Source organism: Stegodyphus dumicola, chromosome 2 (assembly GCF_044657685.1).
Source record: "Stegodyphus dumicola isolate Sdum_Otavi_A_Nest chromosome 2, ASM4465768v1".
Taxonomy (NCBI): Eukaryota; Metazoa; Arthropoda; class Arachnida; order Araneae; family Eresidae; genus Stegodyphus; species Stegodyphus dumicola.
Genome location: NC_140769.1, coordinates 91060655 through 91286267, shown reverse-complemented (window position 1 = coordinate 91286267; position 225613 = coordinate 91060655). Strand labels below are relative to the sequence as shown.

Genomic DNA, 225613 nt, shown 5'->3' with positions numbered 1-225613 from the left:
AAAATTAAAATTTGTAAGAAATAATTTCCAACATTTAGGATTGTGCACTGTTGTAGTTTAAATGAGAAATCAACTAGGATTTGATTAAATAACATTTATTAACAAACTTCAGAAATAAGCATAAGACATACCTAGATATAAACTGGTTAAAACAATTTTCGCATATAATTGTTCCAATCAACAACTGTATTGCATATTACAAAACTCAACTGATATCCGCTGATATCAGTTGTTTAGGAATTAGGATTGTTTAGGAAATGCTGCTCAGCACAGCTAAAAACAAGCCCAGCAGACATTAAATTAAATCGATGGAACATCGTGCATATTTTTTTTTTTAAATTTCTGTGGCATATGCTCAGAATGATAATGTCAAACAGGGCCCAATAAATAGGTTCTGCATGCTTTCATAGAGAACTGGGAAATAAAATACATCTTCTGTTTTGAAATGACATCAAAAGGAACATTTTCTAGATTTCATTACAAATGCTTTTCTCGTATATTGCAGTCCAATGCACAAAGACTACGGTTAGTATTGGAAAAATGCACAACCCAAGCTGTACGGCATGCAAATTATATTTATTTAATGAGAATAAGAACGTGTAATAAACAAATAATAACACATGAATATTTGACTCAGTTCACTCATAAAACCAAGATGACTTAGCTGATCACATTGTTTTTATCTTCAGCAAGTTATCACATATTTTAACACCGTTTTTTGCAACGCCCATATAACAGAAAAAAAAGTACCTACATTTCTAATAACAGTTTTTAAATGGAACTCTACCATTATGAGTTATAAAATATACTTTTCATGTCTTATTAGGGCAAGTTATTAAATTATAAATTATAGAATTTTTTAAAGTGTGAAAACTAACAGTCTCTTAATGAAGAAAAAGTTATAGAAATGATAATAACTTATGTCTAAGTAAGAAAATATATATTTATAATTTATTTAAATCTGTTATTAAAGGGATAGTAATAATCAATTACTCAAGTATATGTTAAAATCTAAAATAAAACTCTTATAAATGTAACAATGACTTAAAATTATCTTTCTAAATATATTACCTAACTATGTTACTTCTGATTAACATTTCTTACATGATAAAATATTTCTCAGATTGAATTTTCCTTTAAAACTTAAATACATATTTTGAATATAATGCCATTCATGATATGTCTCCATATATATAAAGGAAAATATATCACACTTGGTAAGTGTTTGTATATGTTACAAACTAGACAACGTAAGCAAAGGAAGATGAAATGAGTTAAATAAAAACTGTTAAAATGAATAAATTATTAACTTTTATACATCCACTTGATATTTTATAAGAAACAATACATATCTTAACAGAATTATTTAATAGGTAAACATACACATGTCATAGTTACAGAGTTATTAATACTGAACTATATAGGCTAAACTAAGAATCGTCATTATTAAATTAGAAAGAATTATTATTATTTTATTGTTCACTTTCAACCAAATATAATCATTATTAAATATCATGGTTTACTAAATCCCACAAATTTATAGGAAAGATGTAATAACACAGGTGCTGAGACATGGTACGTACAACTCCAGCATTCCATAAGCCGAAAAAAAAGCACTTCTACGTACATTGCTATCATATCATATGAGCTCATGCTCAGCTGAAGACGTTTTTTTTTCTCCCCCCCCGTGTATATCTAATATTTATCTTTACTGTAATGCGACCACGCTAACCATATGCAATGCTAGTAACTGCCAATAGCTCAAGCCATAAAAAAAAAAAAAAAAAAAAAAAAAAAAAAAAGAACTATAAGTACACTCCGTCGAAAAATGAACCGCCATTTTTCTTTATTTACCCCCCCCCCCCCACGAATCACATATCAAGTTTGTTGCTTCAGTAATTATGTTTGACACATGCACAATTACATATAACCCGCCATTACGAAATATGGGCGATCAAGTATTAAGCTACAAAACACGACATGTATCATCATGATAGTTCGTCCATCTCTGCGCATGCGCTTGGTGTCACAATTTCGCCAAGACCTCGTAAATCGCCAAATTTAGTCGTCGGTTGCGTTTCCTAGGGAAGAAGTAAAAATTGCACAAGGGACTGCTATAGCATTAGCTGGTGTACAACGGTGTGCAACGGTACACAGCGGTGGCATTTTTTGGTTGCAATCGGTAGCACCGAAAAATCATCCAGCAAAAGAAAAACTGATTTTAAGAGGAATATACAATTTCATTGAATTTTTTTAAATTGCGATAGATCTCGTGCTCTTTGCCGTATTCAAACAAACAAATAAACAAATAAATTTGCACGATCTCGTTTAGTTCCTCAACCAGTTATTTGATGTTAATTCGCTTTCCTGCCCTCCTCATATTTCATTTTCCTGCCAAAATGCAAATTTCTAATTCGAGTGATATTCAAACGAGTATTTAAAGGACGGTTTTAGGGGGCAGAATTAGAGTCCTCAAACTTCAGGTGGTACAGAAAAGATTCTGAGAATTGTTAATGTTCATTATCTGATTAGAAACAAACTGATCCATAACGACTTTAAAGTCGACCCTATAATGAACTACATTACACCGCCCAGTCGGTATAGTGCTCAGGGAAGCTGACTGCGATGCTGAAGGGCCTGGGTTCGAATCCCCGAGAAGGCATGGTTGTAACAATCCGTTCTTTCATAGGAAAGGCGATGGTGGCCTACCTATTAGGTGCCTCCATAATAAAGAGTCCACCTCATCCGGCCTTCTATAGATTATTGGACTGAGTTATATTTATAATTGTTCACAATCTGCCATTAAGATTAAAAAAAAGAAAGAAAGAAAAAGAGCTACATTACTAAATTTAAGTCCAGTATCTTCCAAACTGAACTTAGCTGTGATGCTGCAAATTTTTCAGAATTTCTTAGCTACCAATTTTAACCTGCTTGGGTTAAATTAGAATTTGGCCAGTGGCGTAGCTAGGGTGGGGCAAGGGGGGACATCTGTCCCCGGGCACAGCATCCAAGGGGCGCCAAATTGATACTACGAAATTTTTTAATGAAATGTTTTCCATTCTTGGCACATAGAAAAGGGCGCAAATTCTTCAGTTGTCCCCGGGCGCTGGAAACTCTAGCTACGCCCCTGAATTTGGCTGTTTCTCCAATTCCGATTGGCGAGATTTAAGTGTTCCTTATTTTCCGGGTGAATGTTTTTCCGCACACCCTAGCAAATATCCTTTAAGTTCCCGTTCAATCTGTGATTCGGAATATGAAACTCGTATACCTTGCACCTCGACCTATAACGCTTGCTTTGAAGTTGGTAAGACATGTACAGAATCTATTTCTTTCGAACAGAAAATTGAAATGAAAGATATTTCATACAATGTCTCAAATCACATTACTTGTGAAAACTCGTTTCTGGAATTAATGGAATGCAGCTTCAAACTCCGAATCAAACAGAATGCTTTGAGTGCATTATTAAAAATTCTGAAGAATCATAAATGCTTTAGCAGTTTACCAAGTGATGCGCATACACTCGTGGGCACTCCTAGGAATTCCTTTATAAAAGGAATGGGGAATGGAGACTATGTATACTTCGGCTTAGAAAATCAAATTAAAAAATTGTGTAGACTTCAGATTTTGTCCCAGTTAGCTTGTATAGACATAGCAATAACTATTGATGGTTTATCCATATTCAAATCAAATAATAATTCACTCTGCCCGTCTACCGACGAGCGATGACGCGGCCGATATGCAATTGCACTTCATGGACAAACTTTCGGATCACATTATTTTTAGTATGAGGACATAGTTGCAAACTGGTATTATTTACTGATCAAGGATTCTTGATGAATTACGCTCACTCTTTCCTCTTCATCAAGATGATTAAACAAGATCTGAACTCTTTGATTCACAGAAAAGAGACTTTTAGACAGTTAACCCTGGACCTGAAAAAGCGATGAACTTCTGAAAGAATACTGCAGTAGGTATTAGGTAAGTGCGAATCTTCTGATGCCGCTAATCCTGAATTTAAAAATTTTAGCACAATTGACATTTTTCATGATGATTTAGTAAGAACTACGAAAAGTAATGTTAACATGATGCATAATTGATGTTTCTGTTATAAATGCTTCTGATAACCGCACTGAATTGAATAATGGATCTATTACTACAAAACCCCGTAAAGATTCGAAAAAAGTTAAGAACAGAATTATATATAATTCAAGAGACAATTTTCATAGAGAACATCAATATCTACCTTTTCTATTTTAAATCAAACAAGATCAACTTATATCCGCTGTGGATTATCTTGATCTTTTGCATTGTCAATCACCAGGAAGTAAGACTTTATGGCAAAAGAAGAGATTTCAGTTTCACCACAATGCAGCTGATTAATTGGAACACTAACCTCTCTAAAAAAGTAATAGGAAATAGTATTTATAATCAGTTAGTTCGCATTAAAAATGTTTGTACAGTAGTCGAATAGCAACAAAAAGAAATTATTTGACATTCAACAGATTTTGATAATTAATCAAATTCTATTGATATTTATTAAAAAACAGTTTCGAAAGCAGGAATCGTCAACGACCTGTGAAGTTTTATTGCACTAGGATGCCCATTCCCCCATAACACAAGACATCCCATTTAAGTCGCAATGTCCCGGGAAGCAGTTAGGATATCCTGAGGATGTTTATTCTCAGATATCCTGAGGACTTCTTACGTCAATATCCTGAGGATATCCTATTCAAGTCTCAATGTCCCGGGATATATGAAGATCTCCTCAGGATGTTGATTTTCAGATATCCTGAGGACTGCGTAAATCAACATCTTAAGGATATCCTGTTCAAGTCGTAATATCCCGGGATATATGAAGATCTCCTGAGGATGTTGTTTCTCAGATATCTTCAGTACTTACTTTTTATGGAAGCTCATATCTGAAAATATTAAAGTAAAGTAACCTTGTACACACGCAAGTGATGTTATAAGAATCGAAATCTTACTCTATGGATTACCTATTCTGCATATGAAAATTTAATTGTTATGCTTACGCACTTATTTTTGTCTTGTATATGTTGGCTGTAAGTATTAAGTAATAATGTTTTCAAATTTTTGTTGTTGTTTCATAATGCCTAGTGATCAGAGTACTTTCTTACAAATTATAGGCACGTGTTTTCAGCCGTTTTGAGTTTCATATTGAAATTGTGTTTACGATTAAATTCTAATTGCTACATAATATATTTGTAAACATTATTTTAGATACTTTTCTAATATCTTTGAACACAAATATTATTTACGTTACAGGTTAGCTCAGAAAACCTTTCACGAAGACATTTATCCTATGAACAGATGGGCATGATGAACTTCCATGTCTTATCTGGCATTCGAACTTGAGCCCTTCTGTACGGCAATCTGTCACTAATCACTTACTCGTCTCTGAGGCACTAATCAGAAATATCAAGTTATAAAAGTATTCTATTAAATTCATCGATAGTTCTTAGCATAGAAATAACTATACTTTGAAACTGCAAAAGAAAAAAATACTTTTTGATCTGTTACACTATTATATTAGTAATGAATGATGTTTAGTACTGTTTAGTAATTAGTAACAATATTTTTTTTTTAACAAACGAAATTTTAGTTTACAGACGCAGTTAAAAACTAGTCTGTACGAGGTTTAACTTGCTTTAATTTGAATTTATAAACAGAAGAATAATTTTATTGGGCTAAAAAATTCATTGCAGTTTCTTCGTTCATTTTCTGGTAAGTTCTGTAATAATGAGAATTATTAGTCTTTCAAAGCGACTGAGGTAAAATGTTACTTATTTTTTACCTCTCTGTAATAGGAAAATGAGGTTTAATAATGGGAAGAACTAACATTAAGTTCTTACTCTCCTCAAACCGCACTTTGCTACCTCTTTAACCATATAAATATTCGATCTTTGTTAAACAAAGCGCGAAAAAAATATATCCAGCACTCTGCAGTCTTATACGTTATGCCGGCAATGCTACATGACTCCTCATAATTTAACAATAATTACTGCTTTATTAATTTATTTGTAACATCCAGAAAATGCAGTAAACACGTTTGTTCAAGGTATATAACACAAAGTTAAATGTTGTTATGAAAACTCAAAATTAGATAACGGATTAAATAGATGTTCAAACTTTAAATTAAACGCGTTCTTTAAACTCAGCAGTTTTATTACTTTATTTTATACTATAAATAACAATTGAAGTTGAAAATCTTAAATCTTTGTTTACATTATTTATCATTGTTCGTAAAACTGCTTCTCAACTTTTCTTTGCTTTTGAGAAAGCGAGCTTCGCTAAGAATGTAACACCTCTAAGCACGTTTTCTGTAGCCGAAGCCCCAAGAAGATTTCTCTTTTGTTAACGTGGCAGATTTGTGTGTCAGACTTTCCTTCTTTGTATCACCCTACAAGGGAAAACATGGAGGTAGGAACCATGAGGGAAGCATCCCTTCACAACAAAGGACGCAGAATGCCCCCCAACGGTTTTAATTGCTCCGTAATAGTGATATCCTTGAAGAACCCCACAAAGTGGAAAGTACACGTGCTTACTTTCTGATTTCCAGAATTCAGCTATTCTGCTAAACGTTAATAGCCGTCGTTCCAAATTCTGTTTCAGTTACGAACTGACTTGCTGACGCTTGCAAGTGTTACACTGAGAGAGTGTGAAAAGTAAGTTTCAAAATCTTTCCTTTATTCTACAAAAATGATCAGAAGTAAAAATATTATCTCAGATATCTAAAAGACGGATTTACAGCAGAATAAATTAACGTATATTAGCGGATTCGTCAGAAGATGAAGTAGCATTTAATTATGAGAAAAGCCTGTATCGAATTTTTGCGCTAGCAAATATTCTTTAAGTTTCATTTCAAACTGTGATTCGAAATATGAACTTTTATGTCTCATGAAGAACTGACTGATGACGATTACCAAAACGATTATCCCATTTTACGGAATATTCCAAATATAGGACTAATAAATATTCCGTTAGACTTTATGCACCTTGTGTGCTCAGGAGTAGTACAAAAAATGATTACTATTAGGATAGGCGGAGGCACCTTACAAGCACGATTACCACATAAAAATGTTGAACTAATTTTTTTTTAAATGACCAGTTTTTAAAGCCTTACGTACCAGTTGAATTTGCAAGAAAACCAAGGAACCAACTCTAAAAGAATTGAAACACTGGAAAGCTGCAGAATACCGTCAATTTTTACTGTACACTAGCACACTTATTTTTTTAAAATTTAACAAAAAGCTATATGATCATTTTTTACTACTTCATATTTCGATTAGACTCTTATGCAAAATACAGAATCAGACGGCAATTGATGAATACGCACAATCTCTATTAAAACTCTTCGTAGTAAATTTTGGGCTTTATTATGAAAAACAGTATATATCTCATAATGTTCACGGCCTACTGCATATTTGCGAAGATGTAAAAATGTTTGGGCCGTTAGATAATTACAGTGCATTTAAATATGAAAGCTATATATCTTCTATAAAAAAATTGATTAGAAAATCTTCCGCTCCATTACAGCAAATAGCAAGACGTACTCATGAACTGTTTAATCATATTGTAGCCATGAATAATGATTCAATCAACGTAACCGACTTAAGTTCAGAATTTCAAAATCTACACACATCTGGTTCACTACTTAAAGGTTATTAAATGCTTAATTTTATTATTGAATTTTGAATACAAATTAACTGAAGTCAGAACTGAATTTGTAGAATAATTTAATTATGAATATATCGAAGAATTCAGTTTTGAGCTATTGAATGGTTAAAAATGATCGAAAGATTTTTAATATCTTAAAGCAAAATTTTCTCTTATAATATTTTGTATTAATAATTCATTTCAAGTTTCTTGCTCAGTTTTAGATATATTTACAAATTATTAAATAAATTGAAATTCAAATTAGAAAAATAAATTGTATAAATATTCTTAACATTTCTTATTTCTCCATAGTAACCACAGATGGAAGACCTGAGACTGCCTGTGGAAAATAAGCAAGTTTCAGGTTATCACAACACCTTCACACACTTTCACTGGAATATAAAGAAGATTTCTGGGGATATACTGGGGTGTAACATTAAGTAGTTGAGAGTATGTATTTAAGAGGTTAAAGGGATATTGTAATTAGTATTTCAAATCCTGATAACATCCCATACGCCGTCGGTGCGACTTAGATAGGATGTCCTAAGGATATACTGGGATGTGACATTAAGCACTCGGGAGGATGAGTTTAGGAGGAAACTGGGATATTACGGGATGTCCTGAGGATGTAGTAAGTAGGAGTTCATATCCTAATAACATCCCGCACGCTGTCGATGGGGCTTTGTTAGGATGTCCTGAGGATATCCCGGGATGTGACATTAAGCACTCAGGAGGAGGTGTTTAGGAGGTTCGCGGGATATTCCGGGATGTCCTGAGGATGTGCGCATATCCCGCGAGCAACATCCTCGGGATATCCCAAGGATGTTTTTGTGCTATGTGGGTTATAAAATCTAACAGAAGAAATTGAGGCGGATGGTTGAGAGAATTCATAATATGCTTAAATATGTAAAAAGAGTGCAAAATTTTTCGAATTAATTCTGGTTCTTATTTTGACTAATAAAAAGGTAATTTAAATTTCTAAAATCGCATTGGTAAGCCGATAAGCTTGAAGACCGCTTCTCTTTTTATCAGTGTTTTCCTTTTTCCATGTTTTTGCCATAATTTAATTTTAATGACTTTTGTATTTGAAGGAACAGTTTTTCTTTTAGTAGTCAGCTACTTTTACGCCATTATTACTTGACAAGATTAAAAATCGCCAAGAGTAACCCATCTGAAAATTCCAGTGACCCTTTTTTGGCAACCTTACCAGATGTAACGGTCATTCTGTGCTCAGATTTTCAATAAGTACGTGCGAATACAATTACATTTCGCTAACTTCGTTTATTCTTGTAGTATTTCGATGCGAAACTGGGTTTAATCCTAGTATACGGTACGCATATAAGCATTCTGTACTGCACCATGCACATAGGGAAAAAAAGCTCCTCGTGATTGGATATGGCTTCCGATGACATCATTTCCTCTACGCTTAGGAACGCCTTGACTTTGCTTGGGCTCGAGAACGCGCCTCCATACCGTTTGTTTACATTTTGACAGCAGTACCGAAAAGATGTTTACCTGCGTTGCATTTATGTTGCTATGAGATTACACTTCTTACCACACTGTAGTGTGATCAATTTAATATAAAAAATGTTTCAGCCCTAGAGAGAAAAAAACTCCGTAAATCTGTATCAATATTAGTGCAGAGATTTTTAATAAATGTATACTTAATTTAAAACCCTTCATATTAAAAGCGTTGGGAATATTAATTCATTATTTCATGTCCATTATATATCCATTCTCTCTCCGAAAGCAGAAGATAAGACAGTTTACAAAAATAGCTAAAACAACATTGGGAGCTAAAATAGTACGCAGTGAATTCACAATATTTATAATCAGTCGGAAAAAAAGTAAAATTTTCTTTTGAAGTTAGATTAATATAGATTTAGAATAGAGAAATAGAGATACGTATTTTAAATTGAATAATATTACCTTATGAATATTGCCCATTTTTTAATGTATAACATCTTTTGTAGCTTTGCATAAAAATAGTTTCTCTCAGAAAAGGAGGTTTCTTTTCTTATGCACGTATATTAAATTAAGCGACAATACTGAACACACTTTTTTCTTTCATTTAAGGCAACAGAATATTAGAAACGACATGCATATTAACATGGAAATACATAACATTTGCAAAATAAATATTTTCTGCAATGTGAAAAGAACAGAATGCAACAAAATTACAATGATAAAAATATACTTATTAGGCACACACTGCCTTTATAGTTGGATCCAGATCATCGTGTTTTGGTTTATGCACTAAATTCACAAACTCAGCTATTTATATAATCTAAGCGCTTAAGATTACTTCTGATATTAAGAGCATCTTAGGAAGATTCTATAATTCCATGAAACAGGAAGCCATCTGTAGAACGCTGCAGCTAAATTTTTTCTTTTCAAAAAAAAAAAAAAAAAAAAAAAAAAAAAAAAACCCGACAATTTCCATTTATGCGCTTCATTTATCGAAAACAAAACAGTAAGAATCCCGTCTAAACCTCCAGGAGAGAGCGATGTCTTCGGAAAGTATGTCCAATCACAAGTACGGAGTTTTCCCTGTGCGTGTGGCGCGGTATAGAATGCTTATATGCATACGGTACACACGGGATTTGGAGACTTTTGGCGACATTATGATAAGCAGTAACTGAATCATTTTGATGTTGGCGACAATTTTCAAAAATTGCGCTAAGGCCGCCGCATCGTATAATAGAATTTTACCCATGTAATAGGAAACTGATACTTAAATGTAAATTTAATTAGTTGAATTTCAGAATGTACTATACCATTGCATTTTTGAACTTGTTTACATCTTTACTTCCTTGTACGAAGTAAAAAAGAAGTATTGTAATCGCGAAAAGCTTCAGGCAGCATATTTCGACGAAAATATCCGCTTTGGAATGCAATTTAACGATGTGTTTGCGTGATATCTGTACGTAAGGACAGAATAAAAGACTCTTTTCCTCCAAAAAACTAAAAAACTGGTTTAAAATGAATTCTGAAGAGAATTTTTCGTGGCGTCTGTACGAACGTATCTCGCATAACTCAAAAACGAGTACCCTCAGAATGTTGAAATTTTGTATATAGGATTACTATAACATGTAGATGTGCACCTCGTATTTTGGTTTCAATCGGCCGCGCCAAACGTATATAAATATATTTATAAATATATCCACTCGATTACCCGGCTCAGTAATCTCAGTTTCTTTACTCTAATATATTTGTAAATTGTACATTTTTTGCTTTAAAAATGATTGAATTATGTTGTTTTTATCTTCCAGTTACGGGTTTTATGCCTTTAGTAAATCTGTATGCAATATTTTTAGAATTATCAACAGTTTAAAAGTTGTTTAAGTGCCACTAAGCCTATTTTGACGGCAGCCAATGCTTGTTTACATTTGAAACAGCTGAGTAGTGGATTTGTTGCCAATCTAGAGAAACGTAGCTTCCAACAACAAAGATAAACGCCTTCATTTATTATTGCGATTTAAATCATGCTTAATCCTTTCTGGAATTTTTTGAGGAAATAAGTGATTAAGATTTACTTAATTTTTAGTAGAGATATTTTGAGTTTTTATGTATTTTTGCCTTGTCGCGAAGTGAGAACTGAATTAATTGAATGAGAAATACTCAATCGTCTGTGAAAAACTGTTTCTTTTTTTGTTTTGTTTGCTTAATTTCTTTAATACATCGTTCCAGCTTTATTATAGTACCTGGATAGAACATGTGGCAACGATTAGATAATTCTTTAAATGATACAAATTTTGTGCATTCTGAGTTATAATATGAACGAAATATAATACTGTTAAGTGAACCTAGCGCTAGAGTGTCCCTATGGTAAAAAAAATAGAATGACTTTTAAAGAATGCACCTATTCTATTGTGGTTTTATGCGCTGTCGGCGAAGTAGATATAATTAAATCCAATACGTTTAAACAAAATGCAAGAAAAAATGCGTACAATTTAATATTCTGTACAAGGAAGTCATGTGGTGTACACATCAGATTTTTATCTTATATAATTATTTCTGCGAGCAGTTAAGACATTTTGCGATTTTTTTTTGTTTTGTTTTGTTTTTTGTAGTAGTAGTTTGTCTACATAACTGTATTTATTCTTTTTGAGCAATTGTTTTGGAAAAATCATGTAGATAAGGAGTTTCAAATTTTCAGACGTGCAAATAATTAAATTTCAGTGGCTCTGCTAATTTAAAAAGGAGAGAAACATAACTGTTTTGCAAGAAAAAAATTATGTCATTGAAAGACTTCGTCCTCTTGATTCTGACAATGATACTATCACACTTTTTTATATCCTTCATCTTTTATTTCTTTTTTAATATTTTTTCTGTACTTTTATTTTTTTACAAATTATTTTATCAACTCAGACCAAGTTAATGCAACAGTTTCCAGTAACTATTAATTTGCATTTTTGCAACGTTTATCGTACTTTGCATTTTTGCAACGTAACCTGTTTTAATTTAAAATACTAAATATCTATCTATATATAAGTTGTGTGTGTGTGTATAATATACAAAATATAAAATAAAATTACTAACTTAAATTTGGAAGTAGTCTCTTTTACTCCTCACTTTGATTTGGCTACTTCCCTTTTCTGTTATAAAAATACTAACTGTTTATAATATATGAATCATTTTCAAAATTAATCCGCATCATGCCATTCTGCATAATGTGTAGCAATGCCAATATCATTTCTAAAGATTAACGAAACTTTTAACTACATTGCTGAATTAACACTTTGCTGAATGCTTGCTTACTCTTCTACTTTCCCTCCATTTGCCAGCACTTGTCACATGTCTCTGTGTGTTGTCAATTGTCTAAAGATGTGATAAGTTATACAAAACAGTTGAGGCATAGCACACTCATGGGAATGCATGAAGAATTGGTGTATCCAGAATTAGCTATTCAGCAATAAATTATGTCTTGTCTTCAGTCATATCTGTCCATATTTTTGTATTTATGCAGAAAAGGCTTTGCCAAATAGTTACTATGTAACCATTTTCAATCCATTGTAGTTATCTTCCGATCATCAAGATATTACAGATTATATTACACACATATATGTGACGATTGATGAGAGAATTTAATGGAGAATACAGCAATTACTTTTCAATCTTGGCCACAGTGCCGAAGGATATAGCTCTCATATGATAGAAGATAGCTTAAAATTGCTTCATCATACGTGGCTGGAGGAAAAACCACAATTAACTTGATAGTAAAAACATCATTTTTATTTCTAAACAGGAGCCAATTCTCTAGAGATGTATTTTTATTAATTGGTACAACACTAAGGTTGTTAAACACACCCCACAATTTTATACAGTCAAAAGTCGTTAATTCGGACACCCATAATCCGGAATGATCTATAATCCAGACCTCAAAGCTAAAATCTTTCTGCGCATGCGCATAGGCGTTTTACTCGTGCGCCCAAGACATTTACGACTGCGCATATGTATCTGCGCAAGTGCAGAATACGTTTTCGCGTGCGCGTTTAATGTATAACAGACGCTATAAGCTAAAATTATCTATTTCAGTTAATGTTGATGATTGCGTTGTTCCTTAATCTTCGAATTGGATCCGGCTTATTATTTTTTGCAGTCTGTAAGAGCAATTTTCTAAAAGTAAGCTTGAAGTTTTGATTATGTCAAATAGAATTTCCGATGCTGGAGCTTCCAAAGGATCTAGAAAACGAAAGTATGTTTCGATGTCCATCAAACAAAAAACGAATTGCTACAAAAAATGGATAAAGGCATATTCTTTGTTTATCTAACCGTTCCGAAATCTGTTTATCAATTTCACGCTGCTCTGCGCGGGGGGGGGGGAAGACGTCGCGGCGCGCAGTGAACTGCAAGTTGATTTGTCAACACTATCGTTATCTTCAGAGCAGATGTTTTTATTTTATTCGGCTTATAATTCTTTACTAAATGTAGTATTTAATTTCGATGTACTCCGTCTTTGATATGATTTAAATCAAATTCCTCGTCATTATAAATACCACGAATACAAATCAAATAGTTTTCTGGTTGCAATTTTCTAATTTCGGCTATGCATAAGGTATGCTTTACGCATCCGCGCGTTGAAAGAAATGTTTAATAAAGTAAACAAATAAATATTAGGCTTCTTTTTTGGTAAATTTTGATACCCTTTAAATCATAATTGCTCATTATTTTATAAATTACGGTTTCATATTTTTAATTTTATAATTTCTGCATGCCATCTTACCAGATTTAAACTGATGATCTATAATCCGGAAAAATCGATAATCCGGAATCACCGAAGTCCCGACGAGTCCGGATTAAAGACTTTTGACTGTATATAATTCTGATATATGCTGATTATCTTTCACAAAAATTACACCCAAATTAAAAATTGAAAGGAAAGTCGCAAAATAGATTAGGTACATCTGAAAATTAATTTTGTTAATAAATACAGACCAACCAAATTTTAATAATAAAAATATTTTTTTTTATTTCTGTGATGTACAAAAATGGGTCATTACCATCATCACAAATGATAATAAATATGGAATGTAAATTCACTTTAAAAAATAAAATAAATTTAATTTTACACTTTTATCTAACCTACCATTTATAAAATTACATCACACCACAACAGTTAAATTTACAATTTAAGCAAAATTATAATCAACTTACACAATTTCACAGTCATTTTGCCAAATTCATAAAGCTTTAAGGTTCATCCTAAGTTTATAACAGTTAATTTTGATTAAAGCTATTTTCCTGCTCTTCCTAATTTCAGCCTACAATTTCGTACCAGAATGTGTCTTTAGAATGGTGGCTAATGCAATGAGCAAGAGTTGTATTTAGGTCAAAGTTCCACTGACTTCAAGAGAAAGCCTCAGAATTTCTGACTAGCACACATTCGGCTTTTGGCTACCTCTTTCTCTAAGCTGTTACTACGCTCGGCTGTATTACATGCCTTCGATAGCTTATTCAATATTTAGAGGCCAACTACTTAGAATTTTGATAGCTTTGTCTATATCTCTCTTTAGTTAAGCATTAATTAAGTCTTAATTCTTATTGTTTTGAGTTCAAGCCCAAGTGAAGGCTTTGCCGTACGCACTGAGAAAGGGGCCATCTGTTAAATCTTATTTTGAGAAATAAAAGGTAATTAATCCTTCTTGAGTTTAAGTCTCTGTTTCTGAACTAAAGCTTGAAATTGCTGCATTGTAAATGGATTCACTTAGCTGTTCACTAGGTTCCTTCACATTTAGTTGCTAGATAAAAAGTTGGAGTAAAAAATCCATTAAATCGGCAAAGTAAAAAATCCATTACACATCTTTAAAAATGTTAGAATTCATAGCTTTTAAATTCTTTCGGCTATACAAAGAAGTCCCTCACCAGGTGTAGAGGAGGGCTGATTGAAAAGAAAACTGCAATCAGTACTTAAAAAAGTTCATTATTGTTTCAAGTTTTGTACAAAAGAAACTCCCCTTCAATTATATTACCTCAATATTAACATAATATTCATAAACAAGTTCTTGGATTTTGTAACACAGTCAGCAAATGATACACTACAAAGTCCAAAATTCAGACCTCAAAGCCACAAACTTTTTTTTATTTTAATATGCTTTATGCAAGGGCATTTGATTTTTCCTTCCGTAATAAAACATGTGGAGATTTTTCACTTAAAAATTCCAATTCTTAATTTCACTTAGGCACCAAATAAAATACTTCATTATGGAAAACAATCCTGTAAGCATAAATTTGTGAGATTAATAATTTGGCTCACCAAAACGTTCACATATTTTATATCGCTGACGCCAACCTTTCAAGTCATTACACCGCAGGTTTATCAATACATTACAGCTTCAGTAATAAATCATGCAATGATGTCTAAATTTTTTTTATATTAGTAATTTAATAACAAGAGTATGGCAATCTTTTATGCTAACATTACGCTTGGCGATGATTATGGATTTTTAAATGCTCTAAGAAATGTTGACGAGGAAAAAATTCAACAAAAATTTCTTTTCATATACTAAAAATAGATTTTGTTAACGAAACTCATAGGCCAAAAGATTACATTTAGTGCTTTTTTAATTAAGAACAACTGATGTGTTATTCTCCATAAACTCAGAAGCGGCGGCAGAATATGTTGACACCGGACGGCAGAATTTAGGGTAGACGAAATTTTTGGAATTTGGGGAAGCATCAAGTGGCAAAATTAAGGGATGAGAAGTTTTATATGACTTATGGAAAGCACTGGGATGCAAAGTTTAGGTGTGGTGAAAATTTAGAATTTAGGAAGGCGCTTTGTAGCAGAATTTAGGACCTGTAGAGTACCAGGCAATATTTACTACTGGGCCTACATAAAGCGTTAAGTATATGTGAGAGTTTATTTATTCAAAACTCAGATTAGTTTTAAGCATGTGCAAGAAATAAACGTAGGTATAGTAAATAACTAAACTAATACAATTCAGGCTTAATTCAGTACGCAATAGGAGTAAGAAAAAATTTAGTGAAATAACTTGGCTTTTGTCAATAATCTTGTGATACACAGCCAATAATGTATAACTGATGCTATTAAGCTAGGCTAATATTATTTTTACTGATTCTAAGGCTTTTCAGTTAACGTAGCAGACTGCGCAGCTCCCTAATCTTCTAGTTTGATTCAGCTTATTATTTTTTGCAGACTGTTATTATTATGGCAATTTTATAAAAACTAAGCTTGAACTTTTGATTATGCCGAAAACAGTTTCCAATTCTGGAGCTGCCAAAGGATCTACAAAGCAAAACCATGTTTTGATGTCCATTAAACAAAAAGTGGAATTGCTGCAAAAAATGGATAAAGGCATATCCATCTCAAAATTATGGGAGGAGTCAACTTTATATGACATAAAAAAAAAAAAAAAAAAAAAAAAAAAAAAAAAAAAAAAGAAAAAGGAACTTTTTGAATTTTTTGTGGAAGCAACTTAAACAGCTTACATTGAAAGAAACGTTTAATAAAGTAAACAAACAAATATTAAGCTTTTTTTTTTGTAAATTTTGATACCCTTTACATCATAATTGTTTTTTATTTCATAAATAATTAAGATTTCATATTTTTAATTGTATAATTTCTGCATGCCATCTTATCAGATTTAAATCGATGATCTAATATCTGGAAAAATCCCAAATCCGCAGCGCCGAAGTCCCAACGAGTCCGGATTTCAGAATTTGCACTGCATAAAGATAAGCACTATCATTAAAGATATTACCCCCCTCAGTTACAATACATCAGTACACAATAAATAGTAATCATAAAAATTTCAGAATTAAATTTTTATGAACGAACTTTTTATGTAATATTACAGATCTTTTATTTACTGAAACTGCCTTCTTTGTAAGTTTTATTCAGTCACTTTTCTTAAGTGATGAAACTTAATATCTAAAATTATTAAGACATTCTAAATATTTTATTACTATATAAAAAAGCTTGAATACTGAACATGAATACTGTTCACATGAGTACAACCCAGATTAAAACAGGAAATAATTTAATGGTTGTTTAAATTTCCAACATCTTTTGCTACGTGCACAGAAAACAGCATCTATCAATAAAACAATAAATTTTATATATATACGTTACTATATAATATTATATATGTTACCATATGCATAACAAAAATAAGCACACACAGAATATACATATGTATATTTACTTACCCTGAATGTTAATGTATTCAGAATGCTATGACTTTTTTGCTGATACAGATGATTGATGTTAATGGTTAATGTTAGTCACTAAAACTGATCTAATAGTTAGGCAAAAAAAAATTTTTTTTTTTTTTTTTTGTAAAAAATTCTTGAGTCCCTGGGCCTTATTTTTCTAACACTTTCTTAATATTTAACTAATATTCCTTAATGTTAATAGACAATTTTACAACCAGATAGGCAATTTAATCAAAGTAATTCTCACTGAAAATCCACAACAGAAACCTTCCACATTTATTAAAAAAAGTGAAATATTTTTATAAAACCAATCAGGGGAAAAAATTACAAAATTTTTATTTATTTTGTTAGGAACTGGAATTCCTACATAAATTAAAAAGTTAAAAACTTTTCTTTTGTTTCTGTTTCACTAAAACAAAAAAAAAAAAAAAAAAAAAAAAAAAAATTATACAACAAAATTATTTTTTTTCCATTACATGTACTAGTATTAAGTATTGCTTTTTTAAAAACAAAAACAAGGAACAAGGTTCAAATAAAAGAAAGAAAATAAAATTTTTTACAAACATAAAGTATCACATTAAGTACAAATGCAAGCCTGTACAAACTTGATACACAGCAGGGTTTTTTTCATATGAAAGAAATTATGTCGAACTAATACATTTATACACACAGAATAGAAAATATATTTTATCCAGTTAAAAAAATAAATAATAACGTAAAAAGAACTGATATATGCACAGTAATTATGTAAAAGGCAATATGTCCCCCCATCTAGCATTTGCAAAGAAAAATTCAAACACTGGTTTGAACTAATTAAAATTGTATCTTGTAAAATAAGTAGTACAGGCAGAACTTTTAAATTAACAATTATACATTCATGATTTCTTATGAAACTTAGATCTTGCAACTTACTAATCTTTCTGTTTCTTTTCGTGATAGCTTCCCTTTTTAATGACAAAAGCCAAGTTATAGTCATTATACAGAAAAATATTCTTTCTCTGAAAATTGGAATATACTCTTAGACATTTCAATTTTTTACAAAATTATAATAAATTTTCTTTTCAAAACTATACAATAATGCCTGCAGTTTAATTTCTTTTCATTTTTCTTGAAATAAGCTATAATAAATGCCTGACAGCAAGATAGGAGGAAAGGCAGGGCAATTTGATATTTAACAATATGCAGAATTAAACTTCAGACTGACAAAAATAACAGTTTTAGTATGAAACGAAAATTTTAAATTGAAATTCATACATTATTAAAGCTTGCGGTGATTCCAATCCCCCCCCCCCCAAATTAGAAATTTTATGGTTATTACACTCTTAATTTTGACTAAAAGAGAAGATACTGTTTTCTCATACTATAATAAATAAAATAGAAAAAAATATTCTCTTTTTGAATTACTACAAGTTAATTTTAAACTCTGGATAGAGACTAGAGATACTTTAGAATACTTAAGAGCTTAAAAGTATAATGCCATAAACACCTACAAAGATATGAATATAGTGAAAACATAATTTATACATGCCTTGCCTTTATTTACAAACTTTAAAGCATTTAAAAACGTTTATATTACATAAAAGTACTAAAATTTTAAAATACAATATGTGGGGCATTTAAAATATTAAATAGAACATAAAAAATCAAGATCCTAGATCTTCTGCTTTATATAAATAACTAAAAAAGTTTTTTTTTTTTGGGTTGACAATGGGCGGTTTTCACTCATATTGGAAAACCTGAAATTATTTCACGCATATGACACCTGTAGTTCTTCCAAGCCATATTTTCCATCTTTCCTTGCTCTAAACCTTGCAATATCTTTCCGGGTCACAATTCCAACAACCTAATGAAACAATATATTGATATTCAAAAACAAAAGCAATATATATAGTATATATATATATGTATGTATGCCTTCAGATATTAACTTGAAAATAATCATACTTGTTTTGCACTGATACTAAGAAGAATCATTTTTAGTAAAAACAACAATTTACACGAAAAGCAATGCAAATAAAAATTGCAATGCAAGAATTAGAAAAATTTTCCTTAGATAATCATGCACAAATATCTAATCTACTTTGAATATTCTGTAGCTAAAATACAGGAAAATAAATAATATACCTACTCTCCAATTTTATGTTATGGCATTTATAATTTTCAATGAACAGTTTGACATTTTATTATTCAAAATTTCTAGCATCTTCCTCAATATTAATGATACATACATTTGCAGTGATTACTTACTTTAATTCCTTTTCTTTTTTTTTAATATGTGAATGCATGAAATACAATGAACATACACATTGCGTCCACAAAAGTCTTTACCCGACCTTTGCTTTCACAACTGTTGATCATAGACATATACTTTCAATTACAAAATTGTTTTAAACATGCAGGTATTCATGTTTTGGCATTTTTAAATGAAAAAAAGAATCTATTTGTAAAAATTAGGAAATATAAAATTTTTTTATGGTCCCTTAGACTCAATACTTACATTTAGGAAAATATTATACTCCTTATAAAAGTAAAAACCAAAAAGTCTGGCTCCCATATGACAAAATTTGCATCAGATACTGCTTTATTTAAAAATTTGGGATATTTGACAATCATTTTCAATTAGCCTTGCAGAGTTGGGTAAGCAAAAATGTCAGAATTATTTCAGGTTGATTCTCCATCTCAAATGCCATTCAATGATATTCTTTCATGTTTTACTAGCATATGCCATTCTTTCATTAAAAATTTTGTGAGAACTTGTAACCCGAAGAATTTGTTCATAAGTAATTTCTAAGATTTCAAATGGGGAGGGGGAAGGTTAGTATTCTCTTAAAGTTTTATTAATTCATAATCATACAAAAAATTCATTTTTTATTTACGCATATAATGAAATATTCATTTTTTATTTACGCATATAATGCTATGAGTTGGCTATGTGCTTAACAAACTACATAGAAATTCTATGCAAAATTTATAAATATTAGAAATCATAATTTAAACTGTTATTTTATTTTCAATTATGTACAAACTAAACAACACTTTACTGAGCAGATGGTAGGTATCCATAGTTTTTGAGTTCTGTTGACAATGGGTTCAAAGATGCATAAGAATTATTATCACAGCTGTTTTGGAAGTCATCACAATAAAAATATAAATAAACATATTAGCATAAAGAAAGGGCTCTCTTTTGTTCAGAATGTTAATATACTGCAAGTTAGAGCTGAATTAGATCTATTAGTCCGTGGCACAGCATTTTAGAATATCTTCTTCAAACAGGGTTAAAAGTGTATACAGCTAGCAAGATTTTTATTTCTCACTTTATCACCATTGGAATTAATATGAATTATGTACCACCATGTAGAACATAGGAATGAATGGCAGAATGGGTCATTCTAAGACTAAATTATGATTTTTAAGCAGAAGGTTGAGAGGGGATAAAGTTGCATGAATTTGGGGCATACATGTGATGTCCAAAAAAACGCAAAATATTTTTAAATTGAGCATATCTTAAGAACTTCTGACACAGATTCTTGCACGCTGGAGATAAAAACGTCTTTTCTGTACAACAGTGTCATTGCTCGCTTTAAAATCCTTCAGTTTGTTAATCAAAAATTTGTTAAAGATTTACAAATATGAAATTGATAATAAAACAAATTCCAAAATTCAAATTTTGGCTTCACATGCCCATATTAGCAGCAGGATTATGCCATTCAAAATTCAGTGGCTCTATATACCGTTGTTTTATCACAATGCGAGAAATATACATACATTTAAGCTGATTTTGCATTATTTAATTTCTTCAAATATAATGCAGGACTCTAACATTTGGTGGCAACAGTTTGAAAAGTGAAACAAACATTTATAATGAACCAACGCAAAATTGCTAAACGAAAACAATAGTCCTTCAGGGACAAAGCCTCTTTGGACTTAAAAAAAAAAAAAAAAAAAAAAAAAAAAATTTCCAACAACTTCAGGGTTGGCAAGTTTCTTCTGCAGCGGGAAAAAAATCAACTAGATGAAAAATAAATGCAAAATCCATCCCATATTCAATTTGGAACACACCATATGCAAAATAAACATATATATGTATATTAAAAAAAAGTTAAAACAGCATGATAGATGCAAAAAATACTGAAACCAAAAATGAAACGGAAAAAAGAAATTTACATCTTTCACTACATCATCAACATCAGAGAGCTGGTCTAATGAAAGAAGTAAATACATCAGCTGTTTCTGAACCAAAAGATATAAATTAAAGTTTAAGACTTAAAATAATCTCAGAAAATAAAGCAATCTGTGTTTCTATCAGTCTAACCCCTACAAGCCATAGTAAGTAGTGAAAAAATTGTAAAATTATAGGATCAAAATCTTTTATTTTTAACACACAGAGGCTATAAAACAAACCATGTAAATACAAGCTCTCCAGCTCCTGAAAAAATAACATAAAAAAATTTGGAACCACACAGGCCGTAGTAAGAAACTTTTTATTTTCTATTTACATGGGTCGAGTAAAAAAAAATATCATGTAAAAAGAAGCAAACCAACATATGAAAAAATAATAACAAATAAAAATTTGATATAAAAAACATAAAATGTAAAGATTAAAAATAAAAAAGAAGAAGTTCTTAAAATCTGCAACATTACAGTAACAAAAGTTTTGAAATCAAATAAAATATTAATTAGACATATCTAGTAACAAAAGACTTGTTAAGCATAACATGCTAAGTAATAAAGTTAGATTAACAAGAAATTTTAAACAGATTAACAATACCAAAAATAATTAGAGAACATTTCTAATGTAACATTAAAAATGATGCAGTAAAAATAAATAACTTGGGGGGGGGAGACACTGAATCACCTGGATTATAAAACAAAATTGATTTCCAAATGTTACCCACTAAAATATTAAGTTCAAATGAAGTTTTAGTTGGCTTCAGTTCAATGAATGGAAGAAGTTGCAGAGCTTAGAACAAAACAAAAAAAAGTTTTTTAAATCATACCGACTGAAAAAGTTGTAATGTTTAGTGTAAAACTATTTTCAAAGAAGTTACAATAAATTTTTTAAAATAAATTAACCAAAAGAAATTAAAAGTAATTGTAATGAAAAGAGAAGCATGCATGTTAAAATGTGATGAAGTAAACTGTGAGCAATCTTAATGCATACAAATGAGGACTTTAGCAAAAATGTTACAAATTATAAGAAACCCAAAAGAGGAATGCAGAAAATTTAAAAAAAAAAAAAAAAAAAAAAAAAATGTCATATGTTACAGAAGATAGAATTTACTCAAGAGCATACAAGTTTGTTAATAAAAGAGATTTTGATACTCTTTTTCTTTTTTCTTCTCTTTTTTTTTTTTTTTTGCAGGATGCTTTATTTAATAGTCATTAGCCTTGTGTAACTACAATGTCTGGAAGTGGTGGCCATTTCATTATGGAAGCACCTAATAAGTGGACACCATTAATTCCTATGAAGGGGATGGACAGTTACAACCATGCCTTCTCCGGGATTTGAACCCGGGCTCATTGCTTCGGCAGTTAGGGAACTGTATTGAAAAAATTTAAGAATTAGTTTTCTTTCCAACTTTTTTTTTAATCATCTGAGAGCCAAGTTATTATTTACAAAACATTTGCTTCAAAATAGTGTACATATTGCAATGAACTTCCCAACTGCAATTTCGTGATTGCTTTGTGGATAACTGCGACACAGTGTGCAAATTGCTATGGACACACATAATAAGGTGTGCAAACTAGGTTTCAAAGACATGAAGTTATGATGTATCGAAGAGGACAAGTAGTATTTACGTTAGCAATGAAAAGTGTACTTCGAATTTATCAAAAGTTAACTTAGAATCCAGTTTATATGAGCATGGAATAGTCTAGACATCATATACTTTGGGCTATGGAACTATCAATTGCCTGAACTGATGTGACTGGCCTACTCTATGGATAACTGCAACAATAATATGGTCACACATCATTAGGTGTGTAACTGATAAGAACATGAAGTTATGACATATTGAAGAAGACATAGGTTTAAAAAGTGGTTAATATACAAGTTCCACTCTCCACAACCTAGATCCTTTCCATGACAATGCAATGATTAATTGATTGTATATTTATTTTTCATGCAGATTATTATGTAACAATTATTGTATAGATGACATTGTCAATTTAGCATTGTAGTATTACTATCATTGATTCAGTGAATGCCGCCGGCGGTGGATGGTAGATTGTTTTCCGTTGCATGGACATAACTCTGATTGGTGTAGAACCTTAGGTCGGAGGCCCATGCGACTGCATTTCGGTCACTATTCATTATGTGAACAACGAGTTTAACAAAAGTGTACTTTGAACTTATCAAAAGTTAACTTACAATCCAGTTTATATGATAATAGAATAGTCTACACAATATCATACACTTTGGGCTATTATATCAACTGTCTTAACTGATATGACTAGCCTAGTCTGTGGATAAATGCAACAATAGTACGGACACACATCATTAGGTGTGTAACTGATAAGAACATGAAGTTATGACGTATTGAAGTAGACACAGGTTTAGAGACTGATTAATATATAATAGAAGTTACACTCTCCACAGCATAGATCCTATCCATGACAATGTGATGATTAATTGATTGTATATATTTTTTCTCTATGGACTATTATGTAACAATTATTGTAAAGATGACATTGTCAATTTAGCATTGTAATATTATTATCATTGATTCAATGAATGCCATCTGCGGTGGATGGTAGATTCTTTTTCTGTTGCATGGACATAACTCTGATTAGTGTAGAACTTTAGGTCGGAGGTCCATGCGACGGCATTTCGGTCACTAACCACTATACGAGGTGGGCGCCGATTTTTATACATAGCTTTGCACTATTTACTACAACATGTAAGGTTGGACTGATAATGACACACATTACTCTAATTGATTTTCTGAGATTATTTTAAACATTAAAACTTCGTAACTTTGTTGATTGAGAAACAGGCTGATGTATTTACTTCTTTTTGTTGCACCAACTCTCTGATGACGATGCAGTGAAAGATATAAATTTCTTTTTTCCTTTTCCTTTTTGGTTTTGGCATTATTTGCATCTCTTGGGCAAAATACTACTGAGCTTTTCACATTTTTTTTTGCATATAGTTTGTTCTGAAATAAATATGAGATGGATTTTAAACATATTTTAAAATTTTATTTTGTATTATTACCACAACTTGTTGCTATGGATGCAGCATGCAAATGGATTAGGCTTAGAACTGCTTTTATTTTCTATTTACTCATATAAGCAGTAGTATATCACTAATTTAAATAGTTTAATTTATACATAATTTAATTAGTATGATTTATATGCTCCCAATAAGTAACCTTTCCTTACTTACATACTGTTCAACTGTATGCAGCTGCTCTTCACGAGTTTAGAAGTCATAACAACCTATGTGAAGACCCTCTATCAATTAATGCATTGAAAAGCATGATTCAGTAGTTAGAAGAATCGAGATCCTTAACATTTTGGTCTGGTAAAGGGCATAAACTAGTGTCAGAATGGACAGTTACTGATGTTACACCTGCAGTTGTTGATGACACTGCTGGTACCATTCCTGGTAGTAACAATTTCCGAAAAGTAGTGAAAAAAATGTATTTAAATCTTTCAATGGTATGGAAAATCCTGTGGAAATTTCTTCCCTTATACTCATACAAGATGAGTCATGTGCAGGAACTGAAACGCAATGTTTATGATAAATGGGTAGGATTTTTTGCAGGATGGAGATTGATGATGCTTAGTTGCCAGAAATTCTGGGAGATACGAGGCTCATTTTCAACTAAATGTTTATACAGCTAATGTTGATTGTTAATACTCACATTTCTCAAATTTGGGTATTCGAAATGCCCCATGAAGTTCAAGAATTCAGAAAATTCCATTACATTCATCAAAAGTTACTGTTTGTTGTGGCCTCACAGCAGATTTCATCACTGGATCATTCCTTTTTGAGAACATCATTCTAGAAGAACCACAGAACCTGTGCGGCTATCACGCAAAGGCATCATGATATGCTGCTTAGTTTTGTCATTCCAGAATTTCAGCAGAAGTAATTGCTGGATCAGGTAACTTTTATGTTGGATGGAGCACCACTGCACATTGGTCTGACAGTAGCAGCTTTGCACCCTCACTTTACAGAAGAAAGGATCATAAATCACATTTTTTCCCCACTTGCATGATCATCTCACTCCTGCTTGCATGATCATCTCACTCTTCAAATCTAACCCCATATGAATTTTTTTTCTGTGAAGTTATTTGAAGTTGATGGTCTCTCTTAATGAGGTCCTAACCTGGACAATATTAAAGGACAATATATCACGGCTGAGCTCAGCATTTCTGGTGACATGTTATATTCAGCAATCAAGAATGTTGTGTACAGGATCCAGTGTGTAATCCATGAAAAGAATGGTCACATTGTCACAAATCTTCGAAGAGGAAGTGCTTTCATTGGATGAAATTCTATAGTGCACTGAAGTATCATCTCTGTAACCATTTGGGGTAATTCATTTCCTGCATTAGAGTGGTGTTACACTGAAATTTTTTTTCTTTGTTATTAATTTGTCTACGCTTTTCAAATAGGAATGTTTATTTTTACCCGGATATAGATAAAGAGCTATGAAACCACAGAGTTACTTTATTACTAAACAATACATGCACCAGCCCAATAAAAAATGCCTTCTTTTCCAAAGATTTTTCTTTCACCTCAACATTCCCAGGCTAGTATTGTGATTTTATAAATTATTTGGTGTGGTTTAAATTTAATCTAAATATACTTTGCTATAATTAGAAATAGAAATTGCATAAAAGTTTTATTTGAATTTAAAATATTTTCTGCGGATGAAATGCGAATAAAATCAATATGAATGGGAAACGAATGATCTATACCAAAGCCAAAAAGACCAAGCCTCCCCATCCCCATTAACATAAAAAAACACAAATTTCATGTGCGAGATGAAAAGAAACTAAATAATGCTAGACATATACCAGTGAAATTTAGATCCAGGCTGTGTACATTTTGTAGCACAAGGGAGAAACTTCATAGAACAAGATACATGTGCGAAATGTGCAATCAGGGTCTATGCATGTACCAAAAAGACAAAACATGCTTTGAATAGTGTCACAAAAAAAAAAAAAAAAAAAAAAAAAAAAAAATCATCTTACTTTACTGAGTTTTTTAACCATTTATCCGTACGTCCTTATTATCTAGGTACTTATTTTTTCACTGCTATAAAAAAATTAGATAAATATTTATTTTTAAATTTTTTCTGAGGATTTACCTATTAAAATAATTACATATAATGCAGTTCTCATGTAAATTTTTTTTTAAATTCGTAAATTTCACCATTTATTGGAAACGTGCACGGAAAAAGATAAGTTTTCCCCCTATTACCTCAGTGAGTTTCAAGGTCCTAGATGTGCACTAGTTTCACAGTGTGACCACCACCCACAGAACAATGGGCAAGAGTAGATTTTTTTAAAATTCATATATTATTTGTCTCTAGGATAAAAATATTGAATTTCTAGAATGTTTAGTTAAAAAAATTATAAAAATAATATCACGTGCATCAAAGGGTTAAGAGAAAAAATCTAATGAAATATCACATCAATGAATGAATGAGAATTCTACTAGACATTTCACTGAAACTTTGGGGAAAATTTATTTAAGTGCTTTGGATTTTTATTCCAGAAAAAATAAAACATTTATTTTCAAACAAGTTAAACTGTTACAAGAGAATTTATCCCCTTATCTGCTGTCTGCATCACTGTTAAATTTTTTTCAGTTTTTTTTTTTTTCCATTTCTTCTGACTTTTTTCGACTGTTCTGGAAGGAACATGTTTCTGTAGAAAGTAATCCAATCTTGCTCTTTCCATACATATGAAAGCACCTCACAAGACCTTACACTAGTTCTTGTTACACTGGCTATCTTATGTGATTAAGTTTGGAAACATTCCCTTTTGGTAAGTACTATGGACACCAAACATCAGGCTTTCATTTCTGCATTAAAAGGAAATGCACCAATTCCAAAATACTTTTTCTTATGTGGGCTATCTTATGTGATCAAGTTTGGAAACATGCAATTTTCACTGCTGAATGGCACACAGGTGACATAATATGAAAGCTACATACTATGTCTTTATTTCTGCATTAAAAGGAAATGCACCATTTTATGTGGACTATCATGTGATCAAGTTTGGCAACACCCAGTTTTGACAACTGCTATGAACACCATATATTAAGCCTTTATTTCTGCATCAAGCGGAAATGCACCAGATTAAGAAGATAACACTACTGTCCCCCTTATACATTATTATGTTATGAGAGGTGTTATCATTTACATTAACCAGAGCAAAATCCGATTGAGCATGAGTAGAACTGAATTAGAAGAATTTCCTTTTTTATATAAAACCTTCTATAACAACTAAAGTGAAAACTCAATTTTTGAAAGAGATACCATGGAATGCCAATTCGCAAGACATATAGTAGTTAGAACAAAGAAATCTCCAGCATGTGGTGGTTAAAATATGCATTAAATAAAAACTGGCTTATCTTGGGTTTAAATTATTTTCTTCCTAAGATTTTGTGATAATCTCATGTTAAGTAAAAAAAAATGCAATCTTTCCTTTTTCAGTTTCTGTCAGTTTACGCACCATGGGGGAAAAAAATAAAATAAAATAAAATAAAATAAAAAAAAAAAAATTAAAAATAAAAACAAATGGACAAAATTTGAAGGCATTCAGAAAAAGTTTAACCCTAAGAAATTTTCGAGTGAGTGAGTGAGATTTTTGGTGAAAAACTGAAGATGATTATAATGTGCCAAACACAAGGTCGGATGATCTAATTTGTTGAAATCAAATATTTGTTAATAAATAATAATAAAAAAAAAAAGACAGACTAATGTACCAAATCCAGAGGATGAAGTCATGTAAAAAACCAGGTAAAAGCACACATTAAAATTCAATACACAATCTTCAGAACAGATTACATTAAGTAATAAAAGCCAGTCTCTTTTAAATAATAAAATTAATTACAATTGAACTCTCTTCCGATTAAACGGTCAGGAGGTAAGTCACAGCTATTAAAATATTTCTGACGAAGACTATTAAAACATGGACACTTAATTAAAATATGACGGACTGATAGACAAACATTACAATTTGAACAAACAGGCTCATTCTCAGCTTTCAAAAGGTAGTTATGTGTCACTCTAGTGTGACCAAGTCTGAGGCGAGTCAAAAGAACTTCCTCCTTATGATTTCTAGTAAAGTCCCAATGCTAAATTCTAGGCTTTACATTTCTCAACTTGTTTTGAAGCTGAACATCCCATCGCTGCCATTTTTTTCAGATCTTTTCTTTAATGGTATAACAGACGTCTCCAAAACGGATGAGGCGACTCGACAGTTCAACAGCACATTTTGGTGTGATATCTGCCAGCTCGTTCCCTTTTATTCCCACATGCCCGGGAACCCAGCAGAACAGGGTTTCATATCCACGACTCATAAAGTTTATATGAATCTTGAGAACATCCACTATTACTGGATTTTGAGTGTTGGGAAATGCTTCTAATGATTTCAGCGCAATATAGCTAGTCCGTATATACTATGAACTTTTTGTGGCAGAGCTTTGTGATGCAAAAAAGACTATTAGATTATATATATAGACTATATAGACTATTAAATATATTGCAGTTAGTTCAGATGTTAAGACAAAGGAAACATGGTGCAAGTGTCTGCCCTCTATGTGATCTTCAATTACCAATGTCATCCCGACATGATAAGGAATTTTTGAATCATATATGTAGAGCTGCAATGGGATATTCCCCAAAAGTTAATGCTTTTCTTACATTTAGAAAAGCATATATCAAATTGATGACTTCAATGAGTCTAACTTAAAATATAATAGAGATGAACACTTTTTCCATAATGAAAATCTTTTTCCATAATGAAATTCATCATTATGATGGGAGACAGGGACCAAATCCTCAAATCTAAGTATTTTGGACATCAGCTCTTATTTAGCTGATGTACAAATATAAAGCAATGGATCTTAAATTACAATAACAAATCAGCACTAGGTCAAAAGAGAATTTCTGTAGCTTGAGATCTGATTTTGTTTTCTATGTTAGAGTTTTTAAATTCTTTATACTATGAATTTATTTATTATTATTTTCTTTTAGCACACCATTTTTTAGCAATGCTATGCATGTGGCTATGATGTTAAAATTTTGGAAACTCATATTGTACACTTATAACAGAATTATATCAAAATGGTATTGCTGAAATACAAAATAAACTAAGTCATAAGAAATAAAGCATTAATTTTTTTTAAGATTAAATGACTGCTTCTTTCATACATTACAAAATTAAAAAGCAAATTACCGAGTTTTTATCATCAATTACAGGTAGATGCCTAAGACCAAGAGCTCTGAATAATCTGAAAATTCGAGGTAATGAGGCTTTCTGAAAATTAAAAAAAATATTACATCAGAAAATAGCTTATAGTCTTGCAAAGAAATAGACCAAAACAACATAACTTACCTCTGAAATAGTATATGCAGAAATATTCATGTATGGTTTTAAATTTATTGAATAATTCCTTTCATGTGGAGATATATGAATTTGCTGCAAATTAAACATTCCTTAGAAACATTATTTAAAGAATAAAATAATTGCATTATTAAATCAATTTACTAAAATTTAAAAATTACACAATATTGATATAGTACAGTAATTTAAACCCTTACTTGTATGGTTGGATGCCGTGGATAAGAATCTCTAAAATCTTTCAAACACAGTCTTTTTTCTTGTGAAGTCTCAGAAGTTTCAATAAAAACCTACAAGATAGTCACTGTATTACAGTTTCATATGAAATCACACGATACATTCTGAAGTATTTTAAATTTTAACTACATGGGTTTCCAAAAGTTAAGCATGCGATGGTGAAATCAATAAAAATGGAAAATTAAAGCGCTGATTACCATAAATTGCACATGAAAGTAACAAATGTGTTCATGCATGGAAGGAAACAAACCTAAAGATGACAACAGCATTTACTTTTTATTAATTATGTGTTGACGTCCATCTGGATAGCAAACAAACTGATATTTTAAGCTAACAACAAACAAAGAATATTTACACTAATAATGTATGTGACTACCTTGGACCTTCACAACAATTGTTCATGCATTGAATCAAGTGATCAATTATTAAAGATGCTAGCAATAGCCATTCCTTCATTGGAACAGTTTCAACAGTCTGATATTGTCTAGCAGAGGTAAATATGCAGAGACAGGACACCCAAGAACATCTCAAAGATTTTTAATAGACTTGAGATCGGAAGAACAAGTAGTTACTCATACAAGAAATGCCCTCACTCTCCAATTACTAATTAACTATGTTGGGCATTATTATCCATAAGAAGGAAATCAGGACCAACTGGTGCAGCACACAATCTCACAATGGTGTATAGGATTTCACTCTGATACTGCACAGCGGTTACACAACCATCTTTAAAACTTCACAGCTGGGTGTGCTATCCCATTGAAATTCCAACCCTCACCAAGATGGTGCCAGCTTTAAATGCATGATGTCCTGGACATGATTCTGTATGCTTCATTTTTCCTTGCTGCTTCCAGAGCAAATATGGACTCATCTGTGAACAGGATATTGCACAAATCTGAGACAGTTTAATTGAGATGCTGACAGTACCATTTTAATCTTATCTCACTGGACTAGACAGTTAGTAGAAATCATATACAGTCAAAAGTCGTTAATCCGGACTCGTCGGGACTTCGGCGATTCCGGATTATCGATTTTTCCGGATTATAGATCATCAGTTTAAATCTGGTAAGATGGCATGCAAAAATTACAAAATTAAAAATATGAAACCGTAATTTATGAAATAAAGAACAATTATGATCTAAAGGGTATCAAAATTTACAAAAAGAAAAAGCTTAATATTTATTTGTTTACTTTATTAAACATTTCCTTCAATGTAAGTTGCTTCGTTTCATGTGATAATACTTTCTCTTTAATTCTATTAAACAGACATAATTTCTTGTTTAGTTACAAAGTTCCGCTGTTAAATCCTATAATTGCTGTGTTGAGAATACCGACTAATTTGTCAATCGAAATGTTTTCGTTTTCAATAACCTCTGGGTCACTTTCTTCACTATCCGAAGCGAATTATAATGACGAGGAACTTGATTTAAATCATATCAAAGACCGAGTACATCGAGACGAAATACTAAACTTGGTAAGGAATTATAATCCAAATAAAATAAAAACATCTGCTCTGAAGATAAGGATAGTGTTGACAGATCAACTTCCAATCCGCAGCGTGAAATTCATAAACAGATTTCAGATTTCAAAACATACTTTCGCTTTGTAGATACAAATTACATATTAGTAAATATATATTGGAAATTCTATTTGACATAATCTTTCTAATCTATCATAATCTAATAATGACGTTTAATTGATAAACAGATTTCGGATTTCAAAACATACTTTCGCTTTGTAGTAAATATATATCGGAAATTCTATTTGACATAATCGAAAGTTCAAGCTTACTTTTATAAAATTGCTCTAACAGTCTGCAAAAAATAATAAGCCGGATCCAATTCGAAGATTAAGGAACAACGCAATCTGCAACATGAACTGAATTAGATAACTTTAGCTTAGCGTATAACTCCGTTACACATTAAACGCGCATGCGCACAAACATATTCGCAGCCGTAAGGGTCTTACGTGCTCTCGTAAACGCCTGTGCGCATGCGTGAACGCGAAGCATGCGCAGAAAGTTTGTAGCTTTGAGGTCCGGATTATAGATCATTCCAGATTATGGGTGTCCGAATTAACGACTTTTGACTGTACTTAATACTTGAGCATACAACACATTCAAATGAAGCCTCTGGCAGACAGTACTGGCTGATATTAAATGTCGCTTATCAATTCCACTGGGCAACTATAGCAATATACTAATTTTCAGAAGGGGTGTCAACCCTTGGTCAACCAGGCACAGGTCTCTGAAAACTTGTTTGACTTGTTTTCACATTCGAGAAATTATCAAATGATCAATGCCAAAGAAAGCAGCAGTATTTTCAATTCATTGCACTGTTTCAATGCATCCAACAGCATGCCAACACTCATTATCTGCTGTTCATCTTCTTTCAGCCACAGAAACATGAAAATCAATGAAAATTATGCCACAAAAGTTATAAGCACTTCAAATTTAAATGAGCCTCTTCATACAATGTTGGTGCCTTTAACAATTGCTTAATTAGCATATGTTTAGACAGTCAATTGCGAATGGCTGTAATATATAATATTTGCATACTGCCACATGTAATGATTTTTAGTCATTTGAATTCAATCTTGCTTTCAAAAACTGATAAGTACCATGTGCTTAACTTTTGGAAGCCAGTGTACATTGTAAAATTTAACAGAACACAGAAAATTCAAAATGCAGTTTTGTTTAATTTGTTATATTACAACAACAACAACAACAACAACAACAACAACACAAAAAAAAAAAAAAAAAAAAAAAAAAAAAAAAAAATGCAGCTTTTTTACTTTCCAGTGTCCCTTTAAAGCATAAATAGGAAATTTCAGACATATGTATCACATAATAAAATGTGCAAGGTTACTAGTCTTGTAAATAACTAAGCTTATAGAAGCAATTACATATAGTATGCACAGAAAATCAATAAAAAATAAGTGATTTTTTTCCTTGCATGATTGCACAGCATAAGGTAATGCATTAATTAGTCTAAAAATGTATATTTTGTTTTATTCACAACATACTCAAGGCAATTTTTCTAAAAGGGGAAAAGGCAAACTTCATGCAAAGGTGCTAAAAGCATGTAATTCAGAAATATCATAAGGCTAAACACAGTACACTGCTTGGAATGATGTAAATAACATATTGAAATTTATAAAGAGAAAACCTATAAAAAATTATGGTCAAAATTTATGAAGCATAATTTTATCAGAAGATGGTAGACTAATCAATGCTCCTATGGTTAACAATATATAGCTGTTAAATACAATTTAAAATATTCTCATGAATAATTCCCTAATCATGGTTTAGAGGATGAAATAAATTATCTGAAGGTGACAGAGAAGAGACAAACAGGGAAGAGTTATTGTATGTGCACTAAATTCACCCATAGCTAATAATGTCTGCTGCTGAAGAAAAATGCTTAACTAATATCACTTGATGTACAGCTGTTGAAGCATTAAATATGCTTCTGAAATTTATAAATACCATTACAGTACCGAACATATAATGGATTTTGATATTTATTTTAAAGTCTATTTAGCAGGAGGACATTCAAACCTCATTTAAAATGGCCTCATGCAATAGTGGTACAACAGATTTCAGCACATACACTGATGAAGAATATTAAATATATATATTCTATAGTTTAATTTCTAGAATGATGACAATCACAAAACACTTCTAAAGAATTACTGTATGCATACCTTAAAAATACATACAGCATACTTATTTAATTATACATATACTTCATACTACATACTACATACTACATAAAAGATTTGAGGTCATACAGATATTTACATATACAGATATTTTTTCAATTCATTCTTAAAACATTTTAAATTAGATTTGCTTATTTGCTTTTACTGCATAATATGGACCTAGTTTAACAAAACTGTTAGTCCCCTGAGCTTATTGAATAATCAGACTTATAGTAATTAACAAAATTTACAGTTATACAATTATTCTGAAGAATGTAATATTTTTATTAGAATTGTATCATTAATTAGAATACTGGTTTAATGTTTATAAAATTCTCAATCATATATATTATTAATTATAATTTCTTAGCTTTTATTTGGATTACTGCATTCTTATAATTTTTTTTTTCCCCTTATGTGCACAGAGCTCCTTTCGAGATTCTTCAATATCCTAGCAAAAATCACATCTTAACTATTCTTTAAATACAATCTGCAGTCACTGACTGAATATAGAGTGAAAATTCTTAAACCTTTGTTGCATTTTCATCATATTAAATTATCAATTAGAACACATCACAAAATTCAAAAACTTCTTAAAGCACTCATAATAATAAATTTGACTACTGTACTCATGCACACTGGATATCACTGTAAATACAGATTTGAGGTCATACAGATATTTACATATACAGATATTTTTTCAATTTTAAATTGCTGGTTTGTAACTTGCATTTTGTACCTTTTTCTTTTTGGGAATAAAAATTATCCTTACATAAATGAATCTAGGACCAATATGTACAAGTATGATTTAGTGTATAACCTTATATAGATGTATAACTAGTGTTAAAGCTGAGAAACTGTGTAATAAATCAAGCAATGCCTTTTTAAAATTAATTTCTCTACATATGGTTATGATCAAGCATTCAGATTAATGAAAGCTAATTCCTCAGTCAATAAATTCAATTATCTAAATCAAATCATACAGGGTTCGTACACATTTCTGCACATGGAAATTAAGTACTTTTAAAGACTTTTAAGGACCATTAATGAAAAAAGTTAAGGACCTATAAGCAAATGGGAACTGAATAAATACAATAAAAAATATTATCTATGCCTGAATTTCACTTTTGTTATACCATCCTAAAAAATAAAATAGATCCCTAAGTAGTAAGCATTATTACTAAACATGAATTAATTAACATAATTATTAATAAGTTTGAGAATAAAATAAACTTTACGCAATTTATCATGCAGCATTAAATATTTTGGTACTTTTCCGTTTTGCTGGTGCAAATCTTGCCAAGTAGACTTTATTGGCGACAACACACAGTATACACATAAAAAATGTTAAAAATATTAGTTCTAAGAAATTTTTATTTTGAAGGTATGAACATTTTAATATCGCTTAAAGTTTTGTAAAAAGACAATAAATTTGTAAAAAGGCATTAATTTAAGAATTTACAATGCTTTCATGGTAAATCCTGATTTGCAATTTCTTATCATGTGACCCCAAGTGATCTCATCTCACGTAAACTAATTCCCTCAGTAATTATCTACATTAATTTCAAGTTAAATCTTAATTTGGAATACAAGTTTAAATACAAGAATTATTTCAATTCGTACAAATAGCTTACTCTGAAATTATGTAAAACCGCAGTGCTTTACTTCGCTAGTGCATTCTCATTAGAACTGATGAAATGAAGCCTTGACTTTGCCTTTTCTATATTTTTGCCTTCTGGTGAGTGGTGTGATTGTATCCTAAACGACTTGATTACTGCAAATGGCCTTAGGGTATAAAATTAAACTGTCTGGGTAAAAATTCTATGTAAGTGTATACCAGTATTGAAAGAAAAAATCAATCTGATAAGAAATGACTGCGACTTGTTTTGAAAATGAGGCATAAAAGATTACCAGCGAGGATATTTTGTTTGGCATTGGTTGTACAATTTTTAGCGACTTTATAGCTTGTGCCGGCAAAATGGAAAAGTACCAATATTTCACACTTATAATAATTGGACATATTTGAAAGAAGATAACTGACATTTACATTTTACTAACAGTTAGCTTTATGTTGATTTTTATATGTCTCATTTTGTCACATACTTGGTCAGTCTAGAGGTTTAGTAAATAGCAGGTAGATTTTATATCAACTGGCATAGGTTAAAATGAGAAGTAAGATCATAATCAATATGATTCATAAAAAAGACTAAATGTTGTCACCACTGCTGCTTGTCTAGAGAGAGACCTGCTGATTAGAATAAACCTGAAAGGCCTGATGTAGACACTGTTGGCAAGTGCAACTTGTCAACCTCTCCACAATGTAGAGGGTTTACTTGATCTGGTAAGGGTCGTTCCCATTGGGGTTTATTTGAGCTAATGGAGACAATAGACGTAGCCAGCCCATCTCCAAAACCAGTTTTTTCTCATAGAGGTAGCAAGTTGAAAAATCTGAAATGCAGGCATAGCGGAGCTAGTCGACACAGGGAATTGACTCCATTAGCTCAGCTAAACCCCAGTGGGAACCGCCCTGTAAAGTTAAATAGTCCCAAACCCCCGACAGACATGAGGCAAATTATCGCTATGGCTAAAAGTAACTACAATATCAGACAAAGGTTTAAATATGCCTCTTATTTGAAAATAACTTAGAACATAAAGGCATGTTCTGATGCTAACAAAATTAATTAAAGCTCACGGTGACGTAATTAAACAAGAACAGTCCAATTCAAACTAAAAATGTGGACTAGTGGTTAAAGATTACACAATTTAATTTTAATTTAATCTGGCTCAGTAACTCTATCATATGAGGAAACAAATGGAAAATTATAGTAAAGGCTGAAATAAAAAAAAAAATTGGGTAGTTTACATAGCTGCATATATCTTTGAAGAATAATTTTCTTTATGAATTCAGTTTCTTTCTTCAACATATTTTCTTTCCATTTTAGAATTTTTGGGTTTAATTAAGGATTTCTGTTATTCTAAAAAAACACTAAATGCATTTAGAATGTATAGAAAAAGTGGCTAATTTTATTTCTTTAGAAATATGAAATATATATAATAAAGACCGGTTACAGAGCTGGTGTGGCAGAATTTTTAGAATTTAGTAACACACCGAACAACAAAACCTAGAAGTGGCAAAACTTTTAGAATTTAGAGCAGGCACTGGAAGCAGAATTTAGAAAGGCACTAGGTAGCAGAATTTAGAATCAATAGAGACTGCATCAGGTGGGAAAATGCCTAATGCCAGCTCTGTGTATGATGCATTAAGACATATTAGATGAATCTTTTAAATTGTAAGTTTTCAATTTCTTTATTAATAAAAAAAATCCCTTCTATAATGCCTGTCCACGTGATAAGATTAGAAGCATTTTTGATATTTTCCATGCTTGTGTCCAGTGAAAAATAGAGAAAATAAAGGGAAGGTAGAAAGTGGTATCTAGTGAAAAGTAGAGAAATAAAGGGATGTTAAGAAAAAGATTCTAGTTTCAGAAGTAAAACATTCAAATATTATGTTTTCATTGTTCTTCCAGACTTCTCCAAAAAGTAAGAAATTCATTGCAAACTTTCTGTAAAATACATCCATTACATAATAAGATACCATGGAGACAATTTTCGTTTTGTCACATAGTTTTCGAACATTCTACTGTCGTGTGTCTATAAATCTTGCCTTCAAATCCTTCTAAACTTTCCAAGCTGCAACGTCTAAAACCCTAAAAAAAATTATCCCTACCAATTCTGTAACAGCAAAAATCCAGAAATATTTAGGGAAGAAGTTTAAAATTAATTTGATAGAGAAAACTGATGCATATTCTGAGAATTTTTAATATTCTTAGACAATTACTTGGGAAAAACTCTTACTATGAAAAAATTAAAAAGAAGACATTTTTAAGTAATTACATAGCTAAATTTGCATTTGCTAACAGCTGTTTCATAAATTGTACTTTATAGCATTATACCTTGTTTATTTTTCAAATTCAAAATATTGTATAATAAGCTGCCAAAATGAAACTTTATAATATGACAGCGAAAAACAAAAATGTTTTATTTTAATGTTATTTTTTAAATATAATTTCAATATATTACCATTATTTTAATGAAATTTATCAATGTTACGAGGTTTTAAAAAAAATCGTCAAAAAATCTACAGATCTGGAAATTAAAAATTTTCTATAGAAACTGATCTTAAAATCGCCAAATTTAGAACCATTTAATAAAAGAATTCACATCCCCAAAAGTGAAAAGTTAAGAGCTCCTTATTAGAAAAAATGAATTTCGAAATGCTTATGTTTCACTTCTAGCTTAGAAACTCAAGTATCCTATCATTTATATTAGAAATAGAAACAAATTATATCCCATTCAAAAGATAACCATTTATGTCAGAATCACAAGATAATCATATATGTATGAATCGCCAAAAATATTCCTCCAAAATGCTAATTCACATTCAAAATGGCAGTCGTAAAAACAGTCAGAAATTTAAGATGATTAAAATTAAAGACCTTCTGCCGATTTTGGACAAAATTAAGGACTTTTAAAGACCAAAATTTCATTCCAAAAAATCTAAGGACTTTTAAGAACTCTTAAGGACCGTACGAACCCTGATCATAGAATTCTGCAGTATTTGGGTGATTTTTTAAAAATTTTTTCAGTTTTTTTTACTTTGAAACTTTTACAGTTATGTTTAATGATTTAGAAAGGACGAGAACTGACTATTAGTACTTGTGAAACTGATTGTATCTTACAAACGTTAAAAACAAATCTCTTCCTTTGATGTACGAGACACAGATGGCGTTGGCCGTCATTAAAGTAGGAAGAGAAAAAGGGTTTTCTCCTTTCGACCTCGTGAAGTGAACCGATTAAGATGTGTAATAACTTTAGGGGCCAGAAAAATTTCCTGAAAATTGTTAAATAATGTATATATTTTGTAGTGTAGATAGAATATAATTAGATAAATCAACTTCTTAGAGTTTTTATTCCGATTCAACATCACACTACCCAGGTAAGTAAGCAAGTTTTGTCTTTAGTTTTTCTGGATTGCTCAGTATCTGGGATGAGTGAAGGAAGTATTTTTATTTTAATGATATTTAATTATAAGACTATGTTTTAGAAATAACATAAATTGACATCCCGCGATAGGAATTTAAGAAAAAAAATTTTAATGGTTATAGATAGTTTTTGATGTATTAAAGTATAATTAAGTTTAAATTTGAAACTATTTTGTAAAGCATTTTGTTTTCTTTTGGCAGTTAACTATGGAAGCTTTAAAGGCTCTGAAACTTAAACGGGCAGGTTTAAGCACTTCTTTTGCAAAAGCTGCCAATATTTTAAAAATGGAGTAAGAAGATTTTTCTGTAGATTTAGTACGAGATAAACTTACTAAATGTATACTCAGATACAAAAAATCTAGATGATAAAATTCTTGATTTGTTAACTGAAGACGGAAAAACTTTAGAGCATGATGTTACTAAGGAAATCAAAAGTTGCGAGGTGTATTCTGATGATTTCATAACACTAACTCGGCAAATTAATGAAAAATTGCAATTTTCAGATGAAATCAATTTAGAAACAAGACCAAATGATGGTACTGGTATTTGTTGTAATAAGATTAAACAATATAGAATTCCGAAAATTGAACTTAAGAAGTTTGATGGGGAATTGATAAATTGGCTACCGTTTTGGTCACAGTTTGAGAAAATTCACACTGACCCTGATTTATATGAAAGTAACAAATTTTCCTACTTCATTCAGTGTATGAAGCCTGGATCATGTGCTTAAAAATTTATTGAAAGCTGTCCAGTGACTTTGGAAAATTATGATAAAGCTGTTTTAGCTTTGAAGGAACGTTTTGGGAAACCTGAATTATTACTAGAAGTGTATGTTAGGGAACTAATCAAATTAATTGTTTCTAATGTGAAGGCAGATCACAAGGATAAATTACCTCTTGATAAACTGATAAAATTGAAGCTCAGTTGAGAGCCTTAGAGTCTTTAGGTCTTAAATCTAGCAAAAACACATTGTGGTTATTTCCAATGGTGGAATCATGTCTGATGGAAGATGTTTTAAAGGCGTGGCAAAGGAGTTTGCTCTTTAACCAGCCTGAAGGAACTGATCTTTCTCGCCTTAACAACTTAATGAAATTTTTAAACGCTGAAGTGGAGGGTAAGGAGAGATCAAATTGGCACGTAATGGACTCGATTGTGTTAGTCGTAAAGAAGGATATCATGATAAAGCAAAGAGGGAAACAAAAGGTAAATTTAAATTCAAGAAACAGGCAAATGTTCCCACTGCCACAGGTTTTCTTACAACTAAGGAACATGCTTGTATGTTTTGTGGTAAAATGCATGATAGTAAAAATTGTTACGATGCATGTTCATTATCTCTTAATGAAAGGATTTCTAAAGTTAAAGAGAAAAATGTTGTTTACAATGCTTGTAACCAAATAATATGGCAAAGTTCTGTAAACAGTTTGTTAGGTGTTTTGCTTTTGGTAAATCACACTCAGTTATTTTGTGTCCAGACATTAATAATGAAACTGAACCTCCTACAGAAAAATCAGAAATAGACAACATACACACGGCTACAGCCAGGCAAACTTGTACTGCTGACGTAGCTTTAATGACTTTATGCGTAAGAGTAGCTGGTGTCAAAAAGTATAAAGATGTTAGAGTACTCTTAGATTGTGGTTCCCAGAAATTGTATATTTTGAAATCATTAGCCACTGAATTGGGGTTACCAATTATTTCCAAAGAAAATGTTGCTCTTACTTTATTTGGAGGTGCCAGAACAGAAGCAAAGTTGCATAACAAATATCGGGTAAAATTATGTTCCGCCAGTCCGTGTAAGAATTCAGATCTAGAATTTGAATTTTTAGATCAAGACATAATATGTGGGGATATACCTCGGGTACCCAAGGGTCCGATATTAAAAGAATTAAAACGAAACAACATTTGGTTGTCGGATTTGGGAGCAGATTGTACAAAAATAGAAATGATCATCGGTAGTGATATTTATGGAAAAATTCTCACGGGATCAGTAAAACAATTCAAAGGAGGACTAACAGTAGTCTGTACGAAACTTGGTTGGACAGTTTGCGATGTATCGGAGGAATTTGTTAATCACAAAGATAAAGATGCTTCCATTTTGTGTGCAAGTTTAGTAGGCCACGACTTTAAAATCTCCAATCTTTGGAACTTAGAAACGATTGGAATAATAGATGCTCATCAGAATTCAATAACGCTGCTGAGGAAGAAATTGCCCATGAACAATTTTTAAACTCTCTTTCCAGAAACGAAGATGGTCGTTATTGTGTCGGATTACCTTGGTCAGTATATAACACAGAATTGCAATCAAATCGTCATGTAGAAGAAAAAAGATTGTTTAGTGCCACCTGAAAACTCAAGAATATGATAATATGAATATGAAGTAAAACTCAAGAATGAATAAAAACTCTTGATAAACTCAAGAATATAATAAATATGAAAGGATTTTTAATGAATGGATGGAGGAGGGTGTAACTGAAATAGTACCAGACGATGAACTGAATTCTAAAGGGCACTACTTACTGCATCACGCAGTATTTAAACCAGACAGTGTCTCAACTAAGATAAGACCTGTTTTTGACGCATCATGTAAAGTTAATAGATTGCCATCCCTTAATGATTACTTAGTAAAAGGACCAAATTTAATAAAAGAAATCCCTTCAATTTTGTTAAGGTTTAGAGAAAAATGCATTGGCGTAACCTCTGATATCCGGTGTGCATTTTTACAGATTGAATTACAGAAAGAAGATAGGGACTTTTTAAGATGTTTATGGTGGGAGAAAGGTAATGTGCTGAAGGTTTTCCACCATACAAGGGTAGTTTTTGGAGTAAAGTCTAGCCCTTTTCTATTAGGGGCGGTTATTTCCGTTCATTTGGCATAAGCACCAAAGGAACAAAGTTCTATTGCTCAGAAATTAAATATAGGGGCGGTTATTTCCGTTCAATTGGCACAAGCACCAAAGGAACAAAGTTCTATTGCTCAGAAATTAAATAAATCTTTTCATATTGATAATTATGTGACTTCTGTTGATAATGAGAAGGAGCTTGTGAATTTTGTGAAATACTCTACTGAAATATTAGCTGAAACAAAAATGGACTTACATATGTAGACCTATGGCCCAGTAGAAAAAGATGTGGAACTAACCCAAAGTGCCTTGTGCACTGAGTCCACAATGGAGAATTCTGTACCAGTTTTTGGGATTATGTGGGACAGAAAAGAAGATAACCTTTATACTGAAATTAAGACTGTATTGGTTTCGGACAATTTGTCTAAAAGAGAGGTTCTGTCATTAATGCAGAGAATGTTTGATCCTTTGGGTTTCTTGACACCTGTTTTATTGCCTGCAAAGTTACTGCTACAGGAAATTTGGGCGATAAAACAGACTGGGATACTCCATTACCAGATAGTATCAAAAGTAAATTTTCAAGGTGCTAATTACAAATTTTGATTTTACAAATATAAAATAATAAATTACAAATTTTGAATAAGTTGAGAATACCGCGACGTATAGGTTTTGGAGATACAAGTTCCTGGACACTTCATGTATTTTGTGATGCTAGTCAGCATGCTTATGCCACAGTAATATTTTTGAGATGCGAAACTAAAGAAGAAACATTAGTCAGTTTTGTAGTGGCTATGTCAAGTGTCGCACCCTTAAAAGAACTTACTATTCCCGTCTAGAACTTATGGCATGTTTTTTGGGCGTGCGTCTTTCCAAATATATGACAGAAGCTCTTACATTAGATGACATCACGAAATATTTTTGGACCAATTCCACCATGGCCATATCTTGGATTCAAAGAAATGATGCGTGGGGGACTTTTGTGGGCAATCGTGTCAAGGAAATTTGAGCTTTCATTAAAGCAAAACAGTGGTCATATGTACCGGGTCATTCTAACCCAGCTGATTTACCTTCTCGTGGTTGTTCCCCTCTTCAGTTTTCCGAATTAAATTGGTGGAGAGGGCCTGTTTGGCTCAAAGGCCCTAGAGATAGCTAGCAATAGGAAATTAGAGGTTAAGCCAAATGAAACTTTAGTTTTTTCAGAGTGCAGGAAAAGCATAAATTCAAATGTAAATCTTAGTATAACTACAAAAGCGGTTAAAGTTAAGTGGTGTGAAAAGTTCTCTAAATTTTCAAAAATGTTGAGAGTTTAAGGTTGGATAAAGAGATTTATCAAAGTTGTAAATAAAGAGCCTTATCTGTCTGCTTCCAAGATACAGGAATCTAAAATTATAATTCTTTCACTTGTTCAGGGGAGAGTTTTCCAGAGACTGGAGACTCCATCAATGGTCTTTTGACAGTACGAGATCAGAGTGGCTTAAGAAGAGTAAAACGAAAATCACCGAAAGAGATGATTCTTATGCATTCCAGAACCCAATTTTATTACCTTCTAAGCATTATATTGTTGACTGTTTAATTAGATTACCATTTAAAGCATTCTCAGGCAGGCGTACAAGCATTAACTGTTATAATTAGAGAAGAATTCTGGATCATTGGTGCAAGATGCCGAATTAGATCGGTGGTGAAACAGAGCGTCCGTTGTACACGATTTTCAGCTAAACCTCCAACTACTGCACCCATTCAATTACCATTAGACAGAGTTTGAGATGCTTTCATATTTGAAGTTACCGGCATAGATTTATGTGGCCCTCTGATTCTCAAAAATAAAAACAAAGCCTGGTTAGTACTGATTACATGTGCTGTATATCGATGTGTACATTTGGAGCTAGTAACATCCATAAGTACCGAATGCTTCATTCAAGCATTTCGTAGGTTCATAGCCAGAAGAGGTCGGCCATCTATAGTTTACTCAGACAACGGCACAAATTTCGTCGGTACATCTGCATTGCTGAAAAAGGTCGACTGGGTAAAGGTAATTGCTCACCTTTGCATCCCATCACTTGGAAGTTCATTCTGCCCACTGCTGTTTGGCGCGGCAGATGGTGGGAGTGTCTAATCTGCACAACCAAGAATTTGATTGCGAGAGTCTTAGGAAAAGCTGCAGTCAATTACGAAGAGTTACTCACCATCATCTGTAATGTGCCGTAATGAACTGTTGACCACTTACTTATGTGTCAAATGACTCTGAGGATCTTCTACCATTAACGCCTTCCATGTTCTTACAGGGGTACAGAAGATTTGGATACTTTAGATCAAAATAAACCCTAGGCTCGTCAGCGTTTTTGCCAGGAACTTCAAGAACTATTTCGTAGCTGTTTCCGCAAGGAATACCTTGGACAAATAGTACAAAAGCATGGACAAAATGACTGTGAATTAAAAGTTGGAGACATCATGCTAATAGGTTGTGAGAACCTTAAAAGAGTGAACTGGCCAATCGCTCATGTCCAAGAACTTTGTACAAGCAGAGATGGATGTGTAAGACTTGTAAAAGTGAAAACTAGAAATGACATACTGATTCGTCCTGTACGTAAACTGTACCCTCTAGAAGTGTGTTCCTGTACTAAGGATACCATTATTTGATTTTTGATTTTGCTTCTGAAAATGAAAAAGGTGGGAGTGTTGTGAAACTGATTAGTTGTATCGTACAAACATTAAAAACAAATCTCTACATTTGATGTATGAGACACAGATGGCGTTGGCCGTCATTGAAGTAGGAAGAGAAAACGGGTTTTCCCCTTTCGACCTCGTGACGTGAACCGATTAAGATGTGTTTAGGGGCCAGAAAAATTTCCTGAAAACTGTTAAATAATGTATATATTTTGTAGTGTAGATAGAATATAATTAGATAAATCAACTTCTTAGAGTTTTTATTCCGATTCAACATCACACTACCCAGGTAAGTAAGCAAGTTTTGTCTTTAGTTTTTCTGGATTGCTCGGTATCTGGGATGAGTGAAGGAAGTATTTTTATTTTAATGATATTTAATGATAAGACTATGTTTTAGTAATAACAGTACTAATAAAGTTAAATAATAAATGCTGAATCCCTCATAAGAAGAAGAAGAAGAAGAAAAAAAAAAAAAAAAAAAACCCCGTTAAATTTCACATACTAACTCAGTCAGATAAGCTTGATGTTTAATAATAATTTACTGAAATATATCTAACTTTATTATTTAATATAGATTAAATTTTACCTACCTTATGCTGAAGTAGAACTATTAATTGCCACCTTAAAATCATTCCTTGAAATTTTCCAAATGTATGTACACGATCACAGAAGCCCTGCAAGCAGAAAATATATTTAATTTACTTTTATCTAACAAAAATTGCCGTAACCCATAACATATAAAATCAACATTAATGGCCATCTTTTTTAAATACATAATTATAATAATAAAACTCTATTTCAAAAGAGAAGTACTATCTTTCTTTAATCATAAAACACATTTTTCTTCTGTGTAAATATTGAAAATTTATAAATTGCTTCACCCTTCCCAGTGTTAAATCATAAATACAACTAGATCCTTAACAGTTTTTGAAACCTCATATGGAAGCAAAATTTCAAAATTAGCACATAAACAAGACATTAGTCATTTTAAACTGCAAAATAGAAACTTTCAGGAAAAAAAAAAAAAAAAAAAAAAAAAAAAAAAAGATTTTAAAAATTTTGAAAATGTGATTTAAAATACTGCTATTATAAGTATAAAGTTAATTTAACAACAAAATTTAAATAAAAATTAGAACATAGGTAAATTTAACTATGATAATTTTTCAAAACTCACCTGAGTTACATCAACAACTGGGAAACCATTATGTGATTCTGTTTTCAGTATATCTTCAATATATCCAACATTTTCAATACTCTTGAAACAAACAACTGGATAGCTCATTATTTCGCTATAAAGTATAAAATAAAACTTTAAATTATTGTTACGAGTATTAAAATTTACCAGCAGTGAAAAAAAGGTGAAAAAAGGTGCTAATAAGTTGAATTCAGATTGCTAAAAGCAACCACTATATTTCATACCTCGTTAAGGCATGATCAGCTGCAACTATAACCAGACTTATTAGCAGAATTTAGGAAGTCTTAGCATGACATCACCTCAAAGTGTCTTAAAACCACACTTATCAGATTCTCTTCCATATTTATAAGCTAGCAAGAGACTATATAAGCCAGATTCCTGAACAGCTTTTTATCTGAACAGCTTGAATCTTTTTATCTCCCTATATATAGTACGTATTTATTGCTATATCTCCATTTTCTTTACCTATTTATTGCTCTTTAATGATAAGTAATTTACTTTAGTTTAAATCTTTTAAATCAAATTAAATGCTTTTTTGAAAAACTTATGCAAGAAATCACAGACATTTCTAAAAAATATTATTTTAAAGAGAGATTTTCCTTTCTTCTCTCATATATTTATTTCATTTGATAATGCTATATTGAAATTCTAAGTTATTGGCAGGCCTTTCATGGATAATGTAACATTACATCTGTTCACATTCAACAGTTTTTATTTCCATGAGAAAAGACCAAATTCTAGGGGCTCTTGTCACTTTCAAATTCAGTGACTGGCAAAGGATATTTAAAGTGTGAAGTGTTGTCACTTCAACTAGTCATCCAATGCTTTTTGAAGGATTAGGACAGGAGGCATCAAAGAAATACAGAACTAATATTTTCTCTGAGATGTTTAATCTGTCAGTTAAATAATAAAGTTTAAAGTTTTCTATAATGGGTAACACCAAAGTACCAAAATTTTGAAATACAATTTTCATGTAACTGAACATCAATTATTTAAGCTTTTATAAAAACGTTTTTTTATAAGTATAAATGAGTTTTTCCTGCTTTCTGAAAATTAAAATTTCTGCAACTAAAAAAATTTGATAACAGATCTTTTCTTGAAACCCTTCGAATTTTTTTTTATACAGTCAAAATCGCTTCTAGAGCATGACGGGACCATGATATTTGCTTCTCGTAAAAAAAGGTTTCGTGAAAAAAATCACAAAAATACATAAATGCTTACTATATTAGATATAATTACTTTTTTTTAATTTCTGTACAGTACAAAAGAATTTGGTTTATTCGCTTTTAATTGTCTTATTGTCCCTTGTGTTATCGTTCTTCAGAGAAGACTCAAAAACATCATCATTTGCACCCCTGGCTTTGAAAACAGTTTGAAATTTTTGTATGCACTCAAAGGCTATCAAATATGTTGAGGACAGTTCAGCTTAAAATTATTCATATTCGCCGTGATCATTGTCACTTTCATTATATTATCATCTGCTTTAGCTTGAATTTCAGCTACAATATCCTTAGGAGTAGGTATCTTGGAAGTCATAACATTGGGTCTAAAGATTCATAATTTTCAAATTCTTGTCTACTCATTCTCAAACTTTCCAAGCTGTCTACTTCTTTTTCCGCAGTGATTTACCCTTCTTGAAAGATGTCCAATCTAGCGTTATGGAAGCAACTAGTAATTCATGTTGATGTAACATTTTCATATGCATTGTTCATTAAATGTACCACTATATTAGCATATGAGGTTGTTCCTATTTTTTTTTCTTCTATCGAGAAGCATCAAAATCAAGCGCTTACAGAAGTTTGGATTTAAAGCTTCTGATGACTCCTTAGTCATAGGATGGATAACACTTGTAAGAATTTGGTGATAAAAATTCAATCCTGATGTTTATAAGTCCAGTGGTTTAGAGATGCACTTTACATTATTAATTAAATGGAGAATTTTACACTTTTCTTTCCTCAGTTGCTTCTCCCATTTGAAATGAATTCTATGAAAATATCTGAAGTCATCCAGGCTTTCTTATTGTGGTCATAATCAACAGGATGCCTTTTTACATGTTTAAAACATCTAGGGTTTTTGGACTTGCTAATAACCAACAGTTTCTTCTTGTCAGTGTCAGACATATTAGAACAAACTTAAATTGTCAATCAATTTTTGGACAGCTGGCTTCCAACACACTTTTCATCCATAAACTTAAAAGTCTGTTGTGAATGTCTGTTGTTCCTACAATGAACTTAAAAGTTACATAGCAGAAAATGACCGTTTCACTGGCAGTATAAATGTCATCTTATGTGTATTTTTCTCTGATGATTTGCCATTTTTCACTCATCCATGTCACGATATCCGCCATGTTGGCAGTCTTTGCTTCACCATTAAGTTTCCCATGGATGTTCTGCAATTGAAAAAGCCATCCATTCACACATATAAATCCAGAATATCCGAATTTTTCAGCAAATTTTTCTGCTTGAACTTGAAAAGGACTATTTACAGGAAAATCTGCATGTTGCACCCTCAACCAATTTAAAAGCTTCGATTCTCTTTAGCACATTTCTTCAAACGTTACAGTCATTCTTATTTTGATCAAACACAGCCATTAATTTCCCTTCTTCTTTAACAATGTTAAAACAGTACAAGAAGATAAAACACACTTTCTGTAGATTTTGGAATTTTTTATGCCATCTAGCTCCTGTAAAATCCTTACTATTTCATCAACTGATAAAATTTTATATTTGGACTCACAAGATAAAATTTTATGAGAATATTCTATGAATACAGATCAAAGAATTCACACAAGTTCCCTACCTTGTCACTCCCATGTAAAATAAACTTCCATCCAATCAGCAACCTCTGTTGTCTCCTCAATGTTGTTGTACACTCCACATGATGAAAAAGACAACCATAGAATCAACCATAGAATAGTTCATAGAATTTATGACTCTTCGCTAACTTTTGGTTGACTTCAGAATGTTAAAGGAATTTTTCCAAGAAAGGATTAACTGAGTTAGAGAGGTGGAAATAAATAGAAATTTTATGAATCAGAAAAATACTGCTCTCTGTAATCAAGGTGTGCTTGTTAACAATTTGTGGCACAGTGTGTCCGGTCTGGAAACACCTAAAAATTTCCTTCTGTACGCACAGAAAAATTGAATGAAAAAGAATTTATAGGTTACTCTGAACCTTCTTTATTTATAGTAGATGGCAGCTCAACACAAACCAGTCCATATATTTTAGCCATGTTTAGTATTTTAAGACCCTCATTTTTCAAAGAAATCTTCAAGATTCTTTTTTAGGGTAAAAAGGAATTGCTTGAAAAAGAAATTTCTATGTTATTTTTTTGGCTGCATGCTAACCTCCTTATTCTATATTAGTTTTAAATTTTTACCTTGAAATCTTGCCTAAAATCAAACGGCGATAATCTAGGACAACTGAGAGTCTGTATTCTTTGTTTCTCCCATGGACCTTATAAGAGATAGACTAACCCAGTGGGTGGGGCGCACGTCACCGACATGTCCGCAAGAAAGAGTAGGGACGATCTGTTTTACTTTGAAACCTATGGCGTTTGTATCAATTATTAAATGTGATACGTTGTATAGTGATGAGATTATGAAAGTCACAGTTTTCTTCAAATGGGATTTAACATATCTCATTAAGCAATTTTTATTGCATTTCATGTATTTTTTTCATGCGTAATTCTTTTACAAACATCTTTACTTTGGTAAAACGGTAAAAACTCTAAGCACAAAATTAATGAACTTAATTTTGCATAAAAATAAAGTAAAATTAAATAAGATTGATAGTATCTGATGCTTTGAAATAAATAAGGTGAAATTAAACAAGATCTGATATTTTTTTTGTTAAATCAGGATATGTTATAAGCAAATTGTAGTGCACTTCTTTCTTATAGGCTGGAAACAGACACCTATCCCACTGTAGTAGTTGTCAAGCCTTTGACATCTTAGTGGAATTTTGAAATGCAAAATAATTTGCACTCCCAAAGGAATTTGACACTTTCTCCTTGAATAGTGAAAATGTACTTAAAAAGACAAAGGTAATTTACCGTATAAACATAACTACATCTATAAATACTGTATAACATAGAAAATATTTATTACAAAGCAATACACAGAGATACATGCAGAAAAGTAAAACCAAAGTTACATACTACATGCAGAGATAAGCAGACAATGAAAATATTTACAGAGGTCATATATTACTTACAACAACAACTTTACAACTACTTTACAACAGATCATGGTTTAACAAATCATAAACAAAACACATAAAACAACCAATCAAAAGTAACATAAAGAATGGGATTAAGTTTTAGAATAATTCAGACCTGACTGAAAGCTAATGCATTGGACGTGACAGAAAGCTATACTTCTTTTAACCAGTAAGAATGCGATAAATATCTTAACAGTCCCCCTTAATCGCACATTATAGAAAACATAGAAGAATTACACAATTTTAAACAGCCCAATGATAACACTTCATAGAATTTTGTTGTGGACAGAGTGTTAGTTAACATATCTGCAATTTGTAAACTTGATTGTGCATATTCAATTTTAATATTATTTTCTTTAACAGTCTTACGAGTAAACTTTAATTTTATATCTATATGTTTCAGCCTACCTAAAAAGTTCTCATTAACAATATTTTTAATACATGACTGGTTATCTTCAAAAATATAAACATTTTTAACATTGGAAATTTCATTTACTACATTTTTTATCCATAAAATATCTTGAATACATTTGCATAAAGCAATTATTTCAGCTTCTGTTGTTAAAAGTGCAATACACTTTTCCTTGTTACATCACCACATAATAGGACAATTTGAAAACATTATCAAGTGTAGAAACTGTATTGCACCAGATGGTGCTGTGTGCGCTTGAATTCCTTGGACTAGTGCACAAAGAACGTTGATGACTGAGAGAGATGTAACATGAATGCGAAACACTAACTAAAGTTTATATGTGCTTCCCTTTATTGTAAATGTATTTATTGTGTCATCAATAAAATTTAGAGAAAATGACAAAAGGCGAGAATCCTTGCTGCGTCTGACAAGTAAGCGAAATTTCTTTATATTTTGATTTGAATATTGAGTATTTAGAATAGTTTAGCGAATGCGACAAAGAAACTATATGCGTATTTACAAATCATTTTGGTGCCGAAACCCGGGAGAGACCTTTAGATAAAGTAAATTGCGAATTGAATACTGAAAAACATATTTAGCAAATTGAATAATTAAAATTGTTATGATGGATATTGAAGCTTTAAAAAAGATTAGAGCACCTGTCAGACGCGCGGCGACTGACACTATGAAATTGTTAGAAACTGAAATAAACAGGAAAGATCAGCTGATTTAATTGATGATCTTTTAGCAAAGCTTTCAGATAAGGAAGCTAATTTAGAGTACAGGGTTCGTACACATTTCTGCACACGGAAATTAAGTACTTTTAAGGACCATTAATGAAAAAAATTAAGGAAATTAAGGAAAATTAATTTATTAAACATATTATATCTATGCCTGAACGTGAGTAGGATGCATTATTATTAAACATAATTATTAATATGTTTGAGAATAAAATTAATTTTATGAAATTTATCAAGTAGCATTAAATATTTTACACTTATAATAACTGGACATATTTGAAAGAAGATAAGTGACATTTTAGGTACGTTTTAGTAAAAAAATTTTTTTTTTATGTCTCATTATGTCACATACTTGCTCAGTCTATAGATTTACTAAATAGCAAATAGATTTTATGTCAAGCAGCATAGGTTAAAATGAGCATTAAAATCATAATCAGCATGATTCATAACAAAAGACTGGCTGTTGCCATCGCTCCTGCTTGTCTATAGAGAAACCTGCTGATCAGAACAAACCTGAAAGGCCTGATGTAGGCACAGTTAAGCAAGTTTTGAAAGTTAGCTGAATCTCTGTCTGACGCTGTTAGTGTCGTAGCTTCGTGTAGAGTTCCAGGGGTTGTAACTCAGTTAATATACTTTAAGCCACTAAAGCATTAGCGGTGATAATGTGTTTTGCATCAAGTATCACTAGATGCAAAGAATAAGTTTCACATGAATTTTTACATTTCTGTGTTTTACCTTGTGACCACAAAAAGCCGACGGCGAATTTGCTGTCCTTTCCGTTCAGCCGGCAGTGAGTGATCAAGGGGTGCAATATTGACGACTTAAATTATTCATAAATTATACAAAAAGGAAGGAGACACACATAAAGTCTGAAAGTATTGTTTGAAATGTTATGATGACAATTCAAAACTATTTGGATGCCTAGATAGCCAAAAATGTTACCAAAATAGTTGTTTCGTATTGTAATATGTGTAAAGCTAAGCCATATTTTTGTTTAGAATGTTTCAATAAATTTCATTAAAACTACATTTGATCACATTTCATTGAGACTATACTTATTTTTTAACTTTAATACTGTCGGTCCCATGGGCCGACGACAGCCAAACGAAAATTCCAGTGCCGGTCCCTAGGGACCTACGCCGGGCTCAGCGTGTTAACGAAAGGCAATAACTTGCTTTAATATAGAGTGATCCTTTTTAAGGGAATGCATTTAGTTATAATTAAATCAGGTATTAGATAATCTTAATCATTATACATTTACATGGCCACTATTAAATTAAATTTATTTTTTAATAATATTTGTTAAAAAACCCTATTAATATCACAATCTCATAAAATTTCACAGTTTAAAATACATGCAATTTATGACATTGATTTTTAAACAATATTAGGATAATTACACATTAAAAGCTACAAAACATAAAACTCAACAAAATAATTATGCGTCTTTTTAATTTGAAGGCCTGCCCAGACATTTTGGCTAATTTATATCGATTTCCTTCTCCTTAAGCATGTTTTCTAATAATTAGAAATTTTTCTCAATATGCAAAACAATGTTCTCATTAGCTCCTGAGTGCTTTATCTCCTAACTGCCAACCTCTCCACAATGTACTAACTATGAGGGTTTACTTGATCTGGTAAAAGTTAATAGTCCGACTCCCCCTCCCCCCCCGACAGACATGAAACAAATTATCACTATGTCTGAAAGTAACTATAAATCAGATAATAAATTTAAATAAAGGTTTAAATAAGCTTCTTATTCAAAAAGAACTTGGAACATATAGGCATGTTCTTATGCTAACAAAATAAAATACACTTTGTGGTGATATAATTAAACAATAAGAGTGAAAAAAACTATACAATTTCAATTTAATCTGATTCAGTACCTCTATTGTCATAATAAACTCAAATGTCAGCAGCAGTAATAAAAGACTAATAATTACAAATCATTAGAGCTGACAGGAACTAATGAAGGGAGCAAGTGGAGTGCAGAAACACTCGTCTTACACTCCAAAAAAACTCAGTTTAAAAACTGTAAGTGATTTGCATTCTGATGAGGAAATAGAAATGTGAAATTATAGTAAAGGCTGATGAAACTGTAAACAACTGGGTAATTTTCATAATAACTGTACATATCTTTGAAGAATAATTTTCTTTCTCTTTACATATTTAGTTTCTTTTTTCAACACGTTTCCTTTTCACTTTTAAATTTTGGGATTTAATTAAAGATTTCTGTTATTCTAAAAGAATAAATGCATTTAAGAATGTATGGAAAAAGCTGCTAATTTTATTTCTTTTTAGTAATACGAACATTCAGAAGAAATATGAAATACATATGGCAAGGTCTGGTGTGGCATAATTTTTAGAATTTAGGGACACACTGAGCAAAAAAATCTAGAAATGGCAAAACTTTTAGAATTTAGAGCAGGCATTGAAAGCAGAATTTAGAAAGGCATCAGGCATCAGAATTTAGGATCCACAGAGACTGCATCAGGTGGCAAAATGCCTAGCACCAGCTCTGTGTATGATGCATTAAGACATATTAGATGAATTTAAGTACTTTTGATATTTTCCATGTTTGTATCTAGTAAAAAGTAGAGAAAATAAAGGGAAGATAAAAATGTTAAGAAAGCGATTCTAGAATCAGAAGTAAAAGATTCAACTATTATGTTTTCATTTTTCTTCCAGATGTTCTCCAAAATGTAAGAAACTGCGTGTTACTACCATGGAGACATTTTTCATTTTATCACATTTTTCTAGAATCTTTTAAAATCGTGGGTCTATATATTTGCATTGAAATCTTTCTCAACTTTCCAAGCTTCAGTGTCTAAAATGCTAAAGAAAAATTACCCCTACCTGTTCTGTAACAGCAAAAATCCAGAAATGTTTTTAGAAAAAAATTGGAGGAAAAAGTGAGAAATTAATTTTATAGAGAAAACTGATGCATATTTTGAGAATTCTGATCATTCTGAAAAAATTAAAAAGACATCTTTGATTAATTACATTGCTTTTTTTTTTTTTTTTTTGCTAAGAACTGTTTCATAAACTGTGCTTTATAGCATTATTACTGGTTTATTTTTGAGATTCAAAAATTGTATAATATGTGGCCAAAATGGAACTGTATAATATGAAATATTATAAATGTGTTATTGAAAAATAAATATGCTTTTTTTTAATGTTATTTCTTAAATATAATTCCAATATATTATCATTATTTTAATGAAATTTATCAATGTTAAAATGTTCTAAAAAATCGTCAAAAAAATTCCCAGATCTCGGAATTAAAAATTTTCTATAGAAACCGATCTTAAAATCGCCAAAATGTTGATAATCACCAAGTTTAGAACCATTTAATAGAAGAATTCACATCCCCAAAAGCGGAAAGTTGTTTGAGAGCTCTTCATTACAAAAAATGAAATAATTTTGAAATGCTTATGTTTCACTTCTTGCTCAGAAACTTGAGTATCCCACCCTTATTTATATTGCAAATAGGAGCAAATTATAACTCATGAACCCATTCAAAAAATAGCCATATTTGTCAGTGAATCGCCAAAAATATTCTTGCAAAATGCTAATTCACACCCAAAATGGCAGTCGTAAAAACAGACAGAAATTTCAGATAATTAAAATTAAGGACCTTCTGGCGATTTTGGCCAAAATTAAGGACTTTTAAGGACCAAAAATCGATTCCAAAAGACTTAAGGACTTTTAAGGACTCTTAAAAATCGTACGAACCCTGGAATATCTTAATGAGGAAATTCTAAAACTGCGCAAAACAGAATAGGAAAGGAAATTGAAAAACAGCAAGAATATAAAGATAATATGATTACTTGGAAAATTCGCGCAAATAGAATCCTGAAAACAAAAAAAAGCAAAGTTGTTTGCAAAACTGAAGGAACGAATGTTGTAGAAACCAGAAATGAGCAGTCGAATACAGTAAAACTTCCTCGCTTTCAGATACCTCAATACGATGGCAATATATTAAGGTTTAACAAATTTTATTCTCAGTTTGAAGTAGCTATCCATAAAAATGTGAATCTTGGTAATGTAGAGAAGTTTAGTTATTTAAAATCGTACTTAACAGACGAAGCTGAGGTAGCTTTGCGTGGTTTAGCATTGAGTTCTGAAAACTATGAAATTGCCTTGAACATATTAAAAGAACGCTTTGGTCGAAAAGATATTATTATACATGCACATATGGCAAGACTTTTAAACTTGAGTCCAGTACGAAAATCATATGACATTGCAGCGTTGCATAGACTTTTAAACTTGAGTCCAGTACGAAAATCATATGACATTGTAGCGTTGCGTAGACTTTACTCAGAATGCGAAACACATATTCGAGGATTAAAAAATAACGGAAATAATCCTAATAGTTACAGTTGTCTATTGTATCCAGTGCTGTTAAAATTGATACCCAAAGATTTGTCCTTGGAATTTTCTCGTAAAATGCATTTGGAAGATAAAAACAAAATATCTGATTTATTGGAATTTTTAGATTGAAATTCAGTGTTGTGAACGTAATGAGTACTTAAGTAGAGACTTCAATTTAAACACTTCAGATTCGAAATTGGAAACTAAATTTAATCCTTTACAAAAATCTAATCAAAAGTATGGGAGAGTTAAGTTGATTAAAGTGGGAAAATCCCTTTATTGTAAATGTATTTATTGTGTTGTCAATAAAATTTAGAGAAAATGACAAAAGGCGAGAATCCTTGCTGCATCTGACAGGTAAGCGAAATTTCTTTATATTTTGATTTGAATATTGAATATTTAGAATATTTTAGCGAACGCAACAAAGAAAGTATATGCTTATTTACATAAAGTAACCAGTAATTGATTTCCTATCTTGAGTATCTCCCCCCCCCCAAATTTGCATCTACATACAAACATAAGTCTGCCTTTTCCAAATCACCCTTTTTGTATATCAATTTTAAATTTAAGGTGTTTTTCAAGTACCTAAGAATTCTCTTTACAGCACACCAGTAGGATGCTCCTGCAGTTGGCTTAAGCAATTTACTGCAAATAAAATATCTGGCCTTGTAATATATGCCAAGTACAGGAAAGATCCAATTAATTCTTTGTATGGGCCATGAAATGCATTTCCTTTCTGAAAATCAGCTGCTGTAGATTTTGGTTCAATGGGAGTTTGGGCTGTTTTACAATCAGACATTTTAAATTTATCAAGTAATTTTTCAATATATGGTTTCTGATCTAAATATAAACAACCAGACTCAAACTTCAGTCTAATGCATAGACTCCAACCTTCAGCAAACCTTGTTAGTAGTCAACGCGCGAACGACATTTTTACAACTTTGAAAATGTGCGCGTAGCGTATGTTGTAATTAACTATTCATTAATTTTAAATTAATAATTAATTGTAATCAATTTTATTACATTTAAAATCCATATACATATAAAACTGAATAATTAAAAATATACCTTGTAAATTATATGCACATTTAATTAGAAATTTTCTTTTAACTCCTCAAGCATTCACTAATAAAAAGTACTTCAAATCACTACTAATCATAGAAAAAATCAGAAGCTATAAATCATATCTTTATTCTGGATATGATTTCTACAGGGAAATAAAATTTAAATAACCAAGAATGATGCATACAAGTATTAAACAAAATACGCATAATTTATGAATGCAAAGATTTATATGTAGCATGCTTAGCAAGCTTAAGTTCTGATTTTGAGAATGTTTTTTTATAACACAGTTCTTCATTTGCCTGCATATTTATTTTTTCAATCAAAACTGCTTCAAGAGTTTTAAGACCTAAATTTGGTCGAAATTCCGTCTGATTTTTTTTAACAATAGAAAAAATTCTTTCGCAAGCTGCATTTGAATGAGGTATTATTAAGACAGCAAGCATTACAGAAGGCAATACTTTGTATTTAATACACCCATTCATATTTTTTAATTTGGCAATTTCTCCCCATGCTATATCAATACGCAAATCTACAATTTCTTTCAAATCATCTACTTGATACATGGAAAATTCAATTTCTACTTGATTAAGACATTTTTCATCAATAACGGATGGAAAAGTATTCATCAAGTAAAGAACAGATGAAAATGAGATTTCAGTTCTCAAGTTGATGTCAGCAACTTCAGCATGTTTTAGAAATGGATCACTCAGTGGAAATTTATCAATTATATATGAACATGCAGTTACAAAAAAAGCTCGCACAGAATTGAAAAATGATTTCACTTCACTTTCATTCAACTTGGCATTTTTTAAATATAGTCTTGTTTCCGCACCAATCACTAAATTTTCATTTTCTTTTTGTTTACTATACTTCTGAAATGGAATAGACGTTAGAGTAACATCTTCATTTTCTTTAGAAATTACTGATGGTTTTACGAATCTAACAAATAAATTCATTAAAAGTTCAAAAAGTTCTCTTCTCAATTTATGTATATAAGGAGCTTGTTGTTGCAAATTAATATTTACTGTTATAAACAAAGGCAAAGTATTTTTCAAAAATAACAAGTACAATTTGGTGGTCGGTGACTGTAAAATTTTTTTAATGTTTTGCAATCTCTTTCCTTCATTCTCACTGTTATCTGGTTTATCTCCAAAAAAATTTATCACAGCATCCCACTGTTCCAAAATCCTTGTTATAGATTCTAAAAGAGACAACCATCTCGTACTGCAATATTTCAAAATTTTATGAGATTTTGCATTCTGTCCCAAAATTTGTTGAGCAACTTTGAAGCTATGCTTCTGTTTCGAACTTTTCTCCAAGTAAAAATATATATCTATTATCAACATTTCAATTTCTGAGCCAATTAATTTTTCAGTAGCTTTTTTTGCAGCTATATGCAAGAGGTGGCACGGACAACCTCGGGTGATTATACTTGGTTGATGCATTTTGATAAATGATGCTACACCTTTAAACTTTCCAATCATATTACTAGCATTATCTGAAGAAAATGATAAGCAATTTTTCCATTCTAAACCTTTGTTTTTAAAGTTTTCATTTATATAATTAAAAATACCTTCTCCTGTATTATTCGTGCATTCTAAAATAGAAATCAATGAAGTAATTATCACTCCCTTTTCTTTACTGTAGTATGTTATAACCAATGGGTACAGTTTGTTATCATTGTTATCATTACTTCCATCAGTACTTAGAGAAAATGATGTACTGCACACTGAGTTTATAATATCAGCAACAGTATTTTCTGCAAGCGTTTTCACAATAGCAGCAGTTTTGGTATGACCGCAGCTAAATTTTTTTCCTATGGCAGAATCCGGAAACATTGCTTTGAAAAGCTCTTTGGAATGATTCGAAACAGAAAGCGGTAGATTATGTTCAATTAAAAAACGAACAAAATAGCATTCGGCTTTTATAGGATCTGTTTCATCATCTTTTATTAAGAAATTTGTTATTTCTTTAGATTTTACGGTGCCAAGTTCTATATGCTTTTGAGAAAACACATGCCGTTTACAGTCATCTTTTCCGCCATGAGCAACTGAGAAGTCTTTGTTGCATACACTGCAGTGTGCGTGATTCACAGAAATTTCGGACGCTTTAATGCATGGAAATTCTGAAGAATATGAATCTTTAAACTTCTGCTTTGATAATTTTTGCTTCTTCGTTCGAGGCAGCATTATGATTAAAAATCTTTCACCTGATTCACAGTTCACAAGACACACGCTAAGCTCTCGCCGTAAACTACACAATGCAGCCTAAACACGCATCAGCGAGGAACCTGGGAGACAGACAATTGGGTGGAACTATTGATAAGTCGTTAACGGTTGGAGTTACTGATCTACGATTGGCTAATTCTTCAAAACTAGGAACGCACTCAACACGTGATATATGATAACACGAGTATTCAGCCAATCATCGGATGAATTAGTTGGTTCCGTTTTGCGTACTGGTTCTCCTGCTCTTGTTTCTGTAAAATCCGTAGTTTTTTCCATACTTTTCGTAGCTCGTAGTTTTTCATGAATTTTCGTAGAAACTACGGAGAATCCGTAGTAGTTGGAGTCTATGTCTAATGCCTAAAAATTCTGAGACACTTTCAGATTTTGACATTTGAAATTCTTTAGATAACAGTGATATTATAAAATTTGTTTCTTTTACATCCAAACCTGCAATTAATACGTCATCTACATAAAGAGCCATAATCACTTTCTTAAAATTTAGATTTCTGATAAAAATACATGGTTCAGAGTCCAATTGCTCAAAATCTAATTTAATAACTAAATTAAGAAATTTCTGATACCACTGTTGCGGAGACTGCTTAAGACCATATAAACTCTTTTTAAGTTTACATTTTTTACCACTCATATCATCATATCCTTTCAGCTGGTCCATGCAGATGGTTTCATCTAACTTACCGTTCAAGAAAGGTGTCTTGACATCTAAAGTAAAAGTTTGCAACCAAGATTAAATGTAAAGAGCACATTCTAATCACTGGAGAAAACGTGTCTGTATAGTCTATGCCTTCCTTTTGCATGAAGCCACGAGCAACAAGCAGTTCCATCTCATTTTTTACGTAGAATCCATTTGCAAAAAATAGCTCTTTTATGAGTGGGTAAACTTTGTAGATCCCAGACATCGTTATCTTCTATAGATTTCATTTCCTCGTCCATAGCTCTTTTCCATAGTTCTTGTTCTACTTGTGGTAGATTTACAATATCTTCAAATGTCAGAGTGTCTTGTTGTGCAAACATTACTTGGTAAATCTCAGGATTAGGATACCTAACTGTCTGTTTCTTTTTTCTTGAAGATTTACTTTTTGTTCCTCCTTCTTATTTGCATTTAATTCGCTGTTATCAGTGTCTGAAATTGATTTGTCTTCATTTTTAATGTCATCATTGTCATTTTCACTCAAATCAGAACTATCGGAAATATATTTCTGATTTTCTACTTTCTTTTTTTCTTCATTAAATTTAACATTTCTGGAAACAATGATGCGTCTTGTTTCTGGAATCATTAAACGATATCCCATTGTGGAATAACCTACAAATATCATTCTGACAGATTTTTCATCTAGTTTCTTTCTTTGCGATGGTGGCACATGAGTATAAGCATCACAGCCAAATACATGCATGTTTGTCAAATCAGGATTTTCACCATACTTCAGAGAATAAGGAACATGATTATCAATTGAACTATTTGGGAGTCGATTATTTATAAAAGCAGCCGTAAGTACTGCTTCAGACCAAAGGAATTTTGGTAAATTTGCCTCAAATATCATTGCTCTAGCTTTTTCCAGTACAGTTCTATTTGTTCTTTTAGCAACACCATTTAGAAAAGGTGTATAGGGAGGTGCAGGATCTATTTTTACACCTTTTTTATCAATTTCATAAAGTTCTCCACTGGCATATTCTTTGGCATTGTCACAGCGCAGTTTTGTGGCAGTTGGATTCAATTTAAAGAATAGTTTAAGTTCATCAGCAATTTCACTTTTTCTTTTGAGCAGTCTTATTTCCATAAATCATGAGTAGTCATCAATTATAGTCATGAAATACGTTTCCCCATGGAGTGTTTGATGTTCTATTGGACCACATATATTACTGTGTATAGTTATAAGTTTGGATTCTTTTATGCGAGGACCCTTTCCTATAGAGCCAGCATTGGCCAATCGTAAGGCTGTACTTCTCCTCCACAACAATGTGAGGCTGCATGTGGCTCAGACTTTAAATATCATAGGAATTGTGGTAAGCTGGTTTAATGAAAAGATGATTTTGAAAAATGTATGTTGAAATTAGAGGTCACTAACCAAATAAAAAAATATTAGCATTCAGTAACTTACGTTGCATATATGGTATATGAATATGGAGGTGGTTCCCATCCTAAGAAAGGCACACTTGCTAGTTGAATATGAATATCATACACACCCTGCACAGAAAAATCAACAGATACATGTAATAAAGTTTAAACACTATATATATATATATATATATATACACACATCTACAACAAAAAGGCTGAGAATCTCAGTTGTGCAGGGGTTAAGTGTAAATGAGTATTCAAGCGTTCTTTCAAAATTCAAATTTAATATCAAACAAAGAAAAATAATCATGAACCAATAAATTCATTTATTAAAGCAAGCAGTTTTAACCTTTAGAGAACAATATGAAATCAAATTAGTTTCAGGGATTTTTCAAATTTTCCCTAATATATGCAAATGGTCCACCCCTACTTTTTAAGATAAGACACTGTTACTTTATACTATTCATATTATGATGGCAAAGCAATAACACATAAAGATGTCATACAGTGAGCACAACCTCCATGCAGCTTGGAATGGAGGTAAGAAAAAAATACTATAATTTTCATTTTCATTGCTAAAAACTGAATTATCTAGCTTATTTACATTATTTTACATTAGTTTAAATTTTAAGAAATTGTAAAATATCTCAGATTTTACAATGATAATATCCCTGCAGTCCCTTTAGTTAGATAAACAGTTAATCTGAAAATTTTCTAAAATAAACAGTTTTTCTAAGATGAGATAAAAATAGTTTGAAAATGCTCTGCATGTTATAAGAAACATAAATCTCAAAACACATACATAAAGTATAATTAGCTGATACGTCAAGAATACTCTTGACCTATCAGTTAGCTCTAAAAACATATACGAAAAGTACTTCTAAAGAAATGTTGCTAAAGGCAATTTCAATTTTCAGTTAATCATGGAATTATAAACTTTTATGTTTTTAATAATAAATCATTTATTCTTAAAAGAAAAAGAACAGGGGGAGGGGCAAAGACGAGAGAAAGAGAATCTGCATTATTTGAAAAATTAATAGTGTACAGATATGCAAGAAAAAAAAAAAAAAAAAAAAAAAAAAGATGGAAGCATCTGGAGTCGCACCTTATTTCAATTTATAATGACCAAGAAATTGAAAGCCTGGCCGTCATTATGCTATGCCTCATAAATATGTATCCATCCAAGACACAGTTTAGTGCAATAATAAATCATTTATTCTTAAAAGAAAAAGAACAGGGGGAGGGGGCGAAGATGAGAGAAAGAGAATCTGCATTATTTGAAAAATTAATAGTGTACAGATATACAAGAAAAAAAAAAAAAAATAAAAGATGGAAGCATCTGGAGTCACACCTTATTTCAATTTATTATGATCAAGAAGTTGAAAGCCTGGTCGTCATTATGCTATGCCTCATAAATATGTGTCCATCCAAGACACAGTTTAGTGTAATATAGAAGAAATAATTAAATAATGGAACAATGGGATATTTCATTTTTTTAAAATGTATTCTGCTTACTTCCAACAACATATTAATCAACATTTCTGTCACCATGTCAGAGTCGCAAGAACTTGAATATAGTATCACACCGAAAACATTAAATCATAGTAAAAGTGTAGTGTTATGCAAGACTTACATAAAAGTGTAGTGTTTTCTCACACAAATCCATTATACTTGGTAAATAGAAGGAGTAAAGTAAGTAACGGAAGGAAAAACTATGCTTAGTAGAACTACTTTAATGAGTTTATCCTCCTCTACATTGTGTTATGCAGAAGTACTACTAACCTTCAAGTCCCCCTTAGGTAATAATGTCATACAGTGGCTAGTCAAAAGTACTGACATTTAGCAGATGGAAATGTACGAGGGCTATCCAGAAAGTAGATTACGTTTTGGAATAAAAAAATAAACAAAGTATAGGAAACAAATTTTATTATATACAGATGAAAGCCACACTCAAATACTACTTTTCTACATAGTCACCATACAAATTAAGGCATTTATCGTAGCGATGTACGAGCTTGGAAATTCCTTCGTCGAAAAATTCGGCCGCCTGCGCCTTCAACCACTTCGTTACCTCTTCTTGCTTTTCGCTGATGATTTCGTGCAACAAACTTCGCGAAATTTGTGGAAAACTCAAAGAAAGTTCCGTTATTGTGAAATTTCGATTTTCACGGACTTTAGCATCGACTTTTTCGAGAAGTTCGGTGGTCACTATGCTGGGTCTCCCACTTTGATCTTCGTCGTGAACATTGGTTCGGCCATTTTGAAATCTTATGACCCACTCCACCTTCAGTGATAATGTTGTCCCCATACACTTCACGAAGCTGCCGATAGATTTCTATCGGTTTACAGTTTTTTGCAGTCAGAAACCTTATTACTGAGCGCACCTCGCAGCTCGTGGGATTTTCAATTAACGCAGACATTTCAAACCGTCACAGTATCTGAACGGAGCACAGCACGAACCTCTCACTAGCACGGCTAGATGCAGACTGAGCTGCGCAACGCTCTGACCCCAAGATGGCCGCGCTAGCCCCGCCCCTAGTGGACACAGACGGAAACGTAATCTACTTCCTGGATGGCCCTCGTACATCAAACCTAATTCTACACAAAAAGTAAGGGGTATTTGAGAATATTTTGAATTTTATAAAAAAATGTCCAAAAGCTGAAGGTAATACTGATGTAGCAATGAGTAATGTTGTTTATAACAATATGTGAAGTAAGCAGAGACAATACAAATCAGGCATTAATGTTAGAGATAATCTTATCCTTACTAATGACCACATCTTCCCTAACAGTGTCTTTGATAGTGATGAACAAGACAACTGTTGTGTATAGCAATTTTTGAATAAGTCCCAAAGAAGTCAATTTTCTCATCTCATGCTGCTTTAGTGTTATTTATATCATCCTTTAATGACGGTACCATATACATAGCACACTTTTCAGACAGTACACATGGAAACTTGGTTAATTCTTAAAATTTCACATAAAAGAATAAGAATTATAGGTTCACAATTTTGCCTTTTTTATTATTGATTATTATAAGTTAGTAAATATATTAAACAGCCATTTTATATCTACATTAATTATAAGACACTGCATTTAAAAATAAAAATATCAACGAAAAATACAATAGATCATAATAATCAAGTTTAAATTATTCCAAATGTGAAAAATAATAAAACTTGAATCACACCTCATTGAATAAATCACCAATCCATTTGGCAGTCATAACAGCCATCATGAGAGGTAATCCAAAAGTTATATTGCCAATGGCTTCCATTAATATAACTGTCAAGCTAATGGTCATTCTAACAACTCCACCTAACATTGCTGCTGCTCCAACAATAGCAAATTTTGAATAGCAGAGACTATCCTAAAAAGAGAAATGCTTATTGAATAAACAGCAATAAAACACTTTTTAAAGCAATATCACTTCACCTCAATACTTATTATGAAAAGTTCTTACTGTAGAGAATCCAAAAAATGCTCCTATTTGTGCAATGCCAAGTCCAAAAAGTCTTCCCCAAGCAGCTCCAATCATTAATGTTGGAATGAAAAGTCCACTGGATATGCTTAAACCATATGTCCAACAACCAAGGAATAAATAAGCAAAGAAAAACAGACATAAAGTAGTAGCATGCCAGGTGCCTTAAAAAGAATTTCCATATCAATTGAAAATATACATTACAGATATTAACGAGTACAAAGAATTTTTCTTAAAATTATATCCCCCCGGAAAAAAAAAGTTTCATTCAATTATGAAATCACAAAACATATTCATAGTAATGCTCTTCCTTTCACGGACGTCTGGGCTATCATTTCAAAAGGACTATGCCTGGTCACATATGGCATGCCTTTCTACTGCATGCTTCTCCAACACTTTCTTGGTTGGTGCAATCACCAGATCTCTCCCCAGCAGAACACATTTGGGCTCGGATGAGCAGGCATGTCTGCCTATACTTGTATTATGCAGATCTAAGTTGCCAATTGGAACATATATGACAAGCAATCTCATAGGAGGACATCTGCCAAATCCAAGGTTCAATGACCAGCAGGATAACAACTTGCATCAGGGGCAAAGGTAGGATAACATTTTGGGCTCTTGTCATTATTCATTTTCCATACATGTACATCACACCTACTGATTTCCATCCCATTCCTTTAACTCTTTCTTGGTGAGCTGCTTGTATGTTATAGCATATCCTACCAATTTTCGTCTCATTCTTATAACTCTTTCTTGGTGAATTGCTTTTATGTTATAGTATGTATATCAAATATCAAACTAAACAACTCAAGTATTAAGTTTTTTGAAACCAAATATCAAACTCTGAAGGGGGATGCTCACTTAGGGGCAGAAATTTATACCACTACATCACTTAAGATAAATATTATTCCTACAGCATTTCAAAACACAACTGGAGAGGAAAGAATTGCACTGGATAGAAAAAAGTGTTGCATTATTAGTTACTTATAATAATGCTTAACCACACAATGAGGTGACTTCTAAACCATAACCAATTATTTTAGAACAATTACACTTGTAATAAAAAGAGGAAAGGAACAATTATGTTTCAAGAAACATTTATTTAAAAAAAAAAAAAAAAAAAAAAAAAAAAAAAACATACAATTTTATATCAAGGGATTAATTTTTTTTTGGTACTTTCTGATCATCCACATCCCCATGAAAAGTACGACTACATCACCAAATCAGATTTCTTCTTTTCTTTTTTACATCCTATACACACACTCACGTACAAAAAAAAAAAAAAAAAACAAAAAAAAAAAAAAAAAAAACAGATACCTGGAGAATGAATTTAATCTGTAACACTCTTTAATATTTTTTAAAATTTATTTTCCTATTGTAATTTCATATATGTATCATTATGAAACAATTTTCAAGCAATAGATATAAAAAACTAATTACTAAAAATTCCTAAATAATTATTATAAATATATTAAACTTCTAAACTTGCCATAGATGGCAAATTTTCTAGCACAGTCTCCTTAAATCAATGATTTTACTTGGATACATTTATTCGAAAAAGGCATGTATCCAAGAGACATTTTTGATTTCCATACAGTTTTGATATTAAGTTGGTACTCATAAAATTTGTACTTTTCTAAATGAGAGCTTTATTTATTTAATTTTTTAATGTGACTTTTGTCTGCAAATATATTACAATTTCTTTAGGATATGTTCTAATAACATAACTTTCAATCAAAGAAATAAATTGTTTTTCTTTAAAATTTTATTTTTGCTTATACTTGAACATATCTTTTGAGTCAGCCAGAAGTTAAATTTACCATACATATCTAAAATTTCTTTTGGAATCTGTCAACTTTTTATGTGAGTAGTTTTTCAAGCATATACTTGACGCTGCCGGAAATTATGTAGTGCAGCTCTCATGTTGAAAACTGTAGAATATTAACTAGTATGCACTGCATAATTATCATTCTTCTTCACTCTATGTTTGGGAAATGATATCATTTTCTCCCTTTAATTTTATTGCTGCTGTAAATATTTATTTGTTAATGAAAAATATTTTACAATATATAAGGCCAAAATGAATTACTACTACTTCCACAACAGTTTTGTCTTTTTCTTAATAGCACTTTTGCATTTTAAAATGTACTAGTGGCTTTTTTTCAATCTAAATAATCTCTATAAGATCCAACCTAATTAAGACCAGCAATTATAGTTACAAGTACGGCTAAAGTAATGATTTCTAAGAGGAGGAAAAAAAAAAGGGTAAATTCATATAAGTATTTTATTTCAATATAATAAACTGATATTGCTAGATTTCTTAAAAATCTGAAAATCTGATTACTTAATTTTAATAAAGAAAAACTAACGATTTCAAAGCGATGACTAATCAACATATAATCACTAATTAACTGCGGAATATTCTAAGTCAGTGTTTCTCAACTGGATTTACTCCAAGGACCGGTAAACTATTTCGGTATGTTCTCGCAATAATTTACCAAATTAGAGGAAATAAAACCCAAAATCAATGAGATTGCTGCTGGTCTCTGTTGCTGTCTAAAGCACCAATCCTAGGCGTTAAAGCAGTTACAGCAAGAGCACGTCGATTTCGATGTTTCGTCTTAATAACAGTCATAGCCGAAAATGTAGTTTCACACAAAGGCAAAGTTGAGGGAAAAGGGAATAAAATCTTCAATGCCTTAGCATGAAGATTGGGGTATTCTGTTGCAGTCTTTATCTAGAACTGATATATATTTACTGAATTGAACTGTGATTTAAGTCCTAGATCTGAAGATAGTTGAACAAGTTCTGTTTCCTCAACTGTAGTAAGATTGTTATTGTAATTATCAATAAATAGACTCATTATCCACAGTTTACCTAAACACACATCTTCTGGGGGATAATACTGATCAGAAGCCATAGAAAGTTCATTTAAATGCTCCAAAATATGCTGGTAATGCTCTTTTGATCCATGTCATTAACATCAATGTAATCAAAGAAAGAAACAAACATATCAAAAGTGTTTTTTTCCGCACGTTTGTACCAGAGTTCCAATTTCTTCTTAAAAGCATCAATCTTATTGTAACGTAACATCAACCTGTATTTGTAAGTTGAAAACGGTATAATTTTTACCTCGAAGACTTAAATTTAGTTCATTTATCAGTGAAAATATGTCTGATAGGTATGAAAGCAAGGCTACCCATTCTTTGTTCTGAAAATTTCTGCTTAATAATGACCCCTTCTGATTTAAAAGCAATTGTACCTAATTTCTCAAACAACCGGTTAAAGACTTTTCCTCTGAATAGCCAGCGTATTTCGGCGTGCAACAATAATTGTACATGATTCGATCCCATTTCTTGACATAAAGTTGTAAACAATCTTGAATTAAGGGCTTACTTCTGATAAAATTTACAATTTTTACCGATTCCAGAAGAATGTCTTTCAGTTATAGGAGCAATTTCTTTGCTGCTGAATGCTCACGATGAATAATGCAGTGAGTGACTATTAATTCTTCTGATGCTATGTCTGTTATTCTCTTTGCAACACCTATATGTCTTCCAGTCATAGCAGCAGTGCCATCAGTACACAGACCGATGCCTTTTTTCCAGTCAATGGATTTACTTTCAATGTAATTCTTAACTGTCTTAAATATTTTAGTACTGGTTGTTTGGGATGGTAGTTCGATACAACATATCAATTCTCTAATATCATTGATTACAATGTCATATAACATTGTATATAGTCAATATAACAGACATAACATAATAATATGGCACTATTTGAGATGTCCATTGACTCCTCCATTTGGACATCAAACCATTTCGATTTACGAATATCTTGCAGTAGTTGACTTTGATAACTCACATATTCTTCGACGAATAGTATCATTGGACAGAGGAAGAGTTTTTATTTTATCTGCAGCAAATTGGCCCACCACTTCACAACACACCTCTTCTATTGACAAGTTCTTCAGCAACTAAGTATGCTTTCTTAGATTTGGCAATACACAGAGCAACTAAATACGATGCTTTTAAAAGCAATTTATCAACCGAGATACGTTTTTTATAAGCATCCTTTTGAATTTTCATCTCCAAACCTTTTCTCCGGAAAAGTCCAGCGATTTGCTTTCTAGTTGTGGGTGCTTCGTTTGTAAATGACGCAAAAGCTTGAAAGGTTTCATGCTTTTGGTGGAAAGAACATCTCTACAAATAACACATTCAGGTTTTGGACAATTTTCTTCTGATTGTGGCCAAAGGACAAAGCCATATTTCAAATAGTCTGCGATATAGTGCCTTTCTTTTTTTGGCAGATTGTGGACTACATTCACCTTCATCTGTATTCGAAGGGGCGGACGCGTACTTGGTTTTGGAGAATGCTTTCTTTGCATGAAATTTAGTAATGTGCCTTTAGTTTCTTCTTACTTATACTGGTTATTGATTTGTAATCTACCTAAAGTTACAGAAATAGTAGTTATAGCAGAGTATTAAATTCAGAAGTTATTAAAAACTTATGTTGATAGTTTTCAGCTGACCAAACGTGCAGAAGAATGTAAGCAAGATGAAAAGGGAAACTAACCTAAGCCTTAAACACTATGATAGATATTCAGCATTCAAGTAATCAGCGATACTCAAGGCAGACGGGGGTACACTAACTGGTGTACTAAGTGTACAGCATGGCAATTTATGAAAGGCGATTAGGTACATAGTTGTCAGTTTGTTATATTTTTCATCATCGATCATATTATTTTCTAAACTTGTAATATCGGTTGTTGGCCAATGACACATACAATATTGGACAGATAGCTGGATATTTTGCGGACCGGCAAATATTTCTTGTGAACCAGCATTTGAGAAACACTGCTCTAAGTGACTTACTGTAACATAATTGTACAACACAGACTCTTTTGAGAGGAAAGGAATGTTATATAGTCATGTAAATGAGAAAAATATCAAAAACTGCAGATAGAGGAAATATAATTGCTTTCGTTTTGCATAATTTGGAAATAAAGATAATTCTTGAAGTAACTCTGATGAAGTAAGAATGATATCTAAAATAGAATATTTGTAACAAAAGACACCTCATCAAAATTTTGCAGAAGGAGCTGATCTTAGATATTTGAACTCACATGTATAAATTCATCAACTTTCATACATACAAATTCAAAATCCATTTACAAAACTGCTCACCAGTGGATAATTAGTAAAATGATTGAGCACTAAAGTATTTTCGAGCAGGGTTCATATCCTTGCCAGCAGACTGGCTGAGTTTAAGTTTTTTAATTTTTTCCTGTGTGTAATGTGACTAAGAAACACTTTTTCTTGAAACATGATTTATGAAAACAGTCCATTTAGACAGATAGCCCTCAAATAGTTTGCCATAATTTAAAAATGTACTCTAATCTAACTCATTACAAAAACAAAAGTGCAACATCTAATTCCTTATTTTTACATTTGTTCATACAAGAAAACTGTAATGGGACATTTATTGGATCATTTTTATGAATTAGTATCCCATTATAAATTCTTCATGTAACTAAAATTTCTAAAGGTCTAAGTATTAGTCTAAATATTAGATCTGGCAAAATATATTCAGGAATAACTAACACAGACAAAATATCTTGTAAAATACATTTCCAAGTAGAATATTTTTAAGAAATATTCCCAAGAAATACATTTCTGTTTATATATGTTTGGTAGATTTATATAAATTATTTAAATTTCAGTTGTAAGTGAGTGAGTTAGCAAATGTTATAATGATTTAACACTAAGTATTTAGCATGTGTTAGGAAAATACCTTTACTTTTAAGGAATTCTGTTAACATCTATTGAACACATGCTTATTATTATGCAACGCAAATTTAGAATTAACTGACTTACCCATACAGTGATATAGGAATAAGGTGTGCCTTAGGGGTGGATTATTGATTAAATTTAAACACACTTATTTTAACATGTTCGCTGCCTATCACACACTGACACATGGTGATGTCTTAAGTGACAGTCACATACTGGTGCACACAGAGCAATGCCTTATTATTTATTCCCCAGTTAACTAGCATTACATTTTGTGTATGTATTCTGGTACTGGCAAGGAGTAAAGGTTAGAAAATAGTTGTAATATGTGGTTTTGAATTAAAGCAAATCTTTGTTTTGTGCGAAGATTATACAAGAATAACTCTCTGAAATATATAGTTTTTAATATTATTGTAACTACCTTGTAACAAATTCTTTTGTAATATACACATATATTTGTTTGTGACAAAGTTTCATCCTAAAATAATGCATATTGTTACTTAATTTTCTTATTTTAATACTATGCACCAACATGTAATGAGGAATTGGAAAAATAATTTTACCTCTAGTGCTAATCATGTGATGGCACAGTTATAAAATTCTCTAATTCTCTCTAAGCAATCATGTGATAAACATAATCAACATTTATCATATCTTTTTTTAAAATATATTTCTTATAATAAGTTAGTCAACATATGAGTACAACCTACTTCTATATCAGGGCGATAATTATCACCAAAACCTCACATGACCAGCAGTGAAAATGTTCAGTTAAAAAAAATATGGCATATAATTCAAAATAGAAATATGTTATGCCAACTTTTTTTTAGCCATTGATTATTAAGAATGATACTTCTAATTTAAAAACGTTTAGAAACCATATTTCATTTTTAATTATGCCTAGATATTCTATATATCCTTCTAGAATGAAATTTTCAGTGAGAAATATGCTATTTGATAGCAAAATATTCCAAACACATTTTACAATGAAGAAGTTTTAACAAAAAAGCTTATTCTTAACAAAAACAAGAGGTCAATTTTTCATACATAGCCATGATGCTATCGTTTTTATCTGCGAGAAAATGGTGAAAATTTTAGCATTCAGCAATATATCGACCAGAACAAAATTTTATTTATCTTGAATGTTTTCTTCAACACAAAATGGCTTTTAATCTAAAGTGAAGATTGTTACTCTGCCCTCCCCCAAAAGGGAGGTCATATAGAATAAATATTTTAGTTTACAAAACTAGTTGAAAATAAAAGATGTCCAAAATTAAATAAATATGGAAGGATATTGGATTATATTTTGAAAAAAAAATAATGTGCTTAAAAATTAGCAATCCAATATATTTAACAAAATAAAACATAAAAAATATGAACACTGAGGATACTTTTTGGGGAAAATACTTCCTGGGGATATTTTTTCCAGCGATACATTTCCTGAGATATTTTCTTCTAGAGTATTTTACTCAATATCCATTGAGTTGGAGTAAGTCTTGTTTGTTACTCAAATTTTAAGAACTACATATCTAAATATGTATATCCACAAAAATATATCAAAATGCAATGCACAAAAGAGTGTATTTTTCCAAGCTAAAGCTTAAATTTTGAGGAGGAAAGGTGTTTCATTCTGTTTACCAAGCAATTAACAACTTGGGAGTGCTGTGTCACTGGAAGGTTTCATTTTTGTGTGAGCAACTGGGGTTTGTCAAAAAGAAAAGAAGAAACATCTTATTCAGAAATATAGAGCATGCAGTGATGCATACTGTGTAAAAGATACCTTTCTGCATGTTTTATTTCAGCATGAAATATAATTTCACGCTGATTCATCTTGATTTGCAAGTTTTTGAAATAAAACTTGCAAATCAAGATGAAATTAATATCAAGAAACTTATTTAATACATAATGCTAATATAAAAAAATATATATTTAAAAAAGACCACCTCAAATAAACAAACAAACAAAAAAATATTGCTAAAATAAAACCAGATTGTTGAATATTGGTAGTTGATCCCCTTCAAATCTCATTGAAGGAAATAGCTGCATGAGCTTAACAAAAAAAAAAAAAAAAAAAAAAAGAGTCATTTACTATATACTTATCCTTTGCCTTTCAGCTGTCACAAAATACTTAATTACAATTGTATGCAATTATCCACGAAACCATTGATAAACATTTTTTTCAAATGCATTTTGAAGGAAAATATTTCCTAATTAATTTTTTAATAGCATATGCCTTTATGTGTAGATATATATATATATATGAGTGTGGGAAATAATCTCTTAAAAAAGAGCGTAATGCACAAAATGTCGCCAGGAAATATTTAACATTAATGCAATAATTCACAGTTACAATGATATTGCTGCATGATATTTCTTCAACAGCTAAGGTAAATGCCAACTACTTTTCTGCTATTTCAATAGAGGCAGAAAATATCAGATTTAACAGAAACAAAAAGCACATGTTACAATTTACCTTCAGAATCATGCAGTAAACTTCGAAGACAAGATTCAGGAGTCTGGAACCAAATTGACCAAAAGGTATTGTATTGACCACTATCACAAGCCAACTAATAAACATAAAAAATATAGCTAAAATAATTAATTCAATACCACTTACAAATACAAAAACAGGAATAATAAAAAAAAATTCTCAATTAAAAATATATTTAGTAAAATAATTTAATTGATAAAACTAAATTAAAATTTAGTTTTATGTACATTAAATTATTACCTATTAAATTTATACAAAGATTCTGACAAACATCAAGTGAATATATTACAGTACACAAATAGTGCTATAAAAGTGTCTTTAAAAATCAAAATTAAGGAAGAAAAGGCTTTTTTTTAGATGAAATACTTAAAAATATATGTATTCAGATTTGGAATAAAAAATATACAGTAACAGATCTTAAAGTTCTAGTATGAAGATATGCATGTACATTAGAAAATACTACCTCTACTGGGAACTTCACTTGGGAATTTTCATATGGATAGCAATCATTGATAAAAGTTGAAAGGAATGCAATTGTGACACCAACCATGCTTACCATGACTGCTTCAAAGATGCGAGCTAACGGGTGTTTTACATACCTTAACAAGAAAAAAAAAAAAAAAAAAAAAAAAAGATATACAGATAATTTAACACAAAAATTAAGAGTCATTATTATACAAATCTTTATACTTTAATAAGTAACTTCTAAATGAATGATTTCAAACCTTAATCTAAAAACAGTCAAAACATAATTCATCTGGTTGTACAGCGCACCCAACATTCCACCTAAATATGAGAATAAATAGGCATAAATAAATCTATTCAAATAATGTTCAAGAACAATAAAATGCATCACAATAAACATATTTTCAGGTAATTTTGAAGACATTCTTAGCAGCAAGTTTCATTACCTGAAACACTCAGATTATAAGCTGTAGTATAACTAAAATTATAAATAAACACAGAGTTATTGTTCTCTTGCCAAATTTACAGCAGTCAAATAAAGACTCAATGATATAGATGGTTATTTTTGGTTGAAGATAGACCATGTATCATTTGAAAATAACCAGTGGGTTGTTCGGAAAGTAATTTCATTTTTCTCTAAGAAAATGAAAGAAGATTTTCTTACGGGGAATAATTATTTTATTCAAATATATACTACCCACTCTAGCCCAATACCTTTTGCCCTCTTTCTGGCAGTAGCATGATTACAGGCTCATAATTTTTTTTCATTGCTGGCAAAAAACTGATGCAGATGATTTTTGACCTCCTCATCTGAAGTAAATGGTTTACCATCTAAAAAAAATTTGTAAAGATCGGAACAAATAATAATCAGAAGGTGCCACATCTGGAGAATATGGTGGGTGTGGCAGTATATCCCATCTAAGCTCTAAAAGCTTAAAAAAATATTAACCCTCTGTTGGAAAAACATAAAATTACTTTCCAAACAACCCAATACTAGTCCAACAATTCAAGAATTAACACTGAATGCTCAAGACATTATATAAAAACCAAGTAAACATGAATTTATATAGATAGGTGATTTTAGTGCAATTTTATGTTAAATTGTTGTATTTTTCTGCGTAATGTAACAAAAAAAAAAAAAAAAAAAAAAAAAAAACTTACAGATCCCTGTATTACCATAACATATATTGTAATTGAATAAATGTAATTGATCACTATATTAGCTGTAAGTATAATTCGATCCTCATATTGTCTTCCAGTAATTTTGAGAAAGCAGAAATACTAGAAATATCTCAGCGGCAGGTTGAAAACTTTATAAGGCTGTACAGAGCATCTGCTCTCAGTAGTAGTTGTTGCGAGTTGTTAGTTCAGTGCGAGTTAAGAGAATTGAGATATCTCCGGATTAGCTTCCTCTTTAGATGCAGTTCGCATTGCATTTTGTTTAACATGCTTAGTGGTTTGAAGTATAACTAGTGATTGTACTCTGTGACACTGTGAACATCTGTACGGGTATTTCTGTGGAAAATTCCAGAACTATGAAATGTTTCTTTTGGTAAAAAAAATTATCAACCTATCATCCATCCAGTGCGCATTCAATCAACTGAGAACCCGTATACACGCAACAATACATAAAAGTCATGCATATTCATATATTAATATTGTTTATTTATTAAAAGGAAAGAAGAGATGAGGAACAATTTATAAGGAACTTATATTTTAGCAAGTCAGAAGTTTTATACTGAAATTGTTAAATACTTTGGGGGAAAAAAAAAAAAAAAAAAAAAAGAGTTTTGCAGTTGATAATAGTAAACAGCTGAAGTATCACAAAACTGATTTCTCAATATTTTATAAACTACAACCCATGGGTACACAACTTGCTGAATTAAACAGTAGTATCCGATCTGTGATTTGTTAATGATGACACGGTACTTCCTCATTTTCAATCTCCAGAAAAGCTAAAATTCCAATTTTATATGATAAATAAATGCACACATTTATCATAGTTCATGTTATCAAGCTAAAATATCTCATGCAATAGTCAACAGAAGTTTCAATATATGATAGAAATTATGTTGACAGCAAATGGAAAGAAAAATAGTGCATATTTATCTGCCCATCTCTCCCTATCTATAAACAAAGACAGTGTGGGTACTTTCTTATAGCATAATGTAATAAAATAGTGCAAACTGCACACATTTGAATACTTTACAGATACATTTTTAAGAATGAAAGAAGAATATTTCCTTTTACAAATATATATATATATTTTTTTTACATAATAATGAATGGTTAATCTGCAACAACACAGATCAAACTTAGTAGTGCTTAGCGATACTGCCTTTATTTGTGGGAACTGCACGTAAGGGATTCTAGTAAATTAAAAGAGTATTCGCTGAAAACATCACAGCAAAAACATCGTGGAGAAAACAACACAAGACAAAAATATCGTGGTACAAAACATCGTGTGAGAAAAGAAAGCAAAGAGAAAACATCGCAGTTCTAAAACATTGTGGTACAAAATATCATCGTTGAAAATAAAGTGGCTCGAAAACTTCGCGGTTTGAAAACATCGTCATAGAAAATATCATGATAAAAAAATAAAATACCTACACATGACGATAACATCACACACGTGTTTTTTTTTTTTTTTTTCAGGTTTTAAAAGCTGTAAATATATTTTTTATTAATGATTTGGGAGCGCAAGAAGTAAAGAGGGAAAAGTTTCTCCTCTTCCTTCCGAAATTTTTGAGTGAAAATCAATTGATTACTGATCTTTTACCTCTAAATAATACAAAATGACTGCAGAATCATACATGTTTTAGGTATTAGTACTTCAAATAGGATGCCTTTTAAAATTCGTTTTCAATGAGACAAAATAACTTCCTTTTATTAATATAAACAACTTTAAATTTCAAAAGTTATTCATCGCACATCATGATTTCTATCATAAACAATAAAAACTAGCAATAATTAAACTGAATATATAAAAAAACCCTCTATATGTATGACATTTGCTTTGTGGTTTCAGGGTGCAACCACTGCACCACTAGAGCATTGTGTCACAATGCTCTAAAGGCTCGGTGGTCGCGCCTTGAAACCACTGCTCTTCACAATGGCGTTTGCTTGCTTCTCAAATAGGAATGTTTATTTTTACCCGGATATAGATAAGGGGTTTTGAAATCACAGATTTATTTTATTACTAAACAATATATGCACTTGCCCGGTAAAAAGGTCTTTCTTTTCCAGAGACTTTTCTCTGACCTCAACACACTTGCTTCCCAAGCAAGTATTGCGATTTTAAAAATTATTTCCTGTGGTTTAAATTTAATTTAAATATACTTTGCTGTAATTAAAAATAGAAATCGCATAAAGTTTTATTTAAATTAAAAATATTTTATGAATACTTTGGGACGAAATACAAATAAAATAAGTATGAATGGGAAACGAATGATTCGTATCAAAGCCAAAAAGACCAAGCCCCTCCTCATTAACATAAAAAAAAACCACAAATTTCATGTGCCAGATGAAAAGAAACAAAATAACGCTGGACATATACCAGCGAAGTTTAGATCCAATCAGTGTACATTTTGTAGCACAAGGAAGAAACCTTACAGAAGAAGATACACGTGGCGAAATGTACAATGTGGGCATGCATGCACCAAAAAGACAAAACATGCTTTGAACAGTGTCACAAAAAATATTTGTTCTTTGAAATTAAAAAAAAAAAAAAAAAACACTGAGTCTTTTTTCTATCTTTATTTTACTGAGTTTTTTAATCCATGCAGCCAAACGATGTTATTATGTAGGCACTTTCACTGCTATAGAAAAATTACATAAATGTTTATTTTTTATTTTTTCTGACGATTTACTTTGTAAAATAATGTAAAAAAATATATATTATATATTATGCAATTCCTACATGCATTTTGTTTTGAATTCGTAAATTTCGTCATTTATTGGAAACGTGCACGGAGAAAGGTAAGTTTTTTTTCCCTACTGACCTCGGTAAGTTTCAAAGTCCTAGACACGTGGTGGTTTCACAGTGCGATCACCACCCACAGAACAAGTGCAATGGGCAAGAGTAGATTTTTTTAAATTCATATATTATTTGTCTCTAGGATCATAATATTCAATTTCTAGAGTTTTTAGTTAAAAAAATTATAAAAATAATATCGCGTGCGTCAAAGGGTTAAAAGTTACAAATTTAATATTTTTGCAAACATTATATTCCATAACTATCAACATAAAGAGTATCACAAAAATTAGACTATTTCTAACTGTGTACGATAACAGAAATTTCCTTAAAGAAGGGATTTGTCAGGCTTCTTTACTAATAACGAAATCATATTTTCAATCTCCTTATATGAAGAAACTTGAAAGAGTGTTTATAGTTAATACGTAAAGAAAGATACTGCACCAATACTGTTACGTTTCCATATAGGTTCCTGGATTTTAAGTGGTTGATGACAACACTTGATGAAGAATCAAAATACAATTTATTCAGTCAGTATTACTCAGGACAGTTAAATCACGTTTACAGTCATAAAAAAAAAACTACGACAAACATGCTTAAAAAATCAGCAACACAGTCTTCAGGCTATAACTAGAGTACAACTCCCAACTCGGTTCGGTCGTGCTCACAACTCCGCATACTCTCCACGCTACAACTTGCGATGCACTTGATAGCCTTAGCGATGCACACTCTCGATGCACTTCACAATCCACTGACGAGACACTAGAGTGAGAATCAACTCAATAGACTTAAATACTGTTGACGGCACACTGACGATAGACTAACTACTCTGCATATCAGCAGGGTTTATATAGCTTTTGGCTTGCATTCGAGACCATTCTGGGCCAAACCAGTAAGAATTTGTTCTATAATGTTCTCCGTCTGTCCACGGCATATTGGCAATTTTTTTGCCAAATGGGCAATTTGTGCCAAATATGGCAAACCTGCCTTCCCTTGCCATTTTCTGGCAACCCTAAACCCGCCTTGCAGGGAATTTATCTTGCTGTAGCTGCACATTTCATAACAATATGAAAGATACCTTCACATATACAACAGTGCTGTTGTGTTCAAGGGTAACATGTTCCAAGAATTATCATGAGTAATATCAAAAATTAAATACAGGGTTCATAGCCAAATTTTGGTTAAAAAAATAAGTACCTATAAGCACTTTTCAAGCACATTTTAAGGAAAAAAATAAGTACCTGTCTAATTACATTATACACAACTGCATAACCTTAAAAGAGAAATTAGACTTGTAATTTAAAATATGAGAAATTCAGTATTAAGAGAGAATGAGCATTACTCAACCATAGAAAACAATTACATTCTTTTTTTTTTTTTAATTTTAAATAACAGTTCAATTTATAGAACTAGTTTACAATGAAAGGGGGGAACTAAGCAGAACTAAATTATATTACAAGATTTAATGATAGAATTTCAGTTCAAAATAGAGAAAAAAAAAATAATAAGCCATATTTATTACATTCACTTGGCTTCTAAAAATAAATACAATTGATTTTTCCACTCATATTAATATTTAAATAATTTAACTTAAATTCTGAACATTTTCTTAAATTTTCATTGTATAATAATTTTTCCTTAACAGATATTGCAAGCAAAGTAATTTAAGTAAAAATAAGTAAAAAAAAAGGACCTTTTCTGAAATTAGAAGATGGGAAATTGCTTCATGCAGTCATTCTTTAACAGTAACAGCTTAACTAACTGGCACACTCGGAAATTGCCGAATACCTGAAAATTCCGGATAAAAGAGGAAGAGGGGTAGATTGTAGCCGTTCTTTAGATTTTTAAGCTAAATAATGCTTCTGACATTTCGATGTGTGCATCATATAAAAAACAGTCTAATGGAACTGAAAAATAATCTGCTTAACAAGCACAGTAAAACTCTTTTATCTCTCCGAAATATCGCAAACGTTATTATGCAATACTTGCACCTTAAGTCTTTCGCATGTATTATTACACAATTGGAATCAACGGCTGCCGGTATTCGGAGAATAAATAATTAAATAAAGGAAAATGCCCCTTTGCTTCATCTGGTTTTCACCGCCATGCGCCCATGTGAAATATTTATCACTGAGCAGAACATGTCGCGCTCTGCACGATATCCCTGCCGTACTCATATTGATTAATAAAGAGATTTACCAATCTAGGGTGTTTTTCATTCTAATTTTAAACAGACTGTGTTATATTTCTTGAATAGACTCATTCTTCGTTTGGGTTGGTAGACCGCAGAACTTTTAGTCCTATTCAATCCAGGTTGAAAAGTGACCAAAAAAAAAAAAAAAAAAGCCCGTTGCTTGCCTTGCTGAGAACTGTAACGGTTTCAATATTCGAGATTTTGTGGAGAAAGGAGAGAACCCCCAACTTCCGTGCGTTAAAATGCATTGGGGAAAAAAAAAAAAAAAAAGACTATTCAATTTCTTTTACTTTATTTATGCCATTTGGAATATTATTCCTTAGAAAACTAATCTGGGTTAAAACACACTTACCCATTTTTTAACTTTATCTATACTTCAGCAGTTACTGCAAATATATTATTATAAATATTCATACATATGCTCATAATATAAGCATACCCATCATAATAAATGCGAATATGAAATGACCACGTGGAACGAGAATGTAAATTATTAAAATCTTGATAGAAATTCAAACATGTGTAGTATTGGGAGGGAGCAAAAGAATATGGAATGTATCAGAATTTTCTACCGCTTTCGAATTCTTTGACCAATAGAGTGACGTGCACCTGTCTGTACTCGTGTGCACCAAAGTTTATGTTAATTCAGAGAAAGGGGCGAAAAGCTATTTCTGGGAGTATGATTCACCATTTGCCGTTTCATATGACACCCAAAAGGGCCTTTTTTAACATTTTGTGTTTTACCTTTATTTATTAAATATTACACTGGGTTAGCGAAAAACGCGGGGACCCCTTCTGCGAATCTCTTTGAGCTTGAGTCAACATTCCATATAAGGAAGAAAAGTTGTTTATTTATTTTCGGCTTTGGTACAGGGAAAAAATGTGCGTGTGTTAAAAAAAAAAAAGCACTAAAAGCAAAAAATAAGCACTGAAAACAAAAAAATAAATGCTTTAGAGGAAAAGTAAGCACCTATAAGGGCTTTTATATTTTATTTTCAAATATAAGGACTTATAAGCGCTTGTAAGGATCGCTATGAACCCTGAAATAAAACAGGTTTGCTTGTAACATATTGTTATGTTTTTCTTTAATTCTCCTGATACCAGTTGTTACGTTATTTTCTTCCTTCACGTTCGTACGGGGTTCGTGTGGATTTGGAGTGAATAACTACGACACTTGATGAAGTATCGAAACACACTTTATTGGTCAGTATTGTCAAGACAGCTCCAAAACACGTTTTTACAGTAGTTGATGAACTACTATAAACACACTAAGACGATCAGCTACACAGCCTCCAGGTTATCAGGCTATCACGATGGAGCTGTTATAAGAAAAACATGTTGCTACCATTACATTAACAAAAATCATAAATTTATGATGTTTAACCCCTTCGCGCTGACTGTCATGTATACGTGCCAGCAATGAACACACTTATCTACCGGCCGACATGCAGGCATGCCAGAGCATTGTTGTGTTTACTACCGACTGTCACGTATTTGTGCCAGTACCTTGGAACGTTTTTCAAACTATAATTTCTGCCACAAGATGGCACTGTATGTCCATATGGTTTCAGATACATGTACATTAGACCTTCTACTCGAAATGAGAGAAGCATGACTCACATACACGTGTTTTTGATTATATAAACAAACGGGGAACTAAATGTTTCCGAATTGCGTGATTTATGACGTCTCTTTAAATCTCACTTTATTCGCACGTGGTAGTTGTTTATTGTAAGTAGAAGTTTTATATGCGCTAAAGCGTTGAGTATTTCGGTTTACAGTTCAGTTTTTAGAAAATAATTAGATCTTGTTAGACATGAATTCTTTCTGTTTTTACCGTTTCAATGTCGAAGCGTCGAAAATGTTTAACAGAGCATGAAATAGCAGAAATGATGCAAAATATTTCAGATATTGATTCTGAAATTCTGATATTGATTCTGAAAGATTAACTGAAAGACATTTTCCAAAACTTTGTTCAGAAGAGACTGATAAGAGAATGAGATGACGATGCTTCGTTTGTTCACATTCCTGGAAAAATCCTCCAAAACGGCAAATGAGTTATTACGAGTTCAAGGAATGTAACGTAGGACTGTGTGTAGATCCCTGTTTTAAAATTTTTCATACGAAAAGAGAATTTTAAGTAATATATTTAGTTTTCAGATGTATAATGTTAAAAGTCATAAAATGGTGAGTAATTAAAATAAAATGTGTAAAATATGCATTTAAACAAGAAATAAGGTAATTAAAGTATATATATAAAAATATCTATAAAGCATAAGCCGTTTAAATATTCTTTAGAGCATTATTAAACAATGCGTTGATACTTCGGAAATTTCATGGATTTAGGCTTAGTAGCAAAAAAGCACCCGGCCCTGGAGAGACGCTCGCGGAAGACACTGCCGGCCTCCGCGATAAGCGCGCGTTTTCGCTACCTGGCTCGAAGGGGTTAAATTACTTATATATATATATTTATGCTTTTTTTACTTATCAGCCATTATTAGTGTTAGACAATGGTGGCTCACAATATGAATCAAGTGAATTACTGAGTCACTTAAAATTTTTCTAGATTATCAGCTTTCTTATTATGAAACAATACTTCCTCTTTTTCAATCTCTGAACAAACTACAAGGTCTTCTTCAAGCTGCAATGAGCCTGCAAATGCTACAAAGACATTATTTCGTGCATGTCAGATGCTATACTTTGGTGATCTTCTGACTGTTGTCACTAGGTTGCATTTCGAAACTTACAACTTAATTCCCCTTCTCCTGAACTGTGAATTTGAATTGGCAAATATAAAGGCAGGACTGTAGTTTACCTTTTGACTAAATCATTTCAACTGCTGATTTTTCAAAAAGCGATGCACTTTCACACATGAAGAAAAATTGCTTACCTATAACACCCATGATAATATATAATGGCAGTTCTGCAACTGTATAATCCAGGTTCTGAAAGAAGAAAAAACTTTGCTATTTATAATCTGAGAATTAATTTACTTTTTTTATAAAACATTTTGAACAAGACATTTAGAATGTAAAATCTCACATTTTTGGGTTGAATATTTATTTACTATGTTTTTCTTTACGGACTTGACCTTTGTCACAAGTACGAAATTAAAGAACTTAAATCAATAATACATAAAATGATTAAGGGTTGTGCAACCTTCTTTTGATAGGATCAGTTGAAACGTTTGCATATAATTAATGGCTAAGGGCTGTTATGATAATTTTAACCCGCGGGAAGGCGTGTGGGGTGTATCATACCCCAACCCTATATAAAAGTGGAATATTCCTAACTTGTGAGACTGAAATTGTGTGCTGCTTTCAGTAGCTGAGTTTCTAGTTGTGGTTGACTTTCAGAACCGCTTTTTCTTTGCCAGTCTGTTTCAGAAAAAGATTTATTGGTATTTTGTTGGAACTGGGGTATGACACACCCCACGCACCTGCCTGTGTAAGTGTTTTTCTGACTGAATATTTAGTTCAGAAATTTAAGAAATTTATTTCTAGAGTGTAACAGTAAATATTTCTACTCGCAAGTGATTTTAAAGTACTTGACATTAAATTGTTAAAAATTTCTAACTCCATTATGTAAAAAGAATGAGTCCCTATGAACTGGAGATGCAACGCATGTGAGATTTATTAGAAATATTTGAAAGCGATGAAGATTGCATTTTGGAAACTGAAGATGAAACTAAGAATATTTTCTACAATGTTTTGGTTTCGAAAAAGATAAAACATTAATTCCTGATGTTCCTAAAAAAGGAAAAACTGTTCTTATGCTTTCAACATTATATAACAATCATACTATAGATGATACTATTGGAGAAAATAAAACTTCAGGAATTGTATGTTTTAATAATATGACAAAAGGAGCAGTGGATATGGGAGATGAAATGTCAGCCAATTATTCAATTGCCAGAATAACAAGGAGGTGGCCAGTGGTTATTTTCTTTCCTGCACTGAATGTTGCTGTAATAAATGATTGAATTATATTACATTCAACTGCTAATCTACCAACCAGAAACAAAAGTCTGTTTTTGAAGGGCTTACCATTACAATTAATGAAAAAAAGTATTGAACAAAGAATCACAGATTAATACTTTTCCAAGAAATTGACGTACTGCATGCAAAACAAACGCAGAAGCTTTGACGAAGAATTAAAACGAATACGTGAAACTCAAAACAACTAAGTATGAAAGATGTGATAAATTTTTTTGCCCTCGCGCCAAGGACAGAAGAAGGTGAATGCAACGTTTAAAATGTGAAAATATTCTGTGCCAAGAGCACATAAATGTATTTTGTTTAAAGTGCAAAGAAATAAAATAAGCATGGTGTATTAGAGATGCAATAAAACTTAGAGGCATGATGTTTATTTTTTTATTATTTTCATTTATCTTAATTTTAAATCTAAAATTATTTCGAAAATTAATTTTTTGAAACCCAATTATTATTCACTTATTTATAATACACAAGAACACACACACACACACACGAAAAAAAAAAAAGTTTTAAAACTAAATAATACTATTTTTATTGTATTTTAAATATTGGGGTATGTGATACCACACGCGCCCACTCTAGTAACTTTTCTTGGTGCGACTTCCGCTGGGTTAAACAAATAAATTAATATGAAATACATCAAAATTCAACTTATGTAAGTATTCAGTTGAAAAAAATTCTAACAGTGAATTTTCAATAATATGCAATACAAAATCTTGCCAAAGGATGCTGAGTAGAATGAATAAACATCCAATGCTTGGATGTTTATTCATTCTATGGCTTAAGAAAATAAAGCAATTATAAAAGTAAATGTGAGGTCTTTGGTGCTTTTTCTTAGCACTTTATTTAATTTCATGTTAAATAAATACTAAATTTTAAGCACAAATCTGGTTAATTTTCAAGAATTAAATACTTTTCTGAGATAAGCTTTAAATTTATGCATTTAAAGACCTTTTTTTAATTGAAGCTGTCATTTTAATTTGTCGTGCAATTAAGTTAATACCTGATGAAATTACTTTGGCAAAATTCTCACACTTCTGATTAGCAATATCAATTGTAGCAGAAAAGTAATCACAAGTACAGATTCTACGATTATCCTCTTTATGATGTTTTTCAACAATTAATATTTCAAAGATATACTTTGAATTCTAAATCAAAATTTTCAATCAAACCTGATTTATACCATTAACATAGTCTCCCCTTAAATTTTTACACAAGCTATTGAAATTTTTTTTAAATATTCATGCAGTTGTCTCCTTCTTCAACGTATTTAGAAAACTCCCTTAAAGGGAGGGAACATAGTTTCATTAATTTTTTTTTTCCAAAAAATTGAAATAAAAGTGTGATATTTAGTGATTTATCGCTTACGCCTGGCTAACAGAAAATCTATCCTTTTTTGAGAGATTAGACACGTATATAATCTGACCCTCATAATTTACCTTCAAGTAAATATGGTAGTTAATAATAACAAACATTTTTAATGCTACATGTTACGGTTGTCATAACTAAAGAATAACTCATTAATTCTCCTGCCTATACAGTATTATCTGACAAAATAAAACCTAATTATAGAAATAAAATTCTACAGCAAGGTTGTGATAATTTATATGCATTTTTAAAAACATTATTTAAATAGTAGACCTAGTATTAGAAAAAATAGAAATTACTTTTTAAGGGTCAAATCTGACTTACTTAGCTTAGATTTCAGTGAAATTACTCAACAGAACTTAAAAACTTTACAATTCCTGCTTAGTTTAGATACCATACGCATACACACTAGTGATATTTCTCCTTTTAAAAATATTCCACTTCAATTTTTTGAATATGTATAATGCAAGGATAGTAATAATTTTTTTCATGTGTTAAAATGGAGTTAGATTAAATAACAAGATTTTATTATTTTATTTTAAAATTAAGTAATCTATGTTTTATGTTACTTCACATCATTTTAGAATCAATTTGTTAAAACAAATAAATGCAACTAGTGGGCAAGCCTGTCAGATGAGCAGGCTTCTCAAGCAAACAACCAATTGGTAAATAAATTTTTTGTTGCCAAATTAGTGTTTTGAGAGCTTTTAATATCTTGCAACAACCCGCAGCAATCAATAACTTATATCTCGTGTAACCCACAACAACCAATTTGTAAATAAATTTTCTGTAGCCAATATAGCGTTTTTATAATTTTCAATTAATATCTTGGCAGATTAAAATCGTACGAAGATGAGAATGGTCGAAATGGCTTCTCACAAATTTTTGCCATCCGAGGGGTACTTCTCTCTCTGCCATTCTGGAGAAGATAACTTTACAAACAAACAGAGAGACAGATGCACACAGATTTTAGTAGTATAAATTATATTAAATAATTATTTTTTCTCTTAAAAATTTCAGTTTTTAAAATACAGAAATAAGGAATAATTTTAAAGAAAATATTCAGCTATTAATAAAATAATAGAAACTGACATTTATTACATAATTAAAATTTAAAAATATTACTTAGTTTCTTTTTATTTTAAAATTCTTTTTATGCTTTTCTTTTTATTTTATTTTCTAAACCTTCAAATATAATGCAACAAACTACAAGTAACCAAACCTTCTGTTAGAGAAACTCACAGGAGTAATTAAACATTCTATTCACCTACATACAATTCCATAATTTTAATATTATTAACTAATTTTATAATTATAATTAAACATTATCAATTAAAAAAATTAATGAATTAAAAAAATTCAATGATTCTTAATGCAGATAGAAAAAGAAAAAAGAGAATACAACTAAAACTTACATTAAATTTTCCAAAATTGATCAACCCTGGATAAGATAATTGTCCAAAATGACCACTGTACTCACTTAAGGCAGCATTTAGTGTGAAATAAGATACCATTGAGCAGAAGAACTGAAAACAGAAAGTTACCAAATAGAAATTGATAAATTTGTACACCCTTACATTACTTCAATTTAAAATACTTAAAACCTTACATAATCAAAAACTTGCATGGACATTTTGACAATAAAACTATAAATAAATATTTATTAATACAGTCAAATTAAAATACACTTATTACCATAAAAATTTTGGCACCTTGAATTGTCAGATCATAACAAAACTCGGCATGGTGGGACATGCCAGGCCATGCCAGACAAATACACATATGATTCAAAAAAAGCAGCTTGATTGTGCATTGAGTAATGCCATCAGCAGGCATTAAACTTCATTCTCCCTGACATGTTGAATTCTCCATTTCTGAAGTTAACAGAAAAGTCTTCAGGAAGGATCAATTATTCTTACTTGGTATTTCTGCTGACATAAAATTCAGTACAATTTTGGAAGATTTGGCAGCTCATATTCCTGATCTGCTTTCACAATGAACACAACAGCAAATTGAGCTTTCAGAAAAACAAACAAAACTTAGATAATATTCGGCAGTTGATACAAAATTCCAAAATTCTGATATAGAAGATAAATGATATACCAAAAAAAATTATCCTTGCAATGAGACATATCAGAGAAATTGGGCTGCATCGATTATTGAAAACCCATTTCTTTCCTCCACTACTTGAAACTATGTCAAAACTCAACTTTGAAGCAACAGACAATGTCAACAAGATATGGTGGGATAGTTGTACTATCTCTTCTCCTCCACTATTACGAAACATTATGGGTGAGAACATTTAAAATCTATTAAAGACTACCACATATCAGCAGCTGGATTTCCAAAGCTTCTTTTGTCACAAACAGGCTGTAAACCTGTGATCAAAGCTTCTAAAATGTTGTGCAGCACTGATGCCACAGATGGCTTGATCAGGACGACTCTCCTATCAAAATGTATTATGCCAAAATTTTCCCCCCAAAATATCTTTAAGGTGCATTATTTAAAATAAATAAATACAAATAAAAATAAATAATTATATTCACAGTTTACTTACTAAAAATGATCAGAAATTATGAAATATTGCTATTTTTACAAAAAACTGTGCATGTTCAGCTATTAGCAGAATTAATAAATAATCAGAAAATACAGGTTTTATACTTTTTTTTCAAATTTCTTATGCCCAAACTTCCCATCAGAAACAATTCCATTTCAACAGGGGAGAGTTTAGTAATTATAAAAAATTGACTTAAGACTGCAAATGTTTGCAATTTTCAAAACTAGACATGTAAATGGAAAATATGTTTTGTATGAAAATTTTGTATTTTATTTTGCATAGTTAGGCAATAGGCAACTTTTTCAGGGTATAGCAATAAAAAACTGTTTTTTTTTTTTTTTTTTTTTTTTTTTTTTTTTTTTTTTTTTAAGTGTTTTCCGGCGCACCCTACTTAGTGCCTTTGATGTTTTAGTGAGAATAAGCCTGGCTGCGATAACAGTAACCATGGTTAAAGAAAATATGAATTGTGAGCATCTTGTTTTAAACACGACACTGATAGTTTATAGTTGAACTAGAAGCACACATATAGCAGCCATGGAAAGTGATGAGGCCAGGACACCAATATAGTATCTATATGCCTCAATTCCCGCTCATATTGCATGCTGTATTCATGCTAGAGGTGGTTCTACAATGGTATTAAAACATCCATTCATTTAAATTTTTTCTGTAATAAATTATCTTTTCCCTTTCATTTTGTAATCACTTACCTGAAATGTTGAACACATAAAATTTTGTTCAATTTTGGCACTTCTCAAATTTTTATGGCAATGACTGTACATTGCCTAATTAAGAATGTTTAAACTTTTCACAAATTATTTACTTTTTACCATTTACTTTCAAACTACTTACTGCCCTATTTTTAGGATAAATAAAATTTATTTTACATACATTCTTATGTATTCTCAATATACACACAAAATTTCTAAAAAACTAAGGTTAAACTTTGGCTAATTTAATAAAACTTCACACATAAAATAAAATTGTTTACTTAATTGTGAATGTGATAAATATATATACAAATAAATTGCTTACTATTCGCCAGGTCAAGGACTGATTCCAAAAGCTAGCACCTTCCTCTAAACTGAACAGTACACCACCTACAAAATTTTTTCTTTTTAATCTTCTTAATCAATGAAAGAGAATGTATTTCTCAGATTTTTTTAAAACTTTTTTTCATATAAAATAATAAAAAACTTTCTAGTCAAATTTTATATTACAGCATCAATTTAATGCCTCAATGAGAAAAATAATGCATGATTTATTATTCTACTATGCCATTTCTTTAGAATTTGGCATTGATATATCTTCTAGAAACATAAACCCACTTATTAAACTAATCACTTAAATGTTAAGATTTAACAATACAAATTACTTACCAACAGGAGCTCCAAAGGCAGCAGCAACACCAGCTGCAGCACCAGCAGAAACAAAATCTCTCTTTTCATGATCCTCTCGAAATTCCACAAATATCTTTTGTGTAATATTAGTAGAAAGGGGAGGAAAAAAGAACAATTTAAATTTTTCCCGAAATATCCATCATCCTAATTATCTTTTCTATTTTTATTACAGTAAAATAAATAAATAAATAAATAAATAGACCAGAAATTAAATGAAATTTTTATCATTTTCAAAAAACTATATACTACAGCATTCTACCTTCAATAAATAAAATTGACTTTGCATTCAAATTTTAAACTACAATTCAAATATGGTCCCATAAATTAGCACATAACCCTCTGGCTGATCACCCCGCGATTTCCACAGGCAACTAACTCAAATGTAGCAAAATTTGCTCATTCCGTGATTTCCGTGGGCAAATGTTTTTCTTCCTTTATTGAGGAGCGGATCCCGTTTTTTCGCCAATTAACCATTGAAATAAATTATATACAGTATTAGGCATTTATTTTATGTTTTGGCCAACAGATATCATTAGTTGTCCACTAAACTGCAGCATTTGAAAGCATGTGGTATTAGCGCTCAAACTTCACTTTTTGCCGTTTTTTCTTACAGAAATGGCTGCTAGAAAACGTTCAGTGATTATCTTGATTATTTAATTAAATTATCGAATTATTAATTAGATTAATAATTAGATTGATTATTAATTAGATTTATTGATTTATTGATTTTGGTGCAAAGACTGTGAAGTTGGACTTTGTCTTGAACCCTGTTTTTACTCTATCATACTAAACTGAATTTCTAAGGTATTTTTCTCTTAGCGCTTTATATTTTCTTAAATTCTATACATTTCACTTTTTTATATTATGCAATAAATAAAAATTAACTGTAATTCAACTGAAATTTATTTTAAAAAACGATTTTTTTTTGGTTATAACATCTGAAATTGGTTTTTCTGGTAACTTAGTTTCTCATGATAAAAATCTATATAAAAAATATTTTCTAGAAAGAAAAAGTGCATTTTTCAATTCTCCAATATATATAGATTTAAAATATGCCAAAAAAAAAAAAAAAAAAAAAGAGTACACAATTTTGGAAGCGATTTCAGTCCACAAATTGAGCAGTCAGAGGGTTAATTTAAAGAAATGTAAAACTACAACAGATTCATGATTTTATAGCCATTAAGAACCAAGTAATAAGATTGCTGTGTGTGTGTATGTGATTATAGCAAAGCCTCAAGGGCTACCTGCCTAAGAGGAGGAATGCCTCTGTGGAGGACTTTCTAAGGGGAAACTGGCTCATATATACGTTACACATGGGGAAAACCACGAAAACACCCTTGCAGCCAGCCCGTTCGCGGGATTCGAACCTCGGACCGAACTAACTACCAGTGTTCAGCGAATTTACCGCTCGGCCGCTGGTGCGCCAGAAAGATTGTTGAATACTGGCCGTTCAACCCATGTTCAAATTGCAGTGAACATGTTGACTACATGGAGTTTTCATGGATTTCTTTATGCGTAACATGAATCTAAGCCAGTTTCTCAGAGTAGCATTATTTCTCCTACGGAGATAGTCATCAGGCGTTTTGCCAAAACTCAAAATAATTCAATCCAAATCTATACTTTCATAACATGAAATATATGAGCTATACTCAGTGGTCTCAAAAAAAGAAGGCATTAGTGTTAATTCAATGTTCGAATGAATTTATAAAACCAAGAATTAGATTAATGTCATACTGACAAACATTTTCTAAATCTTAAGGCATAAATAACTTGTACTCTTATTTCTGTTTAATTAATCCCATAGAAAATATCACATATTCAATTTGCAGCGTTATACAATGGAATTATTTTGACTATTTATTCACAGACTTAATTTTTCTGTTACAGTTTACTCAGAATTATAATTAATTATTATTTTTAGATATTTTAATAGCTATTAACTAAGGATTTTCACATTAGTATTGAATAACATATATAAAAATAGGAATACAATGAAAATTCCCTAAGATGATCCTCAATAGTTCCAGATGATTTCTGTTTCTTGTGGAGATAAACACCCTAGAAAAATGATTTTCAATTCCAATATTTATCTATGTTCTAAAAAATACTGCACACTTTCAGCAAGTGGCTGCCATGAGAGTTTTTATTACTTATCACATTATTTATAATTAAAATATTTAACTTAATAACTAAAAAAAAAAAAAAAAAATAACAATACAGACTATATGCTAGACTTAGGATTACCTTGAATATAACAGCATAACTGTTAAAAATATAGAGGGAAAAAAGTATTATTGAAGGAACGAATAGGATTTGACTAAAAAAAGGAATGCCTCCAGAAAATTTTTTTTTATGGGAAACTGGCTTATATTTATATTACTTATCGAGAAACAATGAAATCCATTGCTGGAATTGAATCTATAACTAACAACAAATACCTTTCAGCTTTAGCTAATCAGGTACTGATAAGCCACTGCTTGAAGGAAAAAATAAAATTTATTTTCGTGTCCATTAAGAAAGACCACATTAAATACACTGCCCAACATTGAAAATGCAGCACCAAGAAGGAGTGGCCAGAAAGTTATTAAACTCGATAAACAGAGAGAGACAGCAATGAACAATAAGTGATTTTTATTTTGAAATGATATGCAAATACAGATAGAGAAGAGTGTTAGCTCAGTAGGTTGTAGGACCACCTTAGACACCGATACACAAAGCAACATGTTTAGGCACACAGTCAATGACACTATGGATGCGTTCTGAGGAATGGCTCTCCATTCCCTGTCAACCGTTTGCCAAAATTCATCTTCTGAATGCGGCAATGGCTGGGTCAGCAAATGGCATCCAATGACATCCTAAATGTGTCAGATTGGTGAGAGATCAAGAGAGAAAGGTGGCTAAGGAAGCATCTATTCTCCTTGCAGAACACGTTGGCTGATGCGAGTAGTGTGCGGTGCGGCATTATCCTGCTGATAAAGGGCATTGGGCACTTTCTGAAGATAGAGGAGTGTGATCGGCTGCAACACATCATCCACATATTGTTGGGCCATCATAGTGCCCTAAATTACAAAGTTGCCTGAATACAAGGTGAAGTAGAGATGACCTGGAATTGTACACAATTGTGCCCCAAACCTTAATGCTGCAATTGCTGCTCGATTGGACCTATCTCCACATCGACGCAACACTCATATGCAGCATCTATCATTCGAGAAAAAGAAATGTGACTCATCTGAGAACACGACCCTGAGCTATTCTGTTGTCCATATCGCTCGATCCCGGAACCATTGCAGATGGCATTTATGATGAAAGTCTTCTTAATGGATGCCACGAGTGCAGGCCACTAGCCACCAATTGACAACAAATGGTTCTGGTGAATATGAGAAAATCCAGGTTGTCTTGAACATGATGCAAAATGGAGGTAGAAGTGGCTTGCAGACCACTTGTCGGCGGAAGTGTTGGATCCATACATGCTGGCATCACTCTGGCTGCAACTAGTACCCCTTGAATTTGCCACATTTCCTTGTTCCAACCATCATCATCACAGCCGGTGCACTGTGGACATGTCCAGGAGTATGTAAGCTGAGATCTGCCATGTAGACCAACCTGCCCTTCCCAGTCTGATCACCATTCCCCTTGCAAAATTGCTTGTCTGCTGGGACTGCCTCCGTTGAAGATAGCCTAGCATTCTCTGCTCCTACACGTGTCCTCTGAGACAAGAACAAATTTCCTATTATGATTTCCCAAGCAGAAATAACAGCACAAAAATTGAACATTCAGCAGGTTCTTTCCCTTATATCTTCTTCAACGTGCGCTGGAGAGCTGTGCATTTCATATCATTCGCATATAGCTCGGTGACATGCGTCTATCCTGAAATTTGCATAATTTTCAGGTCACTCCTTCTTTGGTGTTGCATTTGCAATAGTATTATACTTGTATTTATAGAACACTAATAATCCTCGTTTCTCCCACAGACATATTTCTAAAATAGAACAAGATGATCAATGTATTTAAGCTAACCTTGCAGTTCTTACGCAGAGATGTACTTTTCCCTTGTGAAATTCCAGCAGCTATAACTGCACCACAATGAATCATTGGTCCTTCCTGAAAACAAAAATAACTTATTAGGGGCAGATATATGATTAATATTATGCACAGCACTAATATCGATTTAAATTTTCTAGCAATACGTTAACCGGTTAAAAACTTACAAAATTATTATTTTTGTTCATTCAGAAATTTTATTACACATTTTATAAACTGCAAAGAAAATTATTAATAATCATAATATTACATGCAAAACGATTATGTTATAATAGTCTGAATGAAGTTTTACAAAACACCAAAGAAAAGGAGATTCTTAGCATATTTTGGTATTTTCTGATTATCCCTACCTCTCTGCTTCAGAAAAGTTGCTAAGAAATACTGATGAGGCAACACATGATGTAGCCAAAAAGTATTTTATGTGGCAACCTAAGTATGAATGTAACACATGCATGTTTGAATAAGCATAGATTAACAATAAAGCAATTTCAGTAAAAGTAAGACTATGAGCATATGAAGCAACACACTCAACCAATTCCATAGTATGCTAAGTGTACAAAGTCAAGCTGTGCAGGTTGAAGAATGGATGCAACATTAAATGTCCAGTTGATATTTTACTGTATAAAGATGATAAATAGTCTTGTTCTTGGGATACTTCAGAGTAGCTAGAAGTGTTATCAAGACACCATAACATATACAATACAGGTCATTCTTGAAAATATCTTCTCTGTAGCATTTCTAGAGGAACATTATTCAACTAATGGCAAATTCCAAGGCTTCAACCGTGTGAAAGTATACCAGTCAGTTAGCCACTTGGCAGCCATCGTTTATAACAGTCCACCAACTCTTTCCCATTTAAAAGAGAATCTATAGTTTCAATTTAACTTAAAAGCTTTTATAACAATAACATGTTCACCAGTGCATGTATCTCTTCATCAAGGAATATTGCAAATGTACTCCCCGAGTTGAGCAAGGCCCTCAACTATTCAGTGAATTACACTGCTTTAGCAGATAACTTCAATGCCATGAGCACACCGTGGAGCCCTTCACAGAATAACTTTTATGCAGCAATTGTTCTTGAATTTATAACAGCTAGCAAATCTTGCAATAGTTAATTCTAATCATAACTCTCCCACCTACTGGACCACCTGCACCTAAGACTGGTCAAACATTATCTTATCTATGCACTGTGTATCAGAGGATAGAAAAACAAAAAAATTCTTTTTTAAGTGATCACATTGATCCTATTGAATTTTACATAGAGTTGGATCACAATTATGCTGTTAAAAACATAGTTAAAAGCAACTATATTCAAAGAGACACTGGATCTATATGCTTAACATCTTGTCTCAATTTGTGATAAATGTGCAAGCATTCAAGAGCTAGACAATACCCATATTATACTATCTGTTGGCATTTTGACATCAAGTGGAGGGCTGCCATGATCCTGAGGCTCTTACGATTAATTTCAAGAGAATTCAAGCTGCCTATGAGAGATCCACCAACAGGCCAAAACTGCTTGCATGGCAAAAACATTCTACGGAAACCAGTGAAAAATATGGGACATTGTTCAAAGTAGCACACAACAAGGACCATCCATTCTGAGCAGAAATACTCTCTCAGGTGGCAACCACATTTCAAGCTGTAGCATACATTTTCAGCATTATATTGAAGCAAGATAGCCTAGTAGATACTAATAACAAACAGAATAAATTGCACACCCTAAACATTTCAGCTGACATTCACGGCTCCTTTGATAACCTGCGGTGGCATAATGTACTGAACATATTGAAGGACATAGAATGTCCAAGAACGTTCTATGATTTAATTTATAGCTAAGAAACATGTATGTTTAGGACACAACAGATGAAGACATTATACATCAGACATTAACAGAGACAATCCATAAGGGTCATGCCTTTAACCTTTTCTTTGAAACCTAGCAGCTGACTTTGCTTTTGAGCTTTCTATGACAACACGACATTGAAATTCTTGTCTATGCAAATGACTTGATCTAAGTCAAAGGTCAAATCAGAAAGAGATTATAAAACACATGTCCACTATGCCCTGAATAAATACGTAAATTGGGCAGAACACAAACTTGTAATTTTAGTGGCTAAATGCAAAAACTTGTGATAAACAATGAAAAGAGATATAACCATATTACAGGAATAAAAATACGATGGAAAGATGAAAAATAATGCAACACTTAATTTAGGCATCATTATAGATGACAGATTCATAAGATATCAGCACGGTTTTCAGAACAACCAAAGACTGCACAAACTATCAAATTCTCTGTTCAGAACAACAGTTATGGAGGGTATCCTCACAAATTCTAAAGATTTGGTACTCAATAGTTGCACAAACAGTGGTATTGCATGGAACTTAACTGTGAGGTCGACATGCGAGTATGAATGATGCACCAACTTAGACTGATACAATGACTATTTCTACTGAGCATCTGGTGGAGATACCACATGTTCCTCACTAGGGCCCTAAATGTCTTAGCTGGGCTGCCCCCATTTCATCTCACGGTGCAAATAGAATGTGCAGTAGTTCAGACACAGAGATTAAAATGCAACACAACACTATGGAACTGTCCTTACTATCACAGAGATTATAAATCAAATGCCACATTAACAACAATCAAATGCCAGCAGAACAACAATAGAGTTGAGCTCATACCAATGGCAGTATTTAAAAACCATGCCTATGCCTTCTACACAGATAGCTTCAAAGAACAGCAACATACAGGCAGCGAAATCTGCGAAGTGCTAGGAAAAGATGTAATCCAGATCTGGTCACAAAGGCTAAGTTTTAACAACTCAGTCTTTCAAGCAGAGCTAGTTGCTCTCAGAGAAGCAATACACTTTTGCATTTAAACAGAATAGGCCTTAAAAATATGTAAAAATTCAGCCCGCAGCCCATCAAAGGCCAAAAATGCAAAATTCGAATAGTAAAAGAGATTAAGAGATTATGAATCTTCCTGCCTGAGGAAATGAGGCCGAAACTGCAATGTGTTCATGCACACACTGGAGTTTATTGGTAATAAAAGAACTAGTGAAATATCAAAAAGGGCAGCTTCAGCATCAAACATTAGAATCCTTAATTTAGAAGTCAAAAAAAAAAAATCAGCGTTATATATTTTCAAATTTTCACAGGACTAGTTTCCATGGTTTTACTGAACAATCATCCTCAGCTGTAAAAGCGCAAATGAATGAAATATGATATACAGTCAAAAGTCGTTAATCCGGACTCGTCGGGACTTTGGCGATTCCGGATTATCGATTTTTCCGGATTATAGATCATCAGTTTAAATCTTGTAAGATGGCATGCAGAAATTCTAAAATTAAAAATATGAAACCGTAATTTATGAAATAAAGAACAATTATGATCTAAAGGGTATCAAAAGTTGCAAAAAGAAAAAGCTTAATATTTATTTGTTTACTTTATTAAACATTTCTTTCAATGTAAGTTGTTTAAGTTTTGCTTCGTTTCATGTGATAATACTTTCTCTTTAATTCTATTAAACAGACATAATTTCTTGTTCAGTTACAAAGTTCCGCTGTTCAAGTCCTGTAATTGCTGTGTCGAGAACACTGACTAATTTGTCAATTGAAATTTTTTCGTTTTCAATAACCTCTGTCACTTTCTTCGCTATCGGAAGCGAATTATAATGATGAGGAACTTGTTTTAAATCATATCAAAGACGGAGCATATCGAGATGAAATATTACATTTGGTAAGGAATTATAAGCCAAATAAAATAAAAACATCTGCGCTGAAGATAAGGATAGTGCTGACAGATCAAGCAGCATGAAATTGATAAACAGATTTCGGATTTCAAAACATACTTTCGCTTTAGATCCTTTACATATTAACAAATATATATCGGAAATTCTATTTGATATAATCGAAAGTTTAAGCTTACTTTTATAAAATTGCTCTTACAGTCTGCAAAAAATAATAAGCCGGATCCAATTCGAAAATTTAAGAACAACGCAATCATCAACATTAACTGAAATAGATAATTAGATAATTTTAGCTTATACGTCCATTATACATAAAACGCGCATGCGAAAACGTATTCTGCACTTGCGCACACTCATATGCGTAGTCGTAAAAGGTCTTACGCGCACGCATAAACGCCTATGCGCATGTGTCAACACGGCACATGCGCAGAAAGTTTTTAGTTTTGAGGTCCGGATTATAGATCATTCCGAATTATGGGTGTCCGAATTAACGACTTTTGACTGTATTGGTTAGATAAGATAAGAAAGCCTGGACAAGAGATAAGCTGCGAGTGCCATCTGTTGATGAAACCAAAACTAAAACATAATTTCTTTAAAGGCTGAAGGCAAAGATGGATTGGAATTAGGGTTGTTAACGAGAACAGAAAGCTTTTTTGAATGCGAAATGCCTCTAGAAAAACCAGTTCACCAATGGAAGATGTTTTTTGAATAATTTTGGCACCAGAAAAATTGAAAGCCTGATTTTCGGACCAGCAATGTTGGGCAATATAAGACTTAGGTGTTTCCTTTTTTCTAACATACGCCTCATGTTCCTTAACGCAAAAATTTAAGGCTCTCTTAGTTTGGCCAATGTAAATTAAACCACACTGGAAAGGAATCCTGTAAATACTCCAAGAATTCATATCCGGAATGGGGTCCTTGAATATGGAACTCGGAATTTTATTGATGGGAGAATAAACAACCCGAAAGTTAAATTTCTGCAAAATACGTGCAACTGTATAGCTAACTGATGGAAAGAAGGGAATGACAACAGAATTTTTATAACCTCCTAATGTTAGTTTATCAGAAGAACAAGAGAGAATTCTAAAATATAATTTTAACTTCTCACAAACCTTTAAACCCTCAATTCCAAAGATTTTGGCTCCTATCGAAAAAGCTTTCAAGTTCAGTAAAGTTTCAGATTCATAGAAAGAAATGATTAGGCATCTTATCACTCATAATGTGAAATTCAATAATAAACCTTTGAAACCAAATCTAACCAACCGTGAGAGAAAGAGCTACAATGCGCGACATTCATTCTAACCTGAATATTATCATTTCAAAGACCGACAAAGGTGGCCAGATAGTCATCATGGATAAGAACACTTACATTGATGGTGTCACTAAACTCTTAAATGAAGGACCATATAATCTGATCCCTAAAGATCCTTCACCTTCGGACCTGTCAAAAATAAAAACTGCAATCAAATCTTCACAAATCCTTTCAAGCAACTTAAAACATTCGCTTATCCCATCTGTTGCGAATTGTGCCAGCTTATATGCTCTTCCCAAAATTCATAAAAGTGGTATTCCTTTCTGCCCTACTGTATCAAATTTAGGTACTGCCTCATATCTGTTAGCTAAATATTTAGTTTCTGGATTTTCAACTCTATAAGGATTTTCAACTTACATTTACGCCATAAAAAATTCAATAGAGTTTGTAAAAAAGGTTAAAAACATCTCTCCTAGAAATTTACTCATGATTTCTTTTGATGTAAAATCATTATTCACCGATGTTCCAGTAGAGGGTGCATTAAGATGTCTAGAACCCAGACTTCGCGAATTTCATTCCTCTTGCATTGAAATTGATGAGCTAATTTCTCTCACGCTGTTTGAAACAAATGCATTTTGTTTTCCAAAATAAATATTACAAGCAAACTGAGGGATTAGCCATGGAAGCCCCCTCAGTCCCATTCCGGCTGATATCTACATGCATTATTATGAATCAAAATTGTTTGAAACATTAAACTTCCCGGCATGGTTCCGCTACTTTTACCCTGTTTAGACGATACTTTTACCCTGTTTGAAGGTAATAAAGATGATTTAAATAAAGTTCTTTCAACAATGAATTCTATTGATCCTCCTATTCAGTTCACTTTTGAACTTGAGACTTGCAATTCTCTTCCGTTTCTCGACATTCTGGTCACACGTAACACATCCAACTTCAGTACTACAGTTTACCGTAAACCTTCATCGGTTTGCCTTCCACCACACTTTAAATCATGTCATCCAACTAAAAAAAAGTTAGCTTCATTTTATTCCTATGTTTTCCGTGCTCTTCAAGTTTGCTCCTCCAAACTAGCCCTTGATGAAGAACTAAATTATTTAAAAACAATAGCTATTGACAGGGGCTTTTCACCCAACATTATTAATCAAGCAGTTAAAAAATTTTCATCTCAACACACTAAAAGCCATACTCTTATTTTAGGAGATTATAAAAATTCTGTTCTCCTTCCCTTCTTTCCATTAATTAGCTATAAAGTTGCACATATTTTGTAGAAATTTAACTTTTGGGTCATTTATTCTCCCATCAATAAAATTCCAAGTTCACACTCAAGGACCCCATTCCGGATATGAATTTCTGGAGCATTTACAGGATTCCTTGCCAGTGTGGCTTAATTTACATCTAAGCGAGCCTTAAAATTTCGCATTAAGGAACATGAGGCATATGTTAGAAAAAAGGAAACACATAAATCTTCTGTTGCCCAACATTGTTGGTCCGAAAATTCCACTTTCAATTTTTCTGCTGCCAAAATTATTCAAGAAACATCTTCCATTGGTGAACTGGATTTTCTAGAGGCATTTCACATTCAAAAAAATCTTTCTGTTCCCCTTAACGACCCTAATTCCAACCCTTCTTTGCTTTCAGCCTTTAAAGAAATTATGTTTTAGTTCTGGTTTCATCAACAAATGGTGCCAGTAGTTTATCTCCTGTCCAGGCTTTCTTATCTTATCTAATCATTATATCTTATCTCATTCATTTGCCCTTTTGCAGCTGAGGATGATGGTTCGGTAAAACCATCGAAACTAGTCTTGTGAAAATTTGAAAATATAATGCTGATTTTTGTTGTTTGACTTCTAAATTAATATTTGTTCGCCGTGCTATTGCATCTTAATTAGAATCCTTTTCAAACAAATGGCAAGTGTGTGTATTATTGTAGCAACAAACTGTCAGTTCACAGAACAGTGGCAGAACAGTTGGAATGATTACAGGAAGAAGAGAGTTTAAATACATTCCTTGAGTCACCATAAAGCTAAATAACAGAATAACAGAGTTTAATCAATTCTTTACAGGTCCCAACTCGTACATGAGTTACTTAAAATGCTTTGGTTTTCATGACAGTAATCAGTCTATATAAAGAGTCGCTGGTGATTCTGATCGTTACATCTTCAACTAGTCGGAGGGCAGTTAGATTTCTCCTTTGCAAACCAGCTAATGAAAACTGCCATATATGGGCTAAAAACACTTTTAGTGTATTAGCATACATGCCATTAAGCGTACTAAGAAATGTACCACATTTCATTCATGATTTCAAATGATCTGAAAAACCATGGTATCTAATGTTCTTTACTGTAGTCCCACAGCACTATGTCATGTTGCCCTCTGAATTTTCTTTTATTTACACAAATCTCTAAATATATAAATTCTCAATATATACACCTTGCACAAAAAAGGGGGACAGTTCTATATCTTCCAACTTACTGGATGATTCTCGAAATTTAACTTGCGTTTTCCGTGTCTCAAAAATGTGACTTAGGATATGTATTGGATTTATATAGCATTATTCTAACAGAGGTATTTTGACACCAAATCGGACGTTTTCTGAAACAATGTATCAAATCTTTTTCTATTTTTCGGTTCTAAGACTCAAATTTTGCTTATATATTAAATTTTGTAATTTTTGGTGAAAAATTTAGAGAAATTTAAAAATTTACCTTGGTGTTTTATTTTTTAGTTTGTACCAAGAATAATTCACTTAATGAAATTCTTAATTTATAGTAACATAGTTCCTTTCCTTTTTTTTTTTTTTTTTTCATCGATGCACGAGTGGAAAAAAGTCCATCATTCATTCTTTCAGATAATTTTAACAAGGTACATAAACCACATTTCGTTATTATCGCTTATAATAAAAATGCCAAATTTCAAAAAGTAAATTCACATATAGCTTAGGAAATTTTGAATAAACACTATTAATTTTTTGCATGTATGCTTAGAAATACATCTACTTTAACATGATGGTAAAATTTTTATAGATTTTCTTCAAATAAAAATTATTTAAAAACACAAATTTTAAAAGTAAACCATAAAAAATAGGCAAATTTTATATGGAATGAATCTTAAATTTTAAAATATGAATGAAAGAATCAAATAATTTTAGTGAAAAAGAGATAATAAATATATTCCATATTCAATTAACATGGAGAAGCTAAAATTTTGAGAGAGAAATTTTTTAAAAAGTACTCGTGATTTTCATGAAACTTGGCACTTGAGTCATAGAATCGAAATATGGAAAACAATTGGTATGTTACTTATAAAAAGTCAGATTCTGTGTCGAAATACCTAAGTTAGAACAATGCTATATATAAATCTAATATATATCCTAAGTCATGGAAAACACAAGTTAAATTTTAACAGTCATTCGAGAGAACAGGAGATACAGAACTGCCACTTTTTTTTTGTGCAAAGTATACATATTTTCCATCATCATCAAGGTTGTTCATGTAAAGTTACCAACTTATTATATTGGAGTTTATACATTACATATTAACAGTTTCAACATTAGCACCATCCATGACATATCAGTGTCACAGTACCTACGATGTGTACTTCTATCAAAAATTTATGTATTATAGTTCCACATTGGAAATGCATGTATATTTAGGTCTATGTTGTAGCAGCGTCACAATATTTTCCGAGGGAATATCAATACAGTCAAAAGTCTTTAATCCGGACTCGTCGGGACTTCGGTGATTCCGGATTATAGATCATCAGTTTAAATCTGGTAAGATGGCATGCAGAAATTATAAAATTAAAAATATGAAATCGTAATTTATAAAATAATGAGCAATTATGATATAAAGGGTATCAAAATTTACAAAAAAAAAAAAAAAAAAAAAAAAAAAAAAAAAAAAAAAGCTTAATATTCATTTGTTTACTTTATTAAACATTTCTTTCAACGCGCGCATGCGTAAAGCATACATTATGCATAGGCGAAATTAGAAAATTGCAACCAAAAAACTATTTGATTTGTATTCATGATATTTATAATGACGAGGAATTTGATTTAAATCATATCAAAGACGAAGTACATCGAGATGAAATACTACATTTAATAAGGAATTATAAGCCAAATAAAATAAAAACATCTGCCTTGAAAATAAGGATAGTGTTGACAAATCAACTTCCAGTTCATTGTGCGCCGCCATGTCCCCCCCCCTCCCGCGCAGAGCAGCGTGAAATTGATAAGCAGATTTCGGAACGGTTAGATAAACAAAGGATATGCCTTTATCCATTTTTTGGAGCAATTCCACTTTTTGTTTGATGGACATCGAAACATACTTTCGTTTTCGTAAATCTTTTGGGAGCTCCAGCATCGGAAATTCTATTTGACATAATCGAAAGTTCAAGCTTACTTTTATAAAATTGCTCTTACAGTCTGCAAAAAATAATAAGCCGGATCCAATTCGAAGATTAAGGAACAACGCAATCATCAACATTAACTGAAATAGACAATTAGATAATTTTAGCTTATACCGTCCGTTATACATTAAACGCGCAGTGAAAACGTATTCTGCGCTTGTGCACACGCAAATGCGCAGTCGTAAAGATCTTACGCGCACGCTTAAACGCCTATGCGCATGCGCAGAAAGTTTTTAGTTTTGAGGTCCGGATTATAGATCATTCCGGATTATGGGCGTCCGAATTAACGACTTTTGACCGTATATGTTCATTGTATTCAGATTGGCATTCATATGTATATATTGCAGTATCTATATATGACTGTATTAGGAATGTTAGCATCAATATATTTACTTGGACTAGCTTATATTTTAGTAGTGCTTGTGTATATACATGTTTTTAGGCACAAATTTATGTCTATAACAGAAATTCAATATCTGTATGACGAGTATCTCCATTAACATATTTATCTGGACAAGTTAATGTATTTAAATAATGTTTGTGTAAACAAAGTTGCCATTCAAACAGGACTCATCAGGGTTGCCACTCAAACAGGAGAATGAAACTTTTCCAGGTTTTCCAGGTGTGTTTTAAGAAAAATTCCAGTCTATTTACATAGAGCACACTGGCTGTGCTTAGAGGTAAATTATTTATGGTACCACTTAAAAACACAAGGAATTGCCAATTATATATCATATATATATATATATACATACAAAGAAAAACAAGGTAAAACAAAGTAAATGCAAAAAACAAAACATTTTAACCTATACTGCACTATCTTTGAATACATTTGAGATTGGGTTTTTTGGTTTTAATTGAATTTGAAAGTTGTTTTGAAAGTTTAACTGAATCTTTTATCAGTTTTTTTATCTCAAATGATTCAGAAGAATGAAACATGTATTCAAGACACATTAATCGATATATAATTGGCAATTCATTGTGTGTTGAAACTTTGATTCATTTTCCCCTTATGAGTTCTGTATTAAGATTTTAGACAAAAAAGATTAATTGGTAGTTTTTTTTTTTTAGTAGATCTTTTACCAATATGCTTTTTTATTTTGAGGGTTTATTTTACTGATAAATTCTTATATTAATTTTGATTATGTTTAGCTACAGTGTTGGACCTTTTATCCATGGTTTCAATTATTAATAATAGAGAACTGCCTTGTTTTGATTCGAATTTAATTTTGTTTTTAATTTTGGAAATGTTTTTTAAATTTAATTTTTTTAATATATATACAGTGGTGGCCAAAATTGTGGACACTTTTGGAAATTTTTATGTTTTTGAACTTTGTATGCTTACAGAAAACGTTACGTTTCACAAAATGCTAACTTGTATTGTAACATTTTAAAGAGAATTTATTACTGAATTCAATACAAAACACAAAATTCAATTATTTGCAATACAAAAAAAGTTAAACGATAATAGTTATCGATATACATTGGATAGTGATGATTGCAGTGAGTTATCAGTACTTAATAGAGTACCCTTTATTTTTTATTACAGCTTCACATCGACGTTTCATTGAGCTGACAAGAGTTTTAAGCTCTTCTTTCATTATTACACGATGCCAGGAAACAATTATAGCCTTAATTAGTTCCCTTTTATTTGATGGGTGCCTCATTCGGACAAGAGTTTTCAAACGGTGCCACAAATTTTCGATAGGATTGAGGTCAGGACTGTTTAATGGCCATGACAACAATTTAATGCTCTTTGTACGAAACCACTCTTTCAATATTTTGGCCGTGTGGCAAGGAGCAGAATCCTGCTGAAAAATAAACGAAACATTGTTGGGAAAGAGATCTCTGATGGAAGGTAGAAGTTTTGGTTCTAGAATAGTGTCAATGTATTTTCTGGCATTCAGTATCCCATCGATGACATGAAGGCGACCAATACCATCTGCTGACATGCATGACCAAATCATACCACTAACTGGGTTCTTCACAGTTGCTTGAATGCAGTCAGGATGTAGCTCTTCTGCTATTCAATGTCTTACATATTTTCGCCCATCACTACTGAATAACAATATCTTAGTTTCATCACTCCATATAACTTGTGACCACAGATCATCTGTCCAATTAATGTGTTCCTTTGCCCACTGTAGTCTTTTTTTTCGTTGCTTAAAATTAAGATAAGACTTTTTTTCGTGGAATTCTACCTCTCAGTCCAACATCAATTAATCTTCTCCTGATTATTCTTGAACTGACAGAAACACCAGCATCATTCAAATCACTTCTGATGGCCACTGATGACATTTTTCTATCTTGGAGACATAGTCTTTTAATTCTTCTGCCATCAATAGATGTGGTGCACCTTTTTCGGCCTTTTCCTTCTTTGTTTTTTATTGAATTTGTCTCCTGATATCAAAAACAAAACTTTCGGGCTCCAGATGTAGTCACTGAACCACCCATTTGTCTTGCAATTTCAGCATAGGAAAGACCACTTTCTCGTAACACAATAATATTACATCTCTTTCTAGGTGTCCAATCTACTCTTCTATTTGATGTCATTGCTTCTTGACTAAATATTAAAAATTTTTACAAAAATTCCTACTTGTAATTGCAGTGTATAAGAAACAGGTCCTCCTTCTATAGAACAAAGCAAAATAATGAATTGTTTCAAGTGTAAACATGATGTCAGCTTCTACTGGCAGTTAATAACATTTGATTGGTTCTCAGAACAAGAACAGTGATTGGCCAGGAAAGCTAGACATTACAAACCACTTCATAGCTGTATTTTTATTTATATTAAAGCATTGTATTTTTTTGTATTGCAAATAATTGAATTTTGTGTTTTGTATTGAATTCAGTAATAAATTCTCTTTAAAATGATATATACAAGTTTGCATTTTGCGAAATGTAACATTTTCTATAAGCATACAAAGTTCAAAAACATAAAAATTTCCAAAAGTGTCCACAATTTTGGCCACCGCTGTATATATGCATGTATATATATAATCCCCAATTACTTGAAAAAGAAAATGTAAAGCTAACTGGTAATTAGATGTAAGACCTATCTGGTCTCAAAAACTTTTGCGCATAATGCTGCAAAAAGATTTGAAAGAATAGTAGTAGGTAGGAACATTGCAGCAACCTTGCTAAAAAGTTACCAGGAGCTGTAGCTCCACGAAATGTTGTAACATAGTACTACATAAACAATAAGAAATTTGTCTGGTAAAACTGGAAAAACTGTATAAGCGCGATAAAACTTCCAAATTTTAGTGCTGGAAGACTTGCTAATGCACGGAAAAAATTAATGAATCTGACCGTTGTGAAATGTGAAAAGTTAACTCACATGAAAAATAGATGGACGTAAAAAATATATATATATATAAGGAAGTTACAAAAAACATGGATTATAAATGTCAATATATAAAATGCCTATACATAAAAAATTAAAATTAAAAATTGCCAATATATAATATGCCTATACATAAAAATTAAAATCAAAAATTAAAAAAAATATATATAATAAAGACACAAAAAGCATAAAAAACTAGCTACAAAAACAATAATTAAATAGCGGAAAAATGGTAAATTAGCCCACTTGTACTCTCAGTTGGCTTTTTAAGGGAAAAAAACTGTTCTACGAAATAGGCTAAATACCATTACGCGTTTCGCCGAAACAGACCATTGAAGCTCTTGTTTAATGCGAAAAATTTTTTTATAAAAGAATATTAGTATTTCCGAAAAAATTTTTACTGGAATAAATCCTTTTTTGTAGCTTCATTGCTCTGTCTCTTTTTCCCGACGCATCCGCTGAAAAACACATTAAGGTGCCAAAGGCTATTAATATTCCGAGCTATGTAAAATAAAAATCAAAATCAAAGTAGAGAAATAATAAAATAAAATAAATAGCGGTCTGCTATTAGTCAAAATGCACATCAATGTACGGGCTGGTCCTTTAGACCTTAAAGACTTCGTAACTTTTATTAGAAGAAAGGTGCTGTAAACAGATAAAAATGTAATCAACATTGTAAGTAAAAAAATGTATTCAATTTAGTAAGTATAAAACGTCGCAGGGTCTTATTAGGACCAAAAACTTATACAAAAGAAACGAAAAAACTGACCCGAGAGGTTCCGTCCTCAGCTTTCGAAAAAATTTTTGGAAAAGGGCGCAAAATCCCTTCTTGTCCAAACCAACCTTCCTTATCGTTAAATGACGTCATCGTGCGAAGCTATTAAAACTAAAGAGGCCAATGGGCTGAGAGAGTAAGTTGGCGGGAAGTCTTGTCCCCCTCTTTTTTACAGAAGGGGATAACAGATGAGAAAAGACACAGAAAGAACTCAAAATGGCGTCAGTCAAGTTGTAGGAAGAACAAAACTGTTAAAAATAAGTAAAAATGGCTAATTCACCTAAAATTACTTATTTTTGGCCTCAAAAGAAAGTGTAAATTGGAAAATAATCATTTGTTAATAAAAGTCGTCATTCTTCAAGCTAGAGGGTTGTCAAGCTACTATGAAAAATGAAAAGGCCCGATTTTGTTAATAAAAGCAGAGTCTGGCCTTCTAAGTAATTTAAAACTATTACATAATAGTATTAAAGTAGAGTGCCAAAAACTTTGGAGGAAAGAAAATGTTTGTAGAAGAATTAACTGTACATTTACATTTATACAATTTTTACATTAGATAATCTGAATTAGCCATCCATCATCTGCCCTCCATTAGGCTTTAAGCAGAAAATTTCATTATCCAAAACAAATTGGTAAGGCTAATGCCAGCTTTTTTTAAAGTATTTTTAATTATTTTCTGAGGAATTTGGTTATTTTTCAAAATTGTGATGAAGTAAAGTATTTCTTCTTGTAAGTGTTCTGTAGTATTACAGATCCTTTTTATTCTAAGAAGCTGTGAAAAAATTGTGTTAATGATGATTCTTTTGGAAATATTAGAATTCCAGTTTGTTAACTTTAGTGTAGAAAAAGTGAATTCTCTCCTCTTGTCGTAGACTTTATTAAAATTGTAATCAATGATATTAAGGTCAAGGTATACTACATTATTTTGCACCATTTTAGCTTTAAGCTAGTTGGGTAGATATTAGCTGCTTCTATTTTGTTATGGTTGTTAAAGGCTATGATATCATCAATGTAACGATAAATGTGTTGAAAAAATTTTTGTTCTGCTACGTCCAGAGATCGGACAAATGTCAATTCTCTTGTGAAAAGGAATAATTCGCAGACGGAGCTCGAAAAATTTCCTCCCATAGGGATCCCTTGTATTTGTTTGAAGATACAATTGTTAAAGAGAATATAATTATCGAAAAGCATGCTCATAAGAAAAAGTTGCAATTTTTCGTTATCAATTATTGCAGAAATCTGAGGAATTATATCTGGTAAACCAAGTGAGCTGGTATAAATTTCTTCAAGGTAATATAAAGGTTTTCGAAATCGTAGCATTGTATATGGTCGATTTTAATTGAATTAATTGTCTTAATTACGAGTTCGTTACTTGAAATCATCCAGTTGCAATGCAGATCTTGAAAATCATAGTTATTAATCAAGTCACGTATTAATTAACGAAGTTTTTTTGCAAAAAGATAATCTATTTCTTTAAGATAACTTTCAGTACTATTGGCAATAAACCTGAATTTAATAGGTGACTTATGAAATTTTGGAAGGCTTCCGTGGATGTATCTTAAGTCTTTTATGTATTATTGTACATAAAATTTTATGTATTTTATGTATTATGTAGTGCGTTAAATTTATTGATAAGAATTTCGGTGTTGGTGGTAATTTTTTGGTAAGTGCCATTACTATTTAGTTCTTTGTGCAGAAGGTCAAAATAAAACTTTTTTCAGAGAACACTAAAATTGTTGCTAGCTTTGTCAATTTTTGTAATGATAAAATTATCTTGCAGTTTGTTGATTAGATCAAAGAGTCGTTTCTTATTGTGTAGAGAGCTGAAAGAAGGTGCCTTGAAGAGTGAATGTTGACATTCTGTAATCAGTGCAGCTTTCCATTCAAGAAAAGTGGTAGTAGGTAAATTGGATTTATTACTAACTAACATGATAAATTTATCAAGATCTTGATTGAATTGTCTGAGGCAAAGATGTTTTTTGATTCTAAAAGTAGGACGAAATTTGGTGCCAAGTTGTAAAAGGTCTCGTAATTCTAAGTCTTCAATGATGTTAAGATCTCCTGTTATCACATGTTGGTGGAAAGGATCGACATATTTTTGGTAAAGAGCCTGTTGGCAATGACACATGCTATTTTCTTGAATCTCGTGGTGGTTGATAACTAGTTGACCTAAGTTCTTTTCAAATTTAAAGCAGGGCTTAATTTGGAGTTCTTGTTCAGGAAGCAAGTGTTGATATTTTTTAAAAATGTTAGGTATTTTTAGTTGATCATAAGAAGGGTGTTTGAATTGTACCGTACAAAACAGTTTTTTGTGAAAAAATTGCTATTTTTTAGTTTAAAATTGCAGAAGTCAATAATTAAGTCTTTTATGATTTGTAAACAGCTAAAATTTTCATTTACGACTTTAATTAGATTCCACAAAGTAACATTCTTAAATGTATGTAGAAGTTTTATGGCATTCTTAGCAAATTCATTATGTTCAAGAAAGGAATGAAGATTTTTAATTATTAAATTCAGATCTTGAGTAGAAAAAAATTTTTTGTGTTTGGAATCACCTCCTCTGGTACCTCTGGTCGTTATACTGCTAAAAAATCTGAATTGTCCATATATTGAGACTTCTGTCTGCCTGTTGGTGGTATGACTCAGATAAGCATTCAGTCCGTAAGGGTAAAGTGACTTTTTTTGAAGTATGTATATGGATTCCTTAAAAAGTCTAAGTTTAGTATTCGGTACAATATCAAGCACAGTAATTTCTATGTTATCAAAATTATGCTTATTATAATGCTCGAGAATAGCTGTATGCTGATTATTTTTTGTGAGATTATTGCTATTATTTTTAAATTTTTTAATATGAGATCTATGGTTATTAATTCTGAGGTTGAGAGGGTTTTTTGTCTGACCTATATATGTGAGAGAACATTCTTTACAGGTGATTTGGTAGATACAATTGAAAGTCTTTCATAGTGATTATGTCTTATTAGTATTGGTGGGAAATGGAGTAGCATTAGCCTTACAAGTTTTACAAAGCTTGTTGCTTCATTTAATTATCTCTATATGATTGACCAGAGCTTGTTAATGAAAATAAAGAGGGAGCTAATCTGCTTTACAGTGTTTTTTGGAAGGAAGACTAACCTATCGTGAAAGAGGAACTGTAAACAGTATCCGGTAACTTAAAAGCTGAAGCTTGAAAAGTGAAATTGAAATACACCTAAACAATCAAACTTATTAAACTTTCAGCGCTCGAGGCTGCTAAAAAGAATATTAATTGAAAAAGAAAATGTAAAGCTAACTGGTAATTAGACGTAAGACCTATCTGGTCTCAAAAACTTTTGCGCATAATGCTGCAAAAAGATTTGAAAGAATAGTAGTAGGTAGGAACATTGCAGCAACCTTGCTAAAAAGTTACCAGGAGCTGTAGCTCCATGAAATGTTGTAACATAGTACTACATAAACAATAAGAAATTTGTCTGGTAAAACTGTATAAACACGATAAAACTGCCAAATTTTAGTGCTGGAAGACTTGGTAATGCACGAAAAAAATTAATGAATCTGACCGTTGTGAAATGTGAAAAGTTAACTCACATGAAAAACTGAAGATTGAGACAGGGTTGCCATTTAAACAGGAGAATGAAATTCTCTGACTTTTCCAGTTTTTCCCAGTGTATTTCAAGAAAATTCCAGGCTACCCGCGTAGAGCGGGTTGGGTATGCTGAGGGTAAATTAATTATGGTACCACCTGAGAACACAAAATTTTTCAGTTATATATGACTGCCAGTTATATATGCAATCCCGAAAGTATTTATTTTATAAATATAATATTAGTTGTTTTCACACCTGAGTACAGAGCTTAGAATATCCCCAATCGGGATTTAAGCAGGTCTTTTCTAAAGACATTTTGCAGCTAAAGGAAGAAAGAAATCTATGTAATGACAATAAAAGTTTAAATAAATTTAAAAGTAAATTCAAGTATTTTATATTTATTTAGCAGCACACATAAGTAAAAAATATGTGCACTAAATTTCGTTATGGTATGTCATATTACTACTAGAATTAGTTTCACAGGTACGCGAGAGAAAATTGCGTGAAATTTGAAAGTATTATTAACTAATAATAAATAGGAGAAAGGAGACACACATAGAATGCAGGAGACATATTAAATGATATAAGTAACATTAAAATAAAGTTAATTACTTAAGGATTAAAAACTGAATTACAAAAATCAATGGTATTTTGGCAAATATAGGTATATTAAATGGTTAGCCTAGATGACTGATTATTTCTTTTTATTTTACTGCAAAATAGCAAATAAGGTATTTAAGAAAGAAGAAAAGGTTTGAAAGATTTTTTTTTGCATGAAAATGGGAGTAAAGTAATGGGAAAAGGAAAAACAGAAGAGAAAAGCTGAAATCTCCACTCAAAACTGTCTGCCTTGAGGCTTGAAGAGAGTAGGCTTTGTTAGCAACAGAAGCCAGCTACAAGAGTGGAAAAATACTAATTTACAAATATTTGTAAATTTTTATTTACATAAATTGCTTATCCATAGTTAATCTCCTTGAATGTTTAGTTAATGCCAAGTTTCTTAAATATGTTTATTAACAAATTACTTTAGGATCCTGTTTTCTTTTAGAATGGCAAGAAGTGTTTCAATTTCATAATGCAAATCAGATACTTCAGTACAAATATTTTTTATTCTTTTAATTTGGTAAGTGATGGTACTGGCAACTCCTTTTTTTGAAATAGTGGAATGCCAGTTTATGGTAAAAAAGTTGAAAAGGCTCTATCTGCCAAAAAAAAGTTTCCTTTTCGTGTGATTGATAACATTTTAATAAAAAAAATAATAATTTGCTGTTGATTATGGTTCGTCTCAATGAGTTTGAAGCAAGAACAGTGAATGACCTTTTTTGCAATTAACAGTAATGATATCGTCTAAGTAACAGAAAGGGTAAATGATTTTGCTTGTTGTAAAATTGCCACTGTGTTTCATGAATTCAAATTCTTTTGAGAAAAGATAGATTCCAGATACTTGTGTCTAATTAATACCCATAGCATTAAATTTGCTGAAGAATTTTATTACCAAATTTAATAAAGATATGAAATAAGGTGTGTTCATGTGAGTACTAAGAACAGTGTATAAAATCTAAGATCACTTAATTTGTTTATTTGTGGGCCGAATCATCAGTCTACCCCCACCAAAAGTTGGGATAATTGATCTATGATTTATCATTGTAAAATGTGTGTAAGTTTTTCTTTTCTTACGTTTTGCATGTGGTAACAAGACTAGTAGTTAATAGACAATTTGTGTTTAATAGCTTCCTTATTTTGTATTACTTATTTTGCATCACTTATTTCAGATTTAAACTTAAGTGTAATTAAATAAAGTTAAAGGATACACAATCCCTGTGTCGAGTAAGTTATTTAGTGAACCAGCCAAAGTGAAACATTTGAAGTGATGCGGCAAGGTGCATTTGAAAGTGATAGTTTAAAAATACTGGTTAAAGTGTCTTAAAATTATAGGAAAATGGTATCATAAACTTCATTAAATGGAAGAGAGATGTAGAGATTTTTGAAGTCAAAATAGTTAATGTATTTAATGTAGTTTTCTTTGATGGTGTCCATAACTTTATGGTGTTTTTAAATAATCCAGCATAAAATGAGATCCTGGCTTATGGAAGAGGCAATAAGAAGATAATTTGTTTTTTTAGTTTTCTTTCAAAATAAATATATATATTACAATCAAACACACACACACCCATACATATATGAAATGCAACCAAAATTTATTACAGAAATAACTGACCTTTCCTACAGCAAGTCCACCAACTACCGACGTTATAACGCCTACAGCTTTAACAATCAGCGTTTTTAATCGCACAACCTCTGGTACTTTCACGCCATTCAAATAACATTTGATCACAGGAATTCCACTTCCAGCAGCAACTGGCTAGAATTTATAAAATATTATTACATGTTTCAAAATTCAAATAGGCAATTTCTTCTTGCTTCTTTTAATTATAAGATTACTCTTACAATAACCTCAAAAAATTTTTTTTTAATAATTTTGAATTTTTTTCTTTTTCTTTTTTTAGCAGGCATTATTATACAACACAGGCAAAATATAAAGGTCATTCAGCATTCACTTCGTTTATAACCTTATTTTATTGTGCAAAAAGTAGAAAACAAACTAAGTTATTATAAAACCTACATAGTGTAAAAAACTCAAACATATAAAATGAATTTCTTTGAATATATTCAGATAAATGAATTGCTACTTAGGAATTAACTAAAATTGAAAAATATGATTTTTCTCCACATTTTTCAATGGGAAACCTGATTTAATTTCATATTTATAATAAAAATAATCATGTTAGTAATTAGAGACAAAATTATTATAATCTCCATGAAAATTTGATCTTATTACCTAGTACATGAATATTTATGGGTTCCAAACTTTCTCATGCCTAACAAATTATCTTAAGATAAAATAACAGTTGCAAGTTTTTATCCTTATAAGAAATTTAATATTTTACAATTTATAAAGTAATAAAATACATCAGGTTCTAAAACATGGAAATGTAATAATTATAGACATTTATAGATCCATGAGATGCAAAGAATGTTCCACAATGATAAAAACATGGAATATTCTATATAAATTCAAAATAATTAAAAGTAAATTAAAAATTTAATTTGCACTCCTTTGAGATGGTATATAAAAAGATTTCTTATTATAAAGAATATTCTTTATATATACACAAACTGATATATATGTGTGTGTGAGAGAAAGAGAGAGAGAAAAATTATGTAAATCAAAATTCTAACTGAAATTAGAGGCTTCAACACTTTATTTTAGTTTGGGTACTTCCCCTTTCCATTCTAAAAACATCAACTGCTTATAATAAACTTCTCTAGCCTGTGTCGTTTCCAGATTAATCCTATCATACGACTCTACATAATGTAAAGGTTTTGTAAACTAAAACAGCCAATAATGATTTTAGAGCTTTATTAACTAGTCAATAAAAATGTATTGAAAGCAAAACTAAATCACTCTGAACTAAAATTTCATCTGTAACACATCACACTTGCTTCCTGCTTTTTCTGCCAGCTAGATGTGTTGCCAAAAAAAAATTACATCTTTTGCTGGATGTCCATCGTGGAGTTGGTGCAATGAAGGAAGTAAACGCATCAGCCTGTTTCTCAACCAATAAAAACACATATTAAAGTTAATACTTAAAATAATCTCAGAAAACCTTGAAGAATCCCTTCAGGCCATCGTAAGTAGTGCAAAAATTGTAAAATTACAGCATCAAAATAATAAACAAGCTTAAACTTTTTCTTTATTTTGTAATGGAAAATGTTGTAGTACTTAACAAAAAATTAAATTTTTAAAATTTAGCAATCAGAAAAGCTCTAAGGCTCAGTATAAAAATATTTTCAAAGATGTTAAATAAATTTTGAAGAATAAAAAAAAAATTCAAGACATTAAAAATAAGTTTGTTGTATTAAAAATGTGAAGATGGGGTAAGCAAAACCACGAGCATGTTGTGAGCAATCTTAAAGAATACAAATGAGAAATTTAGTAAAAACGTGACAAATCATAGGAAGCCTGAAAGAGAAAAAAAGCAGAAAATGGAAAAAAAAAAAAAAAAAAAACTTGTCGAATGTTACAGAACTCGCTCAAGAGAACTTTTTTTACACTTGGAAGTTGAAGTAGACCCATTTTTTAAAAAAAGAGATTGATATGTTGATCTAATCTAAATTGAAACTATTGTTAAAATTTTGACAAGAATGTTGAATTCTACTGCTATAATGGTTTAGGCGTAGCCTATCATGAAAAACTGCACTTCTGTTATCAAAAAAATTTTTAGATTGATTACTGTTGTTTGGTTGGCTGTTTTTTCATGAAATTATGAATAATTTTATCATCTTTTAGTGGTATTTTAATTAATAAACTAAGCTCTTTTATAAAATTATTGCGATTATTACAAATATTTTTAATTCTTTTTGTTTGATTAATAATAGTGTTAGCAAAAATTTTTATTCAAATACTGGAATTCTAATTTGTTTAATTGTTTTGCAATTGTGTCCGCCAATATATATATATATGTAAGATATAACAAAATAGGATAGATGTTTGAAAAAAATAATTGGTGACCTCAAAATTAACATTCTAAATTTGGTGATCTGCCCCTAAATTTATCTCTTCTCACAGGTTCCAGATTTTTCTGTCTTACATAACGTTTTAATGCAGATGCCTCTTGTCCAATCAAATTAACTGTAAACCAAAACTCTGAACTGAAACTTTTCTGACTCCCACCCTTCTTCCTCTGAAGTTCTATGGTACTCTTTCCCCTTTTTTGCATAAGCTCTCCTGACAGCAAGATGCTTTTCATGTATGCTGCTGCCGCTTACTTGCTTAAAACGATGTTGTACATCAAAATGCAACTTACTGTATTCAAATATAATTAGGAAACATCAGTAAAATCCTAGTATACGGTGCAACTTTGGTGCGATTTTGAAAGTTATCGCTAACACCAAAAATGACCCCAAAAAGTGTCTATGTATATATTATAACACTACATACATAGTATATACTATGTATAACTATATACATACTTTGAATACCTGTTTACTACTTCACCGTATATGTCCCGTTTTTACTGCTCATCATAAAAGTCGCCAAAAGTAGCCAAATCCCGTGTGCACCGGACACTAGGATTAAACCGGAAACATCTTATCTGAAAAAGGATGATTTGACATGCATAAAAAAAAATAAAGATTGTGAATTTTCAAGATACGTTGTGCTAAATTACGTCATCATGCTTTCCACACTGTCACCTTCAACCAACTACGGTATTCTCGTCATCTACGCAGTATCTAAGCTGTTAAAAGTTCCACTGTTTTCATCTATGCATTTTGAAACCATTACATATTTATAAAAAGTCAAGAGAGGATTAACCTGCTGCAAGTTTCCCCAATGGTCTTCGAACTCTGCTGCCTCAAACTTCCAGTGAATCATCAAATTCATTTCTGGTGTGTGATTTAACGGCATATTCTAAAAGTGATTTGAAATCATCAAGTATCTGTAAGTTCAAAATCGGAAAGTATTTCGAATCAAGGTCAATGCTGCCTACGCAGTAAAATATGGTTACTGGTTCTGGCTCGCTTCGAACATTCGTAATATTTATGCATTTCCGATCATCACGTAAAAAGAAAAACATCCAATGTTCTTTGAAGGTCATCAACCTCATGGGTGAAACAATGTTTTGTGCACATTTTGCATTTTTCAGTGGCTCATATTCAAAGAATGGAATATTATCAAAAGTTATTTTGATATTGAAGTGGTATGAAGTTCCATATGGAGTAAATTGCATTTTTAAATGACTTTGTATTATAAGTAATTTTGCATTTATAAGTAATTGCAGTTTTACGATTTATTAATGGCAATGTTTTGCTTCAATCATTTTAAAATCAAAGTTAATAATTCAAAAATATTATGATTTATTTAAAATGTAGTTTTGTATTTCTGAATTGGGAAAAAGAAATTACTGAATTTGACAAAAATTAGATAAGGAATTTGAAGATTTTAATACGAATAGGTTCCTAATATAAATACTACTTTTTGTATTACTGTTTAAATTTCTTTGAATTTATATTTTTAATTTTTACTATATTTTAAAAGTGAAATTATTGTTTGAAAATTTTAAATTCTAGGTATTTCTTTAATGTTTTCAAGATAAATGTTGAAGGCTATCACCTCATGAAAAAATACCTTTTTTTTATTAAATCTAAGTATTTTTTATTTTTTCATAAAATAGAATGTGTTTTTAATTTTTATAATGGAATGACAGCGGGTCGAAAAAGGCCAGTTGCTTCTATTAAAGGAATGGAGGTCTTTTCTACAGTAACCGCTAATTGGCAAATCTTTTGGCCACTGGTGAAGAATAAACACCAGTTTGCTGAACTGATAAACCAAAATGATGGATATGCTAGTATTTAGAGAAAGCTGTGAAGTCTTCAAGTTTTGTAAAGAATAAGTAAATTTTAAATGTCTTAATAATAGTGAAAAGTTTGAAATTTGTTGTGTTTATGAATGATGTGTTACAAAATTTGGCTAAAGTACAGAATCGCCTACTTATTTATCGCCTTTTACAAGAGTAAGAAGAATTGGATTTTTGTCAATTTTCTTTGACTTTTTAAGTGAAAATAGGTCGATGTGTACATGGATAAAGTCAAGGGAGTACACAATGCAATTTTTGTGCAATTCTGGGGTGTTTTTTAAGTGAAAAATAGGTCGATCTGTACATGGATACCGAGTATGTGCAATTCTTAAAAGTGTGCCAAGCAGTGGGCGATTCTGCACTTTCTCCCAAAATTTTTACATTTTAAAACACATCATTCATAAACACAACAAATTTCAAACTTTCCACTATTATTATTTGTGGAACTATTTTAAAATGCCTTCCTTAAAAAACATAAGTAAGAAAATTTTAACAAATAACATGAAAGTTGGCATCTCAATCTGTAATATAATAGAAATATCTTCATCAACAAAAATTGGAAAGACTTTTATTTGAATATTTACTGTGTGAAAAAATTTGAACATTTACTTTGTGGAATTATTGTCATTAAGAACTTTACATAATTTCATTGAACATTCTTATCTCAGAACTCTAAAATATGCAGCTGTTTTAAAAGAGTACAGTGTCTAAAATTATTACTGAATTCAAAATTTTATGACTTTCAGTGAAATTTCAAAACTGATTCAAAATATCGGTTAAATTTTATGACAATTTTTTTTTTAAAGTTAAATAGGTTTGTTAATATGTTTGTATTTTCAAAATTATATCTTTCACAATTTTGCTGCTTTAATGCTTTTTCTTCCACCCTGCTCACACAGCCTTCTTTTGAAGGGGGAATATTAAGATAAAACAAAATATGATAGCTGTTTGAAAAAATAATTGGCGACCTCAAAATTAACATTCTAAATTTGGTGATCTGCCCCCAAATTCATCTCTTCTCACAGGTTCCAGATTTTTCTATCTTACGTAACGTTTTAATGCAGATGCCTCTTGTTCAATGAAATTAATTGTAAACCGAATCTCTGAACTGAAACTTTTTCGACTCCCACCCTTCTTCCTCTGAAGTTCTATGGTACTCTTTCCCCTTTTTTGCATAAGCTCTCCTGACAGCAAGATGCTTTTCATGTATGCTGCTGCCGCTTACTTGCTTGAAACGATATCGTACTTCAAAATGCAACTTACTGTATTCAAATATAATTAGGAAACATCTTGTCTGAAAAAGGATGATTTGATATGCATAAAAAAATAAAGATTGTGATTTTTCAAGATGTGTGATCATGCTTTCCACTCTGCCACCTTCAGCCCACTACGGTATTCTCGGTCATTTATGCAGTATCTAAGCTGTTAAAAGTTCCACTGTTTTCATCTACGCATTTTGAAATCATTACATATATCTGTAAGAAAAACAGAATGCATAAAAGATAAAAAGTAAATTAGCAGTGTAAATTAATTTCCGTTCTCTATTCTAAAAATTTGTGCCATTTCAAGACTAATCCATTTCACACGATTCTTACATAATTCTGATTATGTAAATGGACTAACACTCAAACAGCCAATAATAATTTTACAGCAACATTAATTATACAATCAAAATGCATTGAGAACCAAAACTACCTCAGTCTGAATTAAGATTTCATCCTGAAAATAACACACTCGCTACTTTTCGGCTTAGCTGGACTGCTGCTTCCTTCCTACTGCCAAGATATAAAAAATGTAAACCTCATGAAATAGGCACAAATAATGTGCCAAGTTGTTAGTGGCCGCAAAATGTTTACTGAAATTTAAAGATTTTATCTGCCTTAGCTGGCAGTTTCATATTAATTGTGGATCGGCATTTTAGCATTCTATGACATCAAAATTTTCGCTGTTCATTCAACCATCCACATTCTACACCATCAATATTGTAAATCCCCTTTTTTATTACATATATATATATACATTGGCAATGACAAGAAGTATAATTTTAAAGCTGTAAGTTAGCCGAGTTTGCATTTTTTGTGTTTTTTTTCTGTATGCAAGTGTTCAATCATTGTATTAATTGAAGTAGATGCTTGACCTACATAAAATAGTCTCAGATTATAGCAGAAAGATAAAAGAGATGATAAATGAAGACATCATTAAGAATTTATTTGATACCATGCAATTAGGTTTAGGGAAAAGATTGACAGCAGTGAAACAAGCAGCATATAGTACAATAAGTACAATCATGATTACTCAAGTATGCAGTTTAATTATTAAAGCAGAAAGTTATAATGACGAATTTATAACATATTTATTTAATCCATACATATTGATACATATTGAGTGGGGATGGGAAAAGAAAATCAAATTAGAAAAAGCAGAATGGAAATTCAAATGCAGAAAGCTACAATAAAAAACTAAGCTGAAGTTGGCTACTGACGAGCTACACCTTTTAATGCCAATACTTAGCTACAGTGGACTGGTAACAGTGTGTTCTTCTTTTCAAATATGATATTGGTATGTGAAAGCATAACTTGTAACAAAATTGCATTTTCTGTAAACAAATTTACATTTTTAAAAGCACTTTTTATTGGCACATGACATAACCCAGTTGAGCCTTTTTACCATTAAAATGATTGCAGATTTCCATTACCTGGCATCCTAGACAAGACATTATTTCTAAACATGCAAAAGATCATAAAATCGAGGAAGTGACAAAACATTCATTCACAGGGGATTATTAATGAGATATGTGAAGATATCTACAAAGACAATCCCAATGATGTCATCAAAGTGCAATTAAAATTTCAGATTTTACAGAAAAAATAAGAATTAGAAAGATTGGACAACCAAATAATGGATGAAATATTAAAAGCTAATAAGACAGAAGATAGGAAATGAAAGTAAGTCTGTTGAACATTATTTAAACAATTATTAAGATTAAAATAACTCTACATAAGAAAAAAAACTGATATTGATATTCTAGCAAATTCTTCTTATAGTGTGAATATTTCACAAAAATGAAAATTTTTAACTTCATGAATTGAGTTAAAGAAATTTAATGGAAATGTTAAGGAAAGTTTGCCATTTTGGCCCTCATCCTGCAGATAAATTCCAGTATCATATCCAATCAACAGTGATAAATTCTCACACTAGAGAATAGTTATCCTGCAACTGCATATAATTACCCAAAAATAACAGAAGCTTTAAGATTTGGCAAAAAAGATTTATTAATATAAGTTTAGAGAACTTTTGTCATAGCCGTTCAAAATACCACAACAAAATTCACTTCTTACCTGTCAACTTTGTATGACATATTAGAATCTCATTTGAGGACTTTAAAATCTCTTAAGTGTAGCAACTGAAACCTATAATGTAATTCTGTTTCCATTGGTACAATCCTATATTCCAGAAGAGTTGCTAAAAGCCTAGTAAACACAATCAATTGGAGATGCAACAAAAGATTGCCCTGATTTAATAGAATTCATTCGAAAAAGTTGGAAAGAACAATACGTTTCAACTGTAGTTTCCTTAAAAAAATTTTGAGTAAAAAAAGAAATCATATATATATATATATTCCATATAAACAAAGTGAATTTTGTGCAGAAAACTGCAACATAATTGAATATTTTAAAAAACTACATGGGAAAAACTCTTATGACAAAAAATGTAAAAAGTTCAGAGATAAAATTACTTATAATATAATTACAGTAACATTTGCTTTTTTAAAAAAGTGATTCAGAAACTACACTTTATTATATTTATTTTACTTCATTCATTTCTCATAAACAAAACATTCACAAATCGCCAAAATGAAAAGCAAAGACACTTTAAAACACGATAGAAAATAAAAATATTTCATTTTAATGCTATTTTTCTAAAATATATATAATTTTAACCTATCATTTTTTGAGAATAAATAGTTAAATTTAAATAATTCTCTTGTGCCATTGTTAATTTTAAATTGTTAATTTTAAATTCTCTTGCACCAAGTTAAATTTAAATAATTCTCTTGTGCCATTATTGCAAGAAATGAAATTTGAATTTAACAAACATTCTCTATTCGTATAAAGCAAATTATATGGATATTTTAACAATGTTATTTCATTTGTAAAAAAAAAAAAAAAAAAAAAATGTCATAAAATTTGCAAACCTCCTAATGAAAAATTATGTAGGCAAACTGATCTTCATATCATCAAAATCTTCATAAGCCATATATAGGCAAAGTGATCTTAAAATCACCAAATCTTCATTCACAACAAAACAATTCACATTTCAAAAATGAAAATCCTCTTTTTCTTTCCCCCAAATGTAAAATACAGAAGAATGAATTCAAATAATAACCTGAACATCTGCCATGTACACATGAATTAAATGCAAATTTTGCAATGAATGACCAAACTGGCACCTTTATAAAAAAAACTGAAAATTCATAAAAAATTAATTTCATGAGCAAGATTGTAAAATTCAAACTGCTTTTGTAAAAAACTATAAAAAATTCATAAAAGCTGGCACGTATGCATTGTCTTTAGTGGTCCTGAAGCTGGGTAGTTAAAACAGACAGCATTAATTATACGGCCCTCCCCAGGTATATATTATTCTAATACTGGCAAATAGTTTCAGAGTATCTCCTCCACCTTTTTCAAGAGTCTTTATTTATGTCATTTGTCTAAACCTTTGAGGAATTTCTGAATTCATTGACAGAAGTGGATGGAAACATGATCTTTATGAATCGTTCTTGATGGCCATACTTTCATCACAATATGCTGAATTGCAGCTATAAGGTCAAGGTCAAAGCCCAAGAAACATTTTTATTCAAACAGATAGTCGACTTGTTGATGATACCAGTTTTAAAATGCTGGATGAACAACCAAGCACATGTCCTGGAAATTTCACTCTGGGATGGCTGACTGCTCCTTTTTTGCTGGCAAGAGTAATTTCTGATGGCCCCATTATTAGTCACATGATTCAAACTCCATTCCAAATATTAATTCCCACCCAGATTGGCAGTCACGGAAAGAAATGTCAGATGAGCAAAATTAAGGATCGTTTGCAAGTTTCGGACAAAATTAAGAACTATTAAGTCCCTCCCCCCCCAAAAAAAAATACTTCCAAATGACTCAGGGCTTTTAACAACAATACAAACTTTATCAGGAAGAAGTGAATAAATCTTTCATTCATAGATCCTCAAAGCATCTACAGAAAACTCTTAAGCGTAATGAAATGCCAGGGAAACAAGCAAATATATTATTAGACACAGAAAGTGATGTCACTATAATAAGTTATAACTTTTATACTGAAATTGGAGAAACAATGAAACAAAAGAAACCATAGAAAAACTCAAAAGTTGGACTCCAAAGACTCCAAAATCTGAAGAAAAGAGCTTTTTACAGAAGACCAGTAATGAAAAAGCAAAAGGGAGGAAAAAAAAAAAAAAAAAAAAAAGGTAATGCTAGAACTTTCTATTTAGGAAATTTACCTAATAATAATATTCTTAGAGAAGAAATCTGAGGTTAGTCTTCTGATATCAAATATGCTGTTGCGCCAAAAGAATTTACAAAGAAATGAAAAGTATTACTTGCACTTTTAGAATTTAATACAGAAGCGCAGAAAAATCACAAGATATCGCAGCAAGAAAATCAGCGAGACAGGAATCTCTGTGATTTTATAAAACTGATCATTTAATCGCTATATAATCGACTCAATTCAGGACTAATTAAAATCAAATTTTCTGGACTTTATCCTATCAAAGCAGCAAAAAGCAAAGCTTTTTCCCCTCATCAAAGCAGCTAGGCTCAATGAATGTTATGACATTGCAAAGATTGGCAGTCATGAAGATTAGATTATTTTTGAATATGGCAAAGTATATGGGCACTATCTTCCCAAGGGAAGAAAAACATTTCTGAAGGACTTTTTTTTTATGAAAACTGGCTCATATTCATGTTACTTACTAGGAAAATCACAAAAGATAACCATGCAGCCAAACTGTTCATCTGAGCATGAACTCAGGTTATATATATATATATATATATATATATATATATAAATAGAGTCTTTACATATGAAATAACTATTAAGACAGTGAAGGTGGGAATATCAAAACATTAAAATGATCACCTGCCAATAAAGAGAAGAATGCTTTTTTAAAACTGGCAATGATAAGAGTTTTAAAGATGTAAAGATAGTCACTTGTGCTTGTATTTCCTTTTTTGTGTGTGTATGTGTGTGTGTTCATGCAAAGGAAATTATTTATGTTAATCAAAAAAAATATTTATTGTATAAAAGTTTTATTCATTGCATTTGTTCAAGATGTAAACCCGTATATATGTGTGTGCAATGATTAAAAAACATTATACTTACTGCTACAAATACTACTAAAGCAGAGCCAACAGCTACTGGAACAGCTGAAAAAAGTAACCAGTAGTAGTATGGTTTTAATAAGCAGCTGTAATTTGTGCAGTTATCCACTTCTAGGAGATAGTAAAGGAAATGATGCATTAATGAGAAGTGTCAATATACATCCAAACATACAAAAAATAATTAGCAATGAATTTTAATATCTTTTATTGTAATTTTTTCTGTGGAAGTCTCTATGTATTAAAAAAAAATACATAAAATTCACTGCATTCCTTCTTATCCATGTAGTGTCTTTCCTGAAAGTTTTCAAAAAGCAAAGTGAAGAGGAAAACGTTGCAACTTTTGGGAAGAAACTTAATATATTGATACAAATAAATCTCATTATTAAAAGTCAAAACATACTAATTCAAAATTTGAATTTTTTAGAATATAATCAGGTTTTACTAACGAAGAATTGACATTATCAACTCACAGAAACTTATGTATATAGTAAAGAAGTTTTAAAACTGAAGTAAAGAGAAGCACTCACATTTGGGTGAAGAAAGAGAAGAAAAATGAAAGCTATTCAATTTATTGGATCAGGATATTCTTGATGCAGTGACTCAACAGAAGTCATCACAAAGAAAAAAATATAAATGGAATACTAGGGATAGGCACAGCATGGCACTGAAATGTAAGATCGACCCATTTTAATGAAATTTTCCTCATGAAAATACCTTAATTTAATGCATATTTTATCCAGAGTTGACAAATTGAGGGGGGATTCAAATTTGCTCACTTTTTCAACTTTTTTTTTTATAAAGAATTTTTTTTTTTTTTTTTTTTTTTTTTTCCTGAGATAGCAAGCCAATTTAGCAGTCATTTTTAATCTGTCACTGCTGAATACACATACCTGTGATAAAATGTTCTGTGATGAATAAAACTTAGAATTCTTAATTAAATATAATTTTTACCTTAGATGATCAATGAAAATCAAACAATCAGATTCATGAAAAAATTTCAATGTCATTGAGTTTTATGAGATAGCTTCTTTATCTGGGAGATAAAACATGATGGTAACAAAAAAAGAAATGCATCTAATGGTAACAATGAGGAGTCAGTAAAAAAATTCATGCTCCTTTTGTTCTAAAGAACTATAAAAATACCTCTAATCAAGTATGAAATAAAAGCTTGAGTACTAATGCCTTCCAAGCAAATTAAATAATTTTAAAAAAATACAAACTTCAACATCTGATTACTTTTTAAATAAGAACTAACTACATAAAATAAATCTACAAAAATTCCATACTAGTACTTTACACTTAAAATGACCATAGTTTAATTTTACAGACAGCTTCACATAAATTAAGAGTATATAATTTTTGTATTTCATCACAATTTTGTATTCTGTTTACACACCTTCTGATTTAACAAATAATTTATTTATTTCGAATTTTAATTTAATGAACTTTACTACCAATTCTGGAAAGTTTGTTAACTCAAGATTTAATTAATTACTACAGTTTTAATTAATATAAAATTAAATATTTTCAGTTGTTAGTCTATATATAAATATTAGGCCTACTAAAAATTAACAGCTTTCTAGATTACATTGCTTGATATTTACAGCATTTCCCTAGAAATGGAGTATACTTTAGTTTAAGTACAAGGCTCTCAAAGAAACGTTAAATCTGTATGATGCAACTGCACCTATTTGTGAAATTTTCTTCAAATAACTGATGATTGCTGGCCCCCTTTCAGAAAAGAATAACACCAGAAGTCAAAACGTGTACTTAACAAAGTCTGCACAAAATAAACTGATATCTTCACAGCCAGTATAATCATCAGTTTTCTACATTGATTTTACAACATAAGTGCAATATTATATGTTGAAGAGTTATATTTAGGTATACTTTAACTAATTTTTATCATTTGTCAGTTGAATGTTGGAAAATAATAAAGCAAATTGATATTTGATATAGACTGACTTAAACCTTAACCATTAACTTAAATCTTAAACATGCATAAAAAATTATCAAACAGCATACGGAATAACAGTTTTCACACCATGTATGAAAATAAATTACAAAAGGATACTCTGCTTTAAGAAATTGAACTTCAAAGTTGATAATTCTTCTATGGCTATTGTTATGGCAACTGCAACAAAAGCAGTTAATATTCCTATGAGACAAATTACAAACCATCTCATAAATGAAATTTTGGTAGGGGCCTGCAATTAAAAAATATAAATTATTATATTTTAATTTATTAAATACAAAAGTAAAATTATAATAATCAAGTACTATACACATTACATATAAACTAATTGCAAATTTAATCTCATGACTTACATCTATGCAACGCAGTTTTGGCATACAACTATTCTCTGCTTCAAAAAAAGGCTAAAAATTAATAAAAGAGAACTTCACTGATAGATTCTTTTCAAGAAATTACATTAAATATTTCACGGAAATTCAAGTCTTTAAAAGCAAACTAACATATAATAATTTAATATTGCTTTAAGAAAACATACGTCAGACTTCTTATTCTGCTGCTCTGTAAATAAGGAATTTTCACAAATATCATAGTCAAGACTCTGCAAAGAAAATAATAATTAAATCTTAAATGCAAATTTGAAGTTATTAAAGAATAACAATGGACAGTTAACTGGCAATAAATAAAAAAAAAAAATTTGTTGCACTTGCTATTAAATTTTATTTTCTTAATGTATCAAAATTTTTTCATTCTCAAAACATCAAAGAGGATACCAAATAAGCTTTAATAAAATTAAATACCAGAAAACAATGAACGGTCATTCTAACATGGAAAATACCCATAAAACAATTTACCAATTTAATGATAAAAATAATAAAACTTATTCCCAAGCTGTGAGTGGTGGAAATACAACCAGTGGATTCATGCAAGTGTTTAAGGCTCTCTTAGAGTTGGAGAAATATCTTTCTAAAATTACCCAATTCATCAATAGCAACACTAAACACCTTAGAAAAGCACAGACATAGATGGAAAAGATACATATTTTATTCCTAATATTCAGATAACAGTAATTAATTCAAATACTACATTTTATATTTTGTAATCTTTGCTTTGGTTTTAAAGTTTAATATTTAATTTTAATTTTACGTATTCTCTCCCTTTATTCCTGAAATAGCCTTCATAAATTGCACTTAAAGATCAGCCCTCACCAGTATCCTAGTTCTCTCTTCTATCCTATTATATTCTCTCCTGCACCTCAAGTAGGACTCATTTGTGGAGAAACTTAATGCCAGCAGAGCACTCTTGCATGAAATTCCTAAATTATCCTGAAATGCTTCTCTATTTCCACAGCTGCTGACTGGGACTTTGCTGAAAATTACAAACACTTACGCTAAATTACTTAAATTTGAAATTTGATTGCTTTTACCATCATAATGCTCTCATAATTGTTCACACACTCAATTCATCCATACACTGGTATAGGGCTGTAGGAGTACAAAAGTATTAAAAATCCTAAAAATATTTAAACATTAATAGTTTCATCTAACAGAAATGATAAAAACAATAATTTAATTTTGTGCCTATTAAAAAGAAAAACATTTAAAATTTAACTAATGAAAATATTATTATTGTAATTTTTATTTCAAACAGTTGCTATGGTGACAATAAAAAATAAATAAATAAATAAATAAACTTAATGTTATCGAAATAAAATATATCTCATTAAATAAAACTGTTTTCATTACTGTTGTTTTCCTCAGTCATCTTTATTTGGTGAGTGCAAAAACATTGGTGACCCGTTTGACAACAAAAGATGCCAATATTGTAAACTTACGTATGGCATGAAAAGCTTCATAATAAATTTAGATGCAGTTCTTAGGTCTTCAGTCAGGTTTTAACTAAAATCATTTGAGATAAAGGAACAGATGGAAACAAAGATTTGATATCAATAGCAAAGATGGTAACATTAGAACTGACTGCTTTTGGATATAGTGCATAAAATTCACAAATAGAATGGATATTGAAGTGCAGGAAATTTCTGTTTGAATTTACTAGGACTGTGAAAGTCTACTGTTTACTACAGATTAGGGTGGGTGATTTTCTCTAGGAATTATGGTCTATATGAAAAGCTTTGGTGTCCTTAATCAGAATTGGGTTTAATATTACTACAGTAATATTTCATATCAAAAGACTCAGCTATTTTGCAAAATGCATTCTTTGGTGTTGGCAGAATCTTCAACAATGCATTTTGTATCCCATAGATACTCCTGGAAATTTCTGTTGAAATCGTCTTTATCAATGACGACCAAGGTCACCCATTTAATGATTTTCAAATTCTACATTAATACACATTATTTCTTACTATTTACTATAATATAGAGTATATTTATATTTTATTACAACATAAAAGTTTCATTTACAAATATATAATTAAATAATATAAATTTTAAATGTTTTATTCTTTGATTATAAATACTCCATTCAGGATGCACTGATTTGTATCCAAAAAGTGCTTTTAGGACAGGACATACATTTTTTATTCTAAATCATACGGTACAAAATTGAAAATGTTTTGAGAACAACTGCTTCAAGTTAAAATAGATGGTTTTACAGATGGATGGATGGTTAATCTTTGGCATATTCTCTATCTTCCTTAAATATCTTATGAAACTACAAAAAATAAAAACCTTGTTTCTGATTAAAAAAAAAAAAGAAAAAGAAAAGGTTATAATCAAAGATTTCTTGCAACATTTAAAACCCTTTTATAGCAGGATCTCCATCAAAAAAAATAAAATTAGTACATGTTCCCTCTCCAACAATATTCACTGTGTTGGAAATCACCAAGCACTTTCTTTTATCAATATTATTCATTAAAAATGAAATTATTTACGAATAATGAAAAAAAAAACCTTTAATTATTGTCATATGTTGAATATCATAATGACTTATAAAGAAACTTTTCAAGCAATATCTTTCATTGATATGAAAAATAAATGATTCATTCCTAGCACTTTTTCTTATCAAGTATATAATTAGGTAGTTGTAGCTTAACATACTTCATATTTCTGTGATAACAAATTTTCAAGCTCAATTGACAATTTTCTATTGATGGAGCCATAGCTTTCACCAAAAGAGTTCTGACTTTCTTGGAAAAGTACAGAATGCGAGTCACCCTGCTAGAAAGAAAAGAAAAATGATCCTTTAGTACAGCCAGAAAAATAAATTATCAGAACAAAAGAACAATTAAAAAACAATACTTGAATAAAATTTGAATTTTGCATAAATATAAATAACTAATCCTTTACATCAGAAAGGGAAGAACTATCCCCCCCCCAAAAAAGGAAAAAAGTATGTAGAAACACAAAGAGGAATTTAATATTAGTAAAAAAAAAAAAAAAAAAAAAAAAAAAAACCCCTCAGCATAGCAACAAAACATGTGATACAGTAAAAAGTCGTTAATCCGGACGCCCATAATCCGAAATGATCTATAATCTGGACTTCAAAGCTACAACTTTCTACGCATGCGTCAACGCATAATGCATTCACGCATGTGCATATGTGTTTACGCATGCCCGTAATACCTTTACGCATTCGCATAATACGTTTATGCATGTGCATTTAATGTATAACGGACAGTATAAGCTAAGCTAAAATTATCTAATTATCTATTTCAGTTAATGTTACAGATTGCGTTGTTCCTTAATCTTCGAATTGGATCCTGTTTATTATTTTTTGCAAACTGTTAGAGCAATTTTATAAAAGTAAACTTGAACTTTCTATTATGTCAAATAGAATTTCCGATGTTGAATACTGTCAAAGGATCTACAAAGCGAAAGCATGTTTCGACGTCCATCAAACAAAACGTAGAATTGCTGCAAAAAAATGGATAAAGGCATATCCTTTGTTTCTCTAACCATTCCGAAATCTGTTTATCAATTTCACGCTGCTCTGCGAGGGAGGGGAATGTCGTGGCGCGCAATGAACTGGAAGTTGATCTGTCAGCAATATCCTTATCTTCAGGGCAGATGTTTTTATTTTATTCGGCTTATAATTCATTACTAAATGTAGCATTTCATCTCGATGTACTCTGTCTTTTATATGATTTAAATCAAATTCATTATAAATATCCCGAATACACATCAAATAATTTTCTAATTTCGACTATGCATAATGTATGCTTTACGCATGCGCGCGTTGAAAGAAATGTTTAATAAAGTAAACAAATAAATATTAAGCTTTTTTTTTTTTTTTTTTTTGTAAACCCTTTACATCATAATTGTTCTTTATTTCATTAATTACGGTTTCACATTTTAAATTTTATAATTTCTGCATGCCATCTTACCAGATTTAAACTGATGATCTATAATCCGGAATTGCCAAAGTCCCGACGAGTCTGGATTAAAGACTTTTGACTATAATACGCCAATATTAGATATGCACTGTTAGATTGTTTCTTATAGATTCTTCTGAATAAAAATAAATAAATAAAATAAAACCAAAAAAGTTAATAAAAATTCCTATTCTTGACATTAACTTAAAATGACCACACCCCAATTTTGGCGGGACAGTCCCGCATCTCACCGATTTTTTAGAAAACATCTGCATTTCTTATTTTAAATGTAGTGTAAAAATATATTACCTATTATTTATTAATTATTACAGTGAATATAAAGAAATAAAAAATAATACATAAAATGCATGCAGAGTAAACTAAATTAGGCGATGTAACGAGTTAGATTTACTCAGTGGTGTTCGATCATTGGCATTACGTCTCGTCAAGGAATATGTATTGTTAATGGAGGAACAGCTAGCATTAGCAAGGGCTATTTGCTTTCCACACCATAAACCACAATCAAAGTTTCAGATCAATTGATTGTACATCGCAAATGATCAAAACATTGTACGACAAAAAATTGCACGTGCAAGGACAAAAAATGAAGCAATTATTTTTAATGTTTTTCACCCTATTTGTTTTCACAATTGCAGAAAGAATTAGATAAATGCACATTTATATCCATACATTATGATGTTTCCAACCACAAAGATTTAAAATTATTTCCCACAATTGTTAGACCTTTTTTTGATCCAGAAACAGGAATTAAAATTAGAATATTAGACTTTGTTTCATTGCCGAGTGAAACATCTTTTCTCCAATGCCAGATTGTGAACAGTTACAGTTTTGTAACAGAGTCCATTAATCTATACTAAAGCCATATGTAGTGGTCTTATTATGGAGACACCTAATAGGTGGGCTACCATTGCCTCCTATGAAGGGACGGGCAGTTACAACCATGACTTCTCTGGGATTTGAACTCGGGCCCTTTGGCATCGCAGTCAGGCTCCCCTAACCACTATACCATCTGAGTGGCTGCTGGGTGAAACTTCATAAATAATTTTTGATTCAATAAGTACTATTTTAAAAAAGAATAATTTGAACACTAAGACAAATTTTGGTGGAAAAGCTAGAAGAGGCATCAATAACGTTTTTACGAAACTTAACGTCTGAACCAAAAAATTATTCAAGTAGGTTGTGCAGCCAACATTCTACACAATAATATTCAAACAGCATCTGACTTATTTCCAGTGCATGTTGAAAATATTATTGCAAAAATTTATTCGTATTTTTATATATATATTGTGCTTGTCGAAAGTTTGAAGGATTTTTTTAAAGCAGAGAAATTGAATATAAAAGAATTATTGGTTACAACAAAACATGATGGCTAGTTCTTTTACCAGCTGTAGAAAATATTTTTAAAATATACGAACGATTAAAATCATACTTTTTATCACAAGATAAATGTCCAAGAATATTGCAGCTGCTTTTTGAAAATGACACGTCACAAATTTGTCTTTAGTTCATCCACAACCAAGCTATATTATTTCACAATGCTGTGAAAATTATTGAAGGGGACAAAATTTCAATTACGGAAGTGTCAAATGAAATCAATAACTTGCTAGAAAGAATTGATAATGATTATGTTCCTTTAGTTATCCGAAAGGACATCACTAGGTTGGAATAACAAGGTGCCATATGAAACGACCTGACTTTCTGAAAGAAGTCAAGAATTTTTATAATAAGTGCTTGGAATATCTTGAAGAACGGACAGTTCAATTTGAGGATATTAAAAGCTTTCATTGGGTGACATTAAAAAAGGAGATTTTATGGGAATATGTGGAAAAATCTTTTTACTACATTAGTAACCATTTTCTGAAAAATAATATTTGCAAAAATGATTTTTTTTGATGAGGTGTCATTGATAAAAAGATATGTTACTGATAAAAAAATTAAATGTTGGTTATCTGCAATTGTGGGAACAGACAAAAAATGAATGGAGTTATTCCTTCATTTTAAACAAAATAATATTCCTTATGAAAATATTTTGAAAATTATAGAACACACGCTCTCCCTTCCAGGAACAAATGCAGCAACAGAACGTGTTTTTTCAATAATATCAATAAAATATGGACAATCGAAAAAAATGCAGTTGAACATTAAAACTTTAAAATCCGTATTAAGCCTAAAATATAATTTGACCAATTCATGTGAGAAATTTCACAACATTTTAATAAATGATCCAAATCAATTGCAAAGTATTCACTCGGATAAAAAATATAACTGTGAAAAAAAATCATTTTTTTAAATAAAATATTAAATTAATTTAAAAAAAATATTCAAATTATTTTTTTATTACAAATATTGTTATAGTTACCAACAGGTCATAATAAATATATTTTTGTATATTTATAGACAAGTATATGAATGTATATAATAAAATATGTTTTTTTTTTTTTTTGAATTATTGGTCTGCTTTCATAATTCTCATTTTATTCCATTTGTCCCGCTTTGTCTCAATGAAAATGTGGTCACTTTAGATTAACTCCACTTTTAAAATCAAAAGAAAATTTTAATGTTATTTTTAAATTTAATCACAATTTCTTGTAGTACTGTTTTTCAACATTATTTGTATTACAACTTAGATATACATTAAAATAGGCAAAGTATAGCACGCTAGATTTCATATTGATTTACTCCTAATGTATATTTATGCTGTTTCAAATGATTGTAACTATAGAAAATACAAAATATGGCAAGATTGAAATGAGAGTAAAAATGTAAAACAGGCAGCAAATATGAAACCTATCCTAAACTTTTTTTTCTTCTTTACTGCTGTGCTCAGGAATTTTTTTAAATGCTGATAAAAAAATTATATATATATATATATATATATATATATATATATATACACAAGCTTACAAAATGTCCCCCCCCAAGAAAAAGAGAATGTCAAATATCCATAGATGGGAAAAGGGAAAGTGAGCACTTAACCGCTTGCCTGATTATCCCGAGTTATCTCGGGTTCGTATATATATTGCAGTTAATTATTACCCTGAGAAAACTCGGGCGAAACAGAATTTGATAGTACGATTTCTTTTATCACGGTTTTACTCGGTCTGGAGGAAATGAAAGGAAATATTTACCTTTGATTGGCAGTTTGCCAAATTTTGTTGGTTGCGCGGTTCTTTTGGAGGGACTGGTCGCGTGTTTCCCTATTGTATAGTATACGTTGGCGTGTGGATTAGTAATGTATAAAGAAGGATACATGCGAGGAAAAAAATAAAATAATGGCGATATTCCAGCGGCAAGCCAGTAAGAAAAGAGACCAGATACCAGCGTAAAATGTCAGGTATCACTCTGTGTTGTCCCTTGTTTCAAAAACTATCATACAAAGATTAATATTTAACTTTTTTTGTTTGCTCGAGATAACTCGGGATAGTAAACTAATATTAAAAATAAATGCTTTTTCACCTTCAAAAAATTAAAAATTCAACTTAAAACCTACATATTTTGATTTGTTTCGTTTTTTTGTATTTAATAATAAAATAAAAAAATGTGATGAATTTTTGCAATTTTTTTCAAAAAAAAAAATGTAAGGGAAGCGGTTAAAAAAATTATGTTTGTTAAATTTAGATTACTATACCATGAAGCATAACTTTTAAATGATATTTAAAGAAAGAAGACTTTGTTAGCACTATCTACAATAAATTTAAAAGCATTATATACTTGATAATGCTTTCATTCTCAATGCTATATTGGCCAACTGCCCAGTTGCAATTAATCATCTTCGGTAGGCAATTTTTGACTACAACAGCATTTCTCAAACTACAAAACTGCATTTGAAACAGTAGAGTGCCAACATAATAAGAAACAAAATTATTTACAAATGAACTGAAATGATTAAGTTTATTATCTTCCAGCAAACAGGTTTCTTAAATACACATTTTATTACATTATTTCCTTTAATTCCATGACAGGGGCTAATTTTTTTTTAATTAGAAATTATCCAGTTGAATTCACAGGAGCATTCATTAATGATATTAACGCATTCCCCAAAAATGCTGTGGTTTTACAGTACTATATACAACAGAATTTTCTCAAACTATTGCATATGTATATGTTACATAATACATTTATAATATCAGAATGATTTTAATAAGGAATTTTAAAAAAGCAGATATTTTGGAATAAAAATTTCTGGCAATAGATTATTATTTGCAATGAGAACTATTGTCAACTACTTTTAAACTTAATCTTATTTCAAAATGGTGCATGTAAAAACAAGTTGTAGGTTAAAGGACGTGCTTTATTGCTTTCCGAAATGAAATATTCCTACTCCATAATTCAAAAACATTGTAAAATAGATGATATTAAAATTTCTAAGTGCAAAATAAGCAAAATTAAAAATCTGGAAGAGAAAAGCCGTCCATCATTTCTACAGGGAAGAAGACAGCCCCCCCCAAAAGGTATGTACTGTAACAATAAATAAAATAATAAACTATAATTTACAATTTAAAAAGCTAAAAAGCATTTTGTTCACCAGTTTCTACCAATGCAAGTGGCTCACTGCACAACAAGTTGTAGAACCCTGTATGAAAACTATTTAGCAGGCTATAAATTGACATACATTGTTACCCTTTATGACAAATGGGTTTAGCTAAATAACTGCAACAAAAAAAAAAAAAAGGTCTATTTATTATTGAAAATGAAGAAATAAAAATGTATGAACCTGGTTCTGCCAATGCAATGAAAGTTTCCGTAATGGGTTTATGATTGTCACAGGATTCTTTTTAAATGGAAAATTAAAAATAAGAAAAGGGTACAAAAAATTTTTAATTAACTCAATGTTTTACATCCAACACAAAGGTTACCCAAGAGAAAGTTAAACATCCAATATTTATGGATGTTTTCCCACTGACTTTGAAAGAGTTGTTAACTTCATCAAACAAAAACAAAATCATATTTTGAAAAGTACCACGGCATTCCTTGTAAAAATAAAGATTATTTCAGGTATTGTACATATATATATTCAATGTATTCCTGCGAAGTCTCCTGATATTTCATCTATGAATTATTATGGCTTCGGTCTCTTGAATAGAGCTCATTCTAAGAGCAAATTCATCATGATTGATGAACTCTGGGAAGTAGTGAAAGAAGAATAGAAACTGATAGTCCTAGGAATTCTATTAAAAGTCCAACGATCATGGAAATACAATGCAGAATTATAAGTCCAGCAAAAAAAGCTATCAGATCAAATATTTAAAATAATATTCTTTACATTTTAAACGTTAATTAATGGCCTCAAAATCACTCTAAAAAATGTGTAAACACGCTCTGTAATACATTATATTATTTTTGATAACATAAATTTTACACACAAGATTTAAATTATTGTAAAGCAGTATACCTACCTATAAATATCTTATTTTAATGTTTATTATTCTGATACATACCATTTTCATATTTTAGCCCCCCTCCCCAACTGGCTTTAAAGCTAATAATGAACCATAAGAAAATGAACTGGAATTAAAACTAACATATGCTCACATAATTTCTTCACCAAAGTCAATGAATGAGCAGTTGGAAGCATCATATTTGGTTAGTTTGATAACTGCTGAAACTGCAAAACTATTTACTGGTGCAAAAATTTTAATATTACACATACTATAGTGTCTATTCTTGGCCCTACTGCAGCAGCCAAGTTGAAAGCTGTTTCTTTAGTAAATGGCATTGTTTCATGAAAAATAACTCAAATTTCAGCTCAAGTAAAACATACACTAATAACTAAACATTAAAAAAAATTCTTTTAATTGCTTTTTAATTCAATGAAAGCTTATATACAGCTTTGCACAGTTGATGACTTATGTTGGATATGAAAGAGAACAAGGTCATGGATGAAGAATTTGTATTCTGTAAGCTTCTTATTACTCATATCACAACAGGTGAGATTTTTAAGGAAATCTGTGAGTTTACTAGCTATAAAATAAACTGAAAAAAAAAAAAAAAAGAGTAGGAACGTGTGCTAATTGTGAATTAATTAATAACAAATTGTTATAGTGAAGATTTTCCCCAAATTAAAGATGTTACAGATATTTGCTGTTATGAATAAAGGTGTATTAAATGAAAATGGAACAGTAGCCACAAAATAAAAAGGTATTACTTATTTGTAAATGTATCACCAAAATTACACATGCACTTATCCAACAGTTGCACCAACTGGTGAATACCTCATTCATAGATAGAGTTTGCTTGAGACTGAAACCACTTTCGAATTACATTAAGGATCATCAAGGGCATGTGAAACCCATATGCTGCTACACCTCTGACTGTTGCTAATAGATCCAATGCCAGAGAGCAGCCACAATACCCGAGCTCTTTTGCCCTTGAGGTAAAGAATTCAACTAGCATTAACCAGAACCAGGATCAAATCCCAAGGTCATTATTATCTTCAAGAACATGGGGAAACTCATGCGCAGCTGTATTTTTCATATGTGCAAATAGATGCGACATGAGCAAGCAACTGTATACCCGATGCCACTGAGGTCTTTCGAACCTACACTCTCTTATTCTGCATGGCGTTTTCAACTTCATACTCCTTCTCCTCCTCATCTTCATCATTTTCTAAAACATGTTCAATTATTTTGTCATCATCAGTATGACGGGAACATAATTATTCACATCCAACTAATCCTGCACCTCCTTGTCACTAAACACCAATCTTCTGTGAACATGTAACTGAATGCAAGTGTCAAGCATGGGTCCCAGATGTGTTTTGAAACCAAGAGCATCTTTGTAAGAGTCATGATCCATGAACATGATCAGAGGCCGCAATTTACAGCAATGGTGACATAAAATAATGTTCTTCACATCTTTCCAGGTAAGAGCCAAAGTAAATATGGCATCTTTCAATATAAATTATTTCCATACCTTTAAAATTCACCTATCAATAAATAAAATGTGATTAATAAGTAGTTTATTTTTTATGTCCTAGATAATTCATTAGTAGGATAAAGATGGGCAGCAGAAAAATAACATACTGTATTTACCGGCGTATAAGATACACCCCTTTTATACACATTTTTTAAAGACAAAACTTTATTGCTGATCATTATAATGAATTTAAAGTATTTTAAATATAAATAGAACTACAAAGTAATACTTTCTGCAAATACCTAATCTATCTGGGAAAGAACAGCTTTTAATTTTCTTCATCAAAACCCAAATACTCATCACCAGAGCTAAATGAAGAGTCACTTGAAATCTCTTCTAATTCAGCATACAAGAAATTATCCTCTGTACCATCCACTGCATTACTAATGCTACACTTCTTAAATGATTTAACCACTGTCTATTTTCACAGTATCCCACGAAGCTATGACCCATTTATGAATTTGCGAAATGCTAGGCCTCTTCCTTCTTCCTGATGGTGTAACCTCAAAATTCGAAGACTGCATCCAGCTTGCATGCTATGTTATAGCAATACAGATGTTGTTTCTGTATTGAGCCATAACTTGCCAACAAATTTAAGAAAATTGAAGAGTAGAAATTTCACACACTTAAAAGTCATTCACAAAAATTGGAAAGTTTAAACGAACCCAGCTGTGATCATCAATAACAGCACATGCACATTTACTAAACTCTGCATAATTCTAATAATCCCACACTTCGCAAGGAAACAAGGAAAAAATTGCATAACTCCGAATACAAGACACTTCCAGAAATGAATATAATCAAAAATTGAGTATCGACGTGTAAGACGCACCCCGTTTTTCAGACCTATTTTCAAAGAAAAAAAGCGCATCTTAAATGCCAGCAAATATGGTAAATGCTTTCTAGATTTAAATCTGTAGACTTTTAGACCATTAGATATATTTCTTATCTCATAGATCTAAATTTCATATTTAAATTTAGACCTTCAGAAGTGCTGGTATTTTCATAATGCCACTTAAATGGGTGCTGGTTATGTGGGATTTTACTGTACTAAGAAATTTATTAACAGAAGAAACATAAACTATGAGAAAACTTCATAAGAAAGAATTGTTAAGATGAAATACATTATTTCCATTGACATTTTAAAAGTACTACAGTACAAAGTCCGGAATCTGGACTCGTCGGGACTTCGACAGTTCTGGATTAAGGGTTTTTCCGGATTATAGATCATCAATTTAAATCTGGTAAGATGGCATGCAGAAATTATACAATTAAAAATATGAAACCATAATTTATGAAATAAAGAGCAATTATGATCTAAAGGGTATCAAAATTTACAAAAAAAAAAAAAAAAAAGCTTAATATTTATTTGTTTACTTTATTAAACATTTCTTTCAATGTAAGTTGTTTAAGTTGCTTCATTTTTTGTGCTAAACGCGCATGCGTAACATTAAACGCGCATGCGCAAAGCATACAAAAAAAACGTTTGTGGCTTTGAGGTCCGGATTATAGATCATTCTGGATAATGGACGTTCGGATTCCAGACTTTGTACTGTATAAAATAAAAAGTACCAAAAGATTAACGATGCATGTATCAAAATCAATGGAGTTACTCTTTCAAGGTTAAGCACTGTACTTAGACATAAAAGATCTCAACTTAACCCTGATTTTGCATAGACTACCGCATTACAGTGACATAGCTCTCTAAAATTTTGAGTTCACAGAGCACTATTCTTCCCCTTTCAGCTCAATACAGCAATCTTACCATCAACAATACATTATTCATTTATAAAGCGATAATGCATTCTACCCTAGGCTGTTTCTGTTTGGGCTTTTGGGCACAAATTTAATCTTATTAAGTCATGGATTCTCTAAAATATCAACTAAAAGAAAATTGTTAATAATTCCTGGTGCTGTAGAAACCACAGACCATGACAAACTTAGAAGCTGAATTCATAAATAAATTTTCAGTAAATCTTTCAGTCAAATTCCATGTATAATTTTCTTTAATTATGAATGACACTTTACCATTAATAACTATGCAAATGGAGAAAAACCACCCTACAAATGCCTACAGCAATTCTGAAGCTCTAATAATTATTTTCAGCAAATTCTTCAAGAATTAGGTTAGATTGTTTTAATATGGTAAAACACAAGAAGGCTAAAGCAAAGAATGTGTATGTAAAGATGGAAAGGTTCCATATATGTAATGTAAACCAGTTTGCTATTTTGCTGCTGAAAAGCAGAGAGAAAATTTGCCAAGGGATTTGGTGACAGACATAGTAGCAAGAAATTCCCCTTCGGCGATGCGTACGGGAAATTGAGGAGCACGTGTTAAGAGGAAATGTTCATTGACAAAACATTTCTTCTTTGACTTTTCGCAATAATTTAAACTTGGATTTTCGCACTTTTTTTTTGCTCAAAATAACTAATCCATTAATTAATTTACTTGCATGAAAAAATATTTCCTATTCCTTTAAAGGTTAAAGAAATTTAAAACCACATTCGTTTTATGAACTCTTGATAAACATGACCTTTGAACTTCGATGCTGACTTAGAGCTTTGGCAACAGATATTTCGCGCATGCGTAGCTGTTTCCCTGTACGTTGCGGATAAGTTTTCCTTCTTAACAATACATATTCTTTGGCTAAAGTAGGTGATGCCTTTACGGATGACTTTTTAAGGAAACTTGTTTATATTCATATAATGCATAGGGAAAAATCATAACAACTAATTACATAACCAGTACATTTCATTTGGTTCAAATTCAGATTGAACTGCCCGTATTCAGCCATCTTAACCACGTGGCCACTGATACAGCTAAACAGTTGAGTATTTTAATGATTATTCACTACCATTTAATTCCACTGAGTCATGTTCAAAGTAGTTTGTCTGAATATACTCTCACATTTAATGAGTTTTTTCAAGTAAAAATATTCCATTATGTCATAGATGATCAAAGTTCTTTAAACATTACGTTAATTGTGCCAGTAGGAAAAAAACCACCTTTATTCTGAAGGAAAATAGGAAAACAAATTTAACCTATGATGACTTAAATTAACATAACACACAAATCAAGGTTTTAAATGCAGTGACTTGTATGTAACATGACAGCAGACACGAAAGCTCCAGACAACTCGTGTAAAATACAAAATTTTAGTTCAGCATAAAGTCTGCCTGATTTATAACTGGACATGTACTGAATTACTTTTTTCCCTTAAAGAAATTTATGACATAAATGAGATTGTTCACAATAGCAGGCAAATGAAACATACTGTATCAAACAAAGAACAGACAGCCCCATTTTCTCAGTAATGGCGAGTCTTTAGTATAAGAGAACTAAATATTAAATAACCTTGCTATTATACGGGAGTTTCACTATGTATAATATTACCAATACAAACCAGTTTTTGCAAAATGCCAACAAGTTATGCAAAAGCCTTGGAAACCACAAGTTAAAATATATCCAGGAACAATAAGTTACTTACCTACCATTAATATTTTCGATCAACAAAGATTATGAAAGTCTAAATTTTAAGCATTTTTAATATCAGCATCTTTACATATTGGCACATTCTCTCCTTGATAAATGTATTAGGGAAGCTTACATACATTATACAACATGTAGATACATAAGATCTTAATATACTTTTTTTTTTTTGGCAATTGGATGGGCACATCATATCATGCATCATTGTAATTGTTCAATCTGAATAAAGCTAATATAATTCTGAGTTCAAATAGATGCAATACTTATTATTATGGCACCATTTTTTAAATGCCATCAAAAGCCCTCTTGTTAGCAAACAGTACGAAGTGACAAACCTACTTACAGATCATCAACAAGAGGTCGGCAATCCTAACCACAGTCCTTATAATACACTTGTCATGAGGAGTACGTTCTGAGAAGGATTACCATTTCGACACAATCCATTTAACAAGAGTGCTCCTGTCACCAGGAAGAATAAAAACCATACGTTTTTTGCATATAATTTAGTATGCATATTATTTTACTAGCTGAACAACAAATATATGCCTAATAACATAAATTCTATACTATTATTTTCATCAATGCAAGGCTATAATAAACCTGAGTACTGATGGAGCCTGGCTTAAGTACTTCTCAATATTTTAAATACTATAATTCTAGACCAGTGGCTTTTGATCTTTTTTCCACTTACACCACTTTTATGCCCGCTAGATGATTATTGTCCCTCCGCCGAATTATTTTTAATGTGTTTTATAAACTACACAAGTATATAAAAAATGTTGATAAATATCAAAACCTGAATAAAAAGTATTTTTTTATATTTATGAACTGAAACTTAATATTTAACAGGTAAATAAAAGTTGAATGGATTTGCCCTTGGTTGACAACCCCTTTTTATGTAGTTTACAAGAGTTTTGAACAAGGCTACCTCTAGGAATTTTTTGCGACAAAATTAAATAGTAAAATTAACAAAAAATTGCTTTTTTTTTTTTTTTTTTTTTAATTTCATGATACTTATGTTGATACTAGCTACTAAAACTATCTGGCCCCCTTATGTTCAAAACAGTTTAAATGCCCAATTACACTTTCAAAAATCAAACCGTAAGAAATATAAGCTGACAACTCGCATATGAAGGAGAATATGATTTAGTTGTGAGCAGAAAGTTGAAGTAATTTTAAATCTAAGAGCATTAAATGTAAATTTTGGCCAATCACAGATTTATAATAAATTTTTTTCCAACAATCTGTTAACCGAATTACGCTTATGCTAGAACTTTTATGGAACAAAAGTGCTTAATCATGACGAAGATTAGGTGCGAAATTGGGAGAAAGTGCAGAATCGCCCACTGCTTGCCACGTTTTTAAGAATTGCATATACACTGTATCACCCATGTACACATCGGCCTATTTTCACTTAAAAAAACATCCCAGAATTGCACAAAAATGGCATTGCGCACACTCTTGACTTTATCCATGTACACTGCTATAAGTCCTAGCTAGTAACCTTTATCGCCATACCAAAATGTTGCCAAACTACCTGTTACCATATTCCAAAGATTAGCCAAATATATCACTACAGATAATGAACAACATAATTTTCAATTGTAAGTCATTACAGAATCTTTGAAGTTGCAAGAATTACAAAACAGCATTTGTATCTAAATATTTTCAATTTTATTTCTTATTTTTGTAGTTAAATTCTTCAGAAAAATCTTTCATTTACATTTTCACTTTTTTGTTTTGGTCATAAAATATCTGAAAATATACTTGCCAATCCTTAATAATTTGGAAAGCCAAGATTTTTTTTATTCTTGGTACTTTGTCTTATTATTACTAATTTACTCCTCTTTTTACTCATTTAATTTACATACTTCTTAATATCTCATTTAATTTTGATAACTCATTATTTAGAGTTATATTTATTTTTTCTGCCATCAAAAAGGTTCCAAGTTTTTTTTTTTTTTTAATTTAGGCTCTGAACATGAGTATATTAATGACACAACTGTGAGATTAGTTAGAACTTTTTCAAGTGAATAGTATGAAATAACACAAAAGGGAACTTAAATGCCATCCAAAACCGTGATTCACTTCTCCCACTGAAAAGTTACAAACTTGTTTGTGATTTTGGAGAGAAACACTTAACTGGGTATCTTTTCAATGAACATGCATTCAATGCATCCAAAGATGCCACTTTTTTTTAGAGTCTACTTTCTTTTGCATATATGATAAAGCTATGGTTTTTAAATTAAAGGTGTCATTCAATGGAAAATAACAGCATCTCATCAATATCCTTATATGGCAGTAAAATGGGAAGGAAGAAAATCGAAATTTCGGTAAGTGCCACCTATGGAAACATTCCGGTTTTATTTTACACTACACTTTACAACATAAAATAAAATACACTGGCATAAAGGTTCATTCGATTTAAAATACCAGTAAATTTTTTCATCCCTCTGCATAAATAGGAAACTTATTAGCACATTTCTTTCCCGTATTAAAACTACAATTATGTACTTGAGGGGGGGGGGAATTCAAAGTTTATTATGTTAATTTGCTCTCCATATTTTTTTTCCCCTGTCAGTCACAATATGCTATAATTATGCTCTCACAGATGATCAATCTGCACAGGTTTCAGAAACTAAAAACTAAACGAAAAACAATTGGTCTTGATTTCTTGAGAGTATATCAACTTTATATACGAGCAATACTCCAGTTTTCACCGACATCTAAACCAATAGAATTATTCTGCAATTTCTTAGAGCTGACATGGACTACGTCAAGTGTGAAATAATTCTGAACTTTAAAATAGTCAAAATTGCACTTTCTTACTTCATCTGACACTACCAAGCTGGAATCCTGAACAGGCTGCAGTAATGGTGTTCTCTCAGTCGGACTTGAATTTGACGGGTCGCCTTTCAATTTAACTCGATGTTTTATTGTTTGTTCCATTCTAGATTTCTTAGTATATAAATTCAGTTAATAATTCACATCCCGCAGCTCATTGTCACATTGCCGTCTTCGTTTCATAGTCACATGATCATCACATGGCTGTTTGTTTACTATTAAATTTGCCAGGTTTTGCAAGCAATTTTTTATAATAATGTATAATCATATTTTATAATAATGTAAAATCATAATTTTATATTTTATAGTGATCAAGTTAAGGTACTATAACAGCAATTCGCTGCTGCTAACCAAAATATACGCTATTTTGAAAGCTGATCTTGTGCAGAGCAAACTCATCTGCAAACAGAGATATTTGATTGATGCATCGAGCCTTCTAACATGGTGTCCAGCCTCTAAGGAAAGTGATCGCAAATTTCGAGCTATTTGCATTGGCTGCGAAGTATTTACGGGATAAAAGTTGCTGAAATTCTAGGTCTACACTCTTCGCTAATGCGTGTTTAAATTAAGCATTTCTAGGCCTTATTTTAAACCCTTGTTTATGAGCTTCAGGTCTTATTTTAAACCTTACTTAAAATAATCGTTCGCCATTTGCGATCCTAACCCGTGTTGTCATTAACGTATAGCGCTTATTTTCTCCACCTCATTTGAAATTGTAGTTCCAGTCAGCTTTCATTTATTGGTTATTCTTCGATTCATATATTGGATATTCGGGGAAAGTGCAGAATCGCGCACTGCTTGCCGCGTTTTTAAGAATTGCACATACTCGGCATCCATTTACACATCCACCTATTTTCACTAGAAAAAACATCCCAGAATTGAACAAAAATGGCATTGTGCACTCCCTTGACTTTATCCATGTACACATCGACCTATTTTCACTTAAAACGTTCAAGAAAATTGTCAAAAATCCAATTCTTCTTACTCTTGTAAAAAGAGCCAAACAAACGCCAATCAAATAAGTGGGCGATTTTGCCCTTTAGCCGGATATTCTTTTATTTATTGGATATTATTGGATATCCCATCTATTAAAAACACGATTTTGCATTTCGTATGATGTTACACCTGTCTGGCTTGGGAGTACTGGGGCTAAACTAATCGGAAACAATTACAGACCACGTAGAACTATATTCTACGGCCAATGCATGAATAATGAAATATTAAATGTTGCACAGTTCAGAACCGTATACTACAAACTGGCTAAAAAATTTCAACGAAAATGATTCTCATTACGTTGTCCGCATGAGCTAGTCAACGCTCACAGATTTGAAAGAGTTGTAAATTCCTAGGTGATGGATTAGTTCTTATACCAGGGTACCTGGGTTCAGAGACCCTATCCTTTCCAGAAGGTGCAAGCAATTTCGAATGTTCGAATGGTGAGAGAAGATGAGAGATGACATATACAAAAGCTTTACAAAAGGCTAATAATCATCATAATAATTTTTTTGTTAATTTTAAAAATAGAGTTTAAGAAGCGATCAAATCACTGTGGGCAATAAATGCATGAATGAGATGGACACTTAGGAAATCGGCATAAACTAGAAAAGCTCCTAAGATCTCGGGGGGGGGGGGTGTTCGAGCTGGTGCATATTAAAGTATGTTAATAAAAATAATAATAATATAATATATAGTTTAGATAAGTTCTGGCAACAGTGAGTGTTGTCGTCATCAGGAGATCGTGCTTCGCGATACTATCGTTCAAAAATTGCTATAGTTTGTAATTCCAATAAAAGCATCGTATTTTTGCTCTGCTATTCGTTTCTCTCTTTATTTTTAGATATACCTTTTTAGGTTATGTATTTTTTAAGAAATACTTTTTTAGGTTATGGGTCAAGCAAACTCCCATATTGCGTCAAATGTTTTGAATTGATGTTTTCTCGAAGAAACGGAACTCGTTAAGCCTAATCAAGTAAGTGTTTTGTTTTCGTTATAGCAATCGAAAGTTGTTTAGTATGGAATTATCTAAGGTCCAAGTAAAGCCTTTATCAGGTGAAAGCGATTGGCTTATATGGAAATACAGGATAAAATTTGTTTTAAATTATCATCCTGGTGCTTTAGAAATTGTAGAAGGAACTATAGTGAAACCAGAAATTCTTCCTGTAGATGCTCCGATTGCTCAACAAGAGAAATATAATGAAGCTGTTAAGAAGTTTCAAAATGCAAACACTAGTGCTATGATGGTATTAACGAATTCCATGACGGAAGAAACTCTGCAAAATGTTATGAGATTTCAGACTGCTAGAGAAGTGTGGTTGGAATTACATAAGTTATTTGAAGCATCATCAGAAAATCAATTGTATAATATATGCATGCAATTTTTTCAATTCAAGTGGAATGAAAATGATAATATGGCGGCTCATTTTTCCAAATTAAAAAACTTATGGAATGAGTTGAATTCAGGACTTGAGAAAAGAAAAATGAAAATAAGTTACCTGACATGCTACTCAATTGCAAGATTTTAGATGTCTTACCAGGACAATACCATTTGTTTAAGTCAAGTTGGTTACTCTTGGGTGAAGACAAAAGAACAGTTGATGAGTTAACAGCACAGCTTTGCTCTCATGAAAGAGAATTTAAAAGTCATGAGAAAGGCAATACAAATGAACAAGTGGCATTAGTAATGTCAAAATCTGAAAAACAAAAGCAATATAAAAAAGATAAATTCAGAAGAAAACCAAGAAAAGAAGATATTTGCAATTATTGCAAAAAGAAAGGACACTGGGTAAAAGATTGTAAACAGTGGATTGCTGATGGAAGACCACCCAAGAATAGGTTGACGAAAACCAATGAAGGAAATACAGGCAGTGTAATACTGATGTCCATTGACGAAGAGGCTAAGACTGATCGAACATCTTTTTGGATTGATAGTGGAGCTACAAGACATATCATGAATTGTTTCACATACTTTATTGACTTTATGAAGTTTGATAGTCCCTGTAGCATCAAGGCTGCTGGAAAAGAAACTTTAGTTGCTCTTGGTAAAGGTACAGTATGTGTCAAAACAACTATTGGTAGTAAAATCCAAAGAATTTACCTTAAAGATGTTTGGTATGTCCCTGAGATAAACAGAAATTTATTTTCTTTACTTGCTGCTCAAGATAGAAATCCGAATAGTAAATTTATTTCAACAGTTACAGAATGCTGGTTAAAGGTTAATGGTCAAGTAGTGCTTTTTGGAACTCGCAAAGTATATGGTACTTTATACAAGGCAGCTATCGAACCTATTATGCCTGATAAAATTATAGAAGTTCATGCTGCTGAAGCAGACAATTCCTTGTTAGAGTTATATCATCAAAGATGGGGACATCAAGATAAACGTCACATTAAGAACATGCTTGAGAAAGAATTAGGAATTAAAATCCCATTTGAAAGAAAATTGTGTGAACCATGCATTTTTGGCAAAGCACACCGTTTACCATTTGGTATAAGAAAGCCAGCTAGCAAGCCTGGTGAATTAATTTCAGCTGATGTCTGTGGACCTTTTGATGAATCTTTCCAGAAGAAAAGATACTTAGTTGTGTTTAAAGATAGCTACACAAAGTTTCGTTATGGGTATTTTATCAAGTAAAAAATCTGCTGTTGTAAATATGTTACAACACATGCTTGCACACGCTAAAATTTTAGGACATTCAGTCAAAGAATTTCTCAGCGATAATGGAGGCCTGTTTGACAATGGCAAAGTACGTGCTATTTTGCATTCTGAAGGTATAACTCAAAGACTAACAGCACCTTATTCTCCTGAACAAAATGGCTCTAGTGAAAGAGACATACGTACAATAATCGAAATGGCAAGAACATTTAAGTACTCAAATTCTGAAGCTCATTTTCCTGTAGCAATGTGGGCTGAACTAGTCAACACTGCCATATATGTACTAAACAGAACTGGCAAATCATCAGTAGAAGGCATGAGTCCTTATGAGCTATGGTTTAAAAAGAAACCTCGAATTAAGCATCTTCATATAGTAGGATCTGTGTGTTATGCCCATATTCCTAAACAAAGAAGAAGGAAAAGGGATAATAAGGCTACAAAAGCGTATTTAATTGGTTATGATGGAGACGAAAGATACCGTCTATGGATCAAAGAAACCAATAGTGTGATCTGTTCACGGGATGTTATATTAACGAAAAGCTCACAAATTGTGAAGAAAGGGTGCAGTTACCTATTCAAGATCAAGATAGCCTAATTTCTGGCTCTGAACATCAACAAAATTCAGAAAAAGATAAGTCGGAAAAGTTTCTTTGTGAAGAAGATAATTCAGAAAAAGAATACAACAAAGAAACATCTGGAAATATATCAGAAGAACATTTTGAAAGACAAGAATGTGAAGATATTAATTTGCAAAATAATGCACAGTCAAGATACCTAAGAAATAGAGCTGACTTGAGAAAGCCAAAGCGTTTTGAAGATTATATAATGATAAGTGAAGCTTTTATTATTGATTCTGAAGAGCCCGAATCTTATGAACAAGCGATCAACTGTAAGCAAAGTGTTAATTGGAAAGAAGCTATGGATTCAGAGATGAAATCATTGATAGAGAATGGAACATGGAGTTTAGAAAAATTACCAAAAGATGCTAAAGCTATACCATGCAAGTGGGTTTATAAGATCAAAAGGAATCCTGATGGATCTATTGATAAATTCAAGGCTAGACTTGTTGCCAAAGTATGTACTCAATGTTTTGGAGTTGATTATGATCAAACGTTTAGTCCAGTAACAAAGTTAGGAACTATTGGTTCAGTTTTGAGCATCGCAGCCAATGAGAAAATGCATCTTTCTCAGTTTGATGTCGGTTCAGCATTCTTATATGGAAAACTTGAAGAATCTATATACATGCAGCAACCAGAAGGATATAGTGACGGTTCGAAGAAAGTCTGTAAGTTGAAACGCAGTTTGTATGGACTTAAACAATCATCACGCTGCTGGAATAAATATTTTGGAGATTTTGTGTCACAGCTGGGCTTCAAGACAAGTGAAGCTGATCCATGCTTATATATAAGAAACAATAACGGCAAGAAGCTAATCGTATGTTTATACGTAGATGATGGTTTAGTAGCATCAACAGATCTACAAGAATCTGAAAAATTTCTCAGAGAATTGAAGTCGAGATTCAGAATCACAACTAAACCAGCAGTATACTTTCTTGGACTTGAAATTAAACATCTTGAAGATGGAAGTATTAAAATTAGTCAGCAAGCTTATGCAAGAAAAATTCTTCAAAAATTTGGGATGGAAGATTGCAAGCCAGTGTCAACTCCTATCCTGAAGGAAGGTCTAACTGAAAAGAAAAAGGAAGATAAATCAAACAGAGAAATTTTTCCTTATAGAGAAGCTGTAGGAGCTTTAATGTATCTTATGTTAGGCACAAGACCAGATTTAGCTTACTGTGTTGGCATTCTATCACGTTACCTAGAAAATCCTTCGAAAGATGATTGGAAAAAAGTGAAACGTGTATTCAGATACATAGCAGGTTCTCTAACTAAAGGTGTTACATACAAGAATAAATACAAACCAGGAATTCTAGAATGCTATAGTGATGCAGATTTTGGAGGCTGTCAAGAAACAGGAAAATCAACGAGTGGAGTAGTGATATTATATAGTGGTGGAGCTATATCATGGATTAGCCAAAGGCAATCAGTTGTTGCAACTTCGACGACTGAAGCAGAAGTAATTGCAGCTAATGAATGTTCTAGAGAAGTAATTTGGTTAAAGCGACTATTTAGTGATGTAACCAAATTACGTGAAACTCCAGTAATTCAAGTAGACAACGCCGCTGCAGTGAGACTGTCACAAAACCCGGAGTTTCATCGACGCACAAAACACATTGATTGATATCAAGCACTTTTTCATACGAGAGAAAGTTCTAGAAAAGGAAATCATTGTGCATAAGGTACCTACAGAGGCGCAAGTTGCTGACATAACGACTAAACCTTTATTTAAACCGAGACTGTTAATTCTTTGTGATAAGATGGGACTTTTGTGACTTTTTTTCTTTTAATTTATTATTATTATTTTTTTTACAAGGGGAAGTATTAAAGTATGTTAATAAAAATAATAATAATGTAATATATAGTTTAGATAAGTTCTGGCAACAGTGAGTGTTGTCGTCATCAGGAGATCGTGCTTCGCGATACTGTCGTTCAAAAATTGCTATAGTTTGTAATTCCAATAAAAGCATCGTATTTTTGCTCTGCTATTCGTTTCTCTCTTTATTTTTAGATATACCTTTTTAGGTTATGTATTTTTTAAGAAATACTTTTTTAATAATAATAAATAAATAATGGCATATAATGGGCAATAAATGCATGAATGAGATGGACACTTAGGAAATCGGCATAAACTAGAAAAGCTCCTAAGATCTGGGGGGTGTTCGAGCTGGTGCAAGTTTCTGCAATAGAAGGGGTTAGTGCAAGTTCAGTGGCAAGTGAGATTGAATGTATACACACAATTATATTTACATAAATAAAGTTGCACAATTACAAGTGAAACAAAAATATACAAGTTATATATTCCAGATATTGAGAATGGCAAACGGTCGATTAAACTTATCAAGATCATTGTACTAGTTATAGGTACAGATTTTTGATTGCAGGATTTTCAATGTTATTTTGCGTCTCATAAAAACTCTTAGCAAGTTTATAATAGAAGGATCTTAGTTGGACAATTTTCAGTTCCTCGTGGATTCTATTATTTCTAAGATATCATGAGGAGTTAGTTATTTGCCGAAGTACTGCATTTTAGTTCAGTTTGAAGTTTCTTACGATGGGTTTTAGAAGCAAATGCCCATGACCAAGCATTAACGCAACATGGACGCAAAATGGACTTGTAAATAAGTAACTTGTTTTCCAGGGATAAATGCACTGCTTCAAGCAACTAAGGGGTAGAGTTTCATTTTAGGTGCTCGAAACTTTTGAATAATATGTGTAATATGCGGAGCCCATGTGAGAGTATTGTTGAGGATCAACCTAAAGTAAGAAACATGCCTAGACTAAGGAGTGATAGTGCCATAGAATTATAGGTGAGAGTTGATTTTTTTCTTTTTGGCGAACCCCACAGCTTTAGTTTTCTGAACGTTTACTTCAATTTTTCATTGTTTAAGCCAAGTCTCTAGCGCTTGTATGGGTTCTTGAAAGTGTTGAACGACTGGACGAACAAATGCGCTTTGTGCTAGGATCGCTGTGTCATCAGCGTACATAGCTAATGTTATGTTTGGTGTTGTAGGTATGTCTTTCCATAAATATTGAAAAGACAACACGGCTTCAATTAGCTAAGTCCGGGTAGCGTATTTCCAAACCCTACCCCACTTTTCGAATTTTTGACGTCATGGACAAATCGACTAGTTTCGCCTGGATGGTAATTCTTGAGCATGCGCTGAAGGGCGAGAAGTAACATAAACAGAACTTTGGCTTCAACTTGTAAACAGTATTAAGTATATTGTCTGAAAGTGCATTCGTTTGTGCAATTGCATAATTTTACTGTTTCTGTAATAAGAACACAAAACTTTATTCAGATAAAATTTACTTTAATATTATTATTATCTTGGTATAGGATTATACGAAATGCTGAATACTCTAGGTACTATTGTAATCTTCGCATAACCATTACACATTGTATTTTGCCTTATCATTGTAAAATGTATTGTATTATAAAGATTAAAGCAAAGCAAATTACTTTGTTAGAAATGTGAATGTTCTAACTGATTTTTCTTTTTTTTATCACTTATTATTTATTTCCGCTTTGAAAACACATTAATATTTGACAAATAGTTATCTCCGCCGAAAATTTTTGATTGTTAAAAAACTATATTTGTCAGTAATGTAATAAAATCTCACTAATCTACTGCTTCATAGATCAATATAACAACGAATTCAAAATGTTTTAAAAACATTTCTTTAATCTTTAGTTTGTAGTAGATGAAACTAATGTCACAGAGAAAAAATATTTCAATAAAAAAGTTCTCCATGTTAATTCAATAGCAAAATTATTTTTATTTCAGTGAGAAATACACTTTCAATGCTTATATAACAGAAAAATGTAACATAAGCATTTTAGAAGTTTTAAATATAAGCTAAAGGTTTATTGTACAATTTTATGTAAGAAACGTAATAATTTACTTTCATTCATTTTAAATTAGCATATTCCTTTCCAATAGATAACTAAAATTTTTCGCAAGTTAGAGACTTCACTTGAACACACAGTATTCTACCACTTAAAATATCATTTAATTGTGCTTTTTCATTTAGAAATACGTTGGAATTGAAAATACCAAAGGCAAAATGGGTCACAGATCCAACCTAATTCCTTATTTGGAAATTTTTCAAAAAATTTTCTGTCAGTTTTATCATATGTTGTTTTAAACAAGAAATCTATATTATTTTCTGTAGTAAATTCTGAAAAACATGTTTCTGTTGTTTTTGTTCAATTCTCCTTGCCAAAGTATTAGCTTAGTTTTAAAAGCTTCAATATTGGTGCTCAGTATTAAAATGCTTAGGTTTTTAGAAAATGTCTACTATGTAACTTAGTTTTCCTAATTAATCATTATTAATGAATGAACTTGCTGATGTATGTTTCTTTTCCTCCAAAAATATGTAAACTATATTTCTCAAATTGAAAATATGTCTCAGTATTTTTCTGTGTGAAAACCAACTGACTTTGGTAATAATGTCTCATATACAGAACTTATCTCATTACATGGTATTAAAAAGAGACAACTGTTTAGGATCTTGCCTGTTAATGTAATTAATTGCAGTAATAACATTGCATCTTGTGCAATTTTTTATCAATTTGCAACAAGAGCTTTTCTATGTGTCATACAGTGATGGAATATTATATGGGGAGCAATTTTCATCATTAATCCTCTTAGTCCTTTATAATTACCTGTTAATGCTGCAGCATCATTAGTACAAACTGCGACACAGTGTCTTTAGGTAAGATTATTTGTTTCAAAATGTCTATTAATAATTTCAAATATCTTCTCTCCAGTTGCTTTTCCTTCCCAAATATTACAACATAAAAAATATTCTACTGCGTCATCTTCAAAATCGTATCTCAGATAAACGATGAATTGAGACATTTTTATAATGTCGGTAGTGTCATCAAGTTTTATAGTAAAGACTGGATTTTGTATTCTATAGTGTCTGATATGACAGAAATTTGGTGAGAAACGGTATCTTTTTTTTAAGCTATTGTTTTTAAATCATTAATATATTTTTCTGTATGCATAAATGATGTCATTTTAATTGCTGAAGGAAGAATGAGCGATTCTCCAATTCTATGAGGTTTTTAAATTTTTTGCAATTAAATATGAAACTTTTAAGATGCCTGTAAATCCTTCTCAGGAACTGTTGTATATTTTTTCAAAAATACATTTTAATTTTTCATGCTCTTAGCTCATTCCTTAAAAAAATTCTTCAGATTTATTTACTTAATCTTTATGGTTAGTTTCTGAGGTACTTTTCCGTTTCACTGGCGCAAATCTCGCCAAGCTGACTTTGTTGCCAACAACATACAATATACACATAAAAAATGTTAACAAACGTTAGTTCTAAGACTTTTTTATTTTGAAGGCATAAACATTTTAATATCTTTTAAAATTTTGTAAAAAGCCAATAAATAAAGGCAATAAATTTATAAAAAGACATTAAAAATTTACTGTTTTTATGGTTCAACATCCTGATTTGTCGGTTTGTATCACATGACCCCACCTGATCTCATCTCATGTAAACTACGCTACAAAAATCTAATTCTTTCATTAATTATACATTAATGACAAGTTAAATCTTAATTTGGAATACAAGTTTAAATGCAAGAATTATTTCAATTTGTACGAATAGTTTACACAGAAATTATGTAAAACCGCAGTGCTTTACTTCGCTAGTGCATTCTCATTAGAATTGATGAATTTAACCCTTGATTTTGCCTTTTCTATATTTTCGGGTGAGTGGTGTGATTGCATTCTAATTGACTTAGTTACTGCGAATGGTCTTAGAGCATAAAATTTAACTATCTTGTAAAATTCTATGTAATTTTATGCCAGTACAATCAATTTGATAAGAAATGGCTGCGACTAGTTTTGTAAATGAGGCGTAAAAGGTTGCCAGCGAAGATATTCCGTTTGGCATCAGTTGTACCATTGTTGGCGACTTTATCGTTTGCGCCGTCAAAACGGAAAAGTACCGTCTAAATGTGTTTTTAATTTCGCAGGTTTCATGCTTTCCATGTGCCAAGTTTTCACTGCATTTAACACACAATGGATATTTATTTTCCATTAATAATACAACATGTAAAACAGTATAAAATAAACTCTTCTTGATATTTACTCAATTTTTTTTTTAGAAGTAGAAAGAGAGCCAATGGATTCATTATTGTTTGCATTTTCATTAATAGTTTTTCTCTTAAAGTTTCTCATTAAAGTTTATTTGATATTGGTCCATCCATCCCGTTTCTCTTGTGAACATTGGGTATCTATTTTGGGCCATTTAACCATCATGAACAAAACTGCAACTAAAACAAAATTGTTTTTATTATCCTTCGAGACACTACTGAATTTTCCAATACTTAGGAAATGTTATGTTATGTGCTTACTTGACAACAAATTTGATTAGAAATAAGAAACATAGTTTATAAATGATGCGTATTACAATTACATGCAAGACACTACTAAGATAGACGAAAAAAAAACTACATCTTAGCTGCGCGTATGCAATTGCTTTGAAATTCGATGAGCTGTTTGGAAATCATCAAGCATAACACACAAATCAAGTGGAAAGCAATAAAATCAAAATTAAAATATGGAAATGTTAAAAATCATCCAAACTTCTTTTCAAATTACGTATACCTTTTATTGTCAAATAAATTTCTTTGAATTTGGTGACCCCCCACAAATTTTTTCATGACACCCAGGTTTAAATTTTGTAATAAACAATACAAGTTATCAATTACATTTTGAAAAAAAAAAAATTTCGGGTTTGTCTTCAACAGAATAGCATTCAATGGAGTATTTTCAAAATTACAGGAAAGTACGACTTATGTGAAAATTGATAAACATTGGCTGTCCAACGTGAAAAGTGAATTATGGTTTAATATGTTATGTTCATAGCTTGTGTATTTTGATTATCTAACTAAATACAGAATGATTCATTCCTTCAAACTTCTGCTGGACTAACTGCTAGAAAATCTATGCCATTTCAGATGAACAGAAAGCAAGTGTTTTATTCTTATTAAACAATTACAGTACTCTCTCTAATTACAGTATTAATACTTACAGAGAATAAGTTAGGTTATTTAACTAAAGTGCAATCAATTTTATTCCTATTTACATGAATGACGTATACCACAATGCTGTGTAGGCTGGTGACTTAGCGATGATGATTCAAAATGCATCTCTGCATTCAGACATACACTCCTTACAAAAATATAATCATGCACTGTAGTCCTAGCTTCAGCAGGTACATTTTGTTGTGCTATGCAATCTCTGTGGGTCCTAAATTCTAAAAACTTTTCCACTCCTAAATTCCAAAAATTATGCTACTTGATATTTCTGTAAATTCCAAAATTTTGTACATCTGCCATAACTGCACTGGCTGTGGCCTCAGTTATCCAATGTTTTAGCAAAATCAAATATTGTAACGTTATTTTAGACGACTTTCTTAAACTGTAGATCGCAACTCCTATCGACAGCAGGGAGTCGCAAAACATTTTTAGTCGTTTTGGTATTTCTTAAACTTAATATAATAATTTTACAATTACCAAATATTTTTACACAATGTATCTGAAAATAGATAAAGATAAGACAAATAGAGACAAAGAGAAAAACAAAAATATTTCAACGCATTCTTTTTATAATATAAATGTTCATTTTACTTGCTTTGCACGTGATGCTGTCATTTCATCTGTTACTTAATTACAATACAGACAAAGAGAAAAACAAAAATATTTCAACGCATTCTTTTTATAATATAAATGTTCATTTTACTTGCTTTGCACGTGATGCTGTCATTTCATCTGTTACTTAATTAAAATTTTCACATTGTTCTATGTCTTAAAATGAGAAATTAAAGATAATGACCTAAAACTGCAATACTATCTTACAGTACAAGTGAAAAAATTGATAGTTTCACTCACGCGTGTCGGATTTTCGCAATGCTTATGGGGTCCCACAAAATTTTCATAAATATTTTGGGGTCGTGGAAAAATCTATGATAAAAAAGGATCACGACTGAAAAAAAGTTTAAGAAGCCCTGTTTTAGACCAATCAGTTTCCTGATGCCAACCCGTTTTTTTGCCTGTTTTGTTTCTCAGCCGAATTATGTTTCTGTGGACATTTTTCTATATGTTTACTGTTTCAGCTGAATGGCGGATATTTAATTATGGCAAAGCACACGAGGGCTATCTGCCTAGGGGAAGGGATGCCTTCGTGGAGGAGTTTCTAAGGGAACTGGCTCGTATACACGTTACACATGGGGAAAACGCCCATGCAGCCAGCCCGTTCGTGGGTTTCGAACCTCGGGCCGAACTACCAGTGTTCAGCAACTTTACTGCTCGGCCGCTGGTGGGCCCCCATTTCAGCTGAATGGAAAAACACGCTAACATGTTTCATATGCCTATTAGGGGAAGAGGATCAAATGCCCCACATTATTATTATCTCTATTTATCTCCTGTTTCAATTCTGAGTTGAATTATGTTTTTTGATAGAATTTTTCCATATTACATATTTCAGTTCAACAAAAAATCAACTTTTAAAATATTGAAAAGCATGTACTAAAATATTTCAAAATGAAAAAGTGGGATAGATAAATATATAAATTACTTTTTTCTAGGAGAGTAGGAGTTCTTATATATATATATATAAAGAAATTTAGAACCAACTTTTCACAAAGACTAAAAAATTGAAGTTCAAATGATCTTCATTAAATTCTATAAATGTAGAATACGAATACTTTAAAATGTAAAAACTAACACGTTGCCTGCCGCGCGCATTTTATGTGATTTGCCCATGACGCCAACTTGAAATTTTTATTATGCGATATATATTATGTTGAAATATTATCTGCAGAACATAATGTTATATATAATCATGCTTAATGCATTTTTCATGCTGGGGATCACCGACGACCCCAAACATCTGTATACCATTTTTGCGATTTATAATTTAAATTTTTACGAATTATTATTCTTCAAATCATTATAGTAACGATGGTACTATTTAAAAATTTATCAGTATCGATATTTATTCTAATTATGTATTTTACTATTGGTCACCACAGTGCTGTAGCCAAGTCGTGCCGGTCACCGGTGACCCCCACGGCAGTCAACATGTTAAAAAAAACCATCACAAGAAAAACCAAAAAATAGTATAAAAGAACAAGAAAGGCGAGGAATCCAACCAACTTCAACATAATATCGTCAAGAGGAGGTATGTCAAATTTAATTACATTTCCCCTTCTAAAACAAAATCCTTGCTTTTCAGTATCCAGAATCAGTTGATGAACCATTTCAATATATTTTTTATCTAATAGTTCACCCGAAAATTCTAGTCCTCCTCAAAGCGAAGGAAAATCATTAAAAATATCTTCCAATTTAAAAATATTTTTCTAATCTAAAAAGAATCTTAAAAAAAAAAAAAAAAAAAAAAAAAAAAAAAAAAAAAAAAAATGAAAATATGTTCTTAAAAATGTAGAAAAAATTAAATCCAGTGGAAAATCGTTGAAAGTTCAAAATAATCTTAACACAAAACTTTACTAGAACCTCTTATCAAACAGCAGTAGCAAAGGGAAATTGGGAAGGGGGGGAAGTAAAATCATTAAAAATATCTTCCAATTTAAAAAGATTTTACTAGTCTAAAAAGAATATTTGATATTCTGCATTTACAGAATTTTATCAAGTTAATTTGAATTTGAATTTTTTTTCTTTCTGAAAAATTGGTTCTAGATTTCTTTCTTTATATATTTACTGATCAATTTTTAGCAGCATAATGCACGAAAATTTTTGGATGGTTTATAAATTTTCCTATTAAAAAATTATTTGTATATACATAGTCCAAACGCATCTGTATAATAAGTGTATAATAAGTGTAATAAGTGGAATATGTTTAACGCGAAAACACTTAAGACGAAATATCGGTTAACACGAAATAATGCAAGTCCCCACAAATATATTTTCATGCATTTTGTTTCTTTTAACACAAAATAAAAATCGCTTAATATGAAAAGATATCCTTTCTGGAAATGAACAAAATATAGAAACACTGGCATCGCAGACAAGATTTAAGCGGGATGTGAAATGAAAGAGAGGTGGTTTCACATATTTCGTAGAAAAGAGGCTAATTTGGCTTTGAAATACCCTGTGACACGAGCCAGTTTTGTTTATCTACGCTACTTTCGCTTTTCAACTCTACAAACATCTCATCTCTCATCAGTTAGCTTTGGAATTCGGTGACGAGTTCATGGCAGTGCGAGTAAAAATTAGTGAGTTTGGCTCATGTTGCACTGCATGGAAATTATTTTCATTACACACAATTCTCAAAAGTATCAGATTCTTTGGCACCAAAAGAAATAGAGAAGTAGGATATTGAAACTGAGCTAACACTTAATAAAATGTTTGAGAAAGTTTCTGTATTAATGAACTGTCTTACTGTACTATCGGAAGAATTTGTTGCAGTAGTTTATGATAATGTGTGTACAGCCCCAATTATGTCGGACAAAGTTATTTTGGAGTTTGTTCAAAGCTAAAAAATTATCATTGGTGCAGATTCTGATGACGAAAATAGAATGAATAATGCAGTTCCTGTTCCCACATCATCCGAAATGAGGAACATCATAAAAAGTATGGACAGTTATTTAGACGCACATTCCAATGGTGAAATCAATAACCAAATGTTCGACATTGAACAATTTGATGCTAAAAAAGACAATGCAAAGAAAAATATCAGATTATTTTCCCAAAACTCAAAAATGTTTTTCAAAAAACTTGAAAATTTTGTATTAAATTTCATTAAGTTCTTATGGATGTTTTTGTTTCATCGATTTTTATTAAATGCATGCATATATACATATCTATGTAAATAAAATGTACTCTAGTAAGCTTAATTTTGTTAAATATATGTTTTGTTTTTTAATATTCTTTAACACAAAAACAATATTTCAGTCCCCTCAGTTTTGTGTTAAATGATTTTCACTGTATATCTACTGCACATAAATCCCTTTCTTACATAAAATATGAATGTATGCATAAAATAACTAAATAAATTGTAAAGGAAGTTTAATTAGCAACTATGAAATCTTAAAAAAGTAGTATACAATTTATAATGGCAAATATTTAAATAGATGAAAGTAAAATTTAAATTATAGAATGTACTTTATAAAATTAATAAAAAGTGGTTAAAATATATATTTTAATTACTTAAAACATGGAAGTTATTTGGCAGAGATTGTTGGATATAAAATTACCACTTAAAATTTTCAGATTACTGTTGTTCATATTTAAAGTCTAAATTTGCAGTCTTAATCCAGATAACAACCATTGTAAAAATCACCCGTTATCATAATCCAAAGATCAGCAGCATACATATTTTTCAAAATCGTGCATAATATTAAATATTGGCTTTTGATTGTCAAGTTGATGCAAATAAGATGAACTGTTTTTATGATTTTAGACTAGTAGTTTATTCTTCCATTCACTTATTACAGTATTTCATTTTTTATATGCTCGACTATCCAAAATTTCAAGAGCTTTCCGGATATTTTTTGAGTTTTTACTGTACAATCATTTCAGTATTTACATCGTCAAAATTTCACAGACACATACTTGAAGTGAATTTACTTTTACAGCTAAACACATGAACTGGAAAACGAAAAAGTACTTATTCAGAGATTGTATTTCTTTTTCGTTCATGAAAATCAAAGTTCATTACACAAACACGCAATCACACTGCACATGGAAATTCTTAACACATTTAGTAATCCTGATAATTGATTACACATTTAGTAAATAAATCAGAAAATATTTTAATGTATAACAAATGAATAAAGTAGTTAAGCTTTTATAAAACAGAGCATAATACTGCAGTTACAAAGATATTTAATGTTATAAAAGTTAGGTAATTTAGTAAATTTCAGTTTTTCACCAAAGCAATGAAATATTTTGATTATTATGAAGTTCCTTGTATATCTTTATAAATGAACTTTATTGCTGTTTTAAGCAATTAAACAACTGTCCAAGTTATTTTAATACTTTTGAAATATATACACTAAAAGAAACATTTATTATCTATTTGTCAACCTTGATTTTGGCATAAAAGTCTGCAGAATGCTTCGTAGTTGTTAAGCACACAGAGGCACTGCAATTTTTTCTTATTCTTTGATCTGAAGTTTTCTGCAAGTGTTTTTTTTTCTTTTTTAATTAAAATATCTGTGTTGGCACACATACAATTTTTGTATAGCGACTTAAGATGTGGATAATTTTCTCGAACGCTATCGTTTGTTTTACTGGCGTCGCTGAATTTTGCGATGAATGCATCACATTTATTGCCGAGTATCACCTTCCAGATTTTTCATACTGTTAATGTATACATCAGCAGTGAATTATTCCCCTCTTTCCTCAAATACCCTACGGCGATAAACACTCACTAAACCATTCACTAAAGATATTGCGTAAATTTCCACTCATAATAATTTAAATTGCGAAAATCTCACAATTAGCACCTAAACACGCTATTCAGAACCAAAATTCTTTCGAAAGCGCGCCGTAGTATTCAAAAGCGGGGTACGCCAGTACCTCCTATAAATAGAGGAGGTACTGGGTACGCCGTCTTGCCAGGTGAAACTAGTCGATATTTCCGTGACGTCAAAAATTCGAAAAGTGGGGTAGGGTTTGGAAATACGCGTCCGGGTAGTAGGCTGATTGGTCTGAAAGAATCTGTACGATTATCAGCCTTCTGTGGCTTGAGGATGGGTCTAATGAGTGCAGTTTTCCAGGGGATCGGGAAGTGCTGCATAAGAAGAACTTCGTTGAAGAGTTTGGTGAGGACAAGGAGCATTTTGGTAGGAAACTTCGCCACGGAGTTAGTAATTCTGTCGTTGCTCGGACTTTTCTTTTTCTTGCGTTTGTTGATGCAGCTAAGAACTTCTGAAGGCATAACTGGACTGATGTTGTCTGTGTGTGGAATTGTAAAAGTAGAGTGGAAAGTGGAAACTAGGTTTTCTGTTGTAATACCAATAATGTTGTTCATGGCAAACTGAGATTCCAGATGCTGCCCTAAAAGTTCTGCTTTCTCAGTTTGAGTGTAGTGGATCTTGTTGGGGCCTTTAAGGGTCGGAATTTTATTGTGACATTTTAGCTGTAATTTTTGAAACCTTCCACCTGGGGATTTTGCTAACTACGACACTCACGTCACCCACGACGATTCGCTTCACATATATTCAACGGACCCAACTAGTCACGCCTAACGAACGAAGCAGAACAACAGCTCACCAGCGCCACAATCAAGCACATTAATGCAATGGGCTAAAAGCAATCGCAAATTTCACCTTCTCATATCACACAGAATATTCTCGAGGAGAGTATTACGTCATCCACGTGAGCCTATCGACGACTCTGTCAAATTTGAAAAAGTTGCGTTTCTTGAAATGGTCACCGAAGAATTCTTTTTTCACGACGGTACAGTATTTCACTGACACGGAGTACTTCTGGTTTCGACGGAAACGTTAATTCCCAAGTCCGATGACAGTATATGCAGTATATATATTCAGTACTCTTCCATCCATAAACGGATTAATTCATCGCACTTCTATTTTTCCACAGGTGTTGCTACGAGCTAATCTGATTTTAAAAACACCGAAAGCACTCAGCAAGGGACAAGCCATAAACAACCGTTCGGCGGATCGCTACATGGCACAACTAATGTAATAGTGTAAGCAATATAAAATGCCGAAGGGCAATTCTAGGACTTTAGTCTGGACACCGTCGAGATGGAAGAACGGGTCGTTGTTTGCAATCTGCTTGAAAAAGAGAGAAAGTCTCATGGCATCGTGTCAATCATTACACAGATCGAAGTGTCGGAAATTTTTCTGTCAGCTGAGTAGTTGCCGTTTAACTGTCATTTTAAAGCTAAACTGAAGACGGCAGAAGTCACGGATAGTTTTTGGAAGTGTACCTAATGGATGTTTTAATTTCGTAAGATTTGCGAAAAACTCGAGTGTTTCACGATAGAAATAACGCATTTGAATGCTGACGATTCTACTGTTATTGGATTGTTTCGACTTACCAAACCTATAGCATGGACCTTTATAAAAAAAATTAAGGCCATACTTTACCGGAACATCCACATAAAAGACAGGAATAACTCCTGAATTAAAGGTAAAGACTAATTCGCTTGTTTTCCTATCTGTATGATATAGGCTTCTGGCTACTGACCTATCCGATAAATAATTCTTTAATTTAATTTTAGTGAAAATAGCATATTTGGTGTTTTCCTTTTTTCACATATAAAGAAGAGTACATATTTTTATTTTAAAATTGTAATTTTTAAACAAATGTCTATGTTAATGTACGTACTTAATTTCATGTTTCGAGGAGTAATTTATAAATTTATAAATTTTATGTTTTAAATTATAATGCATTTCCCTTTACTTTTATTTTAATTTGTACTGTACAAATATGTAATACATTTACAAATACATTAAAGAATATGCAGTATATATTAAAATTACGCACATCCTAAAATCAACAATCATATTATATTGCTTTGAGTTAAAAAAATTATTTAAGCAGTTTTGATTGTACCGATATTAATGTTAGTTTCCAGTAGTTTTTTAAATCTCCTGCATAATTCAAGTTAGATTCCTGTATAATTTTCAGTTAAATTAAATTCTTGTAAATATTTTAATGCATGATTTATTATCAGTTATCAGATTTTTTATGCTGCTTTTAAATATTACAGCAGTGTTGTGTATTTTTTATTCAGATTTAAAAAAGTGTTTGGTTTAATGCAATTACGGCAAAGCCTTGAGGGTTATCTCTTTATTGCCTAAGGATTGCCTTTGTGGGTCTTCCTCAGGCAGATAACCCTCAAGGCTTTGACTTTCTAAGGGGAACTAGATGATATACACGTTACACATGGGGAAATCCACGAAAGCGCCCATGCAGCCAGCCCGTTCGCAGGATTCGAACCTCGGACCGAACTACCAGTGTTTAGCGATTTTACCGCTCAGCCACTAGTGGGATTGAATTAGAAAGGGTATAAATAGGAATATGTACTGCAATTTCTTTCACTGCATATGTTAATATATTTACAATACAGTTTTATATATATATATATATAGTTGTAGTTATTTATTTATTTGAAATAGGTTTGGTGTGCTTTAGAATTTTATGCATCTGGAAGTTACCAGAGATATTTTGGTAATGACAGATATATTGGTTATGACGCCCATGGAGCCAGCCCGTTCGCAAGATTGGAACCTCGCGACCGAACTACCAGTGTTCAGCGATTTTACTGCTCGGCTGTTATTGGTATCGATTTAAAAAGTATAAATAGGAATATGTGCTGCAATTTCTTTCACTGCATATGTTAATATATTTATAATACAGATTTTTTATCTCTCTATCTCCCTCTATATATATATATATATATATATAATTATTTATTTATTTAAAGCATGTTTTGTGTGCTCTAAACGTTTATGCTTCTAGAAGTTACCAGAGATAAGTTGGTAACGACAGATATATAGGGCTGAGTCTGAAATATGTTAGTTGGTGCATTTGAGAAGTTACAGATGCTATTTGTTCTGGCATTTTCACCAAATGGATAAAATTTACAGTAAATAATTTTCAACAAAACAAAATCAAATTAGGATTCAATTGAAAGTTTGGATTCCCTGGTGTCATCGACGCTGTAGATGGTACTCACATATCTATAATTGCACCTAATGACACGGAAGAATGCCATGGTTATATGTATACATATATATATATATGTGTGTGTGGGCATTTATATGCAAGATGATATGTTTTGTGATTTAACCTATAGTTATATAAATTTTTATTTTCCTTTCTATTACTTTTGTTAAAAATTTATTATACTTTTACTCAGTAAATTTTATTTTAATGTATTATTCCAAAGTTTTTTGCTTATGCATATATCTACGATACATAACATATCTGTAGTTACATGATAGGTATAATTCATGAATAAGTAAAATTATTGATGAAATCATCAGTTGCTAAAAATTTAAATTTTTTTAAATTCAAATTTAAAAGGAATATTAAACACGTGTACTCGATGCTGTATTTCAATGATTTGATTTATGACATTGTTACATAACTTTTTAAGACAAAAATTTTAATCATAAAATTCCTGTTAACAAATAGTTTACAAACATGTAACCTTTTAGAAAATTTCCATTTTGCAAAAGATCGTTCGTACGTGAAATTATGCTTACGTTTCTTCAAATATCTGCAGTTTTGGAAAGGCCAAAACTGCAGATGGCCAAAACTGCAGATATATTTCTTTTTGTGTTTAAAATATCCATTAACTCTTCCAATTTCTTTTTTTCTGTGCTCCTTACTAAAAATGCTATCAAATTTACCGCTTAACAGCTGCGGATTTTTTCGAAAATTTTCAGGATTTGCTCTAACTGGTTGGTAATTTTTTTTGCTACCTCCATCCTCAGACATAAGCACGTGCGAATCAGACTGAGACAGACTGGTTTTTATGCAATAACTCGGTGCACTTGCGCATGAAATTTCCACTGCACTTTCCACCGACCGAATTTGAAAGGGTCAAACCGTCAGACAGTCAAACTCGCTCTCCTGCTGCTGTCGAGTGAAAAGAAAATCCCAACTGGTTTTCCTAAGGCTCCTCTAAACCAGGCTGAATCACCAACTTTTCTCTCTTGGCGAGGGAGTGAACGCGCTGCCAATTTTGGCGCGTTTATCGCACACGCTGGCTGAATGTCTGCTGTTTTTTTTTAAGATTTATTTTATAGACGCGCGGCATTCAGCGCATATAAACTTTTCGGATAATTTATTAATTCTCGAATAGTATATAGACGTTTTCACTTAAATAAAATTTCGCGTATATAATGTAAACATATTCAAAATAACTTATTCTTTAGATGTTTCAGTTTCGTTAGCAGACTAAAATAAATAAGATATGAATAAAAACTTTCAATAGTGTCAAATGGGGAAATAGTTAAAGCGCTGAGTGTGCAAATAAATTTATCTTAATGACATTTTAACAAAAATTTCAATAAAAACACTGTAAATTCATACTAAAAAAATAACTTAAGAATATGTTGTCATTTAAGTCTGAGGTATATGGAAATAATTGTGCAAGATTCTGAAGAAACACTTTCTTTTAAATGTGTGAAATATTTCATAACATATATGGAAGAAGAAAGTACAGCATTCTGTGTTTTGGATGCAAGTTATTCAAATGTAATATAAATACGAACTAGAAACCGTAATAAAAAGTCCTTCCTCTTCAATCAGATCACCTTTGTGTTGCATTGTATTTGTAATACTTCTAAAAATCCAATTTTTACCTAAATTAAAAAACAGTTATTCCATAAAAGATAATAACTTTGAACGTATATAGAATGAATTTTGTAACTTGAGTTATGTTACAAAATAATTCATAGTTTATATATTTTATACTAATAATTTAGATAAAACCTGTCCAATTTAAGAATGTGTGTTAACCACATTCTTAAATTGTAAAAGGACGACTTAACCACATGTAATTCATTTCAAAGCATAAAAGAAAGCTTATTTTTTATTTTACACAGCAACAGCATTTTCATGCAGTCAAGTTTTTTTAACTGCTAGTTATTATACATAATACTTAATTTTAAACCCATTTTTATTAGAAAGCATAACTAAGAAACTTCTTTTTAAAGCACCACAGTGATTGCAAAGAATGTCGTTAAATTTACAAAAGTATTGAAGATATATTGAACAGCATTATAACAAGAAAGTACTGTACAAAATATGTAAATTTAGCATAACTTCTTTTTTAGTATTTGCATAGTTTCCTCCAAATGAACCTTAATGGGAAGTTATCTTGCGAAAATTTAAAAGTATTAAAATGGCCTCTATTTAAGATGTAACTGCATTTATAATTATTTTGTAATTGCGAATAGATTATATTACTGCAATTAGATTATGCACTTACAACATAATTGCATAAAGTAATGAAATTAAGAGTTCACAGATACAATGTAATATAATTACAATGCAATACCTAAATTGTAATTATAATCACTTATTTAATACCACAATATTATTACAATCACAATGTAATTTAAATTGGGTACTATATTTGCATACCCTCCACTCAAAAGGAGGTACTGATAAGCCTGGAAGTTATTATCAACAAAAAGCCTGTTCAGGACAGTTTGATGACAATTTCCACCGGGCGAAAAGTACATTCTTAAGCCCAGGCAAATCATGACAATAAAAATCATTTAGTCTTATGATTCACTATATTTTAAACCCTAAATTTGAATTCTGCACCAAATTATTTACCTATATTTTAACATACTTTATGAATTATTAGAAGCGATATGGCAAATATCTTCTAAAAATAACTGTAAAATATTTGTATCCATTAATTGATTCAGATACACACTTTTATTATATAAGTATATCAAAATAACAGTTTCATGTTCCTGAAATACAAAAATTATGGAAAAAGTTAAAGTAATATTCTTAGAAGCATATGATATTAGTCACCAGATGCAAAATTATAGTTAATTTTTTGCCCTAAATACAATTTTATTACACAGTAGTCAAATGTGTAACTTAATAACATGTTATATAAAAAAATTAATGATAATAAGTTTATCAGAAATGAATTAATTCTGCATAACTTTCTGCACTTGAAAATTTTCTACACCTGAGGGGAGGGAGAGATCTAGTAAAATTAGATTTATTATAACTTCAGTTGGACCAAACACCTTCTCTCTCTATACATATGCATCACTAAAGAAATAAATAAAATTATCATGCTTAAAAAAGAGATATACCATACCATTTTTTTTTTCCCCTTTACATTGAGAAATAACAAACAGTACAACACTGAAAAATACTATCCTTGAAATGTTGTTTAAATGAAGAAACACACACCATCTTTAAGCATTACACTTCAAAAACAGATACACATACCAATTTATTTTCACTAGCCTTTATACTGATAACATGCCATATAAAAATGAAAAGAATTATCCTTGAAATTTAGATAAAATGAAGTAACACAATGGGAAAATTTATGCACACGGACATCTTTTTTCTATTGCATGTTGCCTGACATAATCCACAAGTGCCTAAAAATGTACCCAAAGAAACGCATTTCAATATTAACAAAAAATTGTTTACAGATTAAAATTCATTCATTTCATACCAGTATTATAAAGATCATGCATGAAACAAATCTGCTTTCCCATACTTTTAAGTAAAACTTTTATACTGGAAAATAGAATATATTTCTATATATTAGAAACAAGAAAATACTAATTTGAATGTTCTGCATTCATTTCTAAATCTTTACTCCATTGCCAAATTGTATAATACTGTGATTATAAATAAACTTGCACAATCCTTGCAATTATTGAAGTCAGATTATATATATTTTGTCTCACACTATTCAATTTATTCCATTGACTTCAGATGTCAATGTCAAAATTCTGGAAGTTATTTTAACCAAGAAACAGTAGTGGGCACCGTGCATAAACAACTCATCTAACTTTTTAACAATAGTGATTATAAAATAAAGAAAAAAATTATATATCATTCCAACGATATTGCAACTATAGTATAATGTTACATATATCTTTAGCAAACATTCAGATTTTATCTTGACTTTCCAAATTATTATTTATTTTTTAATAAATTTCAATATGCTAATGATTTTCATGTTACATTAGTATAAATTCCACAATTAGCACAGGAAAACAAAATCCGCGCTTTATATTAGAAGAGAAATTTCTTTTCCACATTCAAAACATCTACATTGGCGATGTTTGGCGACGGGTACATTAACCCTAGACTAATTTAATTATAGCTATTATTACAGAAATTAGCAGATACTCAGGTTATTGTACACAAGAATTTCACTTTACTTGCACATTATAAACATCAGAGAAGATATAAACTCTAAATGAAGGCGTAATTAACATTATACTTACTAAGCAAAGTTCAGCGCCTGGACCAGGTTTCCAATTGTCTCTTCGGCAATTATTTACCCATATTTTTCTTCATTTTTAGGAAATTTTACCAATGTATGACCTTTCCGTGAATGATTTGAACAATTAATAGCTGTACATCTGCCCATTTTACACACACACACACACACACACAAAAAAAAAAAAAACACAAAAAATTGTTGCACCGTAACTACACAGCCGCCATTAAATCTCCCACTTGGGAGCGCGAATGCCTGATGATTCAGCCTGGTATATAGGAACCTTAGGTTTTCCGACATCGATCTCGACCGGTGTCCGGACTAGACTCCCTAATTGTAAATTTGACTTGATGGGTAACAATATTTTGTGCTTTACTTGATCTTTAGTTATTTTTGCTACATAGATTTTCCTCCTTCCTTATTTGTGAAAATTCTTGAACTATAAAAGGCTTCAGGCAATGAATGTTCTTGTAAACTGTTATAATTCGCATACTAAAATTTTCATTCAATAAGGATAGTGTCTTGGGAATTTCATTCAATAAGGATAAGCTTGCCAGTGCCTGTGACATTCTAATCAGCAGATAATTCAGTTTTTATAATGCTAAACGTGCTAAACGAAAAAGGAGAAGAAGAAAAATTAGAAGACTCAAACCATATGCTGCAGCCGGGGTTCTTATAGATATGAGGGAAACCACGATGCGGAAAATGACTCTGTTGTTTCTATTTTAAAGTAGCAAACTTAATTTCTGGAACTCTGAATTTGCAGGGAGAGAATTTAGAAGGTTTGCCCGTGAAGAAAATTGCACAAATGTTGACAAAATTCATAAATGGTCGAAAGGTTTATGAAATAGCACTAGAAACAAAAATTGGCAAGTATGATCAATTTAGGCAACAATTAAACAATAATGTATTCGATACAAATATGAGGAAAATAGAATTGCATCCAAATTAAATGAAGAAAATATGTTGCGGACACCAGATGACTTCCTTGTACGGAATATTAAATTATACGCATTTTTTGCTCCATTTCCTTTAAAACTTATTTCCTCGAATTTTATTAGAGATAATTTCACTTCGCGACGTGGGATAATTATATGAAAACTTCAAAATATCTTCACTAAAAATTGAAAAATGTAGAAAATCACAAAACACCAAATACAGTTAAAGCAGTAAAAAAACAATTTTTACAATTAAAATTACAGTTTCTACGCAAAAACAAGCAGATCAGCCAGCAGGCAAGAAGGCAGATTTTTCGGAGCACAAACTGAAAGTTTACTTTTGGTCACACTCGGCAAAAAAGACACTGAAAGTGGAAAAACTGACTTAATTCACTATTCTGCTCGTTTCAAATGTAAATAAATATGGCTGCTACAGCAGAAAATATTAGTCTTAGCTGCCCATAAACAACTTTTAAATTGTTGCTAATTCTGCAGCTATTGCATGCAGATTAACAAACGGCATAAAAACTTTAAGATTTATATAGTTAATACTTTTGGTGCGGCCGATTGCAACCAAAAAGGGAGATGAATAACTACGCGTTATCGCAGTTCTATATACAAAACTTCAACGTTCTGAGACTACTCATCTTTGAGTCATGGAAAATACATACCGTATTTTCCGGCGTATAACGGGTACCAGTTATGCGCATCAATAATTTCAAGCTATTATGACGGTACTAAAAGAACTTTTTTTTGTTACTCGCCAACAGCGTTCCCGAATTTCTAGCTGCAACTGTAACGGAGATTTTCGGGACGCACTAGAAACACTTCACTCTCTGAAGGAGGGCGCTGCGATCGCCGACACAGGCTGCCACACTTTTGCAGCGCTCCAAAAAACGGTAATTTTTATAATAAATCCTTGTTTCGTGGAGTAAATTTATTTTTTTTTTTTAATCTTTTCAGGACTGCCTTTCAGGTGGCAGGGGATGTTATTTTACCTTTTATATTTTGATACTTGTTGGTATGTTGGTGTCAGCGCGAAAATTATCGCGCTCTTACCAGCAGTATACCGTGGTTAAGGGAAACAACGCATGTAAGACCATAAATAGGTGGTGAAATGCAAAAGAAAATTTTTTTGGTAGGCTCTGACCTGTGAAAGAAAGTGCAAGAGAAGCACTGCGTAATATATAAATGAAGTCAAGTGTTGAGGATTAAGGAGAAGTTGAACGAGTGGCTTGCGGTAGGCATGTGGTGGTCATCCTCGCAAGTGCTGACCGCTGTGACAGCAGCTGGGAAAAGAAGCGTGTTTCAGGAAGAGATAATATGAGATGTAAATGTGAGAATTTAGGCAAAATACATTACATATCGTAAGTGAAAAGGTGCGTAGCACAAGGCCGGAGATTAAAGTCTTTTTCTAGGAACTCATATTTGAAATTATCCGCGTAATTAACTATATCTTTGGCAGTGGTATAGAAATCGTTATTTATCCTTCCGGTATAAGTTTTCATGTCTTTGAGTTTAAGACCTTTATGAAGGTCTGCGTTGCGTATGAATCATGGAGCTCCCGTTATTTTTCTGAGAAAATTATTTTGAAAAGTTGGAAGCTTTCAATAGTCTTTGAAGCCGTTCACCAGGGCGGGGATGCATAAGTTAAAACTGAAGGAAAAAGGAAGGTGTAGATTCACTTTTTCCTAGAGAGGTCCAGCACTGATATTGAAATAAGGATCTTATTCAGTTTCCTCGACATACCAGTTGCTTTGCCAATAGCTGTAGTCACACGAGGATTCCAGCTGAGGGTGAAATTGAATTTTACGCCTAAGTAGGCAGCTTTAGTGACTTTAGGCACCTTTAGGTTAAATAATGTTAAGTTATCATCCTCAATTTTCTTTCCATGCAGGCCAATGAGTAAGAGCTTGGATTTAGTTGCATTAATGCTAGTCCTCCATTTTCGACACCAATGTTCAAGCTGATGAATCCTGTCCTGGATGCGTGTAATACCATGTCTAGGATTGAACGAGGAAGAGAGAACGGCCGTATGGTCCGCATAGCATGCCGTGATGCAATTACTGTTATTATCAAACATCGGGAAGTCCACGGCATATATTAAGTAAAACAAAGGCACTAAAATAGAATCCTGTGGGATACCCGCAGCTATGTTGTGTGGAATAGTGTCGGCCGTGTCAAATGGTGAAGGTTCTATTACTAATAAATGACTGGATGATAAATACCATCTCTCGGGTGACATCGAGAGTGGTGAGTTTAAAAATAAGTCCGTATGCCAGACGCGGTCAAAGGTTTTGGCCACGTGCAGCATAAGGAAAGCAGTGGTTTGGTGTTTGTGTATAGCTGAACTGATGAATCAAATTTTTAATGTCAGGCGGACGTTTTAGGTGTTGCTTATTACTCGTGCGTTCTATAGTGGAAGAATCACGGGCCTTTTTAAATATTATTGGTAAAAATATGGATCATTAAGTCAATTTCATCTGTGTTTTTACGGGTAAAGGAGCTATTGAGGGGGGGTTAAGGTTTTCTAAATTTTCACGAAATTTGATGCGGTCAGTACTTTGTAAATGTACTCTTTATCAGTTTTAAAAATTCCTATCTAGGCAATAACTGGAACAGGCTCTGAGGATCATTGATGATTTCCAGATCCATGGGAATGTTAGATGAAGTGAGAAAAATGTCAAGAATATCTGGGTATTGCCAGATGTTTGTGGGCCTGAAAGTGAAGTCGTCTGAAGGATAGATGTAATACGAATCGTTAAAAAGAAAGTTCTGCAGAATGCCGCTGCTTTTGTTTGTTTTTCTGCAGCCCCAGCTGGTGTGTTTGGATTTAAATCGCCTCCTAATATGGTGGGATATGGATTGCGTTATTTTACCCCGATGATTGTCGACTATTATATCTCCCAACAGCGGATTCCATAGCCCTTGAATGATACAGAAACCAAGGCCAACCATTGTAGTAAGTAGCGTTCATTTCTTAGCAAATTACTTGCTCTGCTAAATTAGTGATTGTTATTCCACCCTGTCCTATGTTTTTATATTTTTTTAGGTCTTTTAAATGCTCTTATCTTTTAATTGTGTGATTTCCTCATATTCCACCCCCAAGCGACACGGACTTCTTTATTAGTAACTTGTCATTCACCAGCTACCCTTTCCAGGCCCCTCTAAACCTCTGACACTTGATGTCAGGAATATCTTGTAGGGAAGGGTAGTAACGTGGCGTTGGTCGATGTATCTGATTTTACAATCACTTTTCGCACGAGTTGTTAGTCTTTTTTTTTAAAAAGTTTATTTCAGTTTGCCTTTTCTTAGTGTTTTTGCATTGTAGTCGACATATTCATCATTAGACAACGATAGTTTGTTGCAGCAGTATTACTTCATTGGAAATTACATTGGAATTACAAACGCCAGTAGTAACCCACGGTACTCAGTAGACGGAAGTGACGTCACAGAAGAGGGCGTTGTCTCCGCCAGCAGACATAAGGTCCACATTTTTATTGCATATCATGCGAATATTTTAAAAAACGCATATTTTTTCAATCCTGTTAGCATAATTTTAACCAGCATTTTACTATTACAGAGACTTCTAGTAATATCTCAAGGGTAAACTAAACGTTTCATTACTAATTTTGAAGATTCTGGATATATCGTACATGAGCATTCATAACCGATTAGCAAAATAATTTATACAGTAAGACCCCGCTTAACGCGGGGGATACGTTCCATCGAAGTAGAGCGTAATGCGAAACAGCGCTAAGCGAGGCTATCTTAACATGTAAATAATGGGGTTAGGGAAAGACGGATAAAAAATGGTTAGGCATTAAATTTAATAATGTTTTTTTTAATAAAAATAAAATCAAACATTTATTTCTTACAAAAATAAAAACAATATAAACGCATATACTTTTAAAAACAAATAAAATTCTCAGTCAGATCATTCAGTCTATTCTGGGTTTCCAATTTTATGCCTTTTTGTTAAGAAGGCATTATGATAGATTGGCTTAATGGCATATTGCGTTCAATTTCGTCATCAATCCATATAGACAGTCGTTTTTCCATTTCCTCTATAATGTTATTTCTAGAACGGGTAATTCTAGTTGCAGAGCTTGACGTAGTTGCAGTTGCCGATGACAGTATTTTTTCTTTATTCTTAAGGTGTATTTTAATAATGGCAAAGCACACTAGGGCTATCTGCCTAAGAGGAGGGATGCCTTTCGTGGAGGACTTTCTAAGGGAAACTGGCTCGTATACACGTTACACATGGGGAAAACCACGAAAACGCCCATGCAGCCAGCCCGTTCGCGGGATTCGAACCTCGGACCGAACTACCAGTGTTCAGCGTCTTTACCGCTCGGCCGCTGGTGGGCTCTTTATTCTTAAGAATTGTCCTTATTGTTGAAGTTGCCAAAATCAATGCCGCGCTAATTTGAGATTGACGTTCACCAGAATCTAATCTTCTAATCACATGCATTTGAGTTTCCAGTGAAATGCTTTTTCTCGTTGCTTTCTTTTCTTGTTTTTTATTATTACCCATGATAAAAACTAAAGATCATAATATTTGTCACTGTATTAATCGTTATAGTATTATACAAATTTAAACTTACAATAATGTCAACAAATGTTTCAAATGATAAAAATTCCAGATTTTTACCTTATGTCTGCATAACCTACATTTATTCCGTTCTTCATCCTATTACTGATAGGAAAAATGTCTAAACAGTTTCGAAATGTCTAAACGATTACTTAGAGCACACTCGCAAAACGTTTGCGAAAGACAATGACATCACAAATACATAAATTTTATGGAACATGACATTATTTTAAGAATTTCCGTTCGAAATTTTCGTTCTGATATAGTAAAATACGCATTAAGTCATTAAATGTGGGTATTCGTGTACATGTTTGTAAACAACAATTATATAAATTTTTAGGAAAAATTTTGCATGTTTTCTATTTTGGTAATAATATTGGTAAGTTAGGAAAGTTTTCTGTACTGAACGTATGTGTCTACGAAATTCTTTGGAAAACGCGGAAAGTAAATAATCATTTCGATAATTCACTAGAAATCAAGTGTTATAGATGAAACGACTAAAAATTTAACCAAGAGCATAACGAAGTACACGTACAGTAAGACCCCGCTTAACGCTGTTTCGCTTAGCGCTGTTTCGGTTTAGCGCTCTTCCCCCTTCTTCGGAGAATCCCCGGGTTGAAATAACCCGGGGATTCTCCGAAATTGTGCGCAGCGCTAGGTTTCCAAATAACATATCCGAAACAGTGTAGTTGTGTTTCTTGCTTGGTGGACGCATTTTTATCATTTGAAACATTGGTTGACATTATTGTAAGTTTAAATTTGTATAATACTATAACGATTAATACAGTGACAAATATTATGATCTTTAGTTTTTATCATGGGTGATAATAAAAAACAAGAAAAGAAAGCAACGAGAAAAAGCATTTCACTGGAAACTCAAATGCAAGTGATTAGAAGATTAGATTCTGGTGAACGTCAATCTCAAATTAGCGCGGCATTGATTTTGGCAATTTCAACAATAAGGACAATTCTTAAGAATAAAGAGCCCACCAGCGGCCGAGCGGTAAAGACGCTGAACACTGGTAGTTCGGTCCGAGGTTCGAATCCCGCGAACGGGCTGGCTGCATGGGCGTTTTCGTAGGTTTCCCCATGTGTAACGTGTATACGAGCCAGTTCCCTTAGAAAGTCCTCCACGAAAGGCATCCCTCCTCTTAGGCAGATAGCCCTAGTGTGCTTTGCCATAATTAAAATACACCTTAAGAATAAAGAAAAAATACTGTCATCGGCAACTGCAACTACGTCAAGCTCTGCAACTAGAATTACCCGTTCTAGAAATAACATTATAGAGGAAATGGAAAAACGACTGTCTATATGGATTGATGACGAAATTGAACGCAATATGCCATTAAGCCAATCTATCATAATGCCTTCTTAACAAAAAGGCATAAAATTGGAAACCCAGAATAGACTGAATGATCTGACTGAGAATTTTATTTGTTTTTAAAAGTATATGCGTTTATATTGTTTTTATTTTTGTAAGAAATAAATGTTTGATTTTATTTTTATTAAAAAAAACATTAAATTTAGTGCCTAACCATTTTTTATCCGTCTTTCCCTAACGCCATTATTTACATGTTAAGATAGCCTCGCTTAGCGCTGTTTCGCATTACGCTCTACTTCGATGGAACGTATCCCCCGCGTTAAGCGGGGTCTTACTGTATAAATTATTTTGCTAATCGGTTATGAATGCTTAAGTACGATATATCCAGAATTTTCAAAATTAGTAATGAAACTGATGTACGTGTGAGTAACACGTGCATACGAAAATATCCCTAACATTAACTAGGAAAGCCGAAATCTTAGTTAAGATAGACATGTTACAATTAATAATCAAATTTAATAAGGAAAAGTAACAGTTGCCGGGGTACATTATAATGTCTTAAGAAATTCAGAGCACAGTACAGATGCGAGTACACAAGTTTACATATCTCGGCGAAAACAGAGACGCACACATTTGTTGAAGTAGTTCCACTTGACTGCCGGGAAAATTCTTCTCTCCCCGTCAGCCTGTAGGTTTGCCAAACGGGTTTACTGTTTCGCCAATTGGCGCTTTTCTGTACAGTTTTTAAGTCCGTATCGCCTGTTTGGCGCTGCCGCTGCATACTCCCTCCGCAGTGTCAACGAAATGTGACATACCGATGCGGGGGTCGGATTAATCGTCCAGAACGGGTGATACAATTGTCCGAAGTTTTTTTCACACTCTTGGAAGCAACTTGAGAAGAGTCCATGGTTACAAAAGCGGGTTTCAGTCTATCTATGGAGATCGTTTGCTTAGTCCCTTTTATTTCGAGATCAAACGTTTTATCTCGTCTTTCTAGCACCTTAAATGGTCCATCATAAGGAGTTTGAAGTGGTTTTCTAACTCCGTCGTGTCGAACAAACACATATGTGGACCTGTGAAGGCGTGGATAAATGAAACATGTTCGCTGGCCGTGGCTAGAAGTCGTGGTCGGGCGGACACTGGCAAAGTGAGATTTTAAATCCTCCACAAACTGTTTGGGGGACGCATCCGGAGGTGTCGGATTGAAAAATTCTCCTGGGAGACGGATAGTCTTTCCATACACCAGTTCAGAAGTGGTTGCTCCTATGTCCTCTTTGAGAGCGGCGCGGAAACCCATCAGCAGCGTTGGAAGGGCAGCCACCCAGTCACTGGTATCGTGCGCTTTTAAGGCAGCTTTCAAAGGACGGTGGAATTCCTCGATCATTCCATTCGCCTGTGGGTGGTACGGAGACGTCCTGATCCTCTTGATTCCCAATAATTGGGAAAGGGCTCGAAATAAGCCGCTTTCAAACTGTCGCCCTTGGTCGGTAGTAATAACAGTCGGACAACCAAATCGAGTAATCCAGTGGTCATAGAAAGCCTGTGCTACTGTGCGTGCTGTTATGTCTGGTAAAGGTACTGCTTCGGGCCATCCAGTAAATCTATCTATCATAGTTAGACAGTAATAATTATTTTGAGAAGGAGGTAGGGGACCAACAAGGTCAAGGTGGACGTGATCAAACCTCTGTGATTGGTCTGGAAACTTCATTAACGGGGTTCTAGTATGCTTGCTTACTTTTGCTTTCTGGCACGGAATGCACTGCCGTGCCCATTTCGCGCAATCTTTGCGGATGGAAGACCAAACAAACCGTGAACATACTAACTTTGTTGATGCGCGAATGCCGGGGTGACACAAATTGTGCAAGGTGGCAAAAACTTTCTCACGGAATGCCGGAGGAATGTAAGGGCGGGCGTTACCTGTTGACACATCGCAATATATCGGTAAGCTACAATTCGGTAAGGTAACTTTTTTGAGATGTAGAACTTTTGACTCTTTAAGCAATGTTTGTAATTCTGGGTCGATTTCTTGCATTTTAGCCATTTCCTCATAGTCGATAGGGTTAGGCATGCTTATTGCTTCTATACGCGAAAGTACGTCGGCAGCGATATTCTCCGAACCTTTTATATGGCGAATTTCAGTGATGAATTGTGAGATAAAGTCTAACTGCCTAGCGTGACGAGGTGAACACTTATCCAAACGCTGTCGGAATGCATACGTGAGCGGTTTGTGATCGGTGATTAAAGAAAAGTTCCGTGCTTCCAACATATGCTTAAAATGCCTAATAGCAGCATAAGCTGCCAATAGCTCTCGATCATACGCACTATAGTTCCTTTCCGCCTGCGAAAGCTTTCGTGAGAAAAATGCGAGAGGCTGTAAATTTCTATCAACTATTTGTGATAGCGTTCCACCGATCGCGAAGTCTGACGCATCAACCTGTAAAACCAACTGGGCATCTTTCTTCGGGTGTGCCAAAAGAACAGCATTAGCGATTAGCTGTTTGCACTTTTGAAATTCACTCCGCGCTTCCTCAGACAAATTCAGAATTGTCTTATAATTTTTCTTAGCCCCTTTTAAATACGAAGTTAAATGTATTTGATTCTGGGCTACGTTGGGTAAAAATCGACGGTAAAAATTTAAAAATCCTAAAAATCTCTGCAAATCTTTTACTGTTTTAGGAAGTGGGTAGTTAAGTATCGGTTCCACTTTGTTCGTCAGAGGCTTGGTACCATCTTTATTGATTATATGGCCTAAAAAAGATATTTCCGGAACGCCGAAAACACATTTCGAAGCGTTAATTGTCAATCCATATGAAGTCAATCTTTCAAAAACAGTACGTAGGTGAGATTTATGCTCATCTTCCGTATCACTAAATATCAAAATATCATCTAAGTAGACGTAGGCGAATTTTAGATCTCCAAGAATTTCGTTCATAAACCTTTGAAAGGTTTGAGCTGCTCCGCACAGTCCGAAATTTAAAAACGGAAATTCGAAAAGGCCAAATGGGGTGCAAACTGCAGTTTTCGGTATATGATCTGGATGGACTGGTATATGATGATATGCCCGAACGATATCAATTTTGGAAAAAATTGTCTTTCCGCTAAGCGTATTATTAAAGTCTTGTAAATGCGGGATAGGGTATCTGTCGGGTTCGGTGCACGCGTTTAATTTTCGGTAGTCTCCTACTGGCCGTATGTCGCCCGAACTTTTAGAAACTACATGAAGAGGTGATGACCATGCTGATTTTGATGGTCTACAAATAACTTGATCTATCATAAATTGAAATTCTTTTTTTACTGCTTCGTATAACTTAGGGCTTAACCTATGCGGTTTACTGTGCACAGGAGGACCGTTTGTTTCGATGTAATGAACCGTACTATGCTTTACTCTACCCGAATCGGATTTTAATTTCAGTACTTCCGGAAAGTCTTTCAAGATTCTGTGATATGGTGAATCACCAGATATTAACTTTACCGAAAAATAATTTTTAGAATCGGAAAGAGAACCAATACGAGTTAATTTCGTAGTATTATCGATAAGCCTACCTCGTTTTAAATCGATTAAAAGATCAAAATGCCTTAAAAAGTCGGCTCCTATTATAGGCACTGGTACATCGGCGATTAAAAACTTCCAAGAAAAGTTTCGTCTAAGTCCTAAATTCACAGTTAACAATTTTGTTCCATACGTAGAAATTCTGGAATTATTCGCGGCAAATAATTGAAGCGAATCAGGATGCATTTTCTTAAACTTAGAAGTCGGTGTCACACATGAAACATCCGAGCCCGAATCAATCAAAAAGTTTAAATTTAATCTGTTATCGTAAACATGTAAACGACATGAATGCGCGACTGCCGATGAATTTCGATCGACAGCCGCTACTACTAGTTTTCCTGGGCCGTAGTGTTCTGAGAAAAGGAACAAGGTGCTCGACATTTTCGTGCATTATTACCGAATCGCGAATGAAAATAACAATAATTGTTCACACGCTCTCGGGAATGCCCACGCGAAAAACTACGTGCTTTGTTATGTTGATCCCGGGGGAAATTATTCCTCGTTTTTCCGCGGGAGAGTCGCTCGACTTGTTTACTTAGGGCAGAGATTTCACTCCTTAAGGCCTTAAGCTCCTCGAGGGGGGCACCAGAATCGTTAGGGTTTCTGGGGGAACTCGCCGAAGCTGCCTGGACCGCGAACACGCTGTTGTTCGTTGGCGTGCGCACTTCAGCTATCTTATCAGCCATTTTTGCTAAATTGTCTAAGGATTCCGAACTTATTGATAAAATGGCATGCACCTCGGAAGGTAACCTTTGCAGCCATAATGATTTTAAAAATTCGTCAGTTATACAGTTTCCACCTAATTCTCTCATTTTTCTCAATAAGTGAGATGGTTTGTCGTCCCCTAAATGCAATTCAGAAATAAGTCTGCGTATTTGCTCGCTTTCCGAATCTGAGAATTCTACTATTAACCTAGCTTTAAGGGCATCATATTTAGCCGTCGCTGGGGGATTAAATAAAATATCTGATACTGCGGAAAGAGTTTCAGGGTCTATCGAAGAAACCACGTGGTTGTATTTTGTACTATCGCTACTAATCTTCGCTAAAGCAAAGTTACTTTCAACTTGAATAAACCAAAGTTTAACATTTTTTTTTCCATAAAGGGGGAATTTTAACTGCCACGTGTGAGATTTGTGGCTCCTGAACCGCCATATTCGATTCCTCGTTGGTTTGGCCTTCCGATCCTGGCATGGTTGCCAATTATAAATATATCGTAAATCGTAAACTTAATGTTTTGCACTATACCTTATCAAAACAGTATCAATTTAGAATAAAATAATGAAGACATTCAATATCTCAATAAAAGTGTGAGCACGAATATTACCCAAAGATCAATTTTAAACAATCAATAATTAAATTAAAACTATAATTTTAGAGCAAAACATATCACAAAAACATAATTAAGACCAATCACAGATAATTAAAAAAAATTTGACCACATACCTGTAAATCATACTTAAGTGTGATAAACCACGTGTAATCCGTACGATAAAATGAGGAGGAAATAAATAGGGTTGAGCCTTTATCAGTCATAAGGAAGAGCATTGGCATCAAAATAAGGCATATTTTTAGTTTTTAAACAAAGATTGAGACAGATAGTCATTAGGGATCGAAACAGAAGGAGCGAGGGACAGGGTCATCAATGATGTACGTGTGAGTAACACGTGCATACGAAAATATCCCTAACATTAACTAGGAAAGCCGAAATCTTAGTTAAGATAGACATGTTACAATTAATAATCAAATTTAATAAGGAAAAGTAACAGTTGCCGGGGTACATTATAATGGTTTAAGAAATTCAGAGCACAGTACAGATGCGAGTACACAAGTTTACATATCTCGGCGAAAACAGAGACGCACACATTTGTTGAAGTAGTTCCACTTGACTGCCGGGAAAATTCTTCTCTCCCCGTCAGCCTGTAGGTTTGCCAAACGGGTATACTGTTTCGCCAATTGGCGCTTTTCTGTACAGTTTTTAAGTCCGTATCGCCTGTTTGGCGCTGCCGCTGCAAAACGTTTAGTTTACCCTTGAGATATTAATAGAAGTCTCTGTAATAGTAAAATGCTGGTTAAAATTGTGTTAACAGGAGGGAAAAAATATGCCTTTTTAAAAATATTCGCATGATATACAATAAAAATGAAAGCATGGCTCCGGTTCAGCAATGCAATACAAGGTGTTAAGTAAAAAAGGTTCTAAACTTAGTTTTTTGTCACATACGAAATGTATTGAAAGAGCGGAAATGAGTAATATATTAGCAGTGGAATAGGAAACAAATTTTCAAAGATAATACAGTGGTATGTAATTTAATCAAAAAGTATGACATGTACAAATTTTTCTTCGCAATAAGTTATGAATGTTTTCGTTTCAGTAGAATGAAGTTAGAAAGTACAAATTTGGTAATGAGATACTCATTTCAGCCTTTACGATTTTATTAAAAGATGCAATAAACATATTCACTTGAAATGTAATGCAGTAAGTTAAAATACAACTCTGGTTCATCAATGTAATATATTAGGTATGTACGGTTAATTGTTTAATTCGAATATGATAAAGAAGAAACTTTTGAGTCAGAGAGAAACCATGTTTACAAAACAATAGTTCTTATTTTCCTAGTAAGTTAAATCAAAACGTTGATATTTCTTATGAAGATGAGATATTTTGTAGACATATTTCTAATGAAATTAGTATATAAACGTTTAAGAAAGAAATAGACTTCACCAGAAAATTTATGACAATGCAAGTCAGTGATCGTGATGACTTAGAGAAAATATTCAAAGTCTGTATGAGCTGGGTTAAAAGTCTCCATTATCTACATTCGAATACATCTAAGTCAGAGCAAATTTATCTATAAACATAGAATACTAAGATAAAAATTCCATTTCTTTTCTTGTTCAGCGTGGTAGTGTTGTTGAATTAAATCTTCTAAATGTGTAACACAACTATTAAATCAAATAATAAACCTATTTAGTAAAATTTGTTCCCAAGTCTTTACGAAGCGTTGTAAACGATAAATAGGAAACTATTTGAAAACTCAATGATTTGCCGTGGTAGTACTGTAAAGAATGGTAATATTCAAAGTGTTCTAAAGGTTATCAGGTTCTATGTTTCGTCTTACTTTCTTTGGGAACAACATGCACAGACCTGACTCGGAACAGGGAGCTTACTAAAGCTATGTTCAATAACTGTGGGAAGTAGACAAGATACACAAGAAGGGTATACAAAACCCTTTATTTTTCACTCTTTACAATAATTTCCGTACTTCGGAATACAGAGACCAACTACTTGTGGTCTGAACGTAAGAAAATAAAAATATTTAACTAAACTCTAACTTAACTTTGGAATAATAAACGTGGAAGATTGGCCGGATATTAACAGGAAGCCGTATGTAGTACAGAGAACTGTTAACACTACAATACGTTTGAAATTATCACGAGGATTAAACCTCTGGCCTGAAAGGCAAACAGCAACCGAGTAAAACTTCTAAGGCAAGCGGCCTGCTTCGACTAACTCCTTCCTCTCTCTCGCTTGGCAAAAAGCCACAACTTAAGTACTTGGCGTTCGCCAGACAAATTTTGCATAAATAAGTTAACGCTTTTAATTCTGGCCGGAAGTAGAAAATAAGAAGTGATAGTAAAGATTTAAAATAAAATAAACGTTAGTAAAACTTAAGATCCTTACAAGGTTACCAATAAGGTGCTTCACAAAAACGGTTTATGAAAACACGAGCACACCATAGCCATCCACAAATAACTTCCGTCAAAACTGAAAATTCTATACTCAAAATTTACTTTGAATGCAGGAAAAGAAACATTAGAGATTTCAAAATGAAGATACTCATTTAAACGTGCCGGAATGAAATGTACAGTATTTCAGTAAATATTAATTTAACCTTTTGTAATTTTTTTAAATCATATGTAATGAACATTCGGATGCGGGGAAAATAGCAAATATTTAATTATCTGGCGATGAATCAAATTTCATTGGAAATGTAATGGCATGAATAGTAGAAAAAAATTATATCTGTAGGGAAAATCTTGATGATAATTTCTGAGTGTGTTTGTTTTTAATAGAAATAGTTAAAGGCTAGTAAATCGGTAATGAACTACTAAATTCGGTCAATTTTAATCAAAAACGAAGTAAGAAGTTCTCCGTACTGATAAATATATTACTTAAATTCTCTAGCTTCGTGACTTCTCTCAGACATTGGCAGGGCCATCGGCTGTCTGAGCAATACAAGATGTGTTTAATAGGTTACTTCAAAGATATGAAAGAAATAACAGTTGGGTAAAAATATGGACATTTTCAAGAAAATTGTCTCATTATGGTCTTTCGGTATCATAATTGTAAACAAAATGCAAAAATTTAGTAAATATGTAGATAAATCTCAGGAAAACTAGTAAATTAATATGAAGTTTACTTAAAGTCTATAAAGTTGGAAAACAGTGATCGTAATACATTTGAAAAAATAGTTCATATACAGTTTATTAAAATTTTGCTATCGATCTATGAATTCATGAAAATCAGCCCAAAAAAGTCATTTATCACGTTCGCTTGCTTACAGTATATTCTCTTGTCGTTTTAATCTTTTGCTTTTGAGTTGTATTATTTCTGAAGTTGTAATATTTCTGAATTTGAAGCTTTGAAACACAAAATCAGTCTGATTTATCAACTTGCATCTAAATGTAAAATACAGTCAACCAAATGGAAGATTTTATTATAGTACAGACAAAATAAAATTAAAATTCTTCATTATTTTTCATGCTCTGCTCATGAAACTAGTCAAGATTCTTATTCCTGACTTATCACATTCGGAACATTTGTATAAAAGATAATCATTTCGTGTTCATGTTTTGCATACTCAAATACTAATTTTGTTGGAAATATGGTATCTTCTTATTCCCTTTTATATTTCACTATTACAGTCTGGCCTGGGAAAATTTTTTTCCATGGATATGTCATACTTCTCTTATATACGTATCTGTCACTGTTCTAACAAATTACATTACTAACAAGTGTGAATAAAATCCTTAGCTATACAGGAAGTGTCTTGAATGTTTACTTAATCTGAAACGAAAAATGCAACCCATGTGCAAAAATAGAGCAACTTTATCTTAAAAAGTTCTGCACGAATACATTTTTGTTTCTTGGTCCTTACTTGATTTTCTGTGTTTATCACCTGAGTTTATTGTGTACCTATCTTTTATTTAATTTGTAAAGTATTCCTGTTTGAATACTTGCATTTGAATTTGTTTAACTGATTTTAAAGTACATGTATATTTTGATCAATACGTGGGGTTTTGAGGAACTGTGGCACCGAGGGGTTCTAAGCATTCCATACTGCATCTTTTTTTAAGAGTACAGCCGGTTAAAAGAGAAAATGCTTTTCGTAATTTGTGAATATTTTATTTACTTATTATGTGTCATGCTCTTGATAAATAAACATGTGCGCAGGATTGTATGGCTCAAATGTTTATTTAAAATAATGCTTTCCTGAAAAGTGTGGTCTTTCTTATGACATATTAAAATGTGTTAAAATTTTTAAAGTTGGTCCTGACTTATATGGATCCTTATATGGAGTTTCTGTCATTATTACCTATTATGTATAATTATTTGTGTGTAATTTTACTTTTGAAATTTCTATCTTAAAATAACTGTGTTAGGTCTTTGAAGTTAATTACTATGTTGGATCATTATTTGGAACTCTACTCAATATTTCGTGTAATGTATCATAATTATGTATGATAAATTAAATTTCGTTCTCAAAAGGCTGTAAGAGTTCAGTGCTAAATAAATTATTGATAATGTGAAATATGGTTTTTTTTTTCAGTTAAGTTACAATGAGTACGTTAAAAATATTCCAAGTTAACAAATTTTTTTATTCCGAGTTGGGGAAAAAGGCGATAAAGTTTCATTTCCATGGCTGAATATTAATTCCATATGTATTATAGCCTTTAAGTTCTCCTTCACAAAATGTGACTCTAATTCAAATTTAAAATAGTACTGTTACGAAATGTACAGGCGCGGTAAGATGGCTTCCCGCAAAGTAGTTTTAGGGTTGCCATAAAATAGCAAAGGAAGGCAGAGTTGCCACATTTGGCGAGAAATCGCCCATTTGGCGACATTTGGCGACAAAACTGGCGATATACACGGACGGTTGGAGAACCTTCTGGAAGGAATTCTTAACGGTTTAGTCCAGAATGTTCCCGAACACAAGCCGAAAGCTATGTAAACTCTGCTGGTCCGCAGTCAGTCAGTGTGCTTCATCGAGAGAAAGAGTGTGTCTCTCATCGAGAGCGTGTGTGCCTCGTCTAGCGAGTCAATCCCTGCGGAGTCGATCGAGTTGACAGCCGGGCCGAGTGCCGAGTGGGTCGTCGAGTCCCCTGAAAGTGTCTGTTAGTGTTTCGCGGTTAGTGCATCGTCGAGAGAGCGTGTTGAGCTCCAGGAAAGACTGAACCGAAGAGTCAGAAGCTGCGCTCGTGTGTCGTCGGGTGTATCGCGAGTTGTAGCGTTGAGAGTCTTGAGAGTACGTGGAGTTACGAGAACGACCAAGCAGAGTCGGGAGCTGTACTCCGGAAAGCAGAGTCGGCTGCTTTGCAGGAAGCTGTCTCCACCGTGATAGCCTGATAACCTGAAGGCTGTGTCGCTGATCGTTTTAGCGTGTTTATAGTAGTTCATCGACTAATGTATAAACGTGTTTTGGAGCTGTCCTGACAATACTGGCCAATAAAATGGGTTTCGTTACTTCATCAAGTGTCGTAGTTATTCACTCGAAATCCACACGAACCCCGTACGAACGTGAAGGAAGAAAATAACGTAACAACTGGTGTCAGAATAATCAGAAGAAAGAGAAATTACGTAACATTTGGTGTCAGAATTGGGATTTGCGAGTGAATGCCAATGACCCGCCTGAAGAGGAAAGCCATGGCGGAGGAAACGAAGACTTTGATGGACTTGCTAGCAGAGATAAAAGCCGGATATGATGAGTTAACAGCTGGATATAAACAGATGGCAGCTGAGATCAAAGCCGGATTGAAAGAGATGAAAGCGGGACTGGAAGATAAGAAAGCCGGGGGAGAAGAAATAAATGTCGGCCGAGAAAAGGTGCGAGAGCTACTCCAACAGCTGAAAGTGGAGCTTGCAGAAGAAAGTGGAGCCATAAAAGACGATATGAAAATGACAGTAGTGGCATCTGGAGAATCCAAGGATGAAGAAATGAAAGTAGTAGCTAGCGAACTGCCTGGAGAAAGTTCCGGAAATGAAAGATGAAACAATTAACTGGATAAAAGGTAAAGAACGAAAACATGAAGAAGTAAGAGACGGGAAAGTAGAGTTTGATTCTCAAGTGCCTGAAGTGGAAGAAAGTGAAAATGCGATTGTTAAGTTTGTCAAAACTGATAGTGAAGTTATGAAGCCGCAGTTCGCGAGTATTGAACCATCTGAAAATGCATGTGATGCAAAGATGACAGAAGATGATGTGCAGCTTAAGCAGTGTGCTCCAGTATGGCAAGAATATTCACCCAGTTTGCAAACTATGTGTGTGCCTCATAGTGCAGATTTTGCAGACAAGGACTTGATTCTAAACCTGGATAGTTGTGTTTGTGAAGAATCGGGTTCAGTTCGCAACTCTAATGTAAGCATCGGAATTGGTTTTCAGGAAATAGAGGTAAATAAGCATGTACCAATTGCTAAAAATACCCATGTGAACTGTATACATGCTGAGAATGAAGTACAGAGTGGTGAACAAACTGTTTCACATCTCCCAGTGGATGAAAAGTCTGAAAGCACTGAATCTTCAGACTGTGATATGCTAAACATAAATATATCTGAGAACTGCAGTGGAAAAGTATTTGACCCAGGTATATTTTAGTGAATAGACAGAGACTGAAATTAGACTTTAATTTGATATTAGATTTTAGATTTAATCAGAGATTAGATTTAATTTTAGATTTTAATTGACCTTTAATTTGTATAATTTGAAATTGTTATGTGTTTAATTTGTGTATATAACTTGAGCATAGTGTAAATATTTGCTTCTTTTAAAACTGTGATGTGCTAAATTTGTGTATATAACTTACACATAGTGTAAATATTTGTTTCTTTAGTTATATTATCTGTATGTTTTAAAGCGATTTGATTGTATGTTTTAAAGCGATTTGACAAGCCGAAAGCTATGTAAACCCTGCTGGTCCTCAGTCAGTCAGTGTGCTTCATCGAGAGGAAGAGTGTGTCTCTCATCGAGAGCGTGTGTGCCTCGTCTAGCGAGTCAATCCCTGCGGAGTCGATCGAGTTGACAGCCGGGCCGAGTGCCGAGTGGGTCGTCGAGTCCCCTGCTAGTGTCTGTTAGTGTTTCGCGGTTAGTGCATCGTCGAGAGAGCGTGTTGAGCTCCAGGAAAGACTGAACCGAAGAGTCAGAAGCTGCGTTCGTGTGTCGTCGGGTGTATCGCGAGTTGTAGCGTTGAGAGTCTTGAGAGTACGTGGAGTTACGAGAACGACCAAGCAGAGTCGGGAGCTGTACTCCGGAAAGCAGAGTCAGCTGCTTTGCAAGAAGTTGTCTCCATCGTGATAGCCCGGTAACCTGGAGGCTGTGTCGCTGATCGTGTTAGCGTGTTTATAGTAGTTCATCGACGACTGTGAAAACGTGTTTTGGAGCTGTCCTGACAATACTGACCAATAAAGTTTGTTTCAATACTTCATCAAGTGTCGTAGTTATTCACTCCAAATCCACACGAACCCCGTACGAACGTGAAGGAAGAAAATAACGTAACAACTGGTGTCAGAATAATCAGAAGAAAGAGAAATTACGTAACAATACTTTAAAATGTGGATATTCTTCTCTGTCGTTAAAATATAATTCAATCTTCTGTACCTTGTTAAGAGAGTTAGGCTGTGATGTAAGTTCAAATATAGTAGTGTTTATAAGGTTCTGCGGTAAATGTTGGGATCATATTAAGAATCCGGGTGACGTTTTCACATGAAGGAAAAATCAAGGTTCAGTATATGTTTGGTAATTTAAGTAGGATGTGTGCAAGAAAATACAAGATATTTTTGTAAAATATTTCAAAGAGTTAGCAAAATTTGTGTTAGTAGTATCAGGACCGTATTCCTCTTGATTTGCTTTGGGAACATGAATGGTCCTGAATAAGAACAGGGAGCTTACTCAAGCTATGTTCAGGAAGTTGTGAAATAGACAATACAAGTAGGAAGTGTATACGAAACCCGTTATTTTCTATCTTTACAGGTATTACCAAACTTCGTGATACAGAGATCAACCACTTGTGGTCTGAACGTAAGAATATAAAAACTACTAACTAAAACTCTAACTAAAATTTAACTATGAATTAGTATGCAAGTGCCTCGCACTAAGATTGGCCTTTATTTAAAGAAAGGTACGTACGTAGACGCCGAGCTGCTAAAAGTACTATACGTCTGCAATTATCAAGAGGGCTAAACCTCTGGCCTTGACGGAAACCAGCAACAGAGTGAAACCTCGTAAAACTACAGTGGCAAGCGGCTTGCTTCCTATAACTCCTTCCTCTCTCTTGCTTGACAAAAAGCCACAACTTAGGTACTTGGCGTTAGCAAGACAATTTACATAAATAAGTTAAAGCTTTTAATTCTGGCCGGAAGTAGAAAATAAGAAGTGACAGTAAAGATTTAAAATAAAATAAACGTTAGTAAAACTTAGGATCCTTACATACTTCCCGTCAGAGTTAATTAGTTTGAAACTGAGGTCTAAAACGACCTTGGTGAAAACTTTTAGCTCTAAATCTAACGCGAGGCCAATCTTTTACAAACATTTCTCACTAGAAACTATCTAATCTAGAAATTAAAAGTCGTTTTTACATGATCAACTCCATGGACAAATAATTTTCATCTGCACTGCATCTATAAACAGGAGTTTCTAAGTTGAATCTGGTTCCTTTTAGAGATCTGGAAGGAAAACTATTTTAATGAAATGTTAAACAATGAAATGGCAAGTAACATGAATACGTATATTTTTCTTTTAAAACTATTCTTATTTCATTCATGCCCAAAAGTAGAGGAAAGGACAGTTCTGGCTCGGGAGCTTAGGGAGTGGGAGTTGAGGGAGCTCCCGAGAAGGAAGGCTGAGCCGTGGGAGGGAGGCTTATCTGAAAATGCAGACAGAGAGCTTTATCAGAAAGTGGATACGAGTAGAGTAGTTGCTACGTCACAGAAAAAGGACGTGTGCTTAGATTATTTTCTTTTTTTAATTTGGTGATTTAGGCATTTAGTAGTTATATGATAATTTGTAAACTTGCTTATTTATATTGAGTTCTTAAAAACGCATATCAAGTAGGTGTTTTAAGTGACTGATACAGTTATTATCTTGAAACAGATATTAGCATATAATAAAATGTTTCCTTCACAGTATAAACTATTCCGAAGATAATTATTTTCTTACTTTTATTTATCCTATGACTGAATATCTGAAAAACTGCTACATGTCATCACAATTTAATAAGAGATTATATTTTACTGATTTATCGGAGGTGATTTCCCTTCGCAAATAAATTTTTAGCCTTTGGTTTTTTCTTCGTATTCCAACTGTTTTACTACGTATATGATAATTATCTCCTAGTTACCCTGAATAAGGATTATTTTCGAATTTAATAATTGAGTGATCCTATACACTCAGAATTTTACCTATTTCTTAAATCTTCTGTTCACAATATCACATATACTTTCCGTAATCTTCATTACATTACTCATTTTTATTCTTAAATTCATTTTAAACAGAGATTTTTCAGACTTCTTAGGCAATACTTTTAACTTATTCGTTATATTTTATGAGTGTAATTACTAAAACAAGCATTTTCGTGTATTATATTATTCGATGTTAGACGTAATTTTTAACTTTTTTCCTTCTTTCCAACGTTAGCGATCTTCAACATATTTTGCATTTTAACTTATTTCATACATTTTCTAATCATATAGATGACTTGTATTTAATTTTAGATGCAACATTTCTAGCTTGTTTTGTACATTTTAACCTTCACACTATTTAATATACTCAAATTTTTAACCAGTTTATATTTTCACACTATATACATGACTTTTACTTGATTTCTCGCATACATTTCAACTTCCATGATTTCAAATATAGTCCTAATTTTAACATAATTCCTGCATTTTCATATCATATACCTGACGTTTATTTAATTTTATGTGTAAATTTTAACTTATTTTCTATTTTTTAACGTTTTTAGTTTCCACCATACTCTGAGTTTTAACTAATTTGCTGTATTTTCACATTACGAACATGACTTTTACTTCATTTCTCTTATACATTTTAACCTTCATAATTTCCAATATAGTCCTAATTTTAACATAATTGCTATATTTTCACATGATATACCTGACTTATTTAATTCTAGAAGTAAATTTTAACTCCTTTTCTATATTTTAACGTTTTCAGTTTTCAACATACTAAGAATTTTAACTAATTTGTTATATTTTCACATGACTTTCATTTAATTTGTAACGTCTTTCTTACGTTTCAACCTTCCTAATTTCAAACAGACTCTTAAATTTAACTTAATTCCTCTATTTTCTTACCATGTATATGAGCTTTATTTAATTTCAAATGTTATTTTTAACTTGTTTCGTACATTCTGAACCTTCGTAATTTTGAATTTTAAACTTTAATTTAAAAAATTTTACTTTAATTTTAAACTTGTTTATTACATTTTTCTACCATATACCTGACATATTTAATTTTAGATGTAAAATTTAACCCCTTTTCTATTTTTTATCGTTTTGAGTTTCCAACATACTAAGACTTTTAACTAATTTGTTAGAATTTCACATGACGTTCATTTAATTTGTAACGACTTTCATACGTTTAAACCCTCCTAATTTCAAACAGGCTCTTAATTTTAGCTTAATTCCTCTATTTTCTTACTATGTGTATGAGCTTTATTTCATTTTAGATATTATTTTTAACTTCTTTTGCACATTTTATACCTTCGTAATTTTTAAAATACTCTAATTTTTAAATTGTTTGTTACATTTTCCCACCATACGCATGAACTTTAGATAATTTTAGATGTCATTGTTATACTTTTCTGACACTGGGTTTTTTCTAGTTTCCAACATACTCTAAAATTTAACTGTTTTACAATTTGTGATTGTAACTGCACTTTATATTTTACTATTTCAGCTAAATTAACATGCTTAAATTTCTTAAAAATAGAGATTGATTTCAATTAAGCATTTTATTTTACAACCTTTAACTGTTATTCATATCCAATTCGTTGAATAGCCCTTACTTAGTCCATATTTTATAGTACTATATTAATTTGCCAATTCTACAATTTATCAATCTGTAGTACTCTTGCGATGACTTATCCTACTACTTTACATCATTATTAACTTCATTCGCATTTTCAAACTTTAACATTTCCTGCATATTCTGGCATTTCCTTTTAATTCTTAATACCCTTTATATCTGAATATATGTTTTTAAGCTCTTCAGTGTTTACCAATGTTCAGTTTTGAATCTTGATTCTCATTAAGCTAGTTTGATAGATTCCGAAATTTTAGAATGAAATCTCAACTTTCATCCATAGTTTTAGACCCATATTTATTCTTTCATGTACTCATACAAAATTCTTTATTATTATTTTGAAAGCTCAGTACCTTTTAATTCAGTAATTTGTACTAATTGAATGCATTCTACATCACTTTAAATGGCTCGACTATGTAAATTTTCACCTTTTCCTACACTAAGTACGGATATTTCTGCCTTCATGACCGACTTTCATGTGAAATTGACGAAATTTGACGTTACATGTATAAAAGAAATTTCTAAGGTAAACATTTCCAGTAGTGAATAAGAGATGAAAGACCATTGATTTTACCCATTGGTTACCATTCCATCTCTTGAAAGTTTGTTTTATTGATATGCATTTATTTCTAACGCATAGTGTTAACACATTTTTTTTAACTTAGTTCAGTTCCAATATAATTCACTAAACAATTTTATATCTAGACTATTTTTTAATTTCTTAGACTAAAATGTTCTTTTCGCAAATGTCAGTTTGCATTAATTTATTTACCAATTTATTTTCTTATGAACGAAATCCTGTGAAGTACTTTACACAACATATATCATTACCAATATACCTATATTTACTGAAGGAACCAAAGAGAGAAAGAGTAAGAGACATTTTACCCAAATCTCCACTATAATTTCGAATATTTGAACCTTCTTCATCACAAATACAGAACTTTCTTCGTACAATACTCATCATAGCAGTTAAATATTCCTCACTAATACACATTTGATAAGGAATAACTCATTTTCAATAAAAAATTACACCCAAATAAGTATTACGTTTTCTTATAATTGTACATATATGTTTGCATTACAGGAACTTTCGATGCATTTTCGAGAACTGTAATTTGCTAAATACTACCTTTTTCTGAGAGAAAATTTCCAAAGACCATCTACACCATTCATCGTTTCCTTCAGTATCCCCACAGTACACAATAACTATCTTAGAACTATTTTCTTAATATTAAGAACTAAATATGAAATAAGCATTTTTCACTATCGAATATTTAAGGTTTTACCCAAATCAGGATATATCTTTACTGAATTTAAGTTAGTTACCCAGAATTCCCGACAAATGTTTAGAAAATGTGTTGATAGAAAGCAATATATTTACCTATGTTTACCTAAGTTATAACTAAGTGTATAACAGATTTTTATCAGCTCCAGATTTACTATCAGTGAGAAAAACCTGAAGTTCACTTTATCTACCCTTGTCAGTATACACAGAAAAGTCATGAATCATTCTGTAGTACAATTAGCATTTTACATACATTTAATACTAAATAATTTTAATTAACCTTCAATTAAGATTTTTAAAAGAAAAGAATATTTATACAACACACTATTAAATTACCCCCAAGCGTTCTTGAGGAAAACCTAATTAATATCCACGCTAAGAAAATCCCACTCATTAGGAACAGTAAAACCTTACCAACACTTAAATGAAATGTAAAATTTTGTAATGCATTAATATAAAACGTGAGTAACAAATCATTTTCTATAAGCACTATACGGTTAAAAAGAGTTTTCTTATAACTTATCAACTTTTAAGAAGTAAGAATAAGGTAATGAACCAACGTTTTTAAAAATGTTTTCTTTATTTTCTAAACTTACCCTTTTGTAGTAGCGAGAAAATTCAGTGATACCCCTATTTTATTTTTATGTAGCTTGTGCATTTCTCCTAACAGACGAAAATCCAGATATCTCACTTTTCCAAAGATTTAGCTCTAGACTTACTTTCATCGGAAAAGGAAAATAATTTTACTTAAAAAACAGGATATCTTCTACTAAAAGATCTTGAAACAGTCACTATCACATCTGTATGTAGCACTCAGTGATTTGGTTTCAAACCAAATTTTCATATTGTTTAATCCTGCAAGCAACCATTTTCATCTTTGAATTAATTTTTATACGACTGCAACAGATTTTTCAATGACTTTCATACTCACATTGTGTAAAACGACTTCTAGTTTTGACTATTTTAATTTATAATATTGAGAAATACACTAATTATTTTCAGAAAACGCCATTTCAGAATCATATTTTACCACTCTGAAACTTTTGAATAACACTTTCTACCATAATGACAACCAGATACTTCATTATTTTTTACGAAAACATTAAATTGTTTTTCTAATTCCTCCTCTGGAGATACTAATAAATTCTGCTATAGAAAGAAGATTCAATTCCTATTGTAACTCTATAAACTATTTGCAAAGAGAAAACACACTCTAGATGATAACATAGCATCGTATCATCCATATAGTTTTAAAATTTTAGAACGATTTCAGTAAGGCAAATTATCTACAGAGTTTTCAAATACGGAAATATTTCTGAAAGAAACTGCCTAACATACCGCTCATTTACTTCTAAACCATTTAAATAAAACCGAACAATTAATAAAATAATTGAATTTTCGATAACGTTTAGTACATGTATACAGTTATTTAATTCATGAAGTACCAAATTTTCAAAATAATAAGAGTAAAAACATCACTATTTCAGAATTTAGGAAGAGATCTTCAATAATGAGAGTGAACATATACCGAACTTCATGCAAGATTTTTTATCGTTTCGTACCAAACATTTCACTATTTCGTAGATTCTAAGAACATAGCCCCATCTTTTTCAAAGAATATATATCATTTCATATTAATTTGAGAGTGCCATACGAGTTTAATTGCAGATGCTTACTGAATGACACTAACAATTTCAAGGAAAAAATCAGATTTTTTCCATCTTTCATGAACATTTGTGAATAACAATGATATTGCATAAGAGCTAGAAGACTTAGTGCAATGAAACAGTATCAAAAATAGAAAACTATTTCCAAAATCTAAATTCCCATTAAAAATTTTAGATATTCTTATGTAAATTTATATCCGAAGTTATATTACTTCATTCGAACTTGAAGACCAACCAGATTTATTACATGATTTGATACATTTCTGATATTTTTTCCGAAAATAGAAGTTTATATTTTTCATACGCAAACTATTGCAACGAATTAATGACATTTTATACCCATATTACTTAACATTTTTTACTGCACAAAGCTTTAAGTTTCATTTTCGAAGCTCAGCAGACATAAATTTCACATAATACTACAGTTACACAGTACAAACTATAAGAAAAGCTGCATAATCTATATTACATACAGAACATAGACTACAATACTCATGGAACTACTTAAAGAATACATTAAACTGCTCAAAAAATTAATCACATTTTATATAATTCTATTCATATTTCATATATTAAGCACATTTCATGTTTTTAAAAATGTAGCATCACGCTTTCCAAGACAATTTCCAAAATATCCAACCCTATGAAAATGAATCATCTAAAATAAGAAGGGTTAGTTTTATTATCTTAAATAGGTAAACAAATGATTAGGAAAGTGACAGCCTGTTAAACTACCACTACTAGGATATGTACATATCCTTGTTTAACATGGCCTCACTTCCCTAATCGCTCGTTTACCAGTTTAAGATAATAAAACTACCCCTTCTTATTTTAGATGATTCATTTTCGTAAGGTTGGATATTTTGGCCATTGTCTTGGAAAGCGTGATGCTACATTTTTAAAAATATGAAATGTGCTTAATATATGAAATATGCATAGAATTATATAAAATGTGATTAATTTTTTGAGCGGTTTAATGTATTCTTTAAGTAGGTCCTTGAGTATTGTAGTCTATGTTCTGTATGTAATATAGATTATGCAGCTTTTCTTATAGTTTGTACTGTGTAACTGTAGTATTATGTGAAATTTATGTCTGCTGAGCTTCGAAAATGAAACCTAAAATAGCTTTGTGCAGTAATAAATGGTAGGTAATATGGGTATAAAATGTCATTAATTCGTTGCAATAGATTGCGAATGAAAAATATAAACTTCTATTTTCGGAAAAAATATCAGAAATGTATCAAATCATGTAATAAATCTGGTTGGTCTTCAAATTCCAATGAAGTGATATAACTTCGGATATAACTTTACATAAGAATATCTAAAATTTTTAATGGGAATTTAGATTTTGGGAATGGTTTTCTATTTTTGATACTGTTTCATTGCACTATGTCTTCTAGCTCTTATGCAATATCATTGTTATTCACAAATGTTCATGAAAGATGGAAAAAAATCTGATTTTTCCCTTGAAATTGTTAGTGTCATTCAGTAAGGATCTGCAATTAAACTCGTATGGCACTCTCAAATTAATATGAAATGATATATATTCTTTGAAAAAGATGGGGCTATGTTCTTAGAATCTACGAAATAGTGAAATGTTTGGTACGAAACGATAAAAAATCATGCATGAAGTTCGGTATATGTTCACTCTCATTATTGAAGATCTCTTCCTAAATTCTGAAATAGTGATGTTTTTACTCTTATTATTTTGAAAATTTGGTACTTCATGAATTAAATAACTGTATACATGTACTAAACGTTATCGAAAATTCAATTATTTTATTAATTGTTCGGTTTTATTTAAATGGTTTAGAAGTAAATGAGCGGTATGTTAGGCAGTTTCTTTCAGAAATATTTCCGTATTTGAAAACTCTGTAGATAATTTGCCTTACTGAAATCGTTCTAAAATTTTAAAACTATATGGATGATACGATGCTATGTTATCATCTAGAGTGTGTTTTCTCTTTGCAAATAGTTTATAGAGTTACAATAGGAATTGAATCTTCTTTCTATAGCAGAATTTATTAGTATCTCCAGAGGAGGAATTAGAAAAACAATTTAATGTTTTCGTAAAAAATAATGAAGTATCTGGTTGTCATTATGGTAGAAAGTGTTATTCAAAAGTTTCAGAGTGGTAAAATATGATTCTGAAATGGCGTTTTCTGAAAATAATTAGTGTATTTCTCAATATTATAAATTAAAATAGTCAAAACTAGAAGTCGTTTTACACAATGTGAGTATGAAAGTCATTGAAAAATCTGTTGCAGTCGTATAAAAATTAATTCAAAGATGAAAATGGTTGCTTGCAGGATTAAACAATATGAAAATTTGGTTTGAAACCAAATCACTGAGTGCTACATACAGATGTGATAGTGACTGTTTCAAGATCTTTTAGTAGAAGATATCCTGTTTTTTAAGTAAAATTATTTTCCTTTTCCGATGAAAGTAAGTCTAGAGCTAAATCTTTGGAAAAGTGAGATATCTGGATTTTCGTCTGTTAGGAGAAATGCACATGCTACATAAAAATAAAATAGGGGTATCACTGAATTTTCTCGTTACTACAAAAGCGTAAGTTTAGAAAATAAAGAAAACATTTTTAAAAACGTTGGTTCATTACCTTATTCTTACTTCTTAAAAGTTGATAAGTTATAAGAAAACTCTTTTTAACCGTATAGTGCTTATAGAAAATGATTTGTTACTCACGTTTTATATTAATGCATTACAAAATTTTACATTTCATTTAAGTATTGGTAAGGTTTTACTGTTCCTAATGAGTGGGATTTTCTTAGCGTGGATATTAATTAGGTTTTCCTCAAGAACGCTTGGGGGTAATTTAATAGTGTGTTGTATAAATATTCTTTTCTTTTAAAAATCTTAATTGAAGGTTAATTAAAATTATTTAGTATTAAATGTATGTAAAATGCTAATTGTACTACAGAATGATTCATGACTTTTCTGTGTATACTGACAAGGGTAGATAAAGTGAACTTCAGGTTTTTCTCACTGATAGTAAATCTGGAGCTGATAAAAATCTGTTATAGACTTAGTTATGACTTAGGTAAATATAGGTAAATATATTGCTTTCTATCAACACATTTTCTAAACATTTGTCGGGAATTCTGGGTGACTAACTTAAATTCAGTAAAGATATATCCTGATTTGGGTAAAACCTTAAATATTCGATAGTGAGAAATGCTTATTTCATATTTAGTTCTTAATATTAAGAAAATAGTTCTAAGATAGTTATTGTGTACTGTGGGGATGCTGAAGGAAACGATGAATGGTGTAGATGGTCTTTGGAAATTTTCTCTCAGAAAAAGGTAGTATTTAGCAAATTACAGTTCTCGAAAATGCATCGAAAGTTCCTGTAATGCAAACATATATGTACAATTATAAGAAAACGTAATACTTATTTGGGTGTAATTTTTTATTGAAAATGAGTTATTCCTTATCAAATGTGTATTAGTGAGGAATATTTAACTGCTATGATGAGTATTGTACGAAGAAAGTTCTGTATTTGTGATGAAGAAGGTTCAAATATTCGAAATTATAGTGGAGATTTGGGTAAAATGTCTCTTACTCTTTCTCTCTTTGGTTCCTTCAGTAAATATAGGTATATTGGTAATGATGTTGTGTAAAGTACTTCACAGGATTTCGTTCATAAGAAAATAAATTGGTAAATAAATTAATGCAAACTGACATTTGCGAAAAGAACATTTTAGTCTAAGAAATTAAAAAATAGTCTAGATATAAAATTGTCTAGTGAATTATATTGGAACTGAACTAAGTTAAAAAAATGTGTTAACACTATGCGTTAGAAATAAATGCATATCAATAAAACAAACTTTCAAGAGATGGAATGGTAACCAATGGGTAAAATCAATGGTCTTTCATCTCTTATTCACTACTGGAAATGTTTACTTTAGAAATTTCTTTTATACATGTAACGTCAAATTTCGTCAATTTCACATGAAAGTCGTTCATGAAGGCAGAAATATCCGTACTTAGTGTAGGAAAAGGTAATAAAGTGAAAATTTACATAGTCGAGCCATTTAAAGTGATGTAGAATGCATTCAATTAGTACAAATTACTGAATTAAAAAATATTTAATTAAATTAAAAGGTACCTTTTAATTAAATTTAAATTTAATTAAATATTAAATTTAAATTTAATTAAAAGGTACTGAGCATTCAAAATAATAAGAAAGAGTTTTGTATGAGTACATGAAAGAATAAATATGGGTCTAAAATTATGGATAAAAGTTGAGATTTCATTCTAAAAATTCGGAATCTATCAAACTAGCTTAAAGAGAATCAAGATTCAAAACTGAACATTGGTAACACTGAAGAGCTTAAAAACATATATTCAGATATAAAGGGTATTAAGAATTAAAAGGAAATTCCAGAATATGCAGGAAATGTTAAAGTTTGAAAATGCGAATGAAGTTAATAATGAAGTAAAGTAGTAGGATAAGTCATCGCAAGAGTACTACAGATTGATAAATTGTAGAACTGGCAAATTAAAATAGTACTATAAAATATGGACTAAGTAAGGGCTATTCAACGAATTGGATATGAATAACAGTTAAAGGTTGTAAAATAAAATGCTTAATTGAAATCAATCTCTATTTTTAAGAAATTTAAGCATGTTAATTTAGCTGAAATAGTAAAATAAAAAGTGTAGTTACAATCACAAATTGCAAAACAGAGTGAAATTTTAGAGTATGTTGGAAACTAGAAAAAACGCAGTGTCAGAAAAGTATAACAATGACATCTAAAATTATCTAAAGTTCATGCGTATGGTGGGAAAATGTAATAAACAAGTTAAAAATTAGTGTACTTTAAAAATTACGAAGGTATAAAATGTGCGAAACAAGTTAAAAATAATATCTAAAATGAAATAAAGCTCATACACATAGTAAGAAAATAGAGGAATTAAGCTAAAATTAAGAGCCTGTTTGAAATTAGGAGGGTTAAAACGTATGAAAGTCGTTACAAATTAAATGAAAGTCATGTGAAATTCTAACAAATTAGTTAAAAGTCTTAGTATGTTGGAAACTCAAAACGATAAAAAATAGAAAAGGAGTTAAATTTTACATCTAAAATTAAATAAGTCAGGTATATGGTAGAAAAATGTAATAAACAAGTTTAAAATTAAAGTAAAATTTTTTAAATTAAAGTTTAAAATTCAAAATTACGAAGGTTCAGAATGTACGAACCAAGTTAAAAATAACATCTAAAATTAAATAAAGCTCGTATACATGGTAAGAAAATAAAGGAATTAAGCTAAATTAAGAGCCTGTTTGAAATTAGGAAGGTTGAAACGTATGAAAGTCGTTACAAATTAAATGAAAGTCATGTGAAAATGTAACAAATTAGTTAAATTTCTTAGTATGTTGAAAACTAAAAACGTTAAAATATAGAAAAGGAGTTAAAATTTACTTCTAGAATTACATAAGTCAGGCATATCATGTGAAAATATAGCAATTATGTTAAAATTAGGACTATATTGGAAATTATGAAGGTTAAAATGTATAAGAGAAATGAAGTAAAAGTCATGTACGTAGTGTGAAAATACAGCAAATTAGTTAAAACTCAGAGTATGTTGGAAACTGAAAACCTTAAAAAATAGAAAATAAGTTAAAATTTACACATAAATTTAAATAAACGTCAGGTATATGATATGAAAAAGCAGGAATTATGTTAAAATTAGGACTATATTGGAAATCATGGAGGTTAAAATGTATGCGAGAAATCAAGTAAAAGTCATGTATATAGTGTGAAAATATAAACTGGTTAAAAATTTGAGTATATTAAATAGTGTGAAGGTTAAAATGTACAAAACAAGCTAGAAATGTTGCATCTAAAATTAAATACAAGTCATCTATATGATTAGAAAATGTATGAAATAAGTTAAAATACAAAATCTGTTGAAGATCGCTAACGTTGGAAAGAAGGAAAAAAGTTAAAAATTACGTCTAACATCGAATAATATAATACACGAAAATGCTTGTTTTAGTAATTACACTCATAAAATATAACGAATAAGTTAAAAGTATTGCCTAAGAAGTCTGAAAAATCTCTGGGTAAAATGAATTTAAGAATAAAAATGAGTAATGTAATGAAGATTACGGAAAGTATATGTGATATTGTGAACAGAAGATTTAAGAAATAGGTAAAATTCTGAGTGTATAGGATCACTCAATTATTAAATTCGAAAATAATCCTTATTCAGGGTAACTAGGAGATAATTATCATATACGTAGTAAAACAGTTGGAATACGAAGAAAAAACCAAAGGCTAAAAATTTATTTACGAAGGTAAATCACCTCCGATAAATCAGTAAAATATAATCTCTTATTAAATTGTGATGACATGTAGCAGTTTTTCAGATATTCAGTCATAGGATAAATAAAAGTAAGAAAATAATTATCTTCGGAATAGTTTATACTGTGAAGGAAACATTTTATTATATGCTAATATCTGTTTCAAGATAATAACTGTATCAGTCACTTAAAACACCTACTTGATATACGTTTTTAAGAACTCAATATAAATAAGCAAGTTTACAAATTATCATATAACTACTAAATGCCTAAATCACCAAATTAAAAAAAGAAAATAATCTAAGCACACGTCCTTTTTCTGTGACGTAGCAACTACTCTACTCGTATCCACTTTCTGATAAAGCTCCCTGTCTGCATTTTCAGATAAGCCTCCCTCCCACGGCTCAGCCTTCCTTCTCGGGAGCTCCCTCAACTCCCACTCCCTAAGCTCCCGAGCCAGAACTGTCCTTTTACCTCTACTCCCTTATTTAATTATCTCTCTGTGCTCTCGGACATGTGTTGTAAAGAGAAACACCAAACACGTGCGTGTCTATGTACAAGTGTTCAACACTACCGCCTGCAATCAAAACACTAACGTGTTAAAATTGAACATAACAAGACCTCAGAACACACCTTATATTCATCTCTGAACCCTGAGGTACTATTCTGAAAAGTGGCTAACTCTGAAGTGTAGCGTCAGAGAGCCTAACTACATTCATTCAACCTTTAGTACATATTCACAATAATTTGCTCTTTTTACAGTCATACGAATAAGTTAAAATTTTGGCATTACTCTAACATTTTCATTTTTAACATATCACAGTATTTCTTGACTTTTAAGATAACAGTTCACATTGTACATAAGGACATATTAACATGCCGTTAATTTTACGCATTTTAAAACATGCATTAGTAGTACAATGTTTATTAACTTCGATTTTTCTTCCAAGCAAGTGGTAATTCTTTTACATTTAGATACTACATTTCAAAAGTCCTTCAGACAAAACTTCTTTTCTTTACAGAATCTTTTAAATAAAATTTTATACAATAATTTTACAATTTTTTTAAGGTACCTTTCTCAAAGATTACCAACGCTTTTACAATATTCAAGTATTTACACATTCCTATTATACAATAATTTTAGTTTTACGCGCGAGTAATTGAAAAACATAATAAGAAAATAGATAAAACTCATTTCTCGCCTTTTTGGCGATAAAGGTAGGCCTCACATGAGGTAAAACTTCTTAAATTCTGCCACTTGCAGTAAGAACGAAAAATTAACTTAAAGTTTTAAAGTAACATAAAGTTTTACCTATCTTTGTGATATTCAGACATTCTTTTTGCTGCCCAGTCCTGGAAAGTGGTGAAGAGTACCATCTGGCTTATCCTCCGTCTTGTGCGCGTTCGCCCTTCCGTTCCTTCCTCCATGAGCTTTCTTTTTCTTCCAGTTCGGTCGCCCTTAAAGAATTTCTTTTTAACATCTGCTTGAACTCCCGTCGTTTGATGGCAGCTGGTCTTGGCGGAACCGGGACAACTCTGTCTCGTTGTTGGCTGGATCTCGTTGCTGGCTGTTCAAACTTTTATTGCTTCCTTGCATCTGCCGCTGGTTTTCCTTCGTCGATTCATTGACATTTGCTGCGTAGACTCCTATCCGATGGGTAGATCTTCCGTTTTGGAGCCGTGTTATGGTTGCTGCCATTTCTCCTGGCTCTCTTTGCATTAGTCGAACTTCTCCCTTCTTCATTCTGGGGATGGTCGTGCCCTCTCTTTTCTGGTCGGTGAAAGGGCTTCTTTTTCTTGTTACCTTCAGTTTTCCAACGGGGAAACTTTCTTTTCAATTGCACCTGTCTACTCATGGCTTGCCCTTGTGATTGTCGTTGTTCCACCTCTGGAGCTTGTGCCTGAAGTGCCTGCCGTGCCGGATCCTGCAAAAGATCTTGAAATATTTTCATTTTATTACGATTATAGAAGGGTTTTATCTGGTCAATGTTTGTGGTGCAGGTTTCACCATTCTTAGCTTTTAACACCACTACAGCCTGAGTTACTTTTTCTATGACAAATGGTCCTTCAAATCGTGGATAGAACTTGGCAATTTTATCTTCTGGTGCTGAAGAAAGTGAATGCTTAATTTTTAACACTTCATCCCCTACTTTATAAGTTACTCCCCGTCGTCTCATGTCGTAATACAAAAGCGAGTCGTGCAACTCCTGCAGTATATTTAATCTAAGACTAGCTGGGATAACAGGTCGAAATTCGTTGTTGGAATTCGTAGTTTTTGTATAAAATAATAGACCATCTATTAGTTCATAATGGGCCTCCCTATTTCTTATCGCCACAATATCTTGGTGGCTAAAATTTTCAGGATCTTTTAAATAATCATAAATATTTTAAATTTCCGAATCCTTACCCAGTTCGGCTATTACAGATTCTCGGGAATGTATGGTATATGCTGTGAGCATTGCGACTTTTACAGTATTACCTTTTCCATCTATTTTTATTCTGGATAGGGCATCTGCTACGATATTTTCCTTTCCGGGGGTGTGTTTGATTACCAAATTATACTCCTGTAACTTAAGTGCTCATCTTATTAACCTTGGGGATAAGTTTTTCCCTGAGTACAATCTAGTTACCGCCGCATGATCATAATACACTGTTACTGGCGCACTTCCAAAATAGACTCCGAACTTTTGCACTGCTAACAGAACTGCAAGTGTCTCTCTCTCAGTCGCGGAATAATTTCTTTGAGTTTCATTTAAAGTTCTACTAAAAATGCCACGGGCTGCTGATTTTGCGAAAGTACTGCTCCTACCGCATAATCCGAAGCATCCGCTGAAATTTCTAAATTCTCCTCGTTCTCAGGAAATTTCAAAACAGGGGCTTTCGTTAACGCTTGCTTTAATTTTTCAAACGCACTATTGGCTTCGTCCACGAGAATCTTGCCTTTTTCCTTTTTAATTTTAACAATGGTTCAGAAATAGCTGCAAAGTCTTTTATAAACGACCTATAATATGAACAAAGTCCTAGAAAAGAAGACAGCTTCTTCGCCGTATTTGGCGGCGGATACTTTTGAATAGCGATTATTTTTTATTCATCCGTCTCGATTCCTTTCTGAGATATTTTGTAACCTAAGTACTTTAATTCAGGGGCTGCAAATTTGCACTTTTCGACATTTAGACCGGCCTCATTTAATAATGAAAACACCTCTCTCAAATCTTTTATATGTTGATCCAAATTATCACTAGTAATAATAATATCGTCTAAATAGATAAATGTGGTCTTTCCTAGAACAGGCCTTAGACAATGTCCATACATCGCCGAAATGTGGCCGGTGCCCCTGAAAGGCTAAACGGCATACGCAAGAATGCATAAGTGCCAGACTTGGTTATAAAAGCAGTCTTAGGCACATCTTCTGGTTTTACACCTATTTGAAAATAACCAGTCTTTAGGTCTAACGTAGTCATGTATTTCGTAGAAGTTATGTTCCTTAAAATTTCTTCAATAATAGGTAACGGATATACCGGATATTTAGTAATGAAGTTTAATCTACGTAGTGAATTGCGAAACGCCACCGTTTCGGATGTGTTACCGGATAATCGTTATTTTTCTTACATAACACAACCGGGCTAGCATAACTACTTGAGATGGGCGTTATGATATTTTTACGTAACATATCTCGAATGTGCCACTCTATAATTTTTTCTTTATTTTTATCGTACCGATACGGCTTGTGGCGAACTGGCAGTGAATCTCCTGTGTCGATATCATGTGTCGTTACTTGAGTAAATCCGGGAATATCACTAAATAACGAAGCAAATTCACTTACCACTTGGCGAATTTTTTGTTGCTCTCCCGTAGGCAGGTAGTTGAGATTTAACGTTGGTGGTTCCCTTCTTTCTTCGAGAACTGGTTTCATAGTCAGCTTAAGGGACGCTTGATTAAAATCCAGCGTTGCTTCTGCCTCTGAAAGAAAATCTATCCCTAAAATAACATGCTCTTGTAGATTTTTTACGATAAAAAACGTGATCTTTCCTTGCTCGTCCTTAATACGAATATAGAGTGGTATTTTACCTATGCATTTGCATCTTTCCCCCTGTGCAGCTAACACTGTCGTATTATCCGAATTATATATTCTGTATCTAGGGAAGTATTTCTTAAATAAATCTTCTGCCACACAGGAACACTGCGCGCCTATATCCAGGAGTGCGGTGGCTGGGATATTGTTCACCAAAACTTCAATCTTTGGAAGAATCAAATTTTTCACAATAACTGTATTTAACTTGAAGGAAGAGGGGTTATCTTGGCCTTCGGATTTCCGCACCCTCCCGTCAGCAGAAATCCGTTTTAGTTTAAATCTTCTGTCTTCCTTTCCATGCCTTCCTTCTTTTTCCGCTGGACTTCAGACTTTTTTCTGGCTTACTATTGAACTGTCGACGTTCGCCGGTTGTTTTTGGATACTCAGGTTTCCTTGACCACTGATTCGACTTGCTTCCGTAGCCGTGTTCTTGCCTTTGCTTTGGTCTTGGCGCACCAAATTGGCTTCGTTGCTCATACTGGCGTCTTCTTTCAATGTCCGCCGTTCTTCTACTTTCAAATTGGATTGCCAGCTCAAATAACTTTTCCAGTGTCGTCGGGTTCCTTAATTCAATAAAGTCTTGTACTTGGAGAAGTAACCTAGGCAAAATTAGTTGGATTATCTCAGGATCCGGCAGGCTTCCATCCATACAAGAGTTTATATAGGTATATTTTTCTTAAAATAAAGTTTGAGAGATTTTCAATTCGTTGCTAGTATATGCTGAAGAGTTCCGATTCCAATTTTGCACGATTTTTTACGACAGGGAAGGTATTATTAAGGCAGTCTTGAAATTTTCGTAAGTATATGTGGGACTTCCCGGTTGACCCAAGAGATTTCTTCCGATACATTTGAACCAATTAAGCGCTTGGCCCCTCAAAGCGCTGGTAGCTAAGGTGACTTTCTGGAACTCATGGACTGGATATAGCATGAAGTGGTCATCCAATTTTTCCACAAAACTGGTTACCGGTGAGTTTCCATCAAAGGTTGCTGCTGGTTTCATCGATGCGCGCATGGTCTGGACGATGTAACCAAATCCTTCCAGGGCGACAGCTGGCATTTCTGGATTCTGAGCCGCTGCTGCAGGCACCTCAGGTTCTTCTTGAAACTCAGCCATGGTTATTCTTCTTCGTGCGCCACTATCGGGACTTGTATTCTTCTTGATTTGCTTTGGGAACATGAATGGTCCTGAATAAGAACAGAGAGTTTACTCAAGCTATGTTCAGGAAGGTGTGAAATAGAAAACACAAGCAGGAAGGGTATACGAAACCCTTTATTTTCTATCTTTACAGGTATTCCCGAACTTCGTGATACAGAGACCAACCACTTGTGGTCTGAACGTAAGAATATAAAAACTACTAACTAAAACTCTAACTAAAAACTAACTTTAAATTAGTATACAAGTGCCTGGCACTAAGATTGGCCTTTATTTAAAGAAAGGTACGTATGTAGTACGCCGAGCTTCTAAAACTACTATACGTCTGCAATTATCAAGAGGGCTAAACCTCTGGCCTTGACGGCAACCAGCAACAGAGTAAAACCTCATAAAACTACAGTGGCAGGCGGCTTGCTTCCTATAACTCCTTCCTCTCTCTTGCTTGGCAAAAAGCCACAACTTAAGTACTTGGCGTTAGCAAGACAATTTGCATAAATAATTTAAAGCTTTTAATTCTGGCCGGAAGTAGAAAATAAGAAGTGATAGTAAAGATTTAAAATAAAATAAACGTTAGTAAAACTTAGGATCCGTACAGTAGTATAAATGAATCTTACTGAATAAAAGGGAGTATTCTGAATATATATGTATAAATGTCTGTAGAGTAAAATAAGAAGAAACGAAGTACTATTGGTACGTATCTAAACTTAACTGGGTAGAAATGTCCCATGCATTGGTTTGAGTGGACTTCATACCATGAAAATTCATTACTCCTTATAAGATTTGTTCAAAGTCAGTAGGTCTTGCAATAACGAAATTTATGTAAGTCTGTATTTAATTTTTTGGTCGAAGGAATCAAAAACACAGCATGAATATGTTTTATAAGTTAAATGTAAGAGGAAATGTGTAAATGGAAAGTGTAAAATTTACATTTATCAGACATAGTTTGGTCAATTCTTTGAATAAAGGTAAGACGTGTAAAAGAGAATCCACGAAGTTTTGTGTAGTTGGCCAAAAAGTTAATACAGTCATTAATAGTTAGTACAATACATTAGAAGAGAAAGTTCTGAGTATCTCCAACTTAGTAGTATAAAAACTAAGAAATGTAGTATTCCAGTTAAACTATATAGAATGAACATTGTGCGTATTGATTTAAAGTTACATAAAATTTTATCTAGTGAAGTTATATGTGTGTAAATTCCAGCTTAAAATTTCAAAGACAGAGAAATGTAGGTAAATTTACTTTTGAAAAAATGGAAGTGTAACATCATGTTGTATTTAACACAAGGGAAAACGTTAAGGGTAGAATGAAAATGTAACAAGAAAAAGATTTTAAAGGAAAGTATAAAAACTAAAATTTACGTTTGGAATTAAAATATATTAAGGAAAAGCAAAAAACTGCATTTTTGTAGACCAAAAAACTGAAAAAAATTAAACTTATGAAAATAAATATTACTTTTGTAAAATAAATAAAGTTAAAAATGTAGTAACACCTTTTTTTTAAAATAAAAAAGCGAAAGAAAAATTAAATTTGTAAAAATAAATATTACTTTTGTAAAAAAAAATGAGTTTAATCCAAAAATAAACACCTTTTTAAAGTAAGAATAGTTAAATGTAAATAAAAAATAATGTAAAAATACAAAAAGGAATAAATTTGAAAAAAAAAAAAAAAAAAAAAAAAAAAAAATATTTTGCAAAATAAAAAAGGGAAAAGGAAAAAATAAATTCGTAAAAATAAAATATTACTTTTGTAAAACCAAAAAAGAAAGTTAAATATAAAAAATTAAAGTAAAAATACGAAAAGGAATAAATTTGAAAAAAAAATTTGCAAAATAAAAAATAAAAAGAAAATGTAAAGTCACTTTTGTAGTAAAAAACGTGAATTTGCGAAAGTTAAAAATAAAATTTATGTTTGGGAAAGGAAAAAAAAAATGTAATGAAAATTAATAAATTAACTTTAGTTAGAATGAGAAGAAGAAAGAAAACAATTAAAAATATCCCAATAAAATAAAAAAGAGAAATTTAAAATGGGGGAAAATCTTCCATTTAAAACAGCAATGAATACTGTAATGATTTAGAAGCCAAAAGAAATCCTAGTCCGTTTCAAGAAACATAAACATGCTCATTGGTTACAAAAAAGGATATTGTTAGCAAGAATTTGATTGGCCATCAAGATTGCATTCGTTCACCGTCGTGAAAAAACAAATGTGTGACGCCGTTTTCAAGGCAGATTGGCGCATGCGTAGACTTTCAGCCTCGTTACATCATGGTACACAATGTGAAATGGACAAAGAGGAAGGAAAAGGTGACAAATAACAGATTTTAAGATATAAAAGTATAGCCTTGAGCTAACACTCTTTTCTTCCATGCGAGAGATGGCGGTTTCGAATCCCAGCCATTGAGTTCCATTTAAAATTCAGGGAAAATAATATTAAATTCAATAAAAATTAATAAAAGGTAATAATTAAAATAATGGCGTACTAAATAATTAAAATACTTATTAAAAAGAGTACATAATTAAAATTAATGACGTTGTGATAAGGTTACATAAAAGAAGAAGAGACTGAAGATTTATATGGACAAGGATGTCTCGTGCATAAGCTGAAAATTAAAAAATGCTGGATGAGCATAAGCTGAAAATTATTATTTTTTTTAACTTACAAATACGTTTTCAATAGTTATTAAAATAGTCTTTATTAAAATAATTAAATCATTGGCAATGTTAAAAACGCAAGCTCGAGAGCCACGAATTGCTCTCGCACGTAAAATGTATAGAATTTGATTTTTGAGATAGATAGGTTTTTCTCTGCAGAATTGTATGTAGCCATTTTTTTTGCGTTCAATAAAAATTTTATGCTGTGTTTTGTTTTGAACCTGATGTCACAACCCAGGTTTTGCATAGCGGTTTCGGCCACTACACCACAGCAGTAAATATTAAAAGTTGGTGGCAGCTTTTAGGGATTGTTCCTGAGAGGAAATTTACGAACGGACTTTTTCGCCTGTGAACTTGAGTTTTATGTTAACAGTCAAGACTTTCTTCTTCTCTTCAAGAACGATCTAATTTTGCGTGCAAGGACAGTTCGCGTGGTGAAGCCTCTTCAGTGATAAGTGACAGTGTGTCAGAAGGGAACGTCAGAGGAAGCGTGATCTAGTGCCACAAAATAGTGAAATTTCCCGGAAGAATATCCAAGTAGTGCCAGGAGAGTCAATCGAAGGCGTCTTCAAAATTGGTGAGTACCATGTTTGTGATTTTGGAGAGGTTATGCCAGTTATTCGAGACTAGGCTTATTTTGGATATAGAGCAGGAAAAGGTTGCCTCTTAATTAGCATTTTTTATATACGCTTTGTTTGTAGGCATAGGTATTATCATTAAGTGTTGTAAGGCAATTTGTGTTCAGAATTGTTAGGGAATTATTCAGTTTTAGATAGAGTTTTTGTATTATTGTTTTTCGGGGTAAGTTATTTTTCTTTAATTTTCCGTAATGGGTGAGTTTATGAGGAAATTTACTAAAGCTCTGTTATTGGAGTTAGCGGAGGAGTTTGAAACAAATGTGTCTCAGGCAAATAGAGTAAGAGAAATTAGGCAGGCTATTCTAAATGCCGAGGACTATGAAGAAGAAGCTGCGAAAGAATACGCGGCAAGAATTTGGGCTGCGGCTGAGCAGAGAAAAGCAGAAGAAATAGCCGAGCAAGAGAGAGAAGAGCGGGAACGTGAACAAGAGAGAGCAGAACGGGAACGTGAACAAGAGAGAGCAGAACGGGAACGTGAACAAGAGAGAGCAGAATGGGAACGTGAACAAGAGAGAGCGGAACGTGAACGGGAACGGGAGCGAGGTTTTGAATTGGAAAGGTTAAAACTGATGAATGTGGTTCAGACTAATAGCCTAGCTTCCACGGTTTCGAAAGTTGAACAATCTAGAGAAAAAAGGTTAATTTGAAAGATCTAGTACCGCGTTTTGAACCGAGTAATATAGATATTTCATTATTCTTTATGCTATTTGAGAAACAAGCTCAAAAAGAGAACGTTAATGAGATTGATTGGGTCTCGCAATTAATTCCTTTATTACCTTACGATGTAGCCCAGTTAATAGTGAAAGAATCAGCGGATAAAGGGTATGATTATCAGCATATTAAGAAATTACTCATGCAGAGATTCAAGCTTAGTTCTTGGGCACTAAAAACAAAATTTGAAGAACATTCTAGAAAAAACGGAATGTTATGGGTGGATTTAGTGTATGAATTGAGAGGGAATTTAGAGAGTTGGTTGGATTCAGTAGAAGTTCAAGATTTTGAAAGTCTTAAGAAACTTATTCTCACTGAGCAAATTAAGCGGCGAGTCCCTCTAGAAATAAGAGAGCACTACTTAGACAATTGGGAAGAATTTAAAACAGCTTCCATTTTAGCAGAGAAATGCGACAAGTATGAGGCTTTGCGAAGGGATACGAGGAAGTTAGAACAGAGAGCGGGGTTAAAGAAACCATTTGAGAAAGATAGAGAGCGGCATGTAAATTCTAACTGTAGTTATAATCAGAAAAGTAGTGGTCATCAAAGAATTAAATCAGAGGAGAATAGAAAAGTGGAGGCTCCTAAAAAAAAGCAAGTTTTCAATGAAGCAGGTTTCGAGAAACAGCGGAAAATAAGGTGTTACCAATGTGGAAAGGACGGACATATCCGACCTAACTGTCCTTCGCTGGAAAAGAACAAGGCTAATCTGGTGAATAATCTAGGAACGGAGAGTTTAGGAAAATGTTTTGAGCCGTATTTCAAGAAAGCAGTAATTAATGGGATAGAGAGAGAATATCTGAGAGATACTGGAGCTGGTATAGATCTGTGAATTAGTACTTGGATTAATACTAATGACTTATTATGGAAAACTGTATGGGTGAAACAGCCTTTGGACACAGAATGTAAATGTTTACCCTTGGCGAAAGTCACCATTGAAGGTGATTTTGGTGTGGTCACCGCAAAGGCAGCGGTTACTCCGGTAGAGTTAGATAAAGAGTACTATTTGTTAGGGAATAAAACTGCACAGTTGATTGAGGAAATTAGGGAACGACCAGTTCTTTTGAATGCTGTGGAGACTCGTCGTCAGGCGCATGCGCGCAGGAGTTTAGAGAGAGCGAGTGCAAAAGACTTAGATTCCAGATCGGAAGAGAAGAAAGAGATAGAAAATGAAAGGGCCGTCAATAATGAGCATTCGGAAGAAAGGAATTTAACCAGTAATACGGAGGAGGCAATTAAAATTGCAGACATCAGTTTAGAAGAAAGGTCTATCCTTGCGGATGTTTCGCCAGCAGAATTCTTGGAAGCACAAAAAACTTGCGCTAATTTAGCGACCCTGTGGAAGAAAGGGGAAAGTGAAAATGAAAAAGAGTTTATAATAGTCAAGGAAAGACTATTCAGAGTGGCAAGTTCTAAAAAAGGGGAAGATAAGCGCCAGCTGTGTGTGCCTCTCGTTTTTAGGAAAGGGATCTTGAAGTTATGCCACGAGGAAATCTCTGGTCATTTAGGGGTAACAAAAACCAAGGATAGAGTTTTGACACATTATTTCTGGCCTAATTGCTACCAGGAAATTGAAGAATTTGTGAGGACGTGCGATATTTGTCAGCGTGTAGGTCACAATAAGGATAAAAAGAAAGCCCCTATGAAGATTGTGCCTGTTATATCAGAAGTGTTTAGCAGATTAAATATTGATGCAGTAGGACCTCTGATCCTAGTTCGCGTGAAAATAAATACTTAATTACGTCTATTTGTGTTGCTTCCAAATATCCAGATGCCATTCCTGTACAGAATTTAAACTCTAAATGTGTGATTCAAGCCTTGATACGAATCTTTTCTAGATCAGGTTACCCTAAGGAAATTCAGTGTGATTTGGGTAGATCGTTTACCAGTGAACTTACATCTGAGTTTTTTAGCAAGTTCGGAATTAAGGTGTATCATTCTTCTGTGTGTCACCCTCAAAGCAGTTCTGTTGAAAGATTGCATTCCACCTTGGAAAGGGTATTGAGAGCACAGGTTTTAGTCCCTGCGAGTTAGTACATGGAAAAAATTTGAGAATGCCTCAAACGATTGTGTATGAAAACTGGCTAGAGGAAGAAAGTTCAGACCCCACTGTGGTCGAGTATGTTCTAGACTTAATAAACAGATTAAAGAAGTATCAGGAGCTGGCTGTAGAGAGGATGAAAGAGTGTCAGAGTAAAAGGAAACTCTGGTATGATCGCAACGCTGTTACGAGAAGGTTTAAGGTCGGAGATCTCGTGCTTGTTTTAGCCACGTCTAAACCACACAAAATGGCTCTGAACTGGATAGAGCCAGGTAAAGTAACTAGTGTGATTTCCGAAACCAATTATACGGTAGAGATTCCGGGTAAGCGTAGCAGTGACACCATTTATCACGTAAATTTGATGAAACCTTATTATCAGCGCCCCGAGTTTGTGAATCTTGTGATGGAGGAGGTCATGGAAGATATTGAGGGAGAAGTGGATATTCCTTATCCCTTGGCTGATCCAACTCAGGTAGATTTTTGGAAAATAGTTGGAGATAGTAAACTAGAAGAAAGAGCTTCGGCAGAGGAAATAGGAAAATTCCAAGAAGTTATAAGGAAGTATGGAGCGGTGTTTTCGTCCGACCCCGGCTGTACGTTTTTGGTTGAAATGGATATTAAATTGTTGGATGAGACTCCGGTTAGAGTCAGGCCTTACCGAATGTCGGCGAGACAAACCGACATCCTAAAAGAGGAAATTAGGCGGTTGCTTGAGTTAGGAGTCATAGAAGTCGGGCAATCTGATTATGCTTCGCCTATGATCTTAGTAGAGGTCCCAGGTAAAGATCCTCGTCCTTGTATAGACTACAGAAAATTAAATTCAAAAACTATGACCGAATTTTTCTCTCTTCCCAATATTGAAGAAGTGGTAGAAAAAGTCAGCGCAGCTCCATTTATCACAATCATGGATCTAACTAAAAGATACTTCCAGATACCACTCACAGAGCGTGCACGGAGGTATGCCGCATTTGTGACACCTTTTGGATCTTTCATACCGAAGAAAATGATGTTTGGGCTTTTAAATGCGCCTTTCTATTTTTGTAAATTCATCGCTCAAGTTTTAGGAGGGCTGGACAATTGACCATGTGAAATTTCTGGGTCATGAAGTAGGGTCTGGGAAAAGGTCGCCTAGTGAGGCCAAGATTCAAGCAATCAGAGATTTTCCGATCCCCACTACTAAAACACAGATACGTAGCTACCTTGGTACTGTGGGCTACTATGCAAGGTACATAAAAGACTACGCCAGTATTGCGGCACCTTTGACAGACGCTTTGAAGGGGAAAAACAAAAAAGAAAAAGTGATTTGGACAAAAGAGTGCGACGAGGCTTTCAATAAACTGAAGACCAAACTAGTAAAAAGTCCGGTTTTATTTGCACCAGATTATTCTAAAGAATTTATTATGCAGACAGATGCCAGCTTATATGGTGCGGGTATTGTGTTGTCTCAAATTCAGGATTGGGAGGAACACCCTATACTGTATCTTAGCAAACAGTTTACTAAAGCGGAGCGAAATTATAGCACCATTGAAAGAAAACTAGCGGCCATTATTTATGGACTGAAGAAACTAAGTCATTATTTAGACGGACAGAAATTCAAGATCCAGACGGATCATAATCCGTTGACTTTTTTAAACAAAATGATGGGATTAAATTCTCGTTTGACTCGCTGGGTATTGTGTCTCCAACAGTACAACTTTGGAATTGTTCATAGGCCAGGCAAATTACACGGTAATGCAGATGGCTTGAGTCGTGGCCTAGTCCAGTGACTGAATATCACTAGTGGATATAAAGTAAGGTAAAAAGTAATGAAAATGGGTGAAAATGATTTTTGTAGAGTTTTGGAATTATATTTGTGTATATTCAAAATTGTTTGCATTGTGTGTTTCATTTTCAAAAAAAAATTGTTAGAATTAAATGTTTTATCTTAAGTATTAGCATTGTGTAAAATTTGAGGAATATGCTTTGTATAAGGCTGACATTAGGAGTAGTTTAAATTATTTTTGTTCTATTTGTGCGGTTATGTTATCTAAAAATAAGTGCAGGGTAATGTAACTGGCTTCTCTATTATCACTTAAATGGTTACCACTTGTGTTTTGAAAGCAGTGAAATGTATTTAGAATTTTTCCTTCCATAGTCAAGAAAAATTTCTTTATGAGGGGAGGAGCTGTGATAAGGTTACATAAAAGAAGAAGAGAATGAAGATTTATATGGACAAGGATGTCTCGTGAGTATAAGCTGAAAATTATTATTTTTTTAACTTACAAATACGTTTTCAGTAGTTATTAAAATAGTCTTTATTAAAATAATTAAATCGTTGGCAATGTTAAAAACGCAAGCTCGAGAGCCACGAATTGCTCTCGCACGTAAAATGTATAGAATTTGATTTTTGAGATAGATAGGTTTTTCTCTGCAGAATTGTATGTAGCCATTATTTTTGCGTTCAATAAAATTTTTATGCTGTGTTTTGTTTTGAACCTGATGTCGCAACCCAGGTTTTGCATAGCGGTTTCGGCCACTACACCACAACGTACTAAATAATTAAAAATAATAAATTAAAAGTGGTGTCATTCCAAACACATGGTTCAAGAGCTCGTTGTCTCAAAAAATAAAAACTTTTAAAAATAGGATTATTGCCACAGAATAAAAACGAAACTATGTATGACGTCATTCCGTCCACGTCATCCCGCCCATCTATGTCACTTCCGGTTGTCACGTGATCCAAGATGGCGGAGACAACGCCTCTTTTCTGTGACGTCACTTCCGCCGGCTGAGTACCGTGAGTTACTGCTAATGCCTCATATGACCACCTCAAGGTAAGAAAATTTTCTCATAAGATCTCTTCAATTTTATTATTATTATTATTATTATTATTATTATTGATCTTATTCATGTAATTTCTACCGCTGGCTCGGTATCTTGTTTTTTCTCCAATGTCTTCATTAAATAGATTACTTACTTTCTCTGGGAAAAAAAATGAGAATGAATATGGTTTGATATGTATTGTTTCCCTTCGCTGCTCCTCCTATCAGGATTCAGCCCAGCATCAGCCAACCAGAAGACATTTCTGAATCACGTGACATTTTCGTTCGCCTTCAGTTCAGCCCTCTACTCGCGCAGTTTCAGCCTCGACGTTGCCATAGAAGAGAGCTAAATGCAATTCACGTAAAATAGGGCACCTGGGCGTAAGTCTCATCCTTAGTAGAATAACGTAGAGCAGCTCATAACTTTTTCTAAGGCATAACATAGTGAATACTCTTAACTGAGTATAAATGGAAGGCCCTTTCTATGTGCACGTTTTTTTATTTTAAACTCGTAACTTAGTCTATAAAACTTGAATGATTAATTGATCTTAAATAATTAAGCGGTTACGATGCTCCAATAACATTTCATTAAGATTTCTGCAAAACAAAAAGTAAGAGCATTAAATTTAGACATTAGCTCAAAAGTTATGAAGGTTTATTATTATTCTAATAAGCTGGAGAAAATTTAGAAAACAAATTAAAGGACATGTTAAATTTTTATATAGAGATATATGAGAAAGACGCGTATTTGTGGGACAGACGAAAATGTGCAACAATCAAGTGCAGCATTTGTAGATGAAGATTAATAACTTAATAAAACATATTTAATAATAATAAAGTATTCAAAGCATATATGAATGTTTGCGGAGTGGATGGATTGTGTCCTTGCACTGTGATGCAATTCATTCCTACGAACATACTCATACGTATTTTCAAGTTTCTCAAATTTTATATAGACGGCTTTTGTATAGAACTTAACAGATGCTTTTTTGATTAATTTTGTGATGCTGCAAATTTGAACTTTATTTGCATTGCATTATTTTTAATGAACCGCAGAGCATCTCTTATCTGTCCCAGAGCTTTATTTTGAATTACCTTGAACAAAATTTAAAATGCGAGGTTTCTACACTTTTTGCTTCTACATAAAATCAGCTTTTTAAATTTTAAAATATTATTTATTTAAAATATTTCAGAAAATTAAATATAAGACCATATTCTTTTAGTACACTTAGTACATTATCCGTTACTTATTTTTGTAATTAATATAGGTTAACAAAGACTATTAGTAATGTCGGAGTCGAGATATATTGAAAATCGACATCGCTTATGTCGGAATTTAAATCACATATCTTCTAATCTGCTGTTGAGAGCTGCTATCCTCTTACACCAAAGAAACACTCAATGTAGAGTGTAGTCCTCTACATTCTCCCCCCAATTAAAGATGAATGGGAAGAGACATGAGATCCAGTTGAAAGAATCTGAACGGAAGCGATTTAATGTTCACAACATTTTAGTTTAAAACTAATAAGGTATTTCTCCCGCCTTCTTAGCATGCCTTCGTGGTGTAGTGGTCAGCACTCTGCTCGCGTATTCGAGAGGTCCGTAGCTCGAGTTCCGGTGAGGGCTTTGTTCATTTTTCATCTCTCCTGCTTCGAAATAACCTAATGTCTCTACAGTGACGCCCGAACTAAAAAAAGGGTGGTGGATGATGATACTCCACCACCAGGATTTGGCGACTGGATCTCCTAATCCCCAGTCGTCCTTTAAAACGGGGTGTGTATAAGGTATTTCTTCTCGCCTTTTTAGCATGCCTTCGTGGTGTGGTGGTCTCCACGCTCAGAGCGTAATTGAGAGGTTGAAAAAAAAAAAAAAAAAAAAAAAAACCTAATGTCTCTACAATCTTAAAAATAATAATAGCAAAATACATAGTAGGACTGTCAATGGTTAGTAATTATAAAATTATGAATAATGATTGAGCTATTTTTAAGCGTAATTTCGCTTGTATAGGAAATACATATTTGTTCTATACATCAAGAGAGAAGTACGAATAATGCACTATGTCTCCAGATCTATGTGAAGCTATGTGTCTGCACCCTCGGCGCGTATTCGAGAGATCTGTGGTTCGAGTCCCGGAGAAGGCATTGCTCATTTTTCATTGCTCCTACTTCGAAATAATCTAATGTCTCTACAAACTTACATAGAAATTATTAGAATTATTAGGAGAGGAAATTTTAGATATCATCTGTCTCTATCAAGGATTTCAGCTGCGAATCTTCCAGTTTGCTAGCTAAACGTGCTATCCACTTACAGTATGAGAGGCCGTAGAGAACAATGCAAAAATTCTATATAGTTTTGTAAGCGTAAATGCTCTAGTAAACTGATATACCGCATTCAGTGTTTTTTAGCAGATTTCAAGGACCTTGACATGACAAATTTTTATGCAAATTGATTGTCTTCAACATATAAGTTAGTAAGAAATAGTTCCGATGCATGCATCCCCGACATTTCCCAGTCGCCATGCGTTGTTTCACGCAACCTTTAACAAGAAGGCTCCATATGTACTGGGTATTTAATCTAACGAATATTCACAGCGGTTAATCCCAAGCGATGGTTCAAATTTAGGTGATATCTTTATCTGAGATAGATAGACCTCAAATTTTGATGACGATGATACAGATGGCCGATGCGGATATCAGGATTTATTCCTGCTTATATATATGCCAGTGTTAGCAACTGTATGCTAAATGTCACATGTTATAGGCTCTCGAACTGCTATGTCCTCTTTTTTTCTGCCCATCTTCCAGCAGAAAGGAGTTACATTCACAGACTGATACCACATAAAATCGACTCTTCATTGAATTAACATTGCACAGGATCAACACGGCGTAACGCTGACAGTGGCGGAGGATCGACACTGGCCTACGATTGGAATACAATCGACACTAGAAAAACTGTATTTTGATAATGATATGATAAAGATAAAAGAATTAATGCACATTTTTCACCTTTATAAACTTAACAGAAGCATGCGATCTATATTGCACAGAGCCGACACTGATATAACATCGTCACGTGGTAGGTAAGACGCCATATTACTGTGGACATTGCATAATGCAGCCAATGCTTATAATTAGCAGCAGTACATAATCAAGAGGGAAAGAAGGCAACGGCATAGAACTAACACCAGTTCACAGATGAAACAAGTTTTTGAGTTGCCTTGACGATAACGTGCCGGCGGAAAGGCTCTGCCGGTAATATACAATGTTATTTCTGTGCCACATTCCTGCATTAACAGGAGAGTGCATGTTAACGAATATTCCGTATCAATTGACGAAATGTTTTATACCAGCAATGGAAACTTCTTCCGTCTTATCCTTCAGTCATGTAATCGGAAAGAGTGGGAGAATTTCATGTTGACACATTAGACTGTAAGGGTAGAATATCACTTACTAACCAACGAATTCGCCTAATTTATTATTATTTCCAAGTACTCTGATGTCGTGTTTTCTGTTTTGAGGTTTACATGAGGTTACATTACTTGCAAAATAAAGAGAATTTGCAAATTATGTCTATTTTAGAAAAAAGTTATTAATTATGAATTATGAAAATGTTCACGAATCGAAAACATAAGCGTGCGCGTCCGTATCTGCAGAGCTGGGATTTTGGAAAAGGTATAAGCACACAAGGGGTTTTCAGTGACTTACGTGCTTTTACACCTTCCAAACATTAGCCGCGCTTCTAGCAAGTGTTGCGTAAATTTGGTAAGGTTATAGGGTCCTGTTTAAGTTTTACTAACAGTTATTTGAATTTTTTAATCTTTCCTGAATTATCTTATTCCCTCTCATATTTCCTCACCAGAATGCAAATTAAGTAAGTGAACGAGAGTATTTAAACTGTTGAAACGAAAAGGTTAGACACAGCGTGATTTCGCTAGTAAAGCGTATGTTTGCTATTTGTTCTCCAGCTGTTAATCTTAGTAGCAGCTACGTATTCTGACCGTCTAGTTAGTATAACGCTGGTGTAGGTTTCTGAGTCAGCCTGTTAAATTTAATTGATTTGTGTAGTCGAATACTGCATCGTTACCTTTTAAATTTATTATTATCGTTTAAGTTCTTACCGCAAGTGGTCGGTGTTTTGTTTAAGCATGTAAGTCCATGCTTTCTGTTATATAATTTTTGATAAATAACAGGTATCTTGCACCCTTTCCCTGTTGAGTTTATCTTCCCACCTGTGCGAGAAGTGGCCAGGTACAAACTTTAAGAAGATCTAGTTACTATTTCATGCGTGAAAAATACACTAGATCTCATAAGTTATCAGGTAATATGAGTAGCCACGAAAGTATGGATGACGGAAAGAGATGGAGAACTATCGATAGACTGGAGACAGACCAATCACAAACGCAGGTGGCTATAGAGTTCAATGTAACGCTCCTAGAATCTCGTTTGCAATTTGTGAAAATAGTTTCAGGACATTGGATCTATATCGAGAAGAACTAGGTTAACCAAGATCGACAACGAAGAATGAAGATTATTGTTTGGCACTTTCAGCAACGACGCAGGACTTCTACAGCTCTCACGTGAGCTGTATGCCGCCACTGAAGCTGAAGTTTTAAGGTCTACTGTTGCTCGAAGATTTCATGAGCTCTGACTACATACCAGAAGACCCACTGTGTGTGTCCCACTAACTGCCGCACATAAGACAGCAGGTTTAGCTTCGTAAAGACAACATCTCGCCTTGGACCAGCCTTCAACAGAATAGTGTACTTTTAATAGATGAGTCGAGATTGAGCGTGGAGGCTAATTCTCAGTGTACCTGTACCTTGGTAGAGTCGGAAACACGTATGTATGAACACATAAATGTATATTCACGGAAACATGTAAGTGTATATTCATATTAACTATTATTCAGATCTGTTCATTAGTTTTTCAGAATTTCGACATAATGTGTAAAATCTCTCAAATTTGCATACGACGGTTTTTAATTCAAGGCTAGCTAATCTTTATTTCTAAACGCTTTATTCCACATTACACTCTGAAACATGGTCGAGTAAGTAGAGCTGAGTGAAACTGAGATGCTTTCAAAGGACATAATTCAACAGATATTTTAGCTTAAACATTTTCAAAAAAATATTAAAAATGGTAGGCCATGCTCTTCTTTAACGGTCACATGTAGTAAATATTAATGTAGGAGCAGAACACATTTTATACTGCCTGCTGAGGGGTTAAAATAAATAAAGAAATAAACAGGCATCTAGTAGCTTTTGGACGTTTATGAAAAGCTATTGAAAGTTTTTTGTTTCAGTCTCTTCAGTTGTTTGATCAGAATATGAATGGATTTAGTAATTTGTGCTATTAGTATCTATTTTAAGACACGAAATATTTCGCTTTAATACTAGGGCAACTCAAGCGTGGAAGATCTAAAGATTTTCCACGCTTGAGAAATCTAGAAGAGATCTTCAGTAATACTAGCAAATAAAAATAACTGGAAAGCTTTATGAGGAAGCAATAATAAAAGTTAGGGAATTTTAAATCGATTGATAAATCATAAAAATTTCTTCGAAAAAAAAGCTGTAGAGATTTTGATCAGGCTTTAGATGCCAAAAGAGATAAAATTACATAAAGCTGGTAAATCTAAATAAGAGAAGAAAAAGCAAGCAGATAAAAAGAAAGAAAGTGTAAGCTGATGTTCAAAATGATATACATTGTTTGCAGTTTAAAAGTTTTTTGAATACCATAGACTTGAAACATCAATTTCTCAATACACTTCAGTAAAAAGCATAGACAGATACAACACAGAAGAAAAAGAATTTTTTAGAGAATGTATATTTATAAATGTTAAATGAGACAATCGTACTATAAAATTATAGTAGCACTTCTGGTGAGAAAAGATAAAGATGATTTGCTTCCTATAACAGACTTGAATTCATGATCATTCTACACTCACGTTTGTGAAAATTGCAACACCAAGAAGGAATCGTCATAATTGAATGCAATTTAATACACAGTTGAGTGGTAGTGGTACAAATAAATGATTAAATGTTCAAAGCAAACAAACAAGAACAAGAGATCAGAATCAGTATTTTGTGTGGCCACCACGCGCCGCAATAAGTGCTGCTACACGACGTGGCATGGAGTCAAACAAAGTTTTAATGTCTGACTGAGGAAGAGCATTCCATATCGTTTGTACGCGTACCCAAAGTTCGTCTGCAGACGCAACAGGACGAGGATCACGAGCAAGACGCCGACCAATGACATCCCACACATGTTCAATTGGCGACATATCTGGGGAACACGCAGGCCAAGGAAGAAGCTGTACCTGCTGCGCTGCAAAGAAGGATTTAACAATCCGAGCAGTATGAGGGCGGGCATTGTCCTGTTGAAATACAGCGCCTGGCAAGCTTTGAAGGAAGGGAACAGCTTCGGGCTGTAGAACTTCACGGATATACCGGTTGCTGTTCAGATTGCCCACAATTCGTAGCAATTGAGATCGTCTATGATATGCTATGGCGCCCCAGACCATAACTCCTGGTGTTCGTCCACTGTGGCGTTCGATAATGCACTCCGGAAGGTGGCGTTCACCGGCATAGCGTCTGACACGAATGCGGCCATCATGGTACCACAAATTAAAGCGGGATTCGTCAGAAAACACGACATGCTGCCAATCAGCTCGCCAGTCTCTATGCTGATTGGCCCATTGTAGCCGCAGGCGGCGATGGTCGTGCGTTAGGGGGATCCTGTATAAAGGAGTCCGTGCGCGCAGTCCACACTGCAGCAGACGTCTACGAATTGATGAAGCACACAATGAAACACCTGTAGCTATTGACCACAGTGCTGCCAATTGTCTAGAGGAAGCTGTACGGTCCGTCCGCGCCATGCGGACCAGGTGTCTATCATCGCGAGCTGACGTCACATTTCGGGGTCCCCTCCCGGATTTCCGAGTTGTCCGACACTCGTCCGTCCACTGCTTCCAAACGCGCATCACTGTGCTGCTGTTACGCTGCACACGAGAGGCTACTGCACGATACGACAATCCAGCTTCACGAAGGCCGATGATTCTCCCTCGTTCAAACTCTGTAAGTTGTTCAAATCTCGCTCTCTTTCGTCGACGAGGCATAAGTACAGATTGAGTTAACGTTTACCACTAGCAGATAACCACCGATAACCATACACGCCTCGCTACAGCCGTCTATTTATTCGGATCCATCAGCCGTTCAGAGGGCGCTGCTCAGCATACGCATGCGCTACGGATTTGCAATTCTAATCATTTGCATATCATGCGCTACTTTGCATTTCCTGAAAATTTCAGCTCACTCGCGTAAGTCCTTCATGGTGTTGCAATTTTCACAAACGTGAGTGTATTTGAAGAGAATTTTCTTCGTCAAGTCTTAATTTTCAAAACTTTAATACCAAACTTTCGATCATATTTTGAAAATTACATGAATAATTATTGAATAAATATAACACTTGATCGTAGTACGAAATATCTGAATTGCTTGCTCTTTATTTTTTCTTTCTGGTAGAAAAATGTACCTATCTTTAACAAACACATAGTATTAATTCATGTACACTACATTTATTCAAAATATTATTTGTGAAAGGTTTACATAATTCTGCCAATATTAGCATCAAATGTACCAGTGGAATAGGATTTTTCAGTGTAATAGGATTTTTCACCATTAATATAAATCAATGGTTGATTAATTTTGCATTTGGTCGTAGACTGTAGTACCCAGCAGTGGTCGATTGCTTAAAACAACTAAATGTTGGGAGTTCGTCACAGATCCCTAGTTAGGTGCATGGCTGGTTTTCGCTATGTCTTACATAAAAATGAGCCAGTTTCTCTTAGAAAATAAAATCTTCCATGATAGCATCCCTTCTTCTAGGCAGATAACTCTTGAGCATTTGGCTATATCAACTAACCTAATGTAACTGTTATTAAATCTTCATAAAGCAAGTAAAACTGAATTATTACCGCGATAGTTTAGAAATCATAAGAAATTAAAAATATATATAAAAATTTCCACTTCAGTCTTAAAACTGATAAATTTAAAATTTTTATCATGTGCAGATCATTCTTTTATATGCTATGCGATATTCAGCAATGTTAAGACGCAAATAATAAAACCAACCACAGAATATGTATAATGTTAACTCCCACACATTAAGGTAATTTTAAAAAAATGTTGTAAGCAAATTTGGACTACGCTTGTGTAAATTCAGGATGCGTTTCTGACTTTGAAAATCTTCGGTACCTTCGTTCCAGACCAATTTAATGATTTCCTGGTTGTTATAAGCTTAAGATTTTCTTATGAAGATGTTCAAAAATGCAAGAAAATTTTTAGCGATATTTTAGGGCAATGATGAAGAAGCTCTAATTGTACTTTAAATATCCCTAAAACTGCTGTACTAGACCACTGGTTTCTAAATGGTATGATGATATCTTTTGTCTTTGCTTTCATGAGAATATGCTTGAATGACCATGAAGTCTAGCTGATATAAATCGAGGAATAATCTATCAGATTGTCACATGCTCCAGCCTTGAGGATTGTTGCCTACGGTAAGTCTCAGTTGTCGCAAATTCGGCATTTGTCATATATAATTAGTCACAGAAACATAAAATTGGTTAGCTAAATGGATGATTTGCTGGTGGAACCATGAAACAGCAACTTAGAGCTGAAACTTCAAGCATGTCTCAATTCTTTTGAGAGGTATGAACCAAGTCACCAAGTCGTAAGCAGTAACAACTGGCATAAAGAGCATCGTTGCAGCCTGTACCTCAATGTAAGACACATGAATTAAATTTATGCAATGCATGCATTGTCTAAACGTTATTTTAGAAACTTGTTAATAATCACGTATCTGGGCTACTTTAATTTAAGAGCGGTACTTCTGAAAAATCACATGCAAAGAATAATTGCTACTAAGTGGAAAATGTCATCATATCTACTCCAAATATGGTATAATGTAGTTAAGGTGAGGATTATACATTGCGGTCCCTCATATGGGGTAAAACTCTGACTCTACATATGAAGAATTTCCTACACGCTTTCCAGAAATCGGCTTTATTGTGCATAGTCGGGGATTATTGAACGACATCGATAAGAGCCCGACAAAATTTGCTTATGACTGCGCAATTAGATTTTGGAGAATACTAAGAAGCAACAACAGACAGAATTACCAGACTCGATCTATTGACCATAGTGTTATGTGGTCACACCAGTGCCGGTTCAGATTATGGCAAATAGATACGGCATTATGCCATTTTGAGGACCTAGGTATTTTGCACAAAACAATACGCAGGTTACAAACGCAACAACCACTCAGCCCTATTTCCTACCCTGACGACTCGAGGACAGAATCTGGCGTGAGTTAGGGCTTCAGACTGCTTTTGAGCATGAGCGAACGTGCAGGCTGAGCTTCAACAGCAATGTGTTCTATGAGAAAATAGTAACCATAAGAGTAGCTATTATAACTCACTTAGTTATTACTATGTCGACAGTAACAATAAGTAGAAATTAGGCCTCTAGTCTCACTTAATCGTGTTATACAAAGCAGAGGTTCACATGCTCAACAAATTCAAAGGAGTCTTTGCCAGTATTCCTGCCATAAAGTTCACACTTCTGTTGGAGTCCGACTTACCGAGGAGTAATATGGAAACGAACTCGCAGATAAACAAGCCAAATAGACATTCAATGTCACGAATGCCAAAGGATTCTAATTCATTGTTAGTATCTCATCTTAAGGTCACTGCTAGGGAACACAAAATGGGCAAATGGCACAGAAATCCTTGAGCTTATGATGTCACTGGCTCATAGTCTACTATAAAAGAGTCATAGTGACTGCCTTGGGAGACTAAATATAATTGTGTCTTCATTTCTCCCACTTCTGAAAGTGCGAGACTTAAACTTGGCCATTGAGAGTAGCCTGGCTTAGTCTGTCTACTGGTCTTGCAAAAACCTGCAGACGCTCTTATCTACACTTAAAGTTGCCAGATTTTTCGGCCATCAACCTGGACAGAATCTGGCCAAAAAATCTCAGATTTTAATATAAAATATGTTTAAAGGACAAAAAATAAAAACATAAACAAAACGTACACACGCACACACATATATAGTATATATAGTGTTCCGGTGCACCGGAACAGAACAACTCAACCTGACTCTTTCGCTTTTGGAACTATGCCAAAGAACATTTTTAATTCAGTTGAATAGTCAGACTCAGACGAACGCATTCGCAAGGCAGCTGCTATGCTGTCTATTATTCACTATTTTGTTCTGTTCTCGTACTTATAAGTGTTATATGTTATTTTCTTGTTTATACTTGTATTGTGCAGTTATTTAATATAAGTTTCATGTTTAAAACGAGGACGTGTTTTGAGTTCCTTCACATTTACATCGCAACATATAGTATATATATATATATATATATATATATATATAATTTATTTACTAAAGAAATATTGATTATATGATCTCCTAAGATTAATTTTAGTAGAATTATCTAAAAAGAGTGAATCCATAGTTAGTAAGTTTAATTCTGAAATTTGTTTTAAAGTAACTTGAATGTAAATTGTTAAAAATGTTTAACGGGGACTTGAATTAAATCATGAATAACAAAATTTCAATTGTAAAAAGAAATTAAATTAAAAGCAAGTAATTAAATTAAAAGCAAGTAATCATTACCATTGATCGGAAATTAGTTGACTTTTCAAGGGGAGCAAACCAACTCCCGTTCAATGAACAATAATTAAGAAATAAATACGACGGTGTTTCGTCCTTTACTCAAGTAATAAGGTGATGTCAAACTGGCAGTTTAAGTTAGGCCAAATATTTCCGTGAATTGAAGAGATCAAGAACCAATGCAGAAGAACTCATTCTGATTAAGCATTTTCGCTGATTCAATTTTGAGTGAAAAGCAATTTCTGCAGTAAAATTGATAAATTGAGTAATTGTCCCCCGACACCCTCGTGTTTATGCATTTTAATTCAAAACTATTTGTAAAAAATTAAACATTGGAAACTGGCATTATGAAATAGAACTCAAAGTAATTGAAATAAACATTAGAAAATTACGAAATATAAGAAATATAATGCAATCTTTGGAAAAACGAATCAAAAAATAAAAGATTAAATTTAAAATATATATAATAAGAAAAGGGAATGTACATGAAGATATAAAAGGCCAGAAAAACCATTAATTACTAGTGGGAAGTGTTCTCTTCACGTCTTACTCAGAAGGGTTGCGTTTCCGAAATTCTTTATCGGCAGAAGAAATCAAAGGAACTCATCAAAGAAACTAAGGATGAATTTCACTGAAAGGATTGCGGGAAAAAATCAGTAAAATTTTCTAAAGAAAAACTTAAAACATCAAATATTTTTATATTATGTTCAGTACTTGGTAACAATGACATCCATCTTGTAGAATGTAAGAGCATAGTTTTATATTGTACATTAACAAAGTCCTTGAAAACTTTTAGCCTTACAGTCTTGACTGTATATATAACAAAATGATTAAATATTTTTTTAATTGATTAATCAATGTCGCACATTAATTGGTCAGATGTTGTTTGCAATGTATTTTATAATATAAAACCTAGGCAGACAGCTGCTTCAATTCCAATTTCTACTTTTAGTTTATTGTTTGCATTATTAGTACCATGTCTCTCTCATCCTCAAAAATTAACGTTAGCATTGTGGCCTGCAAATTCAATGCATTTCTTTATGTAAATTTTTAAATCATTTAAAATCTGTTCAGAAAAATTGATCACCATATCTGACATTTTCCCTTTCAAACTTCCAAATTTCAATAATTTATTTATACCTGTCTTGATAGAATATTGAATTAAGAATGGAAAATGTTTTTCATTTTGGCGGTTACTTGTGTCAGTTCTAATGATGACAAATGAGCAACTTTGAAGGTCATTACAAATGAGTTCAACTGAATGAAGAGCAAGAACTTACATGCTGCTTTTGTTCTAGCTGACGCATGACAGTTTTTGAGTCATTAAATATTTTTTATATTAACTTATTAAAGCAGTTTGTAGATTGACATTTTTTGACCACATGATATGCAAAACACAAATTTGCTGTAGTTATTTTTTCTTCTTCTAAGCTATCGTGTCTTGCGAAATAATATGTGACAGTTTTATTTGTACTTGAGGATGATAGGTTGGATTTATACTTCTCCGTTTAAATGTGATCTTTTATATCTGCAGTTCTACAGTGATTAACACATAAATACATATTATAGGGTTTGCAGAAGGCTTCATATTCTCTTCTGCTTTTTCAATGAAAGGATATTCCCGCTATATCTGTCCGAAAATTTGTACTTTCTTTTTGGCATTTAGAGCAGAGCTAAGGAATTATAAAATATGTAGAAACTTTTTCATTAATTTAAAAAATAATATTTAGAAATTACCAGCTTTAGTAAAATTTACTTACATCTGTAGCAAAAAGAAACGAATATATCGAAACAAATCTTATCTAAATAAATATCTTTTCAAACTTTGTCATCAAACACCTTCTAATCAGCTGATCGAACGAACCATCAGAAATTCTTTCTTGTTCAGTTGCAGACTGAGAGTTGCGAAAATTTGCTGGGGAGCGTCGCGTATTGTCTGCAAAGTTTAGGAGACTCTATCGGTTTGACAACGCGAACATAGTAATAAACAAAAAGGCGATAAACCGGGACATTTGAACATCCCGAAAGGTGTAGCTGGAACGCCGCGCCTTGAAATTCAAAATAGAGATACCTAGCAGCCTACCTACACTGGTTTTCAAAAGTTAAATATGCGATGGTAAAATCAGCGACAATGGATAAATAAAGCTCTGATTAACACCGAATTGCACATGCAGGTAACAAATGTGTTTGTACAAGAGCGAAAACAAGCCTCTATACAAAACTGAAAATAATATTAAATTTTTGCATATCATGATGACTTCACATTTAGATTATTAACAAATTAAATCTACAACGAAAGCCAAACATGCATTATTAAAGTATGGGGCCACCTCAAACTTTAAGAGATTGGCCTTCTTTCAACGAGGCTATGATCTATCCAGATGCTGCCAATGACCCTTCATTCATTAGGACAATTTTCATTTCTTAGATATTGGTTGGAGGAAGTAAACATGCAGAGAGCCCCACCTGGGAGAACCTAAAAATTTTCAGTGGCATTAAGATCGGAGGGAATAAGACGGTCTGTCCATTCAAGAAATTCTCTCATATTCCAAGTACTCTTTACAGATGCCCGCTCGATTTTTCATTCATAAGAAGGAAATCAGGATCAACCGATGCAGCGTAGAGTCT

General features: G+C 32.3%; 1 protein-coding gene across 2 annotated transcripts; it reads right to left on the bottom strand.

Moving 5' to 3' along the window:
* Window positions 1-14123: 14123 nt before the first annotated feature.
* Window positions 14124-142239, bottom strand: LOC118189640 (H(+)/Cl(-) exchange transporter 7-like). 2 transcript variants are annotated; one of them, XM_035360296.2, is made up of 24 exons: window positions 142000-142239; window positions 127471-127587; window positions 124953-125015; window positions 124771-124821; window positions 124517-124649; window positions 122444-122553; window positions 111841-111984; window positions 92471-92554; window positions 88433-88526; window positions 88089-88153; window positions 85915-86025; window positions 82027-82081; window positions 73230-73290; window positions 72968-73103; window positions 72487-72580; window positions 64204-64385; window positions 63931-64110; window positions 60781-60866; window positions 45603-45717; window positions 45019-45102; window positions 30144-30233; window positions 29938-30021; window positions 29779-29859; window positions 14124-19198 (listed from the first exon to the last, which is right to left on the bottom strand). In XM_035360296.2, exons 1-24 carry the CDS (start codon window positions 142117-142119, stop codon window positions 19103-19105), a joined length of 2436 nt encoding a protein of 811 aa, XP_035216187.1. In that variant the 5' UTR covers window positions 142120-142239; the 3' UTR covers window positions 14124-19102. The 2 variants fall into 2 exon arrangements, with proteins under 2 accessions (XP_035216187.1, XP_035216186.1); XM_035360295.2 differs by having other exon boundaries at window positions 127471-127590; window positions 142000-142234.
* Window positions 142240-225613: the final 83374 nt, after the last annotated feature.

Bases quoted from the DNA above. Each gene is read 5' to 3' on its own strand.
- LOC118189640 (XM_035360295.2), bottom strand. From the start codon at position 142,119: ATGGAACAAACAATAAAACATCGAGTTAAATTGAAAGGCGACCCGTCA. The intron at 111,985-122,443 runs GTAAGTATAATG...TATAAATTCTAG, and splicing joins CTTTAGTAGTATTTGTAGCA to CCAGTTGCTGCTGGAAGTGG. The intron at 19,199-29,778 runs GTAATTTGCTTT...TTGTTTCATTAG, and splicing joins TAATTGATGATAAAAACTCG to GTTGTTGGAATTGTGACCCG.